This window comes from Antechinus flavipes, chromosome 1 (genome assembly GCF_016432865.1).
Source record: "Antechinus flavipes isolate AdamAnt ecotype Samford, QLD, Australia chromosome 1, AdamAnt_v2, whole genome shotgun sequence".
Taxonomy (NCBI): Eukaryota; Metazoa; Chordata; class Mammalia; order Dasyuromorphia; family Dasyuridae; genus Antechinus; species Antechinus flavipes.
In genome coordinates, this window is record NC_067398.1 from 560083505 (window position 1) to 560371862 (window position 288358).

At 35.1% G+C, this 288358-nt stretch overlaps 1 protein-coding gene across 1 annotated transcript; it reads left to right on the forward strand.

Moving 5' to 3' along the window:
* Positions 1 to 6996: 6996 nt before the first annotated feature.
* F13A1 (coagulation factor XIII A chain) lies at positions 6997 to 197394 on the forward strand. The gene is made up of 15 exons (XM_051970733.1): positions 6997 to 7122; positions 11120 to 11258; positions 28316 to 28504; positions 79022 to 79273; positions 97718 to 97836; positions 107861 to 107968; positions 127932 to 128106; positions 132261 to 132399; positions 152635 to 152738; positions 156173 to 156261; positions 161326 to 161479; positions 169161 to 169448; positions 177057 to 177217; positions 184962 to 185098; positions 195584 to 197394. The coding sequence occupies exons 2-15, from the start codon at positions 11138 to 11140 to the stop codon at positions 195729 to 195731; spliced, it is 2184 nt and encodes a 727-aa protein (XP_051826693.1). The 5' UTR covers positions 6997 to 7122; positions 11120 to 11137; the 3' UTR covers positions 195732 to 197394.
* Positions 197395 to 288358: the final 90964 nt, after the last annotated feature.

A 288358-nucleotide genomic window follows, 5' to 3' on the forward strand; every position in this document is an offset into this window, starting at 1 on the left:
TGCTGATAATAATGTTAGATTACCCAGTGGTTTTTGTGTGCTTTAACGATTTTTGTTGTTTGTCCTTTATTTTTGAAGAGGACCATGACATCAGGGAGGTTGTATCATAACATGTAAGTGAATTGGATTTAAGTGAGGCAGGGTTGTGCAAAGTCACCAGCTTTACTTTTTCTTCTAGAATCACCTGGGTCCAGTGGCCAGATATAGATCAAAACAACTGCAGATGGCCTTGGATACAGCAGGAAACCTTGGACTTTTTAAGCTAAGATCTTTAATAGGTCTCAGTTTAACTGAGGCAACACTCATTCAGGGATTAAAGCTAGGTAAGAAATTAAAATAATCACATCTCTATCAGCTATATCACAATAATTAGTAACCATAGGAACAATTAACTAATACAAAGCCTAATCGGAAAAAATGTTTTAGATATAACACAGTCTGCACTTGAAAATTACAAACCAAACAGCAAAGATTGATAGTTGCAATAAATATGAAATTTTATTTGGAGCCAGAGGACCTAGGTTAATATCCATCACTGCTACTTTCTGTGTGATCTTGGACAAGTCCCTTCCCCAACTAGGTCTCCATTTCCTCATCTCTAAAATAAAGGGGTGGGACTAGACAACTTCAAAGTTCCTCTCTTTTCTAGATGCTTTGAGCCTACAAAATCTGCCAAGTGTGTGTGTGCTAAGTACACACAAATCTGTATAATTATGCAATGAATTTTGAGTTGCTTTGGTAATGCATTTAGATCACCATCCCGAAGTTCTTCATTTAAACACTTATCATAGAACAGCATGTTCTTTCCATTTCCTGTCTAGCCTCATGCATCTCCTCTCCTAGTTTCAAAGCTCCATTCATGCCCCTGCTGACATACACAGATCTCAGCTTAGCTCCAAGCTTGCTGCAACCAGCTACTTGGTTCATGAGCAATAAGAAGTTTGTTTGTTTGTTTGTTTTTTAATAGTATTTTATATGTGTTTTTTCCCAATTACATGACAACACAATTTTTAATATTCATTTTTACAAGATTTTGAGTTCCAAATTTTTCTCTCTCCTTCCTTCCCCTGTTAAGCTCAAAGAACAGCCTTGCTGGCTCATGTCTATGGGGTCTCGTTAAAAGAATCTGATGACAAACAGGGGCAGAATTACTCTTTTGACCTACCTGGAAGATGCCTTTTCACGAGTCTTGGTCTCTGGCTATATTCAAGGTAGTTCCCTCTCTTAATAAAGTCTATCTTTTCCTCTGACACCAAACTACATCTGAGACTCATTATCTTGGAAATTTAACATTGTTTTGTTTTCAACATAGAAGGAGGTTGACTTCAACTGAAAACAGTATCATATGATTTTTTTTCACTGTTCTAATTGCAATGAACTAGTTGCTTGAATTGTTAATCCCACCTATAAAGTCAGACATTTAGTGAAAATCAACACTTCTGAGGAATTTTCCATATGAAAGATAATTTAAGATAGAAATATGAACTCCCCTTCTTCTATTTCAATGACAAAGCATTTATGAAGCAACCACTGTGTGCCAAGTATTTTTAGGTGCTAGGGTTTCGAATACAAAAAAACCAAAGGATTCCTTCAAGGAACTTGCATTCTACCTTTCACTGATTAATTTTTTTTGTTTTTGTTCAGTCATTTTTTTCCTAGTCCAACTCTGCCTAACCGCATTTAGGATTTTCATGGCAAAACTATTGGAATGATTTGCCATTTTCTTCCCTACTTTACAGATCAGGAAACTGAAGCAAACAGGATTAAGTGATTTGCCCAAAGTCACACTAAAGAGTATATATGTGTGTGTGTGTGTGTGTGTGTGTGTGTGTGTGTGTGTGTGTGTGTGTGTATAAAATTTTGCTGAGGCTACTGGGATTAAGTGACTTGCCCAGGGTCACACAGCTAGGAAATGTTAGGTGTCTGAGATCAAATTTGAACTCAGGTCCTTTTAACTTCAGGGCTGGTGCTCTATCCACTGCACCACCTAGCTGCCCTGAGTATATTACATTTTTGTAACCCTTACTGCATAATAGCTCAACCGAAAGGAAAGAAAAACAAAAGAAAGTAAAGGAAGGAAAGAAGGAAGAGGGAAGGAGGAAGAAAAGGAAAGGAGGGAGGGAAGGAAGGAAAGAAAAAATGAAGGAAAGAAGGAAAAAAGAAAGGATGGAAGGAAAAAAGAAAGAAAGGAAGAAAAAAGGAAGAGAGGAAGGGAGGAAGAAAAGAAGGAAGGAAGGAAGGAAAGAAGGAAGGAAGGAAGGAAAGAAGGAAGGAAGGAAGGAAGGAAGGAAGGAAGGAAGGAAGGAAGGAAGGAAGGAAGGAAGGAAGGAAGGAAGGAAGGAAGAAAGGAAGGAAGGGAAAGAGAGAGGGAGGGAGAAAAGAAGGGAAGGAGGAAGGGAGGGGCACAGGAAGGAAGATTCCATTTCCTTATTCATGACCCATCTATACTTTTGTGTACATTACACTATACATGAGGTAAAAAGCAGTCAAGAGGATTGGATTTAACCCAAAATATGCATTGACTGCATCTAATGCATTGGGGAGACAGCATAAGACAGAGGAAAGTGACCTAAATTTAGAAGCAGTAGACCACAGTTGAATTCTGGCTCCATTACTGATGGTTTCTGGGATTTGGACAATTCATTTCACCTCCACAAGCCTCCATTTCTCATCTAATTCTATAATCCTAAAATCTCAAAGTTTTCTTTCAGCTGATGGTTCCAGACAGTCAGGATAGCTAATTTTAATGATGGTTATAGTGCTTTCTCAAGGCCATTACTTTTAGACCTACAGTTCTGTGATCAGCAGACATTCTACAAACAGCCCTTCTTCTCATCTCCAAATGGGTTCCTTTTAAACTTTAAAAAGTCTCTCTCAAAAGGCCATCTCACAAACCTACAGAACCATTTGACCTCTGTCATGCCCCTGCCATGTCTCTGAAGAATCTTTAAAATTTAAAGATTCCATGAAGACACATTAAATTTTAAAAGTTCCACTAGTGTTATGGAAGGAGTTAGTATGACAAGAAGTAGCTTCTGAGTTTAACCCTACCCCAAAGAGAGCCCAAACAACTTAGAGTCTCTTCCACTGTCCTATCTTTCTGTTCATGTCTGTAGTACATACCAATCACTAAGTGTAGATAATCAAAGCAGGTAGATGAGATATTAATTCTGATTCATGTAAAATATTCCTTTTTAAGGAAAAAAACAGACTGGCATATGCAAACATGTGGTATAAACCTTAAACTGGTTTTTAGGAACTTCTTAGAGTAGGGACTAAGGACTATATTTATTTCATAGATTTATAATTTATTTAATTTTTCATAAGTGAAAAACTCTATCAAAGCAGTGTGCATTGTCTCTGCAATTTATAACCTTAAAGAGCTTCTGAGTTACATTGAGAGCTTAAGTGAGTTGTCCAGGATTAGGCAGCCAGTATGTGTCAGAGATAGAATTTAAATCTAGGCATTTCTAGGTTCAAGATGAACTACTTGCAATCCACTATATAACACTACCTCTTAATTATTAAAGTGCATCAGCTAAATTCTTCATACCTGAGAAAGCCAGATCTTTCTCATTTATCCTCTTTGATCACCCCTGCCATGAGGAGAGGCAGCTTAACTTTCCATCTGCTCCTAGGAAGGTAAATTAAGGACAATTCAGGATAATGGGCAAAAGGAAGCAATAGAAGCAATGATAATACTTCTACCATCTGGAGCTGTCATAAGCATGGATTTCCCTCTCTCCTAAAAGAAGAAACTTGGGACCTTAACTTTACTCAGATGCAAAGGTTCACTGCTGCTGCTGCTGCTGCTGTTTCTCCCATAAATGACTTCTCTCTATTTCCAATGTCACTGTCAGACCTTATAAAAAATTTCCTGTGGCCTCTGCAGAGTTCTGAATAGACTGAGAGGACCATTTGCTGTCACCAATTGCCTAAATGCTGGGGATGAAACATGATTCCAACCATCAGGTATATTCCTGTGTGACCACCAACATTTCTACTTCTATCTTAGGGGCAGAAAAGTTTTCTCCTGGATCCAACAAATTTAGGGCCACTCTGGAAGAGAAGACAAATTACCTCCCAGAACAGAATGTTTAGTTTTATTGTTGGAAGTTTTGGCAATACAATGTTCATGCCAGTTATTGATTTTTCCTCAATCTCCCCTCTGTCCTACCATCCCTGTTACCCTGAATACTAACTTTCCAGGTTGCCATTTGATTGGAATGAAGGAACAAAATAATGAAATGGACATAAATATCTCTTATTTCAGATAAGATGTTTTGCATGCAAATCAAGCATTACACAGTAGAAGAGCCATCTTCTTGGAAATATGTTTTTATTTCTTAAGCACACCCAATCAGTCTGAAAGACAGACATTTACTCTGATGGAAGATAGAGCCTATAATCTGGAAATTGAAACACAGAATAAAATAGAAAGGTAAAGGTACCCAGGCTTTCTCCTTGAAGGCATTCTCTGTTTACTGAAAGCTTCCTGAGGGCTGTTATTTTCTGTAGAATTTAGCTCCCTAAACTTTGTTATTAGGCTTTTTAATGTAACATCCTCTCCTAGGTGATAAGGTTTGAAGGGCTACTCTCTTCAGTTTTCAATCCATGGGGAAATACTATAGCCTTGATAGCCTGACCCTTGTCACTTTTTGCTGGAGAAAAGTACATTTAATCACCTTCTCTACCCATCAGAGGTTAAGCATTCTGAGGATTCTTCAAGGCAGTCCATTCCCAGTTAGTGAATACTGGAAAATGTTCTCCAGGGTCTGGATTCTCTTGGGAGCTTTTATTTCCTCATCTGTCATTTGAGGATAATAGAACTTACCTCACAGGGTTGTTATAAGGAAAACATTTGAAAATTACAAGTACTACACGAATGTGAATTTATTATTATTGCTATGCTTTAAAAATATTTTTTGCCCTTGCCCAGTTATTGGAGAGTTTTTTTTTTCCCTCATGGAGAGTATAAGGTGACATTATTTAGCTGGGGCAGTGTAGGGGTGGGGCTGGGCACATGTGAGAGACTGTGGTCTGAAAGGGAGGATAACAGGTTGGCAGCCACTATGACTAAAAACACACCAAAGTGATTGCCTTGGTAGCCACACCTTGGGCATGACTCAACCACCAGGGTCCACTCTGTGCACAAATTGACTGTTCTAGTCCACTCATGGGTCAAGAGTTAAAAATTGAATTATGCTAAGAAATGAACAAGAATGTTCATGAAGGCATGCTCTATACAAAATAAATTGGAGTTTTTGTGTGGTCCATCCTTGCTGGGGTAACTACCAAGTATAAGGAAGTAGGACTGGCAATTTGGGGATTTCAAAGCTAAGAAGCTCTGCAATGATAACCTACCATCAAGTGTGGAGTATCATTGTTGTGGGGCCTTTTTGGTACTATTGTTATGGTGTTTTCCAGAGAAGACCCAAAGTAACAGCTCAACATACAAATGGAAGTGAAGTGGCTGCAGGACAATCTAATCTAAGAGCTGCAAGCCTCTCTCTTTTCTACTCTATCATCAAATGTGTCCCAGTTCCTAGAACCATGGGAAATCCAAGAGCAGTTGTTAACCAGAAGAACACTGAAGATAAGGCTTAGTGTAGACCTTATTGTATAGCAATTGAATTGGAGAGGGTTTGGCAAATAAGGACTCTAAGACAGGATTCATTACAGGGATAGGCAACCCTGAATGTTCTGAGTGAGGGTAAGCAGTATCTGTACCTGGCATGAGCAGGTTTAAGGCTCAAGCAGGAAAGAAGAAATTTAGAGAAAAGAATTAGAAAAGAAGTTGAAAAGTGGGGAAAGAGAAAAACAGCTAGCTACTTGTGATAAGTCTAGAGAGCCATTAACATTATGCTCCTTCCTAAATTAGTCTACATGAGGGCAAGAACTTAGTTTAACTGAATCTTGCAGGCACCAGCAAACTCTCTCTTGAGGACTCATGTGCGCGCACACACACACACACATACACATACACATACACATACACATACAGCAATGTTTAGTACAGTGCCTCAAATAGGAGATACTTAGCAAATATTTGTTGTTTATTATATCTCCCTTGGGAAAAGTATAACAATTTGAAAATTTAAAAACCATGGAATTATAAGAAAATATGTACATGTTTTCACATATGTATACAACAGCTGTGTAAATTATTTAACATGTTTTTTCACATATAAAGTCATGTAATTAGCTTAGGAACATAAAATTATGACATATAATTTGATTTTCTCTTATATCATCATGATTTGAGTATTTGAAATGAAATAAATAGAAAATGTATTGGGGAAATAAATAACAGACCTTGGGGGAAAGGTTCTTGCTTTTAAAAAATTTTGTTAAAAATGTGTAGGCATGTGTTTTTCCAAACTTTTCTGGAAATTGTGCCTTCATATCACCACTATCTATGTTTGTTTTAAACCTTATTGATTCCAGATGCTGTAGGAAGGGAAGATTGGGTCATGATTGAATCTGACTGGCTAGTACAAGAGTATACCTATATGGCTCTAATTTTATTTCTCTGCCTGACCATTTGTGTCCCCATTGTTATATGCCACATTTATGTGACCCACTGTTATAACTGGCTACTCCGAGTATCTGCAGGTCTGCATTCCTTCTCTTCTCCTAAGCCATGAAAGTTAATTTCTAAATACTTCAGGGACACTACTGTGAAAAATAAACAACCCAGGTAAGAGAGAAGAACGTGGTGGTGGGGAGGGGGGGGTTTACACAGGGAGTAGAGTGAAGAGAAGATTAACTTTTTGCAAGATTGACAGGAGAAGCATTCCTCTGATATATTTCAGGGATTAAAGAAGGGAAGGGTAGAATCTCTTTGGAATAAGGAAGATAGAAGTGAATGAATGGGAGTGGACTGAAAGTCTGGCTCCAGCTGTTAGGGAGGGAGGAAACCCAACCCTCTCAAAGAGGAGGAGGAAGGGGGAGAAAAGGAAGAGAGGGAAGTCTTTAAATTACTTAAGAGCCCCCAACTTCTGGTATTTCTTTCCTTTCTCTGACATACTCTGTGCAGCTTAATCTTCTAAGAGAAGAGAACAAGAGCTCAGGGGAACCTCAAAATTCCGGAACGCTTGACTCTAAGCTGCTTATACCCAGGTATGAGCCATTCTCTCTGCCTGGGTTCCTGTTAGAGCGGGAGCCTCGACTTCTCCTGGCAGAAGGGATGCACTGCTGCTGTCGCTGCTGCTGCTTGCGTGGGAGAGGGGAACTCTTTAAAAAACGGCCACTTTCTCTAATTCCGTTCTGTTATCCTTCCTTTACCAGCTCTGACTTACGCCACAAAAGGACCACTTTTCTATCAAGTTTGTAGGAAGGAATTCCTAAAGCTAGTTCATGCCACTTTCTAAAATGTTAACCTGTTGGGGCTAAGTTTGAGCTTTACTCAGTGCTCTCCAAGGCAGTGGTGCTGGGCGAGGAGGAGGAGGAAGGGCAAAGGGAAGACAGAGAGTGGGGGTGTTGGTGTGTGTGGCTGTTGGAGGTTAACAGCAAAGAGAAGACTTGTCTGCGTGTGCGCTTTTGAGCAACTTCGATAAGATGAACCTGGAATTGGGATGATCCTAGCGCCAGATTGGTTTCTCAGAATCCTTCTTCTGTGTATGTTCGGGCTTTTTTAGAAATAAACTCCACCCTGCCCCTAAAGCAAAGTCTCTTTTATCCAGGTCTCATTCAGTTCAAGGCTTTTGGAACTCCTGCGGTTACTTTAACACCTCTGTCACTCTCCAAATTCAGGTTTTGAACGTTTATGTTCAGGTGATGGCTTCTTCTTTCAATTTCTTTCTTTTCTCTTTCGATTTTTTTTTTAAAAGCGCAAAGTGAATCCACAACAAACACAAATCCTTTAACATACCGACCCTGCACCTTACCATGTCTTCTTCAGATTCAGAGGTTTCCCAATGCTGCAGGAGAAACCCAACTGTGCCCTAGTAAATCCTACCCTATTCTCCCCATCTATTTTCCACATAACAGGCTTTCTTTTCTTTTTATTCCCCTTTCTCTTCCTCTTAATATCTTCCTCACTTCTTTCTCTTCCCAATGGTCTATCACTTTATCTCTCCACTCCCTCCCCTCAGCCATACAGTACTAATTAGCATCAATTTATATATAGATGAGGTTTAATTGTATAATGTGTTTGATATTAGTTTTTTTTAAATACCAGAATATATATTTACAAAAACAAGTTGTCCCTTTCGGAATGGTCATCTGGAGAACTACACACTTATTCCAATGATGCTAATTGAAACACTTCTGGAATTCCTCCTTAAGTTTTATTTAAATAACACTTCATTCAGTATACCCAATAGTAAGAAATTACAGTAGTTTAATTAGCATGATGGTTTTCATAGGAGGCTTATAAACCATCTCAGAAGATAATTCCGAAGAATGTAGTATTCCAGAAATATTTTTGAACAACAGATTTGGAGTCAGAAGCTCTGTGATTGGATCTTATTGTCACTTAATTATTGTGCATCCTTTGGCAAATTAATTTTGAGTCTCTATCCTCATCAGCAAATAAAAGACGATGCTCCTCCCTTAAGAGAATGGAGTACAAAGAAAGGTGTGCTGTGAGACAGGATGACCCAAGTTTATCTGACATATTAGTTGTATGATCCTAGCCAAGTCATTTAACATCTTGGGGTTCTAGTCAACTCACTAAGATTTTAAACTGAAGCACTACTGCAGCTTGATACCACAGGGTCAGACATTAGTTTTCTGCAATTCCTCTCCCCCACAAAAAGACCTGTTCACTTTATCTCATTTTGCTTGGCAGTCAAATGATCATATGGATGAATATATGTGAAATGCTTTGTAAAATGTTAGTTACTATCTAAGTGACAGCTAAGTGGTGCAGTGGGTAGAGCACTGGATCTGGAGTTAGAAAGACGAGTTCAAATCTGTCTTCAGAAACTTAATAGTTATGAGATCCTGGGTAAGTAACTTACCTCTACAAAATGTCATGTCATGAATGGCATGGAGTCATGAAGAGTTGGACATCCTGCACACCTGTAGAAGGCAAGCTTGCATCCCCAAACTTTTATTCAGGTACAAAAGGCCATCATTCAATAAACCTGTGCACTAATTGGTAGAATATTAAATATATACTTAAATTCAAAATGAATAAAATTAAAATTACAAAAAAATAACAAAAATAAAAACAATGAAATTGAATGCTACATAATTATAATGACTAAGCTTGACTAAAGAAGTCAAGAATCACTTATTAAAGTCTACTGTGTGATTGGCTCTGTACTGGCTCTGTATTAACCACAGCAGTTGAAGAAAATTGTTTGCAGAGATTCCATGAGCATAGAATACATGTATTGTAAGATTAAATTGTTGTTTGGGTTAGTTTTGCTGAATTACTTTTTTCCCTCCTTTTTTATATTTTGCTACAAGGAGTGGCTCTCTGGGGAAGCAAGTGGGAAGGAACATATTTGGAAGTGAGGGTAAAATAGAAAAAAATTTTTGAATAAAAATATTAAATCTAAAAGAATAATAGCAGGATAGCATCTGCTTCCAGGACTATTCCTATTTGAACTCCATCAGAAGAGATGGATATGAGATGAGTAACAGCAACAGTCGATACTTAGTGTTTTGTTGAGGCATTTCAGTTGTGTCAAATACTTTGATTTTATTTAACATTTTCTTGACAAAATTACTGAAGTAGTTTGCCATTTTCTTCTCCAGATCATTTTACAGATCTGGAAACTGAGGCAAATGGGATTAAGTGACTTGCCAGGATCATATAGTTACTAAATGTCTGAAGCCAGGTTTGAACTTAGGAAGATGAGTTTTCCTGACTCCAGCCTGGCACTCTATCTGCTTCCCCAGATCACTGAAAATATTTCAAAGATGTTTCCAATAGTAGTCAGGATAGTGGAGAAGATATCAACTTCATCCTTTTATCACAAGGTTTTAATTTTTTTTTTGCTAGGTCTCAATGTTTTAAAATCTTTTTCTGCCACATAAGTTAAAGATCATTAGTATTTGTCATGGCAACATATATTAAAAACATAATTCTAAAATTTTAACAGATGAGTGTTATGTGCAAGCAACTGTGGGCTAAAGTTTTGCATTTGGTGATGCTCCAATTTCAGTACAGTTTGTTGTTGTTTTTGAATTTTCAAGGATATTTGAGCTTTCTATTTGTAGCACAGAGATTTGACATTTTATGAAAGGTAATGAGCTTCTGATCTATAATTCTAGTGATGAAGTCATGTTGTTAGATATTCTGTAGGTACTAAATACTTGCAACTTAAAAGAAGGTGCTTCATGATTTCTACAGTATCTTGGCGTCCTCCTGCTCCTCTTCCTCTTTCTCCTCCTCTTCCTCCTTATCATCAAAGGTAAAATATATTTACCATTTAAAGTTTTGCAAAGAACTATATAAATGTTATCTCATTTGATCCTCACAACAACCCTATGAAGTGGGAGGCATTTTTCTCATCTTATAGATGGGGAAACTGAGGATGAAAGTGGGTGACTTGTCCAGGATCATAAAACTATTAAATATCCGAGATCAGATTTGAAATTAGGTTTTCCCAATTCCATGTCCAGTGATCTATTGTCTGTTCCATCTAATCTGCATTAATGAAAAAGGCTGGAATCCTTAAAACAACTTTTTTGCAATTTCTCTGGTGACAACTGGATCCCAAATTCTTGAGATAATGCAGTCACACATTACTTTGTTTTTCTACCTTGCATGTTTATATAGCCACATCACAAACATGAATGTCTCTACATAGATAAATGAACTCTCAAGAGAGGTAATGTCTTTAAGGGATGGAAAAAAAACACCTCTAATTCATGAAATCTTTAGAATTTTTCATTTCCTCAAATAAACCCCCTTATGGAAATGTCTCTCCCTCTCCCAACCCTGCTTTTCATGTTTTGACAAACACAAAATATCTTCTAGGCCCTTGGGGAGTTGTACTCCATCATTAAATTGATGCTTGTTGCTGTCTCAGTTTTTTTATTTATGTGGAACTAAAAATGTGTATCTCAAGTGCCATTGAACACTGATAAATCTCTATTTTTGAACTCTCAAATATAACTCACTTCATGTATTTCTTTTCTGCCTCCTTTTCATTTCAAGGAGCTGACAAATTGGACAATGTCTCAAGGAACCTTTTCCGGCAGGAGGGCTCTGCCACCCAACAATTCCAATGGAGAAGAGAATGAGCTCCCCACCGTAGAGATTAGTGGTCTCTTGCCCAGGGGAGTTCAATTACAAGGTATGGCATGGGTGGTAATATAGGCTAAAAGCTGCCTGGCTCTGTATCTCCTCAAGGACAAAGTACAAGTCATTTGGCTCCATAAGCCCGGTTGTCATTCTTCTTGCCAACAGAGCAAGAATGACCAACCCTCTCCCCCTCCCCCCCTCCCATTTTAAACCAGTTTACCAATGAAAAAGACTGTCTTTTCAAATCATTTTGGTTGTTTTGTTAGTCTGGCTTGTACCTCTTCCTTCCTTAGTTTGTTGTGAATTTCAGTGCTAGGAAAGGTGCCAGACCTTGACAGGGATGGAATAGAAGCCCTTTATTTATTTCCAGAGCAAAAACAGCCCGAAAAATAAAAAAAGGCAATTCAAGCTGTTGTCCTCATTCTGGGGAAGGCTCGTTAAGACTGGTCACTCTCAGGGTCATTGGCATGGATGGCTGGATGATTTAACAACTGATCTTTGGGCGATGTTCTGGAAACTTTCCTCTCATTCCTCTGGATGCCACCTCAGTGCATCTTACATTCAGTGGTAGTTCTCACTCTCCCTGATGGAACTTGATCCTTTTTTTCAGTTTTGTTCTTGACTGTGGTTTGTGGTAGTTTTCACCAAGATATGAACATTCATCTTACTGTGGTAGATCAGGATATTTTCCCAGGGGCTTTGTGGTACTTTCACCACAATCAGAAATTCTTAACTGTTTAAAGTCATCAGTTGGCTGCAGCCCTCTTTGCCGGAAAAGGGCAGAGGAAGGAAGAAAGGAGAAAGGTGATAGATAACAACAGACAAAAACATATAACACTTGAAAGTTTGCAAAATACTTTGTGAGTAGAATTACTGCTGGACTTGAGATAATAATATCTTGGATCTAATCCTGGCTTTTCCATTTACTGCTTAGCTAAGACACTTAATTTTATTGGACCTCAGTTTCCTCACCAGTAAAACAATTAAGTTCAGCTCTTTGACCACTGAAGGCCATTACAGTTTGAGCTTCAAAAGATTCTGTAATTAGAGATATTTGTTGTAAAAAACACCTAGCCTAGTGCCTGGCCTGGCACATAACAAGCTCAATACAATTACTTACTCCTTTCTCCTTTTCTTTCCTTCCCTATTTTACAAATGAAGAAACTGAGATTAAGGCATGCCAAGCTACTTGTCCATAATCACAAAACAAATATGGTAGGTCTTTGTGACTTCTAGACATCATTCTATTATTTCAGGTATCTCTTCATGCACAGAATAAGTCTCTAAGATGTTGATTGAATCACAAGGAACAGCTTCTCAATCCCCAAGTTGAGCTTCAAATGTATTTTTAAATAGCACCAGAGATATATAGGTTTTTTGATGGCCCTTGACAACAAATCAAGGATAAAACCGAAAAGACATCTAGTTCTCCAAAAGTACTTCATTAGTTCTTGTTAGAGTGGCAGAACAAAGGAAGGCTCTTATCTAGTTTTCTGGTGATGACTTAAAGAATGTTAAGAAGGCATCCCTAACCCCAAATCTGTCTCCTTCAAAAGTCTGCATGTTTTAAATTCTATCTTTTCTCCCATTTAGGAGGATGATGTGTCTTTTCTCTTACTTACTCGTATAGTACTAAGGCAACATTCTTTCACCACTAAGCAACTTGAAGCCTATGATTCTGTCAACAGTTCTTCCCTACCCCCACCCCTCACCCCAAACAACCAGTTAATTCAGGTGACTCAGTTTAAAAACAAAACAAACACAGAAGCCCGGAAAAATAAATCAGTCATAGAATTTCCAGCTGGTTGGGACTTTGGAGATCATCTAGTCCAGATTGAATTTAAAGTCATTTAAATTGATTGTTGTATTTGCTCAAATATAGCACAAATGATTCCCCAAGAGCTACATTCCCCCAAGGGATGAGTGGCTATCATGTTAGCATCATCATGAATTCTAGAAGGGATTTCTATTCAGAAGCTGGCTGGATCCAGATGACCTCTGAGGTCTCATCCACTTCTAAAAATCTGTGAAAGTAAATGTCAGAAGTATTAGAGATCTTTAAGAAACCCAGCAGGAAATTCAGAATGACTGGTCCCTGAGAACTGCTGCATGCTAACTTTTGTGAATAAGAAGGGTATAAGTAAGCTAATAGACCCCTAAGAGTCAGACTTCTGTTTTATGGTTAAAAATAATTAGCACTGTGGGTTTCCTGGTACTAAATATGCCCAATTTTCTCTGTTATTTCCTGCTGGCAAGATATGAAGCTTACTCTTTCAGAGCTTAATTCATCATTCCTGTAGTTTTTTAGTATTCAAAAAGAAAAAAAAATATGCTTCCTTAACCACTTGGACTTAACTACCAGAGAGTGCTATCAGTTCAGTTCAGTGGCTTTTGTGATCCCATTTAGGGTTTTCTTGGCAAGATTTCAGGGTGGTTTGCCATTTCCTTCTCCAGCTCATTTAAAGATGGGTAAACTGAAATAAATAGTATTAAGTGACTTGTTCAGGGTCATACAGCTAGAAAGTATATGAGATCAAGACTGGAACTCAGGAAGATGAATCTTCCTGACTCCAGGCCAAGTGCTCCATCCACTCTGCCACCTAGCTTTCTATCATCAGTATATTTCACAAATATTAGTAAATCTCCTGTTCTGAATACTACATTATACTTGAAGTAGGGCTGATAAAAAAAGATAAATATGATATGGTCCTTGCCCTCATGAAACTTACAGTCTAGTAAAAGGGGTAACACACATACACAATCATTAAGCACAACATAAATAAAATAGAATCTGAGTATATTTTTAATGTGCCAGCAATTTAATGTACCTTATGTAAATTTCAAGAAAAGTATGTGACTTGGGCCCTTGGAAGAACAAAAACCTAAATCAAAAGACCTAAATCAAAATAATACATTTTTTTTTATGATACCCATTCCTTCAATCCCGTGATTGATATCTAATTTCTTTGCATTTCCTTTAACATGGTACTCCATCTCCTGATTCCAGGAATTTTCACTAGCGGATCCCTGATATTTGGATTTCTCTCCTCCTTTATCTCTCCCTTTTCTTCTAACTTCTCAAGCATTCTTCAAGTTTCAGATACAGTCTACTCTCTGCAGGAAATATATTCAAATTTTTTCCCCTCATATTAGTGCTTTTCCTCTGACATTATGTTCAATTTATCTTGTATGTTTTTTTTTTGTATATAGTCATTTATATGTGGTCTACCCATTTATACTACGAACTTCTTGAGTAGAGGGACTATTTGTTTTTACCTTTCTTTGTATCCCCAATATTGAATAGAGTTCCTGGCACATTGAGGCAGCTAGATGATATAGCAGATAGAGTAGTAGGTCTGGAGTCAGGAAGATCAAGCATTTACTAGCTGTTTACTATTTGCCTCATATTTCTCATCTTTAAATGGAGATAGTAGTAGTACTTACCTTACCCCGTAGTGAAAATTAAATGTGATATTTATAAAGCATTTAGTGCCTACCATATAGGAGGTACTACATAAATACTTGTTTCCTCCCCCAGTAAGTGTTTAATTAACATTTGTTGACTTGACTTACAATAGCCCCCCTCTCCCAGGATTGTTGTGATTTTTAAATGAGATATTTATAAAGCACTTAGTATAGTGCTCAGCAAATAATGGGCACTAGATAAATGCTTGTTCCTTTCTCTCTAGTAAGTTTTTAATTAACACTTGTTGACTTGACTAGGTCTTCTGACTTCAGAATCGATATATTTTTGCTGAACCACACTTCAAGTTGACCAGCTAAGCATCAGGGCCAAGATTTTCACAAGTCCTCCCGATTCCAAATGTTGCTCACCAATTTAGAACTCTATCTCCAGTTAAATTGCATGACTAAATACATCAGGCCCATAAGTCATGATTTCAGAAAGTATATAGTTACGAATTATTCTGATTAAAAAGATAGTGCTATATGATGTCCTATCAGCTCAAAAAGGCAATTCACCATACACCTTCTACCTTCCCAATCTGATCAGAATTCGAAGAAGAATTTTTAAAATTCACCACAAATTGGGCAGTTTTACATGTCAAACACTAATATTTAGCTGACTACAATAAATTCAGTCAGGGAACTTGTACTTTGGATAATCCACTGGAACTCACAGAAACTACTTTTAGCTATAAACTAAATATTAAAAAGAAAACAGGTCAGTCCCTTGTGATTTATTCAACATTGTTTTATTAGCAGCAAAAGATTGTTTTGTGTGGTGGCTGTACTATTTAGCTTATGACCTTAGTATTGTGAATACATGCAGAAAAGTAGATCTATTTGTAGAAAGAAAATGCAATCTCATCAATTAATTTGAAATAGACATAAAATCTAGCTAAGTCGGGGCCCTTTCCTAGAATGGAATGATTACATTATCCAGATTATTTGCAATTCTCTCAATTCTCAGTCATATAAACACTAGTTCCACCACAGGTCAAAGTCAACATTGGACCACTGTGATGATCTTGGGTCTACAAAGGCTATGTCTGGCAATTCCCACCAAGCCAGGATTCAAATACTAGCCTGTGGCAGTACACTCTATGTCTTTTTCTAAAATTAAAAAAAAAAAAAAACAACAACTAAATTTTGGGGAAATGATCACCAAGTTGGCCACAAGATGATAGTGTTTGGTTTTTTTTGGGGGGGATGATAAGCCCCACAGGAAATCAATACTTTATTGATTGATTGATTGTCTTTTACATTGGTGTTTGATCACTGTGATGTTGGAGGAAGCAGATGGAGAATTTGGGTTCAAATTCTGGCTTTCCCATATGCTATCTGTGCTATCTGCAAATCACTGATCTTCTCTAGACTTGTAATGTGTAACATGAAATGCTTAGAATAGATGACCTCTATGATTCCTTCTAGCTCTAAATTTATGAACGTCAGAAGCTTACAGTCTAGAAATTAAGTATAAAGAATATATGAAGAAGAAAGCATTGACAAATAGAAGTATATATAGAATGGATTTACATGTATATTGTGTGTATATGTATATATATATGTATGCATACATATTTATTTATATATGTATTGGTGTTTAATAGTAGCCACCTCTATGGAGGAAAGAAAAAAGGGACAAAAGAAAATTACACAATAACTTTATTATATATTTTAACTGAATAACAAGTTGTACATAATAGATTTGCAATTTCATGTACATTTCTTTTTTCTATTCTACTTTTTATGGAAATTCTTATTTTACTTCTTAAGTTCAGAATAAATAAATTAAATTTTAAAAAATTATGATCAACTCTAAAGCAAAATGAGGATAACTAGAGACATTCTCTTCTTCATAATGCTTAGTTCCCAGCCACTTTAGAATATGAAAAAAATTTAAAAACATCTACAAAATACTGAATATTTCCCATATCCTTGGTTCTGCTTGTATATTGGTCTGAATGGACACTTTTGAAGACAATGATACTTAATGAGTGGAACCATAACCTTCATTTCCCCCACTGATAAACTATGTCAAATCCTTTGCTTTTTTTTCCTATAAGTTTTAGATTAAATACATGAAAGAGCATTGTGGCAATTGGCTTCCATGGCTGACTCTTCCCTTTTCTCCCTCTATCCATCACAGCCATTTGTCTTTTTCTTAAATTCCATTCTATTTTATAGCTGCTGTTATGCTATTTCAAGAAATCGCTAAACTACTGGGACTTTTCAAACTTTTCAAGTTTCTGAATCCTTATCACATATATGTGTGTGTGTGTGTGTGTATGTGTGTTATGTATGTGTTGTTGGTGGGTGGGTCATTACTTCTTATTTCCTTCCCCTGGTCTTTGAATAACACCATAACTTCCTTCCTGAGTTGTTAAATTCTCCTAGAAAGATTTGTTCACTATACTAATAGAAGTTGTCCCAAAAATCTTAGTGCAGTTTTAAGGTACTAAATTTTCCAACTACACCATAATCTTTGGAACACTCTATATTTGTGAATATTAGCCCAATGTTTATTGTGTTAATTATTGTGTTAATATTAATAATATGGAATGAAGTATGAAAAGACCATTTGATGTCACATTATATTTTTCTAATCCTTTGCCCAAAGTTAAAATTAAATGTTTTCAAAACCATAGCCTCAAGAAAAGTCCTTAAATCATTTCTAAATAGTTAAGAACTGGAAGTCCTAGTAATCTCTTTAAGGCTTTTGGTTTTGGTTCGGTATATTCAAAATAATAATTTCCTATAATATTTTAATTATATTTTTGCTGGAAAATGTCGCAAGAGTCAAATTGGTACAATGAATAAAAAGCTAGTTTTAGGAGCTTGGAGGACCTGAGCTCAAAATCTGGTTCTAATAAATACTCCCTCTTCTCCCTAATTCTGTTATTAAAAATACCCTCTACACTATCATTAATTCTCTTCTTCATTCTCATCTTGGAGGTGCCCATTCCTGTTAATGGCAACTCCTCAAAATGTTCCTTTGATCCAATTCTTCCTCTATGTTTAATCTCTATTAATTAACTCTTTCCCCAAACATTTGCAGATATTCTTCATTTTTGTAATTTTTTTCTTCCTTTTACAACAACTACAAAATTCCTAAAGCAAACAAAATACAACTGGCTAAATTCATTGCTTTTATTTCCTTATTGCCTATTCACTTTTCAACCCCTCACAACATGAATTCTGACCCCACCATTCAATAGACTTTTATAAGTTTATCAATGATTTAATTGCTAAATCTGGTAGCTTTATATTAAGGCTTATATAGCCTTGTTAACCTTCTTTGAGTGTTTATTATTGATTATCTTTTATCCTGAATTATCTCTCCTACTTATATTTTAATCCTCTTCCTCCTTCTCCTCCTCCTCCCCCTCCTTCTTCTCCCCCTCTTTGTCCTCCTCTTCTTCTTTCCCTCCTTCCCCTCCTCCTTTTTTTCTTTCTCTTCCTCCTCTTTCTCTTCCCTTTTTCCTTTCTCCTCCTCCTCTTCCTCCTCCTTCTTCTCTTTGTTCTCCTCCTCCTCTTCCTTCTTCTCCTTTTCCTTCTCCTCCTCCTCTTCCTCCCCCTTTTTCTCCCTCTTCCTCCTGTCAGTCTCCTCCTTCTCCTCTTCCTTCTCCTTGTCCTTCTTCTCCTTCTCCTTCTTTTCCTTTTTCTCCTTCTCTGCCTCCTCCTCCTCCTCTTCCTCCTCCTCCTCCTCCTCCTCCTCCTTCTCCTCCTCTTCCTCCTCCTTCTCCTCCTCTTCTTCTTCCTCTTCCTCCTCCTTCTTCTTCTCTTTCTCCCCTTCCCTTTCACTTTTTTTTTTACTTCTCCTCTCATCTTCTTTTCTATTCTTCTCCTTTTCTTCTTCCTCTGTAGCTTTCTTTTTTCTCTGACTATGTCTCTTTGCCTCTTTGTTTCTCTCTGTGTCTCCTCCCTTTCTTACATTGTCTTCTTGGTATCTTTTTATAAATCATCATATTTCTTACACCCCCTAAGTGTCTCAGTGGTCTGTTCAGATCCCTCTTCTCTACTCTCTGTAATTTCTCTCTTTTTCATTAAATTCCATAGGTGAATTATCATTTCCATGTTGCTTGCTGCTGTAATTTGTTTAGTTCTTCCAGATTTTTTTGTATTTTTTCTATATCCTTCCTTGTTATTAAGCTGTCATTTCTTGAAGGTTTCACTATGTTTTTCTGAAGCAGTCCCTCTAACCTCTTCTGAGTTTCCAACTTTAGGGAACTATAGTGTTGGAAATCAAACAAACAAGATAAGTTGGAATTGTGTGCAAAGTGAAAGAAAAGAATAGCTTCATGAAGGCATAAGCAGCTGTTCTATTAACTAAGTTCATGAACTTTAGTGTATGGATTTAAGTACAAAATTTTGGTTTTTGAAGGTTTATTTTTTCCTTTACTTATTCTTATCTGTGTTTCAGAAAACCTTGCCCCTGAATAACCTAGTTCTGGAGAGATAATTTGTTATGAAGCAACAAATATCCAGGAAAATAAATATTCATTTTAAAAAATTCATATGGTATGTTCCAAAGTGAAGAAGAAATTATTTAATGTAAATCTATTGCTTTTGATTATCCATGTCAGTAATCTTCTCCCTTAAAGTAGATTAATGAATAGTTTAGAAGACTTATGTTTTCAGTAATTTGTATATGTGACTGATATGGTAGAATACTTTACATTTTACAGAGCATTTTATATACATTATCTCTTTTGTGCTTTATGACAACTGATGTGGAACAGATACCATTTAATTTCCATTTTGCAGAGAAGGAAATCATACTCAAAGAGATTGTGACTTGTCAAAAGTGGCACAGTTAGTAAGGGCTTGGGGTGGGATTTGCACCCAGGTCTTTCTGTTTCTAAAGCCAACATCTTAGTCACAATGCCCCAGAAAGCACTGTGACTAATAGGAGAAATCATATACTTCTGAGAATGGAATGATAAACTTGCAAATGTCAGTCTAGAGAATTAAACAAGTTCAGACCACAACATAATGGAAGGAAAGTGCTCTTTAGGGGATATGTGCTATGATGAGGCAGGGTAAAAATAAAGCTAGGAAGCAGGTTGCAATATTTGTCTCCTATAGTACTGTAACCAGGTTAACTCATTAAGCACCATGTTTGTTTATTTAAAAAACCTTTCTAAAAGCCAATAGAATACTCTAACTGGAACCATATTTTTCCTCAGGGTTACAACTGTGCTTGTACTATGATTGATGTTCATAGTGGAATTGAATTTTAATCTTTTGTCAGTAAGATTGACATTAGAATGAATTACAGATCCACAAAATACCTTTCTCATGAGACCTTGCTTTTGCCAACAGCCAGAGCTTTGCTTACAGTTGGGAAATTCCAGTTCCAATAGAGGTAAGATCCTCTTAGAGGTTTTTAGCACAGATGGCTAAAGTTTTGTTTGGGTAGGAAGACAGCAGCAGAGAAGGATAAGTGAGAAAGATACCAGAGGATTGGAGAGGTTTATAATTCAAAAGCAAAGTGAGAAGTGTGACCTAAATCAAAATAGTAATCATGACATGAAAAGATAATTCAAATTTCAGTCACTGTGAATGAATTTTGATAAAGACACAAGGATTCATGAAGAGGAGTGATCTAGAGCTGAGCCAAGAAAATTAAAAATCAGACTAAATAAATGGTTTCTGGGCAAATCCTTATTCTTCTTTGACTCTTTTCAATTCAATTCAGTAATATGAGGATAATGTAGACAAATTCAAGTCCAAAGGGCCTTGCTTCAATTATTTGGGATCATGGATTTAGAAATGGAAGAGTCCTTAGGGATCATCTTCAATCTCCTCAATTTGCAGATGAGGAAACTGAGGCTGAGAAAAAATTAAGACACTTGCTCCAGATTATTCAGAGGGATACATGGCAGAGTTTAAATTTGAAACCCAATCCCTTGACTCCAGTACTGCCAATTTTATCCAAGGGGTTATATTAGTAGACTCCTATAAAGACATGTAAGAAGGTTCCAGGTATCTCATAAACTTCCCCTTGTCTCACTGGATGTCTCTAGAATGGCATAGCTCCAGAGTCCACTTTAGTGGCTTAGCTGCTATGCTTCCACACCTATGCAGCCAGGTTACTGAGGAGCCCCCCATCTGGGGTTAGCTTATACTTACTTTATTGCCTCTCTCATAGAATGTATACAGAATGGTGTACTTGTCTTAGATCCATCTAGGAGTTCTGAGAGGGCATAGAGCAAAGCTGGCTTCCCCTCCACAAGGTCATATTGTGGCACCTAATTGATGAGACCAAAGCAAAGAATCAAATTTACATATTCTCACATTAGTATTGTCATATTACTTAACTTTAGATAAAAATAAAAAACCCAACAATCTAGAGTCTCATTTATTTCTACTTCAATTAAGTTCCAACCATGAAAGGTAAAAAAGATAAAAACTGCACCAAGAGGCAGTTTTTAAAAAATATATTTAAAAAATAAACTCAATATTTCTCAGCCCCACCCCCCTCACCCCTCTCTCTGTGTGTCTTCTTTCTCATCATTCTCTCCATCTCTCTCTTTCTCTTCCTTCTCCTCTCCCTCCTCTCCAACTTTTTCCTCTCCTCTCTAGAAATATAGCATTCTTATAAATATATTAAATACCTGTGTCTCTAAGGAGATCTTGGTTGTCATCAAGATGGCTAATATACCCATGCTATTTTAAAATAACTTCCTTTATTAAGGAATTGCTTTCCCTATTAGAACATATAGCACTTTGTAGAATAATCTGTCTGCCTTGAATTGGTGTGTGTGTGTGTGTGTGTGTGTGAAAGGTGGAATGGCATAAAAAGTGGTGAGGAGCAGGTATTTCCCAATAGATTTATGTCTATTGGGGAGGTGGGAGTACCCAGCTGCTGCATAGGGCTTAGAAATCTACATAGTTGACTCCTTGATAAGCTTTTCCAAAATAGTGAGGCTATGTGTAGCCTGTCTTTCTCTGCCAGGGTCTGTTTACCTGCCCATGGCTGAAAGCTTGTACTGTCCTTAAACAAGATTGACTGGAAGGAATCACAAAGTTGAGAGCGACCTCAGAGGCATAGGTAGTGCAACCCTTACCTGACTGAAAATTCTCAGAAATGGTCATCCAGGTCTTTAGACTGTGTTTCTTAAGGATGTATGGTCTACCTTTGGAGACCTCTAACTGAAAAACAACATGGAGTAGGAAGAAATGACTGGTGTCAGAGAGACATGACCTCAAACCCTGCTTCTGACACATATTAGCAGATCACTTAACTACCATAGATAAATCTTTAGACAGACAAGTGGCTGATCTTCATTTAGAGTGCAATTAATGCACCCCTGGATTACTATACTATTGGAATTATGGGCTTAGACTCTTAAAATATGATGATTTTTTCCTTCCATTAAATATCTATTTGTAATTTCTACCTAATGTTCCATTTCTAACCCCTTGAAACACATTTAGCTTCTCTTCCATATGTCGGTCCTTCAAGATAAATGTAATGACAACAAATACAAAGTCTTATATAGGGGCTCAAAACCTCATCTTTATGGGTATGATTGAGAGGAGGTCTGACTGAATTGACCGCAATTTTTCTGGGGAAAAAAATCCCTGTAGTTTTAATGGACTATAAGCTCAAAATGGGTCAACAAAGCAATAAAGCTAATGTGATGGTGAGTCACTTTAGTAGAACATGAATAGTCTCACTAGCTTCCATGGATTCAATGACCATTGCCAAGCTGATGATTCTCAGATTTGTTTATCTGGTGCTAACATCTTTACTCACCTCCAGTACTTTTCTCAAATTGATTATTGGGCCTCTCAATCCAAATTTTTCAAAGACATCTTAATACTCAAGAAGTCTAAAACTCAATTCATCTCAGTTCTTTCTTTTTCACTTCCTAACTTCCCTATTACTGTTGAGAAGTATTACTGTGAAGGATACTGCCATCTAGGTTCAGAAGGTAGGTATCATCTTTGACTTCTCACTTTCTCGCCACCTTAGATATTATCTGTGGCCAAAGTCTGTCTACTATTACTATATAACATCCCTCACAGATATTGCCTCCCTTTTCTCCTCTGAAACTGCCCCCAGCCTGATACAGGATCTTATCACCTGACAGTCGAAATAGCCTGATTAATCTCCCTGCTAAAGTTTCTCCTAACTTCAGTCTATCCTCATCTCAGGTACCAAAGTGATCTTCCTAAAATATAGGTCTGACCACATTATATACCACCATTACTCCATCACTACCATAAGCATTACCGCCAATCACCCTACCACTCAATAAACTCAGTGACTCACTATTGCCACCAGAATCAAGTGTAAGTTTGTCTTTCAAAACTCTTCACAAACTGCATCCTCCCAATATTTTCAATTCTCTTACACCTTATATACCACCTCATGTATTCTGAAATCCAGCAACACTGCCCCTTATGCTGATTTTCAAAAAAGACACTCGATCTCCCAACTCCGGGAATTTTCATTTATTATCTTTCAATGAATGTTCTTTTTAAGTCTCAGCTAAAATCCCATCTTTTACAGGAAGCCTTTCTTAAGTATTCTTAATTCTAGTGCCTTCTTTAATTATTTGTAATTTATTCTGTATATAACTCATCGGTACATAATTGTTTGCATGTTTCTCCCATTAAATTATAAGCTTCTTGAGATTAGGGGATGCTTTTTGTCTTTTCTCTTTTATCATTAGCACTTAACACATTACTTGGCTGATGGTATATACTTAATAAATGTTTATTGACTGACTCTGCTATCAGTTTTAATTATCCAATCTATCCCAATCAAAAGTTCTTTACCTTATTGGATGACCCCCTTTCTTTCAAGATAACTACAATGTCTTTTTTATATCTGTTTTAGCATTCCTGACAATGTTACCAATCCTTGCTTCTAACTGCTACACATTTCTTTTAAAAATCTAATTGAATTCCCTATGCATCCACATTGTTTTCTTTAGACATAAATATTATTTTTCTCTTCACTGGAATTTTTTTCCCTATATGTCTTCTGACTTTCCTCTTTGAACATCTCTTATCTCTCCTAGACTGACTTTTCCTATGGAATCTTAATCTGTGAGATACTAACTAATCTTGCTTTGAATTGAATTCTTTGAAATCTGCTTTCCCAAAATCTAGTGTTTATGTAAAACCATATCCAGATGTCCTCCCCTTTTTAAAATCACAAACTCTAAGAACAATTGGTCACTGTATACCTCCACCATCTAGGGTTATCATCATTTCTATCACAGCAATCAATTTTTCCTTGATAATGAAAATCAGAAAGTACTTTCATTTTATTGTCTTATTTATCTTTTGAAATATAATTTCCATCAGCAATGTAAGTCAAAATTTGTTGAGTGCTGTAAATTTTTCTCTTTGGAGGGAGAGAACTGAAGTGAATTCCAGGAGTTGTTTTGATAATTGAAGTTCCCCATCAATACCTATATTGTTTCTCACCCCACCTAACTCTGCTTTCCATTCCCAATGCAAGGACTGGTTTATTTTGTTGTTACATCCTCAGCTCCTGGAAAATAGTAGGCAATTAATAAATACTTATTGATTTATTGCTATTATTTATTATGCCTCATTCCAGGCTCATGGTGTTTCCCCAAATTCTCATCTATTTAATCTCTGTAGCCAAGTGTATGTAGCATACACAAATAGCTTCTCTCAAGATAGAGCATCTTATATAAAAAGAAATCTAGTTCATAAACATGCTTATTAAGTCATACTTCAGATATTAGAAGGTATTTAATCCTTAACCTTTTCTATCTTATACATACTATTTTTCTGCCTAATGAGAATCACTAACTATAGAAACTTACTTTTAGTTAGTTAGGAAAATGAATATTGCACAGACATATTCTCCTTGGTATAGTTCTCTTAGACACTTCATAACTAATGCTAAAGTCTAGACACTGTTGTGCTTTGTCATTCATTTTTGAAGATAACCAGTGACATCATAGAGTGATGTCGTGGCTCGTGGATGAATTGGATTTAAGTGAGGTAGAGTTGCACATAGTTGTCAACCTCATTTCCTTCCTCCTGAGTCATCTAAGTCCATTGGCAAGACAGAAGTCAAGATGATTGGTGATAACCCAAGATGTAATGGATGGCATTTTTGATGTCTGACTAAGCTGCAAGCATTCCACTTGCTTCAGTCACTTTCATAGACACTGGAACAAATTGTTCTCATCCACCCATTCAGACAGGGGAATTCTTCACATGCCTGGGGTGGAACTGCCCATACTAACTCACAGGTTTGAGGCCTGTTAGCTACCCTCAATTTGGTTTAGCCTGTCTGCCAAGATGGTATTACTGAAGTGTGGTCACTGTGCATGCTACAGTTGCTTGTAGTCACAGGTGAGAGTTGGTGACCAGTGATATGTAAAAAGTGGAAAGCAGCCCTCATACCAAAGGTACTAATCCTCCCAAGGTTTCCCTTAAAGAATGTGAAATCTCTTCTTACTGTCATCACAGGCTTCCTTCAAAGGAGCTCTTTCCCACATTTTAATGAATATGTTCAATATCATAAAAAAAAAGTCTGAAAGTTTTCAACATAAAATTATAATTTTTAAAATCCAAAAGAAAAAAATCAGAATATTATATAAAGTAAATATCTTTTCTATGAGTATCTGGGGATATTTTAAAAATAAAATTGTTAATATAATATAAGTATATAATATTTATGTATATTTATACTATAATAATATAAAAATTGTTAGGGAGTTGAGGTGTATGAAAAGGTACACTGAATAATATTTTTATTTTGCTATGTGTGGTTTCCCAAGCCTTGAATGTTAATTAATTCATCTTCGGTTTGTTTGAGGAATTTCAGTCATATTTTACATGCTGGTTGCTTTTTGGTTTTGCTAAAGGTTTTGGTGACCATTTTATAGCACTTATGAAAAAAACAACATTGTGTTGCTATTTTAAAATTTCTTTAATTTTTGGTTTTAAAAAGCCTATTTAATTGGAGAGAGTGCTAGGATTCAAAATCAGAGGCTTTGGGTTATAATACCAGATCTGCTTCTCATTCTCTATATAGCCCTGGGCAAACCACTGACCTTCCCCCTACACTCAGTTTCCTAATCTGAATAATAATAATATGAATATGAATAACAATAACAATCTAAAAATGAAGAGAGTAAGCAATCAATAAGTTTTCAATAAATACTTACTATGTGTCAGGGATTATAAAATCAAAAATGAAAGAACCCTTGCCTTCAAGGAGCTTACTTACATCTGATTGAGGAAGATAACATGTACATATATAGGTATAAATAGAACACATGCAAAATAAGGAAGGTACTTGGAATGGGGGTTAGGAGAAAAGGGAATAAGAAAAGATAATGTTTGAGTTCTGTCTTAAACAAAAATAGAAATTTTAAATGGCAAAAGTGAGGAATAGAACATTCTAAGTATGAAGAACATAGGCATATGGAGAGAAGATGAATTACCATGTTTGAACACCAGCACAAAAACCACTATGGTCTGTCTGTATGATTCTTGGAGAGGAATAATGTGTAATAAAAGGTAAGATGGGCAAGGTTACAAAAAGCTTTAAGTATTAAATAAAGTAATTTATATTTGATCTTAGAGGTAATGGGGGGTGGGGTGGGGGCGGAAGAAATAAAGTGTTGGAATTGGAATCAAGAAGATTTCTCATCCTGAGTTCAAATTCACACTTCCTACCTGTGTGATCCTAAACAACTTAACCCTGTTTGCCTTAGTTTCTTCAGCTTTAAAATGAGCTCCAGAAGAAAATGCCCAACTACTCCAATATCTTTGCCAAAAAAATCCCAAATGCAGTCACAAAGAATTGGACATGACCGAAAAATGACTGAACAATATAGATAATAAGGACTCCTGCAATTTATTTTTTATGTGAAGTGAAAGGAGAGATGACATTGCCCTATGTATGTTTTAAGAAAATTACTTTGGTAGCTGTGTGGAAAATGTATAGCTTGAGATAAAGTGATCATTTTGGAGGCTATTAAAAAAATCAAGTGATTAGATTATGAACTAGTGTGCTGGTTTTGTGAGTAGCGAAGAGGAAGATTCCAAGAAATGTTGTGAGGATAAAAACAACAAAATAGTTGTGAGGGAGTGCTGCTCTCAATAGAATAGGGAAGTTTGGAAGAGCCATGGGTTTAGAGGGAAAGAAATTCAATTTCATTTTGGATATGTTGGGTTTGAGATGACTATTGAGAATATGGTTCAAAATGCCCCATAGATAGGAGGACTTGCGTTTTGGAAAGTGATTCAGAATGGAAATATAGAGCTAAGAATAACATGCAGAGAGATGATAATTGAACCTATGGGAGCTGATGAGGTTATGAAGTGAGAGAGCATAGAAAGAAGAGGGAGAAAAAAATTGGACTAGATGACTATTCAGATAGCCCATTACATTCTTGGACAGCTTTTGGTTCTCGGGAAACTTTTCCTCATAAAAAGCCTAATCATATCTTGCATCATGGAGAGCCTGTTTTGGAAGACAGAGTGTTACTTAAGGTTTTTTGAAGAGACAGAGGCTAAATCTAGCCCAAATGGAGTATGTAACTGAATGTGGTGAGGTCACAAAAATATAGCAACATTAAAAGATATCTGTGTTCTGCAGTATCAAATAGTCTGCAAAGATTTAATTCTTTATATAAAATGAACAAATATGTCCATCTCATTAGTGTGCAAATTTGTTTTTGCTTTTAATAAATGGTAAGATTCTATGCATACCAAATGGTTGTTTCAAAATGAATTTCTTTATGATTTATTATAAATAAATGTATGATTTGTAAACCTAATTCATATACCCAGGGCCATGTAAAAATTTCTTGGGTGAAAAGAGGTCACATATAGAAAAAGTTTAAGAAGCCCAGATAGCCAACAGTATAGATTGTCCTCAATATGTGGAAGGTTCCCCATTTTAAAAGGTGGAGATTCTAAAACAGAAATTACATGACTTACTCAAATTTATTTAAGTAGTAATTCATAAGGGTTTTTTCTTTTAAATCTCACATAGTACTTTTTTTGCAGTTGTCTCATGTTATTTATCATACATTTTTGAGTACATTCATTTTTGATTAGTCTCTTCCTCCCCTGATAAATTGTAAGGTTCATAAAGAAAAGTACAACTATATTTAAATTTTGTATTTCTCCCAATGTCCCTAGTAGGCACTTTAGACATTTTGCCAAATGAAATTGAATTGGCCAATTCAATGAGTTGGCAATATTGGGAGGACCACTGCATAGGTCTTTATCTTACACTTCATAAATCACTAACTGTGTCTTCCAGAAACTTATTTATCTTTTTCTTTTTCAGTATTTTCATCTATAAGATGAGACAATTCTAACTGTTCTACCTACTTCACAAGATCATTGATAAAAATCACAAAAACTTGATAGTATATATACAATTTTAAGGCATTATTCTAACAAACTGTCATCATATGGGATTGAATCTCAATGAATTCCAATTAAATCCCAAATCTCTCAACTTCATGTCTAGGACAGGGTTTCCTAAACCTTGCTACATTCTTTCTGAGGGAAAAAAATAATCCATTAACCTACCCTATTTCTTCTTCCTAAAGACAAAGATGTGTTTATCAAATCAAAGACACTTACCACTTTGTTTCTACTGAATTCCTTTGAATACAGAGTTTCTGAATGTCACAGACGTCCACCTCTTCAAAGATTCTTGGGATACCAACAAGGTGGAGCATCACACAGACCGGTATTACAATGAAAAGCTGATTGTTCGCAGAGGGCAATCCTTCTACATCCAGATTGACTTTAATCGCCCCTATGATCCCCAAAGGGATATCTTCAGGCTGGAATATGTCATCGGTGAGTGCTATGACTAAATTAAAACCATAACAGCAAAGGAATGAGGTAGAAATGAGGTGATAGATATGTTATTGCCTGACTTTTTTATTTTTTGTAATAATAACTTTTTATTTTTCAAAATACAATCCAAAATAGTTTTCAACATTCCCCCTTGCAAAACCTTGTGTTCCAAATGTTTCTCCCTTCCTCTAATCTCCCCCCTCCTAGAATCAAGTAATACAGTATAGGTTAAAGGTACAATTCTTCTAAACATATTTCCACATTTATCATGCTGTGGAAGAATAATCAAATCAAAAAGAAAAAGAAATAAGAAAGAAAAAACCCAAGCAAACAAACAACAACAAAAAGGTAAACAATACTATTTGTTACTCCACATTCAGTCTCCATAGTTCTCTCTCTGGATATGGATGGCTCTTTCCATCTATTGGAATTGCCTTGAATCATCTCATTGTTGAAAATATCCAAGTCTATCACAGTTGATCATCACATAATTTTGTTGTTGCTGTATACAATGTTCTCTTGGTTCTATTGATTTTAGTTAGCATCGCTTATGTAAGTCTTTCCAATTGCCTGACTTTTAGAACAAGTATTTTGAGTTATGTAGTTTAATAAATTTGACTACAATGTAATTTTTTACTACTAGATTGACACTAAAATTAATTTCCCATTACTCACTCACTTTGTAAAGTCAAGTGAGCCACTAGACTGCTTTGTGCTTTAGATGGTGGAGCAGTGCTTAGTTACAGACATCAATAAACAAGAAAATATCCAGATAAGTGCAATAATGATGGTGAAATAATTCAAAATCTGGCCATTAACATTCATCCAATAAATATTTAAGTGCCCATTCACTATATGTCAGGCACTATGCTAAGGGCTGGGAGTATATACAAAAAGAACCAAAAGACAGTCCTTTCTCAAAAGGAGCATAGATTTTAATGGGGGAGACAAACAGAATATACAAACAAACAAATATATACAAAGTAAGCTATATACAAAAAAAAGAAATAATTAAAAGAGAAAAAGCACTAGAATTAAGAGGGGTCAGGGAGAGGTTCCTGTAGTGAAGGGGACTGGAAGAAGAAACAGTTAGATTGAAGAAAGGAATACTTGAGAGACACATGATAGCTCTCTTCAAGATTTTGAAATTTCCCCAATATAAAAAGGGATTATAATTGTTTACATGGATCCATAAGGTAGAATTATGAACAATAAGTATTGAAAAAAATGAAGATTTCCTAACAATTAGAGGCATCCCAAATGGAATGAATTATTTTTGGAAAATACATGGTTCTTTTTCAATCAGTCTCTGACAGAAGTTGATGATGAGTTGCTAAGGATATTGTTTATGTGCAGAATTGAGCTAAGTATCCCCTAAGGATACCTATTACCTCTGAGACTTTCTGATTCTGTATCTACAATAATCTCAGTAGTCACTTATAAAAATCTAGGCATCATGTTTTTTGCAAGGCTATTGGGGTTATATTGACTTGCCTAGGGTCACAGAGTTAGTGAGTATTAAGTGCCTGAGGTCTCAAACTCCTCAGATCCTCCTGACTCCAGGGATAATGCTCTATCGACTATGCCATCTAACACTTCTATAACATTTTTTAAAAGGAAGAGAGAAAAAGAGGGAAAAAATAAAGAATATGAAAAAAGGAAGGGAGGAAAAAATGAAAGAAGGAAGGAGGGATGGAAGAAAGAAAGGAAAGCGGGCAGGAGGAAGAAAGAAAGGAAGGCAGGGAGGGAGGAAGGCAAGGAGGAAGGAAGGAAGGAGAGAAAAGGGGGAGGGAGGAAAGAAGAAAAAAAAAGAAGGAAGAAAGGAAAGAAAGAAGGAAGAAAGGAAAGAAAGAAGAAAGGAAGGAAGGAAAAAAGGAAGGAAGAAAGGAAAAAAGGAGGGAAGGGAGAGAGGGAGAGAGAGAGTGAGAGAGGGAAGAGGAAGAACCAAGTCTTGAATGATTTCAACTGGTTGTGGGTGATTTATGTATGTAGAATGATATCTGGTTGATTGGATTTTTAAACTTTTCTTCTCACTGTTTTAGTAACATCATATTTTCTAGGCATAACCTCTGTTTCATTTATAGTGGTTATTGATTATTAAAAAAAATTCTAAACTTTATTGTGCATAGTATGCCCTTTCTAAGTACACAAGACTAGCACTTAAAATACTGACTAAAAGCAAATGTCAAATTCTAAATTCCAACTACATATGGTTGATGTATATATGTTCTTATTCATCATGTGAAATTCAACAGGAGATAGTGAACAATAGAATATACAGCATTTAAAAGTTAAATGTTAGGTTTGAAAAAGACTTAAGCAATTATCTAGTCCATCCTTCTCATTTTATAGGTCAGGAAACTTTTATCCAGAGAAATGATGTTATTTGTACAAGGTATTACAGCTTCTTTGTGAGAGGGAAAAGTATTCTTTGCTTTATACTCTACTCTACTCTACTCTACTAATAATACCTTTGCTTTTAGATAACAGATAAAAATTATTTTCAATCTTTTCCCTTATTTTTATATTTGATCAAAATTTATTTAATCAAAATATTTTTGGTGGATTTTTAATAGAATGACACTTTTACCTTCTCTCTATGTCCTATAGCTAATCATTTTAATGATTACCATTTTATAACATATTTTGAGTTCTGAAAATCTTATTTCCTCCAACTTTTTTTATTTACCGGAATATTTCAGGCTGCTGTTTCTCCAAATAAAATTTATTATTTTGTCTATCTCTGTAAAGTAAACTCGTAGAAATTTTATTATATACTAGATAATATAATATATACTCAATAGGTATACTACTGGATAATATCATTATGTTTATTATATTGACATGGCTCAATTATGAGAAATGAATGTGTCTACATTTAGATGTCTTTTCTTATTTCTGTAAAGTGCTTTGTAATTGCATTTTTATTTCTAAAGTGTCCTGTGATTTGTCTTAGCTATTTTATGCAATTAGTATTTTGAATAAAATTTCTCTATCATCCCCCCTTTATTGTTGTTAGATAAAAATTTTAACAACTTACATGTCTTTATTTTGTATTTTATAATTCTGAAATTTATGTTTGTCTCAATTTATTTCTTTGATGATTCATTAAGGTTTTCTAAGTAAACCCATTTCATTTACAATTTGGGGGAAAAAAACCTCTTCTTTTTATTGATAATTTACACTTTTTGTTTCTATTTCCTTATTGGTATTATTAACATTTCTTTAAAAAAATCAAATCATTGTGAGGATGAGAGAATTTTTATTGATATGCCCATTGGTAAGTCTTTTAGTGTTTCCCATGGCAATCTAAATTTGTTTAGATTTATTCAACAAAGCTATATCCAAGTCTCCTATCCATGTTTGCTTTTGGGATTTTCTTTGTTGTTGCTATGATGACGGTCATTGTTGTTTAACAGTTTAGGTAACTTTTCCTTTGATCATAATGCTAGCTTTTGATTTTAGAGATATACTATTAAGCCTATTAAAATAGTCTTTATATGCTGTCCTTTTAAATGTTTTGATTAGGAAGGTTATATTTTGTTGTTGTTGTTTTGTTGTTTTTTCCTGTATCTATTGATGGATCATATGGTTTTGATTGGTTTCTTTCTAGTATTGCTAATTATATTCATTGTTTTCCTAATGTTTAATCACACTGATATCCATCATATAAATTAAACTTATTTATTTTGAATACTTTTTTGTTTATATTGCTATAATTATTTTGGCTAGGTTTGTATTTTTAAATTTTATATCATTTTTCATTAATGATTTGGCTTTATAGTTCTCTTCAATTTATCCTTTCCTGATTTGTATATAAGAACAATATTAATTTGATTAAAAAAAGAATTTGGTAGCATTTTCTATCTCAATTAAAAATAATTTATGTATATATATACACACACATATATGTATATGTACATATATATATGTCATAGATTTTAATTGCTCTTTATGTAGTTAATAAAATTCACTTAAAAACATGTTGCCCGCATCTTCATCTTTGGAAGTTTCTTATTCAGTTTTACTTATTATTGGGTTGACTGAAATCTCTATTTCATCTTCTTTGGCTTGAGTATTTTATACTTTTTATAGGTAATTCTTTACATTCTAAATTTTACTAGTATACAATTGTTACATTAATTTCTAATAATTAAAAAAGTCTTTTCTGTCAAATCACCTTGTTAATTTTTAATGTTAGCAATTTGATTTACTTCCTCTGTTTTTTTTAAATTCAGGCTAGCATGAGTTTATTGATTTTATTGATCTTTTCAAAGAAATAGCATTTAGTTTGATCATTTCTAAAGACTTTATGTTTTCTTTTTTTTTTAACCTTCTCTGAAATTTGCAAGGCATTTTTCTTTTATGCTTATTTTGGATTTGATAAATTGATGATTCTCTTTCTTTTTTAAAATATTGCATACTAAGACCATTAATTTCCTTTTTCTGTTTTATTAATGTGTGCTTTCAGAATTATGATTATTTTCTGAGTACTGCTTTAGTGGCATTTTAATTTTTTTTTTGGCATTTTGTTTCAACATCATTCTCTTTCATAGATTTCTTAATTATTTCTATTTTTTAAATCTACTTGTTATTCAAATTATCATGATTAAATTTCTACTTGAGTGTGTATCTTCTGCTTGTTTTCCCTTTATTAATGACTTCTTTCATTATATTATAGTCTATAAATCATGTATTTAATATTTTTCTCTTGAATTTATTAATTTTTTATTTTCCCTAGGATATGGCTGATTTTTGTGAAGGTACTATATATATGTGTGTGTATATATATATATGCACATACACAATTTAATAATCTCATTCAGAAGATGTCATAATTCTTTTAAATCTAACTTTTTCCATGGTCTGTTTAGTTCCATGTTTTCTTTTCTTTTTTTTTTCTCTAAATTGGTTTAGATTTATTCGACAGGGATATATCCAAGTCTCCTATCTATGTTTGGTTCTGGGGTTTTTCTTTGCTGTTGCTATGATGGTGGTTGTTATTTAACAGTTTAGGTAACTTTTCTTTTAATCATTTAGACATGATACCACTTGGTCCATAATATTTCATAAGAATATTGTTTTGTTGTCCAAGGCAGCTTTAAGCATTATATTGTTTCCCTGTTAACTTTATAGAATATAAATTTTCTTTTCTTTTTTGCTTTTTCTGATAGCAGCATTACAATTCTTGCTTCCTCCATCAATGTCAATATGTTTTATAAACATTTATGAATACTTCTCACCATCCTTTCCCTATTCCATGCCTGAATATGAAGTAAACCTTACTCTTCTCCTCTCTGCCAAACCTTCAAGCCAGCAAGAGTAAAAATCTGGCAGTTCTTTCCCCCATATCTAAGGTATGGGCCTCTCTGTTTATTGCTAAGTCAGAAAATAATTCTGATACTGAAAGTCTTAGGAAAAAAATGATGAATAACTAGCCTTGAATTTGCGGGATTTTTAGAGGCATTTTAATTTCTTCCCTCTGGCTATCTATTCCTTGGCATAATAAAAATTATTTCTTTTTTTACAATTCCTTGTTGTAGTGTAGAGCTGATTTTGATTTTCTTCCAAGTTTGACCAGCGGAATTTAAGCCTCAGAAAGACCTGAGATATAGGTATAGGGGCAAATTGCATCTGTTATTGTATGAGGACCAGCTTACCTAAGTTCTGAGACACTCATCACCAGCCAAAATAATTCATTTCTGAGCCACAGAAACTTTCAATGTTCTTCTGACAAGTTATAGAAGACTTGTTTTTAGTGTTGATTAGGACATTTTCCACATTGACATAATAAAAAATTACTTGTTTTATAACCCAATTAAGAGATTTTGCAATTTGGAATCAAATTCTGGCTCCAAATCCTAGTTCTGCCATTTATTACTGTATGATCTCAGACCAGTTTCTGTTCCTCTATATGCAAATTAAGGATGAGCGAGGGTCGATTATATGAATTTAAAGATTCTTTCCATTTCTAAATCTATGATTCTAAATATACCAAAACATATTTTAAATGTATGTATATGCAAGAAAGATGTGAGATTGTCTTTCTTTTGTCCATTATCATTTTGAAAAACAACTACATTTTCCTCCAATGTAAATAAATTTTTGGAGATATCCTTGCATTTGAGGATTTTCTATTTCACTATAAGTGAGGGGAAAAAAAGGAAATTAGAGAATTTTCTATTTGACCATGAGAAGGAAAGGAAAGAAAAAATAATATTAATAAACTATTTAGTATATTTCAAGCACTGTGCTTAACATTTTACAAACATTATTTATTTTTTTTTCTTCCAATAACCTTGCAAAGTAGGTGCTATTAGTAGTTCCAATTTACAGTTGCAGAAACTAAGGCAAACAGATTAAGGAGCTCATAAAGGGTTACATGGTAATTAAGTTTCTGAGATCAGATTTGAAGTCAGGATCTCCCTACTCCAGGCCCAGCATTCTATCTCTAGACTCTCAAAAGCTAACACTAGAGTAATCTACATTCTGGCAGATCTTAGCAAATTAAGAAGCCATCGAGTACGAATCTGGCAAAGGGTTCCATTTCTGACATCAAAGATAAGGAGGCCTAAGTTCAAATAGGTTCATGAATTTTATCAGCCTCAGCTGACTACAAGATCATCTGCCAAAAGTATGAAAAGCTTGCTGTCTTTGTCAGCAGAAAGGGCATACATAAGAAGAAATATATCTTATAAAAATGAAGTAGCATATGAGAAAACAAGAAAATTCAACATATTCAAGAGAATCTAAGAAGATAATGGTATATGGCTTTTCTCTAGGTGGGCATCATAAGGGGTCTGAGCTTCAGGTAGGTCACACGGTTACTTCAGGACTTGAGTCATAGATGCAGTACTGAGCCACGTTTTTGTCTTTTAAAAAGATGTATTTCTGTGGCCTCATTTGGACTCAGAAATAACTCTTGAAATGCAGTGTTTTTCCTTTTCCTGTTGAACTGAATAAAGCTATGGAAATTAGGTTTTAAAGCAATTGTCTGTAACAAGAACAGACAAGAGCAGAATGCCAACTGGAAAGAAAACGAAATGTGAAGATCTGGTTTTATAGATCCTAGGTGTGCTGCAAGTCAAGGAAACTCAATATATGAAAATTGGGTTTAAGAAAAAAAGGAAGAAGAGAAAAAAATAGATGGAAGGATGATAAATTTGGCAAAAGCATCTTTTGCTTTCTCCAATGAAATCATCATCTAATTCCTTCAAATAGCTGCCTTAGTGCATTTGAACTATGATGAGCTTTACCCAGGTTTGATTTACACCTTTTCAGGAACACAGCCATTTCATAAAGTAAGTCACAATTACAAAAAAAAATAGAACCCTCTTGTTTTCTTCCCAATTTTTATCACTGAAATTTAGAGCTGAATGGAATCCTAAAGATAATTTTACCCAACTTCCTCCCCACCTCCTAATAAAGCCCCCATTTCACATTTGAGAAAAATAATGCCCAGAGAAATTAAGAACCTTGATGCCCCTTTTTTATTTTTATCAGGTGAGCTGGTTTGTATATAGAGTCTTATGTCAATACTGTCCTCTACAACCAAACTATGGAACCAATTGATAAATATGAATCTCTCTGATAAAATCTTCAGTAATCAAACTCTCTTAGTTGAGTTCTAAGATAGTTCATCTTATATAATACAGGTAGGATAATAGAAAGAAAACTGGATTTGTAATCTAGGATTTGGGAGTCAAATAGCAAGTTTTATTATGGACTACCTGTGTAACCTTTCTTTGAATCTCATTTTCCTCAGTCATAAAATGAAAAGATTGGACCAGATTAGGGTTTCTTAAATTTGTTGAGTATCATGGACTCTTTGGCAGTTTGGTGAAACTTATGGTTCTCTTCACAGAATCTAAATGCATGAAATTAAAGTCATAATATTATAAAGTATACATAATTATACTGAAATTTAGTGAGATTATATGTATATATATATATACACATATATACATTCATGTATATTTATTATTTATTTTAACATCTAAAATTTGAATTTCAAAGTGTCCTTCACCTATTGACAAAGCAAGAAATATGATATGAACTATACATGTGAAATCATATAGAACATATTTCCATGTTGCAAAAAATAGCAAGAAAAAAATAAAAGTGAGAAAATTATATTCCAATTTGTACTCAGGGTTCATCATTTCTCCTCATGGAGGTAGATAAGTACTTTTTTCATCATTAATCTGGAATTGTCTTGCATCATTGTCTTGATCAGAGTAACCAAGTCTCACAGTTGATCATAGATACAATATTGCTGTTAATGTTTATAATGTTTACTTGATACTACTCACTTTATTCTGCATCAATTCATATAGGTCTTCCCAGGTTATAGATAGATAGATAGATAGATAGATAGATAGATAGATAGAAAGAAATATATATGTATGTATTTAAAAGTTTGTAAACCTACAGGTTAAGAACTTTCTCTAAGATCTATTCTTACTTGAAAACAATGATCTTATCAATTCTTGATAACAAACCACATCAGAGAGAATTTCAACATATTATCTTTTTCAGACTTCCTCCTTCACATTTCAATCTATTAATTTTTATGAATATTCTTTAAGATTTAATAACCTCATCTTTTAACTAACCATAGGTAATATACTGTTATTCATGTGAGTTAAGTGGGAGGTGTTAATGAATGTGAGGTGGGGGAGTGGGCGGGAAATGTACTCTGTGGTCTATCCAAGACTCCTTTTCTTTCCACCTCTGTCTGTGGCCGTGATAAATCATGAAAGGCGCTGAGCATTAATTATAGGTTCTTGTAACCTGGAGCCTGAGCTGTGAAAGCTTAAGGACGGCTTGTGGTGTTAATTTGCTTTTACTGAAACGTATGCCTCCCTGCTGCTTTTGATATAATGTGGAAGGAAAAAGGGGGAAAAAAGAATTCATTCTAAGGAAAGAATTCTCTGTTGTATATCTCTCCCTCCATCAAAGAACTGAAATATCTCAACCTCTTGAGCAACCTGGTGCTTTGAAATAACAATAAATAGGATTAGCCAGCAAGATTTCCCCTGGTACTTCAACCACTCCCAGATAGTAAGTGAGTGAGGTCCATAGGGGTAAAGCACCATTTAGTGAAACATAGCTGTAATTGAAGGGGGAATTGTGAACAGGGCATTGCAACCTTTCTTCAGCTCTCCTGAAGTAGCATAATGTTCAGCTCTGACCTACAGACATCTGAATTTGCAGACTTCTCAAATCAGGTGAATAATTCCATATATACCCCAATGAATCAATTTACTTAAAGTGCAGATCTTTTCAGCTGTATTTCAGTAAACATGCCTTCTCTTCAGGCTTTGTCTTAGAAATAATGTATAGGTGATTGCAGTGGTATCTGAAATTCCACCATTAAAGATTCATTCTTTGGGATTTCTTTCTCCCTGTGGTCCTCTTTTTAGAAAGCTCTTTGGGGAGGTAACACAAAATAATTAACCCTAAGGTTACTTTAGTGAGATATGCATTACTGACTCTCAAGGTTGTTGAAAGGAAACCAGTTTGTAAGATTAAAAGTGCTATTAAAAGTGCTATAACTTGTTACTGAAAGACAGAACCATGGGAACAGAGTAGAGAGGGCCATCCTTCCTCATTTTAGAGCACATGTTTTCTGAATAGTTGTTCAATTCCTGAGAAGAGTCTGTGGGAGATTATACTCATTCAAGGATGTTTAACCACTGAATAACACTAAAAGCTGCTCACTGGAGGGCCGTAGGCCTATCTTAGTAGTTTACATGTGTCCTGCTATGGAAACAAGTTTGGAGTCTATACCATGGTGTTAAGGTTATCAAAGATTTTGTCCATGTTCTATGCTTTAGCTCTATGGAATACCACAATTCTTGCTAAGGATAATTAGATTGGCAGATCTACCCTACCCCTAGCTAATCCTTTCTTCTTTTAAACTACTATATCAATGCATACTAGATATGTAACATTGGCATAGCAGAATTGGTTCTTTCCCAAAATAGACATTCAAGAATAAGTTACATGCATTTTTTTCCTCAGCACAAATAGTACTTATTTAATAACTGGAGAAAACATGCATTATAAATGTATTAATATGTATAAATTTAAATAGGTAAATGTATAAATAGATAATGTTTGACCAGGCACTTATTCCTCTTATAATGAAACTAATAGTCCAAATTGAAACCATGTAGAGCAGTTTGGTTGGAGTGTGGTATTCACAAAAGGAATTACTATGAAATAAAGATAGAAAGCAACATTAGAATCAGCTTAGGGATGTGTTTACATTCTAAGTAATTTATTTAGTATGTTAGTATTTTATTTGGTAGGTAATAAGGAGCTGAGGTTTTTGAGCAAATATGTGAAGTGATCAGAACTGTGAATTTGAAAGATGACTTTGACAGGTATGATGAGGTTAAACTAGAGAAGGTTGAAAACGGCAACCAAAAGAACAGTTGAGAAATTCCTACAGTTCCATAAGGGAGAGGTTATAAGAACCTGGAATGAGATGGCAATGGTGAGAGTAGCTGAGAAGACAAATGTAAAAGGTATTTCAAGGCAGAATTGGCAGAACTTAGTAACTGATGGATTCTGAGGTAAAAGGAAGTAAAAGATAAAAAACAAATCTGTGATTTTTTTTTTAAATTTGGATGATTGGAAAACAAACAGAAGCACCATCAATAGAAACAAAACAGAAAGTAGGAAATAGATTTTGAGAGACAGATGATGATTTAGGTTTCTTAGATTTCTATTATAAAACCAAATCCAGCATTGAGCATACTGACCATATGAGGTGGTTAATAAATGCTTGTTGATTTGAATTGAAATTAGTTGTTTATTTAAATATACATATTTTTAAAGTCACTTAAATTATATTCCTTACATTTTTATTTTATCAAAGCAAGAAATATTTAGTTTGTTTAACAATCATGATTAGGATTATCAGATAAATATGAAACCAATTGAGAATATGTCAACATTTTAAACATATGAGTTCCGATTAAAAATATAACAGTTTTCTACTTCATAGTTGGTCAACACAGGTTCATTAACATGAAACTAGTCATATATAGCATTCTTTAAGTTAATTTTGAAGCACTGATATATGTTCAGTTCGATAGGAGTCGATAGGAAAGATATTGTCTTAAAGCTTGAGCAGAAATGAGTTAGAAAAAGAAATTCATGAGTAACGGGATAAAAGTGATTACTATGGTATAAGAATAGATAAGTACCCTAACAGAAAGTTTATAGAGTGAGAACAGAGAAGAGAAAGTGAAGGAAAGGATCAGGAAACATTTACCTGTTTTGTTATTATTGTTCAATAATTTCAGTTGTTCAGTTATCATCCCATTTGGGGTTTCCTTGGTAGATACTAGAGTGGTTTGCCATTTCCTTCTCCACATTATTTTACAAATGGGAAACTGAGACAAACTGGGTTAAGTGATTTGTCCAGGGTCACATACCTACTAAGTGTCTGAAGCCACATTTGAACTCAGCTCTTCCTTATTTCAGGCCAGCACTCTGTTCACTGTGCCACCTAGCTCTCATTTACTCACAGAAATTGCTTCCTCCCCACAGATATAAGGGGGCACTGTGACCATTTAGGGAGAATTAAAAAAGGTATGAATGTGTCAGTAAAGAACTAAGAAGACAAATACTACAACTTCATAATTTTGCTGAGAACAAGCCACTTATTATGGCACTTCAATTAAGTCTCTTGACTTCCCTGATCCTGTAGTTTCTCATCTTTTAAATAAATAGGGTTGGACTGGATGAACTCTATGACTTCTTTTAATTCTAACATTTGATTATTCTATGATTCTTAGGGCCTGATCCCTATTTGCCCACTTATTGTACGCCTTTGAATTATTGTCTCAATTGCATCTCCTCCTTCCTTCAACTCAGATTAATTTGTCCATTTCCAAAAGGTTAGCAGCTTTCACAAAAGTGCTAGGTGATGGAATTTGAGCAACCAAGGAGCTGCATATTATCCTATTCTAGAATATCAAGAAGAGGGATTGATAGAAGTATAATGATTTTTCAGCCCAATGTATTATATTCCTTTTAGTTTTCATTGTTATTTTTCTTTTTGACCTTTAAGCCATCATTTCAAACATAAATATAATTCTAACTGCATGACTTTCATATTTTACAACTTTATCTTTTTCAAAAGAAAATATTTTTTAAAATAGTTTTAAAATGTTTACTGAATTATTATATTACACTTTCTTATATTGTGGTACTATTTCCTCCTTATACTTGTCATTCCCACACTCCAGCAACCAATCTTTACTAAAGGCAGTAAGCTAAATAGGCTTTAAAATGCAAAATTTTCACATTTTTTCCAGAAATATATCCATTTCATGAAATAAGGCCTGATTATGGATCACTAAATCTGTGAATGGTTTGAAAATTTTCATGAATCTGCTCAAGCAGATACCAAGGAGTGACTTAAAGAGGAGAAAAGAGCCCAACTAATAGTTGTTGAATTGATTCTTGAACAATTTTTGCTGTTATTTGCTTATTAGATTAGGCTTATACCATTTCACTAGTTTAAGAAAAAACTAAGTCAATAAATATATATTAAGTGCCTACTATGTACAAGGTCCTATTATAGGTGCTGGGGACATAATGATGAAAAATTGCACAGTCACTGACCTCAAGCAGCCTAAAATCTAGTAGGCAAGGAAATATGAACACAAATAAATTTAATGCAATTTAGAAGATATATCCAGCAGTCTCCTGGCTAAGAAATTTAAAAGAGGAGTCATTTTTGCCTAAAGAACTAGGTGATGTTGCATATGGAAAAGCTAGCTGTGATAAGGTGCTGAGATTGGAGATTGGGATTAAGTGGAAGAGGAGATGGTATAGGGAATAAAGTGATACAATGGATAGAGTGCAGGGCTTTGGTGTCAAAAAGTCAAAGTCAGAGCTGTGTGACCCTGGGCAATTAATCTATTCAATTTGCCATAGTTTCCCCATCTATAAAATGTGTTAATAATGCTACCTACCTCCCAGGATTGTTGTGAGGATAAATGAGATGATGCTTGTAAAGCATTTTGCAAACCTAAAGGTGATTATATTATGCTAGTTGTTAGTAGTAGACAAAATATTTATTTCAAGTAAAGTATTAAAAATAACTTGTTTCAAGTTGATAGTGGGTTCAAAGCCATGGGTGAAGGAAAGGAAAGGAGAGGTTTGGGAAACAAAGAGCCAGTTTGGCTTCAGTATAGAGAATTTAAAAGATTTAGTATGAAATGAGTCTGGAAAAGGAGGTTGGAGTCCTTGAATGTCAGTTTAAGAAGCATGTGATTTTATTTAGTAGACAATGGAGAGAGCCACTTAAGATTTTTCAGGAAGGGACTGATGTGAGCAGATCTATGTATCAAGGAAATTGTTCCCCTAACAGTATTAAGTATGTACTGAAAAAGGAAGAAACTGGAAGCCAGGAGAGTGGTTTAGTTATGGGAGCCTGAAGTATGGAAATAGTGGTCAAAATGGAAAGGAAGAGATATAGGGAAAATTGGCAGAACTTTGCAATTTATTGGATGTCAACAGTAAAGGAAAGGAAAAGTTCAGTGATTGCTTATGAGGTTTCTGTAGGGTAGTTAATAGTGATTTCATAGTTTTTTCCAGCCATTTATGGACCTTTTTATGATTAAGATATGCATTGCCAAACCTCTTTACATCAGTTCACTATGGATTTGATGATATAGTAAGTGGGTAAAGGAGTTTCCTAAAAATCAATTGGGAAATTTGGAGAGGATGTCCTCCCAAAATATAAGGATCTTATTATGCATACTGTAATGAGAAGTGCATTTAAAGTACAAAAATCTGGGTTCAGATTCAGACTATGCTAACTTGTTAAGCAAATGTTTTGGACTTCAATTTCCTCATTTTAAAACAAAGTGTTGGACTAGATGGATTCTATGATTCTTTTCATCTCTAGATTTATGAACTTATGATTGGGATGTCTGAAGTAATCTCACATATATCATTTGATATTCACAACTTTCCCTACTTCCATGTCGTTTTCCATGTGATATATTCTTTGTCACTCCCCAGAATTGAGAAGCTTGGCTAACTAACACTTGTATAATTGAAATTGAGTGAGACCAGTATTCCATGTTCTAAATTAAAACATAACACAGTGTATATGTTTTCCTGACTTTTGCAGATAAAATCATTGTAGTTTGTGGAGGGAAAGGGTCATCAGGGTGAAGAAAATATTTAATGAAAATGAGTGTGCCCATGGCTATTATCTTGTTTTGTTCTCTCCTGATTTGTGAAAAGAGGGAAAGAGGATGATGTTTGAACAGAATTAAAACCCTCTTAAGCATGATTACAAACTGGATCAAATATTCACATGTTTTGTTCTCATATTTCCTCATTATAAGGATTAAGGAAAGAATGCCTAGAATATTTTTTGAACTCCTTGGAAAGAGTGACTCAGTAATAAGATTGCCCTATTACCAACCTTATTTTTATTGTTGCAATGGTATAGGAGAATACCATCCTTCTAACATTCCTTGAGGAGGCTTAACTTTCATAGTACACTCTTATGAAGTACAGATTCCTTCTTCTATTAGTACATCACATGAATGATCAATGGAGAGGCTAAAATCTGAAAATCTATAATGTATTTGTACCTTATTTCTTCCTTCTCAGTCTGGCTTTCTCTGTGACTCTGTGTCTCTGTGTGTCTTTGTGTTTGTCTCTCTACATCTCTGTCTCTTTTTCTTCTCTACCTCTGTCTCTGTTTTTGTTTTTGCCTCTATGTCTCTTTCTATATCTCTGTCTCTTTCTGTCTCTGTCTTCTTTCTCTTTGTCTCTTTCTGCATGTGTGTCTCTCTCTCTGTTTTTGTCTCACTTCTCTCTCTGTCTGTCTCTCTTTTTGTCTCTCTGCTCTCTATGTCTCTGTGTGTCTGTGTCTTTCTCTCTACCTCTCTGTCTCTGTGTCTATCTCTCTCTGTGGGTGTCTTTCTTTATGTCTCTGTTTTTGTTTTTCCCTGTCTCTTTATCTCTGTCTCTCTCTCCCATCTCCATTTCTCCCTCTGTTTTTCTTCCTCTGATTCTGTCTGTTTCTTTCTCTTTAGATATCACTCTCTCTCTTTAGGTTTGAGGTCTCTTTATAGTTCTTTTTCTTTGATATTTTCTCTGTCTCTCTGGTCCTTGCATATCTCTGTCTCTTTTTATCTCTCTCACAAACACTAGTATAAACATGAACAAAATCATGTGTGTGCATGCATGTTTGCTGCCTTTGCAAAATCCTATCTGTCTGAAAACAACTCTCTTACAATACTCTTTCTAAGAGTATGATATTTTAAAATAGAATCATTCATGGGATTGATTAGTGAAACTGTTTCCCTCTTTATCAAAACCTGTTTTTATTTTTACTTCCTAAGCTCAGGACTTCCGGCCAAGATGGCGGAGAGGAAATACACTTCTGTGTAATCTCCGTGTTTTTCTCTCACTATTCATTTCATTTCATGCCTCTGAATTAATGCTCGACTGAAAAAAAAACCATACAATTACTTACCAAGAGAAACCATCCTTGAGACTCGTCAAGAAAGGTCTGTTTTTGCGCGAGGGCGGGGACGGTATTTGGAAGCAGTCTGCGGGTAGCAGCAGCTGCAACCAGAGCACAGATAGCAGCTCAGAACCGGTGGAGCGGAGAGGGGGTAGGACCGCAGCCGTCTCTGCGGTGAGAGCTTTGCTATAGGAGCAAGTCAGCAGCCCAGCAGAGAAGCTAAAAACACCGGGGGTGAAGAATACAATCCCAAACAGCTGGAGTTTCTAGGGACCTGGCCACCCCTCCCCCACAGTGTCTTAGCCCGCTCGGATCTCAGAGCGCTCGGATCTCAGTGCGCAGGCGCCATAGCACAGTAGGACCTGTGCCTCACGAATACCCTGCCCCTCCCCCAAAGAAAGCAGCCTCCATTCAAGGGGTTTTTTTTCCTTCTGTTTCTTTGATAGTTTGTCTTTGATAAATAGACAGAATGAGCAAGAAACTGAAAAAGAATTTAACCCTGGACAGCTTTTATACAGATAAAGAGCAGACTCCAAACCCTGAGGAGACTAAAAACAAACAGTCCCAGGTGAATCCCCGAAGGAGGAGACCTTATATCCCTCAGCACAGATGAATCTCATGGAGGAAATTAAAAAGGCTCTCACAAGGGAGCTAGAAGAAAAATGGGAAAAGGAGAGGGAGGCTCTGCAAAAGGAGAGGGAGGCTTGGCAAAAGAGCCTGGAGAAGTCAGTTAAAGAGAGAGTGGATAAAGAAACCAAATCCTTGAAAAATAGGATTAGTGAACTGGAAACAGAAAACAGCTCTCTAAAAAACAAAATTGGCGAAATGGAAAAAAATCCCACAGAACAAAAGAACTCAATTGGACAATTAGAAAAAGATCTTAAAAAAGTGAGTGAAGAAAATACCTCACTGAAAATCAGGGTCGAACAATTGGAATTGAATGACTCGAGGAGACAAGAAGAATCAGTCAAGCAAATCCAAAAAAATCAAACAATGGAAAAGGATGTGAAATACCTTCTGGGGAAGACAACAGACCTGGAAAACAGATCCAGGAGAGACAACCTGAGAATCATCGGACTTCAGAAAAGTATGATGAAAAAAAAAGCCTGAACACTATCTTCCAGGAAATTATCAAAGAGAACTGCCCAGAAGTCATAGAAACAGAAGGTAAAATAGACATTGAAAGAATTCATCGATCCCCTACGGAAAGGGATCCTAAAATCAAAACACCAAGGAATATAGTGGCCAAATGCCAGAACCCTCAGGCAAAGGAAAAAATACTGCAAGCGGCTAGAAAAACCTAAGCTCAGGAAGTGAATATTATGATATTTAGCTCTAATATCCTCTTAATCCTTGTCCCCACTCCTTCTCTTCTCTGTTTTGATGTAGTTGCAGATGATCATTTGGTTGTTGTTTCCTAACAATCCCTACATTGATTGCTACCTTTAAAAAATATTCTTCATTGAGCCTTCATGCTGCCTCTTCAATTCATCCTTCATGTTTACCTGTTTCTTAAGCTTGCTGGGACTCCCTCCCTCGTATTCTCAGTATATCACCAAGGGGTTATTAAAGTTTCTAAGAATGAACATTGTTTCATGCTTTCCAGAAAGCCTGTGCTTTGTTTTGGTACAACTCGATTCAATTTTGAATAGTTATTATATATCTGACATAGGCTGGATGTTGCAGAAGACTCAGAAAAAGAAGATTCAGTTTCTTCACTCAAAGAATTAGAGAACTATGTAAAACAACATGTATATTCAAATGAATATAATCAAGTACTGAAAATGCATAGTAAATACAATCAGCAACTATTTATTAAATAAATACTCTCTGCTAACCATCATGCTCACTACCATGAGATTTAAAATTGGAAGAAAGGTCTGTTTTTGCGCGAGGGCGGGGACGGTATTTGGAAGCAGTCTGCGGGTAGCAGCAGCTGCAACCAGAGCACAGATAGCAGCTCAGAACCGGGTGGAGCGGAGAGGGGGTAGGACCGCAGCCGTCTCTGCGGTGAGAGCTTTGCTATAGGAGCAAGTCAGCAGCCCAGCAGAGAAGCTAAAAACACCGGGGGTGAAGAATACAATCCCAAACAGCTGGAGTTTCTAGGGACCTGGCCACCCCTCCCCCACAGTGTCTTAGCCCGCTCGGATCTCAGAGCGCTCGGATCTCAGTGCGCAGGCGCCATAGCACAGTAGGACCTGTGCCTCACGAATACCCTGCCCCTCCCCCAAAGAAAGCAGCCTCCATTCAAGGGGTTTTTTTTTTCCTTCTGTTTCTTTGATAGTTTGTCTTTGATAAATAGACAGAATGAGCAAGAAACTGAAAAAGAATTTAACCCTGGACAGCTTTTATACAGATAAAGAGCAGACTCCAAACCCTGAGGAGACTAAAAACAAACAGTCCCCAGGTGAATCCCCGAAGGAGGAGACCTTATATCCCTCAGCACAGATGAATCTCATGGAGGAAATTAAAAAGGCTCTCACAAGGGAGCTAGAAGAAAAATGGAAAAGGAGAGGGAGGCTCTGCAAAAGGAGAGGGAGGCTTGGCAAAAGAGCCTGGAGAAGTCAGTTAAAGAGAGAGTGGATAAAGAAACCAAATCCTTGAAAAATAGGATTAGTGAACTGGAAACAGAAAACAGCTCTCTAAAAAACAAAATTGGCGAAATGGAAAAAAATCCCACAGAACAAAAGAACTCAATTGGACAATTAGAAAAAGATCTTAAAAAAGTGAGTGAAGAAAATACCTCACTGAAAATCAGGGTCGAACAATTGGAATTGAATGACTCGAGGAGACAAGAAGAATCAGTCAAGCAAATCCAAAAAAATCAAACAATGGAAAAGGATGTGAAATACCTTCTGGGGAAGACAACAGACCTGGAAAACAGATCCAGGAGAGACAACCTGAGAATCATCGGACTTCCAGAAAAGTATGATGAAAAAAAAAGCCTGAACACTATCTTCCAGGAAATTATCAAAGAGAACTGCCCAGAAGTCATAGAAACAGAAGGTAAAATAGACATTGAAAGAATTCATCGATCCCCTACGGAAAGGGATCCTAAAATCAAAACACCAAGGAATATAGTGGCCAAATGCCAGAACCCTCAGGCAAAGGAAAAAATACTGCAAGCGGCTAGAAAAACCTAAGCTCAGGAAGTGAATATTATGATATTTAGCTCTAATATCCTCTTAATCCTTGTCCCCACTCCTTCTCTTCTCTGTTTTGATGTAGTTGCAGATGATCATTTGGTTGTTGTTTCCTAACAATCCCTACATTGATTGCTACCTTTAAAAAATATTCTTCATTGAGCCTTCATGCTGCCTCTTCAATTCATCCTTCATGTTTACCTGTTTCTTAAGCTTGCTGGGACTCCCTCCCTCGTATTCTCAGTATATCACCAAGGGGTTATTAAAGTTTCTAAGAATGAACATTGTTTCATGCTTTCCAGAAAGCCTGTGCTTTGTTTTGGTACAACTCGATTCAATTTTGAATAGTTATTATATATCTGACATAGGCTGGATGTTGCAGAAGACTCAGAAAAAGAAGATTCAGTTTCTTCACTCAAAGAATTAGAGAACTATGTAAAACAACATGTATATTCAAATGAATATAATCAAGTACTGAAAATGCATAGTAAATACAATCAGCAACTATTTATTAAATAAATACTCTCTGCTAACCATCATGCTCACTACCATGAGATTTAAAATTGGAAGAAATGACTGTTTACTAAAATTCCTGGGGGAAAAGAAAGGATTTAAGAAAGAACTTGAAAGTTTGTAGAAAATAGATTTTTAGACCAGTTCCAATGATCTTGTGATGATGACAGCCATCTACGTCAGAGAGAGGACTGTGGGAACTGAGTGTGGATCACAACATAGCATTTTCACTTCTTTTGTTATTGTTTGCTTGCAATTTATTTTCTTTTTCATTGTCAACTGTCTATACTGATATATGCTGATAAAAGAAAGATAGGAAATGATACCAGGCGTGGTCCAAATTATCAGGTTCAAAATGAGACAACCTGAGTTATTTGTAGTCGTTGTCCCATTTAGGGATGCCTAAGTTCCAATTTAAGCCTGATTAGTAGAAAAAGTCAGGGAGTTTAATCTGCTCTCAGACACTAGCTGTATGATTCTGGACAAGTAACTTAATCACTGTTTGCCTCAGGTACCTCAAGTGTAAAATAAAGATTATAATAACACCTATCTCAGGATAATTGTAAAGATCAAATGTGAAAATATTTTGCAAGGTGCTCAACCCAATGCCTGGAACATCGAAGTCTCTTAATAAATGCATGTTCTCTCCCTCACCTTCCTTAGTAATTTAAGCAACTCTCTCTTTCTCACTAATATAAGCAAATATCATTAAATTTTTGTGAGTTTTCAAGGACACTTGCTAAGTAATGATACCAGTGCTTCAAGTCTCACTTAAGAAAGATTTCTTGAACGTGTAGTATGAGGAATTCCTTGACGGTATCCATCTCCTTTCATTTTTAAAAGCCTTTATGCAGATCTGTATGTGCAGTTGAGACTTACTAATTTGAATCAACTCAACTGTTCACAGTATGTTCAACCTTGTACTGATGTGAAATTATGACTTAGACCTAAAGAATTTGAGGGAACTGTTTTGATTGGAGGAGAGTTATCATGAAAGGGCCTTTTAAACTTTAACCATGACCGTGGCATCCCCATGACATGTGATTATCCACAAATTAAGGTTGCTTAAAAAGAACATAGATCCAAAATATCTTCCCCATTAGCTCTACATAGGCTCTGAAATTCTACCAGTAGCTATTATAATGACTTTTGATGAACCCTGTCTGTGTAAATGAAAATTTGTTTTTAAGGATAGGTCATGAAAATATCAATACAGAGTATCTGAATAGAAGCAAAAGGAATAGCACAGTAGGGTGGAATACAAGTATATATACATATATACACATGTATGGATATATGTTACATATATATATATATATATACTATCTGGCCATAGATACACTTATGTGTATGTGTTTGTTTTTGTACATAAACATACACACATGCATGTAGAGAGACAGAGAGAGAAATATAAAAAGAGAGAGAGAGAGAAGGAGAGAAACAGAAAATTAGAAAAAGATATTCAAAATACAAGATGCTTCCCAAGGAGGACAGATTTGATGGGGGCACAGTAGTGCCTTATCCTGAGAATCAGGACACAGCATATAGGAATTAGACACACGGGAATGAGGATGGGGTCATTTTAGGATAGGAAAGAGGACATAAATGGGGGAAAACTTCCAAAATATGAACATTTTGCTTAAGTCTGGTCTGTACATAAACTTTGTTCTTGAGAATTCTCAGGAATTCAGTCTACCACCATTACCTTTCATATCCAATGGCATATTATTTATTCTAGAGCTTAGATAATATTGTTCCTTAAGCACTGTTCAAAAGGACTATTACTTGGTTAGTCAAATGGCAGATTTAAAAAAAGAAATTTTTTTCAAATATAGACCTAATGGCCCATAAAATGCTTCCAGATCTTCCTATTGGGGCTTTAGAGACTCCTCTTTAAACGATTTTGTCAAGATTTTGCATTATTTCAAGGTACATTTCACTTGAGAAAAAAACGATTCTCCCTTTGCAACTCTCATCTTTTTCTCCTAAAAAGGACAGTCCATTTTTGATGTCCTAGCATCCCCAAATTAGGTTCATTTTAAAATTCCAGACTTGCCAAGAAATTAGTCCTCAGTGAATACACCAGGCTTTCATGTTTTGAAGTAATTTGTTTCTCACTCCCCCACCTCAAAGTTACTCTGACTGAAATGATGAAAAGGAAGTAATAGAGACAGCCAGGACATCATTTTCAATCACACAACTTTTTTATTGGTGCAACATATTTCTAAGTGATGGAAAATGACACTCTGACTGTCTGCAGTGCTTCATTTCCATCACTCTTAACTTTCTTATTTGTGAAACAAATTGCTTGAAACATGTCAAAGACACGAGTTTACCATTAGCCATATTCAAAGAGGAAAAAAAAAGAGTGACTCATAAGAAAAACACTTCAAGTCATAGCCACAGAGACTATAATTTAAAAAGTCATTGCCCTTATTCTTTGGGACATCAACATAAGGCAATCAGTGGCAAGAGTCAGGGAAAAAAGTCCATTTCCATGGGTTGTGCTGACCATGTACAAGACATGATCTTGTGAGTTCTATCGTTAAGATAGTATTTTGTGCAATGGAAATATCTTTGGCTTTGAACTCAAAGATATTATTCAAGGTTCAAAACTTGCTTTTGCCACTTATTACCTGTATGACTTTGGGCACACTTCCTGGGTCTCATTTTCCTTATCTATAAAATGAAGGAGTTCTTTCTGAAGTCTCTTTCAGCTTTACATCTATGAACTTATCCTGTAGAACATTATAAAGATTTGTTGTGAGGATGAAGTGAGATTATATTTTTAAAGCTATTTGCTTTATTAAACTATTAAACCACTATATAAATATCAGTCGAAATCACCATCTTCATCATTATTTTTGTTTACTTATAAGTAAATTATGAAGGATTGGTCTTCAATTATTTCATGAGACTTAGCTCACCAGTTTGAATAAAAGTTCCTGAAAGGGGGGGAGGAGAGAAGATAGTAACATTAGAGGCAGCGATCCACTTGAATTCTCTCAATATTTCTCTTGAAACAACTTTAAAATAATACCTCAAATAAAATTTTGGAGCAACAGAACCAGTAAAGGTTAGAGCAAAACATTTTTCTGGCCCAAAACAACTTAAGAGATTGATAGACTTATGATATTGGGATAGAGACCTGTCTGAAGCATATGCATGAGGGGACAGTAACTAGCTTAACAGTAGCAGCAGCTTTGGGAGATCTCAGCCCAGAGACAGTAAGGGCCAGACAATTGGTTCAAAAGAGATTACAGGAGACTCATTCCTGCTACTGCGCATCACTGATGCTGATTAAAAACTCTACTGGGATAAGCATTCTGAGTCACAGTGCCAAGACAGAGCAGAGCACTAGTGGTTGATCCCAAGGAGCAGGCACCCTGATCATCATTCCAAGACAGAGATGAACACTAGCAAAGTGAATGGAGAACAGTTAGAGGACCAAGAGGAATTTTGTATTAGCAGCAAAAAGGATCAGGGGGTCTTCCTGGGTAAAGACCAGTGCATAGACCAGGAGAGCAGTGACTACATCTCTCTCCAAATCACACCATCTTGGAAACACCAAAAACTTTCAGAACCACCCTCCCCCAGAACTAACTCTGAAAATAGCAACTCTCTCTCTCTCTTTCTCTTTCTCTCTCTTTCTCTCTCTCTCTCTCCCCCCCTTCTCTCTCTCTCTCTCACACACACACACACATACAACCTGAAGCTTTGGACAGGGACTTCTCAGCCTCAGGTGAGCAGAGCCCAATTTTAATATAAAGTTCAAAATCAAGAAACAGGTTAGAAAATGAGCAAACACTACCACACCACCACCAATAGTGAAAAAAAAAAAAAAAACTTGAAAAAACCACCATGGTGGCAGGGAAGACCGTTCAGACAATAACATGAAAACAGCTATACTAAAAGACTCAAAGAAAAATGCTAAATATATATAAGCCCAACAAGAATTCCTGGAAAAAACATTTTTTTTAAAGAGAAATGAGTGGTACAAGAAAAATTGGGGGAAAAAAAGAAATGAGAGTGACACAAGAATATTATGAAAAGATGTTTAATAGCTTGGCAAAAGTGACACAAAAAACCCAGAAGAAAATAACATTTCAAAAAATGGAATTGCTGAACTTCACTGAAGTCACGAATTCCTTTAAAAAGCAAAATAGGCCAAATGAAAAAAGAAGTAGAAAAATTCACAGAAGAAAATAATACTTTAGAAATTAGAACTGGGTAAGTGGAAATTAATGACTTTATGAGACATCAAGAAACAATAAAACTATGTCAAAAAATGAAAAAAAATAGAACATATTAAATATCTCATCAGAAAAACAACTTCCCTGGAAAAAACAGATTGAGGAAACATGATTTAAGAATTATTGAATTACCTGAAATCCACAATGAAAAAGCCTACACATAATTTTCCAAGAAATTACCAAGGAAAAATGCCCCAATATCATAGACCTAGAAGGTAAAAAAAAAAAGCTGGAAATAATCCACTGATCACCTTGTGAAAAAGATCCCAAAATGAAAACTCCTAAGAATATTGTAGTCAAATGTCAGAACTCCCAGGCCAAGTAGAAAGTATTGCAAGTAGCCAGAGAGAAACAATTCAAATATCATTTATTACATAAGATTTAGTGACCTCTATTTTAAAGGAGCAGAGGTCTATATTCTAAAAGCCATGATTACAACCAAAAATAGTCTACTTAGCAAAACTGAGTATAATACTTCAGAAGGAAAAATGGTTATTTAATAAAATAGAAAGTTTTCAAACATTCCTGATGAAAAGGCCAGAGGTGAATAGGAAATTTGACATTCAAACACAGAATACAAGAAACATAAAAAGAGAAAGACAAAAGAGAAACCATAAAAAATTTAATGATGTTAAACTACATTCTTATATAAGGCAGTAATACATGTTACTCCTAAGAATTTTATATTCTTAAGACACTTAAAAGGAGTTTATATAGGTAGAGGCAATGGATATCAGTTGATTTTAGCTTTTAAAAAATGAAGAGATGAAAGAGAGGGATATATTGGAATGAAGGGGAAGGGAAGGAGAAGTAGAAGGGAGAAATCTCACATAAAAGAGGCATGCAAGAAAAAGCTATCATAATGAAATGAGAAATGGGGTATAGGCATTTTGAATTAGAATTCTACTCTCATTGGAATTGGTTCAAACAGGGAAGACTCAGCTGTACACAGAAATCTTTCTTATTCATAGAGAAATAGGTATGAAAGGAGATAAAAGAGAGGGTAATAAAATATAGAGGGGATTAAAGGAAGCAGTGGTTTAAAGTAATAGACTTGAGAATAAATGGGATAAAAAGAGAGAAAAGGAAACAGAAGAAAATGGGATGAAGGGAAAAATATACAGTAATCTTAACTGTGAATATGAATGAAATGAGTTGATTCATGAAATGAAAGCAGATAGAATAAATTAGAAACCAGAATCCAAAAATATGTTGTATATATGACATACACTTGAAACAGACAAGTACAGAGTTAAAATAGTAAAAAAGGAAGAGGTAGCAATTATGATCTCAGACATAACAAAAGCACCCCCCCAAAAAAAAGACCTAATTAAAAGAGATAATCAAGAAAATTACATTTTGTTAAAAGCTAAAGACTTTTTTTGTGTGTTGCTATTTTCAGATTTAGTTTGGGGATCTGCAAGTTTTTTTGTGCTTCCAAGGTGGGATGATTTGGGGAGAGATGTGGTCACTGATCTCTGTTTTTTATCCAGGAAGACAATGATACATAATATCAAAAATATTTACAACTTTTTATATTTTGTTTACATTTTGTTCACAAATTTTTGCTATATATATATAATATCAACATTTTTTTACAAGTTTTTCTGATAAAGATCTCATTTCTCAAGTATATAGGAAACTGAATTGAATTTATAAAAAATAAGAGCCATTCTCCAATTGATAAATGGTCAATGGATATGAACAGGCAGTTTTCAGAGTAAAAAACAAAATCAAAACTGTCTGAAAAGTCACAAGAAAAATGCTCTAAATCATTACTGACTAGAAAAATCTAAATTAAAACAAATCTGAGGTACCACCTCAAATACTTAAGAGAATGAGATAATAAGAATATTAATGTATTGTTGATGGAGTAGTGAACTGGTTCAACCATTCTGGAGGACAATCTGGAACTATGCTACAAAGGCCAGAAAAGTATGCAAACCTTTTCCTCTAGCAATACTATTCAGTCTGATGCAAAAAGATCAGAGAAAAAGGGAAAGGACATATATCTACAAAAATATGTATAGCAAATCCTTTTGTGGTAGCAAAGAACTGGATATAGAGAGAATCAATTGGGGAATAGCTGAACAAGTTGTGGAATATTAGTATAAGGGAGTATCATTGTGTTAAAAAGAAATGACAACGAGAGTAGTTTCAGAAAAAAAAATAGAATGAACTTATGCAAAGTAAAGGAGAAGAACCAGTAGATCATTATGCACAGTAACAGCAATACTATGCTGATGATGAACTATTAAAAAAAAAAAAACTTGGTTACGCTATACATTCTTAGTACAAAGTAAAATAAAATGATCTTACTTTAATGTTTTTGCTTTTTTTTTGTTTTACAGTATGGCTAATATGGAAATATGTTTTATATGATTTCACTTTTATAATACATACATTGTTTTCTCAGAGTTTGTGAGAAAGAAAGAGAAAATTTGGAACTCAAAAATTTAAAAGAAAAGAATAAAATAAATAAATAAATAAATTATTTTATTTAAAAGTAGGGGAAAGGAGAAAAGTTCTTGGAAGGCAAACACTATATTATGTATAACATCTGGCACCACTCCAATCCTATTGAAAGTACACAATAAATATTTGTCAATCAGTTGATATTCTATTGTTCTATCCTTTCCCTACAATAGAATCAGTTAAAAGAATGATTGAATAATAGAATTTTTGAACTAGGAGGGACCAGAGAAACTATCTTGTCTGACTGGTACCTTGAAAGAAATCTCCTCTACTACATCCTTGAAAAATAGTCATTCTACTTCTCCTTCCCAATCAATGATAGGAAATCCAACACTTTTGAAGGCAGCCTACTTTGGCACAACTTCAATTACTGTAAAGATTTTACAGAACTAAAACCTGTAACTTCCACCCCTCATTCTAGTTCTGCCCTTTACAGCCAATAATAATACACCTAATCCTGTTTCCACAGGAGTGTCTTCTATATATTGGTAACTAGTTTTCAAGTTCCTCCTAGTTCAAAGTTGCCTGATACTACTGCCTCCCTATTCTAAAAGAAATAAATTTGACATATATAATACTAATAGAGACAAATGTTTACATAAGGTTGACATTTAAACCAACAATTCTAATGAATTCTATTGCGTTCAAAGGCCACGAATGATGTACTAGAACTATAAAAACTAAAACAAAATAGACTCTGTCTTCAAGAAGTTTTAATTTTACTGAGGGCAAATATCATGGACACTGATAATCAACTACAAAATATATATAACTTAAATTTAATATAAAATAATTTCTAGAAGGAGAAAATCCTAGCCTTTTATAGAATCAGGGAAAGATTTCATCAAACTAGATAGATACTGAGCTGGGCTTCAAAGTGAAATTAGAGCATCCAAAAAGAGGACTGTGGGGACTGAATGTGCATCACGACATAATATTTTCACCTTTTTGTGGTTGTTTTATTGTTTTTTATTTCTTTCTCATTTCCCCCTTTTTGATCTGATTTTTCTTATGCGGAATGATAAATGTATCCATATATAAAGAAGAATGCACTTTTAACATATATTGGGCTATTTGCTGTCTAGGGGAGAGGTTGGGGAAAGAAGGAAGGGAGAAAAATATGGAACACAAGGTTTTGCAAGGGAGAATGTTGAAAACTATTTTTGCACATATTTTGAAAATAAAAGTCTATTATTTAGAAAACAAACAAGCAAACAACAACAACAACCAAAAGAAAGTGAAATTAGAGGTTCTAAGAGACATAAGTGAAGAGGGAATACACTTCTGGCATGAAGAACTCCATGTAAGGTAACACATATGGAATAATGAATAGTTGGGTTATAATAAAAAAATATGACATAGCATGAAATAAAGGCAGGGAAGGTAGAGTAAAAATGTATTGCTCATGGAGGGGAATGAGTATGAATCCAAAGAGTCATATGATTTGATAGACTAAAAATGAGAGGAAAAAATTATCTCTAGGTTTTTTGAAAGAGGATTTCAGAACTTGTTTTAAATAGCCTTTTCCTTATTCTTTCTACTGTTTTCTTCAATTTTTTCTGTTTTTCTTTATCCCCTCTTTCTCTTCTTCTCCTCTCATGTCTCTCTCTGTTTCTCTAACTCTATGTCCATCTCTGACTCAATTTCTTGCCTTATTTTCTCTGTCTTTGTCTTTCTGTGTGTCTGTGTTACTCTCTCTCTCTGTGTCTTATGTTTATCTATGTCTGTCTTTATCTCTGTTTCTGTGTGTATGTGTCTCTGTCTGCCTGTCTGTCTGTCTCTCTTTCACACATACATATGTACACATTAATTTGAGGCTAGATTTTGGAATTGAGCTACTCATTGACTCCCTAGAATATCTATGTAGGTCTGTCAGTTGTGTTCACAGCTTGAGTTTTGGAGTAGATTAAATGAGACTAAAAAGGAAAATAAGTATTTGTATTTATTTCTTTGTGTTCTCTGGTAAAATGCCTCTTTTGAGAAAGCTTTGTTCTATATGGAAAACCTTTTGAAACGTGGTAAATTGTAATGGCACATCCCAAGAAATGCATCTAGAAGTTCAAATAATTTCACTTTGAGTTTTTTCAAGGCAAGCATCTGTATAAATTTAACACAGGATTATTAATAGCTGTTGGAGGAAAAAAATCAGTTTAACTACAGTTTTGAAGTAGTGGTGACCTAAAGGGCTTTCTTCTTTTTATATGACTGATTAACAATTGTGCGAATTAGAATTTGAAAATCTATGTCTTTATTTTTGAAAATACTGTTTTATTCATATGTCAATGATAAGCAATAAGTTTAATATGATTATTAAGATCATTTGTAGGTGGCTGTCGTTATTAAAATAAAAAATTCATAAATAATCCAATTCTTATGAATATTAGATTATGGTCTTACCAGAAATGTTTAACCCTATGCTAACCTCTTCTTAAAATCAGATTTCAAAATTTATCGTCTTCTCATTACTACTAGTCATGGCATATAACAGAACATAATAGAATAAAAGAACAGCATATAATAATGTACTGAAGGCAAAGCTGTTAACACAAACTTAAATCTAATCAGCTACTGAGTTGAAAAACTTTCTTTGACTAGTTCTTCAAGACAGTTTGAATTGTGACAAAAATGGCTTCCAAAGATTCTCATTTGAAACATACTTTCAGTTTCATCAGAAGAGAAAGAATCATCTATTCTGGCTTCAAAATATCTTCTTCAATTCTTTATTTGTGAAATTGTAATGTGACGCTTAGAGATTAGGTAGCATTTGAGAATGTCACTTTAATATATTTCAAGTGATTCAGAATAGTTAATCATAGTATTGAACCATATCATGAGCAAATAATGTTTTTAAAGCTCTTTTTAAAATTCCTGAATTAAAAAACTCAGGAATTCCTTTAGTCTTCTTTTTTCTTAATATACTATCCTCTTTCATCTTCAGGATTAGCCTTCTATTTCATTTCCTTCTTCATCATCATCTGTTTTCCATTTGCATTCTTCTGTAGGCTCATAAATTGTATTGATGATTTCATTTTTCTTATCAAAAAGTGGCTAGTAAAGAACAGCATACTTTCTTTCAAGAGCATGAACCTTTCTTAAAGAATTTAACTTCTATTTCTGACTATGAGAGTATTAATTCATTATCTATTCTAGGCAAAATTTCACTGTATCTTGGTCATTATCCTCAACAAACCATTCAATCTTTCTTGAATAGCTACAAGGATTTAAAAATTCACTCTCATCAATAGTCACTCAGCTAATAAGTTTTACAGTTTGCAATCTCTCTAATTTTTACTACTTCATCAACATCTTCCATATTTTGTCGGTTAGGTTCAGTTTGTTCTTTGTTGTCATGTACTGTATTGTAATTTCTCTGAATATTTTATGCATATGACTATGGAATCAGAGCCATTTGCTTTACTAATAACCAAATTATTTCCTATGTCATTGAAAAGCCCATGAAGACAGGAACAAAAGAGTCACATGTTACCTATAAGTCAAAAGATTTATCACACATACCAGACCTACACAATAGTTAGCACTTGTTTGCACAAGAGCATAACATTATTTTTCATGACACAATTGGATCACAGAAGGTCACATGATTATAGAACTAGGGATCCCAGAAGCTCTCTAGTTCAATATTCTCATTTTTTAATTAAGGAATTTGAGGCTCAGGGAGCTTGAATTACCCAGTGGTCAAATTATTTATAAATATTTGATTTGAATTTATAATAGATTTGAACTCATGTTTTTTTGACTTAGTAGCGAATACACTTTCTATCTTCTCTTTGAAAAATTTCTCCCCAATAAAATGTTCTATAAAAGCTATTTTTTTCAAGATATTTAACTTGTCTATATTGAGAGAGACTCAGGTTTCCCATATATCCATCTTTTCGTTGTTATGGTTCAGATGATTACTTTGGCAACTTAACCCTGTTTCACTCAGTTTCCTCTTCTGTAAAAATGCTCTGGAGAGGGAATATCTTTGGCAGGAAAATCCCAAATGGGGTCACAAAGAGTTGGACATGACTGAAATAACTGAATAATAAAAATGACAAATGATTACATCAGTTTAAGAAATTTGCAGAATGGAAACTTCCCACAACAATGCCAATCAGCAACTCATCTGCAACTAATAGTCTTTGATAGATGCCTAGGGCATGGCAGAGGTTATCTGAATAGCCTAGAGTTATATAACTGACCTGTGTCAGAGACAAGACTTGAACCCAGAATTTCTTGATTCCCAAGCCATTGCTTTATTTGATATAGCTCAATGCTTATCATTTCTAAAGTAGGTTAGACAAATGAATTGGGGGCAATTTTTTGTGTGTTTTTTTTTTAAATCAAATAGATGTTTTTAGAGCATAATGACCTCTATCTTCACTATTTTCAATAGTGAACATTTATTGAGTCACTCGGATGATGATTTTTGTTATTAGTCATTTATTTCAGTTGTGTCCTACTCTTTATGGCCCCATTTGAAGTTTTGTTGGCAAAGATCCTGGAATGATTTATCATTTTACAGATGAAGAAACTGAGGCATATAGAATTAAGTGACTTGCCTGGAGTCATAAAGATTGTAAATCTGTGTATTTACAACTTGTAAGAGGCTGATTTTGAATTCAGGTCTTCCTGATTCTATACCTGGTATTCTATCCATTGTACCAGCCAGCTGCCTAACATGATTATATATGCATTGAATAACTTACCCACATTTTAGGGGAAATATCTCCCTGCCACCTATAATACTTCTGCTTTGTCTTCTCCCAGTTGTTAATTGGCTCTCACTAAGGTAAAACATTTATTTTAATATTAATTTAAATAAATTTATTTAGAAAAGTAAATCTGCCAGGGACAAATAATATGTTATATTCCAATGTCAAACAAAAGTGATGTATAATTGATCAGTTATTTTGTTTCTTTTCAATAATGGCCAAATGTTGACTGTGCTTCTCTTGGAAAGGTTCATCAATTGTTTTCTTTTTAGAAAATTCCTCATCAAAATTTTGATCTTAGCCATTGTTGACCAATAACTTTTTTCTTTTTATCATTTGTCATGATTTTAATTAAGTGAATATTTCTCTGAGGACACATGTGCATAAGTCTGTCCCATTATGAATTGAATAAACATGGATGATGATGTTGGCTCCATATCATTTCCATTTTCTGAGAAGGTTCAGTTCTTTGTGAGAGGAAGTGATTTAATGGCATGTTTCTTAAATCTGATTAAAAAGATAAAAGGAAATTCACACAAGCTGCTAGTCATCAAGCAACTAGCTAGTCCTCCTCAACTGTAGCCAGAAAGTTGTTTTTGATAGATTTTAGTTTTCAACCTTCCCCAAAGGGTAAAAATAGCCAGGCATGAAAGTGGCAAAATTTCAGGGATTCCAGTAATATCATTCTCTAATCCCGAGGTCTCCATACTGGTTTCATTAATTCATGGGAAAGGGTTGTGGCATGAGGTTTATTCTGGATTTTTATGGTGAAGAACCAATAAAACCAAAATAAATTGGATTTCTCTTCCTGCTCAGCCACCAAGGACTTCTTTGTCAGCTTTTTTTCCTCCTAGAATCATTTCCCCCAATAACCAAGTTTTTTCACGTTCTACCTCTTTTGGGGTAGATTTTTTTAAAAAGCATAGACAAATTTTTCTAACTCTGATATTGTGGCATGCCAGTAACTAATTAATTGTAGGAAAAAATTATGAATGAAGCAGTTTTACAAATGTAGCTGTATTTTCTGCTATATCTTCTTTTTTTTATAAATCCTCCCATATTTTGAAGACCATACTCTGAGAATGAAGATCATACCTTCTTTGTAATCTATAAAAATAATAATAAAATGCATATAGAACTTACCATATGCCAGATACTATTAAGTGCTTTATAATTATTACATCATTTGGCCATCACAACAATCTGGGAAGATAAGTGTTATTGTTATCCCCATTTTCCAGATAAGTAAACTTAGGCCAAAAGGTTGAGTGACTTATCCAGGATCACATAGCTATTAAATATATGAGTTTTGATTTGAACTCAAGTCTGCCTGACTTCAAAGCAGAGCTCCATCCATTGTACCATCTGAGCACCAAGGCATTAAATAGCTTGTCCAGATTTACATGGACCACATTGTCAGAGTTAGTACTTGAACCTCTGTCTTCCTCTAAAGCTTTGTATTTCCTACAAATTAAAGCTTTTGGGGCAGGAGGGGAGGAAGCTTACCTCATTGTAGAATGTGACTTTTTAAAATCTTTTAAAAAATTATTTAAATGATTTCCCCCCACTTAATAGTATTTTTCCAATTACATGTATAGTTTTCAACACTCCTTTTTTAAAAAAAGATTTTGATATATAGATATAGATATATACATATATACATATATATGTAATCCTATTAAACATATTTCCATATTAGTCATGTCATGAATGAAAAATCAGAACAAAAGGGAAAAACCAAAAGAATAGGGAAAAAAATAGTATGCTATGATCTGTTTTCAGTTTCACCATATTTTTTTTTCTGAATGTGGATGACATTTTTCATTACAAGTCTATTTGAAATGTCGTATGTGATTGTCTATCAAAGAGCCAAGTCTATCAAAATTGATCATTGTATAATATTGTTATTACTGTGCACAATGTTTTCCTGATTCTGCTTACTTCACTCAGCTTCAGTTCATATAAGTCCTTCCAGGTTTTGCTGAAATCCTCCTGTTCATCATTTCTTACAAAACAACTATATTTCATTACAGAATATGACATTTTAATAAAATGATTAAACCATGTAAAATTCTTTGCAAATCTCCAAATGCCATCTAAATGCTAAATATTCAACTTTTAAAAGAAATTTCTGGTATCAATCATTCGAATCCTTTATTAAATTAAGACCTTTCTAAAATCCTGAAAAATCACATGGTCACTTTTAGTCTCCATTTAGAAGTAAGGTAAATGCTATACAGGAGTGAATAACTGTTTTTATAAGATTTATATTTTCTTGTTGTTGAGTCATTTCAGTCATGTCTGATTCTTCACGATTGGGGTTTTCTTGACAAAGATACTGGAGGGGTTTGCCATTTCCTTCTCCAGATCATTTCACAGATGAAGAGATGAGGCAAGCAGGCTTAAAATCCAGGAAATGTCTGAGGTGGGATTTGAACTCAAAAGATGAGTCTACCTATTCCAGGTCTGGCACTCTATCTAGGTGTCACCTACCCTTCTAATTATATTCTCTAAGCATTAAGTCAAAAGTTAAAGTATATAATAACACACTTCAACCTTCAACAAAATCCAACCCAGGGTATAGAGTGGTACTTCATCATCATGTTTTTTCTGAATATTTGAGGAAAAGATATTGGAGAGGATCTTAATAGAAAAAGAGGCAACTAAGGAGCTTGATGGTGATCCAAAGCTGGCTATTTAGCAACTCTGTGCCTCAGTTTCTACCTTTGGAAAGGAGCACCTATTTTCTAGGGCTGTTGCAAAAGTCAAATAAGATGTTTGTTAAGAACTTAGCAGTGTACCTGGCACGTGGTTCCTGCCATAAAGTGTTAGCTATTATTAAACTAGAGAAGTTCTACTCTTTTCACTGGTGGGGGCGGGGAGGTAAAAAGCTGGTTTGAAGCAATGCGAGAGAATTTGGTAAATTCTATTGAACTAAACCTGGACCTCTTTTTTTTTTTTAAATGGGGCAGATTGGGTATTATGTTTATTGAAGCATGTAGGATATTCATAGAATGTTCAAGCTTCAAGGAATATTAGCAATCATCCTGTCAAATTCTTCAATTTTTGGAGGAAAGAAAATAAAGAGATTAGTTAGTATGGAGGCAACTAGATGGCACCCGTCAATAGGGCAGCCAGACTGGAGTCAGGAAGATCTTAGTTCAAATCCAGCCTTAAACGATTACTAAGATATTAGTATTTACTAGGGTGACCCTAGGCAATTTACTTAACTCTGTTTGCCTCAATTCCGTATCTGTAAAATGAGCTAGAGAAATAAATGGTAAACCACTCTAGTATCTCTGCCAAGAATGTCCAAAAGGGATCACAGAAAGTTAGAGTGAATGAGTGAATGGCAACAGTTAGTGTAGGGAAAAGAACCTGGGTTTTTTGAGTCAGAGGAATTGGATTTAAACCTGAACTCTGCTACTTACTACCTATATGATCTTTGAAAAGTTGCATTACATCTTGGAGCCTAATTTTTTTCTGCAAAACTATGGGGTAACTCCATCAAAATTTTCTAGAATCTAATCTATGATCCTCTATATTCCAATTGGAGTAACAGTAAAAATTATTAAACATTTTTTCAATACAATGTCTATGAAATAAATATATGTATTTTATAATAAATGAAAACAACATTTAAATGAAAGGGTCCAAGCACTTATTTGGAGATATTCCATTGGAGACCTCCTGACAAGTTCACACTGAATCATTTACAAAAAATTTATTAAAACTTTTTTATTTACAAAACATATGCATGGGTAAATTTTCATGATTGACCCTGGCAAAACTTTCTGTTCAGTTTTTTTCTCTCTTTTCTGCCACCCTAGATGCAGGTAGTCTAATATTTGTTAAATATGTTAAAATATATATTAAATCCAATATGTATATATACATATTTATACAGTTATCTTGCTGCACAAGAAAAATTGGGTAAAGAAGGAAAAAAAAAACCTGAGAAAGAAAACAAAATGCAAGCAAACATCAACAGGAAAAAATGAAAATGCTATGTTGTGGTCCACACTCAGTTCCCACAGTCCTCTCTCTAAGTATATTTGGCTCTCTTCATCACTGAACAATTCGAACTGGTTTGAATCATCTCATTGTTGAAGAGAACCATGTACATCAGAATTAATCATCCTATAGTCTTATTGTCATATATAATGATCTTTTGGTTCTGCTCATTTCACTTAGCATCAGTTCATGTAAGACTCTCCAGGCCTCTCTGAAATCATCCAGTTGGGCATTTCTTATAGAATAATAATATTCCATAACATTAATATGCCATAACTTATTCAGCCATTCTCCAAATGATGGGCATCCATTCAGATTTCCAGTTTCTGGCCACTACAAAAACACATTGAATCATTAACTACTACTTTTAAAATTTTGATCATTCATACGCTACCAAATTATCATTGAATTATTATTTACCTTATATTCTCCATCTTTTTTCTTTACAAAAATATTACAAGATACTTTCCTAAATATTTTGCAAAAATCTAGGTAAAGATATGTCCAAAATCTATCAGTTTAGTAACTCTACCAAAGAAGGATATAAGATTACTCTATCATGACTTTTATTGATTAAATCCATCTAGTTCTTCCAAACACTGTTTCCTTTTGTAGATGTGTACTCATCCTAGAGATAAGAACCAGATCTCTGCTATCATTCCACTCCAGAAACTACTTTCTACCAATCACTATAAATCAGACTCAGTTTCATAGGGAACTCTCTGAATTAGAAAATTCTCCCTACCAATGCAGGTCAGCACTTTCTGTATGAATTCTAGTCTTCATTGCTCAGAGTGCTAAGTTAAATGATTTTCACAGAGTTCCATAACCACTCTGTGTCAGCTAGATTTGAATCCAGGTTTTTCTTAATTTCAATGTCAATGCTCTGCCCACTCCATGCTGCCTCATTCACTAATAAGTTATAATCATTCTTTAATAACCTGTTCCAGCAGTTGGGAAGGAATCAAAGACAAGGTCACTGGCCTATCGTTTATAAACTCTGTTCTCTTCCCCTCCTACTTTTTTTTTTGATAAGAATATTTGCTCATCTTCTTCCTTGCAGAAGCTGTTCTACAGTCATGTTATCCAGGTCTTTTGATACTTGAAGATGGAATTCATATGGACCAGGGGATTTGAATTCATTAAGGGCTACTAGAGATTCTCTTACTATCTCCTCCCTTAGGTTGGGGATTGATTTCCTCTTAGCCATTTTTGCAGTCCAAAGGTCAGTCTTGTCAGAAGAGAAAACAGAAGAAAAATATGAATTAAGCAGTTCTGCCTTCTATTGTCAATAATCATTATTCCATCCACCCAGGAGTACTTTCTTTTCTTGATTTTCCTTCCACTAATGTAGCTTTAAAAGGCTACTGTATTGTTCTTCTTCCACAGAATCAGCTCAATCTGAGCTTTAGCATCCCTGATGCTATTGTTTCAGGATCATGAACTTTTATTTTCATTCTCTATTACCTACTCTTGCTGCCAATTTCTGCATATATTTCTTTCAACTCAAGTTGTTAGTGAGTGTTTTGGATACCCAAGGTGGCCTCTTCCAATAACTTCCCTTTTTTCCCTCAGAATTTCTTCATAATTATTTCCTGTCATGCTTCACAATTTCATTCTTGAGTTTCTCATCACTCCTGGACTTTCTTGAATTTTTATTCCATAGAATCCTACCTATACTTCCTTACAACTTTTGAAAATCTACTTCTCCAAATCTATGATGCATTTCAGACAATTTCTAACCCCTTTCACAAACTCCCACAGTGATCTATTCACTACAGGTTCCCATAATTTCCACCCTAGAAGTTAGTTTCAAAGTATAAATAAAATTCAGACCCAAAGCAAAATCTTCTGTCTCTCCCATCCACTGACTTCTCTACTTCTCAAAGAATGAAATTATCATTACATCAAGTCAATAAGTTACTAACAGCTCTGCTTTTTTTTTTTTTTTTTTTTTTTGCAGTGAGAACTCCAAAAAGTGTTTATATATTTAAAGTTCCTTTTCACTGTTGTGTGATGCACTTGTACGGCTTGTGATCTACTTCCCAAACTCTATCTCTATTTCTCCTTTTTGCTTAGGTGGTTCACAGTGTATTCTGCTAACAAATAGCTTTTGTTTCTATCTCCATTACCCTCTCTCAAATACTCTCCACCAGGCTTCTTTTTTGCATACTTCTTTTTTCTTGACCTGAATTGAATTTCCTAACATTGATTAAAGAGTAAATTTCAGAGGAGGAAATGAGAAGAGAAATCTAGACAAGAAAAGGCAGGTTCTTAAATTTCATACTTTAATGATGCTGTTTTGAGAATTTGTTTTTCTTCTTACTAGTTTTTCTATCTAAGATTTTGTCATTTTGCTAATTTATTGTTGGCAATCTAATTTCTCTAAAAGTTATTCATGGACTAATTATGCTATAGTCTCTTAATACTTATATTATTTCTGGAGGCTATTGTTTAAATAAGATGTACTTCTCTTTACACTTACATTGTACTCAAACTCCCAGCTCTGGCTTATTTATGCTATTACAGGAATCTTTTGTAAGTAAATTCATTATTTTAAGTGTGAAAGTTGGAGTTCAGTAAAGCAAATTAACCAAATCAAAAAATGATTTAATATTATACCATTTAGTGACATGTTACACTTCTATTTCCTTGAAGAAAATCTCTGCATAGCATTTAAAAATAATTCTGTGGTTTGATTTAAGTCAAATATGTTGATATTTTCATTGTAGATTAAGTCAAAACTTTGCTTTTAAAAAAACCCCACAATCTAATAGAAAATATTGTCTAAAATTTTAAATCTAGAATGAAAGTTTTTACTCCATGCTCAAATCATCTTAATTAGAAGTTCTGCTTATCTATTTACTTATGGGGTGGTTAGGAATTGATAATCATGCTTCCATAGGTAATTAGTTTCATTTCTACATGCATAACACATGATTAATATTAATTTTGAAAGAGATAGGACCAGTAGGACCTCCAGTGCCATTGTATATTTGTTGTAGATACATATTACCTTATTCAATTAATTCTCTGGTTCTGAATTGACTTGCTATTTTATGAAAATCCCACAAGCTCTGAACAAATCCCTCAAGTCAATTCCATCACACTTCCTGAGAGTAACATTCCATTTTATCCAATGACTTTCAAGGCCTTCTTGCAAGTCTAAGACTGTTGATTGATTGATTTAACAGAGGAGTTCTGCTCTGATTAAGAATATTTATTTTAGGAATTGATCGATGGACTCAATAGAGATAGGTTAGGCTTTGTCACACCTACCTTCTATCTCAGATTGATTAACTCAAAATACTAGAATAAAGTTTAAAAGAATAAATATAAATAAACTCAAACTAAAATATAAGATAAATTGAGGATGTCATTAGTAATGGAGAGGATAAAGAAAGATTTCATGATTGTGTCAAAATGCTATAAAACTGCATACCCTTTGACCTATCAATACCATTGCTATATGCCCAAGAGATGAAAAAAGAGAGAAAAGGACAAAGTTGCACAAAAATATTTATGGTAGCTCTTTTCATCATGACAAAGAATTGGAAATTGAAGGAATGCCTGTAAATGATGGAATGGCTGTAATGTAATAATATTATACCATAAGAAAGGACAAGCAAGATGATTTCAGAAAAACATGGAAAGACCTGCATGAATGGATGCAAAGTGAAGTAAGTGGAAGCAGGAGAATAGTAATATTATAGTAATATATTAATAATAATATATTATATAATAATATAATATAATATGTAACATTATTATTGATATATTTATTAGTATATAATAATATAATAGTAATAATAATATTGTATGACAAACAACCACGAATGATTTAGCTATTCTTAGCAATACAATAAACCGAGACAATCTAAAAGGCGCATGATGAAACAAATGCTATCCACTTCCCAAGAAAGAATTGATGAAGTCTGAATACAGAAAAAAACAAACTTTTAAAACTTTCTTTATTTTTCTTGGGTTCTTTTTTTGGTCTGTGTTTTCTTTGTACAATACAGCTAATATAGAAATATGTTTTACATAATTTCATATATATACTCAACATCTAATCACTTATTTCTCAGGAAAGAGTAACAAGATGGAGAGAATTTGGAACTCAAAATTTAGAAAAAGGAAAGTTGTTTTTACATGCAATTTGAAAAAATATATATACATTCAGAAAACAATAAACCATTTAAGCAAAAAGAGGGGAAAAAACAAATGATGTTTCAAATTTCCTCTTGAAGAAAAAGAGGCATTGCATGAAGTAGAGATGAGGAAAGACTACATTCTAAGGAACAACAGATGGAGTGTCCCATGTAAGGAACAAAGGGAAAATCAATTTCTCATATTACATAGTGGAAGAGTGGAGAAACATTTAAGAAGCTGTTTGGGGCTAGGCTTGAATGACTTTAAAAGCTAAACAGAGGAATTAATATTTTACCTTCCTGGAAATAGAGAATCACTGGAGTAATTGAATAGGGAACTGACATAGTCATCTCTGTCCCTAAGAAAAATTGAAAATTTACTAAAGGATGGACTAGAGTGGCGAATGATTTGAAGCAGTGATAGTAAGTAGAAGCTCATTGCTATAAAAACAGAAAGAAATGATAAAGTTTTGAATTCAGCTCAAACTTCTGAGATAGAGAATAGTAAACAAATGTGAGAGATACTGTGTAAGTTAAAACAGCAAGATTGGATAAAATAGTATTTCACATACCAAAGGATGAAGGATGAAGGGGAAATTGAAAATAATGTTTAGATTATGAATCTAATTGACCATAAGAATGGTTGTACCTTCCACAGAAATGGACAGGTATGGAAGAATTTGAAGGGAGAAATAGAGAATTCTCTTTTCATACAGGTTGAGTTTAAGAGGTATCTGGGCCTTCCAGTTTGAAAGAAGAGGGCCATCTCCAGTTGTCTTGATCTATAGCTTGCCACTGAATTCAGATGGCTCTGGAGGAGGAAATGAGGCTGGTGACTTACACAGTCCTCGCTCACTTAAATCCAATTCACTTGCATGTCATGGCAGCATCTCCCTGATGTCATGGTCATCTTTGAGAACAAAGGACAAATAAGAACAATCTAATAGATAATTGGTGACTCAAAATTGAACCTCATAGGAGAAACTGGGACTTGACATGAATGCTTGCTAGTTATTGGCAAAAAGATTATACTTAAGTCCATTCTGATTGGCTATTGAGAGAGAAGAAGAAAAAGTAGGAGATATAGAATAGAATCTCCAGGAACACTCATAATTAAAAGGGAAATATGTAGGATGAACCAACAAAGGACCTTCAAAAGGAGTTGTTAGGTGGATCAGCTAGGTGTTAAAGAGGGTAGAATGCTGGACCTTGAGTTAGGAAGATGAGTCTTCCTGAGTTTAAATCTGACTTCAGACCCTTACAAGCTGTGTGACCCTCAAAAAGTCATTTAACAATGTTTGCCTCAATTTCCTCATCTGTAAAATAAGTTAGAAAAAATATAGCAAAATACTCCAGTATTTTTGCTAAAAAAAAGAAAAAGAAAAAGAAACAAATCCCAAAATAAGGTCATGGAGAGCCAAATATGACTAAAATGACTGAACAATAATAATAAAATAGAGTTTATAGATTATGAAGAGGTAGAAATGACATGAGAGTGTAATGTAAGATCATAGAGCAGGAAGTAACCTCAGAGGCCATCTGATCCAACTGTCTCATTTTATAGATTAGGAGCAAATGCTGTTTCCACTGTAGCACACTGGGGGAATTTTCTCATTAGCGGAAGATAATTGAATCATGATTTTAAGGCAAGTAAAAGTTGGGGGAGGAGGGGTTTGCAGGAATCAGGTGGTAGCAAAGCAGCAGCAGCTGGTTCTTCCCAGGCATCTAAATTAAGAAACACTTAAGGACTGGGCTCCTTGGACTAGACTGAATTTATGCTTGGTGGCAGCACAGTAACCTTATGGCTTGATAGTAAATGCATTACCTGTGGACCAAGGCACTTACCTCATGACCTCAGAGTCATAAAAGTGCAGGTTTTCTTTGGTTTCCTAAAGCATGGAATTTCTGATTGACATAAGTAATCTCTCTCTAGTGCACCTACTTTGCAGGTTCTTATAGTTCTAAAACTCCAGAGGTCATAGATGATGGCTCTGGAGATTTTCCTATAGAAGCACCCTTACAGTGGATGGCTAAAGGCAATTAAAATAGTACTCTTAGTATTGTACATCGTGGCTGATGTGAACTGTCCTTGGAACCAACCATGCTATATGGGAGAGAGGAAGGAAATAAACCTTTTCTACTACGTATGCCATACTAAGTAATTTACAAATATTATCTCATTTGATGCCCACAATAACCATGTAAGGTAGATGCTGTTATTATTCTTTTTTTTTTTTTTACAATTGAGAAAACTGAGGCAGACAGAGATAAAGTGACTTGCCCAGGATCACACAGCTAGTTAGTGCCTGAGGTTGAATTTGATCTCAGCTCTTCTGCCACTTTACTGCCTCTGATATACCATTGTTTCTAAAGGAAAAGATGCTACAGATTCCAAACGAGTGACTATAGAACACAACCCATTAGTGAGTTGAGGATTGCCTCTGCAGAATTCTGCACAAAGCTGGTGTTCAGAAGAATGTTGCAGACTGAAATGGACTTTCCTCCAAGATCATTTAAGAGGGGCAGAATCCAAAGAGAAAACGCCCAAGTTCCTGTCACCCTTCTACCTTGTGGATGATATCATATATAAAGTTATTCATTCATTCAATTTGATAAATATTCATTTAGTACCAAGAGATATGTTAGAAAGAGCCAGAAAGAAATCAGAAGGTCTGAGAAGAATTGACTAAATTCCTTTTATTTTGATGAAAGAGAGGAGGCGGAAAGGGGGCGGAAGGGAATCTGTGTTTGAAAGTACTGCTCTGTTGGCGGCAGGCAGATACTGATGTTCTCTCGGCCCACCACAGCAGAGAGGGCTAACTGAGACAAGGGAAAGATGGCAGTGGCATCTGTGGTCAGGACCCATATGAATTCTGTAGAACATAGAGCATTTGTGTAGGGCTTATGCTTTTCTAAAAATGATTTGCAAAACCCAATTAAGGAAGAAAACTAAAAGTATATGTTAATTGCAAATTCTCTTGGGAAAAGTAATCAACTTTATATAAATTGTGAAAGAATAAAGTGAATATTTTTAGCAATTAAGTGTTTAGGAGACTGGTTTCACAGAGCTTACATTAAAAATAGAAAAAACAGCTTTATTTGGAGGAAATTAATTTTTTTCTTATTTAGCTTTTTTAAAAAAATTAAAATGTAACAAAACATTGAAAAGTCAATATATATTGATGTATATATATATACACACACATACATATATGTGTGTATATGTAGAAAATATTTAAAGGACAATCTACATATGCAAATATATGTAAATTGACCTTCACTGCTTTTGTAACATGTATATTGTGTATGTGTATAGTGTGTATATAACTCAACAACTCAAAGAGGTAAAACATATTTATTAAATGGGAGTAGTGTCTTGGTATATTTAGAGAGACAGATATCTAAATTCATATATCAAGGCACTATTCACATGTATTATATATGTTTATTGCTGATGTCTGTGTGAAGTATGTGTGATACATAAATACACAGTCTGTGTTTAGCCACTTTTCATGTGTAGTAAATATGTTTATAGTCTTTACCAGTGTGACATGTGCGACCCATGGGACACATAGATATAGATGTAGGTATATAAATCTGTTTTGTTGTTCAGTCATTTCAGTCATGTCTGACTCTCTATGACCCCATTTAATATTTTCTTTTCACAGATACTAGTTTATCATTTCCTTTTCTAGCTCATTTTACAGGTGAGAAAACTGAGGCAAATAGGATCAAACAGGTAGGAAGTATCTAAGGGCAGATTTAAAGTCAGTTTTTCCTGACTCCAGGGTCAGTGCTCTAATAATTGGCCATCTAGTGGTATAGGTATAGCTACATATATCTATCTGTATACTAAGGTACTATTTATATGTAATAAATGCATTTATAGTTATCACCTGTGTGATATTGATAATACGTGAATTGGAGCCTTATGTAACTTTTTTTAACCATATGTTTTAGCATATGTACATGCATTTATCTATAATTCTACATGTATATAATTATATTTCTGCATGTGTCTATATAGGAACTGCTCAAGTGTAATAAATGTGTTTATAGTCATCACTTTTATGGGTTGTTTGGAGTTGTTTTATTTTTGATTTTCAGATTGATATTCATAAATGGATGAATGTACAAAAATAAGAGTAGTGACTATTGTATAGTATATAAACACATTCATATAGACATATATATGTAGGATATATAGATATACGTGCAATTAAATACTCAATGTAAGCACTGTCCTGCATCTGCAGTTCAATAGTCTTTTTCAGCATGCTAAAAGTGAGAGGATTATTTCATTGAAAGATGCTTGTTCCTTTGCAATGCCTTCCTTGCTCCCAGCTCAATCACTGGAGATTCTTCCACCATGCTGTCATTGAAAAGGTTATATACAGAATTAAACATGGCATCATAACATAACTCACAAGACCATGAAGTTATTATCAACACTTCAAACCATAAGCTAATAAATAGTTTTTACGTGTCCGTATGAAAATGTTCACAAATGTTGGTGTTCGTTTTTCTTCCTTTGGAATTAACATGCTCACTAACAGGTCTTCTTATATCTTCTTATAGCTACAGTCTTGGGTGACTTATTTCTATCCACTGATTATTGAGATTCTTTTCATATAGAATATTTAACAACATTATTTCCTTTTCTTTCTTCTCCTATATAACTTTAGCATCCTCTCCTCAATCCCAAACCCCTTGCATTTTCTTGGCTCTTTTGGAAATCTCTCCCATCATAGCAGAGTCACTTTCTTTGCTCTTAATATATCTAGAATAAAGTACAAACTCCTCCAGCATTTAAAGCCATTCACAGTCCAGAGCTCCAGCATTTTTCCAGCCTTACTATACAGCTATCTCTTTCACATATTCTTTGTTCTAGCCAAACTGCCCTACTTAGAGTTCCTCCTACACGAAATTCCATCACCTATCTCAGAACCTTTCTGTAGATTGTCTCCTTTTACTGGAAGGCACCCCCTGCTCATAGAATCCACGACTCCCTTCAAATCTTTGCTCAAGCATCACAGCTTATACAAGGTCTTTCACAATCTCCTCTTGCTACTGGTACCATCCCTCCTTCAACTGCACATATTTTGCAGTTATTGATATGTATATATGTTGTTTTCCTTCATAGAATGTAAGTTCTTGAAGACAGAAATGATTTCATTTTTGATTGTATATGCCCAGTATTTAGCACAGTGACTGAAAGATATTAGACATTTAATACGTACTTGTTGAATGTTCGATTGACCAGACTTATTTGGGGCTGAGGGTAAATGAGTTGATAGACATATAAGTCTCCAGTCTCACTGAGTACTTTCTTTTCCCTTTGCTTCTGTCTCATTCTTGAGTTGTTATTCAGCCATATCCATCTCTTTTTGTCCCTGATTGGGGTTTCTCTGGCAAAGTTACTGGAGTAGTTGCCCTTTCCTTGTTTGACTCATTTTACAGAAGAGGGTCTAGTAAGTGTCTGAGGCCAGATTTCAATTAAAGAAGCTGAAGCTTCCTGATTCCAGGCCTATCATTATATTCTCTATACCACTTAGTTGCCTCTAACTCCCAAGTCACTACCACACTTCAGGGCCACCAAAATTACAGGATTGAGAATACTGATTCTACATATTCTGCTTTTTTAAAATCTTACCTATGTAGATGTCACAGAACACAACATCTAATTTCATTTATCGCTGCTCTATTAATCACCTTCCCTGTGAAGTTCCCATTTTCTAGCATATTACTTCATCCTATCTTCAAATAGCTTTTTTTCTGAGGGGTTCTCAAACTATGGCCCACGGGCCAGATGCAGCAGCTGAGGACGTTTATCCCCCTCACCCAGGGCTATGAAGTTTATTTAAAGGCCCACAAAACAAAGATTTTGTTTTTACTATAGTCCAGCCCTCCAACATCCTGAGGGACAGTGAACTGGCCCCCTATTTAAAAAGTTAGAGGACCTTGAAAGACCTTTAGAAAGCCTAGAATCTAGGCTTTCTAAACCTTCATCCTATTCAGATACTCACTGATTTTGCTCTGTTCTCTTCCACCATCTTCTACATACCTACCCCTTCCAAGGATCTTCATAATTCCCTATACTAGTATCAAATTTAATTATTTTTTTTTACTGTGTGATTCCAGATAAGTCATTTAATACTGTTTACCTCAGTTTCCTCATCTGTAAAATAAACTGGAGAAGGAAATGACAAAACACTCCAGGTCTTTGCCCAAATGAGGTCACAAAGATCAGACATGACTGAAATGATTAAATAACAATATTATCAGACCATGAGCTGTTTTGGTAAATATTAAATATCCTTTAAATCTTAAAACATTTTAAATATTTTCATTAGCTATGCTATAAAATTAAACAAAAATTTAAAAATATAGTCTCCAGTGGAGGAAGCAATCTTTCAGACCATGAGAACTTAGTTGAGATAGAATTTGGGGGAATTGTAGAGGGCCTAAAAACCAAAGCATAATTGAAGACATTTGCTATTAAGTTGGCAACAAAGCCCCAAACTGAGGGAGAACTTAGTGGCCTGCAAGCTTTTATAAGTGTTTGAGTTTGGGGATGGGAGGAGGCAAAGAAGTGAGTAGTAGAGAGAGGTGAATATCCCCAGAGTATAAAAGAGAATCACTCAGAACACCAAAGATTACTTTTAGGCCAGCCTGTTTCAGGTAATCCCTCTGTGGTTATCCAGGAATCATAAAGGTTTTATGGGTAATAATGAATGCAGCCATTATTTATAGCCTATGCAAGCCCCTCCTGACAGTGTAATGATTCCTCTAAAGCCATTTGAACCTTGAGGGAAAATGGCATTTGCAAGAGGGTTTTGATCATGTGTATTTTCTGGCAACATATGAAGGCAATTCAACCACAAAGCTAAAAGAAGAAAATGAAGAGAAGGAGAATGGGAAATGGGAAATACTGGAAAATAAGTAACCCCAATGTGAAACAAGTTTTTCTTGAATCATCTGCCATTCTTTAGGATAAAAATTAGAACTTAAATAAATCATTGCCTCATTTCCCAGAACTAACCCCAAAGAGGGTTTTCTCCCATTTTCTCCTAAAAGAGGCTGACCAAACCATGGGGATGGAGATGCCTGACAGGAGCCCTGAGAGTACTCTCTGTTTCCCACCCCCACCATGCTGTGAATCAGATTTGCTGACAATATGGATCATTCTGACCAAGATTTCATATTAATTGCTTAATTTTCATTGTCACTGTCACCAACATAAACGTTGGCTATAATCATCACAGGTGATTAATGGGATCTGACTAATAGGATCCTAAATTTAGAGTTGCAAGGGACCTTAGAGGTCATGCCATTGAGCCACATCATTTTACAAATGAGGATACGGAAGACCCTTAAAGTGAAATGGCTTAACCATAGTCTCAAGGGCAATAAATAACAGAGTCAGGATTTGAATCAAGATCTTGACACAAAGTCCAGTGCTCTTGCTACTGTACCTTATTGCTTACCTTACTACCTACTCAGCTATCTTGCCTTCAGTCTCCTATCACTCATTCTTATATATCACTGACATATTGATCTTGCTAATTTTTTTTAATCATATCAACCACTCACTTGCTCAGGCACACGTAATAGTTCTCTATCACCTACAATAACATCTCTTTTATTCCTCTGTATGAATCTCCAGTAAGACTGATCTCCTCACTAGTTCACAAACTATATTCAACCTCAATTCTGTATTATATTTGTGATGCTACTTTCATCAGAATAAGTATAAAATTCCTAGATGGAATCTACAAACCTTTAAAAATTAAAATCAAGTTATAGGGAACTATGACTTTCCATAGATCCATAAAATACCATAACTAAAGGGAAGCACAAACATGTATAATACACATATGTATGTATAAGCATATATTACTGTAAATGTGCTAGATACTCTATATATACATATATGTACAGAATGTACACATATACTTTGTAGCTATATTATATACATAGTATATATATATATATGTGTGTGTGTATATATATATAGTGTATATACAGTATTCATACTATATACATATGCATGAGTACATATATATATATATATATGCAAGTCATATATATATTTACACATATAAAAGAGCCTAGATAAATTGGATGTATATGTACACATATAAACATGTATATACAATACATATAGCTATTACTATGTGTTATATTGTGTATACCCATATATGTATATTTGTATGTTTATTATGTACACATATATATGTATATACACAAACATACATATAATTTAGGCAGATGCTTTTATTTTACATAAGGGGAAACTGAAGTTCAAAGATTTGAAGCAATTTTGTCAAGTTTGTAAGTGACAGAGTCATAAATAGAAACCAGTTTTCCTGACTGCTAGCCCAATGCTTTCTTTACTATACTGTACTTTCTTCCATCTACCAGAAGCATGTAAGTTCCTTAAGGGCAAACACTGTCCCTGGCATCTCCAATGTCTACTATATTGCCTTGTACAAAGTAAATACTTAGTAAGTGTTGAATTTGGACGGAATTGAGTCTCCCCCTCACCTTGTCCATAGTACTGAATTCATACAAGGTATTTGTTACTTTTAGGGTTGACTAAATGATAAGTCTGAATTATTCTGGGTATAAGGACCAGGTCACTTATGGTCATCATTTTCTTTTTCTTATTCAGATTGTTTTGTGCATACTGTGTAGAGGTGTCCACACACACACACACACACACACACACACACACACACACACATTTTGTCTCCTATAACGCAGGAAACTTAAAAATTCCCATCTCAGCCATATATGTGACATGAGAGTTGTGTAAAGAGCTAGTTGCAGAAATTAATGGTGTAAATTACTGTTAATTTTAATTATGGCCAGTAATACAGAAAATCAATAATAAGGGAGCTCTCTTTTAAAAAAAAATACAAATTTAGTTGTAGTGAATTAAAAAAAAAAAGAACTGCTATTTTTCAGAGCAGTCAACAAATACCTTCAGGAATATGTATCCATCCTTTTCTTCCTCAACTGACAGAGTCACAAGGAAATAATTATATAAAAGAAACTAAAACACTAAAAAACTTATTCCCACCTTCTCCTTAACTTTCAAACTGGTGCCTTGGTTGGCCTTTTTCCTAGAAACATTATTACTCTCTAGAGCCCTCATCACTCTGCTGAAGCATCTACATAAAAGACAAAGTTCCCACATATGGGTCCATAGTTCATTTATTAAGCTATTTCACATAGCAGTTGATACACTAAAAACTGACTTAGATTAAAAACACAACACTAAGCAGGACAAGAAGTTTGCTACCAAACCTATAAAAGCCCAGGAGATAATTTAAAAAACATAAACAAATAAATATAAAAAGGTTTAAGAAATGATTACCAAAGAGTGAACTTATAAGTAAAACAGAGAATAGGGTTAGTCAATCTTATTTCTCTCTACTTGTGATCACTCACATCCCATAAGTATCTTGAACCTCAGTTTCATTTCTATGAAATAAACATAACTGCATTTTAACTACATGAAGAATACTGTACTAAAAGATAACTACATAAATGCTAAAGATGATAAAAAATAAAAGACTTTATTCCAATACTCCAAAAACTATATCAGAAACCTGAATGTGATCTTTAAACTCACTTGACAAATTTGAAATTTTTAAAATGTGTTTATAAATGGGATGAAAAGAAGAAATAGGGAACAAGAAATTGTTATATTTTAAAAGTTGGATTGCAATACTAATTCATAGTTTCCAAAAGACCCCAGTATTCAAAAGGGAATACTTTAATGTCAAAATTTTTGTTGTAGTTTTTTTAGGATCAAATGTCCTGAGAGTTAGGATCACATATAGCATAAGGAAAAGAATACCTGCCTTAGATTCATAACATTTGTGTTTGAATTCTGGATTTGTCTACTTTATTAATTGTGTGACCTTAGGTAAGCCACTTATTTGATTTCTTTGAATTTTAGTCTTCTGATTTGTAAAAAGAAAATAAAGAAAACAATAAACTAGATTACCTCTTAGATCCTTGTTTTTATGATAGGTAGAGAGAAGAAAGAAGAACTGAGCTTTAGCTGAGCGATGAAACTTCTTGTTTTGGGTCAGCAAGTAAAAATTACTTTTAACTTTTTTCATTTCCCTCCAACTTAACAACAACATCATCAAATCATCATCATCATCATCATCATCATCATCATCATCATCATCATCATCTACCATTTAAATAGTACTTACTATGTGCCAGGCACCTTGTTAAGCATTTTATAAATTTTATCTCATTTGATCCATACAACTACACTAGGAGGCAAGTGCTATTCTTATACCCTTTATACAAGCGAGGAAACTGAGGGGAGACAGAGATTAAATGATGTGTTCAGGGTCAAATAGCTAGTAAGTGTCTGAGATCAGATTTAAACTCAGATCTTTTTTCCTTTCATGCCATGTTTTATGTGCTGCACTGTTTAACTGCCTAAGTTATGTAAACTGCCCAAATAACCACCCAAACCATCCATTGCAGAGAGAAATATTTAGGAGTTCCTGTGCATAAAAGCTTTGGGGGGGCAAGGTCAAAAAGAAAAAATTGTAGAATAGGAGAAAACTTCCCTCCTTGCAATATTAGGTATAAATAAAATCTCTCCCTCCCTCCTTCTCCTCTGTCTCTGTCTCTGTCTCTGTCCCTGTCTCATCTTCTCTCTTTGTTTCTCTCTGTTTCTCCTCCCCTCTCTCTCTGTCTGTCTGTCTATCTACCTGTATCAACAAATCTAACATTAATTGATTCTTTTTTTGAGGGGGGAGCCCAGACGTGCGATTTCACTAATGTAGGGAATCCCTGCTGTTAAGGAACTTTGTCTCCCAATGTAAAGTCAGGCATTTGCTCAGCAATTTATCTTTTTGGAGAGTTGCCTGGTGGCACCAACAGGATAAATGACTTGCCCAGGTCTGTGTGGCAGTATGTCCCAGAGGTAGGGTTGAAGCCAGGTTTGAACCTGAAGCCATGTGTTCCCACCTCTGAGGTCTACTCTCTATCCATTATACCATGCTGCCCATTATCAATTTCTTTTATTTTTATATTACTTTAATATCTGAATAAAGTGTTTCCCTTCTTTCCTACCCCAGAGATTCATCATCTCCTTAAAAATAGTTTCTAAATTCAATAAAGCCAACCAAAACATCAATCATGTTTGACAAAATATGAAATGTCTCATATTCATATTCCCTCACATCTGCAAAAAGGGAGAGCATATAGTTCTTGTCAGGTACCAATTAACCAAAAAGGGACCATCACTACTAATCTCCAGCTCTGGCAAATTGAGAAATTGAGTTGAAACAATATGGCCAATTTAGTAAAAATTGAGGTTCTATCCCTGTCAAATTTGCTACTGGAAAATGAATATTATCTGTGTGTGTGTGTTTTTTTTAAAGAGAGTACTTAAAGAATAGGAAGTTCTGCTCATAACAGATTAGCCCAGAATTGATTCATTTATGGTGTCACCAAGTTACCAGTGGAGCTGAGAATAAGGCTCAAAATTCTTACTTTACTGTCCTCCTAAGGGCACAGTTTAATGGGAAGATAGGTTCACAATAACCAAAATTTTACAATTCTGCTTTTTCATCCTGGTTGTCTGTCTTTTTATTGTCCAAGCACAATGTGCATATAAAGTAGGAGCAGCTTGAAAATTCTTACTAAATTCTTTTTTTTACATTTTTCTTTCTTTCTTTTTTTTTTTTTAAATAGGTCGCTACCCTCAGGAAACTAAAGGGACGTTCATTCCTGTTCCCATCGTGTCAGAGTTTCAAAGTGGAAAGTGGGGGGCAAAAATCATTATGAAAGAGAACCGGTCTCTCCGCCTCTCTGTCCAGTCCTCCCCAGAGTGCATTGTGGGGAAATTCCGCATGTATATTGCTGTCTGGACACCCTATGGCATCATCCGAACAAAGAGAAACCCAGAAACTGATACTTATATTCTCTTCAATCCTTGGTGTGAAGGTGAGGGAATATATTATTCAATTCTTCTCTCTCATAAAGATACTATACTCTCATGAAGATACATTTATTTCTAATATGTGAGTCTTTGTTAGAAAAGGAAGTGTTTTACAATGTTTTGCAAGGGTGAATGTTGAAAACTGCATGTATTTTGAAAATAAAAAGCTATTATTAAAAAATAAAAAAAAAGAAAAGAAAAGGAAGTGTTTTGCAAAGAGACTGGGAGAAAAAGTTGTAAATTTCCAATATCTGCCTATTAATTATTAGACATTATTCCATTAAATGAGGATATCCATTTCATAGGTTATTATCCTAATGAAGAAACTCAGAGCACGTCCCTGATTTTCAAAGTTGATATAATAGTTGTCTCTGAGTCCAGATGAGAGAAATAACCAAAACTCTTTCCTACTATCCATTGATTCTCATAGTTTTCCTCCTATTTTCTTTCTTCCTGAAAAGAAGTTTAATGTCAATGTTTCATAACTATCTAAATTTATATAAATTAATTTCCATGAATGAAATGTTCTGAGCTTAAGCCTTTATCAGGACCTCTGTTCATTCATTCCAATTCATTTTTTTTTCTCTTAGGTGATCATAATCAATAAGTATTTAGTTCCACGAGGTTTTTTTTTTTTTTATTTTGTAATATCTCATAGAGATCTTACTTACACATATCTTATTTTCTATCTTAGGAAAGCACTGTTCTAAGGCTCACAAGTACCCTCTGAGTTGTATTATTGTATTTATAAATGTGAATAATTATAATGAATACAAATGATTTCATACCTACATTCTTCCAAAACAGGTTAACATTTTTATTGGTTTTGCCTCTTTTGATGTTTTTGGTTTTGGTTTTGGTTTTGGTTTTTTTTTTAGTAAATAGGCTAGTTTCCTTACATGGGATATGACATTAATATACTGAGGTTAGTGACCTATTCTCTATAGAACTGATATTTTGAATTGTTTGTTAGCGTAGTGGTGACAGGTTGCATTGGGCTATCCAGAGTCATTTTTTCCCAGGCCTTGTGACTCACAGCATATATATTTTTAAAACAGCTGACCAGCCTCAGGACACTGAGAAACTAATTCAGTCATATGAAGTTCAAAAAAATTTTTTTTATTTTCAGTAATTTTCAATTGTCTTCTAGTCAACAGGCAAAAGTTGACATCTATTATTGTATGGCATAAGTGCTCAGGTTAGAGATGGGGAATATTTATGGTCTCAATTTTTTTAAGGAACCTATCTCCCTTTTATAACATTTTTTGCATGGAATCAAATTCCCTTATAACATTGTCCTAACCTCATGTTTTCATGGAACAAATTAGTGACAATAAATAGGGATATGTCTAGGAAAAGCTATGTGAATTTCCTCTTCACTCCCTTCTACTTTTCTACATAATCAAAGACACAGAGAAGCACTGAAAACATTTCTTTTTTGATCAATAACTGTGGGTGCTAAGGGTGTGAATTTCTCTAATTGGTTGTACAAACAGTTTCTCCGTGAAACATTATTGACATTTTTTTGTGATTAAAAAAAGGAATATATCTGGCAAAACAATGGCATGGTAAAAGATTAAATAAACATACCATAGGAAAAATTAGAAGTTATGCAGGCCTTGATATTGAGGGAATTTTTTAGATATGTGATCAAAATTTATTTTGTTTAGTCTCATATGTTTCCTTAGAATATGCTTCAAAGTGTTAATTCCCTACTTCCTTCTTTTTCCCATGCCCTTGGAAACAGATTTATGCAAATGCATTCTGAAATGCTTAGGGTATTTTTACATTCTGGGTGTATGTGGGAGGTACAGGTGGGAAGGAGAAAATGAAATATACTTCATCACCCCATTCACTGTCTGGGTTCTGCCCCGCATGGTCCCCTAGGGTACGATATTGAAAGGACACTTGTCTAAAGATGAGTGTCCTGGAATTAGCATTTGGAACTTCTCTATAACCCTTCTGTATATTTAAAATAAACGATTACACCTGCATGCACTAATTTACAAGGAATAAGTCATCAGGATCTGGAGTGAACAATAAGAGATAGTAGTTAGGGTCCATAGACCTAGAGGGGAAAAAAATCATGAAAAGGAATAGAAATTTTTTTGTTTGTTGAAATTGAGTTGAAATATTTTTATAAAAGGGTTTCTTAACCAGATATTGATGAATTTTAAAAAATTTGATAAGTCTATTTCTGTAAAATTGATTTCCTTCTTGCTATTTTAGGCATTGAGAAACATTATTCTATGAAGCAGTCCCATGGTACGCAATAAGTTAGAATCCTATAATAAAAGAGAGAGTTAAAGAACTGCCAAAGATATAATTTGATTTGAACAGGAAACTAATAGGAGCAATCTGCTTATTTGAGTGGCCAGGAGGGAGGAGAGAAGACTTAGGTAGAAAGAAGAAGGGACAAAGAAAAAATAAATTCTTATGGATTGCCATATATAGCAGAAACTGAGTCAGGAAAATAAACTAGATAGAGGCATCAGTGTGGGCAATTAGTTGGCACAATGGATAGAGCACCAAGCCTTGAGTCAAGGAGACCTTAATTCAAATGTAGTCTCAGACACTAATATCTGTGTGACCCCTCTGATTGCCTCAGTTTCTTCCATCTGTAAAATGAGCTGGAGAAGAAAATGACAAACCACTCCAAAAGTATTTTTTCTTAGAAAACTCCAAATGCGATAATGAAGAATTGAACATGGCTGAAGACAACTGAACAACAATAACAAAAATGGAAGCTGATAGGAAAGAGCAATATTCTCTATACTATAACCCCTCAGGAAGAAGTCCTTATGTTCTAAAGTTGTGTCAGCAGAAATTATAACAAAAACAAGGAGCTTGGCATTTTCTTGCAGCCTGTTCATGCTGGGCAGAAGAGAAACAGTGACTTAGGAGCAAGTGGTCATTAATATTTCCTGGGTATACTCACTGTCTCCATGCTTATACTTTAAGTTTGTACCATCTGGGATCTCCCCACTCAAGCTGCCCTCCAGCTGCCTCAAAGGCTGTGGGAGGACATTTCTTGTTCTTCTCTACCTACACTGCATGTTGCTAGTTATTTAAGACAAGAACACGTTGGTTAGTTCAGTTTTGACTGAGTTTGTTGATTAGTTCCACTGCAGTGTAATAATTAATTAATGAGAGTTAAGTGGTCTAATAATTAATTAATAATGAGTTAGCATTTATATAGCCCTTGAAGGTTAGCAAAGGGCTTCACATGACACCTAATTTGATCCTCAAAACAATGCCTGAAAGCAGGTATTATCATCTCTATTTGATAAAGAAACTGAGATTGGTAGACTTGTCCTGGTACACCTACCTGGCACAAGGAATAGAGTGCTTGCCTTGGAGTCAGGAATATTCATCTTTCTGAAGATTAGTTTAAATTTAGCCTCAAACACTAGCTCTGTGTCTCTGAGCAAGTCACTTAACCCTGTTTGCCTCAGTTTTCTCAATTGTAAAATGAGCTGGAGCAGAAAGTGCCAAACCTCTGCATTATCTTTGCCAAGAAAACCCCAAATGGGGTCATGAAGAGTTGGACATGACTGAAAAATGACTGAATTGAGCTATTAAGATATTTTTGGTTGTTTTGTTTTCATTTCCAATTACTCTTTGATTCTTGGCAAATGTTTTGAGTAATTTGGGTATTTATTAGAAACTTTTGGAGGATCTTAGATGTGACCTTTAAAATGATCTAATCTAGTACCTCCATTTTACAGAGGAAACTGAAGCACAGAGAGATTAAATGACTTCAATCAGTCAACATTTATTAAGCAAGAAGTGTCCTCAGGAAGCTTACAATGAATAGGAGAAACAATATGCAAACAATATACAAAGCAAACTATTACAAGTAGGATAAATACGAAATAACTAATTGAGGGAAGGCACTAGAGAAATCTTCCGGTAAATGATAAGATTTTAATTTTGACTTAAAGAAAGCCAGGAAGGTCAGTAGGTAGAAGGAAGGAGGGAGAGTTTTCTGTGTATGGAAAATAACTAGAGAAAATGCCCAGATCTAACAAATGGAGTAACTTTATGGAATAATCAGAAGGTCAGAGTCAGGAAATAAAGTGTTAAGAAGACCGGAAAGATCAGAGAGGGATAGGCTATAAAGAGCTTTGACTGCCAAGCAGAGCATTTTGTATTTGTTCATAAAGGCATTAACGAGCTAGTGGAATTTAGTGGGTTGGGATAGTGATTTGATCAGACTTGGCTTTAAGAAAACCACTTTCGTGGCTGAATGGAGAATAGGTTAGAGGACATTGCAATGATTCAGATTTGAGGAGATGAGGATCTACACTAGAATGGTAACAGAATCAAAGGACAAAAGGGAATGTATTTGAAAGATTTTACAAATGTAAAATCAAGAGACTTTGGCAACAGATTGGATATAGGGTAAGATTGTGGGGGGAGTTGAGAAATAATGAGGAATCCAAGATGAATCTTTGGTTGCCAGCCTAAGGGATTGAAAGGGAGTGGGAGGAAAGGAAGGGAAATAGTCTTGTCTTTTACAGTAATAGGGAAAATAGGAGGTGGGAAAGACTTATGGAGAAAGATAATGAATTCTGTTTTAGACATTATGAGTTTAAGATGTCTACTGGACATCCAGTTTAAAATGAAGTCTGAAAGGCTGTTGGAGATGCAAGATTGGAAGTCAACAGAGAGGTTGGATCAGGAAAGGGAGATGTGAGAATCATCACTATAAAGATGATAATTAAATCCATGGAAGCTGATGAAATCAACAAATGAAGTAGAATACAGAAAGAAAAGAAGGCACAGAACAAAACTGGACAAAACTTTGAAGGACATCTGTAGTCAGAGGGCATGATCTGGGAGAGGATCCAGCAAAAGAGACAAGAATGGTCAGAGAGGTAGGATGAGAATCAAGAGTTGCCTATAGTTACACAGGGCTCAAGTGTTAATAGATTGGACAAAATAGCAGAAGACAAATAAATTCAATTGCACAAGTTTAACCTATGTTGGATTGCTTTCTGTTATGGGAGAGGATGGGGGAAGGGAGGGAGAAAATTTTGGATCACAAGGTTTTGCAAAGGTAAATGTTGAAAATTATCTTTGCATGTATTTGGTAAAATAAAAAGCCATTAAAATTTTTAAAAAGAAATTCAAGTACTCATGAAGAGCAGCAGCACTGGCATTCTTGATGTTCCTCTCATGGGACACTCAATCTTCCTACTCTGACTTCTCATTGGTTGTCTTCCATAAATGGTATGCTCTCTCTCTTCATCTTTGCCTCCTGATGTCAATGGCTTTTTTCAAATGTAAGGTAAAGAGTACATGTCAAAATACATTTGAAGATAGTTTCAATATTCACCCTTGCAAAAGCTTGTGCTCCAAATCTTTTCTCCCTCCCTTTTCTCACTCCCTCCCATAGACAGCAAGCAATCTAAGTTAACATTTTTCCATCCCTTTGTTATTAGTGTCTTTCCTCTGACTTTATCTCCAGTATTCAAGGGTTCTTCCTAAAGTCTTTACATAGAGAGGACTTCCAAAACAGATGTTTTGAGTTAAACCTTTCTTAAATGTATGTCTCATTATAATGATGGTGCTTTAAGTTTAAGCTCTCTTCTTCTTCTTCTTCTTCTTCTTCTTCTTCTTCTTCTTCTTCTTCTTCTTCCTCCTCTTCCTTCTTTTGATTTTCTTCTTTTTTTGTTTCTTCTACCCTTCTTTTTCATCCTCTTCCTTCTTCTTTCTCTTCATTTTTTTCCCTTCAATAACATGTTAAAACAGTTTTTAGCATGTTGTGTTTTTATTTTTGGTTTTTGGTTTTAAATTCTATTCCTCTCTCTCATCCATGCTCCTTGAAATGACAAGCAATCTTATATAGGTTATATTTGTGCAATCATATAAAATATTTCCACATTAGTCATTTTGTACAAAAAGATTTGAAAAAGAAAGAAAGAAAGAAAGTGAAAAATAGCATGCTTGAGTTTGTATTCAGGCAATATCCATTCTTTCTCTTTTCTTTTTTCAAAAAGATGGGCCAACTTTCTTTTTGTCCTGAATGGTTTTCAATTTTTAAAAAATATAGCTCTGAAAAGACAGGCGTATAAAGTCCATTGTGTTTTAAATGGAACTACATGCCAGCACTTAAAACCAAATAATGCTGGCCACTGAATGGCCAATAATAGTCCCAACTCAAGCCTCTGTGACTCATTGCTTAAATCTTGATGACTTAGAGTGTAAATAGAAATTTTGTTTGTCCTGGTCAGAAACTCAGAGGGTCTTCCTCTCTCAGATTGTGACCTTGAGACCTGTCAAAGACTTTGGCTTACAAAGGTCATGGTCTCCAACAACTTCCATGGCCACCTCCAGTCTTCCTGATCTATATCTTGCCATTGGACCTAGATGGCTTCTGAGGAGAAAGTGAGCTTGGTGACCTTACACAGCCCTCCTTCACTTAAATCCAATTCACTTGCATGTCATGGCATCATCTCCATGATGTCATGGTCTTCTTCAAGAATGAAGGGCAAACAACAATCTTTGGAATGGTAAATTGGGCCAAATTTTGTCTCAAGTCTTATCCAGCCCCCTAGTCATTGAATGTTCATGGCCTCAGACAAACTGAGACTGGGAAAGTCTTTAATTTAGAAAGACCAAGTTCACCCACTGCACCCTTCCCCAATCTTCTAGCCTTTGTCTTGTCACTGAGGTTCCATAATTCTAGAGGAGTGAGGCTGATGACTGGGCAGTTCTGTCTCACTTAAATGCACTGCATGCAACTCAGTCCATCACCTTTGGAGAATCATTTGTCTACTTCAAGAAGGAAGGACCAACAACAACAGCAGTTGTTTACAAGTTGTCTCCCTCATTAAAATATGAGCTATTTGAGGGCAGGGATTGTTTTTGTCTGTTTTTCTATCCCTAGTGCTTAGATTAGTGCCTAGGACATAGTAAAAACTCAGTAAATGTTTGTTGGCTTATTTGAACTTTGTTACTCAAGATGTAATAAGTATGGCAAGATTTTGTACCATGGAAGGAATAATAATTATTCCTAAATTGGAACACTAAGGCCTAGATCTATGGCATCATGGGCTCCTTACTCTAGCAATCCCTGATGCATGGTACTCCTCCTCCTCTGTACCACCCATGCCAGGACCCAGATCATTCATATCACCTACTAGGTTCCAGCTGCCACCACTTATCCTCTATTTCCTGATTCCTATTCCTACCTGGCCCAGAACGGGGAGGTCTCTTTCCTTTTCCTCTCACAGATTCCTGAAAACAGCACATACAAACCATCCTCTTGCCTATTTAAGTGAGAATTTGTAATAATAGCAGTTTATATCTTTAAAGCTTATAAGCACTTTGTATATTTGTATTAAAAATTATTGTTAATGAATTAATAAGTTATCATAACTTATAAAATGAAAATTAATTGATATAGTACCTACTGTGTGCTAGGCACTGTGCTAAACATTTTACAGTGATGTCATTTAATCTGCACAATAACCCTGGAAAGTAGGTACTGTTATTATCCCTATTTTACAGATGAGGAAACTAAGGCAAACAGGTTTAGTGGCTTGCCCAGGGTCACATAGTAAATTTCTGAAGCTGGATTTGAACTCGAGTTTTCTTAACTGCCTATTGAGTCACCCAGCTGCCTATCTTAGTTGATGCTCATGCCAAACCTGTCAGGTATGTGTTATTGCTATTCTCATTTTATAAATGAGGAAACTGAGGTTTCAAGAGGTTAAATAACTTGCCTAAAGTCATACAGTTTTATTTACTATAAATAGGAGCAAAATACAAAGTGTTTCTGAGAGCTGGAGATTATGCACACACACACACACACACACACACACACACAATTGAATTCAGACTATTGTTGTTATTATACAAGAATTCTGGATAATTCTATATATTTTAGTAGGTTTGAGGTCCTGAATGAACTAAATAGTTAATTTAGTCTGCCAAGAATTCACTGGAGAGTAATAATAGTTTTCTTGCAACTATGACCTCAGGAAATATAATCCATTCCCATAATCAACCTTTGTTTATTTATTCATTTTTATGTAGTTTTAATGGAGTATGGCTGACTCAACTGCAGCCTTTTTTCTCACAAACATACACTTTACAAAATGAAGTTTTATTTTCCTCTATATCTGAGGTACTCTCAGAACAGCAGGTGAAGTCCATTCAGTCATTCAAAATGAACCCACAGCCCCTCCTCACCTCATTTAGAACTCCACTGCCCAGCACTCATAGCAGTGGTAGCCTGGAGGACTCAGGCAGTGAAGGTACTCTCCTAAGAATGCAATTGACTCCCAGGTAAAAAGTATAAATCAGCAGAATAAGGCATTTCCACACTTGGGCTTTATTTGGATGCTCAATTATTTATCAAATTCTTGCACCATTAATAATACCACCAAATTTGCATAGCACTTTGTGCTTTTCAAAATACTTTCCCATCATTATTTCATTGAGTACCAGTTTACTGACAAGTGTTCTATTGAAAACTGGAAGTTTTAGTTCCTGGTTCTCCCTATATGACCTTGGACAAGTTACTTTACTTTTCATGGTCTCAGCTTCCTCATCAATGGGGTGCAGGAATTAAATGGTTGACCTAGGCTCTATAATCTTTATAACAACCCTTTGAAATTGATGGAATATCATTAACCCTAATCACTGAGTATTATTAATTCTATTTTACATATAGAGAAATAGATTCATTGACTTGCCCAAGATCACACAGAAAGCTAAGAGTAATAACTTAGGTCTCTGGACTTTTGGCTCAGTACCCTTACTACTTGTTTTGAAAGTCAAAGTCCTTAGTTCCTTTGATTCCATAATGATAAAAAGATTTGCCTGAAATTTTCAGTAATTGTAGTTCCCAGGGCTCTAACCAAGATTGTAGAGGACTACCATGAAAGAGAAGGAGGACGGAAGGTCCAAGTTGATATTCGTGAGATCAAACAATATTTTTCTCTACAAAGAAAAATAATGTATAGTATCAAGGGCATAACACTCCCCAGGAGGATAAGTTCTAAATAAGGAAGACCTGACATTTTCTTTGTAGATACTGTTCTGTGAATAATAGTCATATTTCTAAAGGTATTTGAGTACGCTTGAAAATTCCTTAACCAGCAAATCTGGCAAATGAGTACAAATCAAAAACTCTCAGGACAGATATAATCTGTGATGTATGCAGCATGTTTAGCAGGGTTTGACAGTTTAGGTTTCAGGGGCCCAATAGATTCTAAGGTCAAGAGGGCCATCTTCTAGTCTGTTTGACTGTTTCTAGACAGGATGGCCATTAAACCATTCTAGAAAGATGGATGAATTTGAAATTTCCAGAAAAACTAACACCAGAAATGCCATTTTTAATATGTTACCATGTCTCACAACTCCTACAGGCAAGATGTTGTTCCTAATGTCAATTCCGAATCCCTCCTAAATGCAGATTATCACCCCACCTGCTTAATTTCAGTGATGAAAAATATTTTGCAGGCTGAACTCCTTTTTGTTGTCTTTCTCTAGTAATTCGCTCCCCAAATGCTTTTTAAATGGTTAATAATAATAGCTAAAATTCACATATTACATATTTATATATAATTAAATATAACTATATCATATATCTATTTTTACATATATAAAATTATTATTTTATTATATTATGTTATATATAATTATATATAATATATGTCCCAGACATTGTGCTAAGCACTTTACAATTATTATCTCATTTGATCCTTACAACCACATTAGGAGGTAGATGCTGTTATTATCCCTATTTATAGATGAAGAAAATAGAGATGCAGTGTCTTGCCCAGGATCATACAGTTGCTCAGTGTCTGAATCTAGATTTGAATTCAGATATTCCTGATGTTCTATTCATTGTACTACCTAGCCATGGGAGGAATGTGTTAGGTATTTTCTTGCCAAGTTATTACAAATTTCCTCATTTGGTGTTGCTCCTTTCAACATGGCAAGTCAACCAGGCATTTTAAAGAGTACAGAGCCTTTAGTTTTTCATATGTTTTTGCATAAGACAAAAGATATTTCTAAGTATCAAAAAGCTAAACACATAACCTCAAGAAATCATTAATAGATAAATGATTTAAAGGTTAGAGATAACCTAGGATTATGGATCTTGGAGTTAGAAAAATCAAGGTTCAAATCTGTCTCTGAGATACATTAGCTATATAACGTTGACAAATCATTTAACCTCTATGTGCATGAGGCAGCTCCCTCAAACTAATCTACTACATCAGAGAAGGCCTTGGCAGGTCCTTTGTACATTGCCAATTAGTAGGAGAAATCCCAGCAGCCCTCTGAACAACAGCTTTGGATTTTCTTTGATCCCTAAGTACATCTTGCTGGGATCCAGACCTTTAGGAAGTGAAAGACTTCTTAAATTCATAAGAATGTCTTACTTTTTACCTTAAAATAGCATGTGAGTAAACTCAAAGGACTTAACAACCAATACCAGATAATAGTCTACTCTCTCCTCTAAAGATGACTCCCATGGTAAAATTAATTAAATCAGTATTCCTTTCTACTGTTCTGGTATAAATTCTAATTTTCCCTGGGTGAGTAGGCAAATGGCAGTTTCCAAGACTGTCTGAAATCAATTCTATAAACATGTCCTAAAAATTTACCAGCCCACAATTTTATTTTTAACTACCCCAACATCTTTACAAATGGCAACAGTAAAATAAATGAGATCATCTTTCTTTACTATTTACCTAGCACAAATTGTTAGCCACCCTTGGTAACTGGTTATTTACAAAATTGCCTGAAAATACGCTCTGGCTTCAGTACCACTCATGGGACAACAGGATTTTATGCTAGTATCTCCATCCATAGTCATTGTAACAAGATCACAATCAACATCATTGATTTTTTTTTTTTTTTTGCATTCATTATTGTTTGTCTCTACTGACCAACCTACAAAAAAAGTAATTTAAGGCTTCTGGGGCCCTTTGCTCTATTTCCACCCCACTGAGGTACAGGAATCTTATCTCTCAGCCTGGTTCTAAAGCATTTGATAGTGTGAAGCTTAAGGCAGACTATATAGAGTCAGCATTCAGACAGAAAGATCTAGGATTAAATTAGGCCTCTCATAGATACTGGCTGTGTGATCTAGGTAAATTATTTCACTCTCAGAGCCCCAGACTTTAAAGTTCCAAAGCTTTAAACTGTAAAACAGTAGTGGGGGATCAGAACTGGTTAAGTATTTCCTCACTTGCCTTTGACTACACCAAATAAACCATTCTCAGGGCTGAAAAGAAAATACCCCAAAACATGAATCCCCTGAAATGTAGTAATGTTTGGCTTACAGAACTGTGAGCAGTTTTGCTGGATCTGTCTTTGTTACATGTCAGCTTTCTTAATTGCAAAGATGTCTTGCTCTCTCTACTTTTCACAAACATCTCCAGAAAAGCAGATAAAAGGCAAAAGAATTCTAGGGGTTAAATCACTAAGTTTCCACTTTTTTTTTTCTTTTTTAGCCCATCAAACAAAGATTTTGGAGTTTCCATAGTGATATGAATATTTTTTTACCTAGCTCTAGGACAACTGTATTTTAAAGTGACAGATGTGCTTTACCCCTTCAATCTTCCCATAAACTCAAGAAAAAAAATTTAAAATTAAAATGCAGGCTTCTCGATTTGACTTTCTATGACTTGCCATGGATTCATGATCATGCCTGTCCATCTTGTGGTATGATTTAGTTGAGTGGCTGGAAGGAAAAGGAAACCTATTCTTGAGTCACAAAACTGCCCCCTGTCCCTGGTATGTGGCTTTGATTTATAACGTGCTATCAATAATAACTGAAAGATACAAAGAAATTCTTGGGAGGAAAGGAGTCCTTTTTCCAAGTTTCTTTCAATTTTGTGATAAGTATATGAAAACAATTCACAATAGCAAAGAGAAAATGAATAATGCTTCTAAATAGCTTAGAATCTACTACAAATGTGTCGAAATGAAACCTAGTCAACAAACATGTATTAAGCATCTACTACTCACCAGACATTGTTGCTAAATACTAGAGAAAGACAGACACCATGACCAGAATAACAAGCAGTTATTTCATAGAATTGGATAACAAGATTAGTCATGAGAGCTGACATTTAACTAGTGGTTTAGGGTTTATAGCTAGCTTATATTCTACTTAAAGTTCTTTCATTTAAGCTTCACATCAACTTTTCTGAGATAGTCAGGGAATAATCATTATTCTGACTCTCCAAATGTAAAAACTCAGGTTCAGAGAGATTAAGTGACCTACATTCCCAAACACACATACCTTATTAATGCATAGAACTGGATTTGAATACAGAACTTCTAAATATAATTCAGCTTCTTCCAGCTACAACTTTTGAACTCTTGCTATAACTCCAGTTGACTTCTATTCCATTTATAACTAACTGTTATAGATACACTATGATCTATACATATATATGTATGTATAAATATATATATATAATTTTAAATTTTCTTTTTGCTCTTTCTCTTAATTCAAATTCTGTATTATACCTATTTACCTTTATCTAACACTTTACTGAAAGTCTTTAAATGTAAAGTTATATTAGTCAGATTGTTTGTTGATTGGTTGATCTGAAAATAGTCAATCTTTAATCAGTGTTTCTTGCTGTCTGACCCTGGGCAAGTCACTTAATCCTGTTTGCCTCATTTTCTTCACCTGTAAATGAGACTAGAGAAAAAGATAGTAAAACATTCAGTCTGACATGACTGAAACGACACAGAAACAATAATTAGCTTTTACTTTCAATCCATTTTAAAGTTGAAGGATTTAGAGGTGTAGCATGGTGGACAGATTTAGAAACATATACGTAGGTTTGAGTACAGACTCCAGTTTTGACTAGTTGGATTGCTTAGGACATTTTTGTTAACCTCGCTGAACCTTCTATGAAATAAAGATAATATGGGTACTACTTACTTTTCATACCTTCAGGAAAATGCTTTGTAAATCAGGATGGATCATGTAAAAGTGAGCTAAGATCATTATTTTTGCTGAAAATTTCAAATTATATGAAAATTATGATATTAATGTAGAAAACTCTGTCAATGAATGAATGATAAAGCATTTATAGGTGGTACAGTGGAAAGAGTGCCAGGAAGATTGATCTTACTGAGTTCAAATCTGGCCTCAGAAACTTACTAGCTATGTGATCCAGGGCAAGTCATTTAACCCTATTTGCCTTAGTTTTTTTCATCTGTAAAATGAACTGGAAGAGGAAGTGGCAAATTACTCCAGTTTCTCTGCCAAGAAAATGCTAAATGGGATTACAAAGAGTGAGATCTGACTGGAAAAGACTGAAACTATTATGTGCAATGCATTGTCAATCCAGATAATATAAAAAGCAAAGTAAGACAGTTCCTGCTCTCAAGAAACTCACATTCTAAATGGGGGAGACAATATTGATGAAAGGTTTTAGTTACAAGTCAGATAGAGAGGTCCCAGGGTCCTTAGTGGCAAAGGAGATGGTGATATCTCTTCTTTAATATCCTTCCCACTGATAAAATCATAATCATTTCTGTTGTTGAACTGTTTAACAGTGTCAAGGATTTGGTGGCCAAAAAAAAAAAAAAAAAAAAAAAAAAAAAACCTTTCTTTTAAATCTAATCTAATTATAACATATTATACTACACTCTGGAAATATAATTTGTTTTTAATGATACAGTTCTTGCCCTCTAGTAGATTATATTTTCTTGAGAAGAGAGAGTGGAAGAAAATAAATATATAATAAAGCATGATAAAACAAAAATAGGGGTGTTCCTATTGCCTCTAGGATAAAAAATAAATTCCTGTTTGGTACAAAAACAAAAACAAGAAAATTCTAAACAATCTGACTCCAACCTACTTTTCTAGACTTATTAGTAAACACATCTCCTTGCCACACTCAATCTTCCACCCAAACTGGTCTCCTTATTGCTCTTTATACCAGACCTTCCACCTCCAACTGCTGCCTTTGCAGATATAACTTCCAGGGACCAGTGTTCAATATCTGTTAATTACTTTTTGATGACTTTGTATTTGGTATTTAATTTTTTGTGTATATGTTATTTCTGCTAATTATTACATTATTCATATTCTTGTATATAAGCATATAATTGTTTATATGCTGTCACCCTGATTGAATATAAGCTTCTTGATATAATACCAGACAAACGCAGGCAGATAGAGATTGTTGGGTTTTTGTTTTTTTTAATCTTTAATGTGGAGTTTGAGCTAGCCGACCAGATGGAATTCTGGTCTAAAGCATTCAGCACAGATAAACTGATATGAGGAACTTATATAGGGTTTTAGCTAACTAGGATTTGCAAACAGAATACATAACCTGAGCATACAATCTTATAGGGGAAACAAAGGCAGATAAGGAAGTGGGGTGAGGATACTGGAAGGACAGAGGAGCCATAATTACAGGAAAGGATCATAGCTTAATCCTTAGAGGCAGGATTTAAGATGAGAAGGTTGAGGGCAGGAGGCAGTGAGGTGAGGGGCAATACTCAACGGATGGGGGAATTATCCTAGTAAGAACTGAGATAATAGACCTGGAGTTTATGACACAGTAGTATGTAAAGATGGCCAGAGCATCAAGGTTTTTCCTGGGCTCTTTTTTATAACTCAATTTCCAGTCCTAACGGCAAGGAAGGTGGGGTTGGATCAACATTGAGAGTGGGGGCTCTTTGTATTCTCTATTCCTAGCAAAGTTCCAGGAACTTTGGAGTGCTGAATATTCAATATAACTGGACAAATGTTTTTTTTTTTTTTCTTTTTTCATTGATTGATTGAACTGGAGGAGATCAAATAAGGTATCACAAAATGGGTGGCCCCTAAGTCAAGTCTTGAAGGGAGAGGAGAATTCTTAAAGATAGAGACAAGAAAGAAAATCTTCCAGGTACGGGGGAATCATCCTTCTGCAAATAAATTAAAGTGGGAGGAGGCAAGTTGAATTCAGAGCAGCATGAAGGGAAGGAGTTTGCAATTAACCTAAAAATATAGTTTGGAAACAAGATTATGGAAAGGCTTAAATGCTGGGATCCTTTTATTCTAAGAAGATTAAAAAAACATTTTTTGAGCAGATGAACATGGTTATATCCATGAGTAAAGGCAGATAGACATTGTGGAATCTTCTTCCTAGTTAATTTTTATCTTGGGTTCAGATGTGACTGAACCTAAATAGGTGAACAAAGCTATATAAACCGAGTTTTCATTTTGGCAAATAGGGGGATTTATCTCCTACAGATCCTATATCTACTTCTAGAATCATGTTACCAAGAATCATTTATGTGTATAATGGGGCAAAGAAAGAGGCCATCCTGGAAAAAGATCTAGGAAGGAGCTAGGATGATTTTATATATGTCAGTCAACAAACACTTGCTATGTGCTAGGCATATTAGTGAAAACTGGAGGTCTTTCTCCAAAGACCCAAAAAGGCCATTCCCTCAAGGAGCTTATTCTAATTTGGGAGGTAGAATGCAAACATTTATGTACATGCATATAAATTTTATTCAAAGAAGCTGGAAGATGATCTCAGAGAAAAGGCTTTTTAGAATAACAATAGGTGAGAGCAAAGAGCAGCATTTAGAGGGAGATGTGAGAAAGACCTCCTGTAGAAGATGGAATTTGAGCTGAATTTTGAAGAAAGCCAAGAGAGAGAGGGTGAGTAGGCAGCCAGTAAAAAGTCAGGGAGATAGAAGATGGGATATCATGGGAAAATAGCAAGAACAAAAGGTAGCAGAAGATAGAATTGCATGAACAGCTACATAATATTTAAAAGATCTACAAGGAGACTTATAGCATGATGCGGAGATTGTTTCCATTAAGCATTTGCCAAAATAAACATGATGGGATGACCATTTCCATTAGGCATTTTCCAGAACAAGAGTCCCTACAGGATGAAAAGGGATGGATGAGTTGTAATTAGCATTTCTGGAGGGGAATACAAACATTAATGAGATTAATAGGTCCATTTAAATACTGAAGTTATTTATGATATTCAATTTATTTTGAATATATCTTTATATTATAACTAGTATCTTAGAGCTGTAAGTGATCTCAGAAGTGAACCTGTTGATCATCTCATTTTGCAAATGAGAAAACTGGAACCTAGGAAGGGTCTTAGTGGAAGAACTTGCTCTAGAAGTCCCACATTCTTTTCCCTAGATCGCTGCCCATTATATCTCTCCAAAGGGAATCCTGGGTTTGCTGTCAGTGAAAAGAAAAGATAAAACAATTTTCTATTTTCCTTTATTCTGTTGTGTTTATAGGTAACGTTGAAGAGAAGGTAAATAGATAGGCTTTTTGAGCACATCAGGGGTTGGGCAAATGATGCTTCTATTTGCCTAAAGCTAGGCTGGATGAAAAGTGGGACATGGGGAGGGGATGGAGCAGTCTCCTTTCTCTTGCATCAGTAGGAGACCACAGGTTCTCTAGTACTTCAGGGAGATGGGAATGCACCCTGAGTTTTAAAATATGTGATAATACTTTTGCAAAGGTAAAACCCTGCTGTGTCAATTCGAGGTATGCCTTTATAGCTAAATTATGAATACAATAGCAATGGCACTTACATTAGTAGTGCCAGTTCAATTTTAAGTAATCTGACAGATATATGAGAGTTTTAGTGCTTTTAAAATTGAATCTATATTCTTAGAAGAGAACTTATGAACACAAAGCCCTGTGGTGGGAAAAAAATAATCAAAGGATATAGGTTTGAAAGGGGTCTGTAATGACCATCTAATCCTAATGCTGTTTGTGATTCATTTAATCAATAAACATTTCTTAAGTACCTACTATGTGCCAATCACCGTGTATTTCACTTCAAACTTTCTTCAGGCTTACATTATTACTGCCATTGCTATGATTATTATGGCTATACAATATCTCCTTAACTTTTTCAGGATTAGAGCTACTTTTGGCCTTTGATTGTTGATGAGATGGGAGGGAGGAAAGGGAAGGGAAGTGCTGAGAAAAATAATGAGACAGACACAGAGATAGAGCAGAGACAGAAAGACATAAGAGAAAGACAGAGAGACAGAGACACACATAGAGAGATAGAGAGACAGAGCGAGGTAGAGGGGGAGAAAGAGACAGACAGAGAGACAGAGAGACAGAGAAAGACAGACAGACAGACAGAAACAGAGACAGAGACAGAGAGAGACAGTGAGAAAGAGACAGAGACAGACAGAGAAACAGGGAAAGACAGAGAAACAGACACACATAGAGAGACAGAGACAGAGCAAGGGAGAGGGAGAAGGAGGGAGGGAGAAAAGGAGGGAGGGGGGAGGAGAGAGAGAGAAAGAGAGAGAGAGAGAGAGAGAGAGAGAGAGAGAGAGAGAGAGAGAGAGAGAGAAATAGAGGAAGAGAGAAAAATAGAAAGAGAGAGAAAAATAGAGTGAAAGAACACTTTAATATTTATAAAGAATGTCAAGAAGAGGTCAGAAGAAAATCCAGAAAGAGTCACAGATCAGCAGGAAAGCTTTGAAAACTATAGATTGAATTTATTACATACTTTAAAAGAAAAACAAGTTGTATATAACAGAGACAAGGCAGCAATTGGTATAACTCCAAAAGGGGTCAGGAAGAGCCATAAATGACTGAAAAACAACTGAATAATGACAAGCATCTATGATGTGTCAAGCATAAATGTTGGGGATGCAAAAATAGGCAAAAGATAGTCCCTGCTCTTAAGGATCATGCAATCTAAGTTCCCTATCAAATGGACACCCTGAATGATAAAGTTACCTTCTAGGCTATTGGAGGTGGTCATATAGCAAGGAAAAGAAATGACAAATAGGTAGGCTCAGAATTCCACTGCTATATTTAAGATGTCAAGAAAAAGCAACATTTTGGATAGACCTCTGTGGTAGACAAATACAAGAATCATTCTTACAGGATGGAGGATGGACAAGACCAGATGGATTGCAAGCTACATAGCTGAAAGGAACATCCAAATTAATGAGATCATAGATTGATTCATTTTGAATACTGATGATTTGACAGATATGTGATTTCTTAGGTCACATATTTATTTTAAAAAATAATCTGCCATTCAGCTGTTTTTTATTAACATTAATAGGATAGAAATTGTTCTTTGATCTGTGTTGCTGATTTGGAGCTGCATCATAGAATTCTGATTTTAAAATTGCTGGTGCACAGAAATCATAAAATGCTTGATGAGACATGGTGATTTAATTGTGCCATCCTGAGCACATGAAGAAGAGTCTGGACTTGTCAGCATTTCCCAGAATGCCTCATTTGCATTCTGATTTTTGGTGCTGATTGTGCTCATTGTTGATTCCAATTCCATAGGAGAAAATGAGAGCAGACACTATGAAGAAAATACATTTTTTCATCATATTTTTTTTCATTTTTCAATTAAAAAATGAGACATGACATTACTTTGGAGTATTTGAAAGTGGCTTGGTAATGGCTATTATGTTTCAACTTTTTGCAGAAGATGCTGTGTATCTGGATAATGAGAAGGAAAGAGAAGAATATGTCCTGAATGACCTTGGGGTTATTTTCCATGGAAACTTCGATGACGTAAAAACTAGAAGCTGGAACTATGGTCAGGTAAGCCATTTTAAATTCAACCATCATCTTCCCAAGCATTTATTTAATGCTTTTTGAAACTCCTTTTCAATGGCAAAAAAAAAAAAAAAAAAAAAAAAAAAAGTTGTGATTTCCTCTTCAGAATAATTGGATTGTTCATATCTGTTTATTGAAAAAATTTTCAAAAAATCATAATGCCCTAGTAGATTTATGATCTCAGTAATGTGGGATAAACTCACAGATTTTTATCTATCCATGCCTGGTTTTACCCTCATCCTCATAATCCCTTAAGTACATCCAAGAGGCTTATCCAATGTGCAAGGTGACTTCCTTGCTTTCTCTGAACATCATGAAATTGATAATGTAGCATAGATAACCAATAGATTGTCCATTGGTCATATCTCACCTTCACCACATGAGCAAAAAGTCCTTTACTCTTATTTTTCTTAACAATTTCTCATTTTATGGTGTTGCATCCTCCCTAAGCTCAACATGTATCTTTCCTTTGCCCTCCAGACAATTGCCAGTTTCAATTCTTCAACTATAATGTTCTGTTGTGAACCCTATAAACCTCAAGACAGAATTGTTTGCATAGCATATTTTTTTTTTTAAATAATGAGCCTAGAGGTAAAAAAAAAAAAAGGCCAAAGGAGATATTATACTTGTAGCATATATAATAAATCTAAGTAAAATTCATTATACAAAGAAGAGTCATCTCAGGCTCTAGATTCTTAAATCTGGGGGTTGCATAGGATATACCAGTGGGGAAAGACTCAACAAGTTTTGTGATCTTATATCAGAATAATGTGAATCACTTTTCTCTACTGATGAAGGATTTGATACCCAAAAGAAGCTAAAATGAAAAAATACTGACAGTCTCCTCATGACCCTGGCTGGAGATTTTATAGGTATCTCATAGGGTGATATCTTTTTTGGAATGGTCTAGGAGAGTGTAACTTTAAGAAAAGATTGGAAATCAAAAGAAGTGGTACCAAATTACTTTGTCTCTGGGTGGAGTTCTAGAGATAAAGAATACAAAAGGGCAAGAAGAAAAAAGAAAGGCAAACTATGGACATTTGAGAGTTGTTATCAAAGGGATGTCCCAGCCTTCATCTACCCCTTTATTTCTGCTATTTTGAATTTTCACACTAGGAAGACTTCAGAGTGTTCTTTTGTTCTATCATTTCCCTTCCAAATTTAGTCTGATCTTACAAACATTTCTAGACAATCTATATACTTGTATAAAAAATCTTTCCCCCCTCCATTACTAATTTATTTTAAATTTTATCCTACAAGAACTAAAAAGTCATTGATGACTTCATTTAGGAAGAGGTAATGACTTGAACAGATTTGTTTTAGAAATGTCAGTTTGACAATTTTGTGGAGATTAGATTGGAGAGGGGAGAGTCTGAAAACAGAGAGGAGTTCAGAGGCTGTTGCAATAGCTAAATCAAAAGATGATGAGGGCCCAGGAGAAGCAGGATAAGAGTAGGGACCAGCAGTGTTAAGGCGATAGATGCAGGACATATTGTTGAGGTAGGATTGACAAATAATTGGCTATTGAAGTTAAGGGAAAATAAATAATCAAATATTACTATGGGGTTGTGAATTGGGTAACTGGAAAAAATGGTAGTACCATTAAGAGAAATGGCACATATTTGGAAGATGGGTAGGTTTAGAGTAGCAGAATAGAATGAGTTCTATTTTGGATGTGTTGGAGATGAGATACCTAAGATATAATGGTGCCATCACAAATTTTCATTTCTGCTTTCTTACAGAAAGTGTATATAAACACTCTTTGTCTTTATTATTCTCTAATTTTCCTATTCTCTTGAGGAGAATTTAATGCAGGTATTTCTCTTAATTTCTACCTCACTTTTCAAAATAGTCCATATTTCTGTCACTCATGACTCCTCTTATTCACTATTTTCTTGAATATTAATACATTGGATTGTGTTGCTAGTATATTGTTTCTTTTAGATGTTGATACAAGGAATATTAGAAAGATATTTTGTGTCTTGTTAGAGGACTACAGTGGACTATTGAGGTGAGAGTGCTCTGTTCTATCTTATAAGTTGAACTTATTGTTTCTGGACCTCTTTTAAACATCTAAAAATTCTGAACTTTATCCTGTCTATTTTTTTTGGTGTTGTATTTTAGTTCTGCATGTTTCTAGTCTAGACCTCCAGTATTCTATATGAGTGTCTATATATATACATTTTTTTTTTTTGTAGAGGCAATCCTAGGGTCACATAGATAGGAAGTGTTAAGTGTCTGAGGCCAGATTTGAACTCAGGTCCTTCTGACTTCAGGGCCAGTGCTCTACCCACTGGGCCATCTAGCTGCTCCATTTCAAGCATATTTAATGAATTAGTAGACTATTGTTGGATAGGCAAAATATACTTAGTTTCTTTTTTTTTTTAATAATTATTTTTACATCTTTAGTTTTTTTCATTAAAATTTCTCCTAGTATTTCTGTCCTTATAGCCATACCATATGAAAATATTGTTTAAAGAGGAAAGAAATCATCAAAGCAAATCAATAGATGGAAAAAGTCTGAAAAGAAATGCAATGTTGCATACGTGTGAATCTCCCATCTCTGCAAAGCAGGAGTTCAGATATTATATCTCATTTTTAGGGTCATGTTTATTTATAAAATACTGGTAGTTTAAAAAAACAACTCAGGTAAAAAAAGTAACTTTTTTTTTTAACATAGCTTAATCATAAACTGATGGATTATCTATATTAACAGCAAAGTCTACATTGTCAATTAAGAATATTTTTTTTTTTTGTGGACTTAATGCAATGTTTCTACATGTGAATGTACTAATCTCTATATTAGGGCAGCAACTATAATTCTTCTACTTTAGACATATGCTGTTAACAGCTAGTTGAATTATAACTGTCTGCACTTAAAAGTGATGAGTATTTTTTATTTTTTTTATTACAATTCAGCTCATTCACTAACTTAGCCTGGCAACCTTTACCCCTTGAAAATTAGATCTAAGTAATGAATTTTAGTATACTTCCCTAGAAATACACATTTTGGGAGGGCAACATTTTGTAGCAATAAAAAGAAAAATAAATAGCTTGTGTTGAATTTATAAGAAAGTTTTGCTTGAGGGATAATAAACAACTGATATCTTCCAAAGGTGAGATATAGTTTTGTCTTTGATGTTTGTGCTCATGAATGAAGTTTTGAATTGTGTTACTATCTGTGAATGTGGGAACAGCAATAAAAATCTGCTTTCCATCAGTGCTGCTCTCTGTAGCTTAGAGTCATTGCTAACTTGAATTGAGAACCCCATGAAACTCAACTTATGAAGATGCTGATGGTGGTTTGAAAGACTTTGAAATCAGTAAGCTACAAACATCATGCAAATTCTGAAGATATCCAGGAGCTTGTAAATTATAATATTTAATTTGAAAAATGCACACACAATGAAATGAGAATGAGGACAAATTACTTTGTAGAACCACAATTTTATGAGTTAAGCCAGAAAAAGACAAAGGTAATGTATCAGGATACTTCAAGGAAACCCAATACATTACTTACATTATCAATAGAGGACTTGCTTCCAAATCCTGTTCTCTGAACAATGCATTATCTATCCAGTTTTAATTACCAAGTAAGTTCAGTATACTCTGGGAATCAGTTACTTAACATTCATGAAGTACCTACTACATTTCAGGTACTATATTAGGTACAGAGAATTAAAAAAAAAAAAGATTGAAAGAATTCTTACTCTCAATGAGCTTACATTTTATTAAAGGAGGCAACATATAAATACTAAAGGATTTTGTTAGGCACAAATGAAGAAATAGTGAGTATTCCAGGTATAGGAGATGGCTCACAAAGGCATAGAGATGGGAAATGGAATCCTGTGTGAGATGTCAGTTTAGTTATATAATAGAGTGTGAGAAGGAAATAATACATCAGATTGGCAAGATAGATTTGTGCCTAGTTATAAAGAGCTCTAAAAGCAAAAGAGAGGAGTTACTTTTTATCCTATAGATATCTAATAAGGAAGGTATTGGAATTTATTGCGGAGAGAAATAATATTGGTACTTAAGGGATATCATTTTGGCAGTTGCCTGGAGGATGGACTGGCAGAAGGAGAGACTTGAGACAAGGAAACCAATCAGAAGACTCTTTCCATGCCGATCCATCATCCACACAATTGTTAAACTTGCTTTTGTTGTCATTCTGAAAATCCCTATGGATTACAGACTCCTCTGAAATCTAATGCCTATAGGATCTCAGAGCTGGTGGGAATGTATTCTAGTCCAACCCTTTACCTAGATCAAGAATACTCTCTATAACCTCTCTGACAAGTTTTCAATCAGTATCCATTTGAGTGTTTTCAGTGATGGAGAATTCACTTATTGCAAATCAATTATTCTACTCTTAGAGAGCCCTGGCTATTAGGAAGCTCTTCTCTGTGTTGAACTGAGGTTTGCCATCTAAAAAATTCAGCTCATTGATCCTAATACTGTCCTTTTCCAGAACTTAGTCTAGAATTAGTCTAATCCTTCTTCTCTCTGACAGTTCTTCAAATGTTTAATGTCCCTTTTATTTCTCCTTAAGTCCATTCCTCTCTAAGCTAGATATCCTCAGGTCTTTTTAACTGTATCAGGTGGCTTTAAATGCCTTTACCATTCTGTCCTTTGAATGCATTGCAGTGTGACTAGTAGAGAAGTGCTCATCAGCTACCTTATTCTGGAAGCTGTGTTTCCTCAAACACAAGAAGCTCAAGGTTATAATACATTAAAATGACCTCAGTAGGTTCCCCACTCTGCTAAATGAAGAAGCCCAAGGAAAACTCAAAACCCCCAAATCTATTTTAAGACATATATTAATACAGCATTTTTCTTTTTTGCAATCACATCATTCTGTTGACTAATTAAGTTTGCAATCAACTAAAACCATGGATCTTTTGTCAAATGTGTCTCCAATGCTATATTTGTACAGTTTTTTTTTTCTGTTCCAGTGAAGAATTTTAAATTTATCCCTTTGAAATTTCATTATTAAATTATAAACATTTTTTCATCTGAGTTATTGATAGACATTTCATTAAGAAGTAAACCAAGGGCAGAGACCTACACCATGACATTAATTATTGACATCAGTTCACTCTTTAGATATGGATGTTTATTCCAAATTGAATTTTCCTGACAGTATTGTCATCCAGCTTACATACTTCTATTTATTAACAAAAATATCTAGAAAGACTACGAAATATCTCACTGAAATCTAGGTATCACATATGTTAGGTAGGTTTAGTTACTCAAGCAAATATGTGATTCTTTTATTTGGAAGTTTCCTTTGTTGTTTAGCTTACAGATAATCTAATCATTTAATCCACCCATCTAATCCAGACCTCAAGTTCATTCAGCTTTCTAGGTGCATCCAATATGCTGGTGAATTCCCTTGCTTTTTCCTGAAATAGCAATAATACCCAGAGAGCACTTGGGAAATCTACTGGTCATTCCTACTCTTCACCCCATGATTAGCCCATCTTCTTTCTTATAAATGTTTCCTTAATGATATCTTTCAATCCTGCTCTTCTTCAAAGTGCCTCATTAGCTATATGTTATAGCCCAGTCACTCCTACCATATGGCCTCTCCATTGCTTTTTATGTGCTAGATATTTCTAATCCCTCTGAGATAATTGTGCTACATGTATTGAAGCCATACAATAAAGCAAGTGGCATAATGTCATTAAAAATATGAGCTTTTCTGGGAGAAAGTAGGGGTTATTAAGGGGGTTTGAAACTTCCTAAAACAATATAATCCATTCTTCTCCCTGGTTTTAATTCTGAGTCCAAACTCCATGCCCATTTGTTCTGCCCATTGCTATATTTATCCCAGACATGGATACTGATAGAAAAGTTTTAAAGATTGCCCATCCAACTGGATATTCTAATCTTGGCAGTGGATATTTTTCATCCACTTCCTCTTTCTCATTTGGATAGTCAGGTCAAACACTTTTGAGTGATTACTGATTTCTTCCCGAAAATTCTGCATTGTTCTAAGGGCTTGAATCAACCAGGACAATATTATCTGCAGAAAGGAGCTTCTATTTGTATGATGAAAGTCATTCTCTGCTTGTATGATGTGAAAAGAACAACAACAACAATAACTAATTGAGTCAATATGTTCACTCAGAAAACTTAGTCAAATAAAATTTGGTTGATGTAGAAGCCAAAAAGCCTATTGTCTGACTTTTTTTTCATTTCCAACTGGATGTTGTGTTATGAAGTAGATGGCTCCACTGATTCACTCCTACATTTGATAAACTAGGACAGTAATCCACTCCTGCATCTCATGTTTTAGGGCTCATGCTTCACTGGTACATTAATTGGTTCCGTAAGGAAGGATTAAGCATCAATTACTCACACAGTCAGACTGAGATCACAGACAGAAGCATCTGCATGAATGAAAAATAAAGTGTAGATGACAAGAGTGCAGGGAAAATGCACTTTCATTGATTAAACTGTGGGCTTTGACATGAGCCTGATGGCTGGTTGTAAAAAGAAGCCCACTTCCTTACAATGGTGAAAGTGATGAGTCACAGAGGAAGGCCATGGGCAAGAGGAATAGGGCTGGACAAATGTGAGATACCATATGCCTTTGTGAAGATAATAGACACAGACCCCAGGCAGTCTTTGCTGGGCTCATGATTATTTAATAAACAGAGTGACACAGTTTCATCTCATGCAACCTCTGCATACAACTTACTAGTAATTTCTGGTGACACCCTATCCTGGTGAGCTTTGCTTTTCTTCTCTCTCTCTCTCTCTTTCTCTGTCCATTTTCCCTCCCTCTTATCTATCTATCTTATCTATCTATGTCTTTTATTCCTCAAATTTTCCTCTATTTTCCCTCTCTCTAATGATTCAGACATGAATAGCAATGAGTCCTAAATACATTCTTTATTCTCACTAAGGACTCTTGGGATTTGAATTAGCTAACATGGCCTGTAATAGATGTTACTTTGGATGAATTGGGATATTTATGTTTTTATATTGGATTTGTCATTAATTTTTTTATGGACCCTGGTCTATCAATGCTTTGGAATCCTCCTCCCTGTCTTTGCCTGGGACTCTCTTCTCTTTATTGGTAACTCTCACCATGGGACCATTATTTTAGGAGGGACCCTACTTATTTTTCACCCTACTTACTTCTACCTTTCCTTGCCACCAACTCTTATCAGTTTCCTATCATGTGTCAGCCTTCTCCTGTTAGATTGTGAACCTCTTGAGATTACTATTGTGCCTGAAATGTATTAAGTGCTTCTGTCATCTGCCCATAGTAAAAAAAAAATCGATCGATCGATTTATCCATCTATCTATCTATCTATCTATCTATCTACCTCAAACAAATTAATGGAAAAGAGAGCAATTACCAATTGCTTCTTTCACCAACGAAACTGAAGATTAACAGAGATTCTTGAATCATACTTTGAGCTGTGAATTTTATTGGAAGGCAAGCACTCTGCAATTATGAATAATTATAGTACTATAGCCTAGACATATGAGATCATTGAGAACCTCGCCTTAAAAAAGAGCTTACTGGTAGTCTAATGGGATATGACTTTAATCACAGCTTCTTATGTGATCTCAATTCTGAGCCATGTCCCAAGATCAATACAAAGTGACTATTTCTCAAAACAACCACAACTAAACTTAAGGCTATGGCAAGCAACAAAATAACATAGGAAATATAACTAAAGACCTCTGGGTACAGTGATCATTTGAGGTAAGGGTATGGCTTATTTTCCCTTTGTTTTGTCCTAATTTGAGAGAGAATGGAATCCGACAACCATCTTTTAAAAAAAAAAAGAGCTGAATTAATCTAGTATGGGATAAATTAGAAGTCTCAAGTACCATGCAGAGCAACTTTTCAAGCTAAGCCTGATCTTTTGATTTGCCTTATCTACCCAGATAGACAGAGATAAACAGTGTCCTCTTCCTTCTTCAAAAGATATCACTTTGATTCCCAGTAATGCAATGATACATGTGTCTTAGGTCTCCAGCACTGAGCACCATTTTTGGCCATAGTAGCTTGTGATAAATGTATATTGAATGCAATTTATAAGACACCTTTTATTCTGACCCTGATCCATATGGAGACATGCAAACCTGCTAAAGACCAGCTGATCAAAGAATCTCAGAAACTATAGATGAGGTGACCCCTCAGGGTACAAGCTTCTGTATATGTATCCCACCTGTGAAATCATATAGTTCCCCTCCAAAGTAAATTTTTTCTAACTTACCAAGGCTTGGGTCCTATCTTGGGGATAGGACATAGAGCCAAAAGCAATCAAATTACCATCATTAGCCAAGTTCCTATTGCTGGTTAGTTAACAAAGCCCAAATTGGACTTAATTCTGCATGGGAAATAACTGATGAATAATGAAACTCTACTAGGGCCACTTGAGAAATTGCTCAGTTTACTTCAGCCCTAAGATGTTGAAGTGATGTTGATCCTAAGCTATTGATTGACCAGAATAATGAATATGGCCTTCGGGGAAACTTATAAGGCCTATGGATCTGTGCTTCTGGTACCCAAAAGCATTTTCCTTTGTTAGTTATCAAGAAGCTTTGCCATTAACAATAGATGATATTGAAAATTGGTTTCTAAGAAACCGGGGAAAACAAATTTATTTTTCCAAGTCTCTTTCAAAATTCAAAATCAGTGAAAATCAATTAAAAAAGAGATGTACTAGAAAAAGCAATGGAGTCAGAATACCTGTGTTCAAATTTCACTTTTTACAGCTGTATAACCTTGGTCTACATCATTTGATATCCCAATGCCTCCGTTCTATCATTTGTAAAATGAGGAAATTGAACTAAATGATTTCTAAGATACCTTGCACTGCTCTAGCTATGATCCCAATGGACTAAATAGCCATAACAGATTTTTGTTTCTTGAACAAAACTATTCCACCCACTCAGAGGAAGTGCATGCATTCCTTATTGTAGGAAGATCATAGAATGGCTGGACAGGACATTAGGGGCTTCTCTAGTCCAAGTCCTTTCTTTTATAGAGAAGGAAAGGTCCAGACAGGTTAATAATGTGTACAAGGTCACTTTTGATAGAAAGGAGCAAAGTTAGAAGTTGAACTAAGATTTTATCTACCTCCACTCCTGGTTTTGTGCTCTTTTTGTTACTCCACAGCACACATAATGTATAGCTGAATATCATGATATTAATTGTTGCCTCTAACCAGCATAGATAATGCTGGTACTTTCCATGCTTCAGTAATTTTTTCTAAGCAGATTGAATTGTATTATTGGGCATTCCCTTTGAAAAAGAAATTCATCTCTATCTGGATCTATCTGTCTTCTTGTTGATGCTGGGACCCATCTTGTCTATCTTGTCTCTGAAGAGAAGAAGCTTTAGATGTGTATGCTCCAGTTAAACTCACTTATTTTTTCAAAATATAATCTAAATAAACCAGAAATTTTTCAAAGTGAGAACCTAAGAATCAGTTTATTTTTAAAACTCACAAGGACTTGTGTTGTTTTTGAGGTTTAGAAAAGTTAGTAAATCATTCATTGTTTAGCCTTGGGCATTCTAACAGACATGCTTGAAGAATCCTCTGAAATGAATAGGCCATTTTCAGAAAGACTTAAATTTCATGTTCATTAAATAGGGAGGTACTTTTGTAATTATCTTGTAATTGTAATTGTAACAGCTATGGTTTAGTATGCTATTAATTTTAGACATATTAAGTTTTATGTACAGTATCTTAGACATAGTTGGTAATTAATAGATATTTGTGGGATTTAATTTAGTTTAAAAATATCATTATCACCTTTCATATTCAGGCCTCTACCTTGAAAATTAGAATATTTTCCTCTTTTATCAGAGCATTTCTCACTAAATATGGTGATTAATATATATATTTTTAAAACCTAGGTTTCCAAACATTGGACTAAAATACAATTTTGCTTTATCTATTTTTAGGCAAAGAACATTTGCTCTCCCAAATAGATATTAAGCCGTTTAAAAATGTTTTTCTTTCTTATTACATAGTTTGAAGATGGCATCCTGGATGCTTGCCTGTACATAATGGACAAAGCACAAATGGATCTTTCTGGACGGAAGAACCCAGTGAAAGTCAGTCGTGTTGCATCTGCAATGGTAAGCAATTAAAATATCAGTGATTATAGTATATCAGATGTGATTTCTTCAATCTGACTCAGAATTGCCACAATTAAAAACTATCAAAATGATGAACTTGTGAGTAAATTTTGGGTAAATGTTCCAATGATGATTACTCTTGGGATTTTTTTAATATGAGTTGAAAAAAAGTGATTTCTTTTCAACTGTTTCATATTCCTTATATTTCTGGTGATTGAAGAAAGATGATGAATAATAATCTGAACAAGTGATTCTTAAAATCAGTTTGATTTTGTTGCCAAATATGATCATGTCAATGCCATAGACAATGGCTATAATCAATCAATCTGTTGTATTGTGAAAGGAATAAAGATGATTAATAATAACCAGTATTTGCATAGTACTTTAAAATTTACAAAGCACATTTGATCCTTATAACAATTCTAGGTGTGATTTTTTTTATCCCCATTTAACAAATAAGAAAACCAAAGTGGAGAGAGAGGGTCACAGAAACTAGGTGTTTAACATAGGATTAGAACATAGGTCCAACTCAAGTACTTAATTTATTAGTTATTCAACTAATACAAAAGAATCATGCTACCTCATCTCTTTGAACAAAGACTTTTCTAGTCTAGTTGTAGATGTGAGACATCTGTGAATTAAATAATTAACAATTTTTTTTTAAATAATGCAAGATAAGATGCTATTTGTGTGGGAAAATGTCATCACATGATATAGTCCATAGAAAGCCAGCTTTGAAATAAAAAAGAATGAATTGAAGTCCTTTTTCTGATACTATATTTGTAACCACAAGCAAGTCATTAGAATTCTCAATGACCCCAAGCAACTCCTTACATTTATATGAATTGCATCTGTATGGCAAAATGAGTTTCTACACTGGGAGTTCCCCACACCAATTTTATAAATTGTGTCTATTTCAGCTATATCTTCAAAAGGCTTATGGGGCGAGAAAGTGCCATGGTTTGGAGTCATAAGATTACAAATCTATAGGGATTAATTTGAAATTAATATTTAGGAATAAATCTGCTTTTTTATTGATAAGCAGGATATGTCTAAACTTGATTTATGTAAACTTTACTAATATCTTTTCATGCTCCTTTCCTGCTACACAAACCCCAAATCCATTCTGAGGTAGGAAAAGCCCAGTGCTTCTCAATTTTATTTTCATTCTTTACTTCCAGTTGTTCAGTTACCTACTTTTTTTTTTTCAGGAAGTTTAAGGTCAGAAGTTATCTTTGTGAAGTATAGGATGCCCAATAATCAATTTTTGAAAATATTTGTTTCTCCGCTGAGCTCTTTTTAGGAGGAACTCATTAGCAATCATTCCTACCCTCTAAAGTTTTCATTTTAAGACACATAGTAATTATATGTTCTAACATGAAGAGAACACACATACCATAAGCAAACAGGGACTGGATAGAGAGAAAACATTTTTAAGTCAGGTAAAAGATAAGTTAAATATTCACATTATGTTTAGGAGGGTAAATAAAACATAGGAGAGTTTTATCTCTGCTCTCTAGCTTAGTCAAGAAAAAAAATCATGAAAGATGTGTAATTCAGAAGGTACTTGTATGTAGAAGTGATGAGAGGTTCTGGAAAAATGGTTGAAGCTCAGCAAAAATGGGGCAGGAATGGGATTATAAGAAGTATATTGTGCAGCTGAATATGTACTATCCTCTGAAGCAGGTGCTATATTTTCCCCATTTAATTTCAGGAAGGTGAGGCAGACAAATTAAGTGAATTGCTCTAAATCACACATCTAGTAAATGTCTAAGGATTTGAACTGAGGATTCTAAGCCCAGATCTACTGGGAAACCTGGCTGCCTCTAACTAGGAGTACATGATGATAAATTGATTCTTCCTCAAACTTTCTTAAGATTATATTCTTTAGATGAGGAAACTTGCTGATAGACATTGTGAATTTTTTTTCATTAATTTAAAAAATTACTGTCTTATGCAAACCAGTACAATTAGGAAGCAAACACCAAATGATCTTAATACTACATGCAGAGACACTTAGCCAAGCTGAAACTCTGAGTCTCAGATCAAGGAAATAATCCTAATGTAAACTATACATTTGTATTAATCACACAATGTCAATGAAGTTTCAGACTGGGAAATTTAACACTGCATAAAATTCAATTCACGGATTTCTATCTAGCAGTTGGTAGAAATGGTTTGAGATCATTACTACTGCCCTGAGTTCCTTGGACAAGACATGTTCTCCAAATTCAGTCCAGTTTGAAAAATTAAAATATTGAAAATATTCATATAGGACTAAGAATAACATTTTTAAATTTGAGAATGTATTTAATCAACTTAGAAACTTTTCTTATTCCTTTAAAACTCTGAGTAGTTTTAGTGAAATGAAGAAAAGTAGACAAACCAACAAATTTGCTTCTAATGCAGGTAGTCTTGGAAGTGTCTTGGAATGTAAATTCAAAATGAACCCCTAGTGAAATCTTGACTACAGTTGAGTCCTTTGACGTCACAGGATAGGATAGGGGTTAAGGGCACAGCATTCCCTAAATCTGGAAAATCTGTGGAAAAAAAATTTTGGTTTTCCCTTGATATCAGGGAGCTCTGAATTTTTTCATTTTTCTTTCATGGGGTATTTATATTACCTTATAGTATATAGTATACTATATTGCATATAGTATATAGTTTATAGTATTTATAGTATAAAATTTGGGTTGATAATGTGCAAAATTATACATAAATTTTACGCATTTCTGAATTTCTAAACATTTTCTGTGTTATCTTCTAGCCTTCACATGTCATCTGCCATTTTTGCAAAATTCCCATGTTATTTCTTATGTCAATATTTGACATATGGAAATTGCCATGGGGAAAGTTGTGATCTGGAAGGAATAACTCTATATCATGGCTGGACAAGTTCCTAAGGCTTCCACCTGCTAAATGGAACAGTGTGCACTTTCCTCATAAACAAAGAAATATTCAGATAATGACTATCACTGAAGCAGCATAGAGGGGTGGATGGAGTCATGAGTAAATCAGTTGTCAGTTATTATGCACTTATTATTTGCCAAGCACTTTACTAGGTGCTGAAGATAAAGACTGGACTTGGGATTTCCCACTAAGGAAATTCCCTTAGCCAGTTCCAGAGGGCAACTCTTCAACTTAGTCTTAGGAATTTCCTGGGTCCTCTAGAGGATAAGTAACTTGCCCAGGTCATAGAATCACTATGTGTCATAAGCAAGACTTGAACCTGAGTTTTTAGGGATAGCTCTCAGTCTACTTCTCCATGTTGCCTTTGTGTAGTAGACCCTGGGATTCAAAAGCAAAAATAAAACAGGAACACCTAAATTTAAGGGTGTTTTATTTTTAATTTATGAAATAAAACACGCATTTCCAAAGTATAGTTTAATTAAAAAAAAAAGATGACTGTACATGAAATTGAAATTTATTTTGTACGACTTGCCTTTCCTTTCAATATATGATAAAATTTATAATAAAATTATCATATTTTTCTTGTTTTTCATTCCTCCCTCTACCCTAAAGATGACTACCATTAGACACCAATAGTTTATATATATATATATATATATATATATATATATATATATATATATATATATGAAAAAATGTGTATATCAAATTATTCTTTACATATTTCTATTTATCAGTTATTTCTCTGGATGCAGATGGTATTTTTCTTCATATGTCCATTATTATTAATTGGATTATTTATACTGATATTTCCTACTGGAGGGACCCTAGGCAAAGCATTTAATCTCTGAGTCTTAGGCAACTTCTTAAGATCTATTTGCAGACTAATAGAAGGATTGCATATTTAACTACTTCAGCCCAACAAAGCTAAATTTGGAGAGGTTCATAACCAGAAGTGTGGTTAGCAACTGAAGAAATTTTCTTCTTGACCACAGCCATTCACAAAGACTTCCTAATAAAACATGGAGGAAAAGTTGTCTCTGAGAAAAATGAGTACCCACATGGATGAAATATAAGATTCTTGGAATGCTGATGTAAATATTTGTGTTTTACCAAAATCTCATCATAAATCAGATGTATTCCTTGGTGGTTGACTAGCCCATCATACTTCAGTTCCTCTTGGTCAAGGGAAGGGAACATTTGGTTTACTTTTCATAGTTGGTCCAGATGCCCGAGTCCCCAAAGCCTAGATAGTTGACTTCTCTTCAAAACATTTGTAGCCTTTTCCTTGTGGTTTTCTTTTCTTTTCTTTTTTTTTCTTCATTCTCTATTACTGTAAATTCAATATTTCCTCTGGATCCCTTCACTGAGTCCTCCAGTTTCCCTGTAATGTGAAAGGGGAATCATTTATAACCTTGACTGCTGGAGCTAAATGGACTTTCCCAGAAGAAAAAGAGCATCTCAGAGCTGAAACATTTTTGCTTGGGTGCCGAGAGATAAGACCAAAATATTGTGCTTAGGAACTGGGCTAGACATGCTACAGATATTGCAAACCAATTTTTCTTTAGGTTGAGAGGTATGTGTTACCAAAAAAGGATCTTTTTAAAAAAATAAGTTTTCTAGACAAATTTACTACCCATCTTCCTTAAATCCCAGGACTTAGCTATTGTTTTCTTTCCTCTTCATTTCTCACATGGTGTTCACCACCAAAGCTGAATATTTTATGCCATCTGAAAACTAATCTCACTCATATGGCATTAATGAAATAAAAGTAACTAGCCTTAAATTATTGCAAAGGAAACAGATGTGGGTAAAGGGTTCTTAACCACAAAGTCATAACAGTCCTGTAATGATATATCCTGACAACTTGAATCTAGTGTAGAGGAAAGAGAGTGGTATTGATGATAACTAGCTCTTAGTTCTATATGGATCCCTGCCCCTTCCTTCCTGCTTCAAAATGGCTATTCCAGGATTAGCTATGGAACAGGAAAAATTCCTCACCACTAAATGCTATCATCATTGCTACTATTGTTCCTTAACATTTCTTGAATGTCATTGATGGATCCCAAGATTCCTTACCAGTACCACCATTGCTTTGGGTTAAAATAATAGGAACTATTAATTTTGCAAAAAATTCAAATAATCTTAAAGCTGTAAGGAATCTTGAGAAGAACTTAACAGACATTGACAATCTTTTAAAAGAGGAAAGTCATTTGAGGTAATAATCTTAGAGCACAAACTTTTAAAGAGCCTTAAAATAAATATTAAGGCTTCTATATGGCACAGTGGATAGAGTGACAGACCTGAGTCAAGAAGACCCAAATTCAAATCTGACCTCAGACACTTACTAGCTATGTGATGTTGGGCAAGTCATTTGATTCCATTTGCTCAGTTCCTCATCCATAATATGAGCTAGAAAAGGATGTAACAAGCCAATCCAGTATCTTTCCCAAAAAAATCCCAAATGAGATCACAAAGAGTTGAAAATGACTAACAATCACAAAATAAATATTATGTCACATATATTGTCCCTAGCACAGTGCTTGCATAAAGTGGATACTCAATAAATACTTATTGAATTAAATTGAGTATTTCATTAATGGTGGAGAAATTTCATACCAATTTCATCTAGTTAATATATAATTTAATTATTCCATTTTATTTATACAAGAAGATATATAATCAAAGCACCATATATTTATTCATCATCTCCACAAATATTTTGTTATTATGCTATAAAATGTGCTACAAATAATGTAGGGATTAGAGGAAGAATTGAAATTCCTATAGCTTTCTCTCAATTAAGTATTAAATAATTTATCTAATTAGAAAATATTTCCTAGAAAGACTGATTCTAAAAGAATATGGTTATATAAAAAGAAAGAAATATAAATATATAGATATTTCTACAAATAGATACTAATATACATGTACATGTATATGTATTCATGGATATATAGATATACTCATATATGTACATCAAAAGATATTTACATGAGAAGTCCATAGAGTAGGGGGAGTGAAACATAGTAGGATCATGTTAGAGAGGGAACTTTTCCCTTTCTATCATTTCCTCTGTCTTTCTAGTATTTAATATCTCTTTGGCTATTAGCTCTCTGCTATTTACAGCATGCTTCAATGTCCCCTCTTTTTAATCTTCATTTGCCCTTGCAGTCTCCACAACTCTTTCCCTATGTCCTTCTTCCTTTTCAGTGACAGGCTTTTAGAAGTAGCTATCTGTACTCATTGTATTAACCTCCTCACATCTCACTCACTTTTCTGCCCCTTGGCCATTGTGCTATTGAAACTATTCCATTCAAGGCTAGTGATGATTTCTTATTTGCTAAATTCAATGATCTCTCCTCAATACTCATCCTTTGTAATATTTCTGCACTGTTGACCAACACTCTTCTTGAATACTCTCTCTTATTTATGTTTTCCTCTTTTCTGGTTCTCCTACTGGTCTTTCACTTTCTCCTCAATCTTTTTTGCTGGATTGTTTTTTAATTCATCCCCTATTGCATCCCAGAACTTTTACTTTTCTTTACTCACTAATGCAATATTTTAATGATCTCATCAGCCCCCATAGATTTAATTGCCAGCTCTATATAGATTGTTCCCAAATACATTCAGCCAGCCATTATCACCTGAAAGCAATCCTTCATCATCAAATATCTGCTGAATATCTTGTGGGTTACCCATAAACAATAACTGGACTGTTGGAGCTGAAAGTCCCAGGTATTATAGTTCAGGTTTCTGGTGGAAAAAAGGTAGAGATAATGCTTCGAGTATAAGTTGTATGGTCAGAGCAGTTCAAGAATAGAGAAGTAGTTCTGATGGCAAAAAATGATGGCAAAAGGGCATCAAAATAAACTTCCACCTTATAACTTTACTTAAAGCCATCTCTGGAGTAGGCGCTAGTATTTTTAATCAGGTGACAGTGGGATTGGAGTGAAGGATAAAGATGGAGAATCCAGTTAATGAAGGTGTTATTACTGTCTAATTGGGAAGTAGAGGAGGAAGGAAATGAGAATTTATTATATGCCATTATTATTATAGGTCAGCAGAGGGTCTTCCCCTCCAAATTAATATGTGTGTGTGTGTGTGTGTGTGTGTGTGTGTGTGTGTGTGTGTGTGATGGTAAATTGGGCCATCAGTTTTTACCTAGTTCTTAGTTATTGAATGGGCATGGCGTCCGTTTGTCGGACCTTAATTTAGATATATAATATAAAGTCATCTACAGCATCCTGAGCCATTGCCAGGTTGATGACTTTGCACAGCTCTGCTTCACTTAATTCTAATCCATGAGCAAGTCAAGATATCATCCTTGTGATGTCATTGGTCTTTTTTGAGGACAAAGGACAAATAACAACTATATATCAGGTAGTGAAGTGCTGTACAAATATTATCTCATTTGATCCTCACAACAACCCTATGAGGTAGTTATTATTATCAGCATTTTGTAGCTTGCAGAAACTGAGGCAGATAGAAACTATGTCTTGCCCAGTGATACTCAGCTAGTAAGTGTCTAAAGTCAGATCTTTCTGATTCTAGACCCAACAGTCTATACACTCTATTTCATGACTGCCTCTTGGAAGCCTAGTTGGCTGTATGACCTTTTACAGGAGAGAATCACTTATTTTCCTTATTTTCTCATCTGTAAAATGAGGAAGTTGAAGTATTAGTTAATCTCTTAGGTTTTCCCCAATATTAAGATTCTATGATTCTAGCCTTTTTCCCTTGTGGTAAATCCAAATGAACAGCTCATGAAAGAGGAAGACTTCCTGCTGAAAATTGGTTTATTTTGCAATTAATTAGGGGAAAATATGACTCTTATTTGACTTTTATTTTTTTCAAAGAAATCCTCAATTTAAATATGGTCCTTGGCCTTTTCTCTACAACATTTATATACAACAACAAAATATAGTGAACATTGAAAAGATAATTTTGTAAGAAAATGGGGTATAAAAGTCACATACTTTAAAAATCTAGTACTTTATATTACTGCTAAATGAGAAGTTCCTTTTTCCCTTGAGATTCACACATTTATTTTTAACCCTGGTCTTTTGCTAATATTGAGCCATGTTTCTATCATTAATCCACATTAATCTCCTGTCTAATAGAGCCTTCTGGGAACTTACTCAAGGCTTCAATTTTGTTTTTAACTAGTTAGTGAAAGAAATGTTTCTTAGCACTCTAACATTTCCTGAGCTCAAACTACTTAATCAAACTGACTATTGCTGAAGGTGAGGAGTAGGAGTATTTAAAAGGGGGAGACAAGAAAAAACTGACCCAATGTGAGTGCCAGATGGGGATCATTGATATCAAAAAGTGTATGGCCTCTGAAATTAGCTTGATCTTCTGGTGCCTCTTAGGATTGCAATTTAAGGGCTTAGAAATAGATTAATTACTGATATTCATAGTGTCACCAGTATGTAAAATTTTATCTCATACAATCTCTATAACAATTTTATAAAGTAAATATTATGATTTTATATTATGGTTTTTATATTACATTACATATATAATATATTATTCCATATTACATTATGGTTTTTATATTATATTACATATATAATATAATGTGTTATATTATATATTATATTATAATTTTACAAATGAGAAAAGTGAGTCTCAGAGGTCTTACATATTACATGCTCAATTTCCAGAGCGGGCAAATAACAAAAGTGAGATTCAAATCCAGGTCCCTCCTAATTCCAATCATGTCACAATATCCCATTAGGATAAAAGTAATGTTTTACTTTGTGATTCTGACCCCTGTAATCTAAATGTTAATGCTTATCAACCATGACAGGATAGAAATTTCATTCCTACTATCACTGGAAGGATTTCTATGGAGGCACACTTCCCAAAAGCACAAACTATATCATCAAGAAGCTCTAAGGTCAGAAAATGAGGTTGATTGTTCATGAAGCAAGGCTAAAAACTATCAGATTGATGTGTCAAATTCTGTACTGGTACTTATGGAATATCCAAAAGACTGGGAGAAGAAATTCTTATCCTGAAGTCTGTGATTTTATCTTTTTTTTTTTTTTTTTCCCTGAGGCAGTTGTGACTTGCCCAGGGTCACACAGCTAGGAAGTGTTAAGTGTCTAAGCTCAGACTTGAACTCAGGTCCTCCTGACTTCGGAGTGTTCTATCCACTGCAACAACTAGCCGCCCTGATCTTATTTTTTTAAATAAAATTTTGATAATTATATTTCAACATAATTGGTTTTCTTTGTAATTCTATACATTTAATTTTTTACATTTAAAAACATGATTTTAATTAGGTGTCAAAGGTAATACAAAAAAGGATAAGACCCTCTGACTTAAAAGAAGACCTTTAAGGCATTGAGTGGATCATTTATGGAAGATTTTTGGAAGGCCATGAAAAAGATTCACTCAAAATTGAAAGAGGAAGATGGATTTAAAATTTTATTATCAGAAGAGAACCCACTTGTAGATCCATTAAAGAATTGAAGTATTGGAAGTTCTTAATAACAATCTATAACAGTCTATAGACTGAAACAGCAGAAATTAACCATAAACTTTGTTCTCAGATCTTTGGGGAAGATGGAGTATGTGTGGAATAAGACCAAACTTTAACCATCTTCCAAAAAATTACCTCAGGACTATAGCATTTGGGAAAAAAAAAAAGTCCCCCCAGTCTCCCTCTCTTGCCCTCTGTTCCCTTTCACTATTAAATTCAACTACATACTACTTCAGCATCTTTTATACTTATTCCTCCAATGTTTCTATTTTCCTAATATTCCCAGTCCTGGGTCACCACTATTTAGAGTCATGTGAAGTAATGAAAGAGATAGATACTAAATCAATCTGATCAAGTCTGTTACAAATTTGTGTAAAATAACCTTGGTTTTGCCCTTGATACTGCACAAACATCTTTTTTCTCAATCTCTAACTGTCTTAGTTACCCTGTCCAGAGTGTGTTCCCAACCAACTCTATGTCTACTGCCTCACCATCAGCAAATAGCCTCAATATCTACTTTATAGGAAAGATTAATGTTATTCAGTATTAACTCCCTCAGGACTCCCTTCATACCATAAAATATTTCCATTTCTTCCTTTTTCTACCCAATTGTAAAGAATAAACCTGACTGCTTCCTTGCCAAAGCCAACTACATAATCTGGACCCTAAATCCTATTCGTTTACAAATGCTCCCTGCTATCCCCCTGCTGATCTTAGATATCTCCCTCTCCATTACCCCATTCATCTGCAAACGTCCTTCTTTTGACCCTTCTAGCTCCTTAAGCTATTACTGTCTTTTCTCTCTTCTACTCTTCACTGATAAGATCCTAGAGGATGTAGCCCCATGATCTGAAAAAATCTGCATAAAAGGTTATCTTCCCTTTGTACCAAAGAAGTCTGAATTATTATGGTATTTACCAATAAAATATGTTGATATTATAAAATATTTTACATATTTTTATACATTTCTGAGTTTCTAAACTTTTTCCTCTGACATCTGCTCTATTCTACAAAATTCCCCAAAATTCCCATTTAATTTCTCATGATGACCCATGACATATTGAAATGTCATTGGGAAAGTCATTGAAGGGATAAGTGTACTGAGATCTCAAATCAAATCTAACATGTTCAAATCTGAACTCATAATTTCTCTCACAACCTAGTCTTCCTTCTAACTTCTTCATTTTTATTTTTATCCTCCTAATCACCAACATTGAAATCTTGGTTGTCTTTAGTACTTCCCTATCCCTCCCATTCCATTTTCAATTGGTCATCAAATATTAAAGATTCTACCTCCACAAAATCTTCCTTTTCATTCTTACTTTTACATCGCTAGATCAGACAATGGCTAAAACTGGTCTCTATGCTACAATATCTTCTCTCTATATCCTATATACCACTGTCAGAGTAATCTTGCAAATATATAAGTCTAATCCACTTAATATTTATTAAGTGCCTACATGGAGCAGGCACTACACTAAAAACTGGGGATACAATTAATAAAAATAAAAGCAAAAACAAGTCTGATCATGTTACTTCCCTATTCATGATCCTTCAGTAACTCTCCTTTATCTAAACTAAAAACTTCTATTTTCTAATGGGTTCTCCTTCATTTACTTTCTCTGATCCTTTCAACTAAAAACGACTCTACTCTCCTTGATCCCTCATGCATTCATGTGACCCTCATTCTAACTCATATTTTACCTATACACATGTCTCACCCCATCACTAATTTAAAGTGTCTTGAAGGAAAGAATAATGACATTTTTCACCTTTGAATTCTCACTGTCTAGAACAGTGCTTTGCACAGAGTAGGTGGTTAATAAATATTTGCTGATTTTGTTAAATTGTGTTTTTTTTTTCCAAAAGAGAAAAGATCTTTCTCACACACTTCTATTATCCCAGCAACATTAGGATGAACCAACCTTTACTCTAAATAGAGAAAGAGATGGAGAGAGAGAGAGAGAGAGAGAGAGAGAGAGAGAGAGAGAGAGAGAGAGAGAGAGAGAGAGAGAAAGGCTTTTTCTTGAGGTAAAAGCCAGCAAAGTAACAATGCTTCTATTTCTGGTTAAACAGCTAGGTTTCTCAATTATGAAGGTTAAATTTCTTATGGTTTCACTCCCTGTATTTTTAGCAGAAATACAGACATTTATTACAAGTCATCTCTTGAATACAATAATCACAGTCAATCTCAGTGTCCATGTTTCCAGAATTGCTTCCTGGAATGAGGTTTCAATACTACATCTATTTTATAATCACGGTCTATTTCTGAAGCATGGGAATATGATTTTCAGTGCTCCCTTCCTGCCGTGAAGTTGGTTGTTGTTCTGATCTCCTGGGACAGGCATCCTGCAGCTAATGGATAGAAACAGAGCAGGACACTTTTTGCCCTTTAGAATGTGGTGTGACAGCTTTATGCAATTTACCTTTCCTTCCTTCTAAATTCTCTTTCCTTCCTTCAGCCTCTGTATTTCCATATCTACTTTTACTTTTAATTGCTATTTTCTATGAATTTGATAAATGATAGTCTAGATGAGGAGGCTTTGTTATGGTTAGTGACAGAGACAATTACCTATTTATGTGTATATTATAAAAAATTTTCTTATTACAGTCATTCTTTCCAAAACCTTGTAGAAGGAAGGCTATAAGCCTGGGAGCAGGTGTTTACCCCTTATTCTTGGATGTAGGATTACAACATAGGGGGTCTGTATGCATATCATTGTATTCTTGATTATTCATACTCCAAAAAGACCAGATTGAATAGCCAGGGTGAGAGAGAAGTAGCAGAAGAATGCCTTTTTTTTTTTTTTTAGGGTGTACTGGATAACAGGGCTACCCTAAGTAAAATTGTGAGCCAGAAGAATAAACAAGTAATTAATCAAGAAGTGCTTATAAACCATCTACTAGGTGCCCTGGGAGTAGAGAGGCAAAAAAGAAATAGTTTTTGCCATCAAGGAAAATATATTCTATCAAGGAGGCAATATGCACATGCATAAGGATATTAAAATATATACAATATCAATACAAAATATTTGATAATTTGGGGAAAGATAACTCTGGCAATGAGGGAGATGGGGAAAGGTTACATGAAGATGATGCTTGAATTGAGCTTTGAAGGAAGCAAGGGATTCTAAGAGATAAAAGTAAGTAGGGATAAAAGCAAATGGTGGGAAAGCCTATTATACAAAGGTTTGGGAGAGGAGAAATGGGCTGTCATTTGTGAGGAAAGCAGGAAAATCATGTTGACTAGGCTAGGATGCATGAAGGGATATAATATGATAAGACTAGAAAAGTAGCTGAGAGACAGGCTGTGAAAGCTCTTCAATATCAATCAGAGGAATTTGTCATTAACATAGAAGTAATAGGGAGCCACTGGGTAGTTGAACACTGAGTAGCTGGAGTCAGGAAAACCTAGACTCAGGCATTTAATAACTGTGTGATCCTGGACATGTTACATAAGCCTGTTTGCCTTAGTTTCTCCTCTAAAATGAGCTGGAAAAGGAAACGGCAAACCCCTCCAATGTCTGCCAAGAAAAACCCAAATGGGGTCACAGAGAGTCAGACATGACTGAAAAATAACTGAACAACAAGAAGAATTTTTCAGTAGAAGGGTTACATGGTCAAATTCATACTTTCAGGAAAATCACTTTGGCAGTTATGTAAAGGACTGATTAGATAGACAGAAGAAACTAGATTTAATGAAACCATAGGAAGTTTTTGAAAGATCAAGAGGTGATGAATACATGAACTAAGTTGTTAGCCAAATGAGTAGAGAGAAGAGCACAGTTGTGGAAAATGTTGGGAAATAGATTTAGCAAATAATTGCATATATGGAGTAAGGAATAGAAAATAACTCAAAAGTTGTGAACTTGAGTGACCTGGAAGACTAGTGATATCATTCCAGAACATAACTTCTAAAAACATGCTTACGAAGAATAGAATAATTTTTAAAATATAACTAAAAAGTAATCTTATGAGAGATTTCATACTCAAATGAAAAATACTTTTAAATGTTTACAATTTACATATGACAGGTGAATGTATTAAGAACTGGAATATGTTAAGTCCTAAGATGATCCATTAGACTAGTGCTTTATGTGTCCAGCTTTCAAATAGTTGTGTTTTGTGTACATCTGTACACTATCTGCCCTGTCTGAAAAAATTTAATGATAATTATAACTTCTATTTTTGTTGTGTCATATTGTATTATGTCATTCATTCATATGGTCAACAAACATCTAGTGTCTTCTTTGTGTAGCACTGTGTTAGAAGAGATTTAAAGATCAATGAAATGTGGGCCTTGCTTTATAGAAATTTATAATTTAGTAAGTCTCTAGGTCTATATCGAATTGCAACTGAAATTCATCTAAATTTTAGTATTTTAGTAAAATTAGTAAAATAGCATTATTAATAAAATATTAGTAAAATGATAGTAATTTAAAGCATCAAAAGAAATAATATATGCAAAGTACTTTGATTTATGTGTAAGTTATCATCATTATTATTAACTGAAACATTTGATCTGGTGATGAAACAATATATGGCATGGCACTACATGGTAAGAACCTAGATACATTGGTCCTAGTGTGTATCCTGAAAAGATAGCCCCAGAGAAATGAAAAGGACTAGGTCTTCCTGACTCTCAGGTCGACCTTGAATCCATTAGTCTCTCACTATCTCTGTCTTGTAGAGTTACTAATCTGCCTCAGTAAAGAGGGTTTCTATCCCCAGGAGTTCCCTATGCTAGAGAAAGAGTAGGCATGAAAAACAACAAATACTAAATTTACATAACCTTGGACAATCAATGAGTAAAAAAAAGCTTCAAAAATGAAAGGGCAAAGAGAGATTATATTGGCCAGATAAAACTCCACTTGTGAGGACAGAATAAGATATGACATAAAGTACTTTGGAAAACTTAAAGCATTATATAAGTGCTAGATTATTGTTATTGTTAGAGGCTGACTCCATTGCACGATTTCCCTAGAATCAGTTCTGCTTTAAATCTGAGATTTAAAAGTCCACTCTACAATGGTACCCAGAATCTCATTTGGAAGATGAGATCTCAAGATCAAGGGTGGTCTTGCCATGATGCATTGAATCCTTCATAGCAAGTCATTCAGAGAGTTAACAATTTGCAAGGAGAAGGAATAGCCTGTCCTTGAAGTGTTCCTCCCCAAACAGATCTCCCTGGTTAAGGAGGTGGATATCACCCTACCCTTTGGGTTTGTCAGGAAAGACATATCACTTTCAATCTCTGGGCTCTCTGGAAGTCGATTTTCTAATTAGAAAACAGTAGCTAATCCAGCCAAATACTTTTAAATGAGAGTTGTGATTTATCTAGCAACAGGGGAACAGTCCAGCAGTAATATAATTAAAAGGTCTGTAGTAGAAAGAGATTTTTTTTTTCATACTCTTCCCTATGGCCTCAACTGATTGGGTTCAACTTGCTGCTATAAAAAGTTATGCTAATTAATGACTATCTGTTTAAAAATTAGTCATTAACAAAGCTTTTGTCCCTTTACCTGGTATGGACTCTCATAGTTCTGAATGGCAAGACAAGTGATCATTGAGTACCAGAAAACATTGTCTATGTACTCTATATGACAAGGATAAATAATATGCTCTATCAATTTGACCTTCTTAACAATAGCTGCATATTGCTACATAATCAATTCAGCTTCAAGGATGACAATGAAAATGATGATTATGAAGATAATGAGAAGGATTTGAGCATTCTACAATGTAATCATTTCATGGTTGTTTCCAAAAGAGTGAGTTTGCAATTAATTACTCACTTAATTCCGCCTTAGTCAAATCGAATTGTTTCACCAAAATGCTCAATTGTCTAGCCATGTTTAAATTATTAGTATAGTAGTCTAGTTTCTCCCTTATTTTGCAATGAATAAACATAGTTTCAAATGGAAGAGTCCTGGTGGGTCTAAATGGGGAACTGTAATGGCCATGTGGAGAAAGCTCATTAAAACTGGTACCTTAGGGGAGTGCACCACTGTTATAAGTACATCCTACCTTTCAATAGCCAGTTTGCCCAAAATCTAAGAGCTTCTGAAACATGACTTAAGAAGATTATCCTCTCATGCCTTAGGTGTTTTCTACTGGTATTTTTCATATCCTCTCATTTCTGTGCTCTTAGGGCAACATCTTCCTAAGTTTGATAAGAATGGATGCTTATATTCAGAATTGACATTCCATGTAACTTCAAGGATGATTGCCCACTTTAGGAAAGATGAAAGCAATGAAGACTAGAGAAAGGATAAATAAACTTCAAAAGTATTACCTGTTGCTAACTGCCAATGAAAGAAACTCAAAAACCATGCCCCTAAAGCTGGCAAAAAAAGAACAATTCTTCATGTGTCACATATGTAGTTTGTATGAGAATCTTAGAAATATTAGATAAAACCCCTCTTTGATCAGATGCCATAGCTTCATTTGGAAAGGACACTAATTTCTAGAGCCTATGAGACTACTCATTTAGTACTAGAAGTCACATTATACCAATTGCCCTCAATGTTACCCCAAAAAGGTTGGTTTTACTTTAAATGTTTTCATGACTCCATAATGCAACCAATCTTCCTTTTGCTCTCCAACAGTAACAGTTATTTCACTTTTGTCTTCATGCCTTGTGGCACATAGTAGGAGCTGAATAAATATCTGTTGATTGATTTCTAGCCTTTTTCTTATTATTATCTTAAATAAACTCTATTACAGGGGCTCATAACCTGGGATCCACAGCTACTTTGAAGGCCTGTGGAGAGATTCCTAGAAGTCCATAAACTTGAATTAGGAAAAAAAAACCTCTTATTTCAATATATTTTATTGCCTGTTCTATTCCAACCAAATCAACCTATTCATTATCCTCATACCTATTCTGAACCTTTTTATACACTGTTCACTTAACAGAATTCTTCACCATCACCACCAAAAGAAATCCATGTATACACTCATTCCATGTCTCTTTGACCCAGTCTAAATCCTTCCCATCCTAAAAGGTCCAACTCAAATCCCACTTTCTCCATGAAGCTTTCCTTGATTAGCCAGAATCTCTGAGGCCACTGACCTCCAGTGAACCTTATGATCTATATTCTTCATTTAGCTGTTCTCATTTATCACCTTACCTCTTCACTGGATTGCAGGATCTTTGAAAGCAACAGCCTTATTTTATAATTATTCATGTCACTCAAATAGTTTTAAGTATAGTCAGCACTCAATAAATATTTCATTAGTCTAATTTATAATTATCAAAATAGGATTGCAACTGAAAATTACATTAATGAAATTGAATAGGAATAGGCTAGAATTTTAAGCAGAACACTATGGTATATTTTTAAGGTTCCCTCTAGCTCTCAAAATTTATGATTCAGATGACAAATATAAGTGATATTTGATTGAAATACCATTTGATGATCACTTAATGAATTTACAAAAATATTTAAGTTTAAAGAATTTGCCACTATATAAAGTTAATACTTATATCACCAATTCTCCATTAAATTGTATACAGAATTTTTGCTGCTTAGAAAATGCTTTTACATTATATAGAGATGTGACTCAAATTTATAAGAATTCAAGCCATTCTCCAATTGATAAATGGTCAAAGGATATGAATAAACAATTTTCAGATTAAGAAATTGAAACTATTTCTAGTCATATAAAAAGATGCTCCAAATCACTATTGATCAGAGAAATGCAAATTAAACAACTCTGAGATACCACTACACATCTGTCAGACTGGCTAAGATGACAAGAAAAGATAATGATGAATGTTGGAGGGGATGCAGGAAAACTGGGACACTGAAAAATTGTTGGTAGAGTTGTGAACGAATCCAACCATTGTGGAGAACAATTTGGAACTATGCTCAAAAAGTTATTAAACTGTGCATACCCTTTGATCCAGCAATGTTTCTACTGGGCTTGTACCCCAAAGAGTTACTAAAGAAGGGAAAGGGCAAGAATGTTTGTGGCACTTCTTTTTGTAGTGGCCAGAAACTGGAAACTTAGTGGATGCCCATGAGTTACAGAATGGCTGAATAAGTTATGGTGTATGAATGTTATGGGATATTATTGTTCTGTAAGAAATGACCAGCAGGATGAATACAGAGAGGACTGGCGAGACTTACATGAACCGATGCTAAGTGAAATGAGCAGAACCAGGAGATCATTATATACGGCAACAACAAGATTATACAATGATCAATTCTGATGGATGTGTCTCTTTCCAACAATGAGATAATTCAGGCCAGTTCCAATGACCTTGTGATGAAGAGAGCCATCTATACCCAGAGAGAGGACTGTGGGAACTGAGTGTGGTTCACAACATAGCATTTTCACTCTTTTCATTGTTGTTTGCTTGCATTTTCTTCTGTTTCTTCTTTTTTTTACTGCTTTGATTGGATTTTTCTTGTGTAGCACAATAATTGTATAAATATGTATGGCATATATTGGATTTAATCTATATTTCTACCATGTTTAACATATATTGGACTTTTTGCCATCTAGGGGAGGGCGTGGGGGAAGGCAAGGAAATTTGGAAAAACCACAAAGTTTCGCAAGGGTTAATGTTAAAGAATTATCCATGCATGTATTTTGAAAAAATCTTTAAGAAGTAAAAGAAAATGCATTTACATATATGACTTCATTTGTAATAGAGGACAAAAGCTGTTTAACCAACTAAAAAGTATTCTCTCTTGGAAAAAAAAATATACAGAAAAGCATTTCATTGCCAATTCCAGCTATCTTTAGTGGGAATCCATTTAGAGCACAGACTTTTACTTTACCAATACTCTCAAACCAGGGTTTGTTCCAAAGATATTATTTGTTTTGGACAAAATGTTTTTTAAAATTTTCATGAAGTTCCTTTTCCAAAATGTTTCTGGTTGGCATATATACATACAGAGAGAGAGAGAGAGAGAGAGAGAGAGAGAGAGAGAGAGAGAGATACACACATACACACATACACAGAGACAGAGTCATTCAGACAGTTCCAAAAACCTCTTTTTTAGTTATTGAACTCTCTAATCTCCATTTGTCTAGACATTATTTTTTGACAAAAGGCTGTGTTTTAGATTTATTTGTTTCATTGTCAGTCATGAGTTTATTGTAAACCATAGTGATTCTTATGTTATCTTGAGAATTATATATCAAATCACCTAGAAAAAAATTAGAATACTTTTTTACACATATTTTACCAAAAAAGATTTTTGGTGTATATAAATGCCAATATTTATAAATGTTATAATATTTAAATACTTATATAAATATAAATAAGGATATATTTGCATATAAAGTTTTTATATATGTGGTTATATATCCATGAATACACACATATATATGTTATTGTGTCTGACTGTGACCCCATTTTAGATTTTCTTGACAAAGACATTGGGATGGCTTGCCATTTCCTTCTCGTGCTCATTTTACAGATGAAGAGACTGAGGCAAACAGGATAAAATGACTTGCCCAGGGTCACCCAGCTAGCCAATGTTGGAGGCCAGATTTGAACTCAGACAGATGAGTCTTTCTGACTCCATGGCTGATACTATCCATCAGGCTACCTTGTTCGGTTATTTGCTCACAGTTATTTGGGACAACTAAGTAGCCCAGTGGATAGAGTTCTGGGTCTAGATTCAGGAAGACCTGAGTCTTCTACAAAATGAAAAAATAACTATCTCTTCCTACAAGGAGACTACAGACTAATAGGAAGATATAGTACATAGACAATTATGTATGAGACAAGGGGAAAATGTAATGATCTTAAGGTAGGTACATTCTAAGTGGTCTAAGAAAAATTGAGGGACCTGAGATTAAAATGGAATGACAACCCCAAAATATAGTAAAAAGGGGGAGAACATAGCTATAAAAGAAATATATTTATTACTTCTCTGCTTTGCAATGGCAAAAAATAGGAAGCAACGTATATGACCAGCATTTGGAGAACAGCTAAATAAATGATGCTATGTGAATGTAATATAATATTATAGTGCCATGAAAAACAATGACGTAGAGAGAAATCATGGGAATGGTGTGAAAATAATGATAATTAATATATTTATAGAGTGTTTTAAACTGATGTAAATAGATGTTAAATGGCTTGCCAAATGTCATACAGCTAGTGATTGTCTGCAGTTGCATTTGAACTCAGGTCTTTTTGATTCTAGATCTAGCATTCTATCTACTCTGCCAAATAGCTACCTCTATTTTATTATGTGTATAATTTATTAAACGTAAGAATACTAGAGAGAGAGAGACTATATAAATGCTACTTATAAAAAAGAAAAAATATCTTGTGGATAAGAACCACCAAGCTTTGAATTGGGTGATAAATATGAATAGCTTGAATTTCAAAGGAGGAAAAAGCTGGTGGAGGAAAGGAGTTGGCCCATCAGCCTCCAGAAGTTTGGGATCACTGGTATATTGGATGAATATAAGATAGGAGCTTATTGAAGTTCACTTGGTACCTCTGTACTTAAAGGGCATTTTTCTCCCTAATAAAATTTTAATTTCAACATATTTTCTTCCTTCTTCCCCCTACCGTTTTTCATGTAGATCAATGCCAAAGATGATCAAGGTGTTATTGTTGGATCCTGGGACAACATATATGCCTATGGAGTGGCTCCTTCTGCCTGGACCGGGAGTGTTGATATTCTGTTGGAATATCAAAGTTCTGGGAATCCAGTACAATATGGTCAATGCTGGGTTTTTGCTGGTGTCCTCAACACTTGTAAGTATCCAAGTGAAACTTTCTAGAGAAATTGAAATTATTTGAAGTATAAAGGAGAATTTCAAATAAGTCCCATGCATAGAATATAGAGGTTTAGACTTAAAAGTCAAGAAGACTTGCCTTCAAGTCTTGCTCTTAAACACACTAGCTATGTGACCACGAGCAAGTTATTTCAATGCCCTAACGCATACTTCTAAGACTATAAGTTACAGATGAGTTGATGGTCTACATCAGTGGAGAGTTTCCATACCAGAGAAGTCTTATGACGAATGAAATCGTTTGTTTATTTATTTTTTTAAGTCAAGTTCAATCCTTTGTGAACTTTTTGGGGATTTTCTTGACAATACTGGAGAATGTTACCATTTCCTTCTCCAGCTCATTTTACAGATGAGGAAAATGAGATAAGCAGAGTTAAGTGAAGTCATTTAGGGCTCAGGGTCACACAACTAATAGATGGCTGAGGCTGAATTTGAATTTTTGGCATTCTAATGCTGTGTAACCTAGCTACCCAATGAAATAATAGGTCCAAGATCAAAAAAAAATTTAAGGGGATTTCCATCAGCATTTCATCTGAAATCTATTTTCATTGTGTTGTTTCTACATTATTCATATGGTGAATATTTGAAAGTATAGTCAATACAGAATGAAAATGCCAGCTATATTCCTAGGTTTCTTTGGCTTTATGATTTATGACAAAAATGACATTAGCCTGTTTAAAGCCAACTCTCTATACATCTGAAGAACTTTTAGGCCAAGTAAATTAAATTAGAATGTATAAAAAGTTATACCCTTTTAATTTCTGAAACTACAAATTTTTAAAAGAGGTTTAAAAAACAAATAATCAACCACTACAAAATGAAGTATGTCTCCTAGTTACCTTGCATTACCTTCCTAGGGGAAACTTGAGGCAGGTGTTGATGATTTATACAATTAATTCTTTTCCCTTGCTATGGAAGAGGCAGTGGCAGTTAGTGATGACTTTATTCTAGACACAGAGAGAAACAGGTTAAATGAATTACCTAAGGTCCCTGAGCAATTAGGTAGTATAACCTCAAGTGTAATCCATGTCTCCCTACTTCCCTTCCACTGTCTTAACTGCTATATCATATTTTCTCCAAGGGAAAACAGATGGAGACAGAAAAGAATTCTCTATAGTTCCCCACACCATTTTAAAAACGTTTGCATAATTTTGGCACAGATATAACTTTTACTTTTTTGTTAAGTCCCAAAGAAATATGTTGTGGAAAATAAATTTCTTTCACCGCATATTAGTTGAGAGGTTGATAAGGCTGCTATAAAGATCAATGAGTTGGAAATGAATTTTCATTTCTTTACTATTTGCATAGCCTTGGAGAAAATCAGCAATCTAAGGCTGGGGACCATTTCTGAAAGATCACTATTTTAAAAAAATATTTAAAAGAAACTGATTTAACTTTATTTACTGATTGATTTTTGTTTTTACAATTGAGAAAAGCCAAATTTTCAAGGGATGAAGAGTCAAATGGATTTTCTTTGTTCAACTAGTGACTTTTTTATACTCACTGGCGGGGCAACATATGACAATAACATGACCTACTTGCAACCCAAAGTTGTGACTGTCAAAGAATTGGTCAATAAATTTATGGGGGGGGCCTCTTTTATATGGACTTTTAATCTGATGACCTCAAATCCTGTTCTGAGGTAAACTGACTAGGTTCCAGTGAGCTTTAAATAAATTATATAGATCCAGAATTTTCTAGAGGGAGATAAAGAGAAATGCCATTAATTATCTGATGAATTTACCCTCTCTGCCTCTCTTTACTCCATATGGATTGTCACTAATCTCTTGAAATTAGGCTTCATAGAAGTAAGCCTGAGCAGACTCAAGACTTTTATCTTCAAATACAGAACAATGCAGAGTCCTCTTAAGAAGAGAGTAGATGGGGATCTATAGGAAATAATTTCAGCAAGGCCAAGAATATAATTCTATCTTTAATCCTTCATTATTTTTCCATCTACCCCTATGAGAAGTGCTGCCTTAAATTCCACCATTACAACATAATGTTTGATTTTTGGCTTTGATTCTGCAAATGCAAACTATTATAACATATCCATCGTTAGCAGTAATTTAAACATTACTGTGAATGGGATGATCAGATCTTTTCCTATGAATGTGTTTTAATAGGAGGTATCCAATAGGAGAAATATAGAGGACTCTCACATATTTGGTATGCAGGTAAGGTACCCTGTGACGGCAGTGCCACAAAGAAGGAATAAGAAAGGGAGACTGGAACCCTAAATTCAACCTTCCTGAATTAATAACATATTATGAGTAAATAACAATTATGAGTAAGATTGATTTTAAACATAGCATGAGTCAGAGGAAGGTTCAAGGAACAGAATAGAGGATTCTAAAATTTTCACTTTTTAAGCCACTGTAAATCACCACAGAGGTGTAGATGTGAATAAGACGGAAGAGGTAACCTCTCTCATTCTTTGGGGGTTATGGATTAAGTCATTTAAGAAGGCTGACAGCTGACAGTGTCCTCCATTGCAGACTTCCAAGGTTATCCTATCGAATGGGAATGGATAGTCATTGGTTAAATATGCTAACCTATCTCAAAAGGAAGAACCAAGCTCAGTCATTAATCTTAAAATTGTCAGCTGAATTATTTTCAATGAGCCCTGATAGCTCAAGTCCTGGTAGCCAGAGAGGGCATTTGAATTAAGTTTAATCAATAGGTACATATGGCAAAAGATGCCTCTAAGTAATTTATAATCAAACAATTAAAATGAATCTTCGCTGTCACCCTCTACATGGAGGCACCAGAGTGAATTCCAGTCAAAGATGAAAAAAACAACAGGATATCTACTCTATAAAACTCTAATTTACAAATTTAGTTTTACCTGATTCTCAAAGAAATGTCCCATTAGCATATCTGAAAACCTGTTTAATAAGGTTATATTAGTAATTAAAATAATGTAGAATGAGAAACATTTTTATATTTCTATCACTGAATCTTTCTTATAATGGTCAGAATTCTGTTATTAAAACTATTCTATTTGAACTTCTCACATAGTACTGCATTAATTTTCTTCACAATGAGGGAGGTGGTCTAGACAACACCTTCTCAGATCCCTTCTAGCTTTAAATCTCTATGATCTTCTGTGTTTTCATTGTATTATTCCCATATTCCATGATTTCCAGTGGCTCCCTATTGTCTACTATTGTCAATTCAGTTCATTAAACATTTATATAGCACCTACTGTGTGTTGGGCACCATGCTAAGGGCTGGAGATACCAAAAAAAAAAAAAAAAAAGCTAAATGGCAATCCCTGCCCTCAAGTAGCTTACTCTAATTCTGGAGCAGCTAGGTGACATAAAATCAAAAAGACCTAGAATCAAAAAAAAAAAAAAAAAAACTAGACTCAGACTCTTAGTAGCTGGGTGATCCTGGGCAAGTGATTTCATTTCTGTCTGTCTCAGTTTCAACTATGAAATAGGAATTCTTATAGCACCTACATCCCAGGATTTTTGAGAGGATCAAATGAGATAATACCTGAATAGCACTTAGCATAGAGCCTGGTATACAGTAGGTGCTACAAAAATGTTAGATTATAGTGATAGTAGTATATACTATCTAATATCACCTTAATATGCCAGGTGCTCGACCAACTAGTGTTATCTTGTCATCCATCAATCCAGTCTTGTCCTCCCACTGCTCCCCAATTTGATCCCTCTACTATGGCCATGGTGGAAGAAGGAAAGGCTGTTGTGTTTTTTTTTCGTCCTGACTCTTCCATGGGATTATTTTGAAGAATGTTCAATATGATGTCACAAACATCAGGTTTTCTGACTTACAAAATGAGGAAGTTGTTCAAGAAAACCTGCCACATCCATTCTAACTTTAAAAATGGAAATCCAAGAAGTCAGAGGAGTCCATTTAGCTCAACTTTCTTTGAATGAACCCTGTTCATTCTGCTCTTGAAACCAGACTTGCTGCATATCAATAGTTAACTTTTTCCTTCTTTAATCTAATAGTTTTGAAAAAAATGTAGTAAAACTCTTTATTATTACTTTTCTCAAGCAGAACTTCTTTCCCTCTCTTTTAAGATCTGATGGTAATTTCAGAAGTTTAGTCCAAGTTTGTTTATTGCTGTTTTTTTCATTCTAGTTTTTCGTTGCCTTGGAATACCTGCGAGAATTGTCACCAATTTTTTCTCAGCCCATGATAATAATGCCAATTTGCAAATGGACATCTTCCTAGATGAAGATGGGAAAATAAATCCCAAACTTACAAAGGATTCAGTATGGTGAGTTGTGCCTTCAAGGACATTTGCTAATAGATTAGATTGTTCTTATTCACAACAAGGAAATTCAGCCTAGATTTTTTTTCTTTCCCTTGGTTATTTTTAGAATGGGTCAGAATCATGAGTAAAAATTAGATCAACCAATCTACAAGAATCTATTTAAGCACCTATTATGTGTCAGGTGCTGTCGATATATAGACAAAAGTAAAAACAGTCCCATACTCCATTAGAACGTGAGCTACTTGAAAGCAAGAACTGTTCTTTTTGCCTTTCTTTATTTCTCAGGTCTTTAGCACAATGTCTCGTTCATTACAAATGTTTATCAACAGGAAAGATGACATGTTCATAAATGACTACATATAAAATTTTTTAAAACCCACCTAAATGGTGTCCCCCTCTAGGGGGACTAGAAGCTTAGGGAAATCAGAAAAGGCTTCATATTTGTAGGAAATAGTATTTGAACTGAGTTCGAAAGAAAATAAGGGATTCTGAGAGACTAAAGTATGAAGAGCAGTATACTGAGTTGGCTCACTTCCTAATATCAATCATTATTCATTTCCTAACAATAAGAAAAGACCACAATTTGGTATCTGGATTTGATCCAGTGAATTTATTTCAGACTTAATACCTTTCTGTTGCAAATAATAGCAAAAGGATTGTTATGATGATTTGCTTTTCTATTTATTTTATGTTCTTTGAATATAAAGATGGGGGCTGTTTTCATTGTTGTTCATCATCAATTGATCATCAGTTAAAAATGTGAGCAAAGTGGGGGTAGGGGACATGGTACCATTTTCTGTCACTTCATCTATCTATCTGCTGTTTCTCACTGCCCATAACAAGATGGCTAACGGGAGAATGCATCATCTGTTCTACATCATGCTCTATAGATTAGTTCATTAAGATACCCGAGAAATATTGTACCTTGTGACCTCTCAGTCCAATACATTTAGAAGGGGGGGAGGAACCAATGATAATTTTCTGGGTGTCCCGACTTAAAGGTTTTTTACAATATAGCATTTACAAGGGGAAATTGGGGCATAATTTTAGCTGTTACTAGGCATTGAACAGATATGGGATCCCCAAGCTAGCATCATTTTTACTCTTAAGGTTATACTCTGAAAGCAATAAAGGTAAACCATTCTTGTGAAGACATCTAGATTGAGGTGTTGAGAAAGTAGAAGCTCATTTGAAGGGAGATTAACAGTGAAAAGTGCTCCATTTTCTCTTTGTGCAGACAACTCGAATGGTTGCCAGAGCAGCATTAACTCCCAGGATCAGGAAGCACTCATTTGGCAATGTAAAAAGAAGGGAATCACTGAACTAGCTGCAGAGCATTACTATGAATAAAACATAACCTGGTTCATTTTAAGGGCTAGAGTAAGCTGAGGAGAGAAGCCGAGGGGCTGTGCTGAAAGAAGTGAGCCCAACCTCAGCAAATAGAGTAAGAATTTAAGAAACATTTTAAAGAGAGATTTGTAATACAAAGTCTCTGAATGTGTATGATGGAATCAAAACAGACCAAAGTAGTTGCTATAAGGGTCCTGACAAGATTTAATAAAGTGGAAAATTGAAGAATTGTAGGCATTCTATACTCTATATCTCTTCCTCACACAAACATACACAAAAACACCTTGCAAAGTCATTGCAATAACCCCCAAGTCTTAATTATTTCTCCTAATTCCTCTCCTTCCACCTCAACAAACATTTACATTCCACAGGCCTTTCCCCTTCCCAGGTGCCTAGATTAAATGTTCCAATACAGGTGTTAAAACTAGAAGTTACCTTGGAGATTAAATAGTTTAGGGATTGTGAATTTTTTTTCTTTTTGTATGTATGCCATGGATCCCTTTGGTGGTCTGGTGAAACCTGAAAACCCTTTTTCAGAAAAAATCTTTGTAAATGCATAAAATAAAAGATAAAAAAACCATTATGTTGAAATAGAGTTAACAGGGAGGAAAGGATAAAGGAAGAGAATTTGGAATTCAAAATTTAAAAGAAAAATGTCATAACTTTTTTTTACATATAGGGGCAAAGTTAAAAAAAATGGTTACAAAAGCAATTGAGTGAACAAAACATTTTGAAATAACTTTTTAGAATCTAGGGTAAGAAGCCCATGGTTTCTAGTCTAATCTTTTAAATTTAGATATGAATCCCAGAAAGATTCATCATATTAACTATAGTATACATGTTAAATAGCAGAGACTCTTTCCAGAACTCTTTCCAAGATAAAACACAATGAGAGCCAATGTTCTCTAGCTAAAATGCTAACTATTTCTTCCCCTTCTCCTCATCGTCTTATCTAGTGCTCACTACAAGGCTGTCTCACCTCTTTTCCCAAACATCCAGGGCTTGTTCCATGTCAGTGTCTCCAGGCTATCTCCCAACTTGAAACATTCCTATTTAATAGTCTCTCTTCTTCTCCTCTTCCTCCTCCTTCATGACTACAACTGACTTATGAAATATTTATGCTAATAGATTAAGCTAGAAACAACATGAATGTCCATAATGGACTTCTGGAAATTATATCTTTGACTTTGTTTTCTAACTCAGCAAGGAGGGTCTAATGTAAATTTTAGGGCAGGTAGAAAGGGAAGAGAAGAGTTATACTGGGTTGGTGATGGAAGAGATTTAGGAGATATCCTTATAATTTTTCAAATCACAATATATAGTTAGCTCCCTAGTCTGCATTGTGACCTCTCAGTCCAATACATTTAGAGGGGGGGGGGAAGAACCAATGATAATGTACATATCTGTACATCTTCCAAACAGCATCTTGGGTCCACCTCCATTCATCACCTCTTCTTATGGATTTGCTTATAATCAATATAAGTATGCTAGATTGTTGTTGTTTGTTGGTCCTTCATTCTCAATTCACAAAGTAAGCTATGACATCAGGAAGGCGCTGCCATGATACGCAAGTGAATTAGATTAAAGTGAGAGAGAATTGTGTAAAGTCTTCAGCCTCACTTTTTTCCTCTGAAGATAGAGATTCTAACGACTGGAGATGGCCATAGATACCTTAGAACACCTTGGCTTTTTTTTCAGCTAAGATCTGGTGGACTGAGGCAACATCCATTCAATGATTAAGCTAGGTAAGAAATGAGACAAAAAATGGCCTTTTTACCCAGCTTTAAAAAAATCAATTTGAGAGGGGAAAACTTTCAGGGTTTCTGGCTAAAACAGAAACAACTGCTATTTACATTCACTCTGAGTCAATCCAGACCCAAATAATGCCCAACTGGCCCTTGGCCTAGGACCTATTTAAGCCAAACGATGAGAGTGTATGCACACACACACACATATATACTAGATAGGGTGTTAAAGGAAATAATAATTGTTGTTCATCCTCTCTTCCCAAATTCTGTCTCTTCTCAAAGTTTTAATGACACAGTTATAAACAGGTTTTGTCTTTCTGATAATTCCTTCCTTTTCGCTGCCATTTCTTTCTCTGTTTCATAGTTACTATATAGGGGTGTCCCTCAAGGTTTTGTCCCAGACCCCCATTTCTTTTCTTTCCTTATAATCTTACTGAGATGATTTCATCAGCTCTCATGGGCTTAATTATCATCTCTATGAAGATAATTCCCAAAAGATACTACACAGCCATCTCAGTGTCATCTGAGACTCCTCACTCTCCCACTTCACATATCCAATGCATTGCTAACTCTACCTTCACAGAATCTCTCACATGTCTCTCTTTTTTCACACATATATTACCTTAGTTCAGTATTTCATCAATCCTCCCTTAGCTTCTGCAATAACTTTCTGGTGGGTCTATCTGGCTCAAATCCATTTTCCTTCCAATCCGTCCCATAACCCAGTTCTCAAAGTGATCTTTATGAAGCATGTGTTGGACCATGTCACCCCATCCCCAACTCAATAAAACTTCATTGGTCCCTTATTACCACCAGGATTAAATCTAAAGTCCTCTGTTAGACACTTAAATATTGTCATAACCTGCCCCTTCCTTCCTTTCCAGGATTCTTTAACTCAAATAGTGCTCCATGCTTCATACAACCTGTTCCCGATGCCTGTAATGTTCTCCCTCCTCACCTCCACCTTCTTGCCTCCCTGGAATCTTTTAAACCTCAGCTCAAATATCCACTTATCCAGAAGACCCTTTCTACCCTCCATCACTTCTTACCATCCCTCATCACTTCTGGGATTTTCTTCCGTGAATACTTTCTATTTATTCTCTGTATATATTGAGCAGATCTAGTTACTTATATGTTGTCGCTCTAATTGTAACATGGCTCCTTTGCATCCCCAAGACTTAATTCATTAAGTTGTTTTTTAGTTATGTCTGATTGTTGTGACCCCATTTGGGGTTTTATTGACAAAGATAAAGAAGTTTTGTTTCTCCAGCTCATTTCACAGATGAGGAAACTGAGGCAAACAGGGGTATGGGGCTTGCCCAAAGTCACACAGCAAGTAAATGTCTGAGGCTGGACTTGAACTCAGGGAGATGAGTCATCCTGATTCCAAATCCAGTATTCTAGATTAAGTATTTCTCTGGGGTTTATTAAGGCAGTTAGCTGGCACAAGGGATGGAGCATAGAGTCTGAAGTTAGGAAGATATGAGTTCAAATTTAACCTCAGATTAAACTAGCTTAAGTTTAGTTTGAGCAAGTCACTTCATTCCTGTTTGCCTCAGTTTCTTCAGCTGTAAAATAGGTATAAGAATCTACTTCCCAAGATGCTGTAGATGCAAGTTGCAAGATACATGCACCTCCCAAGGTAGATGCACTTGTAAAATGGTTATAATAATAACATCTGCCTCCCAAGGTAGTTGTGAGGATCAAATGAAATCATTGTAAAGCACTTCCATAGTATCTGCTACATGGTAAGCACTATATAAATTTAGATATTATTATTATTTCTAATTGTTGAGAGTACACAAAGAACAATTACCCAGAATGAGCAGGCATGGGTAGGCTGAAATTCATGTCATTGTGTGGAATAGTAAAATCAGTGAGTTCAAGATCCATTGGAGCAATAGCATTCTTTCCAACTGTAAAACTCAATGATTTTTGTCTTTTCCATACACACATTTGAAAACTATGTTTCATTGTTCAGTCCAAAGTTTCTCCCCACCTCTTTCACTGAAGAATCATAGCTCTGGAAGAGGCCTTAGATTCTGATTGAACAGGTTCTGATGAACCTCAGATTCAATTTCAGGAAACTCCCCAAGGCCTACTAAATGGGCAGGGAAAGTTGGAGGGTCAGGGAAAGTTGGAGAAGTGGGACTAAGCTCTGTGAATCCCTGAACCCTCCACATTCAATCCCTCTGCAAATCTCAAGCCAAAAGTCACTTTGATTTTTGTCAAATTCCAGGTAACTTTAAGAGCAATTTCAGAGGTGCCCTTCCCATTTCATAAAGCTATAAGTGATTCCCCGGAATTCACCTGAAGGTGGCTCTTACTCTTGCTGTGGTTTTATTTTGAGGATCCCTCTTCCCACTTTCACCCTGTCTTAGTTTCTCAAAAGAGACTGGGATCTTTCAGGAGGTATAGATGTTCTGAAACGACTTAAACAGAGCCTAGATGTCTTCATAATTTCCTTAATTGAAAGAGCAGGGGATTGTTTCAATGTGGGTTTAGAGATTTTGTTGATCTTTCTTCTCTGACGCTGTCTATTCTGAATCTGTCGATTCAGGGGATTGCTCCAAACTGAACCAATGGTAGTGAGTCAAAGAAATGATGTTAGTACCCTGAGACAAAACCCACATTCACCCTACCCCCGGTTATCACTCTGCATGTAGCATCATTGCTACCAAAAAGTATCATTTAGGTTTGCCTAGATTGAAAAAGAGTATGATCAGATGAAATTCTTGCAAGAGTAAACTCTTTCTCTCACTTTATATCTCTCATCTTTCATCATTGTGTTTCCCACTACAAACTCCAGTCAAATAGTTTTCTTCTCTTACCTGATTTCATCACTTATCTTTGAGCTTTTAAATTTGTCACTCCCTCCATATGAAATGCCCCATTTCCTTCAGTTCTTCCAGTCTCTTTCCCCTCTCTCCTTCAAAGCAATTCTTCAGGTTATCCTCTTCCATGAACCCTTTCTGGACTGAATCCATCTGGCTCTTTTCTCTCCTTTGATCTGTAGTCCATCATTACTTATAGTCTGTATGGTATTTCTTTGTACCAGCAGGTACCAGTTATCACTGTGTCTACTTCTCCAATGGCTAAGAGATCAAGGTAGAAGCTGAGCTGGGGCCAGGGACAGTGAGGATAATTGTAGACATGGTGTGCATGTGTTAATTTTCTGATTACTAGCCAAATAAACATTAGTCTTGAAGATTTGTTGCTTCAGGGGATTGGCACTAGACCTGTGATTTTATTCCCATAGGAAACTCCTAAACCAGGAAACTCCCTCCCTTCCAGTGCAGGTCAACCCCTTCTCTGCAACTTATGGTGTTATAGAGTTGTCTATGGCTCCAAAGAGTTAAATGCCTTGCCTAGGATCACTTCAACCAATATGTGCCAGAGGCAGAATTTGAACCCAGGACTTCCCGACAGAGGTTAGCATCCTAACCATGACCCACTCCTTCTCTCTGTTACTCTATACTACCCATAACAGTTCATTCGGCATAGAAGATAGGAGACTTTCTGACAGTCAGAAAGACCTGGCTTCCTGTGCTGCTTCTGCATATGGTGTTTGTGTGACCCTAGACAAATCATTTATCATCTCAATTCTCTTCTTAGGCTGTGAAATACAGATCTACTAATGGGTGCTTAGTGGGAGTTTCCTCAATGAAATCACAAATCAGGTCAAACAAAACTGACAATATGTTTTCCTCACAATAGGTGATTTTTTAAATCAATAACATTTCTAGTTTTACAAAAGAAGAAACTGAGGCTCAAAAAGTATTCACATTATTTTTTTAGTCCTCTCTCATTTACTACATTATTAAGTCCCAACTTGGTTTCTTGATAGGTGAGAGTCAGGGGACAGGATACATGATGGGTAGAGCACTGGATTTGGAGTCAGGAGAATCTGAATTTGAATCCTTTCTCAAATCCTTACTAATGATGTGACGCTGAGAAAGTGAATTAATTTCTGTATACTTTAGTAAGCTTAACTAAAAATTGGGGGTTATAGATACTATCTTTTACCTCATAAAGTTGTTGTGAGGATCAAATGAGATAATATATATTAAGCACTTTGTAAGTACTTAAAATACTATCTAAATGTAAGTCATTATGATTGTGATTATGATTTGTAAGCAATGTGTTCCTGTTCTCCCTTAGCACACACTTAGTTCATTATGGAGTTTTCCCACCTTTCCATACAGTGTAGAAGAGTCCTTTGCCCACTGCCATCATATTATAAATGGCGAGTGACTGAATGAGAGGATAATTTCAACCAGTCAGAGGAGAGAACAGCGGTAGACCATCAAAAGGACATACCCGACCCGAGCTATTGAACCTCGTGATAGTAAATGAAATTCAGTGTAGACAAGTACAAGGTAACAGCCATTGCAAGAACCAATTTCAGCTACTTGTCCCTGGTGTGCTGATGGTTTCTGAATTATTTGTAACCTCTAGGGGAAAGCATCTATGAATCACTATGGACAGTTTAATGAAGACGCTTGCTCAGGGTTCAACCACAGTCAAAAGAATGAATGGGTATGTGAGGGTGTCCTGGGGAGGGAAGAGTCAGGAACATGATTTCATCAGGCATGAAATAAATTAATGGTTTGACCTCCCCTTGGAATAACTTGAATTTGGTCACCTCATTTCATAAAGGGCTTCATAGAATAGAAAGTAGATAAAAACAGGTGTTTAAACTTATTGGACTTATAGATATGGCTAGGGGAGTCCTTTCCCTCCAAGCACAGTTACCAGCATTCTCCTTACCTGAAAAAGGAGAAGGCTCCTTGAGAGTAATGTCTGTCTTTTACCTTTCTTTGCATCTCTGACATTTAGCACAGTGCCTTGCACACAGTAGGTGCTTAATAAATATTTATTGAATGAGTGGCTCCTTGTGATGATAATCTATGTGTAAGAATAAACACTTGGTGAGTGGAACTAAATAAATAAAATAAGGTGTGTGGGAGGTGTGTGATCAGCTCCGGATTATTCCCACTGAGGAGAGTAGATATATAGGTGAAACTAAATGGGAAATCATCTGAAGATCATTTTTATTTGACTTTCAGAATGAGTTTTTATATTTTGAATATATCTGGAATTTTTTTTTTAATTGTGAGCCACACTATGAAGATGTGACTTGGGAGGAGCTGGGAAATTATCCAGTTTCCTCATGCTGGATTCTTATTCAGGTCTTCTCTACAACATTCCCCAGGCTAAGAATAAACACTTTCCATGCTAGGAATAGGCTTTTCTCTCTTCCAGCTGGATAGAAGGTTTGTTCTCTCTCACATCCTAGCTGGAGAAAGGGAGGTGGTTAGTTACTTGATTTTCAAAGGATTTCTTCCACATGCAGAGTAAATAGAGAGAATTGATTTTGTCAACACAAGAAGTGCTTAGGTAGAATGATATTAATAACTTACATTTATATAGTGCTTTACAATTACAAAGTGCTCCACAAATATTATTTCATTGAATTATCTCAGTAGCACCCCCGTAAAATAAGTAGCACGATCATTATTATTATCATCTAATAGATGAAGAGCTTAAGCTTTATAGAGCTGATTTGCCCAAGATTACAGACCTAGTAAATGAGGGACTCAGAATTTGAACCAAGGGTCTTCGGTCTTCATATAGAAGGTTCTTTACACTATGTCACACTGCCTCCAATGAACAATATTAAATTTCTCTAAGAGAAAGCATTTTGACATGAGCCATCTTCCTCCAAGCAAGGGAGTCAAGCATACCACTATCCATTCGTGTTACATCTTCTTGTATGCACACGTGCTGGCCCAAAGTCTTATCCAAAGTGGATGACCACTGATGATGATGAGGGCAGAGGAAGGCTCCTCATCAGGAATGACAAGGGGCTGAAAAGCAGGCATCCATCCATCTGCATTGATGGAAAGAGCTTCCTTCCCTGAGATTCCCTAAACTAAGGAAATCACAGTTCTGGTCTATACATAGATAATTGCTTAGTCACTTTTCAGTAGTATTTGACTCTTTGCAACCCCATTTGGGATTTTCTTTGCAGAGATCCTAGAGTGATTTGCCATTTCCTTCTCCAGCTCATTTTATAGATGGGGAAACTGAGGCAAACCAGGTTAAGTGACTTGCCCAGGGCCACACAGCTAGCAGGTGTCTGAGACCAGATTTAAACTCAGGAAGATGTTCCAGATTCTAAGGCCAGTGCTCTATCCACTATACCAACTATTGACCCTACACATATAAATGTATGCATATATATGTATATATGGAGATAGATAGATGGATGGATGAATAAATAGGTAGGTAGGTAGGTAGAAAGATTGAAAACTAAAGACAAATCATTTTACCTTGTTATGCTCCATTTTGTCACCTGTAAAATGAATTGGAGAAGGAAATGGCAAACTCCCTCAGTATCTTTGCCAAGAAACCCCAAATGGAGTCATGAAGAATTAGATACAATTAATCAATAAAACAACAAGCAAAATACATATATACACAAGTATATACATATGCAAATATGCACACATATTTGCATATGTATATGTAGGCTATGTATGTGTATCTATCTATATAGATATGTATCTGTGGGACAACATGGTACAGTGAATAATGCAGAGAGAGTCTCAAAGCCAGGAACTTGGTTTCAGGTGCTGCCTCTGACCAAATGACTGGGCAAGGCATTTAAATTCCTTGTTTTTCGAAGTAGCTTTCTTAGACTACAAATTGTAGAAAAGGTACTGGCCCGTGTAAGGTAGTTTTTGTTTGGTGTTTTGGGGGTTTTGTTTTTTGTTTTTTACCTATTATAATTTCATTGATCTAGGGAACTCCCAGTGAGGAAAATTCTTCTACTAATCTAGATGACCACATGCTCTGCACATTATAAGCTTTGAGAATTGTCTGAAGGCACTAAAAGATTAATGATTTAGCCAGGGTCACACCAGTATAAATCAGAATTTTTATACATACACACATATATAGGCATATATATGCATTTGGGTGCTATCAGATTTGGAATATTATATTCACAAAAGGCTATTCAATGCAGAAGTATAATTCTGGGATTTATTGAATCTGTTGGTTTGGTTGTTAAAAATGTTTTAGATAATACATATGTGCAAATAAATACTTAATTCCAGAATGTGTTGAAAAAGCCTGCCTTACAGGATATAAGTTCAGGCATTTGTTGATGTTTTTCCATTTTTCAAAGGAAAAAAGCCCTCTGAAAAGGAGGAAAAGAAAGCAAGCTCTGATATGTTTTCAGAATTGCAGACATAAATGTGTTTACTAGCAGTATGAAATAGTCTTTTGTTGGGTGCAGAGCTAGGTAGTAGAGCATTAGCCAGTCTTTATTCCCATTTCCCCTGGCTTTCTTGCCACAGAAAGAGATTTAACAGCAATGCTGAATGATTTTTTAAGCCCTATATTAATATCCCAAGCACTGCTAAATTCCCTGATAATGAGAGGAAAGGTCAACATGGATACCTGAAATCTGCAAGTAATTCCTAAACCTTATCTGAATCATTCCTATGATTCTCTTTCTTTACCATCATCACTGTTAATGTGGAACAGCCCTGAGGAAATGAATTCTGTCTCTGCTCTCATCTCAACCCTGCCACCTCTGGTAACAAATGACAGCAGACAGAGAAGAACTGAAAAGGGTGGCTTGAGAGAGGATAGAAATCAAGTATCTGAGTAGTTTTCATTATTTTCATGTTAAAAGATATTTCATTTCATTAGTACGCATAATTTCCCCATTAAGGCAGATCATAATCCCTCTACACCTTAGTGAAAAAGTGATTAACCTTTTGTATGTTATAGGCCCCTTTGGCAATCTGATGAAGTTTACAGATTCCTCTGGAAAAAAAATGTTTAAGTATACAAAATATATAGTATTATAAAGGCCAACAATTATAAAGCAAAACAATTACACTGAAACATGGTTATGAAAATTTTAAAAAATCTTGGACCTCATGAATTTTATCCACGAACCTTTTCAGTCCCAAGTTTAAAAAGTATTCCTTAGTGGATGGTTTCCTGATTTGGGGTGGTCAAAACAATTCATTAACTAGTAACTAAACTGAAGATTGCTTTTTCTTTACTTACTTAAGATGATTCTCCTCCTCCTCGTTCTTCTTGTGGCTCTTCTCCTTCTCTCCATTCTTCTCCTCTCCATTCTTTTTTATTCTCTCTCTCTCTCTTTCTCTTTCTCTCTCTCTCTCTCTCTCTCTCTCTCTCTCTCATACACACACACACACACACACACACACACACACACACACACACACACAAACACATATACACACACATCTTTCTATGTTGGTAGTGCCAGAATTTTTATTATGTTATCCCAGTTTTTAAGATCTTAGCCTTGCCTTGATGCCAAAAAAGATGCAATGGAGTAGAACTTTAATGGAATGGTAAAAGACAAATCAGAGTATTAATAATCAAAGATTGATTGTTTTTCTTTTTTAAAAAAAGTGGATTATTCTTAAAGATGCATGAAAATTCCCTTAAGATCTATGACTACAGACTTAGCAGGACAATCTTCTTAGCAGGAATGAAAAACATCATAGTTTGATATACATACATATGAATGTGTATTCTATTATATATGAATGTGTGTATGTTTGTTGCTCAGTCAATTTAGTCATATCCAAAACTTTCTGACCCTAATTGAAGTTGTCTTGGCAAAAATATTGGAGTGATTTGCCATTTCCCTCTCCAGTTCATTTTACAGATGAGAAAACAGAGGCAAACAGGAGTAAGGGACTTGCCTGTACATATCTGAAGTCAGATTTGAACTCAGGAAGATAAATCTCCCTGACTCCACCTGATATTCTGTCTACTATATCACCTAGCTGCCTCATATGTATATACATATACATATATCTGAAACTCAGGAATATATTTTATAGAAAAGTTTGTAGATGGAAACTTGAAGTATTTTATTCTATATGTAAATGAAGAATTTTTTTTACATTTTAGAATATGCCACAAAACCCTCAAATTACTTAGAAATAATTTATTCACTCTCTCTCAATCTCTCTGGTATCAATGGTTTTTAGTCAGTCCACAAACATTTATAGAACTAGGCAGTGTGCTATGAAGGTTCTAGATAGATCAGTGAAGAGACAGTGACAGACTGGGGCAGGACGGGGGGAACAACAGAGACAGAGAGACACAGAGTGAGAGAGACAGAGAAAAAGGGGAGGGAGGGAGAGACAGAATCAGAGACACAAGAGATAGACAGATGGAGAGAGTTAGAGGAACAGAAAGAGACAGAGAGACAGAAACAAAGAAAGAGCAGGGGAAGGAGAGAGATGAATCTAACTCAGGATTCCAGCCAAAAACTGGCGATTTTGCATGAGATGCTCATAATTGATGGAGAAAAAGCTCTGGAGTCATCCTCAACCCTCACACAGCTAGGCATGGTCCAACATTATTGAGTCAGCATCCTCTCCATTAATTAGAAGTTTCATTCAAAATGCTTCAAGCTTTTCTGGAAACCTGGGTTATAAGAGGAAAGCAGAGTAATAGAAACAGAAAACAGAAAAGAGCTGGGAAGATAGGAAAGGAGAGAGCCCATGTTTTATGCCAGGGTTCTATTTGGTAAAATGCTTTGCTGGTATGACTATTTTTCGACATTCTTGCCTCTTATCTTGAGTGAGCAGTCATTTAGCCGGGCAAGAAGGAGGCTAGCACAAATCCTCCAAACATCTCCCTCTTTTTTGTTTGTTTGTCTGGTGATTGTTTCCTGCAATCCCATCTTTTCTATATTAGATTTTCCTTGACAACCTCCATTCATCTCTCTCACAGCCCTACTGCAAAAGTTAGGCTATTTCTGATTGCTTCCTTAGGGAATTCTTCAGTTAGCGCCCAACATCAGAGAAATAAAGGGCCTCATAGGACACAGACTCTGCAGAGCTCAGGTCTGCACATACCTGGCTAGGCCTCTGGCAAGCCCCATTAACTCACCTGTCCCTGGAGAAGACCAAGACTTCCTGCTTCGAACCTCCTCCCCGGCCCCTAAGAGGAAACAGCAACATCCCACAGTACAAAGCAGGGCACCAGGCTCTCAGCCACATAAAAGATTCCACTGACATGCCTCCCTTTCTCTGAATAATTCCTTTTCTGTCATCTTGCTTCATTAACTTTCCTAACTGACAAGTTTTTCCTCCATCCAGGCTTTCATTTCCACTTTGAAATGTCTTGTTAGACAAGCCTCAGAGCCCACTGATTTCTTTCCACTTCCTTTTTTTAAAAATCTATTGTGACTAGAATGGTCAGAATTTAAGAATGCTAAAACTCCAACTTTTTTTTCCCTTATTGCTAATATCATTGCCTGCATTAGGTGCCCAGAAGTAGAAGAGGGGAGGTGGGTCTGTTCTATCTGCCACCAGAATACAAATTATTTCCCAGGTAAATGATGGCTTTTTTCCATCCCCTACCATTCTTTGCAATAAAAGAATTCAAACACTTTGGTTTATTCTTGAAACTGTTCCAAGTCAGCTCCTTTAGGGCTTTTCTCTGTCTTGTTTGTGCTTTCCCTTGGGCCCTAATAAAACTGTAGAAACAAAGTTACAGGCCCATCTCTCTTTCTTTGCTTTTAAGAACTATTTCTCTTTGAAACTTTCTGGACAGATTGTAAATGAGATGACCCTGTGGTGTGCTTAAGCATCCAGCCAAGTGAAGGCATTAAAGCCCTCATTGCTTTAATTAACCACTTTATTACCTTGAACATTCAGCACTCATAGCTGCCGAAGCTGACCTTGGTGGGTGGAGAATATACTGGGTCTGGTTTTCCCCCTCCCTGTGGCCACTCTCCCCCCAATAACGGACATGACCTTAGCCAGATGTTAGGGATAAGGCATCTTTTTAGAGCTGGTCTCTTTGCTTCCAAGTACTGGGGAACCAATACTAGCCTCGCATAAGGAGCTACCTAGCTGTTAGAGGTGCTGTTTGCCTGAGGAGAAATAAAAAGGCGCTCCTGGCCATGTGCCATTGGTGAAGAGCCACTGCAGAAACTCTGAAGGGTTTCTTGCAACAGCACTGCCAGGGTATTAGCATTCCGCAAGGATACAGCAATGCTTTGCAAAGAAGCACAAAAATTGCCAGCCGTCCCTGACTTTTGAGAGGCGCACAGAAAATAAAATAAAGGATAAGGTAGCCTTTGCTAATCATTATAAAAAGCATCATGAAAACCTCAATTTATCAGAACTTTAATTTACCTGGAATTTTTTTTATCTCTACTATTGAGGGGAAGAGACAACAAGGAAACACAGAGCAGAACTTTGTTTAAAGAGAGCCAAAAAAAAAAAAAAAAAGCTTTATTTTAATCCCTATTTTGGGATTATGCTGTCTTGGTGATTCTGGACAAGATACTTTACCTCTGTGAGTCTTAGTTTCCTCACCTATAAAATGGAAGGTTTGGATTTAGAGATCTCTAAGATTCCTCCCAGGTCCAAATCTAAGATCTCATGACCCTAAACATTCAGGGTTTATTATCCTGGGTACAGTGTAGCCTGCCTGATTGTCCCTACCTTCTACATCAGAGGTGTCAAGCAATCCAGTTTGCATTGCCCACTGCACTCCTGAATGGTCCAGAACCAAATTAAAATATAATTGGGAAAGATTTAACAACAACAACAACAACAAGAACAGAACTACCACAGAACACAGATGATGTGAATATGTAGTTTTCTGAGTCAATATTTGGCCTGTGGGGTTCCTCATTATGGTTAATGGCCCCTGCCTTTCTACTTAAGATTGATGTCACTGTTCTATATCTATAACCATAAGATCACATGATAATAATCGATAATTAGAATAATGACTGGGGCTACTAGGTAGTACAGTGATTAGAATGCTGGGCCTAAAATCAGGAAGACTTAATTTCCTAAATCAAAATCTCGCTTCAGCTTGGCAAGTCACCTAACTCTGTTTGCCTCAGTTTCTTCATCTGTCACAAGAGCTGGAGAAGGAAACAGCAAACCCTAATATCTCTGCCAAGAAAGCCCCAAATGGGATAATGAAGAGTTGGACAAAACTGAAATAACAAAGCAATGATAATACAAAAATGTAAGATCCTCTGTCTTAGAAGAATTGAATTACTCATGTATTTTAGAAAAATATTCAATCACACAAGTTGGGGGAAAATGGTCTTACTTTAATAGGGAAAGACAACTGGAACATTCCATTTAATTGAGACTCACTATATCAAGTGTCTATTTTATATGGAACTGTAGAAGATTCCATAAAAACTGAATTTTATAGATCCAATTCTTGCCCTCTAAGAGCTTACTTAACACGTAAAACAGACAACCATGAGATGGGAAGAAATGTTAAGGATATACAATTCAACAATATTAAGTTCCTAATATTGTACTGAGTATTAGAACTATAATGTTAAAAATTAATCTAGACTCTATTCTCAATTATCTTATATGACAGCACAGGGATGGAGGTGGAGGTGAGGTCAGTTACTAACAGAAAATGATAATATAGTATAGAATATAACAGGAATAAAGAGAGATATAAACAATATACTTGTAAAAAGAACCCATTTATCTACAAAGAAGACTTGGCTCCTAAGCTCAATCTTGAATTAATGAACACACATGTAAGTGCTTACAAACTAAGTCTGTGTAGCACTTGGGTAAACAAAGATACAGATCCTGCCCTTGAGAATCTTACATTCTAAAGAGATAGAGCACGAATGAAGCAAATGCAGAGAGGTGGAAGGCTGCTTTTAAGATTAAGAACAACATGCAATCATGTCGGTTTGTATTGTAGACTATGTGATAGAGTATAATGAAATAAGGCTGGGCAGTTAAATTGGATCCAAATGCTAAAGAACCTACTGGCAGTAAGGGGTACAGTGGGCAAAATGCCAGGCCTGGAATCAAAATGAGCTGAATTCAAATCCAGTATCAAACATCTACAAGCTGGGTAACCCTGCACAATATCACTTTACTTCTATTTGCTTCAGTTTATTATATATAAAATGAGGGTAATAAAAGCCCCCACCTCCTATGACTGTTGTGAGGATGAAATAAGACAGTATTTGTAAAGCTTTTAGCATAGGGCCTGCCTGACACATAATAGGTACTATATAAATAAATGCTTATCCCCTTCTCTTCCTTCCCCTAGTGTACCTCAAAAAAAAGAGATTATTTTGGCAGCTATGTGAAGGATGGAATAGAAAGAAGGAAGACCTAAGAGAAGGAGGCCAGGAAACAAGCTAATACAATAGTTCATGGAAAAGAACATGAGGACCAGGGCTGGGGTAGTAGCTATGTGAACAGAGAAAAGAGAGACTGTGCAAAGGATTTCTGCAAATATTTATCAGTTCATAAATTCGAGGCTAGAAGACATCTTAGAGATCATTGAATCAAACACCCATGTTTTATAGATTAACTTCGAGAGGTGAATAACTTGCCTAATAGACAATAAGTGATAATTATGATTTGACCTGAGTCCTCTGACCCCAGATCTAATGTTCTTCACCCCATATTAACTCATTTTAATCTCAAAACAATGTGAAGATGGTTAACTTATATCAGATTGCTTGCTGTGTTAGGGAAGGGGAAAGGGGAGGGAGAGGGAGAAAAATTTGGAACACAAGGTTTTGCAAAGATAAATGATGAAAACTATCTTTGCATGTGTTTGTAAAAATAAAATATTGTTTACAAAAGAAACAAGGAACAATTTAAAAACAACAACAACATATGGAGAAGCTAGCGTAAGTATATGTTCTTATCCTCATTTATGGAAGGGGAAATTGAGTTTCTAAGAAACTGACTGCCCAACATAACCAAGATCAACTAGGTAGCCCCACAGTGTACAGAACACAGCCTAGAATCATAAAGACACCTTTCTGAATTCAAATCCAGTCTCAGATATTAACTAGATGTAGAATATTAAGCTAGTTTTTAACCCAGTTTGCCTCAATGTCCTCATCTGTAAAGATGATCTAGAAAAAGAAATGGCAAGTCATTTCAGCATCTTTCTCAAGAAAACTACAAACAGGATCATGAAGAGTCAGACAGGACTGAAAAACACTTGAACAACAACAAAAAGATAATCAAGCTAGTTAAGTAATAAAATTGAGACCTGAAGTCAGGTCCTTTGATTCCAGGTCCACTTCTTTCTCCCACTGATTAGGCTGATTCTCCATCAAAGAAATAGACCTAGTTTAAAAAAAAAAAGAAAGAAAAAGAAAAAGAAAAAGAAAAGAAGCTACAGAGATTAAATAACAGAATTAAATAACAGAAACATTGATGTTATACACAAATTGGAGAATAAGCATATTTAGGAGTGAAATTGTAAATAGGTGATTAGTCTCAGACTTCAATATCATGAGCAAACACCACTTTTCTTTAATAGCCACAAAGTATTCAGGGGGGAAAAGAAGTTTCAGTGGACTGTATAAGTCAGCGTGGCATAGTGGAGAAAAACATAATGCAAGATTGGAAAAGAGCAAATCGTGTCCCAATTTTTTAAGATAAGAAAAGAATGAAATCTTTAAATGAATGAATGAATCATTAAAGGAATAGTCAGTGAAAATCTAGAAACAGAAAGCATTAAGAAAAAAACAGTATACTCTTATGATGGCTTTATCAAGACTGGTTCATGCCAGACTGACCTCATCTCCATTTTTGACAGACCGATAGAGCAAGGAAATTTTGCAGATACAGTTTATCAGGATTTTAATCCACTCCCCAAAAAGTCATGTTGTTTTAATGGAAAAAACTGAAATCTGAGTTAAATTTGAACCTAATTGAATGTCTAGACTCAAAGAGCAATTATCAGCGGCTCAATCCGATGTTAGGAAGAGCTCTCTATTGGAGGAGTCTAATGCTCAGTCCTGGGGTGTGTGCTATTTGACATTTTTATTGTGACAGATAAAAGCATAGAGAAGTTATAAAACTGAATCAATAACTTTCCTAGCTTGATCTCCCAATAATAGATCACACTCTGGAAAAATATCAGTTTTAAATCTATCTCTTCCCATTTCTGAGTTTTCCCAATATTGAATCTTACTTTTCTAATAAATTCTTCTAGAAATACAGACCATTTCATAATATATCATCATTATTCCAATTACTGTTTTAAAAGAAAAGCCAAGTTTTTGACAATACTAATTAGTAGCTTTTTAGTACTTTAAGGTCTACAAAGTGCTTTTATAAATATTATCTCATTTTAAATTCACAGCAGTCTTGGGCATAGGCACTATTATTATCCCCATTTTAAAGTTGAGGAAATTTAAATGGGCAGAGACTAAGTGACTTGTCCAGGATCATATAACTAGAAATTGTCTAAAGATGAAATTAAACCGAGATTTTCCTGACTGGATCAGTTGCTTTATCCATTACACTACCTCATTGCCATTTTAAAAATAAAGGTAAATAAATGTTTGTGAAATAGATGTAAGCCTGCTACCAGAAAACTACAGGTTCACATCCTTTCAGAAGAGAAAAAGGGAAGAAGGAAAATGCATAATCATCATCTTGGTTTGTAGTCCTTCTTCCATTTCCACTGTGGCCTCATCTAATCTGCCCCCCTTGAAGGCTTCCACACAGTTTTCCCTGCCTTCTTCTTCCATCTTTCCACAAATCCGAAATGTTGGGAAAGAAAAGCTTGTCTTTGAAAATCAGCTCATCCACTGGGCTCCAGGGTCACCCTAAACTCCCTGGGGATCTCAGAGGGGAATGATGGAAGATCTTTTTTCATCCCTTTCCTGTCTTCTGAGCTCCTTGGCAATTTCTGGAATCGGTATGGCCAAGATAATGCTATATTCATATATATATATGAAAGACACATAAATACATGCCATATATAATATGCATATATATATATACACATCTTATAGCTCATAGAATTGAACACAATTGAAAAATGGCATAATATATGTAAATTTATACATATGTACAAATATAGGTATACAATTTATCTCAACATATAGTTTCAATTTATACTTAGCTAAAGGGCCTTCAATATGTTGGTTATCATTTTTGCAAGGACATATTACTTTTTATCACAGTATTACTTTTAATCACAGTAACTATATGATTCATAATAGCACTTTTTCCCCATATTCTATTACTTTAAGAACTTTACAGAAAACTCTGAAGAGCTATCTGTCCCTAAAATAGCAGATTAGATAGTTTCTAAACAAGAATTATGTGAAGGTTCCATTGTTACATTATATATTATTTTATTATATCATATATTATATATTATATTTCCTCCTTGATTTAGCTCTATGTGTGAATTTATAATGATTTTTGTAGAATTATAGTGAATACAAAATTATTTCTATACAGTGGTCTAGGACCATAAACACCAGATGGATTATCACTGTAACAATCCTTATGAAGAACCATGCTTTTTATAAATCAAAGCTCAGAGAGGGAAAGGGAAATGGAAAGAGGAACCATTGATGGAAGGTTGCCTCAGAATCAGCAGGAGAGATTGGCTAGAGAATGGTAGAAAAACCAGCCTTACCAGATGGGCTCAAATGTCGAGTTTCCATGGTACCCGGTAGTTTCAAGTCAAAGCTATATATAAAAGAATCCAGAGGCATGTATTTCCTATCCAAATAACCTCTGTTCTCCACATCAACCACACATATACACAGCTCAAATGATAAAATTCTCTCTTATCTCCCATGTACTTTGCATTAACTTATTTGTTCACATCTTGCATGCCCTCAATAGAATGTAAGCTCCTTGAAGGGAAGGAAATGTTGATTTTGTCTTTTGATTCATAATGCCTTTGTACACAGTAGGTGCTTAATAAAACATGTTTTGAATTGAACTTTAAATAGATAACATAAAAACCAAACTATATATAACCCAAAGTTGGAACTTGGTATTTCTAACCAAACTAATACCTACGCATGAGTTTAATACTTATTCCAGAATGGACAAGAATGGACCAATTCAGAGGTCGGCGGCCGAGCTGATGATGCATCCGGTAGCTCAGAGTTTGCCCTGACACCCCTCTCCTGTTCCAGCACCGCTGGCAGGCAATTTCTAGGTTTATTCATTTCTATAAGTTATCAATCGCACATCTATAAGATATTTATAGCTAGTGTTAATTTTGAAAGTACTGAGCAAAAAAAGTTGACTTTTATGTGTTCTTTTTTAAGGAACTACCATTGCTGGAATGAAGCCTGGATGACCAGACCTGATCTTCCTGTTGGTTTTGGAGGGTGGCAAGTGGTGGACAGCACCCCTCAAGAAAACAGTGATGGTAAACTGCAACCACTTGAGAGACTGCTTTGTGGCTGATTCTTTATTTGTCTTTAAAATTGCTTTAGTTATTTAAGGAATTGCTGACCCTAGCAGGCAAAACCAGAATTATTTCTGTTCTCTAGATCTGAATCTCAGATCTGCCACTTAGTGGCAGAACCTTGAACAAGTCAGCTAACCCTGTGTTGAGCCTCAATTTTCTAATCTGCAAAATGGGATTAGTAAGACTTGCATTACCAAATGGAAATGCTTTGTAAACCTAAAGTGCTCTCAAATAAGATTTTAGTAAAGCATTTTGCAAACGTTGAAGGGCTCTATAAATGCTAAATGTTGTTATTGTTGTTACTATTATTAAGGATAGCAGTAGTGTAGTTATAATATCATGGATATAGTGTTCCATGCCTAGATTGTAGGGTTGTTTTCAAATTCTTTTTTGAAATTCTAGTTTCATTATTAGGTCACAAATTTAGCTGGAAATGACCTTAGATGTTATGTATTTTAAGTTTATAGGTAGGCAAACTGAAGCTAAGAGACTTGAGAAGTTTGCCCAAGCTTACTCAGGTGATAAGGAATTCAAAACCAGATTGTCAGAGCTCAAATCTAGTACTCTCTCCATAGAAACAATCAATTAATTTCATGGCTCTTGTGGGAAAAGAAAATACAACCCAATCTAATGGAATTTCTCTACCTTGGCTTTTTTATAAAATAATTTTTTGGAAGGAAGAAAGGAAGGAAGAAAGGAAGGAAGGGAGGGAGGGAGGAAGGAGGAGGGAAGGAAGGGATGAAGAAAGGAAGGAATCAAGGAAGGAAGGGAAGGAGGGAGGGAGGGAGGGAGGGGGAAAGGAAGGAAATAAGGAAGGAAGGGAGGGAGGGAAGCAGGGAGGGAAGGAGGGAAGAAAGAAAGAAAAGAAAATCTGTAGAAATGCTTTAAATTATCTATAAAAATATTTTCCTACTCTCTCAGAATGAGATCAGTGAAAGGTCTGATGGGTAGAAGGAGCATTAGAAACCCAATAAAACTATGGATCATCTGTACAATTCTTATGAAATAACTTACCATGACTTGATTTTTTAATGTATTTTGGAGCAATTTATTTCAGACTCTGACTGTGTGGATGGGCTAATGGGCATGATGAGTATTAAAAGGTGCTGAGGACCATGGCCTCCCAGAGATTCTAATTAAACCAGAATAAAGGCTTAACCTTTTTATTTCATATGGAAACAGGGGTTACAGTAATATGAAGAAATGTACATATAAATTCACAAAACTAAATCTCAGCTATTTTTCAGACACTAAGCTAACTAGGAAGAAATCCAAATCCAAAGAATGAAATCCCTCTGATGCATGCTTGATGTAAATATGTGTGTGTATGTATGTATGTATACATACATATATATGTGTATGTATATATATACATAAACACAGCGAGAAGAAGTAGCTGTAGAGTGACCAACTCAGTAGAACATTGGTAATGTCTAAGGTTATGTAAATGTATGTGTGTGTGTGTGTTTATATATATATATATATAAACACACACACACACACACACACACACACACATATATATATATATATGTTCAGCTAAAAATATGACCTTCTGCAAAAACCTTTTCCTTATCCCTTTAAAGCTGGTACTTTCCCTCTGAGATTACCTCTAATTTCCAGATATACATATGCATCTTAAATATCCATATACATACATATACACATTAATATACAATCTGAAATTACCTCCAATTTTCATATACATAGAATATCTACTACACTCATACATACATATACATACACACATGCATATATACTCTTACACACATGCATACACACATATATTAGAGGTAATCTTAGAGAGAAGGCACTAGAATTGAGGGATTAAGGAGATACTTCTAAAAGATGAGATTTTGGCTGAAACTTGACAAAGGACAGAGGAGCTGGGAGAGAGAGAGAGTTGAGGAGGAAGAGCTTTAGGGGCATGAAGATAGTGAAAATGCACACGGAGATGAAGCATCTTGTGTGAGAAACAGCAAAGAGATCAATGTCACTGATTTATACAGAACAGAGAGGGGAGAAAAATCTAACAAGGCTGGGAAGGTAAGAATGGGCCAGGTGAGAAAAGGGCTTTACAAGGCAAAGAAAGGATATTTCATCCTGCATGTAACAGAGAGCCATTGGAGTTAATTGTGAATAGGGGTGGACTCTTTTGGAAGATCATTTTGACAGCTGAGTGCTAGATGAGCGGAATGAGCAGAAACTTGAGTCAGGAAAACCAGCATCAGGCTACGGCAGTATCCAGGTATGAAGTGACAAAGATTTGTAACAGGGTGGTACAACATACGAGGAGAGAAGCGGATACTCCATATGAGACATGTTGTGCAGATAGAATTGACAGAATTCAGTAACAGATTGGATATGGAGGGTGAGAGACAGTGAGGAGTCAAGGATGACACCTTGATAACTGGAGAGATGGTGGTATCCTCCAAAGTAATAGGAAAGTTAAGCAGAGGGGAGAGTTTGAGGGGAAAGATAATGAGTTCAGTTTTGGACATGTCAAGTTGAAGATGTCTCTGGGAGCTCCTGGTCAGGATGTATAATAGGCAGTTGGAGATGTGAGATTGGAGGTCGAAAATGAGGTTAAGGCTGGATAAACAGATCTGAGGATCATCTGTGTAGAGATGATAATTGAAGAAGGGAAAGCAGTATAGGGAGAGAATTTGAGCTGTAGAGTAACCAATTCTGTAGTAGTCTGGTAATATCTAAGGTCCCTGAGAAGAGAGGAAAGAAATATTCCTTTAAATAGCACTTGCTAGGTGTTGGGCATTGTGCTAAGTATTTTAATGATAATGAGATTTATTCATTAGAAAGAATTACTTTGTAATTCTTCTGTAACTTAAAGTATGTGAAAAATGGCTCAAAGAGAGATTCAGATCCAGGAAGAAGTTAGGAAGCTGCTGGAGCTATTACATTGGTCTGGGTGAAAGGTAATGAGGAATTGAACTGTTGGTGGAATAGAGGGGATGACTATATCTCATACTGGAAAGTCAGAATTAACAGAACTTGGAATCTTATTAGATATGGAAGCTGAATAAAAGGACTAAGTTAAGAGTGATTATGGGTGAGTGGGAATATCATGATGCCATCAATATTAATAAAGAAACTGGGAGGAAATGAAGGTTTTTCCAAACTTTCATATTTGAGGGGACTTCCCTGAAGAAGAAGAAAAGGCCTCCTGGATGAAGCCTTGTGTTTAAATACTTTCTCCAGTTTCTCATAAAAAGGAGGAAACCATGAAGGCCCATTTAGCACAAAATAAACTAGGAAGTCTTGTCCCATATTGACCAAACCTCAGCATTAAGAAAGATAATCTCTCTAATTTCTAGTATTTCTCTAACATAATTTGAAAGTAATAATCTCAACCATTCCTTTGCTCTCTCATTTAGGGATGTACCGTTGTGGTCCTGCCTCTGTCCAGGCTATTAAGCATGGCCATGTCTGCTTCCAGTTCGATACACCATTTGTTTTTGCAGAGGTAGGTGAAAGCCTGCGGAGCGAGGGGCAGACTAAGGCTTAGACTGTACTTTTCCAATAATATTCCTACTTGCACACTGTACCACATTAGTTGCTATATAGTCAGAAAGACTGTCTATAACCTGTAGGCAGAGTGGTTCTGAATAATTGGTGATTCTGAAGCTAGGAACAAGCACATGCTCTTACATAGACATATAAAAGTATGTAGACATGGTAAACAAATGACCAACCCTGGATTCAGACAATTCGGGTCTGCCTCTGATTTGATACCTACTGGCTCTGTGACCATTTAATTTCCCAGTGCCCAAATCTCTCAAACTACAAGTCATAGAAGAGTTTCAGTCTGCATTGGTAGGGATACTTTTCTAATTGGGAATTCCCAACATCATCATCATCATACGCAAGCACTGTAACTAAGCACTTTTTAAAAAATAAATACTATGTCATTGGATCTTCACAACAACCCTAGGAGATAGGCACTATTGTTATTCCCATTTTTACAGATGAGAATACTGAGGCAAACAGAGGTGAGTGACTTGCCTAGGATCACAACTTAGTAGGTTCCTGATTCCAGACCTAGTAGTCAATCTGCTGTATATGAAACTAGTCAAAAAAGAAAAAAAAAATCAACATCCCTCCCTCTCCAAAAAAATAAAAAATAAAAATAAAATCTACCATAGGCAAGACATTATTCTAGTTAATATGGAGGAAAAAAAGAGATTTCAAAAGAGTATATAACTTAGTCACTACCTCTTTGAAGTTTACTATGTAGTGAGTAAACCAAGACATAAACAAAGTCATATAATAACATGTGGGATGGATATTATTGCATATATCCCAGAATTAGCTTGAGTTGCCTCATTGGATTTTGTTGGATATCTGCTATCGGTCTCCTAAATTAGAATTGAAATTTTCTTGATGATGTTAACTTGTCTCTTCCTGGAAACTTGGTGCCTATTTGACACTACATTGATAATGATTAAGTCACAACCAATTGGTTTGATCATTAAAAAGAAGATGGAGTACAAAGAGGGATGACTAGAGCTCAGAGGGTGTACAGAGAAGTCAGTAAGAGTAGTCCTGCCCTACCAGGAAATCAACCCTGTGCTTCAGGAACTCTGATGGTTGCTCAAGCATATATATAGTTCCTTGGAGAGCTAACTTGAGTTCTTGTCTCTCTGCCTTCATCTCCATCGTCCTTTTAAAGGCCAGGTCCCTTGGTCACTCAGCTATATAAATTAACTATGAATTATTGCATAGTCAAAGTGGGGCAAGCACCCAGGACAAGAGAAAGTTCTCATCTTATCATCTTACCAATGAGTTAGTCCTGACTTGGTAAGAAGCCTAGGAGAAAAAGATAATCATCAATGAGGCAATAAGAATTATAGAGTATCAAAGAGAACTAGGATCAATCGGGTCTTTGATTTAGAAGGGTAAAGGACCTTATAAATCATCTTGTCCTATACTGTCATTTTATGTGTGAGAGAAGTAAGGACATTGGGGTCAAGAAATTGGCCCAACATAATAAGTAGCAGGTCCAGATTTTGAATTCAGGTCACCTGACTCCAAATACTATGCAATTTTTATGTCCAAAAGGAACAAAAACAAAGAATCATTGGGAGGGGAGTGAGCTGGAGCAGGGAGGGGAGGGAATTTGAGCTCAAACCTCAATTCTACTACTTACTTATTTGTGTGACTTTGGACAATTTATTTAATCTCTCTGGGCCTCCATTTCCTCATCTGTAAAATTAGAATAAGCTCAATTTTTTCTTTGATACCTTCGAGCACTAAATCTATGATTTTATCTATGACTGAATTAACATCCTCAATGCCAGAATATGGCCCTCACCAGTGGAAACAAGATTCAGGACATAATACCTAGGAATATCTACTATATGAGAATAGTAATATAAGGGCTTTCATGTGGTAGTGCACGATGAATCGTCAAATGAATGGCAGAAACATAAAGTGTCAAGATTTCCTAAGAATTCACATGCATCTGTGTCCTTTAAAAAAGGATCTTTGCTATTATTTTCCTCTTTGTGGGCCCCTGTTATATTTCGCAAGTTCTTCAGAAGGGCAGACATATTTGGAACAGTTTGAGCTTTTGTTGATTTACACAAACCTCCTGGGTTGCATTCTTCTAGTTTATTATGTTATAAGAATCTCTTGATGAAAATCATGTTCTATATTTCACAAATCCTTATATTATTATTATGTTTTATTGCCAGAGAGAGGTAGAGAAGACTTCCCACCAGGAACAAATTGATTTAATCACTGCTAATGTCAACACACAGTGTCATTATTAAATCCAGATCTTGATTGTTAAGAATGCTGTCAGGATTTGCAAATGAGAATATCTTCTCTTTCCTCCAGTGAAATCCTCAGTAACAACCTGCAACATTTCTCATTCTATCTATCAGAAGCCTGAATCTGAGAGCTGTGCATTTCTGGGCTGTTCAGATGGCTAAAAAGTGAACAGAGAAGCCATTCAGGGATTCCAAAAGAGGAACATCATGGGAATGCATTAATCTTTAAAGAGAATCTCTATGAATCAATCTTTAAACTGAATGTGTTCTTTCCCTTCCCAAGCCTACCCTTGCCATCCCTTCCTTAACCTTTCTCCTTTCCTTTCCTTCTTTAACTTTCCCCTTTCCATTTCCTTCCCTTCCATTTTTGACTTTAGGCTCAGCATCCCATCCTCTATGCCATGACTTGACAGAAGCAATTGCTGAGACATCATTTATGGTCTGTGAAAGATAATATAAAACAAAAGAGATATTGCAAAATTAGAAAAGGGTGAATGTTTCCATTTTCATATATAAAAAGAGTGGAGTCTGCAAAATGCAGGGCAGTAAGCTTAATTTCCATTCCTGAAAAGATCCTAGGAGGCATTATTCAAATGATAGTAAGCATCTAGAAAAGAAAGTGGTTATCACAAAAAGCCTTATCAACAACTAGTCTTGTCAGGCAGATTTCATTTCCACTTTTGCTAGGACTAGATTAGTGGATCAGGGAAATTCTAGACATAGATTTTCTAAATTTTAATGGAACATTTGACAGTGTCTCATACTGTTCTTTAAGAAACTATTGATAGATAGAAGCTAGATGATACTATAATTAGGTGGATTTGGCAATGGTTGAATGGTTGGACCCAAAATATCATTGCTGGTTCAATTTTACATTGGAAGAGAATTTATAGTAGTATGCCCCTGGGATCTCTGTGCTTAGAGTTGTAGTGTTTGACATTTTTATGTTTAATTACTTGAATCTAGATATTAAAACCCTTCTATTCAAATTTGTAGATACCACAGTGCTGAGGGATAGCTAATGCTTTAGCTGAACAATTTAAGAATCTTACATGTTAGAACATTAAGTCCAATGTAAAATTTTGCATTTGGGTCTAAAAAATTGACATCATAAACTACTAATTTTGTGTGTGGATGTGTGTGTGTCTCTGTGTGTGTGTGTGTGTGTGTGTGTGTGTGTGTGTGTGTGTGTGTTGGGTGCTAAGAGTTTGGGTAGAAGGAAGAGAAGAAAAGCTTTGTGAAATATATTGAAAGAATGTCGTGAAACAGGTAACCCAGAAGTATAGAACAAAAGCTGTTAACTAAGTTAATGGAATTGAACTTTCTTTGCACCAGTGGGTAAATATAAAAACAATGGTATAAATTTCATAGAGATATATTTATACTTGATATATAGAAATGTTTCCTAATGCTGAAAGCACTTCAGAGGCACAAACTCCTTTATTGGGAGGTAGATTCCCTATTATCAGAATTTTTGCTGAGAAGTTAGATAACCATTTGTCAAGGATATAGTCCAGGGATTGAACTAGATGGCATCTACAATCTCTTCCAATGCTAAAAAGTCTTTGATCTAGTCCCAAATCTATTCCTGAAGAGCTGTGCAATCTGGAACTAGTAATTGAATCTCTCTCCTCCTCAGTTATCTGTTAAATGAGGGGGTTGGAAAATTGGAAATGAAATGTGTGAAATTATAAAGAATATGCTTGGGCCCACAAAAAATACATACAAAGACTCTCTTTTGACTCTCTACTGGTAGAAATGAATGAATATTTAAGTACCTACTATATAGAAGGCTAAGTAACTTTACAAATATTATCTTATTTAATCCTCATCAAAACCTTAGGAGGTAGATGCTATAATTATCTCCATTTTACAGTCAAGGAAACTAAGGCACACAGAGATGAAGTAACATTCTAAGAGTCACATAGCTAGCAAGTGCTTGAGGGCATATTTGAAATGTTTTCTTCTTCCAGGTCCAGCAATCTATCCACTACACACAGTTAGCTGCCTCTCCTTTACAGAAGTAGGGATGGGGAATTCATAAGGGTAGGATATTAAGTAAATATGTCAGGCATTTTTCTTTTTTTAATGCATCAATCAATTTTGATAAATTTCTTTCTCTCTTTTTTCTTTCATCTTTTTAAAAATCCTTTATTATAAGGAATTTTTTTTCCAGAATAGGGGAAGGGGAAGGAACAGAAGGAAATCTAGGCAATGTACAAACTTTCAATAAAAGAAAAATCTTTTTTTAAAAAATGAAAGAGTTGAGCCAGATGATATATAAGGCACCTTCCAGCTCTAACATTCTGTCTATAATACAGCTTCTGTAGGTAAACTTTCATGGACCAAACATGGGTTTCAGCAATGTGAGTAATAAAATTGGTCTTGGGGAGAGCTTGGGGACTGTCCATCACTGTTTTGCCATCCCACTTTTGATCCTCAAATACCATGGACCAAGACTCTCAAGACTTTGTGAATTCCTCCTAGACTATTCCTGTTCTTGCTTAATTAAAACTATTTGATTGTAGAACATTAGTCTTCCATGGAGGGAAAAAAAGAAACAAAATATGGAAATGTTTAGCTTCTGCATTTTGTGCCAATGTTGAAGAAAGAACAATCTGTTGATATGTTAAAGGTGCTGATAATGAATCTCCATAAGTGGGCTTTAAGATTATTTAGATAATTTTAATTAATAGAAAAATATTTTGGTGGCCAAGTCAATAGATGACATGGTGCTCTCTTCTTTTTTTCCCCAGGTCAACAGTGATCTTATATATATTACAGTCAAAAAAGATACCACTCATTTGGTCGAAGCTGTTGATAAAACACACATTGGGAAATTAGTCCTCACCAAGGAAATTGGTGGAGATGGAAAGCAGGACATAACTGAAAATTACAAATTCCCAGAAGGTAATTTATTGCAAATGGCAAAGAGAAGTGCTACTTGAATGCATAAGTTTGACTTGATCAAATTTTCCCTGTCATTTAAGTATTTATTTGTTGTCCCTGAGGAAATTGAGTCAAAGAATATAGTAGTATTTGGAGCTTTTTGTTGTAAGTAGTTATTAATATGGAATCACACATTTTAGAGTTCAAAAGTCATTTGCTCCAATCTCTCCTCTAATCATAAATCCCATTTTTGTATTGACAATTGATCATAAAGCTTCTACATGAAAACCTTCAGTGGTAGAGAATTCACTCATCTGAGGCAACCCATTTCATTTGACCTCTTCCTAATTGTTGAGTGGTTGATCTTCATGCTTAGTGAGTATTTTCATTCCCCGTAGCTTCCATCCCTTTGGTCTCTTTTCTGTATTTCAGGGGCAAACCAAACAAGACTCTTTGATAGACCTCTTCACATATATAAAGGTTACCACACTCCCCTCCCAAGCTTTCCTTTCTTCACGCTCACCATGCCCACTTTCTTCAACAATTGTCATATGATATGGTATGTAACTTAACAAAATCATCTTGCTGGGATGTGACCAAAGAAGTACAGGGAGGATATCACCTTCCTCAGTGCAAGTACTCTGTTTTCTTTATTGCAGCCTAGGGTCCCATTAGCTTTTTCTGTTGCCACATCACAATGTTGCCTCATACTGAGTTTGTGGTTTACTAAAACAGCAAGGGAAAATCAAGCTCTCCTTACAAATTTCCTTGTTTTTAAGTCCTAATATATTATCTCTGAAAACAAAGCCAGAAGTAAAAGAAAAACACAGAAAATTTTTTTACTAGACTTGGGAACCAACTGCTTAATTAGTTATTAAAATCTCTGGCTCTTAATGAAAATAGCAGCAAGCATTTAACTAGTTTTTGCAATGGTTTACTTTTTTGTCAAGTAATAAATTTTTATTTTGAAGTTGAAAATCTTCTTTCTCAGAACTTACCTTGACCCATTTGCTCTTTACCTCTCTAAATGAAACAATAAATCTTTATTACAGCTCTAAGATTTTTAATTGAGGAAAAGAAAATAGCTTTCTTATGAAATAGGTTTTCAACTTCCTCTTATTCATGTGTGAAGAACTTTCTGCCATTTTAATATTGTGAGTGATGGGTAAATCAAAACACATGGCTTATAATATGTCAATCTTCTCATCTGTTTGAGAAAGAAATAGAAGAATGTTTTGGCTTGAACCAAGCCAAATAATTTCTCATGCTTTCAGACCTCAACCTGAACTTTACATATAGCTGAAGAAGCTGTAATTTTCAAGCAAGAAATAGCTCTTTGTCAGCTACCTTTGAAATGCTGACACCCATCTCAGTGACCACCTTCATAGGTATGAATAATTAAGTCAGAAATGGCTTTAAAGTATGAGTTCTTTCTAGCCTAAGGAGAAATACTTCTCAATTATTCCATGAAGTAACCCCTCTTAGAAAATCACCAATTTTCTTTTTCTTTATAGTGGAAGAGCAATTTCATAATATATATTGACAAGAAAAAACTTTTGTCCTCTCAACAATTTCCTATAATTATAGTCCCAGTACTACTTGAATTTTGCAGATGGTCTATAAGTCTATATTAAAGCCAGAAAGAATCACAAACCTTCCTGATTCCAAGGAAAATGTGGTGCTACCCTTTAAATGACTTCAAAACTCTCATCTGCTTTTGATTGCTTGATTCAACATGTCCTAAGAGTGATTATGTTTTCCAGATCCACCAGTAAATTCCTAAGACACATCATTTCAAAATCATAACTAGGGAAAAGTGACTGGGACTTACTCCTAGGGCACAAGAATTTAGGGGTCACACTTTTAAAAAATTATTTTAAAAGTATATAATTGTTAAATTTGTTATTTTTAAATTTTGATAGTACTTATGCCCCTTTTATGCTATGCAAACTATTAGTGTCAACACCTAGTTAGCTAGAATAATTAGTTAAAATATAAAGCTACCATTCTATGCTTCTTTCCTCCACACACTGAGTCACTCCCTAATCTGGTTTGCCTTAGATCTCATGTTATCCTCAGATCTCTCTTGCATGAGCTGCTGTTTAGTACCTTTAATCCAACAATGTTGTATGCAAGGGTCTCTCAGTATCGGACACATCAAAAATATTTAGTTTCAGGGTCCCTCTCTAGCTGGGAGTAATGTTAAGAGTATTTCTACTCACATTGTTCTGATGTCCTGGGGTTTTTTCATATACTCAACTGCAGTAGTGAAAGTTACTTCTTATATTACTCTGATAAGGTGAATTACAAAGTTGATTTGAAGACCTGTTTCATGCTCCTTTCCCCTGATGTCAAAGTACTAGACTTCTTGTTGGTCATTTTTCAGTTGAGTCTGCTTTTTCATGACAAAGGAGTTTTCTTGGCAAAGATACTGGAGTGGTTTGCCTGTTGCTTCTCCAGTTTCATTTTACAGATGAGGAAACTGAGGGAAACAGGATTAACTCACTGACCCAGAGTCACACAATTAATAAGTGTCTGAGATTGGATTTGAACTCAGGTATTCCTTATTCTGGATTTAATGCTTTACCTACTATGCCACATAGCTGTCCACTAAAAGTACCAAGCAGCTCTATGTACTTTTCCTTTTATCCTCACCAATGGCCCTTGTTAGGAAGTTTTCTATAGGTAAGGCTAGTAATTCCATCTCTCTGTTAATTCTCCACTGAAGTTGTACTGCTGATGACACAAATCTTAATTATGTCTTTGCTCATTTCCCAATGAATTTCCTACGCCAACACCTAGTTCCAAAACCAAAATAATGATAATAGCTAGCAACTGTATAGCACTTTGAGGTTTACAAAGTGATTTACAAATATTATTTCACTTGATCCTCACAAAACTCTTGGCATCTAGCTTTACTTACTATTATCTCCATTTTACAGATGAAGAAACTGAGGTAAATCACCTAGCTATTAAATGGCTGGAATTCTGGTATTTTTAACTTAAAAATTCAGCACCCCATACCCAGTGCCACCTACTTACTTTGCCCTGGTTTTTTTTAGTTTTTCTTTATTAAAATTTTGTATTTTTCAAAACACATATGTGGACAATTCTTCAACATTAGCCCTTGCAAAACCTTGTATTCCAGATCCCTCCCTTTCTTCCATCCCCTCCCCTAAACATCAAGTAGTTCAAAATATGTTAAACATGGTAGAAATATATGTTAAATCCAACATATGAATATATATTTATACAATTATCTTGCTGCACAAGAAAAATCAAATTACCCACCCCCCAAAGAGAAGCAAAATAAAATACAAGCAAACAACAACAAAAAAAGTGAAAATGCTATATTGTGAACTACACTCAGTTCCCATAGTCCTTTCTTTGGGTGTAGATGACTCTCTTCATCACTAAACAATTGGGACTGTTTTTTAGTTTTTCTAATAAGGTTGGGTTTTTGGTTTTTTTTTTTGCCTTTTACCTTCCTCGCCAATTTGATCTGATACTCACCAGGAATGATAATAGTTAATTTGGAATTACATTGTTATTAAAATTTTGTTATATATAATATATGACAATAACTTATTACATATAATATACTATAGATATAATATGTAATATAGATTATATAATATTTAATAATGTAGATATAATATAATATAGATAATATATAACATATGAGAAAATGTTGCCCTAAATTAGTTCCTCCCCCAATTTCTCTTTTGTTATATAGGATACTATTTTCCTTCCCACACTAGGAACCTTGGAGTCATCTTTGGTCCTCTTCTTCCTCTTAATCCACACATTCAATCAGTCAGAAAATTTTTCCATTTTTAACTCCAGAATATTTAACTTCCACTTTTACTCCATAATGCCTCTCTCATTTCTTCTTATCCATTCCCATGATAACAGTCCTAATCTAGGTCCTTATCTCTAATGTAGACTACTAAAGTAGTCACTTAGTTAGTGTCCTGGCTTTCAGTCTGTTTTCTCACTAATCCATTTTCAGTCTGATACTTGAGTAATTCCCTAATATGCAATAAACATGATTCTGCTCTTCTGCTCAAAAACCTTCAGTGGCCCCCTATTTCCTGCCAAAAATGAAAATACAATTATATAACTTTGCTCTCATTTATGTGTCCATTTTTATCTCATATCATTCCTCTTTGTTTACTCTTATGTTCCAACTATGAACAGCTAGGTGATACAGTGGATAGAGCATGAGGAAGACCCTCCTGAGTTCAAATCTGATATCAGACACAGTAGCTGTATGACCCTTAACTGTATTTGCCTCAGTTCCTCATCTGTAAAATGCGTTGGAAATGCAACCATTTGCTTTTTCTTTGTTAAGAAAACCCCAAATGTGGTCATGAAGAAGCAGATACAACTGAAAATGACTGAGCAACAAAATATTCCAACTATACTAAAATAGATCAATCTTGATTAGTTTAAATAACGAATCCCATGAAGCAATGGCATGTCTTAGAATTTGCTCTATTTTAAGTTATAGTTGTATAAAATGAGTTCATTGATTATATCCCAGTAGAAAAATGAAGTGCCCATATGAATAATGCCACCATTACATGGAATTCTTTATTTACACTTCTCAGTACTTATATTTCAAGCATGATCCTATGGGATCATTCATAGATGATCCATGAGGAATGGGGCAGGGACTTCCACTGCTCCCTAAAGGATGTGCCAAAGGGATGACTCCTGTTGAACTAGACTTCAACTCTTGCTCATCCTGCCTATCTCCATGTATCAGCTCATGTTGTTCTAGATTAGTATAGATTAGATTCCTTCCTGATCTCTGTGAATGTCCCAACCAATAAAACAAAGGAGTCATAATTACTACTTAAATGTATAACTCCCAGAAAACATATGGGTAAATAAAATAACCTGAATTTAAATAGAAGGAATGAAAGCTCAATATTGGTAAAAACATTTGTCTAGAGCTTTACGGTATTTAAAGCATCTTCACAAACATTACCTTTTATGATCCTGTCCAAGAAAGCAGATGCAACAATAATTCAGAGATCTGACATTTTGTTGGTAGATTCCTTCCACTGACTCATTTTGTAATTGCTCCATAACTCAATGGATTGTCTTCAAGAGTTGCTTTGCCAAGTTGCAAAGTAAAACAAAGGTGATATCTGTCCCTGCATCATCATGTGCTGAAATTGGTACTATCACCATGTCATGAGCTGCCAAGGGTGCTATATAAACCACTCCAGGGAATCCTTTAGCATTCTCATATCATCCTTTTCTTGACAGAGAATATACAAATATTCTCTTAGCTACTTGATCATCATCACTATCTGTTGTTCATTCATTTCATTTGTGTTTGACTTTTTGTGATCCCAGTTGGGGTTTTATTCACAACAATACTGGAGTATTTTGCCTTTTTCTTCTCCAGCTCATTTGACACATGAGGAAACTGAGGCAAATAGGGTTAAGTGACTTGTCCAAAGTTATGCAGCTAGTAAATGTCTGAGTAAAAATCTGAGGCCAGATTAAAACTAAGCAAGATGACTCTTCCTAAATCCAGACTGAGCACTCTATTCACTGTACCACTTATCTGTCTTTTTCAGATAGCTTATTAATTCCTAAATGATCATATTAGTGATTGTATCTTTGAGATACTACAATGTACTAAGTATTATATATGAGTGGTATCAAATTCAAATAGAAAAAGAAACTTCTGAGTCACATATTGACTTAGAAAACCACAAATTAAAATTTCTAAATTACATTCTATTTTGAACATTTCTCAATTATATTTTCATCTGTTTCCTAATGCACTTAGGAGTTTTGTGGGGGCACTTACAGTTTGAATTTTATATCTGTTTTTTGTAAGAATGACTATTTTTATGTTTCTGAATACTTTGTACCACATACTGCCACCTCGCAAAGTATCTTGATTCCCCACTAAGCTTTTTAAAATATTATCATCAACATCTAATGGTACTCATCAGACTAACTGTCCTTAATGTTCATCAGTTTCCCATGAAAGAACATCAATCTTTTAATAACTAAGTAGCCATAGTAACTCTTTGAATAAATAAATATCGTGTTCTATAAAACTGAACAATGTTAAACATAGAATAGCATCAGTGTAGCATAAGAGAGAAGAGAGGAAGGGAAAAAAGGAGACAGAGACAGAGACAGAGACAGAAACAGATAGACAGAAACACAGAAGGAAGGAAGGAAGGAAGGGAAGGAGGGAGAGAGGAAAGGAAAGAGGAAGGGAGGGAAGGAAAAAGGGACAGAGGGAGGAAAAGAAGAGAGTTGTAGGAGGACAGAAAAAGAGTGGGGGAGAGAGAGACAGAAAGACAGAGAAATGGAGATAAAGAAAGAGAAAAAAGAGGAAGACAAAGAGACAGAGAAACAGAAAGGGGGGAGAGAGAAAGTAGGGGAGAGAGAGAGAGAGAGAGAGAGAGGAAGAAGAATTGGTTTTGAAGTCAAGAAGTCTTGATTCAGTTTCACTTGCTACACATACTTAACTTTTCATTGTTAAGCTAAAATTAAGATATTGAGAAAGTGTTGAATTGCCTTAGTGGTGGGACATTCCTCACCTAAGACAGTGAAATCATAGGTCAGATCCCTAGTTCCCCATAAACAGTGACACATCAATGACATCTTGACATAACAGTATAATAGTTATAGTAAAAGAATTGATCTGATCTATAAACGGCACATCAGAAAATCCTGCTATACAATATTTTTTGAAAAAGAAAATCTTCAGTGGCTCCCAGTAGTGCCCTTTGGGCATCCGAGATAGAAATCCCAGATAAGCCCTCCAAATGTATTTTTGTTTTTATGGGCCCTCAGAAAGCTAACCCAAGTTTGAGGCACTTTAGGGATTGGCATCCACGCCAAAACATAATCCATGACTACTAGATTTGTTTCTTTTATGGGACCAACTAGAAGAAAATTTAATTCAAAACAAAAGCCCATCAGTAAGTATAGTAAGAGATATGATAAGATATCCCTACCAAAATATCAAAATTCCAAGATTACCCTCTCCCACAGTTTGCCATGCCATATTTGAAGGAAGGGAACATATGCAGGAGGTCTATGTGAAAAGCAAACAAATAGAGAGGGACAGAGATATCAGGAGTAAAAGAAAGGTAATGTCTCCAAGAGAGAAGCAGAAGGAAGAACCTTTTAAGAATTCTCTGTTAGAATCAGGCAGAAGAAAAATAGACTATGTTCAGAAGCAGAGTCCTAACAACGGCTTTTCTCCACTGATGTTCTCAAAGTCCTTCAGCTGCAAAGAAACAATGGAACTACATTCCCGTATTAACAAAAATGATAGTTAAAATAAGAAACTACCAGAGTTGAGCTTCTCCCCTTGCCTTCCCTACTTTCCCCACTCCCACATGGCAACCTTTTCCAGAGTTTTGGTCCCCCACCATATGGTTGCCCCTTCTCACCTTTTTCTGCTTGCCCTAGATGCACTTTTGGGGATCTGCCCAGGTACAAAAAATTCACAATTAGACTTTGGTTCAGAGGAATAGATAAGTTTTAGTAGCTTCATGTTTCTTACTTCTCAGATACCAAAAATAGCAGTAAACACATCTTGGAGAAATTTCTAGTGTATTTCCAGAATTCAGCCCCCAAACAGATGGGTAAATTGATTAAATAAATATCTAGGCCTCTATAACTGTTCATTATTTTTGTTCTTTTCCTCTAGGCAAAGAAGAAGAAAGACTTGCTCTAGAAACTGCTCTGATGTATGGGGCTAAAAAGCCTCTTGACACAGAGGGTATCCATCAATTCAGAGCTGATATTGACATGGATTTTCAGGTAGAAAAAGCTGTACTTGGAAAAGACTTCAAAGTCATCATCACTTTCCGGAACAGCACCAACAGGCGTTACACAGCTACAGCTTATCTCTCTGGCAATATCGTCTTCTATACGGGTGTTGCAAAGTCAGAATTCAAGAATCAGACCTTCGATGTGAAAGTGGAACCCTACTCCTGTAAGTTGGAGAGATTTTTCTCAAATTTCTGAATCCTGAGCTTTTTCCAGTCACTTTGATCTATATCTGACCACTTGACCTAGATAGCTCTGGAGGGGAAAGTGAGGCAGATGACTTTGCACAACCCTCCCTCACTTAAATCCAATTGACTTGCATGTCATGGCATCACCTCTTGATGTCATGGTCCTTTTCAAGAATGAAGGACAAACAACAACAACGGTGATTTTTTTTTTTTTTTGAGAATCTCTTTACCCATTTTGGAAAGGAGATAAGTCTAATGGAGACCTTTGCAAAAGTCTCAACTCTTGTGAACAATTTTAATTTTGAAGGACAAAATAAGAATTGTAGTTTGAACTTTTTCCCTCCCTAAAAATTGGTTTTGGGAGGAAAGCTTAGAACCTGTGACTTGACTATTATAAAGGACTACCAGTATGATAAGTCCTCCAGAAATTCAGATAAGTAGCTATTCTCTAAGTTCTAATTGTTGAAATTGAGTGGGGCATGAAGTTAAATGTCTTGCCCATGGTGAATATCTAGTATGTGATAGAGGTAAGACTTTCTTATTGTGTTTGTTTCTGTTTTAAATAATAATTAATTTCTCCCCATTACATGTAAAAACAATTTTCAATATTCATTTTTTTTAAATTTTGAGTTCCAAATTCTCTCCTTCCCTCCCTCTCTTCCTTTGCCCCTTCTTGGGATGAAAGGTGATTTTATATAGATTAAACATGTTCAATCATGCAAAACATATTTCCATATTAGTCATCTTGTGAAAGAAGACATAGCCAAAAAAACATGGAAAAAAGATAAAGTAAAAAATAGTACACTTCAGACTCCATCATAAATCCTTTGGGATTGTCTTGGATTATTGTTTTACTTAGAATAGTTAAGTCATTCACAATTGATCATCATACAGTATTACTGTTACTGTTTACAATATTCTCCTGGTTCTGCTCACTTTATTCTGCTTCAGTTTTTGTGATATTCCTACCTTTTTCTGAAATAATCCCATTTGTCATTCTTTTATAGGACAACAGTATTCCATTACAATGGTAGATACTTCAACTTTCTGAGGCATTCCCCAATTGATGGGCATCCTTTCAATATCCAATTCTTTACCATCAAAAAAATTACTATAATTATTTTTGTACCAGTAGGTCCTTTTCTCTTTTTAACAAAAATCTCTTTGGGTTGCAGACTTAGTAGTAGTATTGCTGGATCAAAAGATATGTACAGTTTTATAGCTCTTTGGATAATAGTTTCCCAAGGGGCATAGTTCCAAATTACACTTCAGAAGGGTTATATCTGTTTATGACTCCACCAATAGTGCATTAGTGTGACAATTTTACCATTATCTCACCAACATTTGTCATTTTTCTTTTTCTGTCATATTAGGTGATAGGCCTGAGGTGGTACCTCAGAGTTGTTTTGATTTGTATTTCTCTAAGCAATAGTGATTTAGAACATTTTTCATATGACTATAAATAGCTTTGATTTTTTTCATCTGAAAACTGAAAGACAGGAGTTTAATGAAGAGTTAAGGGTCTCTTTATAAGGGATTTCTAAATGAAGTCATCCACTGCCTATTAGAGATAAAAGATTATAAATCAGGAGAGAGGTTACAGATGAATAAACAGATCAAATCACTAGCTTAGAAATGATTATTGAATCCATGATATCACCAAGTCAAAAAAATGGGATAGATGAAGGGAGAAGAGAAGAAGGGCTAGAACAGAGTTTCGGAGGACATCCATGATTAGTGAGCATAACATGAATAAATAGCCAGAAACTGAGACTTTAGGGAAAGAAGAGAAGAGAATTAGGACAGGAGAATGACATTCATGTAGACAACCATGTTTTTTTTTTTTTTTAATTTAGCAATTTCCCATTTTTAAATTTATGTTTTATATTTCATTTTCACCCAATTATGTGTAAAAACAATTTTTAAGATTTGTTTTAAAAGATATTTGAATTCCAAATTCTCCCTCCCTTCACCCCTATTGAGAAGGCAAGCAATTTTGATAGAGATTATACATATGCAGTCATGCAAAACATGTTAGTCATATTGTAAAAGAAAGCACAGAAAGAAAAAAATAAAGAAAAAGTATGCTTTAATCTACATTCAAACTCTACCAGTTCTTTCCCTGAAGATGGATAGCAATTTTTATCAAAAATTCTTGAGAATTGTCTTGGATCAGAACATGATGTTTTAGACATGACTCTGCTGCTTCCTACCACTTTGAGTTCCTCTTCCTTATCCCTGACTTCTCCCACACTTCTTTTCTTACATATCCTCCTGAGTGTTTTCAAGAGGGGAAAATTCAGAATCTTATTCATTGGGACTATCATCTTAAACTTGAAATTGATTTTGATAATGACATTTCCAAGTATGGTACTTGATATGCAACTGGGGATATGTATATCCTCTGCCAAAAATGAGCAAACCATTCAAGGCAGTGTTGTATAGTATATAAACTCTAGGTTTAAAGAAAGGAGTCAATGAATTATTCCTTAGACACTATCTGTGTGACCTTGAGCAAATAAGTCATTTAATCTCTCTGGGCTTGAATTTCCTTATCTGTAAAGTAGAGGTCATTTGATGTCCTTTAGAGTCTCTTCCCATTTTAAATTTAGGATCTCATAGTTTTGTAGAATCTGAACCTGAATTAGATCCTGTAGGGTTAGTTAGCCTGAAAGAATACCAAAAGAGTCTAATTCAAGTTCAGAAAGTAGCTTAATCACCTATAAGAAACCTATCATTTTTTATTTTATGGGGGTGGAGTTTGGCAGTACTCAGTCTTCAGTGTTTTTGCTCAGATTTCAAAACCTATATCTAAGAAATAATGTGGTTGCTGTTTAGTTATTTCATCATGTCCTACTCTTTGTGACCTCTTTTGGGGGGTTTCTTGGCAAAGATCCTGGAATGGTTTGCCAATTCCTTCTCCAGCTCATTTATAGATGAGGAAACTGAGATAAACAGGGTTAAGAGACTTGCCCAAAGTCACACAGCTAGTATCTGAGGCCTTAATTTAACTTAGCCTTTCCTGACTTAAGTCCCAGCATTGTATTCACTGTACCACCTACCTGCCATAGACTATAAATCAGCAGCTCCAGGTACTTGTTCAGAATTGGGAGAAGGAGCATTTCAAAATTTGCCAACAAAAGTCTTAGGCTCCTTTAATCCAGAAAACTCTGAAAAGATTCCCTTGGATATGCAGAAGCCCTGTGGGTGTTATTGATCTCCCATACCTGGAATAAGAAAAAATAATTTTTAAATTATTAAAGATGAAGAAATATTTTGGATCACTTATTTTATGCATGTTAAGAATTCAAGATGGGGTAAAAAAAAAAGGCTGCCAAATTATAAGATACTTAAGTGAAACGTAATGCGATTGGCAACTATATGAATAAAATTGTACAGTGAATAAAATTGATCTTTTCCCATAATTTGAGTCCCCATCTGCTCTACTGTTATCTCTTTCTAGGGTAGTACCATAGAAAAATGGCTTTAGAGTCATGATTTAAATCCCAGATCCACTAATCAATACTTGTGTTGTCTACTATTCATTTTTTCATTTCATAGTACCATGTCTACTAATCATTTAGCCTTTTGAGGTACCAGATCCTCTTCTATTAAATGAGGAAGGTTATAATAGGCATCTATGGTCCTTTTTAACTCTAAACACATTATTAATTGTTGGTGGTGGTGGTCAGCCATGTCTGACTTTTTGTCATACTATTTGGGGTTTTCTTAGCAATGATGCTTGAGTGATTTACAATTTCTTTCTCTAGCCCATTTCACAGATGAGAAAACTGAGGCTGTGACTTAAGTGACTTGGCCAGTATCCTACAGCTAGTAAATGTCTGATACTGGATTTGAACTCAGGTTTTCCTGACTCCAGATCTACTGCTCTAACCATTTAGCAACCTAGCTGCCACTATCTAACCATTGCATGCAGAAGTAAAAACAGTACTCTAGATGGTCTAATTAGAGCAGGTAAAATGGGATTTCCACCCCCTTTATCCTAAACACTAGTCTTGGAAGCTCAGACTAAGATTGAATTAAATTTGGGAGCTATTACATCACACCATTGGCTTATATGGAACTTGCAGCCCACAAAAAAGAAAAGAAAGAAAGAAACACCTGTCTTTTTGCATATAGACTGTTGTCTAGCCACATCTTCCCCATCGCCTGCTTGTATAGTTGATTTTGTAATCCAATTATAGGACTTAACATTTATCCTTATTAAATCTCATCTCTTTAGACTCAGCAGATTGCTCTAGCCTGTCAAAAATCTCATGTCCTGATTCTGTTATTCAGCACATTAGCTCTCCCTCCCAGAGTAATGTCACCACCCAAATTTGATAGATGCTATTCCTGTCATCATTCCAGTCACTGATTAAAAAAACAAACTTGAAGAACATTACGTACAAAATGCCAATACAGGTTGGGAAAGGTATCTTCACACTAGAACTTTAACAATCAGGTCAAAGACAGGTATTTCTCAATCTGTTGAAATAAAAATTTCCCAACTAGAATTGAATGCATGCTTTCCAGATTGATGATTAAAGGGAATGTGTGGGCTGAAATCAGCTTGGAGGATCTGAATAACTTAAACCTTCCAGTGCCTTCAAAGGTGCTATCATTTCAACTTGGCTATATTTAGTTTTCTTTACTTTGGGGAAAGGAGGCAAGGCAGCTCAGGTCTGTGTCTCCCTGGCTTTCCCCAGGCACAGTAAATGATATTGGCAGCAACCCAGCTCTACCAATAGTACAGTGGAGTTCTATTACTCTTTCTCTTGCCATGATTAATAAACTTTATCTGGAACAATTTCTTGTTCAGTAGCAAAATACAGCAGTTATATAACATGCTATTTCAGGAATACTGTTCTCCTGGGCTCTGAAACTGAATCCAGGTTTTTTAGTCCTACAATTTAAGTGACCCTTCACCTGCCACTCAACGGGTAAAAAGATCTTGACCCCTGGATTATTGAAGACAATAAGAAACCAGGTATATCCCCAAAACTTGAAATGTTGCCAAACAGTTCCACATCAGGAAAACTGGGAAAAATTTTTTATCATTATTATTGACTAGAGCTAGCCCTAGGCAAAATATCTCTTCTGTAGAACCTTTCATTTTGCCATTTCATCAGCCAGCAGTCTGGTTTATCAGCTTCCTTGATAATGGGCCAACTTAGAGAGTAGTTTAGGGACTGAATGCCTGGAATCTGGGCTCCATTCACCATTCTTGATTTTGGAGGTGTCTTAGTTGGAAAACTAATAGAGGAACCTAGAAGTAAGTATGATCAAGGCAAAGTCAGAGGTAGAAGGAAATCCAGGGTCTACAGACCACACCAGGAAAAAAGGCAATATCCTTAGAAGATTTGGAATGGAGTCAGAACTACTATATAGTAAAACAAGAAAGGTGAATATTTAGCACCAGGCCTGGAAAAACTGAGTTCAATCTAGGCTCAAACATTTACTAGCTATGGGAAAGCCATTTAACTTTCTTTGCCTCAGTTTCCTCATCTATAAAATAGGAATAATAATAGCACCTAACTCCCTAGGTTGTATCAAATAACTTTATCAAATCAATTTAATGAGAATCAAGTAATAATTGTAAAGTTCTTAGTACCGTGTCTGCTATATAGCAAGCAATATAAAAATAGTAACTATTATATATATATGTGTATATATATATATATATACCCACACATATATATTATATATAATTACTATATATAGTATATAGTAAAATAGCTATCATCATCATTATTATTATATATTATATGTGGATATATATACACATATAAATATACTCCATTTGTATGGTGGTTCAGGACCAAAGATGTGGACAGTGGTAGGGGTATATACTCAGTAATGAAGAAACTGCAAGTTTGGGTTGCTCTTCCAAGACAGAAGTCTTCTATAGTCCTTCTAGAGTCAACTGTTGTTTTCTTTGGCTCATCCTCTGGGTTTGCCCTTCTCCTGCCCCAAAAAGGGCTTGTTACATCTAGCCTAGGAATCTCATGCTCTAAAGTTCATGAGCTCTTCCTTATTTTTCTCCTCCACCCATCTCCTACCTGTACTGGTCACTTTACTGAAAGATTTGTCCTTCGGCCTTCCTACAATTCAGAATGCCAAACTCATTACCCAATTATCAGTTGCTGCTCAATACAGCTAAAATGAATGATTTGCTAGAGCTGAAGGAAAGAAATCCTTCAATAATTTTCATTGAGGATCACAGTGAAAAATCTGTGGAAAAAGGAGAGAGATGAACAGAGAAATGATTGGGGAAGAATGAGTGAATCAGTTGCCTTCTTGTACTCTGCCTGCACAGTTGCCATAGGTCAAAATCTGGCCTGAACAACTCAGCACTGACAGGATAAAGGCTTTGCAGCCTTATATAGTGAGACACAGAGTAGATTCTCCACAGGAGTGTTTTTACAGGCATGAATAGCTAGGAATCCTCCTTACTTAATTTTCCCTAGGAGCTTGGGACCTAAAAATGGGAAAGAAAGTGAGAAAGAGAATAAAAAATAATGCAACAGAATACAGTTCAGATGCTTATTATTAGACAAGTAAAATAAGCAGTCACCTACATGCTTTAATTTGAAGGATGATCTCCCTCCCAATGGCTTATCATGAATTCCTCAAAACATTGGGAACTGATTAAATATTATCATGAATTTATGCATAGGAAATTATCATGAATTTCCTAGGGTTCAGTTTATAAAATTATTTCTTCTGTGGAAGGAAAAACTGGGATCAACATAAAAAACTCAGTTCTCAGGAGGTAGGTGATCTTTCCCTATCTTATTATTTTATAGAGGACCAAATTTAGCCACAGCTCTGGTCTTTATAAGATATTTTTGATTCCTAGAGAGTTTTACCAACCTAGGATTCCTCCTGTTTTCCTTTACACCCCAATATTCTACACTATGTCTAGCTGGAGGATGTCAGAAGTCCACTTAATAGCAACCCTAGTCAAAGCCATTTTCAGTCCAGCAAGTCAACAAAAAAGTTGCCTGGACCACAGAGTTTAATAAATTCTTTCCCTTCCTTTCTTTTTCCCTTTCTCTTTTTTCTTTCTTTCTCCCTTCCTTTCTTTCTTTGTTTTGCTTTCTTCCTTCCCTCACTTTCTTTTTTTATTCCTTTCTTTTTCTCTTCCTTCCCTCTTTTCTTCCATCTTCATTCTCTTTCTTCTTTCTTTTCTTATTCCTTTATTTCTCTCTTCCTTCCATCCTTTCTCTTTCTACCTATCTTCCTTATATTAAATGCCTTGTATGTGCAAAGTACTATGTATTAAAAGCTCTCCTCACTGAAGATGGCCAGAAGAAGGCCATCCTTTTTGCAGGGAAAAAATAATTCATTGTTTTGTCATTTGACACAATCCAGTGAGCCTTTACAAGTTATCATCCTTTAGTTATTTCGCTGAGGTTTGCCACAACAAATGCACACTGCTCTCACTTGACTTTCTCTTCCCTTAGTCTGGACTCTGTTGCAGTCCCAACCTGTAATGTTGTTATTGGAAAGCTAGATGAAGTTGATAAAGCAGCAGGATTTCTGGATTCACTCTTTCACGTGTTCGTTTTCTTCCTGACCAGTTACAAATGAGGAGGTGCAAATCAAAGCTGGCGAGTACATGGGCCAGCTGTTGGAACAAGCCTCGCTCCATTTCTTCGTCTCTGCTCGGATCAATGAGACCAGCAAGGTTCTGGCCATGCAGAAATCAACTGCACTGCATATCCCTACAGTGAACCTCAAGGTCAGTTCCAGCAATTCCAGAGGACCAGACTAATGTATGTCCTAGTTCTTTGAGAAGTTGGGCATTCATTGACACCAACTGGGTGTCAATAACAAGTGAGCCCTGTGTATGTGTTCCTTATTGCTGTAAAACCTGAGCCAGAATCTTCTTGTTCTTTGAAAGAAATAAACAGCCCTATATATAGTCACACAGACATTTCTCCAGATATAAATATGTAGCTATAGCTGGAGATATAAATGTGTCTTTGGTTATAAATGTACTTATAGAGAAGTAACTAAAGATATGGTGGATATAGAAACACAGCTGACTCAATTAATTATTCAGAATAAATCAGGGAGAGGAACAGCATACATAAATTAAATACATCCCTCCCCATCCTCAGGTAAATTCCCCAACTGCACTCTATCCAAAGTTTTTTTTTTTTTTTTTTTTTTTTTATTGTCAACCTCTAGTTCCTAACAAGGTACAAAAAATAGGCTGATTTGTATCAGACCTTTATAATCTTGCCAATCTTCTGCTTCAGCCTTCAGAATCTGTGGATTTCAGTTACTATCAAAAGTCACAAAGTAGAGTTATAGCCAATTCTCTCAAATTTGGGGGTAGGAGGAGGTTTTTTTCACATCACCCTCCACAACACCATTGATAGTTCCTAGGAACAGTGAAGACAGTAGCAGCTGTGGTAGAGGGTATGTGTGGGAAGAGCTGCTTTCCCATATGCCTTAGCTTAGAATATAAACCAATCAACATTGATTTATAGACTGATTCAATGATCAGTTCAATTCATTGATCAATTAATACTGGTTAAGCTAGTGTGCTAGGCACTGTGCTGCTTAGTGATGGGGGTTACAAAATGAGGCAAAAGACAGTCCCTACCTTTGAAGAGTTTAATGGGAGAGAGCATGAAATATATATATATATATATAGCAAGTTATATACAAGAAGAATAGGAAAAAATTAATGAAAGTTTTGTGGAAGATTTCCTATAGAAGGCAGGATTTTTATTGGAACTTTAAAGAAGCCAGAGAAGTTAATAGTTAGAGTGGAAGAAGGAAAACATTCCTTGCAAGAGGGATGGCCAGAGAGAATGCCCATAGCTAAGATATGGAGGGCTCTTGGCAACACTCAAGGCCATAACCAGTGGCTCCTCACCTGTAAGTAAAAGCCCAGAACTGATAAAGGAATTGGGGTGCCCAATGATAAAAGTACCATCAGATACCCAGCAGGCATTTTACACTAATGGGTATCAGGAGATTTCTCAAGTCAGTCACAACTAACAATTGGCACCCAGATCCTAGACAAAAATACTTCAGGCAATAGTCATGTTTCTGGGGGGAAATGGTATTTAAATTATAGAATTATCAAAAGTTTTAGATGAGAAAAGCTTTAGTGATAATAAAAATGACAACCATATTAATAAGTTATCATTTAAACTAGAATTAGAGTTTTAAGTTTGCAAAGCGTCTTTTAAATTTTTTTATTATTATATCTTTTTATTTACAAAACATATGCATGGATAATTTTTCAACATTGACCCTTGCAAAACCTTCTGTTTTAAATTTTCCCCTCCTTCCTCCCACTCCCTCCCCTAGATGGCAGGTAGTCCAATACATGTTAAATATATTAAATTATATGTTAAATACAATATATGTATACATATCTACATAGTTATCTTGCTGCACAAGGAAAAAATGGATCTAAAAAGAGAAAAAACCTGAGAAGGAAAACAAAAATGCAAGCAAACAATAACAGAAAGAGTGAAAATACTATGTTGTGGTCCACACTCAGTTCCCATAGTCCTCTCTCTGGATATAGAGGGCTCTCTACATTAATGGACAATTGGAATTGCTTTGAATCAACTTATTGTTGAAGAGAGCCATGTCCATCAGAATTGATCATCATTTTTGTCTTTTTGTTGCTGTGTATTATGATCTCCTGGTTCTGCTCATTTCACTTAGCATCAGTTCATGTAAGTCTCTCCTGGCCTCTCTGGAGTCATCCTGATGGTCATTTCTTACAGAACAATAGTATTCCATAATATCCATGTACCATAATTTATTCAGTAATTCTCCAATTGATGACATTCATTCACTTTTCAGTTTCTAGCTACTACAAAAAGAATTGCCACAAACATTTTTGCACATGTGGGTCCCTTTCCCTCCTTTAAAATCTCTTTGGGATATATGCCCAGAAGAAACACTGCTGGATCAAACAGTATGTGCAATTTGATAGCTTTTTGAGTATAGTTCCAAATTGCTCTCCAGAATAATTGGATCCATTCACAATTCCACCAACAATGTATTAATGTCTCAGTTTTCAACATCCTCTCCAATATTCATCATTTTCTTTTCCTGTCATCTTAGCCAACTTAAGAGGTATGTAGTGATATCTCAGAGTTGTCTTAATGTGCATTTCTCTGATTAATAATGACTTGAAGCACCTTTTCACTTGACTAAAAATAGTTTCAATTTCTTTCTCTAAAAATTGTCTGTTCATATCCTTTGACCATTTATCAACTGGAGAATGGCTTGATTTCTTATAAATTTGAATCAATTCTCTATATTTTTTTAGAAATGAGGCCTTTATCAGAACCTTTGAATGTAAAAATGTTTTCCCAATTTATTGCTTCCCTTCTAATCTTGTCTGTATTATTTTTGTTTGTACAAAAACTTTTTAACTTAATATAATCAAAATTATTTATTTTGTGATCAGTAATGATCTCTAGTTCTTTGGTCACAAATTCCTTCTTCCTCTACAGGTCTGAGAAGTAAACTATCCAATGTTCTTCTAATTTTTTTATAACATCATTCTTTATGCCTAAATCATGAACCTATTTTGACCTTATCTTGGTATATGGTGTTAAATGTGGGTCAATGCCTAGCTTCTGCCATACTAGTTTCCAATTTTCCCAGCGGTTTTTGTCAAATTGTGAATTCTTATCCCAAAAGCTGGGGTCTTGCAAAGCATTTTTTATACATTTTATACATTTGATACACACACACACACACACACACACACACACACACACATATATATATATATATATATATATATATATATATATATATATATATGATTGATTGATTTTCTTTGTGAGCTAAAAATATTTTTCTGAGTAGGGCTTCACCAGACTTCCAGAGGAGTCCATCTATTCTTAAAAAGTTTGTACCCTTAGAACAAATCTAAAATAAATAAATAAATAGATCTTATAGATTGAATGAAAGATTTAGAATCATAAAAGACCTGAGGTCAAATCCTGCTTCAGACACAACTTTGTGATCCTGGACAAGTCAATTAACCTCTCTCAATGTCAATTACCTCTTCTGAAAAATGAAGATTTTGTCATTCTAAATTTTGATGAAAGAAGCTTACTTTATTCAAACTAGTCTTGAAATTCTCCTAAAATGCCTTTTCATGGGCTGAATCTCTAAATTAAGAGAAACCTCTTTGTGTTCTTGGAAAATTCATAAGCAGTTGACTGAATAGAGACAGAAGGATGGAAGTTAGGAAATCCAAGCAGACAGACATTAGGCAACAAGTTAGTTTATAGGGCCTGATACATAGAACCAATACTCTGGAACTTTTCTTTTATTTGGAAAATAAAAGTTTTTCCCTTTTTTTTTTCTTAAGATTGTTATGATTTAATGAAAGTACTTATGATTAACACAAGCATAATCTACTTTTCACCTATATCCCCTTTCTATTCTCCCTCTTTTCTTCCTCTCTGTTTCTATCTCTTTCTTATTTCTCTTTCTATCTCTCTATTTGTTTCTATCTCTTTGTCTCTCTCTTGTGTATTTCTATTTTTGTCTATCTCTCTCTGTCTCTGTTTTTCTTTCTATGTCTCAGTCTGACTCCTGTGTTTCTCTCTCTTTCTCTCTCTCTCTCTCTCTCTCTCTCTCTCTCTCTCTCTTCCTCTGTTTACCTTTAGTCCCTGCAGCCACTTATTTACTTTTTCTCCCCTTTCTCTTCTTTCCTTTTTCTTCTTCCCCCTTCCCTATCTATTCCATCTATACAGCAACAGCCACATGTGCATTACTTAACTCCTCAAAGACTAATCAATTAAACTGGACTAAAAAGGTTGGCGGCCCCTGATCGAGTGACTGCTAGCCTTTGAGAAATGTCAGAATTTTTCTTTTCCTTTCTTTTAAATCTAGTCACTGATAGCAGGTCATCATATGCTTTTGTAGACTCTTAGTATCACACATATGAAATTGAAATGTACCTTAAAAGTTCTGTAGTTCAGTAGTTCTTAATTTTATATTTGGCTTATTATAAGTATGGCACCATACATATTAAGTTTTTGGTGATTTCCTTTCATACCCAAATGTCTGATTTTTGTTGTTGTTGTGTGGTTCCTCAGATTCATCCCTGTCCCCAGTAGTAAATGATGTTTGATAGTCTTTCCTTCCACCTCCTTGCTTAAAAAAAAAAAAAAAGGAAATCAGCAAGTTCTAGATTTGAATCTTTCCTTGGACATCTACTAGGTGTGTGACCATAGGCAAGAAACTTCTCTGAGCCTCAGGTTTTCCTGATCTATAAAATGAGGAAGAATGGACTCAAATGATCTCTGCAGCTATTGTCCCTTCTACCTTTAAATTTATATTGCTAAGAACATTGGAATAAATGTTTTGAGATGATTAGAGAAAGCATTGTTCTTTCCCTTCTAAAGTTTCCATATGAATAGACTGCTAAATTTTGAAACCTGATCCAATTTAGAGTGTCTCCTCCACATAGTACCTCTTACCCATATGGGTACTGTTTAGGAGGAATAAACTCATCAACCATTTGGCAGGTTTTCCATTCCATGCACATCTGGTGAATCATGGATATTTTGTCCACAAGAATATTTACTATGATAATAAACAACTCATCCCCTGAATGCATATTTGTAGCATGACTTGGGTTTATGAGCGGTCCCATCTATTATAGAATGCACATTTCACTTCCACTTGTTTTGATAGAACAATATACTTTAAACTAGAGAAAGAAAAAAAAGTAGGATGCCACTAGTAACTGAACTGTTCCCTAGATATAACATACATTATTTCAATGGATTCAGTGCCATTGAATTCATTATAAAAGACTTTCAAGAAGTGTGGAAAAAATTATGAATAAGTCCCAAATCATCGTTTTCTGCCATATCCCAGCAAGTTCAGGGCATTGTTTTCTCTGACACTATTTTAATGAATGATAGTCTCCTTTGCCCTAAATGAAAGAAAAATGTCATTATCATCAATTAATATATATTGAACACTCACAGGGTGCTTGGCGACTTACTCTGATGTATCACATGGGAATCTGTTTCTTTCTCTATTTAGTAAAAAAGATTAGTAGGAAGAATCCAGTTCTGTTTTTTTGAGAATTTATCTGAAGTTCAGCTCTTGATCATTGACCTTACCTGATAATAAACAAAGAAAGCAATCCTTCAGTATTTTCCAGGGAATAAATGTAATCTTCCTTGTAAATAAAGGCTATTATCTTTGCTCTTCCACTATCAGACTATGTATGAAATCCCTGGTTATATTTTTCCCAGCAAGTAAGTGGTTATAATTGGTTACAATCATAGGTTGAGAAAAAAAAGAAGGTGGTAAGATCATAATTAATTAGCAGTGGGAAATGTATGTATATGTATATCATATATACATATATAGTGCAAATCTTGACTAATTTCAATCAAAATAAAAAATTATTATATCTATCCTCCCTCCATGAATGACATAAAATACTATATACAACTAAGGTTACTCATTTTTTCTCCAAATATTTTTCTTTTAACTAAGTTTTCACTTTCAGCTCCCCTCTACAGTAAAAGTTGCTTTTTATGGCATGAATTAATGAAAGGAATTTCTGGAAAGAATTTTCTTTAAAAAAGGCTACAGTCACAACAGGGACTTTTCAAGGCATCAAATTATTAAGGTCTTCTATTGAAAGAAAACATTGACCTTGGTTCAACTAGACAAATTAAATGTCATAGCCAAGAAATCAATATGTGAATATTGGTGAATTATAGCTAAACTGGAAAGGTGCCGAATGTTTCTTTTTTAAAGGAGAAACATTAAAAACTATAATATTGAAGAAATTCAAAAACAGTGACTTCACAAATATGAAAATTCATAGTGATGTCACTGTACATGATCATTTGGAAACATTAGAGTACCTTCATTGATTTCTAATGCAGATTCATGTAAAAGACTTTTCTTCATATAGCCTTCATTGGAAAAGGCAAATCCCTTTCATTCAATGTTTTAAGAGGGCAAGAATTCAGAAATGTAAATAGATTGTTTGGTAATGCTTAGCCTAGCAGGAGGATTGATGGCAAATTAGTAGAAAACTATAGAACACATAAGATAAAAAAAATCAGCATTTTTTGCTCCGATTGGTATGGAAATAATTTGATGTTTTCAGTGCTTCATAAAGACTATATACTTTGACAAGTCTCTTTATTGTGCCCATCCCCATGGCTAAATTCAAAGCATAATATCTAAATACTAAACTGATTTTTCTTCTATGCCAAAAGAGAGGAAAACATAATAACCAAAGATGATGTTCCTGAACTTGGCCTGACTTTTCAAAATTAGTTTTTATTTTTAAGGTTAATTACAATATCTCTCTCCACATAAAAGTCCTACTCATATGCTTCATCGTGATGTGACAGTGACCCTGGGGTCTCTCAGGCTAACCCATTGAAAGCAAAGCACAGACAGATTCTACTAAACTTGAAAGGCTTCAAACAGAGGTCCAAAAACAGACTGTACAACCCAAATATGGAACAAAAGAGTGTGACTTTGTACCATTAGATTTTCTAGGTAAGGCTAAAACAATCTAGCAGTATGCCTGAAAGGGAAGGGGGATAGAGGACAGGGTACCTAAAATAGTTTTTTTTTAGATTATAGGGCCCAGCCCAAAAGATAAATTCCATAATTACTATTTAAAAAAAAAGAATTTGAGACTCTGTTGGCATTAGCTCTTTAGACACTAATTTCTAATCTCAACAACAGCAAAGTGTTATGATGAATAGGAGATAGAAGAAAAGAGAAAAGGGGGAGGAGTAGAGAAGGAAATAAAGGAAAGGGAAAGAAAGGAGAGAGGAGAAAGGAAAAGGGGAAGTGAGAAAAGAAAGGGCGAGAGAAGAGCAGATTGAGAGGAAAAGGAGAGAGAAGGTTTTTAATGGTTTAAAATGTCATGACTCAGAATACAAACATCTTCTTGCCCATTTTTTAAGTTTTATGTTCCTTGTGGTCAAATCAGCTGTGACATCCTCCTGTTCAGCCATGCTGATTTCAAGTGTGTCCTGAAATCTTCCCAGGCAGGTGCAAAGCTGTGTGGAAACTGTCTTACACTTCTGGTATTCAGCACCTGGCCTATCTATGTTCTGCCAAAGAAACTCTGGAATACAGGTTACCTGGCAGGAAATCTGAGAATCTTCCTAGGAAAGAGGTTCACCTGGTAGTTCTCGCCATTGAAACCTGAAACCTCAGTGCTGATAATGTATGGCTAGTGTCCTAGCAATTATCCCTCACTCTAATTAGGTGTATAGGCATTTTCTAGAAAAGGAAAATCATACTAAATGATATTTTTCTGAATTTTTGATGTGCATTCCTCAGTTAAAGTTACAAATTATTCTCTCCGCCTTAAGATGCTTTTGATCAAAAGTAGTTGTACCAAATCTTTAAAATGAAAAAAAAAGTAATTAAATGAGATTTTGTATGCTATTAAGTTGCTTTTTTTTTCCTTTGCTTCTTAGGTTCGAGGACAAAAAGTGGTTGGTTCAGACATGGTTGTTACAGTAGAATTCACCAACCCTCTGAATGAAACACTGTACAATATCTGGATACATCTTGATGGACCTGGAGTAATGAAACCAATCAGGAAAATGTTTCGGTAGGATCACCTGACATCGGGGTCACTTTCTCTGTTTCTCTTTCTTTCCTTTCCTATAGCATAGGGGAGGTAAAAAGACATAGGATGGTGGGGTCGTATAGGACAGGATTCAAGGCCAGATCTGTCATTTATTACCGAGTTATTGTCCTGTGGGTCTTAGTTTCCTATCCTATAAAACAATGGGAATGGACCAGACAAGTTCTTAATCCTGTAAAATTCCTCTAGTAAGTAAGTAAACTTCTTATTTTTTGGACGGCAAAGCAGAGCCACTAAGAAAGGTACAGGTAGAGAGCTGGTCTCTGAGTCAAGAAGAAATGACTTGGGTTATGCCATTAAGACATCTAATTTCTATAATCCAGGACAAGTCATCTAATTTTTCTATAGATATCTACCAAAGTCAAAGAGTATGTGTCATCTGAACTAGCTCATGTAATTCTTGGTAACTCCCTATACCAATGAAATCATAAGTTAAGCCCTCCTAAAAAGTATTATTGAATAAAAGCATTATTGATTCCCCTTTCTAACTACTTTAAATTTCCTCAGGTCCCAGATCATCCTAATAGCGGAAACTCAAATTTGGAAAGCGTCTCTAAGCAAAAAAATTTAAGAAGGAGCCCCATTTCCCTTTATTGACAATAATATAAATCCATTTCCAGCAGAGAGGGATAAATAATAATAATAGAAACAAACATTTATTGAGTACCTACTTTACACAAGATTGACAATTATTATCTCATTTGATCCCTGCAACAATCCAGGGAGGTAGGTGCTATTATTATCCTTATTCTACAAATGAGGAAACTGAGGCAAACAAGAAGTCTTTCCTTCAAGTGTCCCCTGTACGCACACCCTGAATTGTTTCTTGGATCGCATTTATGATTCTACTCCTGTACTGTCAACCTTAGCTGTCCACAAGGAAATGCTGAGTACAGGAGTAGAAAATGAGGTCTGAAACTCTCCAGCTTTGTCATACAGCCATTTGAGAAAGGCAAAAGCTACGTCAGGGTCTATGGAGACCTGACGGAGATGCATTTTAGTCCATCTTCATGCCAAAGTTGATCTAATATGATTCTCAGATCCCACAATATTGTTGCCCTCAAAATCCTTGATAATCACAGATCCTGAGAGTCTTCAGAATTCAGAGTTCATCTAATCTAACCTCCCATCCCTTGCAGAAACTCATTTTTCAGCTTCCCTGATAGATAATCATCCTCTTTTATTTGAAGACTTTCAGTGACAGGGAACTCACTCAACTTCCCAAAAGAGCCTTATTGCTTTTATTTTTTTTAAGAACTCTAATAATTGTTTTTAAAAAATTCTTCCTAAAACTGAAACAAAATCTGTCTTAATCTTCAAAGTGCTATGATAAGAACATGAAGTGTGGAACTAGAAAATCTGAGTTTGAAATCCAGTCCTTTGACATATTATCTATGTAACTTTAAACAACCTTAGGCCAGCTAAGTCACAACTTTTGGAACATGTTATATAATTAATGGAATGAAAAGCTGGTACTTTACATCAAAAAAAAAAAAAAACATTTTATGTACAAGAAATATCTATCAGTCTCACAACTGTGAAATGATACAAGTATTATTAATGCTTTTTACAGATAAGGAAAAAGTTTCAAAGAGATCGACTTGCCCCTGGGTTGTATGCTACATAATAGCTGGTACATAATAATGGTACATAATATGCTATTATGTACCTTAGATAGTATTTGAACTAATTTTTTAAAAGTTCCATGAGGGCAGGAAACATTGTTTTGGTTTGGTTTGGTTTGGTTTGGTTTTTTTGTGGCTGTTGTTTTGGTTTTTTCCCTTTTTTATCTCTTTTTGTATCTCTAGTGCTTTGCACAATGCATGGCACATAGTAGGTACATAATAAATGTTTATTGAATTGCATTTTTGACTACAACTCCAACCACAGTGAATTGAATGTTGTTGGTGGTGGTGTTTTTACCCTTCATTTTCTAAGAGGACCAGTAACATCACAGTTTGCAATCACTCTTCACTGCAAATGTCACTTGTTTTAATGAACTAAGTAATGTATAATACTGGCCATGGCTTGTCAGAAACCAAGTTCTGGCCATCCTTAAACCACAAAGCTCCATCTGGAATCAGTTCTACCACAGATGTGGTTCTTTACAAGAATCTTTATGGCCCAAGAACCAGTCTCCATATCTACCTTATCAATTAAGGACTTATTTCATGGTGGAGCTGGGACCAGAGCATAGACTAAATCACTTATTTTGCCACCAGATGGCTCCTCCCCTCTTTTTCCTTTCCTTTAATTTGCAAAGTGAATTGGATTTAAGTGAGGCAGTAATACAAAGTCTTCAGCCTCTCTCTTCCAGAGACATCTAAGTCCAGTTGCAAGACAGTAGAGCTAAATATTACCATATAAGGACTGGGAAAAGAGTTGTAGGACTCATCTAGCCTTAGAAATTGCCTTGTGACTTGTTAACTGGGAATTTGGCCAGCCTACTTTGTAGAAAGCATTCTCTGCTGAGTTTTCTCTATGGCTATTACTTCCAAGCTCCTCTAAATCCTTATGTTTCACCATTTTAATACTGATATTTCTGTATCTCTTAACTGTCACACCCGATGTTCCCTAACCTATGCTTACTCCTTGTGAGACCTTAGGCAAGTCATTTAAAAGTTTTCTCAGTCATAGTTCCCTCCTCTTAAAAAGATAAAATGGACCATCAGAGAGATCAACTGCAACACTTTTAGATATTACTAAAAGCATATCAAAATGTGATTGGGAATTATTTAACAAAATAAACAAAAACATAGATAATGTTAATATGTGGTTTTCTTCTAAGTATTACCAGAAGCATATCAAAATGTGAATGGGAATTATTTAACAAAATAAGCAAAAACATAGATAATGTTAACATGTGGTTTGCTGAGTCAATATGCTTCTCATAGGAATAATTTAATGGCTCCTGTTTCTTCAGAGTACATTACTAGACTAGATGAGCTTTCAAGTCCCTTCTAGCTCTAACTTTATGTACACTAAGATGTCCAATATCAGAGAGGAAACTAGTCACTTTGGGGAATTTGCTACCTCTTATTAATGGAATAAAAAGGAAAAAAAAAACCTTGAGGCTTTTTTTGAAACTAACAAGCAAAAAATATTCAGCTATTGAGCACTAACATACAAGTCACAGGAAAATAAATTAAATTAGAAATCATGCTTAGCGCAATAGAGAGGTCAGAGACCTCTTCAGTCAGAGACATCCGCCTCAATCACCTATTCTCACACCTCCCCACACTAATCAACTACAGGAATGTCTCAGGCAAAGGCAAACAACACTTTTCTTTTTTTTCAAACAGCTCCCCTGCTGCTGCATCCATTTTTTCCCTCAAACTTTTTGATCAAGACTCCCCAATCCTCTGGTCATTATTACAGTATCTACTGCCAGACATATGTTGTGTGAGCATAAACCTACATGTTTGTCTATGGGTAAATAACATGCCTGCAAATACAAAGGGACTTAACATATAGGTGTACAGTAGGGAGTGGGGAGAAGAGTGAACACAAGGCCCCTGAATCAATTCTGTTCTATCTTGTAAAGACTCTCCATCATGAAGACTTGAGGCTTTAATCCAAATGAGACTTTACAGGAATTTAATTTTAGTATCCCTCCTCCCCCTTTCTTGAGATCTATTACCTTCAAAGAGGGGAAGGATAAAGAAAGGAGGAGCTATATAGTGGCAAAATAAGTGATTTGATCTATGCTCTGGCCCCAGCTCCACATAGCTGTCCTTATTTGATGATATAGTCCTTGATTGACAAAACAGTTTTGAAGGATGGTTCTTAGATATTGAGATTCTTGTAAAGAACTGTGTCTATGTTATAACCAATTCCAGATATATGAAGCTTTGTGGTTTAAAGATGGTCAGAACTTGGTAGGAATAAGCCATGGCCAGTATCATTCATTACTTAGGACATTCAAACAAATGATATTTTCAATGAAGAGGGAGTGCCCATCTCATCCTAATATGCCCTGGTTAACACAGGTGAACTCAAATGGAGGAATAACAAGGGACCTTGGCATTACAGAGGTCTAGCATGAGGATGCCTGCACTATTTTAAGTGACTTGGGATTCCAGGACAGGGGATCAGGAAAACTTAAGTTCAAATCTGGCCTCAGACACTTTCTAGCTGTGTGACCTTGGGCAAATCACTAAACCCTATTTGCCTCAGTTTCCTCATCTGTGAAATAACTGGAGAAGAAAAGGGCAAACTATCCCAGTATCTTTGCTAAGAAAATTCCCCAAAGGGATCACAAAGAGTCAGACATGACAGAAAATTGCTCTCTGTCTCTGCCTGTCTCTCTCTCTCTCTCTCTCTCTCTCTCTCTCTCTCTCTCTCTCTCTCTCTCTCTCTTCTCTCTCTCTCTCTCTCTCTTCTCTCTCTTTTCTCTCTCTCTCTCTTTCTCTCTCATTCTTTCTCTCTCTCTTCTCTCTCTTTTCTCTCTCTCTCTCTCTCTCTCTCTCCTCTCTCTCTCTCTCTCTCTCTCTCTCTCTCTGTTTCTGTGTATGTGTGTGTGTGTGTATACACAGGGTAAAAATTACAAAATGGGTCACAGGCAGCTTCCTTTGTTGACTTGCTCTAATTTTAGGGCCCAAAGACCAAATGTACAAGGAATTGGCCACCTTTTGGTAATCCAGAATTGTAAAGAGATCTAGGTACCAAGCTATTAAATGACAGGGAGCCTGGGAATTCAGTGGCTCAAGAATATAAAATTTGACCAAGAATGGAGAGGAGAGATGCCATTTCTCATTTTTCATTCTATATTCCATCTTCACTATACACAACTCTTCCTACCATCCTCTCTTATATCAGATGAACTGTAACTTTCAGCTTTTAAGTTTCTATTTTTCAGAAAGCATACCAGCAGCTTATCTTCAAAGTTAATTTCCTTTAACAAAAAAAAAAAAAAGAAGAAGAAAGATTACACTCAATGAGTTATTGTGAAGACAATGTCCTGGATCTTATTTTGATTTTTCATATTAAGTTTCCTGGGCAGATCAGAGGCTGAGAGTTAGACACACAGAGGACAAACCATAGGTAGTTGCAGTTTATTGTAATAATAATCTCATTTGCCTGCATGTATTCAAGATGATAAATGGCTATTGGAGGCTGATGGCTCAGCACATTACTTGGAATCATTTATCACAACATCTATTCCCAGGCAAATGAGATTATTCCAAAGTTACTTTATTTACCAATGGGGAAAGGGAGGATGGGAATAATTGCCTTTCTTCTCTTTTTATGCATACATGTCTTATGCTCCACTTGTGCAAAAAAAGTATATAAATATATATGAATAAATATAGCACATACACATACTCATTTAGTATGTATGAATAATCAATACATTCATTAGGGGAAGGGAACACTGGACCTTTGATATTTTCTATAGGAAACACTCAGTAAGAAACCTCCCACCATTCATATAGATTGGCAACTACCTTAGGATTCTAGGACTTTTTGTCTTAAGAAGTTGCCCTGGAAGCTTAAGGGAAAATTGATTTCCTCAGAGTCATGTAGCCAGCATTAGTGAAAAGTAAGATTTAGATCTAGGATCTATTGACTTCAGTAACAGCAACTAACACCGATATAGAGCTTCAAAATTTAGAGAATTTTTACAGATATTATCTCAATTTATCCTCAGAACAACCTTGGGGAATAGGTACATTTATTATCCCCATCTTACAGATGATCATAGTGAGCCAATACAAATGACTTGCCCAGGATCATACATGTAAGTTTCTGAAGCAGCATGGAAATGCAAGTCTTTTTGGAATCCTGTACTCTATCTGGGTGTTAAGTAGATAACAATAATAGTGGTAGTGGTGGTACTGTTGGTGATACTGGTGGAAGTGGTAGTAGTAGTAGTAGTACTAGTAGTAGTAATAGTAACAGTAGTTTTTATTCTTGTTTATTGTTGTTTTCTCTTTAAAATGAAGTTGTTCAATTAGATGACCTCTAAGATTCCTCTGAGTTCTGATTTTATGACCATCTTTATAGACTAGAAACTTATTCATCCCTTTATTCCCTTCATTTTTCCTAAGATCCTCCAATTTAACATCCACCATCAAGATCCACACTTCCATAAACTAAGTTTCCATAGCTGTTAAGGATTCTCCTAACCAGGAACTCGTCTTCTGGCCTATCATTTCTTCTTCGAGTTGAACTTAGGGCATAAAACACTGGCTTAGGTATAATTCAGATATATTTGGATTACTCTAGCCTCTGATTAAGTCTATTTTAACCCAGATATGAATGGAAGAGAGGAGATGTAGAGAGATTCTAGCCCTGCTATTACAGGTGGCTTAGCATAGTAACAGGCTAAAATAATAAATTCAATTCAGATCAGACACTGAGCAATCTGAATTGATTATATACACTAAATAAAGAAATTTGCTAATCAACCAGATTTCCCACTTACTTCATATTTGGCTAAAATTTGTCCTAAAATAGGCTATATCTATACAATACCCAAACAAATGGTCAATTTAATCAGTTCTGTAAAACAGCCAATCAATTTACAAACAAATATAAGGTTAAATTATGTTTCTGTCATATCCAGTAGGGATTCACAATTCCAATTCTACCACTGTGAAATAGTAGTCATCCTATAAACAACAATAGGGAGAACAGAAACAAGCATTTTTAAATGCCTACTGTAGGCCAAGCATTATGCTAAATGATTTACAAGTATCTCATTTGACCCTCACAATAACTCTATGAAATAGTGGCAATTATTATTTCCCCATTTTACAGTTGGAGATACTGAGGAAAATGGAAGTTAAATGACTCAAAGTCAGTTAGAAAGTTTTTAAGACTGAATTTGAATTCAAGTCTTCCTGCCTCCAGGCCTAGTATTCTATTCAATGTGCTACCCAACTACTGTTAAATAGCAAAGTTAACCATGAAGGCAGCTGGATGCCTCAGTGAATAAAGTTCTGGGCCTGGAATCAGGAAGATCTGAATTAAAATATGAACTCAGACACTGACTATGTGACCCTAGGCAAGTCAGTTCCTCATCTGAAAATAAGCTTAGAGGAGGAAGTCTTATTATCTTTGCCAACAAAACTCCATGAATAGTACTGACATGTTATGATCTATGGGGTTACAAAGAGTCAGAAATGACTGAGCAAGTCACCTGATTAATTTTTTAAAACTTTTCAATCATATATATACAACTTGGTACAGACCCAGCCACAATATACTAATTGGATGATATAAATAAATGTAATAAATATAATTATATAATAAAAAAGAAATATTAATTATATAATATAAAACTACTCATTTTGTTTTGGTTCAGTACTTTGTTCTTTTTGAATGGAGACAAATATACCTCCTATTCTCATAACAAGTGCTTCTAATTATTAACATAAACCACATATTCAGGCATGATTGTTTTAGAATATAAATGCATCCTAAAACATACAAGGTCAGTATGTTTTATACTCAGGATTATTCATGGCCCATACACCAACATTTCCAACTAATAATTATCTTTTAGGTACCTAAAAATGTGTTATGTATTAGACAGATCTTACATCAAACTCCCTCTAGAATCAAAAATTTCAGTAACAGTAAAGCAAGTAGGAGCTTTTGTCAGATTTGAACATGATAACTTTTTTAAACTGCTACTTTTGCCCCTCTGGTCACTATCAGCCTAGGTTATCCATTCTGCTGAGCAGGTCCTTTCTTTAGTCAAATATCAGTTCTTCAGAAGCCAACATTTAGTGATCTGATCAAATGCAATAAGTCATATCCTAGGCAGATGAATACAAAAGCATGGCATGTGAACATAATTGTATTTGGTGCTCTGAATCTGAGTCTGGGAATAGACATGTAAGACAGGGGCAAAAAGGATGATTTTTTGGAGTGGGGAGATAAAAGATGAAATATTCTGGGCCCTACATTAGGTAGGGAAGTCCAATAATCCAGGTTCAGGGGTTAAAGTAGTAATAAAATCAACTTTACTCATCAAAGGAAATGAAAATAATAGATTTCTAAAGTGAAAAGGATATCAAATGTTATTTCTCCCTGTATCAACAGTCACCATGGAAACCAATCAAGTAAGTCAGCAATATAGAAAAGCTTTTTCTCACCTGCAGTAGGAACTCAGGTACATCCTCCTACTCTAGTTCCCAACCATTTGGGCTTTTTATGCCTCTAAGGGCAAGGAAGCCAAACTTCCTCCTTCAGTGACTGATCCCCAACATGCCAGATATTGGAAAGACCTGCCAAGAGAAAGGGGGGGAGGGTGGTGTGGAAGAGACTGCAGCTAACCATGGTGGGAATACCATATTCCACTCTTCCTCAGAGATTGTCTTGACCCATCCCCACTCCTACCCCTGATCCAGATGTCACAAGGAACATAGCAAAGAGGAGCTGCTACTATGGAGGAGAGAGAAAGACGGGAAGAATAACAAAGAAAGGACAGGCTCTCTGCTGAGGGTAGACAGGACAATGAGGAAAAGGCAGAACTTCTCAACAGCCTCCCTGACTAACATCCATAACTCAGGAAAATCAGTATATGATTTTATAGAATTGTACTACCACAGAATTATTAGTTATAAAAGGAAACAAAGAGATTCACTGATCAACCCTCTTCTTTTACTGGTAATAAAAGTCTTTAAATAGTCTGAGACCCAGAATACTGAAGGAATGAAACCAAGTCCAAAAGCAGGGTGAAAGACCTGCATTTGACCGTTGGCTCCATTCCACACATAAGCTGTCAAATCACTTAAATCTTTCTGATACTTACTGTGTGACCTTGGTCAGTCGGTGATCAGCCAGGCAGTCAGACTATAATAGCTCTAGCCATGAGAGACAGCCAGTGTAGACACAGAGATGGGAGAGCTTTATCTTTGTGAATTGCAACAGGCCAATATAGTTAGACCATATAGTCATAGAGAAAGGAAGTGTGGGAGAAGACTGGAAAGTAAGAAGAGTCCATGTTAAAATAGCTTTTAAATAACAGAGGAGTTTGCATTTGAGACTCCAAGTCATTTAGCCTTCAGGGTCTTTAGTTTCTTCATCTAAAAAATAGACTAGATGAGCTTTAAGACTCCTTCCAGCCTAGATTTATATTTGAAGACATAAGCACTTGAAAACTATGATTATGCAAAATGCTATACAAACAAAAAGTAAAATTAGAAATATATCCTTGTGTCATCCAATAGAGATCCAGAAATGCCCATGTTCTCACTATGAGATAATCTCCAAGAAACTTGTCCAAAAAGACCTCATGGCACCAAAAACATTGATATCACAGAAGCATGGGCCCACAGAGTAGAGTGAATAGAGATATCCCATGCTCTAGCTTCCCCTTAAATGTAAGCCTTTAGCAAAAGAGCCTCTAGATGAGAAATAATCTTGAGGGTAGTTCCTGAGGCTTGAGAGTTAATGAGTGGAACTTGTAATGAAATGTTTTAGTTAATTAATTCATTCAACAAATATCCATTCATTCATTCAACCAACTATATCAGATACTAGGGAATATATAAAATTGTATCCTATTCAATCTTTATATCTTTCTCAGGCCCTAGCCTTAGGGATTATAAAGGAGGTCAGATGTAGTTGTAATAGTGGTAGTAGTTGTAATAGTAAATAGGTAGTAATAGTAGTAATAAAAAGTAGTAGCATTAAGTAGTATCAAAATAGCAGTAGTATTAAATAATAGAAATAAATAGTAGTTGTAGTAGTAGAAGTAAGTACTACTAGTGGAAAGTAATAGTTAATAATAGTAATAGTAAATAGTAAGTAATAGGAGTAGTAGCAAATAGTAATAGAATTAACAACAATAGTAATAAGTACTATCAATAGTAGTAACTACCAACAGTAGTAACTAAATATTGTTAATACTTAAAAGTAGTAATACTAAGTAGTAGTTAGATCCTAGTAAAAGTAGGTATTAGTAGTATTAACAATAAGTAATAAATAGAATAAATAGTAGTAATTTGTGGTTGTAGTAAGTAATAATAATAAATATAACAAGTATTGGTAATAGTAAGTAGTAAGTCGTAGTAATAATAAGTAGCAGTTAATAGTAGTAGTAATAGTGGTAAGCACTAGAGTAGGTAGTAGCAAATAGTAGTAAGTAGTCATATGTAGTAGGAAATAGTAATTGTAATAGACAGTGATAGTAGTAGCTGTTATTGTAAGTAATTCTTATTTCTCTAGCATGTGAAGTTGGCAAAGACCTTTCCTCATAACATATGAGCTTCAATCAAAAATCAGACTACCTGGCATCTAAGGACTCTCCCACCTCCAAATCTGCATGATCCAAATCTGCATTTGGATTTTCCCATGTAAAGCTTAGTATGCATGTTCCTTCAAAAAGCTAGGATGAATGACCCACACTAGTTCTTACTAGTCTTTGATGGGAAGTAAGATCTGCCTAAAAAGTAAAACTTTTTTTTCACGTTTTTCTCCTTTGCATTCTTTCAGTGAACTTCCACCCAATTCTACCTTGACATGGGAAGAAGTGTGTCGGCCCTGGGTCCCTGGCCCACGAAAACTGATGGCTACCCTGAATTGTGATGCCTTGAGACACGTGTATGGGGAACTTGATTTAGAGATTCAAAGAAGGCGATAGGTGCAGACCTGCAAGGAAGAAGGGGGAAACAGCTCCTCCATGTCTTAGTTAAGAAATTCTGATGCAAAAATAGGCCAGCTCTTATTTTATCTTAGGTACCAGCATATTACACATTTGAGAAGGCAAGGTCAAGAATAAAAAGGACTGGTATGTGTTCGACATCCACAGAGAGCTCTCTACCACACTTTTCCAAATTCTGCCTCCTCAGTCTGGAGGTGCATGCAGACAGACTAGAGGGATCTTGAATAATTCCAACTTCTAAAGTGTTCAGAGCATTTGCTTTAATTAAACTCTAATTAAGCTCTAATAGCTCATCAAACTAAAAGTTATCATTTATCATGGCAAATGGCTCAGACTCCATTAATCAGAGGGATTTTCTAACCCAAGTAATTTGCCTGTGACCTGATTTGATTTCAGACAAGATTTCCAGTGCCCAGGGAAGTAAATCTATAAATGAAGAGAGAAAGATCCTCCAAAAAAGACCCCACACACATACACTTTGATCCAAGTTCTTTTTTTGTGCTTCCTGCCCATGAATATTTCTCACCACAACTCCTCCTACAGGTCACAGCATTCTGGGTTATAAGAGGGGAAGGGCTTCCAAAAAGTCTCCAGCACCTACTGCAGAGGGACTGGCTGCCAAATTTCACAGGTTAACTGTGTGAAAAGACACGGCTAAGTCTTAACAAACTACATTTATGAGGAATGTAATCATCTAAAGATGAGGAAGCAAGGACACCATGCAGCCCTTTTAAAACAAGACAGCTTTATCGTGCATTTGATAAGAGATGTCAAACTGTTAGTCTCATGCACAGGAGCTTTTTAGCTCCTAGAGTTAATGAAGTATGGCTATAAAGTACTAAGATAGGTTTGTGTAGTATTTAGAATCTGTCTCACTGGTTTAAATTCACATTTTGTTCATGTTTCCTGTATCATCCACCTCCTCAGAAATTCAATCCTTAGAAATCCCTTAGAGCCATGTCAACTAGGCAAATGCTGTGGAGGGAGTAGTGAATTTGGTGGCTCAGCATAGATGGAGAAGGATTGATTCCTACTAAATCTCTCCAGCTATTTGTATCTTTCATCCAGTAACTTCAGCTAGTTCTGGGATGCTGAAACTTTACATTTACTCAGTCTTGCAAATGGCTACTTACTCTGTGATGATTTCAGGAAAATAAGCAAGAAAATGTTGCATTCATTCATTTAATTCCCTGAGGAGAATAGTACAATTGGACTAATGCTTAATTTGCAATGGTGGTTTATGTTAAAAGTCTACCAAAATGTCCAAGAGAATACTCTAAATCAGCAGACTCTTATTCTTAGCAACCCTGTATAATGGGATAGAGAAGAGGGGTGGGGGATCATGCTCTGGTGCTTATGACCACCATTGAGGGAAAACTGGTTGCCCTTCCCAGACACTTACACATAAGTCCTCCAAAAGCATTAGTTAATCAAAGCTAAGGCTTTTTTAAAATCATTTTTATTAAGCAGTCTCTAGAACTTCTGTTGAAGCTCTTTTTGGTAAACAAATTGCTAAAAGTTTTTGCTTTGCTACGAGCCAGCTTGACTTTGTATGCTATTATTCATTTGCATGTTCTAATTAACCAGAATGTAATGGAAATTTAAAATAAAGTTCATCTGATTATACTTGCATACAGCACAAGGGCTCCTCATTTTATTTCAGATCCAGCAGACCACCAACCGCTCCTGCTTCAGTCATAAAAGTCTGTCTGACAACGAACAGTCTGCAATGAATGCAAACTATTTTAGTGGTAAGAGTCAAAAGGCCTTTTTGCTCCCTGGTTCTATGCTATGCAACTATGGACATGTCTCCACATCTCTTTGTGCCTCAGTTTGTTAATGGAGAGGACTGAACGAGATAACAACCTTTGAGGTCTTGTCAGCATTTAAAAGCCATGATGATATAAGTCCTCCTTGCAGGGGAGGGTAGGCAGGAAATCTGGATAGCTCGTCTTTCCCTTTTCAAGAAGATCATAAAACAAAAGTAGATTCTGTTAGTCATTGTTGGGGTCCCAATAATCTTATTTATTAAAAGAGGAAGGCCAAATGTTAAGGACGAGCACAGCAACACTCATCAGAATTAATAGAAGGACATGAGAGAAATTTCTCAAAAATGAGATAAGGAAATGGCAAACCAGTGCCAGTAATGAAACAAAAATCAATGTCAAGCAAGAGTCCAAACCAATTTGCAGGCCTCAATTTGATGCTATTGGCCAAGGGTACCGTGGGCACAGAATGGGGCAAAAGGACTTTCTCCCAAGTTGCCAAAGTTAGAGAATAGAAACAATGGACTTCTGACAGCATAGGAAAAAATTGAGCTTAATGGCCGGTTATCAAGAATAATTAAATTGAGAAACAATTAAAATAGGATGAGTTCCTTCCCCCACCCCACTCTGGTCTTGCCACCTCCTCAAGTGAGGCCAGAGAAAGACCTTAATTTAGAAAGGTCAAGATCATCAACAACAGCATGTAATATTCACAAATAGTCTTTGTGGATGGAAAAAAGGCAATGGGCAGAAAAGAGCCATCCAGATCAGGAAGATGTGGCTCCAAGACCTGCCCCAACCCCTGACACATACAAATAAACACACAACCTTTCAGCCCTCAAATAGAAGGTACCAACCTATTGCTAAAGGGAGTCCTATTCCAATGAAGTTACAGGTCCAATCCCTATCCTTTGGGGGGGAAATTAAGTTTGCTCACACCTCAATAGTCTGTAAGTTGGAGTTAACTTCTGCATTAATTTTTGCTTCCTACATCCTTTTGTGTTATCAAAATGTATATTGATATAATATATCAAATATATAATAATATAATAGATAAATGGAAGACAAAATATAAATCTGCATGCCAAATACAACATGCTACCCACTTTTGTATGACCCTGAAGCCTGCAGATTGTGAATTCCTGATTTAAATACCTGGCAGAGGATAAAGGGAATAGCTTATGCACCAAATGCACTAAATTCTCTCCAACACTAATAAGAGATTAACATTTCAGGAGGAAAAAATACAGAAAACCCAGACTGTGTTTTACTTTGCCCTTCTCTGCTCCAACCCTAAGAATAACTAGCACTTGTGCCAAAATACAAAGACTAAAAGAACAAAAGAACCACAAAAAATGTTGTTCTTTGCCATTGCTATCTCCTGATGATTTAGTTATCTTATAATTTAATAACTCATATTTTTATAGCTCTTTAAAGTTTACAGAAAACTTCCCTCATCACCACCTGTGAGATAGGTAGTACTATTATTGCTATCCATATTTTAAAGTTGAGGAAATAGCCTTCACAATCACATAACTAGTTAGAGGGAAAGCTGAGATTTGAAATCAGGTCTCTCAAGTTTCTCCTATATAATATAGGGTCTCTTATTTCAATCATTATTATTGATAATTATGATATATTAGGATGAATAATATATTTTGGCTGTGACATATCACTGAAGGAGGAACCCACATTTCTCATATTACAGATGCATTTGAGTTTTGGAAGATAAATGAAAATAGCATCTTAAAGCCAGAAAGTAAAAATTTTTTGCAGGTCTTCAGATTTCCTAGTCACTAAACCAGGTAATTTAAGGACAGTCACTATCCACATTGGACATCATCCTGCCTGTTTTATCATCAGCTAGTCCTAAGCCTCCAGAATAAAGTTGAGAGTACAGAAAAGCAGCTGGGAAGCCCTACAGTCCCATTAAAAAACAAAGGACTTCCTATCCCCTTTCCACCATGTAGCCAGAGCTGACTGATATGCTTGATCCCAATTTTGTTTTCTTAATGTCTATATTTATATATTAGACACAAAAGACTGAGCTCATGCATTGTTCCCCTGTCTTGGTCATAACCAGAAGTTCAATATTTATGGCTCCAATAAAGAAATCTGCCTTATATGTGGATCGTTAAAAAGAATGTTTGATTTTTTCAATAACACCACAATTAACTCTATTGAGTGTACAATACTGAAAACCCATACAGATCAACAAAATGTTATTATTGACTCAAATTGAAAAATAAGAAGAATGCAATAAAACTTTCTGAGGAAAAGCAACAATAGGCTTTAACTATATCTTCTCTAGCAAAAATGAAACAAACAGTGGAGGGCATTTGCTGAGTAATTTGAACTGAAAGTCCTAGTTTTGAATTTTCCATATATAATGGAGACCTTATGTATGCACTCCTCATCTCTGCCCCCTGAATGATGTGTGAGTTCATCAACAGAGAAACTCTCATTGTGATAATTCCTTTCAGCAATAGACTTTCTAAATGTATTCATAATTTGGTAGAGAATTTCTAAACAAGATAATTTGCAATCTACAATCACATCACTTATTATTGTGTTATAAGAAATGACAAGCAGGATTCTTTCAGGAAAACCTGGAAAGACTTACATGAACTTATACAAAGTGAAATGAGCAGAACAGGAGAACATTGTAAACAATAACAGGAATACAGTATAATGATCAACTGTGGATGACTTAGCTATTCACAGCAATACAAGGATCCACGACAATTCTAAAGGACTCATGATAAAAAATACGATCTACTTCCAGAGAAAGAACTGATGGAGTCTGAGTGCAGATTAAAGCATACTAATTTTTACTTTTTTAATTTTTCTTGAAAACCTTTTTGTCTGTTTTCTTTCACTACACGATTGATAGAAATATATTTTACCTGACTACAAACCTATTGCCTTTATCAAACTGATTTCCTTCTTAAGGAGTGGGGAGGGTAGGCAGAAAGGGAGAAAATTTGGAACTCAAAATTTTAAAAATGTATATTTTCTTAAAGGGCCATGCAGATGGTGTAGTGGATAAAATATTGGCTCTGAAGTCAGGAGGACTTGACTTCAAATTTGGCCTCAGACACTAGCTATGTGAATTTAGGTAAGTCACTTAATCCCCACTGCCTCCCAAAAACAAATAAAATGTTAAAATTTATTTTTACATGTAATTGGAAAAAATAAAATATTTAACAAACAAAGAATTATATCATTCCAGAATTGGAAAAGAACTCAAAGGCTATCTCATGTAATCTCCTCATTTTTTCAGATAAGATATTGAGACTCAAAGGAAATAAATGACTTGCCCAGTTTCTCACTGCTAATTGATATTGGTGGTAGAAACCAAGGTCTTCTTGACTACAAACACAGAAATATATCCACTGTGATATTCTGTTACTTGTATCATCTACTAAGTATTTAAATTTCAGGGATTCCTCTGTCTGAAGGACAAGGACAAGGAGTACCTCTGTATTCTACCCAAGGCTTAGTGACCTTTTAGTACTCAATAAATGTTAAATAAAAATTAATTATAAAGGACATACTGCATTTGCATCTCACAAAGACACATTTCAGACATTTAGGTATCCAGGAAAATAGTATGCTGATCATTATTGTTATCAAAATTTATTGAACACTGACAGCAAGCCCAGCCCCATAATGAATCTAGAGAAGGAAGACATGGTGCCAGACCAAGTACTCAAATAAAAAATTGATACTGGAACTATCAGACATCTAAGAAAAGACCATAGTCTACTGCAAACCCCAGCTTTTGATTCCAAATTTTCCTTCTGTGTTGCCTCAAGAAGTTCCCTATTTCACAACTAACTATTATTAGTTTCTTGAGTCCTTTTCTTGCTTAACTAAATACATTGGATTATGGAGATCTCTTGGCAGGATATTATCCTTCTACATCCATGCCTCTATTATCCAAATGATGGCCTGATTTTAAAAAGAAGGTGGAGAAGGTTAGCACAGTGGATAAAGTACTGGTTCTGGAATGGGGAGGACCTGAGTACAAATCTGATCTCAGATATTTACACAATTTGAGCAACAACTCAGGGCTGTGACAGTCAAGGATGGGGCAATTGGCTATCTTTGAGAAAATAGTTTCAGTAGAATAATTGAAATAAAGACAAATTACAAAGGAATAAGAGAGAAATAAAAAACTAGAGTAAAGACTAAGTTGCTCCTTCTAGAATTACCACAGTGAAAGAAGAGATTGGGTGATAGCTTAAGAGGTAGTAGTACTAGAACAGGTTTATTGGACTGGGGAGATACAAGTGTGAATCTTGTGATTTAGAAAATACTTTCACTTCATTGGTCCTGTGACTAACAGGGCAGTTTTCCATTGATATTATACTAAGTCTTTGTCTGAAATGATATATCAGTTTGAGCCTTAAGGGGATCTGGCCTTTGATCAAAGGCCAGGTAAGGCAGGAGGAGATCACAAGATCTTAAAAGGAAATCTGGAATAACTTCAGAGGTCACTGAATCCATTCCCCTCATTTAGCTGCTAAACATAACCAGAAGTTAAGTGGCTTTTTAAGGTCCACAACAAGTAAATGTCTGAGAAGGATGTCCAACGCTGATCTTCCTAACAAATTCAAAGCTGTACACACTATATCATGCTTAACTTCATAATAAGAATAGGAGAGAAGAAGTAGGGATGCATTAAAGTACAGATACATTTTTAAGACGAGAAGAATGAAAGCCAAGTTGCTCCCATTCTGTCATTTTCCCATCTTAAAAGCCAGATAGCTACAGCATGGGTTCTTTAGCAGTCCTTCGGTGAAAACCAATGTTCTTTAAACATTAGCCAAGATTAGTAGCTCGGACCAAGCTTAAAGAGATCATAGCTTTCCATAGCAACTTTCTCTTGGTATGGTTTCCTTGGTAATCTCTATATAAACTTACACAATTTAGTTATTATCACTGTAATTTGCTTTGCTACAAATAGAAGAGTTTTTAAGCATTTCAGGGCAGCCTATCCAAACAATTCTTTTCTGTCTTGTAAATTAGGGAGTGATTCTTGTTGGTATACCTCCATATGGCTTCTCCAGATGGAGGTCTGGCCACTATATGCTAAAAGATTCTTATAGATCACTATCACCCTGACTACCACCATCACTTGAAGCTTTTCATTAGTCTTCATAACTAAAACCCCTCTTTCTTGATTTTCTAGTAGTCTTCAATGCTAACCTGAACACCAAGAACTATTAGATAGCAAAGGATTCTGGACCAGGATAAATTCTTCCACAGCACTTAACCCCATCACCTATTTATGTTCATATGGGTGTTAGTGTAGGTCTGAACGTGTTTAGTGCTGGAGAGTTTAGATAAAAAGCAACAGCTCAAACAGAGATGGCTTTAATAAACCTTATTGCTACTCACAAGGGAAGGGGGAAAATAGTTATTGCCAGGAATGGTCTCATTGTATGGCCTCTGTGCTTGCAGTGAATAGCATACAGTGAGGGAGGAGGAAGGGGTATCCATTCTTTGATCAAAGGCCAGATCCCCTTAAGGCTCAAACTGATATATCATTTCAGACAAAGACTTAGTATAATATCAATGGAAAACTGTCCTGTTAGTCACAGGACCAATGAAGTGAGAGTATTTTCTAAATCACTGAAGCTAGATTGCCCAGTGGTTAGAGCACTGATTTGGAATCAGGAAGACTAGTCTTCACAAGTTCAAATCTAACCTCAAACACTTACTATGTGATCCTGGTCAAATCATTTAACCCTCTTTATCTCAATTTCTTCATCAATAAAATGAGCTGCAGAAGTACCTTTGTCAAGAAAACCCCAAAATGGGATCATGAAGAACATAACTGAACATTTTCTAAATTGTATAATAGTTAATAATTAGTCAATAAATCTTTGTTACTATGTGCCAGCCACTGTGCTAAGCAATGGGGATACAAAAAAAGACAAAAGATAGTCCTTGCCTTTAAGGAACTTGCAATCTAATTAGAGAAGTAGCAAGCAAGCAAATATAATGCACACACACACACACATACATATACATACACATAATATGTGTATATATATACACACAAAATAATATTTATATATAAAGATCTACTCATGAATGATACATGGAAAATAATTAATAGAAAGAAGGCTCCAATTTGAATTAAGAGGGAATGCAAAAGATTTCTGGTAAAAGATGAGATTTTAGCTTTAACTTGAAGAAAACCAGAGAATCCAGGAGGCAGAGATGAGGAGGAAGACAATTCTAGGTATGGGAGACAGACAGTGAAAATATCATGTTATTGAATGTCTTATGTGAGAAACAGCAAAAAAGTTGGTGTCACTGAATCAAAGATCATGTACAAATGTATAAGGTGTTTAAATAATGGAAAGGTGGGGAAAGGGAGAAATTATAAAGGCCTGGGAGTGTTAAGCAGAGGATTTTATATTTGATCTTGTAAGTGATAGGAAACCATTAAAGTTTGTTGAATAAAGGGGAGGGGGCCCTAACATAGTCAGACCTGTACTTTAAGAATATCACTTTGTCAGCTGAATGGAGAATGGGCTACAATGGGGAGACACTCGTGGCAAGCAGACCATCAGGATATTATTGCAACATTCAATCCATGGGGTGTTGAGAGCGTGTACCAGTATGGTAGCAGGAGAGAAAGGGTGTAATCAAGATATTTTGCAAAATGAAATTGGCTACAGATCAGTTATGGGGGGTGAGAGATAGTATAGAGTTGTGGATGACTCCCAGTTCATAAGATAGAACATTGGGATGATATTGGTACATTTGACAGTAAAAGGAAAGTTTGGGAGAGGGGAGGGTTTAGGGAGAGAGAGAATGAGTTCAGTTTTGAACACATTGAGTTTAAGAAGTACTACATTTGAGATTCAACAACTAAAAATATTTGAGACATCTGAAAGGCAATTGGAGATGTGAGACTAGAGGTCAACAGAGAAGTTAGAGGTAGGTAAGTAGATCTGAGAATCATCAGCATAGGGATGACAACTAAATCTGTGGCATCTAATGTAATAGTTGCTGTACTTCAAAATGAAGAAGTATAAAAAGACAAGAGAAGAGGTCAAAACCTGTAGAATATCAACAGTGAGTGTGTCCTGGAGGAAAATCTAACCAATGAAACTAGGAAGGATTGGTCAAATACAGAAGATGAAAACAAAGAGAAAATAATATTTCAAAAATCTAGAGAGGAGAAAATCAAGAAAAAGAGCATGAGTCATGAGGAAGAAGGAAGACTGGAAGTAAGGAGCTTAACCCTAATTGTGCTAATCTGACAAGAGGCTGTGAAGGAGGAAGATAATTGATGACCTGTCTCTGGTTTTATTAGCTTTCACATAATAAACCTAGAAGACTAGCGTCATATAAAAACAAACCCAAAAAATGACATTCAAGGAAGAAAGACAGGAAGGCAGAAAGGAAGGAAGGGAGGGAGGGAAGAGAGGAGGAAAGGAGAAATACAAGGAGGAAAGGAGGGAAGAAAACAAATATCCATGTCTAATACAATTGATCTAGAATTCAATATATTGTTATGCTTCCCCACCGACCATCCCCAAGAAGAGTGTGAAGAACAAAAAAGGTATATTGTGATCTTTAACAGTGTAATGGCTAGATCTGAAGTCATAGGACCATTCTTCCAATACCATCTCTAATAATCACTCTTTGGGACTATGGGCACATTTTTCTGGATTTCCATTTCATGTACTAAATGAAGTTACTAGACTAAATGGTCTCTGAGATTCTTTAAACATCTGAATCCTATGATCTCAGTGTACTCCTTTGCCAAGATGTCAGTCTTTTTGATGGGTCTGCTTTTAACTCTATCACAAGAGGATATGCAGGTAGAATATCAGAGACAAGATAATGTTAGAGGGCCCGATTTTCTGCAGATATAGCACTGATTATAAACCTACCAGCTGAAACTGGGAAAAAGACCTGAATGCTGAGGCTGAAGAGGATTGAGTTCCCTAAGGGAACTGAAATGGTTTCTGACCTCAAAAAATTACAATGTTAAGGGAGACAATATGTACATATAATGATATAGATACTGACATAGCTATCTATATATCTACAAAATAAATATAATATATATAATAGATAAAACAGATAATTTATACAAAATAGGCTTACATAAATTATTTAATAGATACTCTATTTTAAGTGAAATGTATGTTGCATTGGTATGAGTGCCTCTGATGTCTACGAGCTCTTGCTTAAGGGAATTAACAAGGGTTTAGGAACTTTTGCAAATCCCAACCCACCTATCTACCATCCAGTTCCTGCCACAGAAAGCATTTCTGTCATCAGATAGTCTCAGGTGCTGAGCTGATTGGTTTCACAGTGTGTCCTGAGTTAATGAGCTGACTCAGAATTCAGACTTCAAAATGGGCAGAGTACGCAAACAGTGTCACCTCAGCACACATGCATCCTCAAGGGCTGGCATCTCCTCAACCAGGTAAGGAGATGTCCTTGCCTTGTGCCGTATGACCAACCCTCAGTCTTCATCTTTCTCTGAAAGAGGGAAGTGCCCCATCATTTTTGTTCCTGTTAGAAGAGTAACACACTCAGATGCTGACAATGTCTCCCGTCGCTATCACCACAATGTTTTCTCTGGGAATTCTCACCACTTAGCACTATTCTCCATTGGGCCTGCAACCAGGTGTTGTTACATCTCTCATGTTCCTCACCAAGTACTGGCTGCCCACCTTTGTTATTTCAGGCCCCCAGATGGAGTTCTCAATGGGACTGCTACTTTTTCTCAATAAGTGGAACTGAGGACTCTGCCATATGTTTAGATTGGTGGAATTTCCAGGAGTCTGAAGCATCCTGTTTTTATTAGAGATGAGGCGGTTCAGCAAGGAATTCAAAAGCAAGTGAAGGGCTTGGTAGTTGGGACTGATGAAAGGCTTTTCTACTCTGGCAAGCGTTGACACCATGCTCAGTTTCCCCAATATCAATGAATTAATCAGTACCCTCTCCCTCTGAAGTTTCTAAGTCAAACCATGTCCCTTTGGCATAGATATATGTTATATACCCTTCTTCTGAAGCTTATCATCATCATCATCATCATCATTATTATGCTTTAAGATAGATTTTATGTTTCGGGGCTTTTGGCCACCATGATTAATCAAAGGCACAAAAAATGGTTAGAAGTGCTAACCAACTAGTTGTTAGTCTTGTAAGCTGTCATTCATAGCTCCCATGGAGATCTAATACAAATAGAATTGCAAGTGTCCATAAATAAATCTGTATGTATGTGTAAAGTTTTATAGGGGAAGAGTCTTAAACAAGGAAGAAAACAATAAAAATAAATCTTACTAATTAGAAATATAAGTAAACATATATGCATTGCACATGCATATATATATTTATATATGCATTTATGTATAATATACATCTGTATGCATATATGTATATATATTTATTCATTTATTATATTTAATATAAATACTTTTCTATCTGATCTTTACCTGTTGACTAAAAGAGAATGAAAAGAAAAAGGTTGCCATAAGAAGGCTCCATTCAGGTTGCACAGAGCCAGAATTACTCCTGATTCTTACTCAAGTCAGAACTATAAAACTGGAAGTACCATTTTGCAAGGACCATGAAAGGACCATGGTTTTTATCCACATTGGCTGCATGGCTGTTGACTTAGTTTTCTTACCACCAGATGGAGTAAGAGAGTCTTCTGTTTTACAAGTAAAGTTGACCCATCCCTGCCCCCCATATTTATGCTGAATGCTTAATATCCCAAAATGTTTTCTCATTTCTAATAGGTCCTAAGGGTCAAGGTTTGTCTGGTCAGTTAAGAGATAGACACTAAAGCTGAAAGCAAGAAAAACCCCCTCTATGACCAAGGTGACATTCATATTCCCATAAAGCATAATAGAAGTCAGTTCTGTGCAGCAATACCACTGGTCTAAATTCCCCCCATCGGCATTTAGGTCTTTTGAGTTGTTTTCTGTGAAATGATAGCCCTATAGTTCTTTTTCAAGAACTGCATATGCCTTATTTATACTCCAAGATGGATGTCTACCATTTTCACATTTGTCAAAGCAAATAAGCATAAGCCCAAGGTCCTAGGGAAATTAGAGCAAAAATAAATGATGGTGGGAGGAAAACAATGGATTTATTATGGACCAGTAGATAAGAACTATTCTTGTTCCATACATGTACTTCTGCTCTTGTTAGTGGTCACAACAGCTCATGAACAAGAATAAACAAAAATTAGGGAAAATTGTCTTCAGGCCAGTTGGTCTACCACATCATACTGTCCTTTTAGACTTAATTGCAAACATTTAAGCATGTCTCTCCCCTATCGTTGTCTCCCAAAGGAAGCTTTACGGCCTTATTTTCTCTTCCCAGTCACTTTCTGTCACATGTGCTTCCTTCATGCTTATGAAAAGAGTTAGAGACAGTGACAAGAGATAAAATGGGAGTGGTGTGGTTTAATGTGAGAAAGGATGAAGGAAAGGAACCCGGAACACCTCTGCTAGCTTTAAATCTTTGAATCTATCATAGCATGACAAGAATTTAGGGAAGAGAATGAGATAAAAATTCAAGTGGTTTAAAAAAATATAAGGTACATGGAAATTAGGAAAGAGGGGCTTGATCACAATGTCCAATTTAAGAACTAAATTGTTCTTTGTTGTTGCTAAAGTTAGGGAACAAGTTCAAAGAATTAACCTGAAAGCCTAGTAATAATATAGAGGTAATAACACTGTTCTAGGATCCAAGAAATCCAGATTCTAGTCATTACCCTATTCCTGCCATGTGGCAGCCTCAGGCTCTGTCCAGTAGACAGAGTGCTGGACCTGAATTCAAATCTGGCCTCAGATACTTAACCAGATAGTGACTTTGGGCAAATCACTTAGCCATATATGCCTCAATTTCCTCATCTATAAAATGAATTTTAAAAGGAAATGCCAAACCACTCCAGTATCTTTGTTAAGAAAAGGCCAAATAGGGTCATAAAGAATCAGACTTAACTAAGATGACTGAAAAACAACATCAATAATGATAACTGACTTTCTTTTAGTACTTTGTAGTTTACAAATCCCTATATCTGCATTATTTCATATGTGACCTCCCCAATCATTCTGGGAGACAGGTAGTACATATATTATCCATGCTTTGCATTTGAGAAAACTAAGATTTAAGAGGGTAAATAACTTGTTCAAGATGTCATAGCTAATACATAGCAGAATTACTAGTCAAACCAAGATCCCCTAATTCCACATCAAATATTCTTTCCACTGAACCACAACAAAAAGATATTTAGATTTGAATTTAAGAAGGCAGAAGCAAAACAGCAAAATAGCAGTTGTATTCTATTCTAAATTACTCTTTGCTATGCATGCCTTCCTTGGTGGTTGTGATAATGATATTTCTAACCTCTCTCCATGCAGTTCCACACCAACATCATTACTGCACCATGATTTTATTACATTCAATTTGCATTCACTATAATACCTTTCCATTTTACTCTCTTAAATATTACAAGAAAGGAAAGACAAAAAGAATATACGGAAAGTATATTTAAACAGGGGGGAGGGGAAGGGAAGAAGGATCTTTATTCAGTGGCCTGTATCCAATGCCTTATACTAGTAACTTTAAAGTTTTTTGTGTCATGGACCCTTCTGGCAGTCTGGGGAAACCTATGGATCCCTTTTAGAATAATACTTTTAAATGCATCAAATAAAATACATAGGGTTACAAAAGAAACCAATCATATTCAAGTATAGTTACCTAAGTTTTTTTTTTTTAATTTTCAAATCTTAGGTTAAAAAATTTTTCTACCTAAAGGCTTTCTACCCTTAAGGCATTTGATTGGATTTCTGTCAGTAGACCTTCAGTTTAGCTTGAATCCTGCGGGGTTCATAAATTGATTGCAACAAGTTGGCAATTTTCCTTTGAAGAAAATACCTAGACTCCAAGTTTTTCACCTTAATTTAAAGCTTCTGCTTTCCTACCTCTCTTTGCCACTGAATCTACCTTTGATTTTCTTATCAATCTTTCTTTAGCCCATCAAGTGTGAAATGATTAAACAAGGTATGATTGTGATGGAAAAACCTAAAAAGACTATATGAACTGATGCAAAGTGAAGTGAGCAGAACCTATGGAACAATGTACAAAGTAACAGCACTATTATAAGGATGATCAACTGTGAATGATTTAGTGATACTCAGCAATACAGTGATCCAAAACTATTCAAAAAAACTCATGATGAAAAATGCTATCCCTTATAGAGAAAGAATGGATGGAGTATGAATGAAAAACAAAGCACATCTTTTTTAAAAACTTTCTTTATAATTAGTTTTTTTGTTTGTGTTTTTGTTCACAACATGACTAAAATGAAAATGTTTTGCATTACTGTAAGGGTATAATCTATATAAAATTGTTTTTTAATGAGGGAAGAGAGCAGTGAGGGAGGAAGAAAAATTGGAATTCATTTTTTTTTAAAAATAGATGTTAAAAATTGCTATTCCAGATAACTGGAAAAAAATTTTTTTTTCAAATCTTGCTTTAAAAAAATTTTTCCTTAGGAAAATGACCCATCTAATCACTCTAATTTATGTGGCTTCCCGTAACTATTAATTTGTAATAGAGTTGTATGAATTTGTGAAAAAATATTTTACCTCTTGCCTACTTCTTCCCTCCTGCACTAAATCCTTTAGAGTATTTAAAATACTTCAATTTTAGAGTGCTTCATTTTTTTTTTTTTTTTACTTAATTCCTCATTCTGTTGCTATATAATTGTCATGGGATTTCACAAAGACGAAGGACTAGACCAGTGATTTCATTGATATGGGTACATTCAAGATAAGAAAATACCTTTATCAATAATGATCAGCTTCTTCTCTACGACTTATCTTCTTAGAGTTGCCTAAAGACTTGAGTGACTTGTCAAGCGTCACACTGCTAGTGTGTATCAGAAGCAGGTCTTCCATGTTTTGAGGCAGATTTTCCTATTAAATACATCATTCTGTCTCTCAGGTTTTAAATAGGATTAAGAACTCTGCCATTGTGTGTTTCAATTATGGCCCTCTTCTCATTTACACCCAGGTCCATAGAAATGTTGGAGAAGCTTACTATTCAAATGTAGATGAGTGATCACTGTTTCTTTTACTAGAACAAACAAAATGAGTATGAACTCACAGCAAATGCTTCAAATGAAATATAATAACAAGGAATAAGATAAGATTATAAGATAAATGAATCATTTATAAAATAATGTTTGCCACCTACAAATATGAATTTTAGATTCCTTGTTAAATATCCAGCTTCCTTCAACCTAACAGAAGAGGAACAGATTAGCTATTCATAGAAAGGAGTTAGGAAAATATATTCCAGTTCTGGAGAACTCAACTTCCTAGGATAGCATAATTTGGTTGGTATGTTGAACTTCTGTGCAAGGAAATTGTAAGTGAAGTAAGGGTTTTTCAGCACAAAAGCCAGAGTAATATGGAAAAAATGGTCTGCATTTCTCAAGTTTTAGTTTGGGTGCCTGAACTGATGATACAGCTGTCATTTTCTTACCATCCACCTTTAGCTCTCCATTGCCTGGTATACTTGTCCTGTCACATCTATTGTGAGTTTTTTTTTTAATTTTCTCTTCTTCCATATATTCCTCCATATACTTCCTCCAGTCTAATCAACCCATGGTTGACAGAAACTCACACAAATTCTTCTGGGAGATATAGTTTCATTTAAAAAAAAATTCTGAAATATGTAGCTCAACAACATCCCCTTATAGTACTATAGATGAGTAGATTCAGCACTTAATTCAATGCCTGGCACATAATAAGTCATTAGTTTACTTTTTTTCTTTAAGCCTTTTGTTAAACTTTTTATTTTTAAAACATATGAATGTCTAATTTTTCAACATTGAACCTTGCATAGCCTTGTGTTTCAGATTTTCCCTCCTTCTCCTCCAACCCCCACCCCTAGATGACAAGCAATCCAATATATGTTAATCATGTTAAAATATAAATTAAATCCAATATATGTAAATATATTTATATAATTCTCTTTTTGCACAAGAAAAATCAGATCAAAACAAGAAAGTAAATGAGTAAGAAAACAAAATGCAAGCAAACAACAACAAAAAGAGTGAGAATGTTATGTTGTGGTCCACACTCAGTTCCCACAGTCCTCTTTCTGGTTGTATGTGACTCTCTTCATCACAAGATCATTGGACCTGGGATCAGTTATCTCATTGTTGGAAAGAGTCGTATTCATCAGAAATGATCGTAATTTAATATTGTTACTGTATATAAAGATCTCCTTGTTCTGCTCATTTCACTTTGCATTAGTTCACAAAGGTGTCACCAAGCCTCTCTAAAATCATCCTCCTGGTTGTTTCCCATAAAACAATAATATTCCATAACATTCATATGCCATAATTTATTCAGCTATTCTCCAATTGATGGGCATCCACTCAGTTTCCAGTTTCTAGCCACTACAAAAAGGGCTGCTACAAACATTTTTGCACTTGTGGTCCCTTTCCCTTCTTTAAGATCTCTTTGGGATATAAACCCAGGAGAAACACTGCTGGGTCAAAGGGTATGCACAATTTGATAACTTTTGGAGCATAGTTCCAAATTGCTTTACAGAATGGTTGGATCCATTCACAGTTCCACCAACTATGTACCAGTGTCCCAGTTTTCCCACATCCCCTCCAACATTCATCATTATCTTTTCCTGTCACAATCTGAGAGGTGTGTAGTGGTATCTCAGAGTTGTCTTAATCTGCATTTCTCTGATCAATAGTGATTTAGAACACCTTTTCATATGACGAGAAATGATTTTAATTTCTTCATCTGAAAATTGTCCATTCGTATCCTTTGACAATTTATCAATTGCAGAATGGTTTGAATTCTTATAAATTTGAGTCAATTATATATTTTAGAAATGAGGCCTTTATCAGAACTCTTAAATGTAAAAATGTTTTTTTCCAACATATTGTTTCCCTTCAGATATTGTCTATATTAATTTTGTTTGTACAAAAACATTTAACTTAAAATAATCAAAATTATCTATTTGGTGTTCAATTATGATTTCCAGTTCTTCTTTGGCCACAAATTCCTTCCTTCTCCACATATCTGAAAGGTAAACTATCCTATGTTCTTCTAATTTGCTTATAATCACTCTTTATGTCTAAATCATGAATCCATTTTGACCTTATCTTGATATATGGTGCTAGATGTGGGTCAATACCTAGTTGTTTTAAATAAGTAAATTTAAGTATATATATTATATATATATATATATGTTTACACTTTTGAGAGTTCACACATTAGCTCACATATTAGAGTTCACAAGTCCAGGAGATTCCCAAGTTACACCTCCCACAATCCCACTCTCAGAGGAGGAATCAACCTTTGGGTCCATACCTTTAACAGATCATATATAAGAAGCTCTTAGAGCCTCAGTCAGGAGTGAGTCAGAGGAGTAAGTCAGTTCAGGAGATTGACAGAGCCGGAATTGAGTCGGGAGAAGATTCAGAGGGAGCTGGAGGCTGAAGCTGAAGTTGGAAGAGACAAAGGACAAGCTGCAAGATCTCTTGGAACCAACGAGGGAGATAGGCCTCTAAGAAAACTAATTGGGCTATTTTGGAAGAGACAATAAAGAACTATATTTTAACTCCTGGCTGCATTTGAGGTGATTATTACTCTGAACCGAAACAAAGGCGGCCTCCAGAAGCCTCCCAGGATACCTACTCCCAGAGAACAATCATATTTGAGAAAAGAAGAGAACATTACATCCAGATGAATTGTATTATTTTTTTCTAGGTCTGTGAAATAATTTCTTGGAAGTTTGATTGGTATGGTAAATTAATTTAGATAGTATTGTCATTTTTATTATAAACACTCGGCCTACACATGATCATTTGATATTTTTCCAACTGATTAGATCCAATTATATTTGTATGGAAAATGTTTTGTAGTTGTGGTCATATAGTTCCTAACTTTGCTGTGGCATGTAGACTCCCCAAAATTTTATATTATCAACAGTTATTTTAAATGGAATTTCTCCTTGTATCTCTTGATGTTGGACTTTGTTGGTAATATATAAAAATGCTGATGATATATGTAGATTTATTTTGTATCCTGCAGCTTTGCTAAAGTTGTGAATTGTTTCTATTAGTTTTTTAGTTGATTCTTTAGGGTTCTCAAAGTATACCACCATATCATCTGTAAAGAGTGATAATTTGTTTTTTTTATTAGCTAATTCTATTAATCTAATTATATCAATCTCTTTTTCTTCTCTTATTGCTAAAGCTAACATTTCTAATACAATATTGAATAGTAAAGGTGATAGTAGACAACCTTGTTTCACTTCTGATCTTATTGGGAATGGGTCTAGTGAGTCCCCATTACATATGATGCTTGCTGATGGTTTTAAATAGATGGTACTGATAATTTTAAGGAAAAGTCCATTTATTCCTATACTCGCTAGTGTTTTTAATAAAAATGGGAGTTGGATTTTACAAATGCTTTTTCTGTATCTATTGAGATAATCATATGATTTTTGTTAATTTGGTTATTGGTATAGTCAATTATGCTAATAGTTTTCCTAATATTGAACTAGCCCTGCATTCCAGGTATAAATCCTACTTGGTCATAGTGTATTATCTTGGGGATGACTTTCTGTAATGTCATTGCTAATATTTTATTTAAGATTTTTGCATCGATATTCATTAGGGAAATTGCTCTATAATTTTGTTTCTCTGTTTTCACCCTACTTGGTTTAACTATCAGCACCATATCTGTGTCATAAAAGGAATTTGGTAGAACTGCTTATTTCCCTATTTTTTTTCAAATAGTTTATATAGTATTGGAATTAATTGCTTTTTAAATGTTTGGTAGAATTCACATGTTAATCTATCTGGCCCTGGAGATTTTTTTCTTATGAAGTTGATTGATAGCTGGTTCTAGTTCTTTTTCTAAAATGGGGCTATTTAAATAATTTATTTCCTCTTCTGTTAACCTGGGCAATTTATATTTTTATAGATATTATTCCATTTCATTTAGATTATCAAATTTATTGGCATATAATTGGGCAAAATAACTCCTAATTGTTGCCCTAATTTCCTCTTCATTGGTGGAAAGTTCTCCCTTTTCATTTTTGAGACTAACAATTTGATTTTCTTCTTTCCTATTTCTAATCAAGTTTACTAAAGGTTTATTTATGTTGTTGGTTTTTTCATAAAACCAACTCTTAGTTTTATTTATTAACTCAATAGTTTTCTTATTCTCAATTTTATTAATCTCCCTTTTTATTTTCAGAATTTCAAATCTGGTATTTAATTGAGTGTTTTTATTTTTTTTTCTTTTTCTAGCTTTTTTTTTCTTGTAAGCCCAATTCATTGATCTTCTCTTTCTCTATTTTATGCAAGTAAGCATCTAGAGATATAAAATTTCCCCTTATAACTGCTTTAGCTGCATCCCACAACTTTTGGTATGTTGTCTCATTATTGTCATTCTCTTGGATGAAGTTGTTGCTTGTGCTTATGATTTGTTTCACCCATTCATTCTTTAGGATTAGATTATTTAATTTTCAATTAATTTTTGGTCTATTTTCTCCTGGCCTTATATTGCAAATGATTTTTATTGCATCATGATTTGAAAAAAAAATGCATTTACTATTTCTGCTTTTCTGTATTTGATTTTGAGTTTTTATGCTCTAATACGTGGTCAATTTTGGTATAGGTTCCATAAACTGCCAAGAAAAAAAATAAATTTTCTGTTTTCATTCAGGTTTCTCCAAAGATCTATCATACCTAACTTTTCTAACATTCTGTTTACCTCAACTTCTTTTTTATTTATTTTATGGTTTGATTTATCTTGTTCTAAGACAGCCTGGTTACTAGTATAGTATTGCTGTTTATTTCTTCTTTCATCTCTCTTAACTTCTCTAGGAATTTGGATGCTATACCACTTGGTGCATATATGTTTAGTGTTGATATTGCTTCATTATCTATTGTATCCTTTAGTAAAATATACTTTTCTTCCTTATATTTTTAATTAGATCTATCTTTGCTTTTACTTGGTCTGAGATCAGGATTGCTACTCTTGCTATTTTTTTTTTTTACTTCACCCGAAGCATAATAGAGTCTGCCCTAGTCCTTTACCTTCACTCTGCATATATATCACTCTGCTTTTAATATGTTTTTTTGTAAACAGCATATTGTAGGATTTTGGCCTTTAATCCAGTTTGCTTTTCCCTTCTATTTTATGGGAAAGTTCCCCCATTTACATTCATAGTTAAAATAATTGATTCTGTATCTCTTGTCATATTATTTACCCTAAATTATGCCTTTCTCTTTCTTTTCTTCCTTCCCTCCTCCCCAGTATTTAGCTTCTGATGACCACATCCCTCAAACAGTCCTCCCCCTTTTTACACTTTCCCCCTAATACTTCTGTTTTCCCTTCTATTAGTCTTTCCCTTTCCTTTCCCCTTTGCCCTTCCCTATAAGGTGAAACAATTTTCTCTCTGAAACCAAATATGTCTGATACTCTCTCTTTGAGCCAAATCTGATGTGAGTAATATTCACATAATGTTCAACTCCTTTCCTTTTTCTCCTCAATTATAATAGGTCTTCTTTGCCTCTTCATGAGATGTAATTTCCTTTATTTTATCTCCTTTTTCCAGTACAATCCCCTTTCCACCTGTAGTTTTTTTTTTCATATTATCATAATAAAATCAAATTATACCTGCACTCTCTAAGAATACCCATAACAGAAACAGAAGTTCTCAAGAGTTCTTTCCTTTTTACCTTTTTATACTTCTCTTAAGTAGTATATTAGGAGATAAATTTTTTTGTTCACTTCTGGTCTTTTCATTAGAAATGGGTGAAATTGGGGACAAATTAGTTGGTGCAGTGGATAGTGCACCAGCCCTGAAGTCAGGAGGACCTGAGTTCAAATCTGACATCAGACACCTAACACTACCTAGCTGTGTGACCCTGAGCAAGTCATTTAACCCCAAATGCCTCAGGAAAAAAAAAACAATAACTAAAATTCGCCTCTGTCATTGAATGTCCATCTTCTTCCCTGAAAGATAATGTTCATGTTAGCTGGATAGCTTATTCTTGGCTGTAATCCAAGTTCCTTTGCCTTTCAGAATATCAGATTCCAGGCCCTTTGATCTTTTAAGGTGGGAGGTACTAGGTCCTGGGTAATCCTAATTCTGGATCCTCAGTATTTGAATTGTTTCTTTCTGGCTGCTTGCAATATTTCTTTCTTGGTGTGATAGTTCTGAAATTTAGCCATAATATTCCTTGGGGTCTTAATTTTGGGGTCTCTTTCAGGAGGTGATTGGTGAATTCTTTGGCTATTTTACTTTCTGATTCTAAAACATCAGGGTAGTTTTCTTTTACAATTTCCTATAAGATAATGTCTAGATTCTTTTTTTTTCATCATAGCTTTCAGGAAGTCCAATAATCCTTAGATTGTCTCTCCTAGATCTATTTTCCAGCTCTTTTTCCAGGTTGTTTTTTCTAGGTGGTTTTTCATATTTTTTCATTGTTTTTTGTTTTTATTTTTGTTTGACTGATTCTTGAAGTCTTATTAAGTCATTTCCATTTGTTCAATTCTAATTTTTAGTAAATTATTTTCTTCAGTTACCTTTTTAGCTCCTTTTGCATTTGGCCACTTGAATTGTTTTGTTCATTGATTTTTTTTTCCATTTCACAAATTTTGTTTGTCAATTAATTATTATCTTTTTCATATCTATTTTATAAGGCATTATATGCTTTTTCCATTTCAACAAATCTATTTTGTAGGGAATTATGTACTTTTTCCATCCCTTCTTGCAAATATCTCATTTCCTTTCCCCATTTTTTTCTAATTCTCTTTTAAGATCCTTTATGCAACCCTCCAAGAAAGCATTGTGAAATGGATCAACCCATATCTCCCTTTGGGGCTTTCATCTGGAGTTGATTTGCCTTTAGGAATGTCAGGATTTGAGGATTATTTTTCTCTCTCTGCATAAAAGCTGTCTATGGTAATAATTCTTTTTGGCTTTTTGCTCATTTTTATAGGCTTTTGGTCTGTTCTTAACGAAAAGGAGTGACAGCTGCTTTAGTCTGCTCTGGGGCAGTCCTGCTGATTGACTTCCAGTGCTGGATAATTGTGGCTAGGTCCCATGTTCTTCCAGGGCTCAATGGTTTACCTTTTGTAGCAAATCTGTCAAACCATCTGATTGTAAGCAGGACAGAGCAGCCTAAGAGGCTCACAGAAGATTCCCAGGTTGTGAAAGCTGCAATGCTCTGACTCCCCACCTCAGTTCCTTGCACCTGTCTCCCTGTGTTGTGGTCTGGACTTGGCAGATTTTCTTTCTGCTCATTGAAACAGACTCATTCTGTAATTCTTCCAAGGTATCCTCTTCTGGAAATGCGTTGTACTCCAAATATTTGTGGGTTCTTTGATTCCAAAACCAATTTAGAGGCTTAATCTACTATTTGTCTGAGAGGAAGTCAGAGGAGGTCACAGAAAGTCATGTCTGCTCTCCGCCATCTTGGCTCCTGTCTTTTCAGTAAATCATTAATTAATATTTATTGATTGATTAATTGAAGAATGATAACCCAACATAAGTGACACTATGGCTTTGGCATCTTCTTCATAGCAGAAGCTTCCTACTAGATTAAAAAAAACACATCTAAATGCTTAACAAATCCTACTGTTGAACCTGGGACAATAAAAGTGACCCTAGCTCTACTCTCTGATGCTATATTAGTAATAGAAGAAATGAGACTGAAAATGAATCATAGAAAACTTTGTAAATATGAAATAATTATATAAATTGCAGCACTAATATTACTATTTCCTTTTTTTCTTTTTTCTGCCAAAGAATAAAAAAAGAGAAAAACTAGCTTAATCTTATCCTGTAAAGTCATTGGAAGCTCTTATATCTTTTACATTTCTGAATCACATCTCAGGGACAGGAATATCAATGAGGATTGTGAAAATGAATTCATTCCAGTTATACAGTACATAGTTATCTATTATCATCAAACTCTGATACAGACTTTGCAATTCTAGCCCAGAAATTAGATTCTAGATTCTAAATTAGAATTGATTCTGTAAGAAGAATTTGACCATATTATAAGATAGGATACTAGAAAATGGAATGTCTTCCCTAAGTTAATATGTTTACAAACTTGTATGTGTCTTATACTCGGACCTCAAGGAGTGGATAGCCTTCAAGATAGGAGCAATCAGTGTAAATAATGATAGGAACCAGAGCAGACTTTTCAAAAATTTCTGTCCCTCTCTCACAAAGTTTTAGGTGATGCGGTAGTATGTTCCCAGAAAGATTACAAGGAAAACTATTACAGGCAATGGTAGTGGCTAATAGCACAAGATCTAAAGAAAAGGATGGAGAAATTTACAGATTGAAAGCTGGAAATAAAGTTCTCCCAGAAGATGATAATATAAGATATCTTATACAAAATAAATGGATATCTAATTTATCTAAAATTTAGATTTTTTTTGTTCTGGTATGAATGCTAGTTATTCTACAATCTTTGTATTCTATCACCTTTTTTCATATCTTTGCATTGGTAAAATTCTATTCCTGGAATCCATTCCCTCTGCCTTTTAGAATTTTCAGTTTCTTTCAGTCAAGGCAGCTAGGTGGTACAGTAGATAGAATGTTAATTCTAGAGTGAGGAATATCTGAGTTTTAATCCAGCTTTAAATGCCTACTAGCTGCATGACCTTCTGCAAGCCATTTAACCTCTCTCTGCTTCAGTTTTCTCCTCTCTAAAATGAGAATAGTAACAGTGCCTGCCTCCCAGGGCACTGAATGAGGATTAAATGAGATAATACTTATATAAAGCACTTAGCACAGTGTTTGGAATATATAGTAGATATTTAATAAATGCTTATTTACTCCCTTCAAGGACCAGATTAATCAGAAATCAAACAAAAAGTACTTATTAAGCGTCAAATATATATCAAGCACTCTGTTAAGTGCTGCAGATTAAAAAAAAAAAAAAAAGACAAAGGACGCTGCTCTCAAGGAATTTACAATCTAATGGGGAAAACAACAGGCAAACAAGAACATACAAAACAAGCTATATCCAGGATGAAGAAGAGATAATTAACAGAGAAAAAGTACTGGTATTAAGGAAAGGCTTCCTGTAAAAGTTGGAATTTTAGTAACCAAGGAAATTCATAGTTAGAGTAGAGAAGGGAGATTGTTTCAGTCGTGGAATATAGTCAGAGAAGATGCCCAGAACTGAGAGATAAAATGTCTTGTTCATGGAACAAGAAGAACAATGTCATTGGATCAAATAGTACATGATGGGGAATAAGATAAAAGAATAGTCAAAGGGAACTGGGTTATGGAGGGCAGTTGAGTATAAAACAAAGCATTTTGTATTTGTTCCTGGAAGCAATAGAAAGTCATTGAAATTTATTGAATGAGGAGGGAAGGTAGAAAAAGATAGGACTTGTATTTTAGGAAAATCATTTTAATTACTGAATGAAGGATGAATTGAAGGTGGGGGCTTGAGGTAGGCAGACCCACTAGCATGGTACTGCTATAGTGCACATATGAGTTGATGAGAGCCTGCATTAGAATGATGGCAATGTCAGAAAAGAGAAAGGGGCCTATTTAAAGAGATGTTGCAAAGGTGACTTCAGCAGGCTTTGGCAACTGATTAGATATAGGGGGTAAGGGAAAATAAAGAGTCAAAGATGACAAATCAATTACCATCTCCTTCATGAAACCCTATCCTGATTATCCCTAATTGATAGTTCTTTCTTCATCTTCAAATGAAGATTTTCCCTCTTTCCTTTCTCTCTTTCTTTTGTTCTCTTCTTTTCTTCCTTCCTTCCTTTCTTTCCTCCCCTTTTCTCCTTTCTTTTTCTTTCTTTCTTCCTTCTTCCATTTCTTCCTTCTTCCCTTCCTTCCTTCTTTTCTTCTTTCCTTCCTTCCTTCCTTTCTTTTGCTTTCTTTCTTTCTTTCTTCTTTCCTCCCTCCTTTCCTTCTTTACTTCCTTTCTTTTTCTCCTTTCCCTCCTTCCCTCCCTCCTTCCTTTCCTCCTTTCCTCCCTTCCTTCTTTCCTTTCTTTCTTTCTTTTCTTTCTTGATTTCCTTATTTCTTATTCATAATGCCTTCCCTATAATTAATGCTTTTGGAATATCAATTTTAAAAAGCTTCACATTCAAATCAGCCAGGCACTTCATCACTAAAATTCAAAACTATCACAACAAAGATCTGCTTCTCAACTTGAGTCCTTTCTAGTTATCTGAAATCTCATCTCCTAAAAGGCCTATCCCAGGATCATATGGGAGCTATAAACAGTTGTTTTCCTGCTTCTCTGGTGATGAATGGAACATCCTATTCAGAACAAGGTATATCAATTCGTCAATGAGCATATAACGAGAGCCTAACAAAAATAACTCATCAGTTTAAATTCTATAGATGGATACTAAAGAAAATTAAGTCATGGTCCTTTTCCTGAAGGCACTTGGTAAGGAGAGGTAAAGTAACACATATAATAAGTTTAGAAACAATCACATGCAGAGCATGTGTGGTATAAAATACAAGTGCAAGAGAGGATTGTTTTAGGTAAAGATCAATCTGGACAGGATTAGTCAGCAAAGATTTCATGAAAACTGTTAGATCCTGAGGGACACATAGATAAGTAGTAATAACATTCTATGTCAGAGGGGAAAATGGAAGAATGAACATTGTGTGCTCAAGGAGCATGTTTCAGGGCTAGAAGGCCATCTTGGCTGAGGCAAAGATTGAGTAAGGTTCCGCTAACAAAAAGAAACAGATGGTTGTTTGCACATTCTGGGATTATTTCCACATTATGGGAAAAAGAAACACTATATCCTGGAATTTTCAGTAGAGGAACCAGTAAGAAGAACAGAGGAACGTACAACAGCAATGTTTGTCTGGTCAAATATTCCTTATTAAATTTGCTCTTCTGATAAAAGAAGTTCCCACTCCAGCATTCTTAGGCTATTCTCTACTTATAGAATGGATTGCTGAGTTTTTAGTTATATCTGTCTCTCAATAGATAGCAACATTTTTAGGAAAAATGCAGAATATTTGCAACAACAAAGAATTATGCTAGACTATTTTTCCCATTTATAGCTGATAGAGTGGAGGCAAGAAGTAAAGTTGTAATCTTATTTTAACTTTCTCTAATCTCTGACATCCATCCATAAAGTGGGTAAGATTTTGGATCAAGCATCTGTTTAAGTGGGAAATGTGATTGGATTAGCAACTTTCAAATATCCAATTATGGAGTCACTGATATAATCAATAGAGATAGTTTTATTCAAATTTTAAAAGAGGAAAGCTTTTCTGAACAGAACATAAAAAGTAGCAAGAGATCACCAGCCTTAGCCCAAGCAAAATCATAGTTTTCATTGTTTTTTTAGCCCCACAAAGAATGCCCTACATTCTCTGCTGTGTTTGCTATTCCTGTTCAAATGGTATTTCCCTGACTTAGTTGGAAACATTTCAGTGCTTTCCATGAGTACGTAAGAACTTGTAAGGGCTTTAGCTGACTTGACTACAATTCTCCCTCTCTTGGGATTTTCCCCTCTCTAGATGTATCATGTCCATGATCTTTTCCACAATTTGAACTGGGAAGGCTACATTTACAACTATATCTGACCTTAAGGCTATTCTGACCAGATGGTGTGACAGAAAGATTCCTAAAAAATAAATTTACTTGATAACTTTATTATATTTTAAGAAATAGCAAGTTGTACATAAAAAAATGGTGTTTCATGTGCAGTCATTTTTATGATGCTGTTATGAAAATGCTTGTTTAATTCCATGAATTAAATTTTAAAAATATTTCCGATGTAAGACTAATATGACACAAATACAAAAGGCCAAGAGACATTACATGTGGTCAAATGATATAAATAGTTTACAGAAGACACATACACATTCAATATAAAAATTGTTCTCAATCACTAGTAAAAAAAAAAAAAAGAATGGAAATTAAAACAACTTTGAGGTTTCACCTCACATCCAGAAAAAAAAATTTGAATAACAAAAAATGGAAAATTTGATGTTGGAAGAGAAGGAATGTTGTAGGAAGATGAGCATATTGATGGACAATAGGAATCCATGCATTTGTCTAACCATCCTAAAAACAATTTGAAACTGTACTTAAAAAATGGCTACTAAGCAGCTTATCATACTTTTTTGACCAAGAAATCCTACTATTGTGCAGCTCTCACACAAAGGTCAGTGATAGAAATGTATGTGTATGTATGCACTTGTGCAAATATTTGCATGTATGTGTCTACCACAAGATCTTATAGTAGCATTCTTTGTGGTAGCAACAACAATAAATGACCAAAAACAAAAGGGATGGCAATCATTGTGGAATCACTAAACAAATTCTAATGTGTGAATGTAATGGCATATCATTGTGCCAAAAAAAAGAATATGAATTATTCAATCAGGAAAATCATTTTATGAAGTGATCCAGAATTTTTTTAAGCAGAATCAAGAGAACAATACAAACAATGACTATAGTTATGACTGTAAAAATACTAAAAGGGAGACAGATTCTTTCAGGAAGCTTTCTCCAACTCATTTTAATCCCATGCTTTCCCTCTTTTAATGATTTCCCATCTATATTGTTTAGAGCTTACTTTGTATATATTTGTATGCACGTTGTCTGCCTCAATAGATTGTGAGTTCTGTGAGGACAAGAATCATCTTTTACCCCCCTTTTGTATCTGCAGCACTTAGCACAGTGTCTAGAACATAGTAGGTGCTTAATAATTGTTTATTGACTAGCTCACTGACTATTGTAATTAACTGTCTCCATCCTAAGTAATTATAAGAAAACATACCTTCATCTTCTCACGAAGGAAGAGTGACAGACAAGAGAATTAGAAAATTGTTAAGTGCTTTAATTAAATTTTTGTTGTTGCTATTACAAGGAATTGTTTAATGAGAAGGGGATTAAAAGGAAATAGCTAGCATAAAGACAAAAAGAAGCAAATAAAAAAAAGATTAAGAAGAAAAAATGAATAGCATTGAACTTACAGTAAGAATACCTGAATTTAGATTTTGACTCAAACACTTATAAGCATGAAATAAGTTTGTGAGCCTCATTTTCTTATTTTTAAAATGTTAACAATGAGATAGGGTTTTGTGGTGACCAAATGAGATAATATACATAAATCATTGTAGAAATATAAGAAAAGCAAGTATATGTGTATAATAAGTTATAGAAAAAATGAGAAAATATATGTCATGTAAGAAAATTACAAAAAGAGAATTTATAGCTGGATAAAAGAGGCATAAAAAATGTTGAAATATAACTTCTGAAAATAACTTCTTAAAAATGATAATTGGCCCAATGGAAAAAGAGGTATAACATCTTATTGGAGAAATTTATTTGAAAAGTTTTTGTACAAACAAAACAAATGCAGAAAAAATTAGAAGGGAAACAATAAACTGGGAAAACATTTTTACAGCCAAAGGTTCTGATAAAGGCCTCATTTCCAAAATATATAGAGAATTGACTCTAATTTTTAAGAAATCAAGCCATTCTCCAATTGATAAATGGTCAAAGGAAATGAACAGACAATTCTCAAATGAAGAAATTGAAACTATTTCTAGCCATATGAAAAGATGCTCCAAGTCATTATTAATAAGAGAAATGCAAATTAAGACAACTCTGAGATACCCCTACACACCTGTCATATTGGCTAGAATGACAGGGAAAGATAATGCGGAATGTTGGAGGGGATGTGGGAAAACAGGGACACTGATACATTATTAGTGGAATTGTATACACATCCAGCCATTCTGGAGAGCAATTTGGAACTATGCTCAAAAAGTTATCAAACTGTGCATACCCTTTGATCCAGCAGTGTTTCTACTGGGCTTATAGCCCAAAGAGATACTAAAGAAGGGAAAGGGACCTGTATGGGCAAGAATGTGTGTGGTAGCCCTGTTTGTAGTGGCTAGAAACTGGAAAGTGAATGGATGCCCATCAATTGGAGAATGGCTGGGTAAATTGTGGTATATGAACGTTATGGAATATTATTGTTCTGTAAGGAATGACCAGCAGGATGAATACAGAGAGGCTTGGTGAGACTTACATGAACTGATGCTATGTGAAATGAGCAGAACCAGGAGATCATTATATACCTCAACAACGATACTGTTTGAGGATGTATTCTGATGGAAGTGGATCTCTTCGATAGAGAGCTAATTCAGTTTCAATTGATCAAGGATGGACAGAAGCAGCTACACCCAAAAAAAGAACACTGGAAAATGAATATAAACTGCTTACATTTTTGTTTTTCTTCCCATGTTATTTATACCTTCTGAATCCAATTCTCCCTGTGCAACAAGAAAACTGTTCGGTTCTGCACACATATATTGTATCTAGGATATACTGCAACCTGTTCAACATGTAATGCTTGCCATCTGGGGGAGGCGGGGGAGGGAGGGAGGGGAAAAAAATCGGAACAGAAGTGAGTGCAAGGGATAATGCTGTAAAAAATTACTCTGGCATGGGTTCTGTCAATAAAAAGTTATTTAATTAAAAAAAAGAAACAAAATTAAAAGAAAAAAAAAGAGAAATTTATTCCTTAAAAATTAAAATTGGCTAAATGAATGCTAATTACTACCTGAGACATCAAGGAATGAAAAAAACCAAGTCAAAAGACTGAAAATAGAAAAAAATAAGAAATATCTCATAGGATAAAACAACTGACTTGGAAAAGAAATCAAAAAGATCATTTAAGAATCACTGGACTACCTGAAAGTCATAAATAAACAAAATAAACAAAAAAGTTTAATCATCATTCAAGATATTATAAAGGAAATAGAGTAGTGCATAAGTGGAATAGCTTAGGTACACAACACACATAAGTCAATGATTTTAGCAATCGATTGTTTGATAAACCCAAAGGCTCTAACTTCTGGGAAAAAAAAACTCTCTATTTGACAAAAACTACTCAGAAAACTGGAAAATAGTATGGGAAAAACTAGGCATATCCTGTATCAAGTTAAGAATGAAATGGGCTCATGTTTTAGACATAAAGAGTGATACTACAAGCAAATTAGGAGAACAAGGGGTAGTTTACCTGTCAGATCTTTGGAGGAGGAAGGAATTTATAACTGAACAAAAAAAATTAGAGAACAATATGAAATGTGAAATGAATAATTTTGATTACGTTAAAAAAAAGTTTTGAAGGTTCTGATAAAGGCCTCATTTCCAAAATATATAGAGAATTGACTCTAATCTATAAGAAATCAAACCATTCTCCAATTGATAAATGGTCAAAGGATATGAACAGATAATTCTCAGACGAAGAAATTGAAACTATTTATAGACATATGAAAATATGCTCCAAATCATTATTAATCAGAGAAATGCAAATTAAGACAACTCTGAGATACCTCTACACACCTGTCAGATTGGCTAGAATGACAGGGAAAAATAATGGGGAATGTTGGAGGGGATGTGGGAAAACAGGGACACTGATACATTGTTGGTGGAATTGTGAACGCATTCAGCCATTCTGGAGAGCAATTTGGAACTATGCTCAAAAAGTTATCAAACTGTGCATACCCTTTAATCCAGCAGTGTTTCTACTGGGCTTATACCCCAAAGAGATACTAAAGGAAAGGGACCTGTATGTGCCAAAATGTTTGTGGCAGCCCTGTTTGTAGTGGCAAGAAGCTGGAAAATGAATGGATGCCCATCAATTGGAGAATGGTTGAGTAAATTGTGGTACATGAATGTTATGGAATATTATTGTTCTGTAAGGAATGACCAGCAGGATGAATACAGAGAGGACTGGCGAGACTTACATGAACTGATGCTGAGTGAAATGAGCAGAACCAGGAGATCATTATATACCTCAACAACGATACTGTTTGAGGATGTATTCTGATGGAAGTGGATCTCTTCGATAAAGAGAGCCTTAATTGATCAAAGATGGACAGAAGCAGCTACACCCAGAAAAAGAACACTGGGAAATGAATATAAACTGCTTACATTTTTGTTTTTCTTCCCTGGTTATTTATACCTCCTGAATTCAATTCTCCCTGTGCAACAAGAAAACTGTTCGGTTCTGCACACATATATTGTATCTAGGATATACTGCAACCCATTCAACATGTAAAGGACTGCTTGCCATCTGGGGGAAGGGGTGGAGGGAGGGAGGGGAAAAATCGGAACAGAAGTGAATGCAAGGGATAATGCTGTAAAAAATTACCCTGGCATGCGTTCTATCAATAAAAAGTTATTAAAAAAAAGTTTTGCACAAACAAAACCAATGGAGCCATGATTAGAATGGAAGCAGAAATCTGGGGAACAATTTTTACATTTGGCATGGAGATATCTTTAAATTTGGAAATCTCACATTTCTTTTGAGCTACTGCAATTCTGCTTTGTTCATAGAACACAGCATCTTTTTTGAGGAAGAGTGCATCATGGTGGGCATGTCTATTGCTATGGCAATGTCTCCCATATCTCACAATCAATATTAAAATTCTCCAAAGAGACTATGAAAATGTCCTTTACCCTTTCTTTTAAACTCCATGTGAGTGCTTCTCTTGTTCAAGCTCTCCATAAAAGTCATTTAGGTAAAACTTTACTTGGCATTCAGTCTACATGGACTGGCCCACTGGCACTCTGTGCAATAGAGTTTGATTGCATGACAGTTCAGTCAAGAAAGAACCTCAGTGTCTGGTAACTTATCAAATAATCTTCAGAATCTTCCAAAGAAGGTAATGAACTTATCCACAGCATTCAAAATTTCTATATTTGCTTTAACCATTGATTCCATATACGGATGGCTGAGGGGTAACCACTATTTTTTCGCTTGAAAGATGTTCATCTACCTAACAATCAGTGCAATTTCAGAAAGTGCCAAAGAACAGTTGACATGGTGTTTGCTGCCTAACTTCAGGAGAAATGCTAGGAACAAAATGCAGCTCTATCTGTTACATTCATCTATCTAACCAAAGCCATTGATACTGTCAGTGATGAAATTTTAAGGAAGATCATGATGAAATTTAGTTCCCTGGAAAAATTCATCAATATTGTAGATTCAATGATGGCATGTTTGCCCAGGGTCTGGATAATGGATGATGTTCTTGTGCTTTCCTATTCACCAATGAGTGAAGCAAATCTATGTGCTTGTTTCCATGCTTTTTAGCATGATGTTTACAGCAATGTTATCAAACATTTCAAAAATGAAAGCTACTACACTGATGATAAACATTAAACTTGAAAAGGCTAGAAACTAAGACAACAGTAGACAACATTTTAATGAAAACCACTTATTCCTATGCTTCCTACTGTTTAAAAAAAAACAGGTATCGTATATTGTCAGAAAGTTTTTCTGTATATAATGAAATAATCTTTTTTGTAATTGTTATGATAAGTTATACTTAGGATTTTCCTAATATTAAATCTACATTCCTAATATAAGCCCAACATCATCATAATGTGTGATTTTTTGTTGTAATTATTGTAAATTATTATAATCTCCTTGTTAACATTTTACTTTAAATTTCAGCATCAATATTCACTAGGAAATTGGTCTCTACTTTTCTTGCTCTGTTTTTGCTCTGCATAGTTGAATTATTAAAATCATAGAAGAAATTTGGTAGGACTCATTCCCAATTTTTCAAAGAGTTTATGAAATATTCAAAGTAATTGTTCATTAAATGAAAAGCCCCCAATTAAATAACAAATTTGAAATTCTGGAAATAAAAGAGGAAATTAATAAAATTGAAAGTAAAAAACATATTGAACTAATGAACAAATTAAGATCTGGTTTTATGAAAAAAACAACAAAATAGATAAACTTTTAATTAATTTAATTAGAAAAAGGAAAGAAGAAAAACAAATTGTTAATATCAAAAATGAAAAGGGTTAAATTCCCAATAATGAAGAAGAAATTAGAGCAATAATTGGGAGCTTTTTTACCCAAATATATGTCAATAAATCTGATAATCTAAATGAAATGGATGAATACTTACAAAAATATAGATTGCCCATATTAACAGAAGAGGAAATAAGTTATTTAACTAGTCCCGTTATAGAAAAAAAAAATAGAACAAGCTATTAATCAACTCCCTAAGAAAAAATCTCCAGGACCAGATGGATTTACATATGAATCCCACCAAACATTTAAAGAATAATTAATTCCAGTACTATGCAAACTATTTGAAAAATAGGGAAGGAAGGAGTTGTACCAAATTCTTTTTATGACACAGATATGGTGCTGATACCTAACCAGGTAGGGTCAAAACAGAGAAAGAAAATTATAGACCAATTTCTCTAGTGAATATTGATGCAAAAAATGTTAAATAAAACATTAGCAAGGAGATTATAGCAAATCATCCCCCAGATAATACACCATGACCAAGCAGCATTTAAATCAGGAATTCAAGGCTGGTTCAATATTAGGAAAACTATTAGCATAACTGGCTGTATCAATAACCAAACTAATAAAAATCATATGACTATTTCAATGGGTACAGAAAAAGCATTTGACAAAATCCAACACCCATTCCTATTAAAAACACTAGAGAGCATTGGAATAAAGGGAGTTTTCCTTAAAATGATCAGTAGCATCTATTTAAAACTATCAGCAAGCGTCCTATGTAATGGAGATAAATTACAACCATTTCCAGTAAGATCAGGAATGAAATAAGGTTGCTCACTATCATTATTATTATTCAATATAAAATTAGAAAAGCTGTCTTTGGCAATAAGAAAAGAAAGAAAGATTGAAGGAATTAGAGTAAGTAATGAGGAAACCAAATTACCACTCTTTGCAGATATGATGCAATATTTGGAGAATCCTAGAGAATAAACTAAAAAATTAGTAGGAACAATTCACAACTTTAACAAAGTTGCAGAATACAAAATAAATTCTCATAAATCATTAGCCTTTTTATATATTACCAACAAAGTCCAGCAGTGAGAGATTCAAAGAGAAATTCCACTTAAAATAAATGTAGATAATATAAAACATTAGGGAATCTAGCTGCCAAGGCAAAGTCAGGAACTATATGAACACAAATACAAAACTTTACACTTTACACTTTCCACACAATAAAGTCATATCTAATCAATTGGATTAGATGTTCACATGTAGGCCAAGTGAATATAATAAAAATGACAATACTATCTAAATTAATGTACTTATTCAGGACCATACCAATCAAACTCCCAAGAAATAACTTTACAGATCTAGAAGAAATAATAACAATGTTCATCTGGTAGAATAAAAGGTCAAGAATCTCAAGGAAATTAATGAGAAAATATGCAAATGAAGATGGTCTAGTTGTACCAGACCTAAAACTATATTATAAAGCAACAATCATCAAGAAATAGAGTAGTCAATCAGTGAAATAGATTAAATTCACAGGACAAAATTTAATCAATGACTATAGTCATATAGTGCCTGACAAACCCAAAGACCTAAGCTTTGGGATAAGAACTCACTATTTGACAAAAACTTCTGGGAAAATTTGAAATTAGTATGGTAGAAACTAGGCATTGAAATTAGGCATAGATGTAAGGTATTCCTAACACTGTATACCAAGATAAGATGGAAAAGGGTTCATGATTTAGACATAAAGACTGATATTATAAGGAAATTAGAAGAACAAAAAATTAGTTTACCTCTCTCAGATCTGTAAAGGAGAAAAGGATTTGTGGCCCAAGAAGAACTGGAGTTCATTATTGAACACAACATAGATAATTTTGATAATATTAAGTTAAAAAGTTTTTGTACAAACAAAACCAATGTAGACAAGATTAGAAAGTAAGCAATAAACTGTAGATAAATTTTACATTCAAGAGCTCTGATAAAGGCCTCATTTCTAAAATATGTGGAGAATTGACTCAAATTTATAAAAGTTCAAGACATACTCCAATTGATAAATGGTCAAAGGAGATGAACAGACAATTTTCAGATGAAGAAATTGAAACCATTTCTAAGCGTATGAAAAGGTGCTCTAAATCACTTTTGAACAGAGAAATGCAAATTAAGACAACTCTGAGGTGTCATTATATACCTCTCAAATTGGCTAAGATGACAGGAAAAGATAATGATGAATGTTGGAGGGAATGTGGGAAAACTGGGACATTAATACATTGTTGGTGGAGTTGTGAAATGATCCAACCATTCTGAAGAATAATTTGAAATTATGCCCAAAGGGCTATCAAACTGTGCATACCCTTTGATCCAGCAGTGTTTCTACTGGGCTTATATCCCAAAGAAATCATAAAGGAGGGAAGGGGACCCACATATACAAAAATGTTTGTGGCAATCCTTTTTGTAATGCCAAAAAAGTGGAAACTGAGTGGATGCCTATCAGTTGGATAATGGCTGAATAAGTTATGGCATATGAATATTATAGAATATCTTTGTTCTATAAAAAATGATCAGCAGGATGATTTCAGAGAGGCCTAGAGAGACTTACATGAACTAATTCTAAGTGAAATGAGAAGAACTAAGAGAACACAGCAACAGCAAAATTATACAATGATCAATTCTTATGCATGTGGCTCTCATCAACAATGAGATGGTTCAGGCCATTTCCAATGGCCTTGTGATGAAGAAACCCATCTGTACCCAGAGAGAGGACAATGAGAACTAAACGTGGACCACAATATAATATTTTCACTTTTTTGTTGTTGTTTGCTTGCATTTTGTTTTAGTTAACATTTTTTTTCTTTTTGATCTGATTTTTCTTGTGCATCATACTATTTGTGGAGAAATGTAGAGAAGAATTGCACATGTTTAGCATATACCTGGTCATTTGCCATCTAGGGAAGAGGGTGGTGGGATGGCAGGGAAAAAATTAGAACACAAGGTTTTGTAAGGTTGGATGTTGAAAATCATCCATGTATATATTTTGAAAATAAAAAGCTTTAATTTAAAAAAAAAAAGAAAGAAAGAAAGAAATCCTGGAAAGTGAAGTAAAAAAAAAAAAAAAAACTAGTCAAAACAATTAGAAACTTCAGTAAAATTGTAGGATACAAAATAAAATTTACACAAACCATTAGCATTTCTATATATTACTCACAAAACCCAATAGGAAGAAATAGAAAAAGAAATTCCACTTAAAATAACTGAAGATAATATAAAATATCTGAAGATCTACCTGTCAAGACACAAAAAGTAATTATAAAAATATAATTACAAAACACTCTACAGAAATACAGATCTAACTAATTTTAAACATATTAATTATACATGGGTAGGCTGAATTAATGTAATAAAAATGTCAATTCTAAATTAATTTATTTATTCAGAGTTATATCAAACTACCAGGGAATTACTTCATAGAATTGAAAAAAGTAATAAAATTCATCTGGAAAACCAAAAGGTCAAGAGTATCAAGGGATTCATTTTTTTTTTTTTTGGCTGAGACAATTGGGGTTAAGTGACTTACCCAGGGTCACACATCCAGGAAGTGTTTAATGTCTGAGACCAGATTTGAACTCAGGTCTTCCTAACTTCAGGGCTGGTGCTCTATCCACTGCACCACCTAGCTGCCCAAGGGATTCAATTTTTAAAAATACAAAGAAAAGGGCTAGCAGTACCAGATTTCAAACTATACAAAATTCTAATTATCAAAACAATTTGAGGGCAACTAGATGGTGAAGTGGATAGAATACCAACCCTAGAGTCAGGAGGACCTAAATTAACATCTGTCCTCAGACAATTGATATTGTGTAATTTACCAGCTGTGTAGTTCTGTCCCTTGAAATTCTGTCCTGGACCTTTATCTCTTCTTCTATACCACTTCACTTGGTGATCTCCTCAGCTCCCATGGATTTAATTACTATCTCTGTACTGATGATTCTCAAATCCATGCTGCTCCAGACTTTCTGTTGACTTCCAATCTCACATCTCTAACTACCTTTCAATAGCCCTTTTTTTTTTTTCCCAGTACATGGTTAATGTGAATATTTACATAACTTCAAACAAATAAGAAATGTTACTTACTATTATTGTTTGTTTTTAATCTTTTCTGTAAGAAAAAAAGATTACCTGGTCTAACCTCCTCCTATGAATATGCACATACAGCTCTTAGTATGATGCTTCCCACATACGAAATATTCAATTAAGGCCTAAATAATTGTGTTCCATGGCCTTTCATCACACAATCTAACTCCAATTTCAAAGGTCTTTGGGCAATGATCTGTGAGATACTAAAGCAGTTACAGCTATTGAGTTCAAAAAGGAACAAATGACATGGAAACTCCTGTACAGAAGAAGATGGGAATGAGAAGAAAGCATCCTTCTAAGGAAAGGAAAAGGTAAAGGATATTCAACATACTCTTTCATGCTTCCTTATATGGCACAAAAATGTTTCTTAAGTCAAAAGGCCCAGTTAAGAGTTCTTACATAAGAAAAATCTATTTCAGAGATATCAGGAAGCTGAGTTCAGCTTCTGTAGGAGGCTACTGAGTTAAAATCTACCTGAAATTAGGTGGTGCTAAATTTCCATATGGAAAAAGCAACAACAACAATGATAACAATAAAAATCATTAACATTTATGTAATATGTGAAGATTTGAAAATCACTCTGTAAACTCTTCAATTCAATTCTCCCACTTTACACATGAGGAAATTGAGACTGAAAAAAGTTGAGAGATTTCAGGTTCCAATACAAAGGGAATCAAAAACATCATCTTATTAAAAACCCTTTAAAAAGACAAAACACACAAGAATTTCAAAAGAATTAATGAAAAATGCAAATGAAGGTGCCCTAGCTGTACCAGTCCTAAAACTATATTATAAAGCAGCAGTCATCAAAGCCATTTGGTATTGGCTAAGAAATAGAGTAGATCAGTGGAATAGATTAGGTTCACAAGACACAATAGTCAATGCCTGTAGTAATCTAGTATTTGATAAGCCCAAAGATCCCAGCTTCTGGAATAAGAACTCACTATTTAACAAAATTTGCTAGGAAAATAGTATGGCAAAAACTAGGCATTGACCTATACCTAACATCTTGTACGAAGATAAAGTCAAAATGAGTTCATGATTTAGACATAAAGACTGATGCTATAAGCAAATCAAAAGAACAAAGGATAGTCTACCTCTCAGATCTGTGAAGAAGGAAGGAATTTATAGCCAAAGATGAACTAGAATACATTATGAAAGGTAAAATGGATAATTTTGATTATATTAAGTTCAAAAAGTTTTTGTACAAACAAAACCAATGCAGACATGATTAGAAAGGAAAAAAAAATTTTACATCCATGGATTCTAAAATATAAAAAGAATTGACTCAAATTTATAAGAATATATGCCTTTCTCCATTTGATAAATGGTGACAATTTTCAGATGAAAAAATTAAAACCATTTCTAGACACATGAAAAAATGCTCTAAATCATCATTGATCAGAAAAATGTAAATTAAGACAACTCTGAGATATTGCTACATATCTCTTAGATTGGCTAAGATGACAGGAAAAGATAATGATAAATGTTGGAGAGGATGTGGAAAAACTGGGACAGGCATGCATTGTTAGTGGAGTGGTGAAATGATCCAACCATTCTGGAGAGCAATTTGGAACTACGTCCAAAAGGCTATCAAACTGCATACCCTTTGATTCACTGGACTTATATCCCAAAGAGATCATAAAAAAAGGAAAAAGGACCCACATAGGTAAAAATGTTTGTAGCAGTCCTTTTTGTAGTGGCAAGAAATTGAAAACTGAGTGGATACCCATCAGTTGGGGAATGACTGAATAAGTTATGGTATATGAATGTTATGGAATATTATTATTCTATAAAAAATGATTAGCCGGATGATTTCAGAGAGTCCTAAAGAGACTTACATGAATTAATGCTAAGTGAAGTGAGCAGAAACAGATCATTGTACACAACAAGATTATGTGTTGATTGACTCTGATGGACATGGATCTTTTCAACAATAAGATAATTCATGGGGCAGCTAGGTGGTGCAGTGAATAGAGCACTAGCCCTGAAGTCAGAAGGACCTGAGTTCAAATCTGACTTCACACACTTAACACTTCCTAGCTGTGTGACCCTGGGCAAGTCACTTAATCCCATTTGCCTCAGCAAAAAAAAAAAAAAAAAAAAGAAAGAAAGAAAGAAAGAAAGAAAGAACAATAAGATAATTCAGACCAATTCTAATACATTTGTGATGGAGAGAGCCATCTGTATTCAGAAAGAGGACTATGGGGACTGAATGTGAATCACAACATGGTATTTTCACCTTTTTATTGTTGTTTGCTTACATTTTGTTTTCTTTCTCATTTTTTCCCTTTGATCTGATTTTTCTTGTGCAGCAGGATAAATGTGGAAACCTGTACAGAAGAATTGCACATGTTTAACATATATTAGATTATTTGCTATCTAGGGGAGGAGGTAGTTGAAAGGGAGGGAGAAAAATTTGGAACTTAAGATTTTGCAAGGATGAACACTGAAAACTATCTTTGCATGTGTTTTGAAAATAAAAAGCTATTATTATTTAAAAGAAAAAAAACAAGACACAGAAATGAATTCTATCTGGTACTGCTAATAAGGAAACTGGTTTTGTAGACCCCACTGATGATATCCTGAGGGTGTTGGAAGTGGAGTGGATTGTGGGTGGTGCTATAGAATTCTGAGTACTGAATTTTAAGGCTGCTTTTGATTGGCTATCAACGAGTTCTTCCATGACTTTAATTAGTTCATGTTAAAACCAATGATTATTCCAAGCAGTGCTCTATGAATTCCAGTCACTGAGGTCCTGTATAGCTTAGGATCAGCTTCCTGGAATCACACTGAATTCAGCTTCATTGGCAATTAAGGGCCTCTATGTATCCTGTCTAAAATGGAGCACCCCATCACCAGTATTTTTACTCACGAGTCTTCAACTCAGTCAACAGAGGCTGTAATCTCAGCCTATGCTGTGATTGAAAATGGAGAAGAATTTTTCCCCCTAGGGTTTAATTAGAGATCTGGCAAGGTGAAGGAGAGATTGATTACAGGGGAAGAGCAATCCACCACTTTGATTATGAAATCCTAAATGCTAGATCTTCCAGGAGGTAGAATTCTGAGTTTCCATTCTCTTAGAGTAATGTCACTGACCCTGCATCCATTATTCACTTCTCCTAATCATAATTCTCATCATGAACCTTGGTCTTTTCTCTCTTTATATTCTTTCAATCCATGAGTTTTCCTCATTTGCTTCCCTACTCAGCCGAGACCTTAAGAGTAGTACAGATGTTTTAACTTTGCCTTAGGTGGGAACTCAGAAACTATCAGCGTGATGACCTTTGCCTCTCTTCCCATGCCCTAATTCTACCCATTTTCTTGGCTCCCAGCTTGCCAAGCATAGATGGAGGAAGTGTTTTATAACTTTGGCTCAATTTCCTGGCCACAAAAATAGAACAATTCTTAGATGATAGAATTGGAATTTTAGAAGTGGGAAAAACCTGAGCAGAATCCAATTTTATCCTTTTACAAGGTTTAGAAGTATATGGGACCATTATAGCGTCCAGTGCATAGTAAGCATTTACAAAAAGCTTGACTTTTTGTCTGCCTGACTGCCTGAATGATTATAGAGATCTAACCCAAAACCCGGTTTGCATATGAAGGAATTGAATTCCAGAAGTAACTTGCCCACATTTACACATGTAATAAATGGCAAAGTTGGGATTGGAACTCTGGCTCTAACTCCCAGCTTTTTCTATTAAACTACAACTTCTTTAGTTTCCTAATATGGGACATTATGCTCTCTTAATGTGTGGCATAATATATTCTTTTAATATGGAAATTTAAAGGAAAGATAAATACATTCAAAGTCTTGTTAATTTCTAAGAGTCGATCTTCTTCCCCAGGAAAAAAAAAAAAAAGGTCAAATTTTCCCATGGGACATTAGAGGAATTTGCCCAGCAAGCCTTCCTCTGCCACAAAGCCTTTTAGTCATCTGGCCAGAATTCTGCCTTTCTGGTCCCATTTTAAACAGCATCCATTTTTAATCTCTATACACTCTCAATGCTGGAACAATGCCAGTTCTTTTTAATGACTGTCCTCATTCCCCCCACTTTCCTAGGCTTTCCTTACATATCTGGTTCATTGTCTTCCACTACCAAACTCAAGAGCAGAGTAAGGGCTCCAAAATTAAAAAGAAATTTTAAAATTCAGGGAAAAGGATCTCTAAATCCCAGTAGCTGCTTTTTAATTTAAATATTCAGAAACAAATAGGTCTGTACCCTCCCAGCAAGGAAGTGCTGGACCTGTAGTCGTGAAGACTCATCTCTATTAGTTCAAATATGGTCTCAGACACTAACTAGCTCTGTCGCTCTGTTTGCCTCAATTTTCTCATCTATAAAATGAGCTGGAGCAGGAAATGACCAACCACTCCAGCATTTTTGCCAGGTAAATCCCAAATGGGGTCACGAAAAACTGGACACAACTGAAAAATTACTGAACAACAAACCCTCCCTCCACTGGATGCCTTCTCCTACCAACTACCCAAAAAGTGATAGCCTCTATAATCTCTGTTGGCTGATTCAACTTTTCCCTCCTTGTACTTTCTTCTACTTCTTATTAGAGTTGGAATTCAGTCTCTATTTTTATTTCTAGTCTACATCTTGCATGGTCAGCTTCTCTTAGACATTATCTAGTCCAGGGCCTTCATATTTCAGAAAAGGACACTGACCCAGAAAAGTACTTGGGACTTGCTCAAGATAAGGAGAGAATACAAATTAAGAATTAAAAAGGACTTTAGAAGTTATCTTTCTTAACTTTCTTAATTTGTGGTCTATGAACTGATTTAAATATATACATGTATATATACATATACATTCCATTTAGATAAATATATACATATATGTAACATATAGATAGATATATACACCTAGATAACTTTGCTCTTATGTGTTTTATTTTATTCTGCGAAAGGCTTCACCAGATAACCAAAGAAATCAAAGATATAACTATGGAGAATCTCTATCTCTAGTCTGACTCCTTCTTGCAGGTGAAAACACTGAAGCCTGGAAAGATATGCGATTATAAGAATCTCAAGCCTGGATTCAAACTCAGGTCCTCTGGCTTCAAATCCACTGATTTTCCCACTATGTTGGACTTTAGTGTAGTTGCTAAAATACTCAGTCCACAATAATTTAGGAACTTCATCTTATTAGGAACAATCTTCAAATGTGGAAAACAATAATACCAACTCTCTTTTAATCTTTCAAGATCCCTGAGCCTATAAAACCACCTAGCTGAGCATTGTTTCTGGTTTCTGGGCCCATTAATAGCTATTTTACAATTACATGCTTTAGCCATAGGTTAAGTTGGTGATTGGCTGCTTTGTGTCATTTTCAGGATGTTGGAAAGTTCTCCAAAAAGTCTTCCACTGGTTCACTGATTTCTAAACCTCTTTAAGAAAAGATAAATCTTCCTTTCCATGATTAGAGATGAAAGAATTAAAATACAAATACACCTGGGAAAGGTACTATTAATAATGTCTCATTAAGATGTCAATGATTGTCAGACTGAGAGAGCAGATTTTGCATCTAGGTATCACAGCATTTATCAATAAAGTCCCAATGCTTATGTTGGGAAGGCTCTTTCTCGCAAATCAGGCTTAAGACACTTTCTATCTGTTTTGATACTGGGCAGGTAACAACCTCAATTACCTCAAAAAAAAAAGCTCTTTAGGTTCTAAATCTGTGTGCTAATTAAACTTTGGACAAGGTCTATTGTAGAGGGCTGGAACTCGGGAGAAGTATACTTGAAACAAGGATACTTACAACAAGGTGTTAACTCAATGGAATTGATGAGATGATGGTTCTCTAGTTCACATATATACTAAGTACTTAGTATGGTGATGTAATGGTTCTCTAGTTCACACAAACATAGTATGCTGTAATGATGGAATCATACCAAGGTATTTAGGAGCTGAGAGGACTAGAAATGAGACATTCCATTTTTGACTGTCCTCCTGGTGGTTCTCCTGCCTCCTGCACTCCTACACTAAGATCAAGGATGGCCCCGAGATCCTCCAGAGAGCTAGTCTGAACATTACAGTCTGTCATCATTTCAGTCTTGGTGATGATACCCTGGTAATTAGGTGGAGTTGGCAGAGAAAGCCTTACTGATAAGATCACAATATTCCTTGAGGTAAGTAATGAAGGGCACTTATGGGGATCAGCTCAGCCTTATGGTTCCACCCCTGTGGAAGTCTCAGGAAACCCCACCTTTTGATATCCAAGGAGAAAGTCAAATTATGATGTCAAATTTCCAAGGTTAAATTTCCCCTATTAATTTGTTCATGGCCTATGCCATCTTTGCTGAACCCCTTGTCGTGAATTTGTCCTCACCCCTTCCCCATGCCTTGTTATAGCTCACTAACTTTTTTAGTGTGTTAAACTCTTCTATGGATTTAGCCTGTCAGTCATTGGTGTACTCCCACCTCATGGTCTATTCCCTTTCTCCTAGTTAATTGTGAGTTCCACTGGGGAACTTGTCTTTTCCATCACTCCTTTTCCTGCTAATTATATACTCTCCCAAATCTATTTCATTTTTATCATTCCTGGGGCCTATTTTGCCTCTTCTTTTTGTCCATAACCTCTTCTCATAAGTAAAAATACTTTTTTGGCAACAAAAATGTTGTTGTGAATTCTTCACATGTGAATTGCTACCAAACCCCAACGAGTATTGGTGCTGGCCCCCAAACCTCATCACTAGTTTTTACAATGTTGAATAAGTAAAATGGATTAAATCAGGTCCCTTCCAATGCTAAATGCTATCATCCTATAAAGTAGGAGCAGCTAGATGAAAAAGTAGCGAGAATAGCAATATGGAAGAGCTAAGGTCAAATTTGATTTCAGATATTTGTTAGCTATGTGATTCTTGGCCAGTCACTTAACTTAATTGCCTTCATTTTCCTCATCTGTAAAATAGAGATAATAATAATACCTATCTCCAGAGTGGTTGTAAGGAGTAAATGAGTAAAAATGTAAAGTGCTTAGCACAGTGCCTGATACACAGTAAGAGTTATATAAATATTAACCATTATTAGAAGAATAACTGTCTTTAATCTTAACCAACCAGGAACCATAATTATTACCAGAAGACTCACTCTGACAGTAACTTAAATTGACCTTCTGACTCCTGGTCACTACTCTTTACCTCTCCTGAATTCCCTATCCATGCTTCCCCAGCTCTCTATCCACCAAAGATAAGGGGTTTTTTGGTAAGAGTTTCTAATAGAAGATACAGCCTCAATAAATTTCTTGTTTTGAATTCCCATGGAGGATGATTCAGTCACTGTTCTTTCCTTGAGGCAAGGTATATGCACCAGCAGCAACTAAAAAATCTATAGAAATTCCATTTCAGAGGTTGCTAGAAATAAAGATCCTTTATATATGTTAAGTAATGGCATGAACCTGTGAAGCATATATAGAAAAATCTTTCTTCTCCATTATTTCATATAGAATAAACACAGCAACCTGAAAGACTCAGGCCAAAGATAAATAGGAAATAGTTTGTCAAATCCCGCCCAAACAGTGAAATATCAGTCTTGCTAGTTCATTTCCAAACCCAAGAATTCCCATTTGGGAGACACAAATGTAAAACCAATTCCCATGATCCAAAATCTATACAATTGAGAAAACTGATAATTGTTTTATACCATAAACATTTTAAGAAATTTAAGGTATTTTTGTAAACATTCTCAGCTCCAAAATAAAGGTTCATTATTGCACAGCATAGTCTTAAAAGTGGATATCAAGTACTCCAAAATTTTCAATAATCCAAACCTAAGAAACATTAATATTCATGTGTTATTGGTTCCACATGACTATGGAAGCCCTCACTATCCCAGGTTCAGTGTATCAGTTTTGAGTAATTAACAATTTATTATGAAAATTGTTGCCCCATTCCTTATCCAGTACAAACACATTATTCCTAGGCTACTCAAAAGACATAAATCCAATAAGCAAAAAATAATAATAATAATAATTAAGACATGAAAGATAAAAAAAGCCAGTAATAGCTATTTTCTGCCAAATCAACATATGTGTATAAATTCTATATTTTCACATGTGGGAAGGCAGGATAATTATCCTAAGAAAATTTCAGGGGTATAGTAAAAAATATCTCTCAGTAAATATGAAGATAAGGTAAAGACCTTTTCAGTCATTCCCTATGTCCTCTCAGCAATTCTCCCTAAAAAAGCTAAAAACATGTGAAGGCTATTGCCTTCTTTATCATTCTTTATTAGAATTCAACAAGAACATGTTTGGACCTGTCATTATAGAATACCTCTCACTCTGCCCCTTCTCAATCCTACTAGTAGATCAGTGCAGGATAAAACTATATATGGCATGAGGAATCAAGGAGATATTACATGAGACAATGAACACAATAGAACGAATTTAAGGAGAAAGAGAAATAGGAATCCATAATGGCATCTCAGGTTCTTACTGTCTCTGACTGCTATTTGACCTACCCTACTTTACAATGGGTCAGCATCAGTTAGACAAAGGCAAAAGTCTCTACCAATGATCAAAGAATGAAACTGAGCCTAAAGAAGTACCAATAATTTATTTCAAAATATATTAAATTATTTCAAATTTCAAATAAATTATTTTAAACCAAATCCTGTACTCCATGTTTTTGTGCCAGAAATGAAGATCCTTTATATATGTTAAGTAATGGGTGAACCTATGAAACATATATAGGAAAATCTTTCTTCTCCATTATTTCATCTAGAATAAACTCTGCAACCTGAAAAAATAAAACCAAAGATAAATAAGAAATAATTTGTCAAATCCTGGATCAATACTTTAATTCCAGACTTCTACATCTATGTGTGCATTGGGTAAGTTGTGTATTCCAAATGAAATATATTTTTGTAGTCTGCTACCTGAACAAGAGAAAACTCAAAGTGGACATGTCCTGGAACTCCTGGGTCTGCATCCTTCTGGGAATCTCTGAAGTATTTGGAAGAACAGCAACTCTTGACTGATAAATATTTTATTATTTATTATTATTCAATATTCTATTAATTCTAAAATTCATATATTTTTTACTATGCTGAGTAAAAACAGGGCACATAGCACTCCAGCACAGGCTTCTATTTAAAGGGAAACTAATTTCATTATTGCATTTTATACTTCTGGCATTATGCACCAATCTACCTCAGTCTTATTTTTCCAAGTCTAATAATCTGATTATACATCTTTTACTTCTAGTGTTACTTAATCACTAGAATTGAGGCAGAGACACTTCAGGACTTTATAACAATGCTTTTGACTAAAATTTCTTTATGATTTTTCCACTTTTGAACTGATTGGGAGTTAATGAGGTGGATTGTGTGAATTGTTTTTTATATGTATCCAACATTCAGGGAGTATGCTGAAGCCAGTTTTTACTGGCTTTTGTGGGTTAGTTGTTGACGTTTCAATGTGAGTGTTTACATCTCACATATCAGCAAATATTACAAAACAGGATTTGTTTTGTATTGTTTTATTGATTATCTAGACTTAAAGCAATAGAGATTAAATTTAAAGGAATATCATTCAATTTCTAGGAATTAATTGCTGAACATTTACCAACACACTCCTAGTCACAATCCATACTAACTCTCACATTGAGTTTTTCTTCCGATTGCCACTTCCTTTCTTAAAGCTAAGAGTTGTTAAAGTTAAAATTCAAGGATCTATTCTTGATTTGGGTGACATTAGGTTTCTTAGATGTTTTCTTATTTCACCTGTATCACATATCCTTTGTCTTGATCATACCCATTACATTCATTTTAAAATTTTAATTTTTATTGTATTCATTTTTATCTCTCAGGGCTAAAAAACAAAAGATGCAGAGGCTTTGATTTTAACCAAATACCATTTCTGAATTACAGTACAAGAGAATAGAATTATTCTATTCTTAAAACACAACTTTAGAATTGTAAAGGACTTCATAGGACAATTATTCCAACCCCCTCATTTTAGAGAGAAGGAACATGAAAAAGGTTAAGTGTCTTGTCCAAAGTCAAACCAGTTGATGACAGAGACAGCATTAGAAATAGTTTTCTGGCTCCTGATCTGCTGTTCTTTTCTAATTCCCCAAAATTCTCTTTTAGGTTATCCAGTAGTACATGTGATGGCATGAAATTACAAGAATCTCCAAAGAAATGTTGCAAACATTATGGCTCCTTCTGCCTATGTTTGGTTAGAAGATGTGCTAGCAAAGACAAGGTTGTGGTTTCATACTATACGCATTAGTTAATTTTGGTCTCATCTGTGACTACAGACTGCATCTCTATCCTGCTCAGCCATGTTTTAAATGCACAATTTTGCTAATTGTTGTGGTGGATGAGGGGACAAGGTGGACAAGAACTGGTGAAAGTGTGAATAGGAAAAATTCATATTTACTTCTAGATAGTTTATTTTCCCTTAAAAAGTGTTTCAGTAGCCTCATTTTTGTACAAAGATACAAAGGTTTATTATTATGGAAGCTTTTAAGAAGATTTAATTGATGAGATCATTCTAATTCTGAACTAAAAATTGACCCATCTCAGCTTCTTAAAGCCCTCCCTGTAGGTTTAAGACAAGAGTTAGACTTGTATTTACCTTGGTAAATAGATGTCCAAAACAAAGCATACAGTGGGGCAAAATGAGTAATACATATTAATATTATTTTTAATTTTTCACATATTTTGATATAATAATTATCTTTAGCTGTCATATACTTCCTTTTTAATATATATTTTTTCTTTATTTTTGCACAATGCCCTGATACAGAAAGTCTGTTTTTATAGATGGACAAGCTGGGACTCCATAAGGTTCAATAATTTATCAAAAGTTACAAAGGCAGTATGTATGTTCTAAAGCTTAGATTCCAAATCAGGTTTCCTAATATCATGTCCCTTTTCTCATAGGCAAAGCACATATTCTGTGCCTTTTGAGTAAGTGGATGTAAAATATCATAATCATTGCAAAGGAGATAAGAAAAATTATATAAGAAAATTATACCATCTTATGGAATGTCTTTGACTACTTTTGAAAAATTTAAAATTATTTTTAATATATTTATTATTTATTAATTTTAACATTCATTTTTAAAGTTTTTGAAATCCAGATTTTTCTCTCTCCCTCCTGTTCCTTCCCCACACATTGAAAAGGGAAAATTTATGATATCAATTATACATGGTGTATACTTTTAACACTGGAAAGCCTATCTTTTATGGCACCTAGGTATTTGTTTTGTGAAAAAATCAATTTACATGGGCTAGTGTTAAGAGCCAAAGCCTTCAGTATAAACAGTATCAAAATTAGGACAGTTTACAAATATGAAGGAAGGCAATTTTTAGACATTGTTTAGGGCACATAGATGCCTTCTCTTAACTCTTATTTCAAAAGCTTGTTACTTTATACTCCTATCATATACATTCTTCTCCCTTCAATTCTATTGTCAATGTTTTTCCCCTGTGTCTAAGATCACCTTCTCTCTGAGATTATCTCCAATTTATTCTGTATATATTTTGCTTGTACATAGTTTGTTTATTTGTTTGTTTGTTTTTTGCATGTTGTCTACCCAACTGGATCATAAACTACTCAAGAAAAGGAACAGGTTTGGATTTTATTTGTATTCATATTTCTCAGCACAGTACCTGGCACATAATAAGTGCTTAATAAGTGCTTGCTATTTACATGAATTGATACTAAATGAAGCAAAATAGAACCAAGAAACAATATACATAGCAACAAAATTCTGTGATGGTCACCTATGATAGAATTAGTTCTTCTCAGCAATTCAGTGATCCAAGGCAATTCTAATAAATTTTGGATGGAAAATACTATCTAGATCCAGAAAGAGAACTATGGACTGAATGTGGGTTGATATATACCATTTCCATCTTTTTTTCTGTTTTTTTTTTCTCATGGTTTTTCTTTTTTTCTGATTTTTGTATCCCAAGATGACTAATATGGAAATATATAAAAAATGAATATGCATGTGTATGACCTAAAAAAAAAATAATAAATAAATAAATGTCTGTTGATTTAACTCATTGATTTTACTTTCTTTACATTACTCATTGGCAATCTTATCCATCTTTAGGGTTCAATTATCAATCTCTGCACAGATGACTTTCAAATCCATGTACCCCGCTTCATAAGAAATCACCACCTGGATGCATCATTGGCATCTCAAATTCAATGTGCCACAAATAGAATTTATTTACTTTGTATTTTAGCTTACCTTTAGACCATTCATCCTCCTCTGTTGAAACTCTGGCTGACTCTCCCCTCTTCCTTCCCACCCAATCAGTCACAAAGTTTTGTCAATCCAACCTTTACTACATTGATAATAGTTCTACCCCAGCAACTTCTAGCCCTATATCCTCCTTGCCCAGGTTCCTTTTCCACCACATAATGGAAATAGCTTCCAACAAAGTCAAGTCTCTAAACAGCAAATCTTTAGAGATTGTGTATGGCATTAGATAGATGTCATATAAGTCAAACTTCCAGTGATTCTTTGAACATAGTTATGTTGAGCCTTGCATATCTGTCAGAAACACAGCCTATCATTTGTTTATATTCAGTCTTTCCAATGAGGCATCTGAATTTGGATTTTACTAAAGAGCTCAACTTTCTCTAATGCTTCCATTGACAGATCTATGATTTCATTAATGTAGGTTATATCTTGACCATTGTCCCAATTCAGAATTTATCCACATCTTAATCTATGCAAATATTGTCCATATTGTCCCCCAATATTCTCCTTAGAGTATCTGTCTAGAGGCATCCTCTAAACTCCCACTCCTGGAACGCCTTCTTTTATCATCTCTGACACTTAGAAGTCTTAGGTTCCTTCTAGACCTAGTTCAAATATCATAATGCAGCAGTCTTCCCCTCCCTCAAGGGCTATCTCCCATCTATTTTTGTGGATATCTTATATGTATCTATTTATTTACAGCCTCCATTGGAATGTAAGCTCCTCGAGGGCAGAGAATGTGCTTTTTGCCTTTATATTACCAGGGCTCAGAATAATGTCTGTCACATAGCAAGTAATTAATAAATGCTTTTTACTTGACTTCTGGTTCTTTTTGCTTAGAAAAGTTATCCAACCCTGGAATGCCTTCTTCTCCCACCCCTGTTAATTCAGATAATACTTTCTCTTGAAATCTAACTTATGTGTTATTCTCCATGAAGTCCTCACTGATTCCCTCAGGCAAAAACAACTTGGACCACATACAGAACTTAGCTTGATATCCTATGAATTCATATGAAAACATATGAATGATGTTTCGCATTCATGCATATGTCATATCCTTCACTATATTGCAATTTTTGATTGCCCCTAAAACAGAGTTTCCTAATCTTTTTTATCATGGACTTCTTTGGCAGTCTGGTAAAATCTAAGAAATCCTCCTCAGAACAATGTCTTTAAATGATTGAAGGAAATTCTAAATTTCATTTGAAGATCAGTGAAAATAAAAATATAATTTACCTCAGCCAAATTCATGGACACTATGAAATATGTCAACAGACTTCTTGAGGGTACATGGATTCTAGGTTAAGAGGTAGGGGAAGTAGGAGTTAAACAAACAAAACCCAAAATACTGTCTTATTTCTCTTTATTCCTCTGAACTCCTTAAAGTTTCCATATTTAGCTTTCTTACTGAAAAAGACACTTAGAGTGCCAATTTATGCCTGGTAGTATGTTAAATACTAGCACAAGCCATGACTTTATTTTCTTACGATTATTCCCTAAACTTAGTGCATGAAACACTGAGCTCATCTCGAACTCCTCTTATATGTATTATAGTTATTTTACCAGTTTGCAGATGAGAAAACTGAGGTTGAAAGAAGTTAAATTATTTGCCTAACTAATTAAGCATTTAAGAAGCAATTAAAAGTCAGATCTTTCCAAGTTCAAGAACACCCCTCTAACCATAGCACAATACTATCACTTCTATGGCCTCTTCTTCATTTATTCTTTTGCTGGTTTCTCCTTTGACTTTTTTGTTTCTTATTATATTTAATAGATCCAAAGTTCCTTTTTATCAAAAAAGGAATCAGTGAGAAATTCAAGTGAATTAGTATGACAGAAAATGCACTCAGAAGAATATTTGGAACTGGAAGCAAAGAGATTAGTGCCTACCTACTCCAGAACAGCTGAACAAAGAAAATATGCAATATGAAACATTGCATATAAAGAATTCAGAGGAACTTTGGAATTTTTAACAAACTGATCCAAAGCTCAGAACCAATCAAACAAAAAGCAATCATTTAGCTTCTGGAGATACAAAAACAAAAATGGCCAAGAATTAAGAGAATAATTTTCATGATGATCACAGAAATGCAAAGGAAAATAATACCAAATGTCAATCAAGCTTTTGGATAGAAAGTAATAGACTATATACTTGGGCAAAGAGGCAGCAGAGTGAATAGAGAACCAGAACTGAAATTCTGAGTTCAGATCTGAGTCTCAGATTTAGCTATATGTGTCTGGGCAAGTCACATAACCCTGTTTGCCCCAGGTTCCTCATCTGTAAAATGATCTGGTGAAAGAAATAGCAAACTTCTTCAGTATCTTTGCCAAGAAAACCCCAAATAGGGTCACAAAAATTGGACATAACTGAAATGACTGAACAACAAAAATGGACTATACAAATGGAAGGAAGCCTAAGTTGTTAGAATCAATGTGCTGATTTATTTTGATTAATTGCACTGTTTGCTTTACAGAAGATTCCATTGGTTGGGAGAGTGTGAAGACTAAGTTAGCACCCTAGATACCTTAGAATCAGCCCGAGTCAGGATAAGCAAAAGTCCTTGGTCTTTATTCTTGGTCTTTAGGGGTAAGTGTGAATTGGATGGATGCAGGATCTCCACGACCTTTCCTCTTTATCTCCTGCTCAGAAGTGACTCTGGCTAGTCTTACTCCACCCTCCAGTCTCTCCTACAATTCTCTGTATACACCAATTATCGAGCCAGCACAGGATAGTGGGAAGGGCCATTTTCCAAGCATATGCTTATAGAGTATTGTCTGATCGGTAATTAGCCTTAAGTGCTTGGTTGTCTGACCTCAGTGCATTAACTCAAGAGTTTCAGCCCTTTACAAGGGAGGTCAAAGTAGAAAAGAACATTTGGGAGGTGGCAGTGATATATAAGCAAAAAAGAGCAACAATTCAAAAAAGAAAAAGGAAACATGTTTGGAAAAAACAGGACTAACCTTCTAAAAAGAACATTTTTTAAATTTTATTTTAAATTTTTATTTAATATTTAATAAATTTTAATTAATTAAAAATTTTAAAAATTTAAAAATATTTAATAATATTTAAAATTTTAAAAAATTTATTTCAAGATTTTGGTAAGGAAATAAACCTTCTTCTGTGCTATGTAGTAGAGGAAAGCAGAGGTCAGTGAGAACCTCACAAGCCACACACATAGCAGCCATCCTGTTAGCAGAGAATAGGATGGCTAAGCATGGTATCCACTTCCTGACTCTCCCGGAGTGTAGTGGCAAGAGCTGAGCCAGCAATTGGCTTGCTATCTGGAAAGCCCAAAGGAATTATAACCCCTAAGAGAAGGAAATACAAATACAGCCAGACTTCCCCATCCATAGAATACCTTACTGGAAGCATGCTTGTAGATATTCATTTCCTCTACTCTCCTCTACCAAGGCTATATGGTTTTCTAATGGCATTTTAAACTAGCTGTTAATGTGTGTAATGTAGTTTGGGGAAGAGCAAAAAGGGCATAATTATAATAATCAATAACTTACAAGGAAGAACAAAAGCTTCTATTAAAAATGAAGCAAGGATCCAGTTCCAGCTCCAGCCTGAACCAAGCCAAACTAGAAAACCAAAGCTGTCAGAGGAGGTTTACCAGAGCTCATAGTGAGGGGAGACAGATCTGGGTCATTTCCCTCATTTTCCTGAGAATTTCCAATGATACCCCTCTCTTTCCTTGTCTAGCTACAGCTTTAGATTGCATCCATGCTTTAGTCTTCCCATTTAGGAAGGAAGGGGCTTCTGGAAAGGGGGTCACATGAAAAAAGAGATCCATCTCTAAGGACCAAACCAGGGGCATGTGAGCGAATGCCGATAGACTTGCTAACAATCAGAAACATCTCAGAGTGGAAAAACCTGTCTCAGGAGGTATGTGATTCCCCATTCCTTGGAGTTACTAAAGCCAAGGCTGAATGACCATTCGTCTGGTATGCTATAGCAGAGATTCCTTTCACATACTGGAATTGAACTAGGTGGCCACTAGGGCTCCCTCCAATTTTCATCTTCTATGATTCTGTCTTCCTCTCCTACCCTGGGGCTCTGGCCATGTCTATAGAGAGAAAGAAAGAAAAGCCCACAAATCAGAGTCCAGCACAGTGAACATGATTTATATAACTCAGGCTTACCCGGTTTCACACTCATTCTTACCTGCCATGGTATTGATCCTGTCAAGATCTGTATGGATAATTAAGAACCATAGCAGTCATTCCCTCCAGTCATGCTGCAGTCTGGTTATTCATGGGGTGGTGTGGGGAAGGTTTTAAAAAATAAGTCAATTCCATTCACAGGACATTTAGCAAGTGACAGTAATATGCAACACACTCCGCTAGAGCTGGGAGAGCATAATCTGTTCAATGTCTGGGCTATGGGCAAAGCCAGAACAAGGGATAAGCAAAGTGGGTGGTTACCAACATATGTTTCAACAATTTGTTGTTTCTTTCATTTAAAAAAAAACCTAATGCCTATATCACTAAGAAAAGAATCTTATTTATTCAAGCGTCAAATTAAATATTAACTCATCTAACAGCTAAAATACAATAGGTCATAATGGAGCAAATTTTTCATATTGCTTTTTATAAATAGTATAGCTTTAATACCAGAAAATTCTGCTCTTTAAGGAACATAGGTATTTGTATTTTATTGGTATCATGGAAAGAGTGGTGAACTTGGGAGTTAGAGGTTCAATGTTCAAATTTCAAATTCCATAATTTACTATGGCTGTTCCCATACAAAAGTAATTTAAGCTCTCTAAGCCTAACTTCCTCATTCCAAAAGCAGCAAAGATACTTGTGATTAAAAAAAAAAAAGACTATGAGGCTGCTGCTGCAAGGGGTCTGCCAAGAACAGCATTGTTTCAGGAGTCTTCATGGCAACACCATCTGTAGAATGATAGTTCAGACTCACTATCCTCAGCCTTCAATAATCTGAAAACCTGGGGATGTCTCTATTGAGAGAATATTTTTTTTATTATTTTGTATCATTATATATCAAGAACCCTATGAAAATAATTAGTTTTAGACAGAAGACTATCAGGGACTCCATGTAGAAAACTTTTCAGAATGATATTTCTACTCACCAAAAGAGGAATCCTTCTAGTCCAGGCTATTCTTTCATTCAAACATTTATTAAACCCCTTCTATAGTCCAGATATTGTGCTAAGCACTAGGACATTAATCTTCTGAATTAAGGGAGTTGTAAGAGCAGAAAATAAAAAAATAAAGCAGAATTACAATACAGCAAAGCTTCCCAAACCGTGAGTTATTTTTTAAACTGGGCATCATATAACTGAATGTAGGGATCATGACAAATTTGTCAGCAATAAAAGGCAACAAACATTTCACCAAGATTTAATTCTTTATGTAAAAATAAACATAGACATCTATCTCATCAGTATAAATAGTAAAGTAAAATGTACCCCCAAGAATTTTTAAATACATTTTTTATGATTTATTATCAGTTAATGTTTGATTTGTATACCTATTTTATGTATCTATACATATACCTGAAGTCATATAAATTTATCAAGTAAAAAGGGGTTGTGAGTGGAAAAAGTTTAAGAAATCCTATATTAGAGAATATTAGGGGACCATTTTTGGCTTTATACATTTTTTGAAAATGTAGTGTCCTGAGACCATAGAAGTTCAGTGCTTACAGAGATAATATGGAGTGAATATAAGATATATAGGTACAGTTTTTTTAAATACCATTCAAGGAAAAAGGATAGAAGGTCTTTGAAAGATTCTACAGAATTCTCTAGACTTGATGTCATTCTCTCCAAAGTGAACAGGGAAATTGATCAAAGATCACTTTCTTACAAGAGAAAAAAAGGAAAATAAGATTTTTAGTAATTCTTACTTCTTGTTATTTATGATCATTATTCCATCTACCCCAAATGTAGGTCCTATCTCTTCTTCCATCCTCCTTGTGTCCTAATATGTATTGTTTTTATGAATTCCAGCTCATCTCAGCTTATTTTAAAAATTTAGTGCTCCTGACAATGTTCTTACAAATTTATGCTACTTTTCAGTAATTATCTTCCATTATCTATCCATACTCTTTAGATGTCTTTTGAAAATTAAAGGTGGTCAATAGGTTCCCTGTGCAGCTACATTAACATCTGGGGTTTGTGGGGTGTTCAGAAAGGACTAGCACTTCTAGTATGAGGGTTTGCCAAATCCTTTTCAGGACTAGTCATTCACTGGTGGTGCAGAATAATCACACTCCTCTCAGTAAATTATCTCTGCAGGCTGGCTAAATCAGGAGAAGGGTAACTGAAAAGCCTCAGACTCATCAGAAAGTTATGGAGATGGCTATCCCAAATATATGAAGATTTCCTTTGGCAGAATGAGGAGATAAGAACAATTTGTTCCAATAGCCATGAAAGTGACTGAAGTTAGATGCTGAGGAATTCTTAGAGTTTAGTCAGAGCACCAGTCACCAAGGTCATCCACTGCATTCCAGGCTATTGCTGGTCATCTTGACTTTAGTCTAGCCGTTAGCCTTTGATGATTCTGGAAGAGTAGACTTTGTGCAACTCTTCTTCACTTAAATACAATAAACATGCAAATCAAGATCACTGTCTTGTCACTGGTGATATGACATGATATCATTGATCCTCTTCAGAAATGGGAGGATTTCTTCTAAAAACTCCATTATATTCTTTTTTTTTCTTTTTTTAATTTTACTGAGTATTTTATTTATCCCTAGTTACATGTAAAAACAATTTTTAACCTTTGTTTTTAAAACTTTGAGTTTCAGATTCTTTTCCTTTTCCCCTCCCCATCCATATCCCCATTGAGAAAGCAAACTCTTCAATATAGGTTATGTGTGTGGTCATTTAAAGCATTCACATAATACTCATGTTGCACTATCTCCTTCTTACCCATTTTTTCCTATTTTTATACTTAAAATTATATCCTTTTAATTTCCCACTCCTTCTAGAATAACTCCTATAGAAGACTAGACTATGAAATCTTATTCATCCTTATCCAAAACCTCCTGAAAGCTTAAAGTGTTATGTTTTCATAGCACTTTTAAAAACATACAAATCAAGTTTTGTAGGATAGAGTGAAAACTCAAAGCCTTTCAGGAACAATAACATAGGAGAGTAAAACTTTCAAATCTTTTCTATAATGTATTATCCTAACTTTGGCCACAGGGCACAGCTAAAAGTTTTTATATACTTGGATGCTTTGGGGATGACAAAAACCCTAGCTGTTTCCAGCCTGTCCTATGTAATTCCTTGTTGAATGACTCAAATATTATCCCATCTAGGAAACTAGGTAGTGTAATAGGATAGAGCACTGAGCCTAGGATCAGGAACACCTGAATTCAAATTCCCTCCTCATGAACTTATTAGCTGTGTGACCATAGGAAAGTCAGCAATCTCTGTCTCTCTCAGTTTCCTCGATTGTTAAAAAAAAAAAAAAAAGAAAGAAAGAAAATAATAATAGCACTTAACTCCCAGAGTTGTCATGAAGATCAATGGGATACTTGCAAAATGCTCAGAGATACTTGCTCAATGCCTGACACGTAGTAGGTGTTTTAAAATGTTCTCTTTCCAACACTTCCTAGCTGTGTGACCTTGGGCAAGTCACTTTACCCCAATTGCCTCAGCAGAAAGAAAGAAAGAAAGAAAGAAAGAAAGAAAGAAAGAAAGAAAGAAAGAAAGAAAGAAAGAAAGAAAGAAAGAAAAAGAAAAGAAAAGAAATGTTCCCTTTCCCTCTTCCTATTTTTATTGGTCATTGGACAGAAAAAAACCAATGACTCGATAGACCTTTTTTTAAAAAGAAAAAGTGACTTAGTCTCTGTCACTTTGCCCTTTGATCTTTTGAATGGAAAGGAGTATTTGCCTTTCTCCTCCCTAACAAGATATCATGTGTTCTACTATAGAAGCTAGAGCAAAGAGGTGAGCTTGAACTGGAGCTCTTTCTGCTTCTTCCGAATTGTGATTCCTTACCTGATCAAGCAAGGTTTGGAGATCTTGGACTCTCAGTCAATGATAGTTGTACTTTAGAAGAAATTCCTTCCAATTTCTATATTGTTTTTTGGAGAAAATATGTGATCATTAAATGTTAAGATATCAGTTTAGAATGTATTGTGGAGTATGGTGTAATGTGTTGATCAAAGGAGCTTTTCTTCCAGTTTGTTTTCTACTTTTTCCAGAATATGTTTATCCAAATAAGGAATCTTTTCCTAAGTAATTTGTTTTCTACTTTATGAAACTTTGAGTTAAATTCTATTATTTCTGATTCTCCCAAGGGAAAAAAAATCTGTTCTATTTTAACAAATAACATGTTTTTGATGATTACTGATTTATAATACAATTTGAAATCTAAATTGCTGTTCCTCCTTAATACCTATTTCTTTCCATAATTTCCCTATATATTCTAGATTTTTTTAAATGAATTTTGTAATTATTTTTATCATTCTATAAAATATACCCTTAGAAATTTGTTTGGCACAGCATTAAAAACTAAATTAGTTTTGGAAGTATTATCATTTTTATTATATTGATAAGTTTTAGCCAAGAACTTTGAATATTCCTGCAGTTACTTAAGTTCTTCTATTTTATCTACTTCTCCTCTATTTTAATGCCTCCTTGTTGGGGATTATTTTAGATTTGTTTATTTTTTATTTTTCTAATTGTTTAAAATGTATACACTTCACTCTTTTTTATATTTTCTTAATTCATATTTATAAAAATAAGATTTTTCCCCTAGAACACCTAAAAAATTTGGTATGCTGTCTCACCATTGCCATCTTGTTTTACATAGGTATTGCTTCTATGATTATTTTTTGACCCCCTGATTATTTAAGATTTCACTGTGTTTTTTGGAGATTTCTTTTTTGCACGTGGTGCCTAAACCAATGGATTTTTATTGCATAATTTTCTGTAAAAGATATATTAACTATTTCTGACTTTTGACATCTGTTTGCAACATCTTTATGCCTTAATACATGTCCATTTTCATAAAAGTTTCATGTGGTGCTGAGAAATATGTGAATTTTTGTCATTTCATTTAGAAGATGCTATGTCTCTTTTTTAAAAATTCTTTTAACTCTTTTTCTAACTCTTAACTTTTAAAACTCTTTTTATTTCCTTTGCCAATTTCAGTATCCCTCCTCTCTTTCCTTTATTATTCGCTGTCTCACTACCTCTCTTCTGATGGTGATCTCATTGAGGGGTGGATCTCAAGATGTCTCAGTCTCCTCCTACGCTGGAAAGTTCACAGTTCATTGACTTAGGTCTCTGCCCCAAATGAATTGGAAGGGCAGGGGAAGAGAGAACTGGCCCCAGCTGAGTTCTGAGCTTTTTTCTTCAGGCATAGTTAAATGCAACATAGTTTCCTTCACACAGGGTAACTGTTCCAGTATCCTGTCCCTGCTCCCTCTGTTCCTCAGTTCTCTGGTCTAGCATCATCAGTTGAGAGAGTTATCACATTGGCCACTTGATTTCTGTAGTTTGTATATACAAGGCTCTTGGAAGAGGATGAAGTGGAATCTGAGTTGGTGTAAGCTTCTATTTTAAGGCCTTACACTTCTCCTATTCCCTTCCCCTCTGTTCCTCTGCTCTCTTTCAGAGATCTTTTGCAGCATATACTACCGTGCCCTCCACTTTACCATCAAGATTCTACCTCTGAAAAACTACCTCTTCTCTAACTATTGGGACCCCAGAAGGCTTCAACAACAATCATACTCCTGAATCTCCTCTTATCTTTCTAAACATGCCTTCTTTGTCTCTTTTATTGGGTTCTTTTATTCCTTCCAGTTTCTAAATATGAGCATTAACTTAGGTTTTATTCTTGGTATTACTCCCTCCTCTCTATAATCTTTCCCTCAAAAATTTAATCCACTCCAGTAACTTCAACTATAGGCTCCAAAACTACATCTCTAGTCATAATTTCTCTTTCAAACCTAGTTCCTAGCACATAAGATGTTCTCAATATATGTTTTGGGGCAACTAGATGGTATAATGGATAGAGCACTGGGCTTGCAGTCAAGAAGACTCATCTTCCTGAGTTCAAATCCAGCCTCAGATACTTACTAGCTTATGTGATCCTGGACAAGTCACTTAAACCTGTTTGCCTTGGTTCTTTATCTGTAAAATGAGCAAGAGAAGGAAATGGCAAACTACTCCAATGTCTTTGCCAAGAAAATCACCTCCATTGGGATCATAAAGAATTAGATACCACTGAACAACAACATATACTTGTTTTATTGGTTGATTAATTGATTGCAATATAACTTTGCCTTTATTACTCACCCTTATCTCAAATTTCAAATGTTTTGAAAATGAATTCTTCATTTTATTCCAAAACTCATTCTCTTTCTTTGATTTCCTGATCCCTATCAATCATATTCTATCTTTCACCTCAATATTTGAATAGGCTCAAATCTCTGAATTACTTTCAACCTCTCTCCTTCAATCATAGACATTGAATTTTGTTGATTTTTCTTTCATAATGCTCTTTCTATCTCTCCTATATTTTAGTCTTAAAACTTTTTCATCCATTTTAATGCTAATGCCTTTTTTCTATGTATTATCTACAATTTATCCTGAATATAATTTGTTTGTACATAGTTGTTTATACATAGTTGTTTACATGTGGTTTTCTCCATTAGGATGTAAGAACAGGGAAATTTTACCTTTCTTTGTAATGGCTAGTAATTTGGCACACAGTAGGCACAATTAGAACAAATTGTTCACATTAGCCATTCCACCAGAGGAAGCTTTCATACACATCCCTCTTAATTCACCAATGGATTTGAAGCCTGTTGCTTCCCTTGAACCTAGTTTAGCCTGTCTGCTGAGACTGTTTTACCAGGGTGTGTCTGATTCACATGCTATGATTTCTTGAAGCCACAGGTGAGAATTGAGTGCCAGATGGATGCCGAAGGTGGATGAACAGTCCTGAAGCTTGTCAGGCTTTCATTTCAGAGGTGCTGGTCTTCCCTGAACATCCTATATATGTTATTGAATCAATGTTTGTTGACTGAATAAATGACTGGTCTAAACCCTTATTATCTTAAAGCTCTTAGACTGAAAAACAGATTTTTAGTAACTTTTCTGTGTTCAATTTCTCCCTGACCTTATTATGCTGCATGTCAACCCCAGATTAGTCTTCTTAAAGTTATTCTTTGATCATGTCTCTTCCTATATTTATAGACAAGCTCTGTTTCTGGTCTAGTAGAAATGAAACCAGAGATACCATCCAAAAGGTCTTTGTAAGTTGGCCTTAGTCTTATCAGCCAAAGATTCTCTTTGACTTTTAGACTGACCCTTTCATTGACGACATCCAATTAGAGACAATGCCATAAGGGAGAAGACTTGTGGCTTTCCTAATATGGCTGACAGCTAACTAATAAATATGGGCTGACTTTGTTAGCTTTAAAAGGTAAGGAGAAGAACTATCTGGGTGTCTAACAATCTGGTAGTGCCATGTCCCAGGTTCCCAACATTCAGGTTTTGTAGTTAGCTCACTAGATCCTGAAGAGCAAGGAATGACCTTCAGAAGTGACCTTCTGAATTCATTCCAAAGGTGGCTGACATGTTATATAAAAAGTGAAGGTTTTGAATCCATTCTCCTTAGACACAAAGGTCATATAAGGAAAGGTGGGGGGAGGGTAGGAGAGCAAATGTTTGTATTATTGGTTTTGCTTATGTCTTTAAAGTATATATCCATTTATAAATGGTAAGTGGGGTGCTAGTCTCAGATACCAAATAGGTGGGAGGACTTAGAAAGGTTTCAGAGGATCAATGAATTGGAATGGAGGAAAAATTAGACCTATATTTTCATTAACCTTTGGTTTCTTCTGTAATCCTTTTTTTTTTAATTTTATGCATTTAAAACTATTCTGATAAGGGTTTCATAGGTTCCCAGACTGCCAAAGAGGTTCAAGACAAAAATAATAAAGAATGCCTATTTATGTCCTGTCTACCTGCTCATATATACATTTGCATGGTTATTATTAATAGTCTCCATTCCACACCAGCTGAACCACATTCACAGAGCAATAAAGAACAGTTTAAGATGCCTCCAGGGCCTGACATTCAAAGGAAGTTTGGTTAATTTTTTCAACTTCAAAATATTATCATATGCTTACTTGTCAATGTAAATGTTTTACTCACACATGTGGCAAGGAAGAGAGACAGGCAGACAGACAGAGGCAAAGTCAGAGACAGAGAGAGACAGAGAGAGAGAGAGAGAGAGAGAGAGAGAGAGAGAGAGAGAGAGAGAGAGAGAGAGAGAGAGAGAGAGAGAGAGAAAGAGAAACATTCATTAAGATTAAGGGCAAAGGATTATTTTTCATCTTGTTTTTGTATCTCTAGATCCTAACACAGTGTGTTACTTAGGCACTTAATATAAGCTTGACAAATGAATGAATGATCCCTAGTCTGTAACAGCTCTGAAATTTTTTCTCATGGGAGTTTTGAATCTGATGTAAGTCAAAATTATCCCAAAGGAAAGCTACATTTCTTGACTCTGTCTACATTCTACTACAAGTCTGATTATTTCTGAAGTTGGCAGAAAACATCTAAGTGCATTCCAGGTCAGGATCAATTATTGGTGGTCTTGGGTTCCATCTTGATTTGAGAGGCCACCTAGGAGCCACTGTGGACTTTTCAGAAAAAGAATGATTTTAACAATGGGTTCTTTTTCTTACTGGTTATGGACTAGGGAAGAGACTTAGTGGTCAATAAAATAGCTCAGGTTGTCATGTGAATTGTAGAGATATGAAAAAAGGACCTATGCCATCAAGATAGATGATATATACCAGGAACAATACCCACTTTGTATGCTAAAGAAAATACAAAAAAAGTATGCTAGAAAAATGCTATGTAATAAGATGATCTTGTCCTCTTTGTTTTTAAGTACTTCAATAGGATCTAGAAAATTATACCCTTCTTTGGAATTCTGTAAGCACAAGCTAAAATGAAAAGAATTGCTTTTTAGCAATACAAACAAACACAAAGGATCTTTGATTCCACACTGACAAACCATCTGACCCTTACCTGAATACAGCAAGACAGCATCAAGGCAGGCATCAATTCAATGATGAATGAGGCTTTCATTGTGAAAGTGCATTTTCTAGTTCAGATTCTTTCTTGTTAGTAACAAACTCTTAGGTGGTACCTCTCAAGGCTTGGATTCTCTACTTCCCTTGTGAAACCCTTTGGAGTACAAGGACCTGAAGAACCCAGGGGAGAGATGTCCATTTGCCTGTGGTTTCCTCAGAAAGCAAAATCGCTTAAAGCTGGCTCAGACTGGTCCCTATCAGGAACTGGCTAGCACCACTATCCCATTAAATTAACTAAACTTTCTAAAATCAAGCTATCAACACTATGTGCTTGCTTCAAATAGCTAGGTTATTAATTCTAACCCACCAGGTACTACTGCTTTATCTGTTTATCTGATTTCACTAGACTTCCAGACTTCATGCTAGGTGGCTTTTTGTGTGTCTTAACCTTTTTCTAATTTATGTATGTGGGGTATGCCTTGATTTGTTTCCCAACTCACCAAATATGTCATTGAGTGTAATCTCTGGACTAGCTCTCGGGAGGATCTCGGAATCAGCCTTGGTCTTAGTGGAGGAGTGAAGTAGGCAGGAGAGCCACCAGGAGGATGGTCAGAGACAGAATGTCTCTATTTCCAGTCCTCTCAGCCCTTAAATACCTCAGTATGATTACATCATTATAGCACCTTAAGTATGTGTGATCTAGAGAACAATCATCTCATTAATCACACTGAGTTAATACCCTGCTGTTAAGTATCTTTGCTTCAAGGATACTTTTCTCAGAGTTCCCCAATATCTGAGGTCATCTACAATTGAGTAAATTATTTTCCGTCTCTGAGACTCAGTTTCCTCACCTGTAAAATTAGAGGTTTGGACTCAACAATCTCTAAGGTTTTTTCCAGATCTGACTTTCATGGATTCTTAACACTGACTTAAAAGGAGTATATAAAATACAGGGGCAAAAAATCAAGCTAGCTTAGCCAGACATAGAGTTTTCTCAGTATGTTTTTCTAACAGATCCATAATTCCATCCTTTGAAAGATGGGGAAACAGAACTATCTAAATGTCTAAGTGAAAGACAAGAATTTATTACCTATATCAGGAAGAGTCAGAGTATTCACATATTCATTCATCTACCATTTATTGAGCATATGACTAGTACTATACTATCACAAAAGAGTATGGAATACACAACCCAGAGAAGATCTGGTCCCTACCCTCTGGCAATCTTGTTGTGAATTATCCAGGTTCAGGCTGAACATTGTTATCATTGCACTACATGTTAGTAGGTCCCCCTGAGGATGGGAAAGAAAACAGATTAGTTGAATCTTCTAAATGAATCTAAAAATGATGATGACAATGATGATGATGATGATGATGATGATGATGATGATGATTTTCAGAGAAATATTAAGAGGTTGAAGGCTGACTAAAAAAAGAAACATTAACAATTTTCTATAGCACAATTATCTATCATCTCCTTGTTCCACTCTCTTTTTTCCTGGTACCCTAGTCAACAGTTCACAAGATATAAAGAGTTCAATTGGTTAAGTACATAACACATACATTAGGAAAGCCTACAATGTGGTCCACAAATTTAGAGCTATCAAGGCCATTAAAATACAGCCTCTTTATATTACCTAGAATTTGAAAGGAGAAATTATTTGCTGAAGGACATCGTTACATAGTTTGGGAATTAAAATTAACCCATCTACAACAAAAGAGACTGAGACAGAGCTCTGAAGCAGTGACACTTTATTAAAGGGTTCATAGTCCCTTCCAATGAAGCAGATTTAAGATCTTCCTCATGATATCCAGAACATCTATACCAAATACAGAATAATTCCATTGGATGATATATGATGTATAGGTTAAAATAAGCAAAATGCTTTGTCAGCAGGATCGAAATTGGATGAAGCAAAGAATAGTTCCACAAAATAGGCTTCTCCTTAAATTAAGCAGGAGAAATGGTACAAATTACCACAGTCAATGACCTAAGTGATCATAAAATGGTTACCTGCTCCTGTTTGAACAAGAGATTAATCTGGAGGTACAAAAATATATTGAATGATTTTCCTAGTAGTGGAGTAATCTCTGTCATGGTAGGCTTGGTCATCATGGCAAGGAAAAACAAGGGTGGAAGGCCTATGGTCAATTTACTATAATTGAGTAAGTAGAAAACATCTGTAGCTCACAGCACTGGAATCTAATATACAGAACTTTTATATATTTTATTAAATTGATTAATACTGATTGGACTAGAGTAGCAGTCCAAATGAATTATTTCTCACAGTAGCAAAACCTAAACAAATATCCAGATCATGGGCTCTTGGGTTAAAAAATAGGAGGGAACCTGAGAAGTCACCAATCCAATCATTCCCTTCATTTTATAGATGATAATAAGAAGACCTAGACAGGATTTATACTCAGCTTCTCTGACACCATATCCAGGCTTCTTTTAACCATCCAGGCTGCTACCCAAATTCTATGATTCTAGATACAGCATCTGCCCTTTGGATTGAGATGTGTGCACCCAGACCTAGAGAAAAAGATGAAAGACTTCTGTCAGGTCCTGTGAATTTGAGCAACAACACTATGGCCCCTTTTGCCCAGGACTAGAGGCTCAGTTCAGGCTTCTGGGGAATATTTATATAGGCAAGTAATTATGGTTATTAAAAAGAAGAAACATTTTATTGAAAGGAACTCCTCTGTGTATCACTAGGAAAGACTAAAGGACTATCAATACTTTGGTGGTCCCAAGATGTCACTGAGTTTAGGTCTCAGCATCCTGGTTTCTTCTGCCTTGTTCCTGAAGAAAGCATTAGCCTTGTTGCCATTCAGAATGATTTTTTAACTACCTTAGCAATTTGGATTCTGTCTAGAGTTGATATTTTTCTTGAGGTTTACTCCCAAAATTTCAGGAGTAGATAACTTTATTTACCATGATATTTTTCATTCCTAAAACGAACTCAGGCAGATTTATCATGCATACAAATTCACTGGTAACAATACGATCATCCAATGACTGCTGTGGTTTGGGCAGTTGTATTTTTCAAGCAGAAAAATGTCCAAAGTGTGGAGAAGTCTGTGGGACTCTTTCCAGGGAGGAATGTTAATAGAGATGATGATTTTAGTTTGTCTACTTTATTGGGGGGGGGGTGTAGCACGAATAGATTTAAAGTGAGAGGACCTGAATAAATCCCATTTCTGACATCTACTATCTATATAAGTCACCTGAGAGAAATGAAGTTGTATAGTGGAACTTGGCATCAGGAAGACACAGATACAAATCCCACCTCAAATTCATAACCTTGAAAAAATAAATTAATTCCTTTGTGTTTTCATTTCTTCATCTGTAAAGATAAGGGATTAGATGACCATTAAAATCTCTTCCATATCCTAATCTCCAATGGCATGACAAAATTTTTTTAAAAAGATAAAAGTATTAAAATTGGTCAAACGAAGAGACATGTCTTGATTCAATTCAAACATTTGACACTGGATTTTTCTGTGTGTTCTGACAAGAAAATAACTTTAAAAATAATTAACAAATTTTGACTCAAAAAGAAACAAAAACACCTTTAGGACTAAATTCAATTCAACAAACCTTTAGGACTAAATTCAATTCAACAAGCATTTATCTAGGGCCTCTTATATACAAAGCATTGGTATTGGCAAGAAAAAACTAACAGCTTCCCCCAAGAAAATTCTACTCTACAGACTTAAGCTTCATGCTTCCTGTCTCACTGTCCCAGCTCCATTTGTTTATAACCTGACTCACTCTTTAAGATCTGGCTCAGATGTAGCTACGATTTCCTTCATGAACCCCTTAATAACCTCTTTTCCTTCATTCATCTGTCACCCTCTTCCTCCATTCCTACTTCATCCCAGAATATTTTCTATTTTACTGTGCTATAGAGATCTATTTTGTATTACAGTGATGTGTAAATGCTTATTTAAGCTTCTTTATCTCCTTCAGCTGCTTTTTAGACTTTGGAAATCTCAATGTACTATAGTTGAATTTAATTTACAATTCATTTATACCTCTGGGAGAAGGGGCAAATGAGCTGATCCTTTCTTGAGTTCCAGGTATGGAAGAGGTGAGGGTTTCCAGTTTGGCGTTTGTTCTCATCTTTGTTTTTCCCCACTCTAGTGTCATTTCTACCTGAGCCAGCCATCTAAGTACTGAGTACATAGTAAGTGCTTAATAAATGTTTATTGATTGTTGGCTAACTGCCTGGTTTATGTCCACAAGCCAGTTTCCCAAAAGTAGCAGTTAAATGATATACCATGCACCCTATTTTATATCTTCAAGGCTAGACACAGTTCAGAAGACCACTGGGAATTTACTGTGCATGGACTCTGAAATATGGATTCTGGTTCTGGGGTTTTCGGTTCACCATAACTTCACAGGTAAATACATTCAGTTGAATTAATATACCACACCAATATCCCACGAAGAACAATTGAATAAGGGGTGGCCATCACAGCACAAAACTTGTCATGTTTCTCTTCATTCCCTATCCATGCCATAACATAAGTGCCTCTTTCTCCCTCTTCTATTAAGTAGTCCCAAGATCTGTGACTGACACACTTCCCTTCTCTTATTTTGAGGATGATTAATTTTCATCAAAATTACTGAGACTTTTTTCTATTTATTTCATGTGTGTGCCCCATATAATAACTGTTGGGGATTATAATGTAATAACTACTGGAAGGACAGGATTTGTTTGCCTCATTCCATTACGTATGTTAATTCAGTTATGTCCAGTAGGCAACATAAAGAACATTGCATGAATCATTTCAGACTTTCTAGAACAAAACATAATCCTAATACATTGGGTTGAAAATTTATTCATGATTAAAAGCCTCTGTGATTACTAGTGTCTGGGTAAAGTTCAGGGGGGGAATATCTTTCCATAATAAAACATTACAGTACATAAAATAACTGCCCTCCATCAAGGGTTTGAAGAGTTGTCTTGTGAGATATGAACTGGGAATGTCTTTCTTGGTCCCTAAAGACAGGACACATAATAAAGAAGTAGATTTAGGCTTGATGTAAAAGGGAGAAATCCTTGGAATTAGTAAGGTCACAAAGAACAGGAATTTGTCTTTTTTTATTTTTGTACCCTATGCTTAGCACTAAATATAACCCTTAGCATCTAGCACATTGTGAATGTTCAATAAATACTTGTAGAATTAATATATGAATGAATGAATTCTTAATAATTAGATAATCAAAGTGGAATGGGCTGACTCAGAAGCTAGAGATTTCTCCTCCTAAAGATGCCTTCCAGTAAGGCCTGGATGACCACTTGGTCATATTACAGAAAGGATTCTTTTACGGTATGTGTCGAACTCTATGGCCACTAAAGTCTTTTCCAACTTTTATGATTCTGTTTAGCATTCAATAAAAACTAAAGAGATCAAACTTTTGCCTTAAGATGTCTTTTTAGAAAATTAATGCACAATTTTGCAATTTTAAAATGTCCTTATCTCTTCTATGTATAATAAATATTTAGCCTATTAATATTGCAATGTTCTGGATCATTGATGCTCTTTGAAATCTAGAGATGAAAGATGTATGGCAGAACCAAATAGGATTCTATTATATTATTTGGAGACACATGATGCTGCTATTACCACCTTTGTGAATGTTTTTAATTTTTCATTCAATCTTCTATAGACACAAAAAGGGAAATAAGAAAATGACAGATGCATTGAAAAGCTGCTCACCTACACTAATTCTTTTCCTCCAATTGTACATCAAAGAGACTATGAAGCAATAGCTCAGGGGACCTCTGGTTTCCCTTGTGGACTCACCTTGTGGTTTCCTGATTCTGTCCTTGGGAGTCTTGCTACCTAGGATAAATGCAATGTTGTGTCATGGATAGATAGCATGCTGAACTTCAGTTCTGGAAGACCAGAGTTCAAAAGTAGTATTACATATTGACTAGCTATATAACTCTAGTCAAATCATTCAAATAATGTGTGCCTCAGTTTCCTCAGCTGTTGAATGGCTATAATAATAGCATCCTCCTCACCTAATTGTCGAGATCAAATGAGTTATCAAATATTCTGCAAAGTTTGGGAGGCTATCTAAAGGTTAATTATTACAAGAATCATCATTGCAAACCCTTTCAAGATAACATCAAGAATGAATCCTCTTCTCTCCAAACCTAAAATCAGTAACAGCTCAGATTTAATAATATTTTAATGTTTGCTTTTCCTCATAATACTATGAGGGTGGTAGCATGAGTATAATTATTTTCATTTTATAGATGAAGAAGTTGAGGTTCTGAGGTGACTTGTCCATGATCACATAGCTAGAAACCTCTGAAAAGGTATCAACGACAGGAAAAGAAATACAAGCTTCCTAAACTGCAGAGCTTTTTTCAACCATTATGCTACCTCTTAAAGCTTTAAAAGCAAAACTGGCCTTAAGCAGTCCTGTAAAAGAGGCATTAAAATTTATCTGCATTTTTCCAGGGACTTCTTTCTATAAATGATTCTGTTCTATTGCTATTTCTTTCCCATCCCACTCCCATACTTTTCCTTAAGTTATACTTGCCACCTCTGGGGTCTCAATAAACATTTATAAGCACCTAATTATGTTCCAGGCACTCTGTTAAGTGCTGGAGATACAAAGAAAGGTAAAAGATAGTTCCCCTCTCAAGGAACTCACTATAAGTGATCAAGTCTCAGGAAACTAGAAGCAAAAGGACTCCAAAGAAGGCTTATATCTTAACAAGAAACAAGAAAGGTACTTGAGAGGGGAAAGGGGCTTAGAAATGGAAAGCTGAGTAGTTGAATCATACTTAGGATATCCTTCAGATGTGGCTCATTGCCCGACTACTTAGATTAAGTTTTTGGGACTAGGATTATACATCAATTCAAACTTTGTAAGTAAACTGAAAAGAACATTAGAGCAGAAATCAGTGGGCTTGAGTTCAAATCCCACTTCTGTCACTTATTAACTATGAAACTTTGTACAAATAAATTATTCTAGAACCTTATTCTAGATTCCCTTTCAGCTTTCAATCTATAATTCTATGATTTCATAACGGAAACATGTCAATTATTTACTGCTCTACATCCTCTGGCTTCTCTGGGTTTTGAGCAACCAGTCATGAAAACTGACACATTATACTATCATCTGTTGACCAGAGTTGGGCAGAATTTTCTTAGAAGCCATACTTATTTCTCAAGACTTGTCTTAGAGAAAGTAAAATATGAGAGAGATGAGAAGCTGCCAACTTGAGTGCAACAGTGGAGAAGTCTTGTCTTTCCACCCAATATAAAAGCTGAAATTAGATGGTGAATGCCCAACCTTATGCTTCTCAGGCTCAATTCCTGTGACAACATAAGCAGCAAAGGGAAGCAAGAAAAGTCATTAAACTGGTCATAGTCCCAGTATTCCCACTACTAAGCACACTGACCTTCCAAGTAGATCAAAGATATAAAGAAAGGACCCATACACACCAAAATCATACATAAGGAGCTTTTTTTAGGATACAATTTTTTTTAAGTGGGTGCTAATTATTTGGGGAAAGACTGAAAAAAAGTGTCATAGGAAAGTAATGAATTACTGAAGGATATAGAAAAATATGGGAATATTTATATAAACGTATTCAGAGTAAAAGTAATCAAAATCAAGTCAACAATATATGTATATATGACCAAAACAATGCAGATAAAAACAAAAGTAAATTTGAATTCAAATTTATTATAATAACCAATCTTGATCCCAGAAAACAAATGAAATATATTTCCTTATTCTTCATCGAGAAATGCAAAACTTACAGATATAGTCTGTTTGTTGTTTGGTTATGTTTGTAACTGTTTTTCTTTGTTTCAAAAAAGGGTTCAGTGGCAGAGAGAACATTGTGGTTATCATGAAATGTTGCCTTGGAAAATGCAAAAAGAATTAAAATTTTTATTTTTAATCATCTACACAAATATAGAATAAGGTTAAGTGTATAGGTAGAAAATAGTTTATATGAAAAAGACCAGGATGTTTTAGGAAAATCTCAAACTCATTCTGAGTCAATAATATGACATAACAATCCCCAAGAAACCCTCATTATATTTTATTGCATTAGTAGAAACAAAGTGCCTAAAAAGAATGTGATAATCTTTGCGCTTTACCCTATTCAGACCAAATTTATTCAGGTCTGGACTTCATGTTCCAAAAAGGACATCAACAAACAAGAGTATGTCAAGCTGAAATTGTCCAAGATGGCAAAGAGACTAAAGTCCATGAAATAGAGATGTTTCAACTCTAAAAAGCATATTTGAGGGGAAGAAGAGGAAGAGAATAAAACAGTTACCTTCAAACACTTAAACATATACAATATGTTTAGTATATGACACATAAACATATACTATATGGAAGGAGGATAAGACTTGTTGATTAGATCTAAAAGGCAGAGCAAGATATAGTAGATGAATGTTGCAGAGAGGTGGATTTTTGCCTCAATATAATTAACAACTTCTTGAAATTTTCAGAAAAAATGTGAAAGACTATCTTGAGTGATATTGAGTTCCCAATTGTAGGAAGTGCTCAAGTTAAAACTTTTTAACCACTTGTTGAGTACTTTATAGTGACAGTCCCTTTTCAGGTATATATTGGATCTTATGGGAGGTCCTCTCTAACCCTATGATTCTAAGATAGAAGGTCCTCAATAAATTTCTGTTTTAACAAGGAAAGTGATGATAGTTTAATTTTCCCTTTTATTTAGTTAAGTTATTGGATGGATAAAGGGTCACAAAATCAAAATTTGTTCTCTTTCTAATAGGAAAGATTACTATAAGTTAATAAAAGAGAAATTTGAATGACAAAAGATTGCAGTATTTAAGGGGTTGTTGGAAGACAGATGGAGATAATGACACCCTTTGAATTACTTAAAGTAATTTGGATGTATTTTAAAAGTAATTCTCATGTCCATACCATTTGAATCAGAAATCCTACTGCTAGGTATATATCCTAAGACCAAAAGATAACTTCTCCTAGCTCCCAAATCTCTAGAAAACTTATTATCACACAGTACCAAACGTTCTAAAATTCCACATATTAGATTGAAATTAGTCAGGTAATCTTGTGCAGGCTCTAAAAAGTTCCCAATTTTTACTCCCCAGTACATAAGGAATGATTCACTGAGTAAGAGATCATCCCCAGGACAGATTGCCTATATCTCAAATTTAAGATATCCAAAACTAAACTCATGTAGTAGTAGAATATTCAGTGGCTTACCCATTGTCATCCAACTGGTGTGAAAGCTGGGCTTTAAATCAAGTCCTCTTGATTCCAAATATTATATTGTTCTTTTATAATGGGCTGCCACCCATCTCTGATTCTTCCTTCCCCCTTACTCATCATATCCAATTAATTGCCCATTTCTGTGGATGCTACCTACATATTATTTCTCACATCTATATCTTCTGTTCTAAAACCTTTACAAACACTTTAACTCAAGCCCTCCTCACTTTGATGTTTCTAAATTCTACTAATTGATCTTCTAGTATCTCATTTCCTCCATTACAATTGGTCCATCACATCACGCGCCAAAACAATCCTCCCTGTGCATAAGTCTGACCATGTGATTCTACTATTTGAAAATATTAAGTGGCTCTTCATAACCAATAAAATAAAAACTACTTAGGCATTCAAGGCCTTCCAAAATTTGACTCTGCCTTTTCAAACCTAGCTTAAATTATTTGATGGAAAATATTTATCACTTTTAAATATCACAAATGTGAGTTTTTACCATGATTAATTGCCATTTATTCTAGTCTTCAACATCACTGTAGTATTCAAGATCTCACCATCTTGGCTCTGCTTAATTAAGTTTTTCTCTCCCTTAAAGACTCCATTCAGATGCCTCCCTTCTCTAGAGAGCTTTTCTTGGTCCCCTACTTATTTGAAGATCTCTCTTCAAAAGTTTCATATTAGGAACTTAATCATATTCAAATTTGCATTACAATTGTTTACATAATTTAATCACATACATATGCACACACAATCATACACAAGAAATTGTAAACTCCTTAAGGTCAAGTTTTCATTTTAGTAATCCCAGTGTCTAAGAGGTAGTGTAACAAAGTACATAGAGAACTAACTTCAGAGCAAGGAAGAAGTAGTTCCATCTTGTCTCAGAATATAGGTGTGACACTGAACAAGATAATTTATTCTCTCAATTGTTTTAGGATTATCTCTAAGATTATAAATTTCAGAATAAATGCTAAATTGCTTCAGTAAAGAGGGTTCACTTAACTCAGAGTTTTCTTTATAAATAAAAAACACTTCCCATCTTTTCCTCTGGATATAGATTCTTAATAAATGTTTGTTCAATTGAGTGAAGTAGAACCAAATGGAATGATTTTTGCAATGAAAGTGAAGGAGAAAAGAGAAAATCTGATCAAAAGCCTGTGAACTTTTGATCAATCACATAGTGACTACACCCAAAACAACTAGACTATTCTCCATAATTTAGATTGACTAGGCTCTTAAATTACTGAATTCCCACAAGTAGGAGGCCAGTTTTGTTTTAGTTTTTTGTTTTGTTTTTGCCTTGATTATGGAAGCCCTTGAAACTAGATTAGCACAGGAAAGTCTCTAGATTTGAGTATGAATTTGGGATTTAAGGTTTCCCACATTCACACTATACCTGATGTTAGTCCACCTGTCTCCTGCTCCCTGATGCTTGCCTCCCACTGGCTATAGCTGCTGAGGTGCTGGCCCCAGCTGCCTCTACCACCTGCAAAACTGCTCTAAACTCGGGGAAAATCCTCACTCCTGAAATGGACATTAGCAAGTATTAAAGATAGGCTAGCATCTAAATGAGTTTTGTTTTGTTATCCTGATATAACCTGAAAAATGATAAAATTTTTGAAAAAGAGAAGTTTGAAACAAAAGTTGTCAAGTATGTAAAAGTTAGGGATGTATCTATTGGGAGAATATTTTTTATTATTTCATATCATGCCTGAGAATCCTCCTTTCAGCCACCAAACATTATCTATTAAGTTTAGAAATGCATTGGTAATATAAAATGAATGTTGCAAAATTACAAAGAACAAGCTTGGCCTCAAAGTAGAGATATGAGAAAATACCTTCTCTCAGTCTTTTGCAGATACAAGAGTCACAGAAGTGGAACTTTGCATATATTGTCAGAATTTTTTTTCTGATGTATTGATTGCCATTTCTTCTCACTTTCCTCTTGTTTCTTTTCTGAAAAACCTTTTCATAAGAGACTGTCAAGGAGAAATACAAAAAATTAAAGTGATATAGAAATAAAAGATATCAATAAAAAATTTGCTTCAGTGAAAGAAATGCATTGGTAGCAAATGACCAATCAGATGCATATTTTTCCTTGCTCTCTTCTTGCATGATACCATAGCATAAAGCAGATTTTTTTCTCCAGAGGCAGATTCTCTCTAGCAAGCATTTATAAAACATTTCTGGGAAAATAAAAAACACACTTCCCTTCAAGATAAAAGAAAACAAACTATTCAATTACACTAGAATTCAGAAGGCTTCCCTAATTAAATCTCACTCACCCAAAGTCAAAATATTTATCATTACCAGGTGAATTCTTATTTCAGGTTAATTGGTAGGAAAAGATTCTTCCCTTCAGTAGGAGAGACAGCAAAAACATTTCTCTACCAGAGCACATCTCATTGCCTTTTTTGTTATTTAAGAGTTCAAGTTCTGCAGTGTAACAATAACTCTCTATTCTCCATTCTCCATCTGGCTCACTTTCTCTTCTTCATCAGCTGATGCCTTAAAACATGAATGGTTGGAAAAGAGAAAGCATACAAAGAAGAAGCCAAAATTAATAAGCTCACATAAGAGTAAGAAACATTATAAACTCAGGAAAGCCTTTTTATGGTGTTTTTCAGAATGGGAGTGAAAGCACGGAAATAAATTTAATACATTAAAAACTTTTTTAAAAAACACCATTATGGACACTTTCCATCAGTATGCATCCAGTCTGACAACTCTACAAGGGTAATATTGTAATTATGGAGAGGTAAATATTCAATACCCTGTATAAAGTTTATCTTGGAATGCCTTGACATTATGTAAAAATGACTTCATTTTAAGCTAGAAGCCATCCAAATCTTAGTATTTTTGCATAAGTGCTGTATGATTCATGTTTATTGTCATATTATATCTCATTATAACATATTATATATGTAACAGGCTATGCTATACTGACAGATGCAAAAGCACAGAGATACACTGCCCTCTACTGGATTAAGATTCAATGAACTGGGATTTTTCCTTTAGTTTTTTGGGGCTGCCTGCCCTCAGGATGGTTCTCTAATATGGAAGACCTTAAACTTTAGTGTGAATACTCTCATACTCAAAAAGTCATTTAACTAGTATTAGATCTAAAATAGACCCTAACTGCTATCTTGTCACTGGAGCATAATCTCTGGGATTACAGAGAGCTATTATTGATAGTATCTTATAATGAACCAATCAATCAATAAGTATTAAGCTGGGCACTAGAGCTACAAACAGAGAAGCAAAACAGTCAAAGAGCTAACATTCTAGGGAAAGAAGAGGGAAGAGAACATGCACATACATAGATATTAATAAAACAGACACAAGGTAAGGGAAAGAGGTGCACTAGCAGTTGGAGGGATGAAGAAAAGCTTCATGTAGAACTTGCAGCTTGAGATGAATGTTGAAGAAAACCAGAAATTTCAGTTTGGATAAGATGAGAAGAAAGTGAATTTTAGGCATGGGAAGCAACAGATGCAAACACATGAGACAGAAAATAGAATTTCATGCATTAGGAATGGTAAGAAAGCTGTTTGACTGAATCTTAGACTTTATAGAAAAAAAATATGTAATAAGGTTTCAAAGGTGGGATAAGACCAGGTTGTGAAGAGCTTAAAATGCCAAATATGAAACCTTATCTTTGATCCTGGTTTTAATAGAAGCCCAGTGGAGTTTAGTGAGTAAGAAGGCTGACATAATAGATCTGTGTTATAGAAAAATGACTTGGGCAATTGCATAGAGGATATATTGGGAGTAGGAATATTTAAGGCAATAAGACCAATTTGAAGACTATCATAATAAATAATCCAGAAGAGGAATGAAAGCTAGTACTGGAGTGAAGGCGATGTGAATGAGAAGAAAAGGACAAGAGAGGGTGTACAGATAGAAATGACAAGATCTGGTGACTAATTTTATATGTGGGTGAATGAGAGTCAAGAGCTTATGATGAGGTTATAGATATGTTACTGAAAGATAAAATGGTGCTGCTAGATCTCCAAAGATAAAAAAGAGGGAAAGGACCTATTTGTACAAAAATATTTATAGCAACCATTTTTGTGGTGTCTAAGAATTGGAAATTGAAGAGATGACCATCACTTAGAGAATGGCTGAACAAGCTATGGCATGTGATAACATGGAATATTGTGCTATAAGAAATGACAAACAGGATAATTTCAGAAAAATCTGGAAAGACTTACATGAGCTGATGCAAAATGAAGTGAGCAAAAGCAGGACAATTTAATGCACTATATAAAACAATATTGTTCAATGAAGAACTATAAAATATTTAGCTATTCTCAGCAATACAGTGATCCAAGACAATATCAAAGGAGTAATGATAAAACATACTATCCTTCTCTAGAGAAAGAACTGCTATTTCTTAATACAGAATGAAACATGCTATTTTTTTACTTTCATTCTTTTTCTTTTATTTGTCTTCTTATACAAAATGATTCTTATGGCAATGTTTTACATGATTGCACATGTATAACATATCTGATTACTGACCATCTCAGGGAGGGGAAAGGGGAGAAATGGAGGGAAGGATAGAATTTTTTATTAAAGCTTTTTATTTTCAAAACATATGCATGGATAATTTTTCAACAGTGACCCTTGCAAAACCTTGTGTTTCAAATTTTTCTCCCCTTTCCCCCACTCCCTCCCATAGATGGCAAGTAATCCAATATATGTTAAACATGTTAAAAATATATGTTAAATCGATATATATACACACCTATTTATAAAATTATCTCACTGCACAAGAAAAATCAGATCAAAAAGGAAAAAATGAGAAAGAAAACAAAATGCAAGTAACAACAATAAAAAAGTGAAAATGCTATGTTGTGATCCATACTCAATTCCCACAGTCATCTCTCTGGGTGTAGATGGCTCTCTTCATCACAAGGTAATTGGAACTGTCCTCAATCATCTCATTATTGAAAAGAGCCCTGTTCGTCAGAATTGATCATCATATAATTTTCTTGCTGCCATGTACAATGATCTCCTGGTTCTACTTATTTCATTCAGCATCAGTTCATTTAAGTCTTTCCAGGCCTTTCTGAAATCCTCCTGCTAATCCTTTCTTATAGAACAATAGAATTTCATAACATTCATATATTACAACTTATTCAGCCATTCTCTAACTGATGGGCATCCACTGAGTTTTCAGTAGCTTGCCGCTACAAAAAGGGCTGCCACAACCATTTTTGCATATGTGGATCCTTTTCCCTCCTTTAAGATCTCTTTGTGATACAAGCCCAGTAGAAATATTGCTGGATCAAAGGGTGTGCACAGTTTGATACTCCTTTGGGCATAGTTCCAAATTCTTCTCTAGAATGGTTGGATCGGTTCACAACTCCACCAACAATATATTAGTGTCCGAGTTTTCCCTCCAACATTCATCATTACCTTTTCCTGTCATCTTTGCCAATCTGAGAAGTGTGTAGTAGTACTTCAGAGTTGTCTTAACTTGCATTTCTCTGATCAATAGTAATTTAGAGTACCTTTTCATATGGCTAGTGTAGGGGACTACAGATAGTGGGGGAACTCTGAGTAAGGTAGAAGATCCTTCAGCCCAGAGGGAACCTGCTGACAGTGTCTGGTTTGGTTCCCCACTTTCCTTTGGTGTTCTCACCCTTCCTGAGAAGTCAAGGAGGGCATGACCACTTGTGTTCTACCTGAAGCAAGATATACTTACAGTAAGAGGTATTTACATATCAATAGCAGGGTGCTTATAGTTAGCAATTGCTCAGTGTGATGTGATGATATAATGGTTCTCTAGTTGGCACAGGCTTAGTATGCTCTAATGATTTAATCATACTGAGGTAGAGAGGACTGGAAATAGAGACTCCATCTTTGACCATCCTAGTGGCTCTCCTGCCTACTTCACTCCTCCACTAAAACCAAGGCTGGTCCTGAGATTCTCCAGAGAGCTAGTTAGATATTACATTTTGGCACCCAGAGACTTACATGAACTGATGCTAAGTGAAATGAGTAGAACCAGGATATCATTATATACCTCAACAACGATACTGTTTGAGGATGTATTCTAATGGAAGTGGATCTCTTCGATAAAGAGAGCTAATTCAGTTTCAGTTGATCAAGGATGGACAGAAGCAGCTACACCCAAAGAAAGAACACTGGGAAATGAATATAAACTGCTTGCATTTTTGTTTTTCTTCCCGGGTTATTTATACCTTCTGAATCCAATTCTTCCTGTGCAACAAGAGAACTGTTCGGTTCTGCCCACATATATTGTATCTAGGATATACTGTAACCTATTCAACATGTAAAGGACTGCTTGCCATCTGGGGGAGGTGGTGGAGGGAGGGAGGGGAAAAATCGGAACAGAAGTGAATGCAAGGGATAATGCTGTAAAAAATTACCCTGGCATGGGTTCTGTCAATAAAAAATTATTTAAAAAAATAAAATAAAATAACATTTTGGCACCTAACATGGGGCCCCATATGTTGTGATATGGGAGCTACGTGCTTGTGGCTGCTAGAGGTCTACCTTAGACCTGTAGAATGGATCTCTTCATGTGAGAGTATGATAAAGATACAAGGAGACTTACAGGCAATTGCATTCTTTGACCTATCCACTGAGAGGCAATTGCATTGTCTGACCTCTCTCCTCTTCCCTGTTGCCTCCAATTTATTTCATTCCCAACCCACAAGGAATATCTGTGAAGGCTGCATTGCAACTCCTTCAAGTTTATGATTCACAGCTGCTGAAGGGTCTTATGCTTTACCCAGACTTCCCCCACTATCTGCAGCCCTCTACAGGCTAGAAATGGTTTCAATTTCTTCATCTAAAAATTATCTGCTCATATGAAGGATAGAATTCAAAACTCAAAACTTTAAAAAATGTTTTTACAAATAATTGGAGAAAATGAAATTATATATATATATATATAGACAAAGAGGATAGTGGTGTCCTACAAAATAATAGGGAAGTTAGGAAGAAGGGTGGATTTGGTGGAAAACATGAGTTCTTAGATTTTAGATGACAATGAGATATTTGGCACAAAATTTTCAAGACATAATTGTTCTTGCAGCATCAGAGCTCAGAAGAGGACCTAAATTTGGATAGAGAAAGAGAGAGTCAATGAATTGGGTATGCAACTAAAAAAGCTTTAAAAAAATTAAAAACCTCCATTTAATACCAAATTAGAAATTCTGAAACTCAAAGGAGAGATTAATAAAACTTAAACTAAGAAAATTATTGAATTAATAAATAAAATTAAGAATTAGTTTTATAAAAAAAAACAACAAAATAGATAAACTTTTGGTTAATTTGATTAGAAAAAGGAAAGAAAAAAATCAAATTACCAGCATCAAAAATGAAAAGGGTGAAGTTACCACCAATGAAAAAGAAAATAAAGCAATAATTATGAGCTATTTTCCCAAATATATGCCAGAAAATCTGACAATTTAGTAAATGGAGAAGTAATTTCAAAAATATAAATTGCCTAGATTGAAAAAGAAAAAATAAATTACTTAAAATTCCAGGACCAGATGGATTTACAAGTGAATTCTAACAAACATTTAAAGGACAATTAATTCCAATACCATGTAAACTATTTGGAAAAATAGGTAAAGGAGTCATGCCAAATTCCTTCTATGACACAAATATAGTACTGACACCTAAACTAGTAAAAGCCAAAACAACCAAAGAAAATTACAGATCAATATCCCTGATGAATATTGATGAAAAAAATTTAAATAAAATATTAGCAAAGAGATTGAAACAACATATCAGCAGGATAATACACTATGATCAAAGGGGATTTATAAAAGGAATGCAGGACTGGTTCAATATCAGGAAAACTATTACCATAATTGACCATCTCAAGAACAAAACTAACCAGAAATCACATAATAATCTCAATAGATACAAAAAAAAAAGGCTTTTGACAAAATGCAGCACCCATTCCTATTAAAAACACTAAAGAACATAGGAATAAAGGGATTTTTCCTTAAAATGATAAGCAGCATTTATCTAAAACCATCAGCAAGCATTATTTATAATAGAGAGAAGCTAGATACATTCCTAATAAGATGAAGTGAAACCAAGATGCCCATTATCACCACTACTAATCAATATTGTACTAGAAATATTCGCCTTGGCAATAAGAAAAGAAAAATATGTTAAAGGAATTAAAATGGACAATGAGGAGACAAAAATATCACTCTTTGCAAATGCTATGATTATATCCTAGAGAATTCTAGAAAATCATCCAAAAACCTGCTTGAAACAATTAACAGCTTTAGCAAAGTTGCAGGATATAAAATGAACCCATAAAAATCATCAGCATTTACATATATTACTGACAAAGCCCAGCAGCAAAAAATAGAAGGAAAACTTCAATTTAAAATAACCGTAGATAAAATAAAATATTTAGGTGTCTACCTGTCAAGACTAGTCCAAGAACTATATGAACACAGCTACAAAACACTTTTCACACAAATAAAGTCAGCTTTAAATAACTGGAAAAAAGCTCATGGGTAGGTCAAGCTAATATAATAAAAATGACAATTCTACCTAAATTTCTCTACTTGTTCAGTGCCATACCAATCAAACTAAGAAAAAATAATTTTATAGAGTTAGAAAAAAGAACAACAAATTCATCCAGAAAAACAAAAGGACAAGAATATCAAGGGAATTAGTGAGAAAAAAATACAAAATATGGTGGCCTAGAAGTACCAGACCTAAAACTATATTATAAAGCAACAGCCATTAAAACCTTTTAATACTGACTAAGAAATAAAATGGTGGATCAGTGAAATAGGTTAGATACATGTGACATGATCATCATTGGTTATAGTAATCTAATATTTGATAAATCCCAAAACTTCAGCTTCTGGGATAAGAACTCACTATTTTGCAAAAATTGCTGGAGAAGCTGGAAAATAATATATAAGAAACTCAGCACAGACCTCTGTTTCACACCTTGTACCAAAATAAGGTGAAAACAGGTACATGATTTAGGTGTAAAGCATGATACCATAAGAAAATTAGGAAAGCAAGGGACAGTTTATCTATTAGATCTTTGAAAAAGGGAGGATTTATGACCAAAGAAAAATTAGAAAATATTATGAACTACGAAATGGACAACTTTGACTATATTAAATTAAAAGGTTTTTGCACAAACAAAACCAACAAAAACAAGATTAAAAGGGAAATGCAAAGCTGGGGAAATTTTTTTACAGCCAGTGTTTCTGATAAAGACTTCATTTCTAATATATATATATATATATAGAACTGTTTTAAATTTATAAGAACACAAATCATTTCCCAATTGAAAAATGATCAAAGAACATAGACTATATAAAAAATAAAGCCATATATAGTCATATAAAAATACTCTCACTATTTGTTAGAAAAATGCAAATCAAAACAATTCTGAGATACCATCTCACACCTCTCAGATTGGTTAAAATAACAGGAAAAGAGAATGATGAATGTTGGAAGGGTTGTGGGGAAACTAGGAAAATAATGCATTGTTGTAAAAATTATGAATTGATCTAACCATTTTTAGAGCAATTTGAAACTCTTCCCAAAGGGCTATAAAACTGTACATACCTTTTGATCCAATAATGCTACTACTAGGTCTTGTATAACAAGGAAATAATAAAGGAGGGAAAAGGACCCACATGTGCAAAAATATTTGTAGCAATACTTTTGTGATGACAAAGAATTGGAGAATTAGTAGATGCCCATCAATTGGGGAATGATTACATAAGTTATAATATTTGAAAGTAATGGAATATTATTGTTCTATTTAAAAAATGAACAAGCTGATTTTAGAAAGGCCTGGAAAGATTTACATGAATTGATGCTGAGCAAAACAAGCAGAATCAGGAATACATTGTACATAGTAACAGCAAAATTGGGTGATGAACAACTATAAACAATTTAGTTGTTCTCAACAGTTCAGTGATCCAAGGCAATCCCAATAAAGTTTAGATAGAAAATGCCATCTGCAACCAGAAACAGAATTATGAAGATTGAATGTAAGTTAATGTATACTGATTCACTTTTTTTCTTTTTCTTCCTTTTTATTTTCTCTTGTGGTTTTTCCCTTTTGTTCTCTGCCAACATGATTCGTAAATGTGCATTAAAAATTAATGTACATATGTAACCATTAAAAATAAAAAATGAAAAGAAAAAATTTAGATCTCGGAATCATATGAATAGAGATAATCATTAAATCACAGGAGCTGATGATGTCATCAACTGAGAAAGTGCAAAGAGAAGAAGAGCCACAAACAGAACTTTGGGGTATACCCACAATTAGGGGATATAACATGGGTGATGATCCAGAAAAGAAAACTGATGAGTGGTCATATAGATAGAAAGAGAATCAAGAAAATTTATTTCGTGAAAAGCCAGAGAGGGAGAAAATGATCATTAGTGTCAGATACGTTAGAGAGGTCCAGAAGGATGAGGCTTGAGAAAAGACAATTACGCTTGTCAATTAAAAGATCATAAGTAACCTTGGAGAAGGAAGTTTCAGTTGAGAGAACAGATCAGAAGTCAGATTTCAGGATTAGAAGAGCATTGTGAGAGGAAAAGTGAGGGGAAAATAACTTTTTCAAGGAATTTGAATGAAATAAGAACAAGAGAGATTAAGGATAGTAATTACTCATGAGAACATTTTAAAGGAGGGGAGAGATTTGGGCATGCTTCAGGACAACAAGAGAGGAACAAGATTATTTAGAGAAATTAAAGATAACTGGTGAAAATGTGGTCAACCTGAAAAAGGAAACCTGGGGTATAAGATCCAGAAATTGGCCTTAGAGAAGGAAAAGGAATCTCTCTTCATCAGGGAAGGAAGACCTAATCATCCTCAAAGGAGGACATAGTGTGGGGAGATATGAATGTCTAAAGTGTTTATCACTATAACTTTGTCTATACAGAAAAAAAAATGAAGGAAAAATTTAGTTACAATGACACATAATGTGGTTCCCAAACTGAATTTTTTTTAAAACCAAAAAAACCCAACTTGGCTGTTTCCCTAGCCCAAATTAAACAGACAATTACAAACTTCCCCCTTTAGCTTGTGCTATTTGGAGCCAGTGTGAGACTCAATTTTTATGATATGAATACAAATATAGTCTGTATGTATGAAACATTGGATAACAAGGTATTATATAAATTGAGAAGTTTTAGTTTTTCAAAAAGTTACATCACCACCATACAAAGCATAGAAAGTAATACAGTGAAAAGTTTGTTTTTGTTTTTCCTGAAGGGCTTTCTATTGGATAGGGATTCTACTAATGAGTAATTTTAAAATGTGTACAATAATAAAAAGGTAGCTATACGGCACAGTGACTAGAACATGAGTTGAAATCAGAGCTCAGATATTTACTAGCTGTTATCAAGGCAAATCACTCAGCCTGTCTGCTTCAGTTTCCTCATTTGTAAAATGAAGATGATAATAATAGCACCTATCTCTCAGTAATGTTGTAAAGATCAAAAGAGACATCTGCAAATCTTAGTGCTGCATAAATGGTAGTTATCATTAGGAAAAACCTCAAACTAGCTGTTTTGACTCAATACTGTAAATTCTCAAAAATCTAATCTGATGATAAGCTTGGGGTGATGTATTTTATAAATAAACTAATAAATATTAAAAGTCTTTTGTAACTCTTAGTTAAATTTATAATGTGTTTCTTAGATGATAGCATACTATCAACCAACAGTCACTGAGAAATGGTCAAAAATCAATGGAAGAATTTTTAAGATGGCTGGGCTAGCTCCAATTACAGGAGCACTCTTGGCTTTGGATCTGAGAAGGTCAATGTCATAAATGTCCCTTGATTTCCTTATTCTACTCCTAAGGAATTTAAGGTGTTGGGAACAAAAGACACTGCGATTTCTATATATTTTCTTAAATATAATTCTATAAGTTTCATAAAAACACTAGATACTTGAGGAAGAATATTTAAAGATTTCTAGGGAAACTGAATTAATCCAACTTGATAAGTAATTTCTATGAAAAAATCCATCTCTTACCCAAAAGGGTAAGATAGAAATTTGTGGATAGAAATTTGGGAAAAGCCTTCTTTACAGTCCCATTGTAGTGTCTCTTAGAGAGAATCTGGAGAAGGGATCCTCCACAGTCCTACAGAAATCATGAGGAGAAGCAGTCACACCCAACAAGATGGTCGCATCAGAGATGGTAATTCCCATTCTCAGAATCCCACTGGTTTTAATTATCATCAGTGAAACTGCTGACTTGCTAAGATACTGACTGAGGTCCCTCTGCAAGGTGAATCATTTTTTATGAAGGCTAAAAAGATCATAATTAAGGGCAGTTTGATATGACAGGAAAAGTACTGACTGTAGAGTAAAAGAAACTTTGATTTAAATGCTACTTCCAACATACTCCCTTTGAGATCTCAGCAAATCACTTAACCTCCCTGACTCAGCTTCCTCATCTGTTAAATAAAGGAACTGGACTACCTTGTCCCTGAGGTTCTTTCCAACTCTGAATCTATGATGTGATGGCCTTATGAATGGAACTGCGAATGGTTATGCAAATGACACATCTGACAAATACACTGAAATCTGGTTATGACTTATTTTTCAAGGCCATTATCTTAGCCCAAGTTCTTTGGCATACTTACGAAAATAAACTTTTTTCAGTGGTGTCTTTTATATTGATTTCTGTTCTTGATTAAAAAATATGAGTTATCATAATTCTGATTTGGAAATCAAGATATGGGGCATCCTACCAGGATAAATATCACAGAGACATTTCACAATTCAGGGCTAGCTCCCCTGAAGCACCAATTCTGCAAAACTCAAGGAAGTACTCCAAGGATTGACCCACTTTAGCTGAAAGAGTCTCTGACCAGAGTCTAGGGTTTCTTTCCTATAGCATGTATGGAGAAGAAATTATCCCCCTAACCCTCCCAGCCTTGAAAAAGAGAACAGAAACTTTCGAGGTTAGAAAAATTTTCGGTGTTTTTAACTACTAGAAACAAGATGAAACAAAATAGCAGAAGAGTATAAACAGGGAAAGTTAAAAGATGTGCCAAATCTTCTAAGGAACTGTCTTTGGACAACCAATGAGGTATGATGGAAAACACACAGAATAAAGAATCAGGAGACCTGATTTTGAATCTGACTCCTCAATTTGCCATAGTTTTATTGCCTGTAAAATGAGAGTAAAAATATTTGTGTTATCTGTGTCACAGGATCATTATGGGGAAAGTGTACAATACAAGTCTTAACATTTTACCAAAAAAAAAAAAAAAAAAGAGTTGTTTTTCATTGGAATGTAAGTCCCTTGATTTCTCTTAACCTCAATTTTCTCATGTATAAAATAAGGAAGGTGGATTAGATGATTTAAGTGGGACTAGGCTTTGGAGTATCTTAGTTTTTTTTGGTTTTCCAAGGACATCATCATCTTCATCATCATCATCATCATTAATCATCATCATCATCAAGTTTGGGAGCCCTTCCCAATTCTTCTACAACTTTTTTTTTTAATTCTCAGCCTTGATCTTCCTGGGTTCCTTCCCCACCTCCAACTCACCCCCATATTCACTCTGATCTCTGAATAAGGAAATCTTCATATTGGACTTCCCCTATTCCAAGTGTCCGGAGATTCCCCAGTCTGCTAATCATGCATCTCAAGCTACACAAATAGCTAAAGTAAGATAATCCACATTTAAGAGAAATAGCCAGACTCTGTGTCTGTTCTTAAAGTGTCTTCTTTCTTCCCAAAGGTATTTGTGGCTCCTCTGCAATATAACCTCCTCAGAGGTGAAGATACTCCCTTCCCATATCCCATACATTACGCCTACCACAAATTTGGCTGCTTAATAAATCTTTACTCCTGTGGTTGCTGTTGTTATTATTACAAATTCAATAAAAAATAACAAACAATAAACAGAGGCGCCATGTTGCTATATTTTCCTAAAAAGAATCTTAAAGGCGCAGGCTTTGTGCTTCCAAATACATTCACTTCCATCCTTCATTGATTTCACCAGCCTTCTTTCTACTCATGGAGATGGCAGTCCTTCCATACTTTGTCAAGTCATATTGGTTAGAAAAATTCATTATTTGCTGGTCAATCTTCTGAAAATAAGCCTCTCTGAACAAACAGGCAACCAGCCTTGAGCTTATACTCAAAACCTTTCAAGATCAGTTGGACCTATCAGAACTTAGGCTTCACTTGCATAGCCTTTGTAAACTCAGGATCCTCTCCACCCTGAGAGACTGCTGAACATTCAAGGTCTGAGTTTAGGGAGCATGGAAACGACAAGAAAATGAGAGTCACTGAACAAAGCAAAAAGAATGGAAATGACATAACAGAAAAGAATGTTTCCAGTATCATGAGTTTGATCTGGGTGAAAACTCTCACTGAGTCAGACCAGAGACATAGTTTTATATGAAACTGAGTTATTTTTCTCCCACCTTGAGGATGTCTCCACTGTAAGAACCACTTTCTTGATTGGTGAATCTCTAGCCCTGACCATTTCCTGATGGCCCCCGTATCCCATACTCATTTCACTCTGTGCTCCACTTCTCCCTCTCATGACATCACCTGCTCAACAGCAGCTTTGTCCCTCATCTGTGAGCACTCAGGCCCAATTTTCAGCTCTCCCATTTCTTAAGCACTTCATTCTTTCCCTCCTACCCCAACAAAACCTAACAAGAATCTGATACACTTATTCACATTACAGTTTAAATGACTAATAGTTACCCCAGTCTAGGATCAAGGTCTAAAGCTAAATGAATCTAATCCAAATAGTGTATTTTGACTGGTAGTATGCTACAGCATATGAGAACTTGGGGTAAAATGATCTGAATACCCACTTCCGAACCATCATAGAGTCACAGTATAGAGTGGACTATGTACCTGACCTGGGACTACAAGAAGCTAGCAGGCACACTATTGAGTCAAAGTTTGTTCTTGATACTTACACTTTCTAACTTGACTTTGTCTTTGGCACCCCACTCACTCCAAATCCCATGTTTACCACCATCGGGTTACCTTTTTATCTTTTCTCTCCTTTACCTCTTCTGACCAGTTCCTGGCAATACTGTCTCTCACACTCATTTTCTGCCCTATTTCTAATAGCACCATCTCAGTCATCTTTACCACTTACTACATTAGACTTCTAAAAGTCTAAAAGATCTTACTGCCTTTACTTGTTTTTCCACCTAACTTTTCCTTCATATGGCTGCCAAGATCTCTGCCACTCTCACTAATCTTCTCAAAAGTTGTCAGTGGTTCCCTCCTGGCTGTATAAAATGTCTGCCTGGCATTCAAGGCCTTCTACAATTTGGCACCACCTCACCTCCCCAGATTTGTCTAATATCCATCCCTTCCACATATTCTATGCCCTAAGCAAACTAAAGTATTCCCCAGTTCTTTAACATTACTTGTATTTTATTCTTCTATGTTTAGATTGTTCTTTTCCCCTCTTCCACTATTAATTTATCTCCATTCTACAAACCTCAACTCAAGTGCTATTTCCTTCGGGGAGCCTTTCTTGTCCTTCTAGTTAATGACAACCTCCCCAGCACCACACAGCATTCTTTTTTTATATCTCTCTAATTTAGTTCATATAAGTTCCTGACAATGACTTTTTCATTTTGTCATTGTATCACCATCCCCAAGAACACTTTGGAATTGACTGAAATGAATTTTATGAAATTGCATTGAATTAAATTGAACCGTTACTTATAATCTTATTTTTCTGTAAATTCTGTGAGAGTAGAAACTGTGTCCTACCTAACTTTGAATCTCTCCCAGTGTCCAGCAGAGTGTTCTGCATGTATTCAATGTTTAATAAATATTGGTTGTATTATATTGTATGGCAAAGTAAGGCATAATTCATCCAAGCATTTAATATCTCCTTAGATTTCTAACCACAATCACTCATAGTATCATAGATCTAGAATTAGAAAGAACTTCTGAAGCCATCTAATCTAACTCTTCTTTTTACAGATGAGGAGCCTGAGGCCCTGGAAGATTTACCCAAGATCACACATCATCAAAGGCAGAATTTTAATCTAGATTTTTTCTTTCTATAGTCAGTCATCTTTATTCTGTATCATATTGTACTTTCAAATATGATTCAATTAGGCTTCTTAGTTCTAATTAGGAAGAAAGATGAAAAAGGAGGGAAGAAAAATGTATTAAATATTCTAACTCTTTAAAATGTCAAGTTCAAATAGTGGTCAAAAGCAAAATAGATCTCTCCTCCTCTTCTACATATCCTTAAATGGCTGCTTCCTTTCCATCAAATGTTGGCAAGTCAGGGGAGGCTGAGTGGAATAAAGGATTGAATTTGCCTTCCTTCCTCCCATTTCAATGTCAAAGGAAGAAAGCTGTCCAATAACTTGGTTAAATGAAAAAGTGAAATGCATTTTCTGTCACAAGAGCCTGAGATGCAGGGGTTTGGAAAATTTAAGCCAAAGAAATAATGTGGGCTACCTAATCTGTCCATTGTATGTTTTATGAGTTCAAGAAAATACTGGATTATGCTACATGAGAAAAAAAAAAAAAGATCCAGATGCCCAGCCAGTGGAAGAAGTGGTAATGAGAAAATAAAACTGACCTCTTTCAGCAAAGTAAGGAAATGGCAGGGGAATCCAAGGAGCAGATGCTGACTTTTGGCAGCTGCAATGAAGGACACTGTTAGAGAATTCTTTTTTAATAGCTTATTTCCTTGTTTGTGACTTCTGCACTAGGCTTTATTCAATACTGCAGCTGTCTTTAACTAGAAATCAAGTATGTCCTTGGGTTTCAAAGAATGTCAACAGAATATGAGCCTATGAATTTACATGTTTTATTAACTTCTCTCTCTTTACAGAGAATGTAAAGAACTTAAACTGATGATATTCAAAGTACTCTTATTATGGAATTCCTTAAAAGACTGGTCTTCATGCTACTAGTAATAATAATAATAAAAATGCATATGGTATTTGCTTTGTGCCAGGTACTGTGCTAAGGGTTTTACAACTATTATCTCATTATATCTTCACAATAACTCTAAGAGGTGAGTGTTATTATTCCCATTTTTTATATGAGGACACTGAAATGAACAGAAGGTAAGTGACTTGTCCACAAATACACAACTAGTATCTGAGGCTGGATATGAATTCAGGTGTTCTTGACTCCAAGTCCAGCCCTCTATACACTGTGCTTTTCTCTATTGGACCTCTTTCTTTTTCCTCTTCTTATATGACTTCCTATCTTCCTTTGTTTCATCAAAGGGAATCACTAGAAGGCTATCTTTGTATTCCCTATTCATTCATTCATCTCACAGCCATGTATCAAATATCTACTTTGTACAAATCACTGTAAGGTATTCCTATTCCTTAAAACTATCCTTTTCCATCACTTTTACCCACTCTTAATTCCTCCCTCATCTCTATAATTATAAGTATTCTCCAAGCTATATCTTTGATCCCCTGTTTCCCTTTTTCTATATTCTCTCCCTTGTAATCTCACCCACTATCATAATTTCATCCATTATCTGTATGGATATGATACCCAAAAATCAAATTCATAAGAAAAGAATTGTGTCATTGTAACTAAATAAGAGCTTTAGGAAAGAATGGGTTGGCCAAAAGATCTACAAGAGCTTCTGGAAGAAATGAAAAAAAGAGATAAAAGTCAGAAGTATAAATTAAATAAGAGCTCTGAAGGAAAATATTTAAAGACAGAATTAGTAGTTTAGAATAGAAAGTAGTAAACAATATCCAAATTACAAATCTCCTGAAAATCAAAATGACTCAAAATGTGTTAGGCAGTGTGCCAAGTGCTGGGGATACAAATGAAAATAAAAAGAAAGATAGTTCCTATCTTCAAGGAGCTCACAGTCTAATGGAGGAAGACAAAACATAAAAGGAAACTGAATAGTTGGCAGTGGGAAAAATTATTGGATGTGAGAGCACAATGGAGAACTCCAAAAATAATTGGTGGGAAATAGGGAGAAGATTATGCTGGAGCTTTATTGCTCGTGGTTATGTTTTCCAGTCAGAGGATTCAATCAGAGAGACAGAAGGTATTGAGAACCAAGGCTCATTCATGATTTTCTTGGGAAAAGAAAGAATGATGGACAGGTCCAAACAAGTCCAAAAAGAGTGGGAAATGAGGATTTTCCCAATTTTCTAATTTTTGTTTTAAATAGAAAAAACAAGAACAAATTAAGAATTCTTCCAGAAAACTGATGAAAGAGAAAAAATTTAAGTTTCATCAGACTTCCTAAAAACTATAATTTTAATAAAACCTAGAAACCATATTTCCAGAAATCACAAATGAAAATTGTTTAAAAATATTAGAAACAGAGGGCACCCACTGGTCACCTGAAATAAATTCCAAAATGAAAAATCCCAGGAGTATTATAGTCAAAATGCACAATTACAGGTTAAATTTAAAATACTTTAAGTATTCTAAGGAAAAAAGTTTCAAGAAATGGAGAAAGGATCACACAAGATTTGGTAGATATTCTCGTGAAAGACAAAAGATCTTGGAATATAATATATTGCAATGCAAAAAAGGCATACAAACAAGAATACTTTATCTTGAAAAAAAAAACTTAATGTAATCTGTAATGTAATATAATGTAATTTTAAGGAGAAAATAAGATTTTTATGAAATAGAGGTCTTTTATATATTTTAAATTTTTATTTACTTAAAACTAAATACAAAAATAAGAAAAAGCAAAATATAAAAAGACAGTAAATTGTAAAGAATTATCATGTGCCCAATAAAACATCAGAGCAGATTCAAAATATATAAAATAAATTTCCATTTCAAGAAAGCATTTATAATAATAGAAGACATTATATTCATGACTGTATATCTTTTCTTTGCTTCTCTGAAAGTTGTTCTTTTGTTCTCTGCTCTGTACTTTTTACACAGCTATAATTAAGCATGGGCATATTTAAGTATATATATACACATACATACATACATATATTTGTGTGTGTATATATGTGTGTGTGTACATATATATATTCATATCCACATACACTCACACCCCCATGTATACATATATCCATATCTATATACACACATACATATACCTACCTACATATATACATATATACACCCCATATATATTTATACATACATAGACTTGCATCTAAAACAATGCTAATATGGCTGACGTGTAATTTTCTCTTGACTGAATTTTTAAGTTTGACTTTGTCTGAGATCAATGCTTACCAGTCCTATTTTTTTTCTAATACACTCTGCTCCTGATCCTTATTAGTTTGTGTATATCTCTTATTTCCTATCCTTGCTAACTGTTCCACGTTAGTTCAACTCTTTAACATGCTTTGCTATTATTTAATTCCCCCCCACCAATGGATCTCTTCCTTATCTTGACCCTTCATCCTTTACTTCCCTTTTTATCCCAATTTCATCTAAACATCCTTCTGTACTCAAGCTTATACTTTGTCACCATTTCCCTCTCTTTTTATCCCTTTCCAATTTATCTACATACCTTGTCCCACTGCTGAAAATCTACATGCTCTTTTAGACCCCGCTTTATCCTTTTCCCTCCCCCTCCCCTTATTTCTTGATTTTGGAGAGTGCTATGTATGCCCTTCATGGTATATTTAGGCATTGTTCTTTATTTAACCCATTCTCAATGTGAGTAGATTTTCAGACCTACCAGCCCTCCGCATCCATCTCTAATGCCTCTGTATCCCTTTTTCCCCTGTACCTCATTTATACAGCATAATTACTATTTTTACCTCATCCTAGACAATTTTGCTTTTTAGAATCAGATCATACTCAGCTCTGCCCCAATCTTTCTTTTGGACTACCCAATTACTGATGTCAATCTTAGACATATAGTTTATATTTCCATATATAAAACACAAACACTTTGTCCTCGTTTAGCACCTTGAAATTAGTCTTTGTCTTGGCCCTTTATGTTAAATTTTCTGTTGAGTTCAGGTTTGGTTGAGACAAAATCCTAAAAATCTGAAAGTTCATTAAATATACTTTTAAAATTCAATATTATACTTAATTTTGCTGGATATATTTTTTGACCACAGTTTTATGATTGTCACTATATAATATTTATTAATAATAAACTATGGCTTTTATTGCAACTGCTGATAAATCCTATACAATTCTAATCCTGGAAAGAGGAGGGGATGGTGCTTTGGTTTCACTTCAGTTGTTCCCTTTGACCTGGAACCCCAAACCAAGAACTTCACCTTCTTATAAGTGCCTTAAATCAGTAGCAACTCTGCCTCCTCCTTCTGTACTCATCAGGTGTGTTGAATCCTTCTCACCCAGAGCCACATCTCAACAGCACAATTGGGCCTCCTGTTTCTAATCAGGTGAAGTTCAACTTCAATTTTCCCAGACTCAGACCCCCTACTCCCCTTATTGTCCAGAAGATGAAAGTTCTTGTGGTTTAGTTTGAGGCTAGGATTTCCCACTTACTATTTCTACGGAGCTAGCCTGAAGGTGTTTACACTTCATACTAGTTAAACTTGCATCCTGGAGTTTTTCTTCAAATCTTATAGGGTTATCCGAAGAGGACTTCTGTTCTTCCCCAAGTCTTATTTGTTTTTCTTCTCCTTTTATGTATTCTTGATGAAAACAACAGAACTGAGTAAGAATACTGAAAAATAAATATAGCTGAAAACTATATTTATATATTTGTAAAAATAAAATACTATTGGGAAAAAAGAAAGAAAATCAAATATAGGAGACAAGAAAAACCTAAAAATGTAAACATGTATGAGCAATGAGAAAGGTCTAGAGAGCAATGAATTATTTATATTTTAATAGAGAAAAGGAAAAAAATCCCTTCAGATACTTTATGTCTTTAACAGTCATGAGAGAAAGGTATTAAATAATATAAACAGAGGGCTTGGTATGATTTTGATCTGTTTTGATGGTCTTTTTTTTTAAATGGAGACAAAAGATGGAGGGAAAGGAATATCTCAGGGGAAAAAAGATGGAACTTACTAGTTCTCATCATTTGCAATACAAACATGCAATAAGGGTTGAGGGAACAGGTATAACATCAACCTCACTATTTTTATAAACTTGGCAATGCTTTTTTAGTTGAATCAAGAAGAAAATATTGAGAATAAAGTCCTATGTATTATGAAGATAAAATGCATTTATCATATTTTATAATATAACATTCAATAATCTGAAATCTTGAAGAGAATCTATACTTCAGAAACAAGGGTTTTCCTTCTAGTTTGCTATGTGACTTTAGATCACTTAAATTTGTTCTGGTGTTCTAATT

What these genes read in the sequence shown, in the direction of transcription:
- F13A1 (XM_051970733.1), top strand. Translation starts at nt 11,138, where the DNA reads ATGTCTCAAGGAACCTTTTCCGGCAGGAGGGCTCTGCCACCCAACAAT. An exon ending in TGCTGGTGTCCTCAACACTT is followed by an intron (nt 128,107 to 132,260) that starts GTAAGTATCCAA and finishes TTTTCATTCTAG; the next exon opens with TTTTTCGTTGCCTTGGAATA. An exon ending in CCCTCAAGAAAACAGTGATG is followed by an intron (nt 152,739 to 156,172) that starts GTAAACTGCAAC and finishes TCTCTCATTTAG; the next exon opens with GGATGTACCGTTGTGGTCCT.